Below are 283,379 nucleotides of genomic sequence, written 5' to 3'. Positions count from 1 at the left end.
TTATTTAAGCGCAGTGAGAGCTGGCGAATGGTGTTTATCTGTTTTTTTGTTTTGTTGTTTGTGTTTTCTTTTGGTTTCCACTGCGCTCTCCCTCCAGGAAAAGAATCGAAATTAGAACAGAAATCTATTATCATTTTTCTTAGACTAAAAGCAAAATCGCAGCTGATGCCTTGTTTAAATTTTCAGAGCTAGCCTTTCTATAGTTCCTAACACAAAATAAGGCAGCCCTTGTTCCATAATTTCTCCACTGCCTTAATTACTCCAACATTGTGTTATTGCTAATTCTGTCCGCTCTTCCTATTGACAGTCCCTCCGTATACACCTGCAAGCAATTTGCCAGCCTTCCTTATAACGGAGCCGCTGTGAGGGGGGTGCCGAGCGCCGATTTCACTCTGCTCGGCTTTTTTTTTTTTTAAGCGCACAGCAAATTTTCTTTCAGTGCGCTATCTCTTTTGTTAACAAAAGATTCCACGTGCGAAAAAAAATTGCTCATAATTATCCTGTAGATGGGAAACTGCATTAGAATAAATAAGGGCGGAATGACTATAATTATGTGCGGTTTGATGGGCTCGTAATCAGGAGGAGAATCCAGAGAAATAATGCTGACCCTCTCCGCTCCACAGCTGCATTTCTCAGACCCCTACATGTCTGCTTTAGACCACCCTCTTAAGATTCAGGCTCTGCATTTACCATTTATTTCGTAACAAATATTTTAAAGATTTGTATTGTTATGTCAATCATTGCGTGTTCGTATATTGGCCGTACTGTCAATTAACATAAATTGTAATATATGCTAATCTGAATAGTCTGTAAGGATGTGGACAGACACAGTCTAGCTTTGGTATATGAGCTTGAGGAAACGGTGTAGTCTATAGGCCACTATCTACAACATTCAACTGACCTAACACAGGATTTACAGGAGTAGAAGTACAATTTACCCAATAGAGAAAAAACATAGGAGATCAAGGTCTGTGCCCTGGAAAACAGCAGGCTGTCAATGGACGGAATAATTCTTAATATAGTTATGATGAAATTAAACAACAGCAACAAATAACAACAAATAATATGTACTACTACTACTACTACTAATAATAATAATAATAATAATAATTATAATAATAATAATAATAATAATAATTATTATTATTATTATTATTATTATTATTTTATAATAAATTATGCTAATGAACAACTATTATAAAAATAATAGTGCGTTTTTGCTGACCTTGTTGTACTAAAGAGAATTAATAATACATACATACATCATACAAGTTATTGTTACTGTTGTAATTACTAGTATGACTAGTATGAGCAGTAGCAGTAGTAGTGATAGTATTACATTATTACTATTTGCATTCAAGGACGACAACAACAACAACATCAACAGCAATAATAATAATAGTAATAATAATAATAGTTGCTGTTCCTGTTATTGTTGAATATTTATCGTTATTGTTAGTAACGTTAGTAGAAGAAGAAGTACCTATAATATTAACAATTAATATCAGCAATGTGTTGTCAATAATAATAATAATAATAATAATAATAACTTTTCATTTAAAACGTTTAGCGCAGTTTTAAGGTAAACATACAATTACTGTTATACCAGTAGCTAATTCTTACATTATTACTACAGACAGAGAGAGAGAGAGAGAGAGAGAGAGAGAGAGAGAGAGAGAGAGAAGAAGGACACAATCTTTATATGTGAGCTGAAGGTTTTCTCTGTTTTTGATCAGTTTGGTTTGCTGTAGGCTACGGCGCGCTTTCCTGCTCCAGAGCCCGGCTCAGGCCCCACATGAGGAACGTCAAAATTTGTCAGAGTAATTACTGCAGCACACACACACAGACACACACACACACACTGAAAGGTGGTCTGTAATGCGGTCTATAAAATGCGAGGATTATTGAGCGCTATTGCTCTGTCACAAGCGCACGAAACGATGACATGTGGCTCCGGCAGGCTGGTGCCCCTTAGCCTTAAACCCTAGTCCTAAATGAACGTCGTCACTGGCTATAGTTCTGTTTGATAAATATGTTTTGCCCAGCATTTGTATGTAAATTACTCGAGTAACAGGCTGGATAAACGTTTCAGGCATTAGGAGACGATTAAACGCGATGAGGACGTGTTTTAGTTGCAGCTTCTCCAGCTGGTCGGCTCACTGACTCTGCATGCTCGGGATTTTTGCTGTAAAAGCGCAGTTAAAGCGTCAGGTCCTTTGAACTTGTCCCCTGTGCTCATCCTCAGGTCCCCATCCCCCTGAACAGGCACCTGCCTCACACTCCATTATTCACTTAACACACATACACAGCGCCATTCACGAACTAAACGGGCCACACAAGAGCAGAGAAGAGCTTATAGCGGCTAAACGAAAGGCAAAAGAAACAAGCACCCTTATTGGGAGAGGATTTACAGTGTTAGAGAAACCATCTCAAGATTAATGGGGGATTCACACTGGAATAAAGGCGTCCGCTTTAAGTGCGACGGTGGACCAGAGAGAGAGGGAGAAGAAATCACTCAGAGGAGAAAGAGAGAGACAGTTAAATGAATGTAGTCATTAGATATATGCATGTTACTGCTGAGCTGGTCAAAAGGGCCAAGTCTCTCTGTATAAGGCTCTTAATGAATTAGTATGTATGTGTGTATGTATATATATATATATATATATATATATATATATATATATATATATATATATATATATATATATATATATATATATATATATATATATATATACATACATACTAATTCATTAAGAGCCTTATATATATATATACCCCGCGACGGAGAAGCGGCTTAGAAAATGGATGGATGGATATATATATATATATATATATATATATATATATATATATATATATATATAAGCCCATTTAAACTGTCCATTTAGAGAAGTATGTAAATTGGTAATTAGCTTACATGGCTAATCCTTTTTAATCATCACACATGTTGGCCCTTTCTTCGATATCACGGGAAAATGTTTAAAAGCACCACAATTCTCATGAAAATACTCGCTCTCCAATGAATCAATGACTCTCCAATGACATTTGTAAAACTTCTTTTAAAATGAGAATTTTACTGTCAGGGTTTACACATTGTACACGACTCCATGAAATAAACAAATAAACAAAAACAAACAAACAAAAAAGGCAATAAATTAATCTGACCAATATAAAACTATTCTGCTATGTATAGCGCTAAACACATGGATCTGTGATAAACATACTCAGGTTTAAATCCTTTTTTTTCACATCGTTAACAGCACGATCTAAGAATGGCCATTTCTGTACATGAACCTGCAGCTCTCCAGCTCTTCTGCTGTCGGGCCGGAGCGCTGCTCGCTTTTAGTGCAGCCTCACCTCTTAAAGAACATTCATTTAAATAAGCGTACAAACGGACATAAACAAAACAAAACAAACAAACAAAATGTCGAAATAAGTTACTTTAAATAAACACATAAAAGCGCCACACACGCAACATCTTCATTTATAAAGACTTTCTCTTTGGAATGAGGAAAATCAGCCCTTCACGTGATTTTACCCAACGCTATTCCAAATGACCACAGCCTGGGACAGCACACCCTCTTCATCCCTGCTTTGTAGAAAATGTTTGACAAATAGGACGCCTTTCTTTAAAAAAAACTCCACATTACTCTCTGAAAGGCTCAGAATTGTGTTCTTTACATCTTTTCGAATCGGTTTCTTTCTTTCGATTTTTTTGTCCGGGACAAAAAAACAATCTTGAAGGGTCAAAAAAGTTTTATAGACTCGTTACAGCTTTATATAAGTTTTTCTTTACACACAGTACAACGTCAGGTACAAAAGAGAGAGGGAGCAGCAGCAGCTCGGTGCGACCCACTCGTACGGCAGTTCTGCGGTGGATGTGAGGCCGGGGCTCTGCTGGAGAGCCGCAGTGGCCGGCTGTGTGTCAGTATGTGTGTTCGGAGTTGAGGTGCAGGCCTGGCTCCGGGCTCTCCGGGCTGTCCGGGCTGCTTGGGCTGTCCGAGCTGCCTGTCCCGGGGCTGGAGGAGGAGGAGGAGGTGGACGAGGGCCGGGCTCGCTTCACATCAGCTGCGGCTGCTGCATGGAGTCCTGGTGCGCTGTGGGGTACCACGACGTGTAGCTGGGGATATAGGAGCCCGCCGAGCCCACGGAGGTCTTCACGGGCGCAGTGGCGCTCCAAACCGGCGCCGCGGACGGAGAGCCAGTGGACAGTCCGCGACCGTTAGTCAGCGCGCTGGTGTCCATCGCCCCGCCGCCCTGCTTCATCAGCTTCTTAAACTTGGACCGCTTATTCTGAAACCAGATCTTTACCTGGAGGGAGGGAGAGAGATAAAGGGTCAGCGAACAGAGTGAAGAGTCCATGATGTCCAGGAGGGAAAGAATAAAAATCGATCAGTTGAATGATTCTGATTGGGAAAAAATCCACTTGGTGCTTGGGCAAAGCTTGACGTATGAATCTGAATGAGCACGTGTATGTAAATGAAACCTCTTAAATAAAAGAATAAAAAATTAAATAATTCAAATAAATGAAAAAATAAACAAAAACATGTAACGGTGTTATGTTATTTTTCCAACGCGGGAAGCAGGGGCCTCCTGGCTGAGAGTCAACGCTGATCTAAGCTTAAGCTCTAAATTCCTCAAGAAGCGCGCGAGAAAACGCTCACCTGGGTCTGGGTGAGTCCCAGCGAGGCGGCCAGCTCGGCTCTCTCGGGCAGCGCTAGATATTGCGTCTGCTGGAAGCGGCGGTTGAGCGCCTGCAGCTGGAGGCTTGAGTAGATGGTGCGCGGCTTGCGGATCTTCTTGCCTTTCCCGTTGAAGCGGACTTCGCCTCCCTCCACCACCGTGTTCTTCTCCGCTTCTGGCGCTGAGGGAGAAAGAAGAGAGAAGCGGCCGAGTCAGAGAGCTGGAGTGTCACGGGCGCCCATCACCGCGCCGCTTTTCCAGTCTGCAGTTTAGGTATAATTACCCTTAATTGCATACATTGTTTATAGCATTACGCAATAAATAATTACCAAGCCTTAATACGCGCACATCTGGGCTACTCCAGCCCGGCGCGCACGCGGCGAGCTGACACAAACCAAACGGACCTTTTTCAAAAAAGTTGGAGAATTAGTGCGTAAAAATGCGTTTCTTACCTGAGTCCTCTAACCGCGTCTGCGACAGCGCCGTGCTGTTTTGGTACGTCTGAACAGTGGTGAGGTACTGGCTGGAGGAATGGCTGCCGACTGAGTTGACATATGGGTAACCGAGCGATCTGGGGAAGGACGGAGCGGGGCTGTACGAGCTGTCGTGCTGAGGATGGCCGGCTGAGTGTAAACAGTGCATTGAGTAATGTCCGTGAGACATGGAGGAAGGCGACATTTGTTGACTTGGTGGCCCAAATTCCATGAAAACGTTCTTCCCTGAGACGGGGCTGTTTAGACTCTCTGGTATTGTAGTCATTGTCATGTCTTCGGGGACGAGTCTCTCCTCTCTCCTGCTTTTTTTGTTTTCTTCTACGATCTCAGTGAAGGATGGATCCCAATTTAAGCTCAACTGATTTTTTCACTTTCCATTCATAAGAAAATGTAGTTTGGCTCTGTGAAAAGTCTAGGTGTGATGCAGTGGATCCACACAAACTCGCTCAAAGGTTTGAATCGGGGAATCATGAATATTTATCGGAGGTGGTCGCTGATTGGTCCGCTCGCTCCGAGGACGGCGGGGATTGGCGATCCCGGGGTAGGGTCCGAGGAATATGATCAACTCAAGAAATAAGACAAACCTGAGACCCAATTGTGCAATGCTAAAAAGGAAATTCAGGGGGTGGGTCATTGAGAAAGGGCTCCTTTTTTTCCTACGGAGGAGTCTCAACTGAAGCAAAATATACTTATTTTATCATATAAAATATATTTATATCACTAAAACAGATTAGAAACATACAGGATTTTTTTACGGAATTAGAGAAATAAATAATGTACTGATATTAAAATAACATTAATATTCCTCTGATTTTAATAATAATCTTATTCATTATTCATTGTTTCAGTGACTGACTGTCTTATATTGAAGATTCACCCGGATTAATCACAGCAAACTAGACTGTATCGCAGCTACAAATAAATAACAACGTCTCAGCAAAATGGCCAAATAAATGTAAATTATTATTCAAAAATTGTTCATTTTATGTGTAGTTGTTAATATTAATACCATCACGACTATTTATAATAATATTAATATTAATATTAATAATAACAACAACAATAATAATAATAATACTAAGAAGAAGAAGAAGAATGCCCTTTCCGTTTATTAAACATAACATTTATAAACAAGCAAATTAAAATGTATTATATTGAAATATACAAATATGGTCTACATGTGCATAAAATGCACATAAATAAAATAATAAAAGGGATTTTCTTCATAAATGCAATGTGTAATTTCCGTGCGTTTTTGTAAGCACTGTATAAATGTGATTAAGTATAACAGCAAATGGTGTGTTGTTGTTTTTTGGGTTTTTTTCGCGTCCTTATTGTTTCAGGGACAGATGTATTACTTACAGCTTCATTTGATTAAATGCCAGTCTCAAGTGCTTGGAGCCACAGCTGAAACCAGTTGAATTTGCATAACACTGTTGTTTAATTTTCATACGCATAATTAGCCATATATTTAACACTTCCACTGGCATGCAGATTCAAATCACTCTGAAGCACTAAGCGGCCGTGAGCGCACCTGGGCTGAGTTCTGCTCTTCTGCTCCAGTGACACACACTGAGCTCAGAGTGTGACAGCCTTTCAGCTCTTACTGATCACTCTTCACTCGGCCTGCTGTGGATTAGTCCAAATCTTAAACTCGAGCACTGCACGCGGAATAAACCCATCGAATTGTGAGCAGAGTTAAAACAGAGAAGCCCTGATTGTGGACGGCGTTACTGGCTGTTTTACTCATCACAACAGTGCACATCTTTAATGTGACACCACATATGGGCATAAGTGCCAGTCTATTTATAGGCAGTGCCGGCCTGTGCCGTGAACTCAAAACAACTGAAAATGACCAGATAGGAAAAGTGTAGAAGCAACAGACAATTATGTGTTTCCTGACCACATGTTGACCACTTGTGCATGGGCGACACATTTGATTTATTAATACCACACATGCAATATTTGTGTAATATATGAGATATGGACGAATAAATTTGAGCTAAAAATCTGGAATTTGAGCTAAAAATCTGGAATTTAAAGCAGATTATGAGAAGGATAAATCGCACTGGATGCGATGGAGCAATGATTAAATGCCATAAAACATAAAATTCCACACAACACATTTTTAGACGTGAACCGCTGTACAGTGAAAGCTGCAAATGTTAAGCAGTGTGGATTATAACCGCTTCTCAATATATCCATTATGTTTCGGTCCCACAGTGGCCGATTAACCTAAACAGAACTGCAAACACTTAAACTCGCAGTCTGTTCTATGTATAATGTATCACATCGCTAATGATTTTGATTTCCTACAGTTTAAGCAGGTTGTTTGTATCTATAATCTGCCAGACTTCTACTCTCAGAGGACATCTTCATTTGGGGAACGTGCAGGAGGTCCAAGTTTGATGGAACCCACCAGGGATGATCCATGTGACAGAGTGTCAGCAGAGTCAGGCAGCAGATGCACTGACAGCCCACCGAGCTGCACACTGACTGCTCTGGAAATTCGTTTTTTCGGACGATTTTTCCAGAAACGAATTTGTTTGCCATACATGCAAAGTTGCCCAACTAAAACTAAAGCCTGCATGTGCTCGCTTTGTGGGTGGGAAGAAAACCTCTTAGTCTACCTCCTCCTGGTCTGTTTCCTTTGCTAGAAGGTTTTCAGAGCAGTCTGATGGAGCAGGCGAGAAAGCAAAGCGGCTCCTACCATCTCTCGCAGCATCTCGGTGAAAGCGCATCCCTCCACCTCCACACCTTCATTTTCAGTCTGCACCGTCTCTCTCTTCCTGCGCCCCCGGGAGAAAGACAGCAGAGCTTCCTGTCAGCGCTCCTCCAAACCTCCACGCCGAGCTCGGTTAAATTCCCCAACTCTCAAAGTGAACTTAATTAGGCGAAAAAAAGCTAAACCGGACGAGCGGAGCAGAAGCGCAGCTCAGAGCTGGAGCTCCAAACACGGCGCAGCAGAGCTCTGCACTGACACTCACATTCAGCTATTTCTCCATGATATCCCCCCAAAATCGCCGCGCAAAATGGTCCCATTTAAAGCAATTTGTATTTGAAATTACATTCACAAACTACCTGACAAAGATCTCTTATCAATAGCGAAAATAATAACAGTATTACAACCAACAATTATCATCATTGAGGGCTGAGGGAAGATTTTACATGCAGTACTTCGTGGTTGAGACTGATAACTGTGATTATTGCGGCCGATTACGGTATCCAAGTCTGAAATGGATGTGCACCCTGCATATGCACCATATTTTTATTATGGATGGCAGATGTGGTCACTAAGGACACTCTTACAGACAAAAGAGGAAAACCAGATCAATCTTAGTATTAATATGATTAAAATAAAAAAAACCCACAAATGATAATAATAGTCAAATAATAGTGAAAATAATTTCTAAAACTGAATTCACATGATAAAAAGAAGACCAATATATGCCAGAAAGAAGACACATTGGAGTTAATAAAAAAACACATTTTATATATATATATATATATATATGCATATATAAACAGAGGATCAAATATGGTCCACATTGGGATACAGATTTTGAAAATAATCAAAAGAACATTACAGATTATTTCTAGAGAAACTAAACCACATCCACTATCTCCTGTAAGCATTTGTCTTGATGGTAATTAGTCTGTGCAGGACAAATGGTCATGTCCCACAGCTATAATAGTCCTCTAACAGAAAGTGTTAGAAGATGATGAGTGGAAGGGCTTTGGATAACAGGACACAGGAAAAATGTGTTCCTCACATTATTTAAACACCTGCTCTGCTGGATTGTGTGTGTGTGTGTGTGTGTGTGTGTGTGTGTGTGTGTGTGTGTGTGTGTGTGTGTGTGTGTGTGTGTACAGAATGGTTCTACCTCAGAGACAAATACTATCCAAGCTCAGAGATGGGGAAATACCTCCCTGCCATGCCAAGGTGTGTTCCAGTGACAGACACTTGAGTTATTGCCTCGTCTCCGGCATGAAATCAACCTCAGACATCCGTCCTTTCAGCATAACTTGATTCAACTGTAAAGGGACTTCCGACTTCATGTCCAGAGTAAATTTAAGTCAGAGCCTCTGATTAGTTTCTGTTATTGGTGGCACGGGATTCTCTGGGAGCTTTAATTGCTTCAGTATGAAGCAGCCTCCCTCCTCGCGGTTAGTCTGACCTTTCAGATGTCCATGTGATAAAGTGTCCCTGAGCAATATAGCCCATACAGCAAGCCTGCATCCAGACAAACCTTTGCTCATTCCCCACATGCATTGGCAGGCTTGTGAAAATCCAACATGAGCATAAAATAGAAAATCAATTAAGAGGATGAGTTCAACTCTCACTCAGTCTAACCAGGCTTAAAGCAAAAAGCAGTGTCTGTTAATTACTGGATCACTTATTTTGGTTTCGGTTTATGGAAATATTGTAGAAAAGCAGATGAAGAACATCATGCTCAGAAAGATGTCCTTCTTTCGCAACCTGAACCAGGCACTAGACTAAATACCACAGGCCACTCAAGACTCAGGTCTGGCAAATCATTCAGAGGTATGGACACTGGTGGCTATAAAAGTCCATCATTTTAAAAAATAGAAGAATTCTCCATGGCCTTTACTGGAGGAACCCTATTCAACACTGGAGAGTGAAAAGTTAAGCTCAGAAGTTAAACACTGGGGTCCTACATTATTCATATTTTTATGTATCAGTTCTGAGATTAACTATAATGATTGACTTTTATATCCATTTTTATGCATTTTAATTATTATTCTAACAAGCCTGTAAGTACAGTTGCTTGTGAAAACATGTTAAAGTAAGAATAGATTTCACTGCCAGATGGGATGATCAAATCAAAATCCTATTTAATTAAAAATAGACTTATCTGTTGTCTGCAAAAGTAGCTCATGATGGCGTGAGTTATCTAATAGTGCATCCTGAGACTTAATTTTTTTAAATCTTCCCAGAATCTAGTAATAATTCAGAAAGCAGATGATGTGACTAACAATTCACAGACACTGACTTTGGTACAGTATCACGTCAAAAAATAGAAAAACATTCTCAGTGCACAATTAAAATGACTTTTACCAGAGGAACCCTATCCAGCCCTGGAGACGCTCAGTGAATGTGATCCTAGATCATCCATATATTTTTGCTGTCCGAAAGAAAGAATAAATATTTCTATATTTCCCCTAAATTAAAAAAGAAAATTCTGTGTTAGTTGAGAACAGCAGCTGCTTTTAACATTGTGTGAAATTTTCATGATGAATGGACCAAAAGAAATGGAGCAGCAGAAAACAGAATACACTTTCCTTACATTAATCTACATCAAAAGTAAATCCTACTTTGTCTTCTCCTGTAAAGTTAGAGTTAACATGTTTGCTGATTACTCGATTATTATACAATTTTTATCCATTTATAAGCATTTTGCATTAACTAACAAGCCATTTAACTCATAAGTAGAGTTGTTTGTGAAAACAAATAGAACTAAGAATTTACTGTCAATACAGATAATCCAATAATGAAAATTTCCTTTTAACTTAAAACTAGGCTTTTCCAGCATCTGCAATAGCAGCTTATAATGTGACGAGTTATCTAAATGTACATCCTGACATTTTTTTTCCCAAGTTCTCTGAATCTAAAGATCTGAATTTACCTCCAGGAGCAGAGAGTATGAGCGACTAATAATCCAGAGACATGAACAAAACCAATCAATGCAAAAAAATCTCACAATTAAATTGTGGCTTTTAATAAAGGAAATCTGTTCAGCACTGGGAATTGGGAAGTTAAGCTGTACGACTAGATGATTCATATATCATTTATTCTGAAGCTTTATCTTCACAAGTCAGCCTATTAAGAACCAGCTCATATTTACAATTTGAGAGTGATGCTCTTCCAGTACAACAGGTCTCCATTGCTGATTCCTCTAGCACTTCTGTGTTTCATGTGTTAGGATAACATGTCACACATCTATGGTGAGAACACTGCTCTCCACACTGTAATACTGAAGTCACTCATCATATTATACCTGATGTTAAGCACATGAAAAGAAACAGTCTCCTATGATTTATGACAAGCACTTAAAAATCAGGCATGATCTCATTACTACTTCAGTGAAAGTAAACAAACACGCACACACCTACACAGTTCACAAGTTTCTCAGGATGACACACGCTGGACATACACACTTAGGGAATGATAGAGGAGAAAGAAAAAAGCTCTCAAACGGATTGTTCTTCACATATTTGGATTGAACAAATTGTCCTTAAGTGCAGCAGTTTAAAAAAGCATTAGGTCCGCATTAACATAAACAGCTCAGACGAGTGAATAACAGCCTTGCTCTCCGTTTGGACATGTGGACCAGTGTTTACCCAGAGATTTGCAATTACACCTTATTTACAAAGCGGCTACACACGCTGGCTAATATGAATCTGTCTCTGACACTGTGGCAAGGGGCAGATCCCCAAAAAGGAAGAAAGACAAAAATCTGATCAGATTTAATGATCCAGTGTATTCAGCCAACCATGAGGACAGAGCAGTGCTTTATTGGACAAGGTTTTACTGGATCTCTATTGGATGGTTTAAGCAGGGCGTACCTTCAATTTGCTGCTCCAGTGAGCTCTAATAAACACAGAGAGAGGCAGTGTAGGGGTGCCCGTTCAAACTCGAACAATATCTGAGAAAAGGAGAAAGAAAATGTGCAGCAAAACATGACTGCTTTCAATCAATATAGAATGATTACGTATTGTGTTAAATGTACGTTGCATGGATCTGAAAGCAACCTATTTAACGCCATTCAATTTATTTGCACTGACAAAAATGCAAACTAAAAATGTACAACAATGAGCTAATTCATGATGTAATTCTGTTTTGATGAAGTTCTTTTTCATGCTTAATATGTAAAATCAAAACAAAATGAACAGACTATTTTCAGGATTCATTTTTAGATCTTAAACTAATTTGTTGGTTGATTATTTGAATGCTGCATGGTTTTTATCCATTTATCAGCATTGTGCATTCTTCCTGTAACAGGCCATTTAGTCTATCAATACAGCTGTTTGTGAACATGAATCGATTTAAATGTCAGTAGGCATTATCCAATGAAAACCTTTTTTAATTCAAAACAAGGCCTCTACAGTGTCTGCAAAACCAGTCTGTAATGCCATGAGCAATCTAAATGTGCCTTCATAGATTTCTTTGAATTCTGTTAAAGTTCTCAGGTCTCAGGTGACAAAGTGAGTGGCTATCTGTGCTCTAACGGGACAAGGAGACCACACTAACTCTGACTGGCCAAGAACCTTTTCTTTAGCAAAATATAGCCAAATGCAAAGATTTAAAAGCCTCTGGTTAACTTACATGTTTTGTTGATTTGTGAAGTACAAAATAAGCTGGCACATGCTCTACAGGGAAAGAAACTCAAATTTGGCATTTTCTGCTAATTTTAATGGACAATTTCTGTTTATTTGTTGAGTTTAATAAAAATATTGCTATTATTATTATTATAAACATACATTTAAACATAATTTTGCACAGCACAGATCTTAGTTTTTTTTTTCTTAAATATATTTAATTAAGCAAATAATCAGTAATTTTTCTCTGTAGGGAGAATTTGTACTTATTTCACTTTAAAGAATCTCCAAAATGTCATTCGACCAGGGGTGCCCAAACGTCTGCATGTGATGGCACACACAAAATGCTAATAGAAGATCAGTGATATGAACGTGGTCTTGCCAAAAGCCTTAAAAAGGTTTGATGTGGAAATATCTCTCAAAATCAGTAGCTGTCATATACTTGCAAAGTGATGCAAATAAGCTTCCAAAAAAAAAAAGGTGTAATAAATGACAATGTTTACACAACTGCAGGGTGTGTCTACTCCACATAGAGCAGAGATGGATTAATGCAGATCTCCAGCGGCTCTGGGCCCCGTTTGCCCTGTCACTGCTGGCTTCTCTTCCCCAGCTGCACACACTCAGGCCACAGTGGGAGAGAGTTAAAGGGGAGCTCTACCTCATGGCTCCTCTGGGAGAGCAGACAGGAATAATTGTCTCCAGGCCCGGCCAGTGGTTCACACCTGCAAACAGAAACAGAAACACACACACTTACACATACACTCACACTCACACAAACAAAGCTCTGACATCTCGCAGTGCCAGCCCGGCCTTCTGCTTCCACTGAGGTTCTATCAGTGCGCATAAGAATAAATGTTGACTCTTTAATATTTGTGATGGGCATTTTAAATTCTTTTCAATAACAAAAGTTAATTCAGAACAAAATACCAGAGGAAGAGAAGAAACGGCTGAAGAAGATTCCATCTTTGTAGTTATTTCCTTAGGCTTGTCTGGATTTTCGCATTGAAAAAAGAAGGAATGAAATGTTGTACCTGAGGAAGATGCAGTAGTAAAAACCTGATGACTTGGAGCCTTTTCTAGAAGCCTGGCTGCTCCTCTATTTTATTGTTTTTACCACTTAATTTTTTTTCCATTTCAGGCAGCACATTAATAAAGGTAACACTAAGGTATGATGGTTTAATTTGACTAAAACATTGGAAAAAACAACATGCTACTAAAAACATAGGCTACTAAAATATTGCCATTTTCATCCCATAGTCATGATTTTTGTATGCAAAATAAGTTAGTTTATCCAACAAGTTAGTGTATTCTAAATCTCACATGATTAAACAATCCCCCAACGATATCTTCCCCCTCCATCTCAAAATTTGAGATCTTGTGGAAAATGAGAGGTGAACAGGTTACACACTTATCGAAGCAAACAGTGATGTTTTAGTAACGCTTTATATGGGTGACTGAGTTAAAATGAGGGGTGACAGAGGTGCTCTGAATCTTCTTCTAGCTGCTAATCTACACCTATCACTCACATGCCTGAACCCTGGAGCCACGGCAGGCTGAGAAGAACCTAGCACAGAACAAGCAGAGACTACCCAGCACTACACGCACACTGCATAAACACAGCCCAGACATGTCTGTGACAGCCCAGCAGCCTTCACCATTATCACAGCAGCAGGGGTCAGAGAAACCTGCCCAGCCTCCTACCTGCCCCAAAATTGCCCTCAAAAATGACCAATTACCTGAGTTAGGTGCTAGTGGCAGGAAAAAAATAAATAAAATATAAAAATACTATCCCAATAGATGGCGGTTACTTAATGCATCAACGACGGAGAAATGAAATGGCTGTAAAATTGTCACGTGTCGTATTTTTCCATGTTGTGTCCACAATCTAAGGGGTCCAGACAGGCAGTCATCAAATCTTCAAACTAGCCAGTAAATTAAAATCCATGAAAATCATCCGTAGGCAAAACAAAACCATTTGGTGTGGGATGCAGTATAGCTGAGGCCTGCCCATGATTTTAACCAGCTGGGACTGAGGAGAGAGGAGGCAGAACAAAAAACACACCCTATAATGTGGCTAAACTATTTATTTGGTCTTTCGTCTGATGCATATTACAACAATGTTTGATTGCACGGCTACGAAGAAGCATCTCTTTGTCCAATTAATGGCCTCGCAAATGAGGAAACATGCAAATTTTCCAATTAAATAATTTGCTGTGGTGGAGGAGGATGGTGCGGGACGTTCAGCTGCGGGGGCTGCGAGGGCTCTGCGGCAGGGTCCTTTTTAGGTTTTGTTAAGAGTTAAAGCCTTGAACAAAGACAGAAAGAGGTCAGTCCTCAGCGACACCTGAATGCTCTCCCTCTTTTCTCTTCCCCTTGATCCCTTGAGCCAGCCTGTCATTAGTCTTAATGATGGAAAATTGTCATGTTGATGTCTCTCTCTCCCTTTCTGCCCCCTCTCTCTCTCTCTCTCTCTCTCTCGCTCTCTCTCTCACCTGGTCTTTTTCTCTCTCTCTTTCTCTCTCTCTCTTTTGTATAAGTAGTAGGTGGAAGCTCCATTTATTACAAAGTTCTTTTTGCCTAAAAGCCAGGGGGACAGTGCATTTGTGGCATGAGGGAGAAAAAGGCACTGGATGCTCTTTCCATCACTGGGATAATTATCCCCACTGTGACCTTAATGATCCGACCTGCTCGCCCTGCGCCTCCTGCACGCGCCCAGCCGCTCTGCTTCAGGCCCTGTCTCTCTCTCCAGCTCCTCTCCTCTCTTCTCTTCTCGCGACGCCCTGTGTCAGGGAATATGAAAACCCCTATAATGAAACCATTTTGGCTGATGGAAAAAAGGGCTACTAGAGCTGCACTTGCTACAAAGAAGGCTCAATTATATGAGTAATTGTGATAATTTTCCTTCCATTCACGGCTCTTTCTGAAAGGGAAGGAAAAGGGGGGAAAAACAGAGAGATGCTGAAAGGGAAATTACATGGACAATGCGGAGTGTGAAAAATGTTACACACACACGCATGCAAAAAAATAAATAAATAAAAATGACTGCAAGAAAAGTGTAAGACTATAAATAAATATGTTAATGTGGGTGGGCCGTCCACATATACAGCTTGAGCCTCACAAAGTAGGTGAGGAGCAGATAAACACACAGAGATAGATAGATGAGATAGATGACCAGAGAGCAAATAACAGTATGATAAAAGTAGATGTGCAGCTGTCTGAAAATTAAACCTCTTTCTCCTTCCTATTGACAAAGCTGAGCTCCTGCAAAAGCACCCCAGTGGTTAGAGATCATTTGGAGCCCTGTGACAGGAAAAAGGATAATTACCTCTCCAAGAGAGGCAGGCGGACTGACGCGCCCTTAAGACGCTGCTGTGAATGCAGGGGCTTGATAGAAGGCAGAAGGAATAATTTTGTGCTTTGCTTTTTTCCTTTATTCTGCAGAACATGTTTTGTTGGGCAGAAGACAAGGCTGAGAGTGCCTGTGAGTGCATTAAACCCTAGGTGTTCGCAAATATAAGGTTCCACTGTCTATCAAGCGGTACCTAGAAAAAACTCTTAAATGCATTAAAATGTCTCTTCTATTCTCCAGGCAGACAGCAATGCCAGTGAGATATGCATTAGGGCTTCTGTTTCGCAGCAGGAGTCAGATTAAACATTTCCTCACAACACCAAGAATATGCAGGATTCCTCCCAGCAAAAAGGGACCCAGCCTATAATTTTAATCTATCTCAGAAAAAGAAGAAATTCATTCACATTCATAATCATGGCAATTTTCAGCATCTTATATTTTACATTTTATATTTATTTTTACGCATAGTGTATATGACATCAGGTACTGCGTATATATCCAAATATTTACACTGCAAAGAAATTCATGTTATAGTTAATGAATTTAGCTAATGGTCTGCTGAATTCACCCAGTGTGTTCATGAATCTTTGGCCTGGTGACAAAATAACACAAAGAAATAACTTAATGTAAGCCTTCTTTTGAACTATATATAGTATGACATCATATAATAGGATGCAAGGCATAAAAATCTCAGAGGTTATTTAGTCATACATATGTGCTATCACCAATATAAATAAACACTACTTCTTCTACAACAGAAATACATTAACAACCATTGAATCTATTGTTGTTATACATATATATTATATACAACAATTATCTTTTATAGGATTCCAAAAGTCTTAACTACCCTCGCATCTTAATTCATAGCAAAGGAAAAGGTAGTTTCAAATGCATAAGACAGTAAATTTCTCTTTTCCTCTTTATTCCTCCCTCCTCCTTGTGCTCTTTCTTCCCCTCCATCCTTAAACTGTTCCCACATGTATGAGGTCTGACCCCCCTAGAGCGGGGGTCTGCAGCAATCTGGGTGAATCTCTCCAGGCTGAGACAGCCATATCACAGCCTGGCAGCTCAAATACTCAGATCGGACTCAGATGATGGCTCGCTGTTGGCCACCGTGTCATCAGCCACATCCCTGAGCCACATCTCTTCTGTCCCATTGGGCAGCCACCCTGAGGGCCCCTAACTGGGCGTGATTGGGTACCCTGTCCCAAAGAAAGAGAGAGGCACAAAACCAGGTTTTCAATAGGAGGAGGCTCATACCTGTGCCTCATACCTCTGCAAACAGACCTGCTGTGATTTTCCAAAACAACCCTGTAACAGAAATGGCTATCTGGTTGTAAGGTCATCTAATGGCACCAGACACAGAGCTGGATGTGCCACAAAAGATGTGACACCAGAGTCTGAGAAAGACTCAAGGCAGAGAAATATAAACCTCAGACAAAAATCAGTCACTAACTAACAGCCATCAGTGAATAGTCTGACAGACTGATGATAACTCTCTGCACTGTTGCCAGGTTTGATTGACTGTTTCCAGCCCAATCATAGCCTCGATTCCACCCAATCCAGCAATCCACCAATAGCCAGCCCAAATTGATTCCACTAGAAAACCAAAATGCACTACCTGAAACTCAACCAAAGCAGCATCAAATTCCCAGAGATTATATAACAATCCCAACTCACAGGGCTCACCAAAAAGAGCTGTGGGAGTAACCGATGAGGACCTCTAAACCCCATAAAACATATGACAGTGGCCCATGAGAAACAAAGCCATGGTTTGACATCATCACTTACATCATGCCCCATCTTGGTAAAAGACTCAAATTTTATCAGCCCACACATCTTTTCCACCAGCACATCATAACAAATAAACCCTGTGGGGTGGGAAACATTCTAATCTGTGTAAATGATCAGGAGCAGAAACAAAACATGTGCACAAAGACTATTTGTAATTTCTACAAATATTTAATTGAATATGGAAAGTTATTTCAGCAGTTTCAGCACGGATTTCATATTTGTTTTGATATATCATTAAAAAGTCTGAAAGCAGTTGTGGAGTATTTACCTATTAATGCCCATTTCTCAAATGTTACATTTCCTTTGGTCCATATGTTCTCTGAGCTTGCCTGAGCACATATTTTAAGAATTTTTTCCTATTCAAATAAACCTTATAAATAAAAAGTATGTTTTTAGCATATAATTGATCACGTTGTATTTATTCTGCAACATTTTTCCACATACTTTTCTTTAAGCTTAAGTGATATAATTTATTTTATTATATATGCTATCAGATGCTTTGTGTATAAGGAAGAATTGTTTTGAGTAGTACATTTACACTGAATAATTTACTAGTACATTGATTGGTAATAAAAGTATGGATAATTGACTAAAAACTGAACAATTATTGAATCACTTTAGACCAATCATAAACCTTGTGGCATTTTCCCTTATACTAAACGTAATTGTTGAAAATGAATGGGTTAATATGTGTTGATACTACTGATGCTAGTACAAAATGACCTCTGTCTCATGGGCCATCATCATGTGTTTTATGGGGTTTGGAGGATTATCTTTATTCATTTTCAATACTGCAATGTGTATCATTACGGTTTGATTCCACAAGTGTCTGCGAACAAATGTACCAAACAAAGCTAGATGCTAACCTCATCATCATGCTACTAGCTCAGCAAAAGCCACTCAGCAGCTATGGGTCATTCCTATTTAGCACAGATATGTGAGAAGTTCTTTTTGTGCTCAGTATTGCAGCGTTATTCTCAAGGCCAAATATAACAAAGCCATTTAAACAACTGAATGTTTTGAATACACACTGAATGGCACTTCAATTTGTGTAATAATATAATACATAGGTACAACATGACCTCTTAACAAGTGGTTTATGCTGGATTTAGCATGAGGATAATGGATTTAGCAGTAGTGTACCAGTCATGCACTTCATAAGAGGGCTTACAAATGCAATCACAAATGGTGTCTGAACAAGTCTTGGAAATGCCATTGCATGCACACAGAGAGACGGCACAGAATCAATCCCTTGAACCCTACATGTATCATTTAGTTATTAATCCTAAGACTTATCATTCAGTAACTATTACAAGTTATACACTAACTACTATGAATTTTTCAGTAACTACTAACTTACTTTGTAACCACTATCAATTGTTCATTAACTTCTAGGAGTTATTCATTAGCTACTCTGCGTAATTCATGGATCACTATGAATTAATAATTGACCACTATGAGTTATTTATTAACCGCCCTGAATTAATCTGTAATTATTATGAATTATTCATAAGTTACTATGAATTACTGTGTAACTACTATGAATTACTCAACTACAAGTTATTCATTAACTACTGCGAATTACTCTGTAACTATTAAGAATTATCCATTAACTACTGAGTTATTCATGAACTACTATGAATTATTCATTAACCACTATGCATAATTCACTAATCACTGTTATTCATTAACCACTATGAATTTCTCTGTAAGTATTATGAGTTAATCAGTAACTATTATGAGTGTCTCACTAACTGCTACAAATTCTTCAATTTCTCAACTTCTAAGAATGTTTCAGAAACTGCTATGAAACTAATCAGCAAGTTATGCTGTGGTAGTAAGGAGCAGCGCAGGCCCACACACAGGCTCTTAAACGGAGTAAAGATAAGAATTATCTGGACAGGATGAATGTGCAGCATTTGGTCGAAAGCTTTGCTCTTTGTCCCTAATATTCAGTCACTCTTCTAGATAAAAGCGACAAAGCTGGACCAGAGGGAACAGCATGAATCTTAGAAGGCCATGGCAGTGATCTCCAGTGGCCTCAGCGTTGCTGTAAAGCAGCATCCCGAGCCACAGTCAGGGGTTAAAGGGTTCCTAATGTGTCTACGAGGCAGCGGGCTGTCAGCGGCTTTAATAAATATAGGGAGCAGTGTGAGAGAAAAGTGGAGCTGTCTGTGTAGAGTGACACAGGCGAGGCCAGCAGTGCCGATGGCTCCTCTCTAATGACAGAGCAGGGTAATGACACAGCCCCGCTCCAGAGCAGCGGGAACAGGAAGATCAATCTGCAGCCAGAGACAGAGGGATGGAAGAGGAGGAGGAGGAGATGGAGGAGAGGAGAGAGGGAGGAGGAAAAAAGACATGGGAACGCGATTTTCTATTGCACGCTCGCTCCATGTTAGCCAGCTCTCTCTCTCTCTCTCTCTCTCTCTGATTCTCTCTTCCCTCCCACTCTTTCATGGGCTGTGTTGCAGCTGGCCATGCAGCGTTTGAACAGCTTTACATTAAAAACACAGCCGATCAATAGCCATTACAACTCCATGCTAGCATGACACATTGTGGTCTCTGCTGCCATCTCTCTCTCTCTCTCTCTCTCTCTCTCTCTCTCTGTAGACTGCTCTCTCTGCACAGCATTGATCTCACGGCGCAATATTCCAGCTCGCAGCCTGATCCGAGTGCGCCCAGGGTTCACTGGGAATTGAAAAGCGGCAGAGGGAGGGAAGGAAGGAAAAAGGTGAAATAAAAATGAGGCAAAGGGAGTTACTAACCAGCTCCCAGCACACAAGTAAACAGTGTATCCCTGTAGCTTGCATTCCTCTTTCTCAATCTACTGTTTTTCCTGCTTTACCGGCCCATCAAAGCACATCAAAAGCCCGCCCTGCCCTGCGTCCAGCATTTACATATACATGGAGCCCATGGGCTTATTTATATGGGTCTGTCTGAGGGAGAAATAGTCACATTGAGATCAGAATCGATAACATCTTTCTCCCGAAGAGGACCACTGCAAATGCAGAACCGTAAAAAACAAAAACATTGGTAGCAATTTTAAAAAGAGGGAGTTTCTGAGAAGGCCAGCCAAAGATAAACATGCAGAAAAAAAGCAGACAACATAAAATTAGCAGCAATTTAGGCTAATTTCTCTTTAATTGTCCCTCGGGACAAGGGTTAATCTGTAGATCTCTTCATTTACCAGAAGCAATGGAGTAAAATAAGGAATACTGATGCAAACAACGAAAACCCCTTTTTCTCAAAATACATCACAAAGAGCTATTTATTATTGAACTTGAGGGATTAAGTTTCAAAGCATGCAGCTTCACATATACAGCAACCCCTCCCAGAAAACAACCTAAAGTAAAACATGAACACTTATATCACAGGCTTTGTGACATCAGGTGTTTCATAAAACGCATCTTGTAGAGACAGACACCACCTGTGCAACCACGTGTTCATCTATTAAAGGGCCTCTATCATGGAAAACTGAATCATGATCATCACTTTGAAAAGAGTTTTATACAATATTCATGATAGTACTTTATTCAAATTTGAAAACACACTATTCACCCACTCAGTCCATACAGTCCACATACACAAACCAAGCTGCAAAAACCAGCCCATTCTGAATTCATTGTGCAATGTCATGAAAACAAATGTATTTACATATATCTGCATATTCTGCCTTCATCATCTTAGCTCCACCCATTCACACTGAAGCTATAAGGAATGCTTCAGCCCCAGCTACTTTTTGAATACAGGGCAGCCAGTCAGAACAGAGCTCATTTACATATATCAATCTTAAAGGCTCAGTAACAAGAAACAGTCTCTTTTGTTCTAGGATATAAAAGACGTTGGAAAATGCTTAAATAAAAAAAGAATTCTGACTGTTTCTGGAAAAATATAGGTTATGGGCTAGTTAATAAACTTTCTTTATGCAAATGTGTACATTTCCACACAAACAAAATATATTCAATCGAGACAATTTACTTTCGGCACTAATTGTGTTCATGCAATATGTGTAATTCATGCGGAAATGATGCACACATTTGAAAGTAAATTCAATGCATCACTTGCTTAAATACCCTGAGCCACAGCCTGTCTGATGAGATGAGAAATCTAACTCTGAGAAAAGAACGTTTTAGTTTAATGCACTTTCAACTACACTGACTTTTTGTCATTGTATGAATATGATGCCTCACTTTCCCAGCCCATACAAATCATTGCTCTGACTTGTGTAATTTGTCCCTCAGATTTGTGAGGAAGGGCATCAATGAGCTTTTTCAGACTTCTACAATCTTTACACAAGTCTTCCATCTCATCTGCACTTGGGGATCTTTTTTTGTACCTCGGCTCAACACAGCCTGCAGTGTTTCACTCCTGAACTCTCCTCAGCAGCGCTTTATTTGAGCCCGCAGTGGCCCGATCACAGGCGCACCGCCCGGTGTGCTCTCCACACTGCTTTGACTGCTCTGAATGGGGCGTTAATCAGGTAGAGGGGGGATTCCCATAGCCAGGACAGGGGGCAGCAGAAGCCCTGAATACCTGTCAGGTGTACAGTGACATCCTGACATTGTTCCACGAGGGCAAGATTGACCGTGGAAAGCTGAGGCGGCGCAGAAAGGACTGACGGGTAATGTGCCTGATTGCCTGAACACAGAACAATGCTGCCCGTTTCATCTGTTGTCATGCCAACCCGCGGAGAGACAGAGAGAGAAATAATAAAGAAGATAGCAGAAAGATGGCGTGGAATAAATCCAAGATCAATCGTGAAACTCTAGATCTTTTTTCACTAATCTTCTGAGGGATTTAAGTGTAAAGCGCTGCAAAAAGTGTCACAATCATAAATCAAGCAGAAGGTTGAGTGTGCAGTCTATTAAGCAGAGGTTCCATTAACAGCAGGACTGTTGGTGGTGTTATGTGTCCTAACTCTATATGTGAGAAATGTACCGATGACATTGAGATGCTAATGGCCTTTCGGACAATTATCCTCGCATTTGAGCAAATGGACTCAGCCATGCATGTGTGATCTCTCCTCTACAACGCTGCTTTAGAGAATGTGCGCGTCTGAATGTTATCAGTGTTGAGAGCTCACATGAATACAAAACTAACAGACAATTTTTAAGTAGATTTTTTTAAGGTGGACCATTCTGAAGTATGACTATGGAATATTAATGTTAATTCAGTATTTAAGCAGAACATACAGCACCTTAAATAGCAGCGCTTATTTTCTGTTTTATATTCATGAGCTGAAGGTAATCTGTTATCTATCTTAATGAACGACTGATATTAATTCCTGTGCAATTTAGAGAAATGATCTGTTCAAATGTTTGAGCAGAGAATGACATGCCAGGATCAGACATATCTAAAACACCAGAGAGACAAAGAACAGAAACCAGGCAATTTCTCATGTTTTTTTGGATTCTGTCTAGCGGTCCCACTGTGGCACCAAAATCCGATTCCAGTCTTCTGGATAAAGTGTGTGTGTCTGTCTCTGTCCACATGAACACAATGCTTGTCGTCACATAGTCTGGGCCTGTAATGTGCTGAGAGGGGATAGAAAAGGAGATTGTACATGAAGATGAGACCAGGTCTGCTTTCACAATGCCCTCATTTAGTGAGCTGAGATTTCCAGGCTCAGAGGCCGCAGGCCCCTCTGTCTTATAGCTTCACCCCAGGAAGAAGCTTCTGCCCTAGGGACATGTGCACTACCACATCCAGTGCATATTAATCACATGCTCAAATGTACACTATAACACTTTAGACAAATTTAAGAGATGCCAAGAGACCGTTGACTACACAACTGAAAAAAAAATGCAAATGACAATCATTTTTTGGTAATAATGAAACCTATGAATGATTGTCACTGACCCAAGCCTTCTGCTTGCCCATCTGTAAACTGCACAATTTTCCAGCTACACTGAGTTTGCATGATTCAAATGTGAACTTCATGTGGAAATGATGTACACATTTGAATCAAAGTTTTCTAAACTTAAAACTATGCTCATGTAATATTTTCTGTTCTAGTGGAAATGGCATAGTAATTTCAGTGTATCCTTTTTTTAACTGTACGTTAATTTCAAGCAGTCTCTGGGTTCATGCTTTTCCGCTTCAGTAGAATGGAGGTGGTGAGTAGCTCCTGTTAGCATATGGACAGGGTGCAACAGTGCTCTTGCTGACAGGCCGTGATGTGTAGACAGCTGATATCCACCCACTACTACACTACAGCACACACACAGAATACTGAACAGACTAACACAATTCAGCTTTCTGTAGTCAGCTCTCATAGGTTAAAATTCATTCTTATGATGTTAACTCAATATGATCATTTTCATTTACATTTTTATGAAGTCCCACTGAGACTCCGTTTTCTGAGACTCCTGTCTATTCTTTTTTCCATCACAAGAAAGAAAAACATGCTTAGTAGTACTATGTTTTTAATAGCTGTTTACATCACACAGTTACAGACAAATGGCCTGGTATTAAAACAAACCATAGCAAGAAAAAAAAGGAACTTGTAAAAACTGTTCTGTAAGGATATATAATAGATTAATGGGGAAAAACTAGAGAGGCCTATCCCAGCCTTGATTTTCAGGTGACAGTAACATCTGGAAAGGCAAGGCTAGTGTATGTGTAAGTGATTCACTATAAAACATGCAAGGTTTTTTAAAAATGTGCAGAACGTAGAAATGTAGTATAAACTTACACGATATATGGTGGATGCAGTGTTCGATGTAGATAGACGTATTGAAGAGGCATTCGAGCCTAAAACTAGAATTAATATGTCATTTGTTGTGTTATGCTGTATTTTGTAGTACAGCACTGCACCCCTTAGCTTAATCGATATATTATTTTCATGTTTTCACTCATCACTGCTCTCTCTACAGTACCTGGCATACATTACACAAATACATCATGTAGCCTTTGGGAATCTCTGTGGTAACAACCAATCCTGACTACTAGCATAACCAAGATAGCATTAGCGTAACTAAACAAAATGCTAAATAAATATTTCACACAACATGGATATCGGAGGTAACATTTAACCATTTTAGCCAGAGAAAGGAAGCCAAGCTGAGGTAAAGTATCTAAATAGCAGCTATATGTCTGTAATAAGATTAAGATTCCACCCATCCCACAGCAGTTGTAGTTTTTCAAGACACACAATCAGAAAGTTTTTCATTCTAGCCTTTCAAATCAGACAATTTGACTATAAATGCGACTTCAGCACCACTATAGAATGTATTTAGGTATGTTTACAGCACAGTGGAAATGGTTATATTTTTCATTTTGGTCACACTGTCCTTTTAGCTAGTCGTTCATGAATAGCCTGCTTAACTCAACAAACCAGCTACAGCAGCAGGCTCAGGCCCAACGTTCCCATGGCAGTAATCAGGGTGAGGATGTGGCTAGTGTGTGCGAATGTTCATGCGTGTATAAGACAGGAGTTTGGGGGGTTAGGGGGTGCGCTGTGTGATCTCACAGTCCAATCAGATCCTGAGTGGAGCCCTGAGGGTGCAGACTGCTCCAACAGCACTCACACTCACACACACACACACACACACACACATAGAGAGTCAGACTTTACCATTCACATCCTTATCACAACCGCAATGCACTGCAGACACAACGGATCAGGATGAGAATGCACGCATACATTTCCACACAGGCATGCACAGTTCTCCACAGCAGGGTTCCTCTCATCCAAGCATATTCTCACAGATCCTCCAGAACGCTCTCTAACAGCACTCTCATATTCACACAATCTCTAAGCAGATACACTATTTCTCTCTCGCTTTCATATACACACACATAGGTAACAGCAGGACCCCTCGTTCCACACCGGCTCCACAGTCATGCACTCATGCAGAGAGGAAGTCGCTCTGAATACATTCACACACTGGCCCAGAGGGATGCCACTTCTCTGAGCTCTAGTGGTCTTTACTCTCATCAGGCAGCCTAAAGAATCGATGAGGAGAGGTGCTTTCAGGTCAGGAACACACATTTCCTCTGTCTGGCCGGTAAGGCAGTTCACCACTGCCTCCTTTGTGTCTTCTTTGATTAGCCTCTTACATAGATCACCCGCTAATCACCAGACCAACCTGCACTAAGGTGTGCACATGTTTAGACCTCCCGATGTGTGTGTGCACACGCATGTGTTCATGTCATTCTTCAGGCTGGTAGGGTACAGGTATAAAATTCTCTCTGACCTCATTCAGTGCCCCCTCAATAAATTAACCAATCAGCTCACTCCTATAAAGAGTTCGCATGCAGCCAATTTATCAACATCCCTCCAACCATATGTCTCCTTTCCCACTCTCTTCAGACACACATACACAGAGTTGATGGAAAGAAGGAACCTCTTCCGCTCAGGTAGGCCACAGCCTTAATTACACAGCTGTAGCTACAGTACAGACAGAGGCTTGCACCCCCACATATTCACCCTCTAAGCACCACTAACTGGAGCTGGGGCTCAAATGTTCTACTAAGCACAAACATTAGGTCCAAATTTAACATTTTGTTTTTCTGTATTGTATGTATATAAGATAGATAGATAGACAGATATATAGATAGACAGATAGAAAGTTGGGAGCAAGAAATTGTCCAAAATCTCTTGGTCTGCTGAAATATTAAGAGCTCCTTTCACTGGAACTAAGGTGCCGATCCCCTCCTGAAAAATAACCCCACACCACAATCCCCTCTCCACCAAACTTTACACTTGACACAATGCAGTCAGACAAGTACTGTTTTCCTGGCAACCTCCAAACCCAGACTTGTCCATCAGATTGCCCAACGGAGAAGCGTGATTTGTCACTCCAGAGAACATGTCTCCACTGCTCTAGAGTCCAGTGGCAGTGCTTTACACCACTGCATTCAGTGCTTTGCACTGCGCTTGATGATGTAAGGCTTGGGTGCAGCTGCTTGCCCATGGAAACCCATTCCATGAAGCTCTCTACACACTGTTCTTGAGCTAATCTGAAGGCCACACGAAATTTGGAGGTCTGTAGCGATTGACTCTGCAGAAAGTTGGCAACCTCTGCACACTGTGCATCTCAGCATCCGCTGACCCCACTCTGTCATTTTATGTGGCCTACCACTTCATGGCTGAGTTGCTGCCGTTCCCCATCACTTCCACTTTGTTATAATACCACTGACAGTTGACTGTGCAATCAATATTTTGTAGCGAGGAAATGTCACGACTGGACTTGTTACACAGATAGCATCCTATCACGGTAACATGCTGGAATTCCCTGAGCTCCCGAGAGCAGCCCATTCTTTCACAAATGTTTGTAGAAGCAGTCTGCATGCCTAGGTGCTTTGTTTTATACACCTGTGGCCATGGAAGTGATTGGAACACCTGAATTCAATGATTTGGATGGGTAAGTGAATACTTTTGGCATTATAGTGTACGTCAGTGTGTTCGTTTAACCATTTCTAAACCTCTGTTTGTTGTAGCCCAGTATTATTTGTAGTTATCATGCAGTAGAACCTAGTTGGCTAATCGATACTTCATTACATTAAATCAAGTGTGCTGGTGGTGAAATTTAACAAATCCATGACATGCATTCTGTAGCACAGAGGTTTTATTATGATAGCAAATGCTTGTTTTATGAGCCACTGAAACAAAGTCTGCAAAGATGGGCTAAACTATTGCAGTAGTGGCCTGCTTGGAAGACAAAGAACAGTTTATGTACTGAATGTGCTCAGTAACAATGCCCTTTTAATGCTGTCTTGGCTAAATCTAGCACATTTTCTTCATTTGGCTACATCTAGTATATTTACATCATTGAATAATGTTCAGTGCGCATTAGCTATGTTAAATAAATTTTAAGTTCAAGTTAAACTTTAAATCCTGATGCCCTCACAGCAGCTTGCATAGTTAAGAGAAGGGAGGAAGGGCACGATGGTCCAGATATTGGTGCTCCAAGTAAACATGAGTCAGGGCATTTGTACTAACACAGGATGTTGCTATGACTCATAGGCAAGGCACGTATTCCAAGTTAGGCATTAATGATTCCCATGCTTACATGTCTTGTCTACCATTCTGCAAGTCAGAAATACTTGATCTCGTTTTCAATTTGTAGTTTCAAAAGAGTGTAACATTGGACTACAGAAGAGATTGAAGTCCTTAGCAATGCCAACATTGAGGAGTGGTTCAGTAGTCTATTAGAACAATCTGACAGTTTGATCTGGGAAAAGGACAAAGAAAACTCAAGCATTGTTATTCCTTTGCTACCACGACTCCAGAATAAGCATCATCTTCACAGGCCATTTCATAACAGACTGAACTAGTGAATGAGAGAGAGAGAAAGAGAGAAAGTCCTTGGTATATCAATTGAGAGGGAGTACGTGGCTCACTGGCCCATGGGAACAGTCCAAGAGAACAACATGGGAATAAGATGGAGGAACTTGACGTTGCTTCCACAACTCCAGAATAAGCACTATCTTCACAGGCCATTTCTTAAGGCTACACCATTAATCACATGCAACCTCTCCATTCTGCCTCCAAACTGACCCATGCTTACACTGCCATCCAGCCAGAATTACTCAAAAGTACGTCAAAGTTTGTACAAAGACATCAATTACATTTCTTCTACATGGAAAACTAAGAACAAATTCAGGATTTTAGTCTTTCTTGACTAATGATAGGAAGCTAAGAATTGGCAATATTGCTGGACATTATTTTTAGATTAAGATGGTTTGATAATACATTATCAGAACATTTCTTAATCGCTTTATATGGAAAACCTAAAAAGGTTTACCATTTGTCTCTTTTCAATTCATATGAGGACATTAGATCATATCATTAAAACACAAAAAAGCCACCAACATTCATAAACCATAGTTCTGTGTGTAAAGCCACAATCCTCAAATGTCAAAGAACATCCAGTTCCACACTGAACAGAGAAAAGTGGAAGCTGTGGTCAAGCGAGATGCAGTAAAGCACTTCAGCCGAAGATAAAAGGTTCAGGTCGGCTAAGGATGTTTCGGTAGTGCATGAAGAGTGAGGGTTTTGTTTTGCCCCTTTGTACGCTAAGAGCATGGTTCCCTCTTTCACACAGTAATGGGAGAGGCAGTATTGACCCTTGCTGACTGAGGCCAAAGCCTTACAAGAATACAGTCACTCTGCACAGGCTTCAATAATATCTTCACAGTGCAAGGTTCCAATTTGGTGCCCTGTGTGAGGACACTCGCTCTTGTTCACCTAAAGACAAAAACAAGTCGTTGACTTAAGCTGTCGGCAGAATAAGGAACAGCCCGAGCTGTTCAACTACACAAGACAGGAGAACAAGAAGAGCTTTGAGGAGATTTGATGAGACCTGGTGCAGTCTGAGTGAGCCTGCAGCCTTCAGGGGTTAACCTCTCCTTCAGCCAAGCAAAATACTCCAAGAAGCATGCAATTACAGCCTCAGTCAAAGGGCATGCGCAATTTCCAAACCTATTTACACAGTGGTGAAGGGCCTCCCTTCTCCTTCCCCCCTCCCTCTCTGTCTGCCAGGAATATAGCGAATTGAGATAGCATGATTAAGGTAGTTTCCATTGGATAAAAACACAGCCTCAGCAAAAATCACATGAAGCATCTTGGAGAGTCGGATGGAGGTTGATTTTGGTTGGCAGGTTAATGTCATATGGGGTTTTGGGGCTAGAAAATGAATAAAACACTAATACAGTTCTCTATACTTCAGAGTGAAGCATGAGATTTTCTCTCATTCGAAATTAAGTGTTAATCTGGAATTGATTAGACATCCATCCAACTAAGTCGGCAGAGATGGACTAAACAGTTGTTGTGCTGACAAGCTTGGTAGATAGTGAATACTTTATGTATAACATTCTACCAAAGAGTTTCAATTCCCTACAACTTTACTCCTGAAAAAGAAAACACTTTTTCCACCAGAAAACTAGCCCTGAATACTATTTACACAGTGGTGAAGAGCTTGAACCGAAACAAGCTTTTAAAGAAGAGAGGATTCAAACTGTATTTTCCAAGTACATGCCCTGAGAAACATGCCCTGAATTTTGCACAAAACTGGGCACAAACTTTTTTGTACCATGAGTTGGGACAGGTTTCTCTTGGGAGTGGTGGGGTGGGGGGGCTCACAGCTGTTGACCAGTACCAGGGTCCAGAGGCCCTCTGTGCTTCCTCCTCTCACTGAGACGACAGAGCCTGGCCAGGGGGCACAACGCTCTAATAATAACAACATTCAGCATGCAGAAACCAGGTCAGCCCTGCCCTACGCTGACCTCCCATCACTGTGCTGATGTCTGGACAAGAGCCAGCAGAGGGAGAGGGAGATGTGTGTATATGTGTATATATATATATATCAGAAAGAGAGAGGGTGGGGGAGAGAGAGAGAGAGAGAGAGAGAGGGAGGGAAAGAGAGAGAGAGAGAGAGAGAGAGAGAGAGAGAGAGTGCACAAAAAAGTATGTGAAAGAATGAGAAGTGTGTATGTGACAGAAAAAGAAGGAGACGTGGGTATATGAGAGACTGTGTGTGTGTGTGTGAGAGAGAGAGAGAGAGAGAGAGAGAGAGTGGGAGGGAGAGAGAGAGAGAGAGTGCACAAAAAAGTATGTGAAAGAACGAGAAGTGTGTATGTGACAGAAAAAGAAGGCGATGTGGGTATATGAGAGTGTGTGTGAGAGAGAGAGAGAGAGAGAGAGAGAGAGAGAGAGAGAGAGGTAGAGAGAGAGACATTTCCACTCAAGGCAGGCCGCAGGGTACCGGAACACAGGGGCTCAGATCACTTCCTCCTGTGTGCTGTGTCCTTCCTGTTTTAAGCAGACCTACACCACACTCAACCACTTGTGACAAACCCTGCTAACCAGGTTTTTGGGCAAGGTGCCAATGACTCACAAACAATTCCACTGACCTTTCCAATAAAGAGCTTTAGGGAGCTGTCATGTTGAAATTTCCTGATGCAATAATTGCAGGTTTTCCTCCGTAAAACAAAATTATAATACGTGTGAGCCAGCAACACAATGTGGCAAGTCTCTGAGTAAATATGGTATAGCTGCACTAAGGCAGGGGATCAGTGTGTGAATGGGTGGCCTAATGTTGTAAGCTGACTTGGCTGTTGCTAGGAAACCTTGTTCCCACATAGATTTGTTCTCCTGCATAGCCTATATTTGTACTTATCTGGTCATTTTGCATGTCCTGCTTTTTAACTCCATGTTCAGCTAAAATGCATTTCATTTTTGCTCATTTCAATTTTCTCTGCTACTCATGATTTCAAAAACAAGAAGACAAAAAACCCTAATCATTATTTGAAGTTTACAAGATCAGAAGGTACATTGAGACTGAAGGCAAAGAAGGAAATTTAATGCAGTTCTAATACATTAGTAGTAATTAGGTGTATTATTTTATGATGTGAAATCTAATAGTGACCCACAAAATGTAATGTATATTACTTTACAATAAAGAGATCTCAAAGTCAGAATGCCAGATGCTATTTTGTGCAAACATATTTTCAAGAATAAAGTTTATTTTCTGTTCCAATGGCATGTTTTATATTTTTTTTTATATTATATTATTTATATTTGTATGTGTAAGCCTACTCCAAAGAACATATAGCATGAAGAAGAAAAAAAATCATGAAAGAAGCATTTACCCCCTTACAATCCCAGGCTTATTACATACTAAGGCTTATTTTTCAGTAACTATGGGGACTTCAATGCAAACTGGTTAAGCTATATAGCTTAACGAGAACGGTGTAATGAAAGTTTGGCTATTTAAGGGTCAATGTATTTTGGATCGAGGAATTCATTGACCAAGAATGTCATTTTTGCTCTCCACATATTATGCATAATGGAAAAAAGCACACACATCAGAAGTGCAGATGTAGACACAAAATAGACTACAGCTAAGGATAGATTACTGACCAGGCTAGTGTCCAGGGAACTTGCGCATTAAAATACTTGGGAGTATCCACTGTAAATGCAAACATGAATGGAGAAATTGAATATGTACAAATGACTAAATAAAGGAAATGAATGAAGAAATATGATTTGTTTTCAGATCCCTCATTTTTCAAAAATTATTGACACTTCGGATTTTGCTGTTGTCATTCAAATACTATGTTTTAGCAGTGTGTTGGACTACTCCTGTTTTTGCATTATATCTCTGTGTTAAAATAAAAAGAAAAAACAAACTATGATGATGTAGAAACATAGTATTGTGCATTAGAAAGGCTAATTACGTTATTTTCAAAAGAGAAAAGAGTAAAATATACTTTGCAGAAAGTTCACATAAACATAAGTGTGCCCAAAGTCACTTGTACGCAGGGCCCTTGCAAGAGCACAATTTGTCCCTGACTACACCTAAAGGGTCACTCTTTGATTGCACTGACCACTATGAAGTATCTGAAACTCCACGTGCAGAATTTGCAGTACATACAATAATCAGAGTGGAGAGAGGGGAGACTGTGTGAGATAGAGGGGGAGACTATGAGAGAGAGAGAGAGAGAGAGAGAGAGAGAGAGAGAGAGAGAGAGAGAGTGAGAGAGTGAGAGAGTGAGAGAGAGAGAGAGAGAGAGAGAGAGAGAGAGAGAGAGTGAGAGAGAGAGAGAGAGAGAGAGAGAGAGAGAGAGAGAGACTGTGTGTAGAGCAGAATGTAGCCTTAATTACAGTACACAGCACCAGAAACATGAGCAATGGCTCAGACATGCTGACTACAGTAAGAGAAAGAGAGGAAGAAAAATGGTAAGAGAGGGAGCCACACTGAGAGGGGGGCAGGAAAATGGCAGGTTGAAGACATCCTGCCAGGACAGAGACTGGGCATAATCACATGATCAGAGCTGCCCACTCCCATCAGAGCGAGACAGAGAGAGAATGAGAACCAACTCAACGTATGTCTACAAAGAAATCTCCAAGCAGTGATGAAACTCACACATAAACCACACTGTGGTTTTGAATGAGCTCTTTAAAAAATTGTAAAAAGCACACCATCTTCTTTCATTTTCTCTCTTTGGAATAGCACTCCTGGGTTTTAAAGCAAATACCAAAGTGGTATTTGTTGAATGTAGAGGTTTAGACTATAAACACTGCAGGCCCCTCCGAGGAAGGTCCAAATGGTTGTAGCGGTGCGGTGCACTGGTGGTTGGTCTCTCTGTCTGACACACAACTGGTTTCTCACACACTCAGTACCAGGGGAATACTCTGTGCTAATTAGCTGCCTGCATCTGGGAAATGTCAGTCTGTCTCCTCTCTGCATAAGCAACATTCCTATTTACTTACTAACCTCAACCCATCTACAGTACACTGAATTTACATCTGCTGTTAGACTGTGCTCCTGATCAGATTTTAGGATCGTGATCTGGCATGGATCCCTCCTGTGGGATTTAAAGACATACTACAGTTGTATTTTGGGCAACTGCAAATGCCTTCAACACTTGAAACCAGATTTTGGCTGTTATGTCTGTGCAAACCTTGAGGAGAATGAGAAATCCAAACACTGCTGACAAACAGGACATATCTGGGGCACACTGTCCACACACAGGTATTTTTTTATGTGTGAATGAGAGAAAAAAGCATAAGAGAATATAAAGCAAAAACCCTAAATATTCTGGAGGTTCTCTCCCTGAAGAAATACTAATAGAGAAACACTTGTAATATTTGGGCTTTGTCTGTCTGACTTGTGTGACACCTACAGCAACAACATCATTATAAGACACATCATCTACCATTACACCCACATTACTCATGACTATCCAAATGCCACAACAGGAAACTATGAACTACTCTAAAACAAACTTTGATATGCATTCTTTTTTTATTGACTATCAATATGACAGTTAAATTACTACCTTGTTAGGCTATTGTCATTTAAATAACATAAAGCAATGTTGCCACAGCAGAGCACAGCAAACTGGCCTAAAGAGTCTCACTAAGACTCCCTACACTCATTACCCCCAACAGGGCCATATGGAAGAGATTACTGCAGTGCATCTGATGCTGGGCTTCTCTCCAAAGCAGCAAACTAACATTTTTCTGAGGTCAGGGCACATATCAATAAAGTCCCTCATAGTTAGTGCACTTTTCTCAATCAGTTTTCCTTTTTAAGTTGGAATGTATGTACATATACAGCACAGTACAAACATCAGAGACCACCCTTTCTTTATTTAATTTGCAGTCAAAATGGCCATCAAGTTCAAATTATTCATTTTTCAGAAGATATTTATAAGATTAGATAAACCATAGACCACTTGCAAAAGGAAGGCAAAAGTAAAAAGAAAACAAATGTATAAAAAAACTGAGGTTTCCAAAAAAGGATTTAAAGATATAGAGATAATGGGACTCTTAACAATCACGCAAGAACTGGCAGATCACTAAACATGTCGCTGTCAGAGAAACAGTACTTAAAGCTTTCGTCTTTGAAAGAGATGAGAAAATCAAACTACGCTACTGCTTCAGATATGAAAAAATCCACAGGAGTTTCTGTCCATCTTTACACTGGTTATGACAGCTCAACACAATGGGTCTGAAAGGATGTGCAGCTGTCAAGAAGCTGTTACGGAAAAATCTAAAAAGTAAGAAAATTTGCAAATCAAGCAAGGAAGCTGCTGGTGTACTCAGAACAATGAACTGACCATCTCAGAGTCCAGACCTCAACAACACTGAATATGTTTGGGATTACCTGGACCACGAAAAGCAGAAAATGCAACTAACTTCAAAGACTGAACTTTGGATGCATGGAAAAACATCCCTGCAGATTTCATAGAAAAACTTAAAGCAAGTCTTCTGAAAAGAATGAAAGCTGGGAGCCAGAGAACAGTGGAAGGACTAAATACAGAAAATTGTGACATATTTTGAGGCTTCCATGTCATTTTCTGTCAAATGTTTGTTTTTGTTTTTTTTTCCAAATCTATAATGGCCATCTTAATAGCTGTTTTGAGTGGAAACAAAATGAACACTAGTTCACACTGTTTTTTCCTTCTCCTGTAAAGTTATCATTTTGAAGATACAAGGTTTTGTTCTGACAGATATGTATATTTATACACACACACACATTATATATATATATATATATATATATATATATATATATATATATATATATATATATATATATATATATATATATATATATATATATATATATATACATATATATATATATATATTGTAACTGCAAGTGAATGACTTCTACTTGTATGTAACTACTGCTTACTATGAAGTTCATGATGACAAATTGCAGCATTACCATATGGCCCCATAACAGAGCACTTCAAATTAAGGATTAGCAATAATTTGAAGGCTAGATGACATCAGGTTGACGGGTGGTCCAAATTAACAAAGGGAGGCTTGTACAGATCTTCTACCTGACAACACTGCACACTGGCTTCCTGTCTGCCTCCAAAGATGCTATCTGTCCACCCTTCTCTCATTCTCTCTACCTTCCACAATGTCAAATCATAACTTTGATTTGACCATGTTACTCCTTCTCTTTGCACTCCCTCTCCCCCATGATTCATCACAGTCTGATTCTGCTGGGTTAATTACACTGCGCCAGACCACCGCAAGCCCCCAACCTCAGATGGAGAAGATTAACATCTGCTCCCTTTGCTAAAGATTAGATGTAAATACTATTGTTTATCCTGTTTACTGAAAACAATAGACAAAAAAAAGAAAAACAGGTATCAGTGGGGACTGGTGTTTTACATACCCATATGGTGTGAGGCAAAACAGTCAGAGAACGTAGTGCAAAACGTAGCCCAGCTGATTAGGTTAAAAAAGACAGATTCCTCTTGAGCAGCTTAAAACACAATCTCAAATTACTACCACTCACCACTACATCCTAACTGTGTTTGAAATAAAGAGCAACACACACCTGCTGAAGGAAAAGGCACAGAGAGCTCAGACCTTTCACAAGCAGGTATGTGTTTCACACTAATAACACCTGGCCATTAGTAGTTGTTCCAGTCAATTTACAAATGTGAATGTTAAATAAGCAATAAAAAAGGTGAAACAATTCTGTGTAACAAACGAGCTCATCAGATCAGACTGACGATAAAGTTTACAGTTTTCATAGAAGTACACCAGCAGGCAGGGAAATGGTCTCCTTTGGGGTTTGTAACCTAAGCTTAATCGAGTCACGATTCAGGATGAGCTTGTTTGTATTTTCAGCACTACCTACATACATCACACCTGACAAAAAATAACAAGCACAGCAGTGGAACTGTTCTTTCAGCGTGAATCATCCTAACCAGATGCAAAGTGAACAAGTGATTTTAACACTGCTCTGACCATGTGTAAAAAGAAAAGAAATTACAACTGAAACAAATTACAAATCATGTTCAACTGTTCATTTAATGGAGCTATCCTCTGCTACAAAGGGAAATGCACAAGTTGAACTTAAGTGCAAGAAATGAAACATTACAAGCACCTGCAATCACTAAATGAACTGCAGCTTCGGCTTGGAATGTTTGTTTGGTTTCTACTGTTGCTGAAAAAAAAGAAAATTGGGGCCTGAATTTTAAAGCCAACACAAATTTCATTAAAAGCGCATTTGCATTTAATACTTTGATTTTCTTTTATGAAACTTCAGACACCATCAACACCAAAAAAAAGCTTTATTAAAAGAAGCTTTCAAGAACTAGTGAACTGTGCTTAATATGTAGTATATGAAGTTGGGACAGCAAGTCAAAAACCACACAAAACCAAAAAGCAGTCATTTATAACTCCGTTTTTATTGTATTTAAATGAGAACAGTACAAAATATTTAATGTTTTACCACATGAAATCCATTTTTTTTTTGGTAAGTATATGCTCACTGTGAAATTCAACATGTCTCAAACACTGAGACAGGCAATTAAGACTAGAAATATAAAAGGTCCTTTATAAACAAGAATAGGATAAGGCTCATCATTTTGATGAAAAATGCACCAGCGAATAATCCAACTGTTCAAGAACAGCATTGCTCAATGACCGGCTGCAAGGGTTTTTAGGTATTTCACCCTCTACCATGCATAATAAAATCAAAACATTCTGAGAAATCTCTGTATGTAAGGAGTGCCAAAACCACAACTGAACACAGGCATTCGATCCCCCAGTGCCAGCACTGCACTAATAACTGGCATGCTTCTGTGATAGATATCACAACAAGGGCTTGACAATACTTTGACGAATCATCAATAAAAATTGAGCACTGCATCCACAAATGAAAGTTAAAACTGTACTATAAAGCCATATATCACCAACTTCCAGAAACACCGCCAACTCCTCTGGGCTCGAGCTCATCTGAAATGCACAGTAGAAATGTGGACTTGTCTGAAGAGGCAACCTTTCAGACAGTTTATGGAAATAATGTATGTTGTGTTTTCCAAGCCAAAGACAAAAAGGAATATCCAGGTCACTACCATAATAGAAAGCCTGGGTCTGTCATGGTGTAGAGGTGTATTAGTGCCCATGGCATGTATCTTAAGATATACACACACACACATTTCGGAGCAAAACACTCCAGCTTCTTGGCGATACCTTTTTTTGGGACCTCCATTTCTATTTCAACATAACACCAAGTCATATTCTGCATGCTACATCGACATGGCTGTGTATTCAGAAAACAGTAAGACAGGTCTGAACTACAGGCAGGCCAATCTCCCATTGAAAATGTGTACAAAACATGAAACAAAAGCCCCATATACTGTATGTGCACATTTAATGACTTGTTAAACAGAAGAACGGCATTCTGCTTTAGGAACTAAATCAGTTGTTGTCTGGAGCCCCAAATGATTGTTAAGTATTGTTAAGAGGAAAAGTCATGTTACACAGTGGTAAGAATGCTCCTGTACAAACGTTTTTGGCCTATATTGCAGGCAAAAAAACTCGACTTGTAAAAAATACAACATTGAGGTTTGTACACAAAAGTTCCATTCAGTGCCAGATTTCTTCACTTTGAATTTTGAGGTACTACCTGAGGTATTCAGACTTACATGTTTAACTTAAAGCGTTTCCCAGGTGAGGAGAAGCAGACAAATGCCTTGACTCTGACTTTTTCAGCAATTCTAATATTAAGCACATACTAGATTCAAGAGTGACTGACATAAATAACAGCAGGAGCAAAAGGAGGCAAACATGTCAGAGGTTATCTCGGATTGACTCAGATACACTGGCTATTACCACTTGTAAGGTGTTTATATCTTAACTGTAATTTGAGCAGTGTAAACACCTGGATTAGGCAAAGCGAGATGTGTGTTTACATGCTGTGAAGCATTACCACCAGTCCCCAGAGAGTTCCTCTCACTGTCAACACATTCACTTTCTCTATGCCATCCTGCTCAAGTTTAGCAGGCCACCCTATCGCTCCACCTGATCTTCCCCCTCCCTCTCTCCCTCCCTACCGCTACAATCAGTCTTCTGCTGGCACACACAATTAAAAGATGTCAAACCTGGCTTCTTTTTTAACAATGTTTAGGTTTGGCTTGTCAGCGCATTTAACTGTATCTAAAGGAGGCCTCAATTAAGAAAGAAAAGGACAGGACTGGTTAAGTGACCGTGAGCAGGGCTGATGTCCCTCAGGTATGCAGGGCAGAAGAGTGGACAATGCTGTGGGAATATGATCAGGATTAGGCAGGGAGGAGAGGGGCGGGGCATGGCCCAGCCGCCTCTCTGCTCCTCCTGGGAATTCTGGGACTAAGACGCAGAGATTTCAACGGAGACATATCAGGTTCGTGGCTTTCCGAAGTGCGGTTGGGCCATGTTCCAAATGGTGCCTCTGTCTCAGGGTAGGACGATGGAGGCGCCAGCAGGTAACGAGAGGCGGAGGATTGCCCCGTTTGACAAGTGAAACCAGAGATTTAAAGCCCCAGACTTGAAGCTTCCAGTCATTACTCCAGACAGATGAGAGGAAAAGCTGCAACTTCAGTCTGGCAGTGGCATAGCACAGGTTTAATATACAGCACCTGTCAGTACACTAAAACCACATTCAGAATGCAATACATTACCTCAACAGAATCCTGTAACATACAGGAACTACATAACAGCGTTATTGTAATAACATTTCATATTTCCAATTATTTTTATAACAAAAAGGAAAAAAGCTCTCAACAGTCAGGTATGGGCTGGAGGTTAGGGAACCAGCCTTGTGACCGGAAGGTTGCTGGTTCGATCCCCAGAGCTGACAGCACATGAGTGAGGTGTCCTTGAGCAAGACACCTAACCCCCTATTGCTCCCCAGGCGCTGCGGATTGGGCTGCCAAGTGTGCTCACTGCCCCCTAGTGTGTGTGTGCTCATTAGAGTGTATGTGCTGTTTCACTTCACGGATAGGTTAAATGCGGAGATGAAATTTCCCCGTTGTGGGACTAATAAGGGTCACTTAATCTTAATTAATCTTAAACTGTTATGCATGCAAAAATGACAAAAATGTTTGGTACCTTTGGACCATTTCTTTTGGTCTATTAATTATGAAACCATAGCACAGTCTAAAGCGCAACTGGCCCTTTAAAACCCTCTAGTATATAAAGTGATTAGTGATACATGAAAACAAGAGAAATCACAAAACTGAACAAGGATAACTGTTATTGCTAATTGTAGCATTAATCAATCTTAAAAATTTCAACAAAGGCATTCAAAATGGTCTGATGTAAAAATGTGCCATACCTACCAAGTCAGATATGCTCACAACAGCAGTGATGGGTGTTTGATGATATGTTTCATGCCTTCAGAAGATCGCAGAAGGTTATAACACTAAATGGTTACAAATGGGTTACCTGATGCCTGGAGACACTGATTAACCCTTTGAAATGGCCAGGACCCCCTACCGCCCTTTTGGGCCCAAACTTTTACTATACACTTCTATTACCTAAAAAAAGCTCAGCTGGACTTCATTTTTGCATTGCCCATGCAGTTACTGAATAATAAACGTTAGTATGTCAAAAAAAACGGAATTTTAAGGGGCTAATGATGGTTTTGAGATAAGGATTTTGACCTGAATCATTTTTACACACATTCATGGCAGAGAGGTATATGCAGGGCCTTCTAAGGATAAACAGTACCTAAAGAAAACCAAGATGGTAAATTTTCTACCATAAATCTATTCACATCAAGCTACTGTAGAGAAATAGTTGGAATTCCTTTTTTAGCCATTCCAAAGCAAAGGACAGTCAAACTGAACAACGCAAGCAACAGAGAAGAGGGAATAAAGGAATTAAGTTGACATCAGCACGCACACGCACAAAATGGTACCTATTTGAAATACATATTTATAATAAAACTAAAAGGACCACTTACAGATATGCTCTCAGGAACGCAAGCTAAATCCCTTAGCAAGTTACTGTCAGTCATAAAGAGATAAATAGCACGAAGTGCCTGTAATTTAACCTCCTGTGTTTCCACAGAGCTCAGAGCTTACATGATGGACAGATGGCGATGACCACTGTTCTCACAGAATGAAAAGGAACCAGTCCTGAGGGCGAGGCAGCAGTCTCTGATCACCGCAGATGATTGTTGAGCAGGCCCGGTTATGCCACACCATGCTGCCTCTCTTCACTCACTCTCTCTGGAGCTCCACTGGCAGAGTGATTGTAGTAGGAGAGAACCCTACAATAGAAGTGCAGCAATATTACAGTTTACACAGCCCTCTGAATGATTCCTCCCCAAAACATGGTTATTTTCCATCACTCACTCACTCTTTCTCTCTCTCACGCACACACACACACACCTGCTTTACAACATTTCACCTGTGCTGCCTAAAAACATGGGTGTGTAATACAATAGAGTTAAGCTTCTCAGAGTGTACAAAATTCCCATGTTTGAGTCAAAGATCTAGTACAGTGAATTTGAGTTTTAAAAAGGGGGGTTCTTCAGGGTGTCTTTAGTAAAAACAATAGTTTTATTTAGAATCATGATTTAGAATCATAAATGCAAAGAGTCATCTGAATGCTTAAAAGGCTCCTTTAAAGAACCTTTCAAAAAAGGGTTCTCCTAATAAAACTACACATGCCCTTCCTGCTAAAAGCAGTCCCAGCAGGATCTTGCGGTCTTTTTTGTTCTTGCTGTGGACTAAAATGCTTGACTTTGCATCCTTTTGTTCTTTGGCCCAGGGAACACGATTTCCTTTATTTCCTTATACAATCTGAAAGTCACACCACAATACACATTTTCACTGCGCATGAGCCCATTTCAGAAGAGCTCGAGCCCAGAGAAGTAGGCACTGACATATGGCTTCCACTGCCGGAAATCTGTAGATGTAGTAACAAACAGTATTTATGGACAATGGTTTAATAAAGTATTCCCAAACCCATGTGGTGATATCCATCACAGAAACATGGTGGTTTTTAAAACTGTCAACTGAGGGGTCGAAAGTCTTGGGCATTCAGTTGTGATTTTTAGCCTTTCATTTTGGGAAAATCACTCGCTGTGGAACATCAATCTTAAACTGTTGGATTTTTTGCTAATGCATTTTTGGTAAAGTGCTGAGTCTCAACCCACCCTTGCTCATCAAGGACTCGACCTTTCCTGGATCACCTGTTTAAGACGCTTTATGAACATTTTACAGTGTTCCTAGTCTTAAATCGCATGGCACAACTTTTTAGGAACATGCTGCAGGGCCCAAGTTAAATGTTTACAAAAAAGCAATGAAGTTAAAAAGGTAAAACATTACATGTCTGTACTGTTTTCATATTAAAGTAATTAAACATCCAATGGCCCAATGTGACCGTGGCCTTGACTTTAGTGTAAATATTAGTTGGCAAATATGATAATTACCCCATTATTCTTAGCTTCCTGGAATGTTGCACAGTAACAATAATCATGAAAACACAAACATTCAACTCATTTAATGTGGCAATTGAACAAAATTGCAAGCTCAAGCAAATTTTGCAAGGTTTGCTGAATCTGTGATTCCTGTAGGGACTGTAAAAGTGTATCCTTTACATACCTGATCGTGCTGAAGACAAGAGAGTGTGTATTTATGAGGATAAAAAAAAAAATATGCACTGTGGAATGAAAAACATTGATTGCCACTGCCTGCAGGGAAAAGGAGCTTCATCAGGAAAACTGCAGAATCTCCATTCATATTTCTACCATATCATGCCCTGATGTTCACATAATATGCACTGAAAAGATAATATGAATAAAACCCATCAAGATCATTCAACTCTCACAACTCCATTCTGTGAAAGCAACAGTGACTCAGGCAGCAAGGAACAGGCTGCAGTAGCCAGTGGCATGAGTGGATCCAATTAATATCTTGAGATGGTCAACAGTTCAGGGCATTACTTATTACATCTGAAGGGGAGAGGAAAATGAAAATTAACCCCCAGACCTTAATTTTTTAACTGCAGAGAGGGGAAAAAAGTGGCAGCAGAAATGGTTATTCATCAGCATGATCTGCATAAGTGGCCTGTGAAATGGCAAAGAGGTTTTTAAATTGAAAGGCATAACTGTCATTAGAGAAACACTCAATACCGCACACAATCAGAAGTAACATCAGCCACAGGAGGGTTCACAGAAAAAAAGATTATGGCATAAATTAATTTGACTTAATATGTTGGGTGAATTAAATGACCATACATTTAAGCTCACGTTCATTCTAAAGTCAAGTCTATTCTTCACAGGATGTGTATTTTGGAAGTGCCAAGTCAAACCTGCCCTTTCATCATCATCTCTCAAATCCTTTCTTAATTAGAACACAGAGGGTATAACACGTTTTAAAAAATTTTTTTTTTAATGAAATATTTATTTTTATTGGATGCAAATTCAAAACACTACACTTTTCACATCTGTATTAGTTTTTTTAAATAAACTTTAATTTGTCGTTTTTCTAGTGCCCACAACTGTTTGCACAGATGCAAAAGTAGCTTCAGTTTTTAAATGCAGAACACAGCAGGCATTAGTTCTCCCTTCAGGAAATGTGAGAATTACTCAAATGCTTATTGAACTACTGCCATTGGGGCCTAAATGCAAAGGACATACTTCAGGAAAAGCTAGACACATTGCATCTAAAGCCCGTTTTTAATTGACGTAGGCATACCTGCCCAGCTGAAATGAACCATTCAGCTAACAAGTCTGCTGCTTACAGAGATAGATCTGAGTATAGAACATACTGTGGTTTTAATACACAACTGAATAAGGACAGTGCTGACAATCAAGCAATTATTCACCATATCAAAACCAAATACTCTGGTCCATAATGAAAATGCAGCTGATCCAGGTGTGTTTGTCTGACAGTAAAAAACAAGCAATTGGATGTATTGCCTTTCCTGGGACTCACACACGGCTCTGGTGTGTACCCTCCATATTTACATGCCCGCTATCTCCTAAGTATGAGTAGCAGTTATAATCACAAACCATCTCCGATTCTCTACTTAAACTAATAACACTTTGAATTTCCTAAATGGTTCCAATTCCCATATTACATATTCTGTAATTCATCTAATAAATAAGTGGTAAATGGCTAATACTGGAGGAAAATTGGAAAGAAAAGAAAGAACTGGGCTGAATCAGAACCACAAAGAATGATACATTCCCTTGAACTTTTTAAACAAAATCACTACACAGTTGGACAATATACAAAAACATTTATTTATTTATTTTTATATGAAGTGCTTGAAAACCTACACATCTGAAACATAGCCTGACCATTGGGGAAGATGAAGAAAAATTAGAAAACAGAAAGACTTAAAACAAAATGTAAGGAAAAAAAGGAAAAATAGAAAACTTGCCACAATGTCTCTTCTGTTTTTTTTTTTTTCTTTCAAATCAGCAACAAGTGAACAGGCCAGGTCAAAGTGACCTCTGTTCGCCCTCCCCCCTTTCTCTTTCTCACTCACACACACACACACACACACACACACACACACACACAGGTCAAGTTCTAGGCCATGTTATTAGTTATCGATGTGGCACACAAAAGGGGGGAGGGAGATCACAAAGTATGTTGCTGTTGGCAGATGTATGTATCTATGTGTTTGTGAGCGCTCAGATTTTCACCTAGTTCCTAAAGCAGTTCCAGAGAGATCCAAGACCCCTGGGTCTTCTAATACTCCACAAGAGGTATTGTAAATGTGTGTGGGCATTCATGCCTGAGCCAGCCTTTCGAGGACTCTGCGGTACTCTGCCAGAACCTCCTGGTAGCTCTTCTCCAGTTCTTCATGCTGTAGTCTTGTGTCCATCTGGCTGATGTGAGACGCCAGCTCCTCTGGACGCAAACATTTGCGCATCTTTGTTAGCTCACGCTGGTTCTTCTACACATGAGAAATGAGAAACATAAATGGTACAGCTCAACATGGAACTACATAGTTAATCATAAACATGGTCATCCAAAACTACTTAAATCACATGAAAACTTCCTGCAGATAAACAGTAGGAGAGAAAATGACCAAAAAAAAAAAAAAAAAAAAGACTGCCACACAAAAATTACAAAAACTATCATGCATCTCTTACATGCACATGCACGGAGTAACACGCACAGTACACATAACCATACAGACCATTTCCACCTGCATGAAACAAACGAACACACCCCAACACCCCCATTCTCACCCCGAGGGAAGCCAAGCAAGGGAGTAGGAGAGAGAGAGAGAGCGCGAGAGAGGGAGAGAGAAAGAGGAGGGAAGGAGCACAAGTGAAAGAGCATCTGGTCTCCAGATCCTTCCATTCTACTCCATTAAGGAATTCCAACTTCCTTTTCAATCCCTCGTTTTTTTAGTCTCTTCTGCGCCCCCCCCTTTTTTTTAGTCTGAAGTTTGTATGCTGGTCAACGTCATTGTGAGAGGTTTGGGAGCTGTGGTCTCGCAGTCCCCATTGATTCCATTTTTCTGTTAAATGTTTAACTTACAGGGGCATGGCACAAAGCATACTACTTCACATAAACTAATATTATCATATAGTCCTTATGGAGCACAACTTATATACACATTGTAGTGGCAATATATTTTAGAATAAATACCTAATAAAGGATCTAAGTGGAGCTGGAACACCAGTTTAAAACGTAAGTCATATTCAGCGTTTAATCAATGCATCCAATAGCCTTTTAAATTACAACTAGGCCATGTGTGAATATATCATGAAAATATTAAACATACACTATAAGTTTAAAAAAAAAAAAAAAAAAACACACACACACACACACACACACACACACACACACACACACACACACACACACACACTGCACTGATGATTGAAAAATATATAAATATAGGATTTTTAAAAAATGATTAAATTTTTTTTTTTAATTAAATCTTGAAACTGCAGTGTATCAAGCAAGAGAGAGCAAGAAAGATCAAGAGAGTAAGTGAAAGAGTAAGTGAATCTACAGTATGTGAGAGAAAGAGGGAAAGTGTTTGTGTGAGCAGGCACAACTGATTGTGAACAGTTTGCTACATTCCTTGTAGCAAATAGCTTGACTGAATGAGATGCAAATCCCTAATAATGACAGCAGCTTTGAATAGAGAAAAAAACCTACAGCGCAGACTATAGCCACTGCCTGGGGAGAGCCATCAGAACCCCTCCCACCAACTAACAGGCTTCACTTTAAAGTTGCACATGTGCCTTGAGTATATTATATGATTTCTATAGCACAGTCTTTATTTTTAAAATAAAAATATGCATAATTTTATGTTATTACATGTTCTATGTAAAAGGCAGATGACATTTTGGGTATTAATGCATAACATTTTGGAATAGAATCACAATGGATCTAAATAAATTACATGTTTTTCACACATTTAATCAAAGAAATCACAGATTTTAGATTACCTCATTGTGCACACACTTACCCTGTACGGCCCAAAGAGCCTTTTCTTCACTTCCAGCCGGAACTCTCTGGCCTTCTCTTCGTCGCTCATGTCAGTGTTTCTGAGCCGCAGAATCTCATACACTCGCCTGGCGTGCTTCTGCATAGGAGATAAAAAAGACAAAGTTTGGAAACATCTTGTAGAGGAGTAAAAAGGCAGAGACACAAACACAAGTGCATCTCTCCTTCTCACAGTTAGGAACAAAGAGGCAAGGTTATTGATAAAAGAAAATTAATGTAAGACTGTCTGTTCAATTTAAGAATACGTACTATGATGCAACTGACTGCACAAGACATGAAAATTCTATTAAGCTTGTATTTTAAAGCATCAAAAGGACATTAATAACAGAGAATCACAGCTCTAAGTTTCACATAGTCCTCCATGGGATCAGAGGCAGCCATTTTGCCTGGTCATGCCACAGACTGTGATAATCACTCACAAACAACAGGGCCAGGGGATTCTGGGAAATAAAAGAGTGAGCTAGGATGTAATTGGAGCAGTTAAATAGTGGCCTAAGTGCAGAGAGAGAGGCAGGCAGGCAGAGAGAGAGAGAGAGAGAGAGAGAGAGAGGCAGGCAGGCAGAGAGAGAGAGAGAGAGAGAGAGAGAGAGAGAGAGAGAGAGGCAGGCAGGCAGAGAGAGAGAGAGAGAGAGAGAGCGAGCGAGCGAGCGAGCGAGCGAGCGAGAGAGAGAGAGAGCGAGAGAGAGAGAGAGAGAGCGAGAGAGAGAGAGAGCGAGCGAGAGAGAGAGAGCGAGAGAGAGAGAGAGAGAGCGAGAGAGAGAGAGCGAGAGAGAGAGAGAGAGAGCGAGCGAGAGAGAGAGAGCGAGAGAGAGAGAGAGAGAGACACGAGAGAGAGAGAGAGAGAGCGAGAGAGCGAGAGAGCGAGAGAGAGTCTTTCCTCCTCTTGTAGGAGCCCCACAGAGGTGAACTCCCACCCATTCACAGTTAATGGCAAGCTTCCAGTGGTTTGTGTGTGAGTGTGAGCGAGAGAGAGCGCGAGCGAGCGAGCGAGAGCGAGAGAGAGAGAGAGAGCGCGCGAGCGAGAGAGAGAGCGAGAGAGAGCGAGAGAGAGAGCGAGAGAGAGAGAGCGAGAGAGAGAGCGAGAGAGAGAGTCTTTCCTCCTCTCCTCCTCACAATGAAAGTCACAAATTTGTGAAAGGCTATCAGGAATTTCTGTGGAAAAATACTTTATGTAATTTGCTGAGAGGGTTATTTAACAATCATAACTCTTCATGATATATAAACAAAAAATATAAGTTGACAAATCAGTTGAAAATGCTGAAAAATATTCCCAATTGCTTTTTTTCTGTTGATAAACGGAATCACTGGATACTAAAGCTTTCTCTTAAAAAAAAGCCAAAACATAAATTGGGGAGGAGGCACAGGTCAGCAATGAAAAAGTCTCAATGGCCTAGATCAGCCCAATTTAAGGTGAGCCTGAATTTTGAAAACAGACAAAGGGATTTTTTTCCCCCTTCTCCTCACATTTTGTGGCAATGAGGTTCACATGGTTCTTTTTGTACAAGCCTTACTATTAGCCTGTCTCAAAAGCATCATTCCCTCTCTATGCATGTGCTCTCCCAGCACAAGATAACTGCTTCATTTGTACTTGAACTTTTGAACTTTTACCATTATGAAGCATGTACAGTATGCATATCGCACCTTGTTGATCTTGAGTTTCTCTCGTGCTTCCACAGCCATCTCCTCACTGAAGCCCTGAGCCAGTTTCTCTGTGGAGAAGGAGGGTAAGGCCATACACAGCTTCACCAGCACAAAGTCCCTCAACTTCACATAGTTCTCAGAGGGATCCTCCGCTGAAATATTTCAGATGCAAACATCAGGTCAAATTCCAAACAATTAAAGAAAGAGATACAATTTCACAAGCTATTCGATATGAGATTGAGGTGCTTAGTAACAGGGGCTCCCACTCAGCTAACATCCTTTCCTCTGTAACTGCTATTGTAAAGGGCCCAGTTCCATTGACAGCCATACAATCCCAGGCCACTACTTTCACAGAGGACAGAGTACCCACTGGCTCATCAGCAGTTTTCACAATTTCCACATCCCATTACAGTGGTAGACGTTAATTCAGTTTGATCTGACCACAATAAAAATAAAAGCAAACTAGAACCTGGGCTTTACATTTTTATGGTTTACCTTTACCTCTCCATGGATCACCACCTTATCGTGGTGGAGGGGTTTGCGTGCTTGAATGATCCTAGGAGCTATATTGTCTGGAGCAAAAGCTCCTGGTAGGGTCTCCCATGGCAAACTGGTCCTAGGTGACATGTCAGACAAAGTGTGATCCATAATAACCCCTATGAGAAGACAAGAACAGGATTTGTGTACCCTGCCCGGATCAGGGTTACCGGGGCCCCACCCTGGAGCCAGGCCTGGGGGAAGGGCTCGCCAGCGAGCGTCTGGTGGCCGGGCATTTACTCATGGTGCCCGGCCGGGCCCAGCCCGAAGGAGTTACATGAGTCCCCCCTCCCATCGACCCACCACCAATGGGAGGGGCAGTAGTAGGGGTTCGGTGCTTTGTGGATCGGGCAGTGTCCGAAGGCGTGGGCCTTGGCGTTCTGATCCTCGGTTGCTGAAACTGGCTTTTGGAACTTGGAACGTTACCTCACTGGCGGGGAAGGAGCCTGAGTTGGTGCGCGAGGTTGAGAGATACCGGCTAGATATAGTCGGGCTCACCTCAACACACAGCTTGGGCTCTGGGTCCAATCTCCTTGAGAGGGGCTGGACTTTATTCTTTTCTGGAGTTGCCCATGGTGAGAGGCGACGGGCAGGTGTGGGCTTTCTCATAGCCCCTCGACTCGGTGCCTGTATGTTGGGGTTTTCTCCGGTGGACGAGAGGGTAGCTTCCCTACGCCTTCGGGTTGGGGAACGGGTCCTGACTGCTGTCTGTGCTTATGCACCGAACAGCAGTTCAGAGTACCCAGCCTTCTTAGAGTCCTTGGAAAGGGTGCTTGAAAGTGCTCCTCCTGGAGACTCTATTGTCCTACTGGGGGACTTTAACGCTCACGTGGGCAATGACAGTGAGACCTGGAGGGGTGTGATTGGGAGGAATGGCCTCTCTGATCTGAACCCGAGTGGTGTTCAGTTTTTGGACTTCTGTGCAAACCACAGTTTGTCCATCACGAACACCATGTTTGAACACAAGGATGTCCATAAGTGCACATGGCACCAGGACACCCTAGGCCGCAGTTCATTGATTGACTTTGTAGTCGTGTCATCGGACTTGCGGTCATGTGTTTTGGACACTCGGGTAAAGAGAGGAGCTGAGCTGTCAACTGATCACCACTTGGTGGTGAGTTGGTTCAGGTGGTGGGGGAAGATGCCGGTCAGACCAGGCAAGCCCAAACGTATAGTGAGGGTTTGCTGGGAACGTCTGGCAGAAGAACCTGTCAGATTGACCTTCAACTCACACCTCCGTCAGAACTTTGACCAGATATCGGGGGAGGTGGGGGACATAGACTCAGAATGGGCCATGTTCCGTTCCTCCATTGTTGAAGCGGCTGACTGTAGCTGTGGCCGTAAGGTAGTTGGTGCCTGTCGGGGCGGTAATCCTCGAACCCGGTGGTGGACACCCCAGGTGAGAGATGCCGTCAAGCTGAAGAAGGAGTCCTACCGGGTATGGTTGGCCTGTGGGACACCAGAGGCAGCTGGCAGGTATCGACAGGCAAAGCGATCTGCGGCTTCAGTTGTTGCCAAGGCAAAAACCCGTGTATGGGAGGAGTTTGGTGAGGCCTTGGAAAGTGACTAAGTCGGCTCCGAAAAGATTCTGGCAAACCGTCAGGCGACTCAGAAGGGGAAAGCAGTGTACCACTAGCACTGTATATAGTGGAGATGGTGTGCTGCTGACTTCGACTGAAGACGTCATTGGGCGGTGGAAGGAATACTTTGAGGACCTTCTCAATCCCACCGACACGTTCTCCAGTGAGGAGGCTGAGTCTGGGGACATGGGAATAGGCTTGTCCATTACTGAGGCCGAAGTCGCTAAGGTAGTTAAGAAGCTCCTTGGTGGCAAGGCTCCAGGGGTGGATGAGATCCGCCCTGAGTTCCTCAAGGCTCTGGATGTTGTGGGGCTGTCTTGGCTGACACGCCTTTTCAACGTTGCGTGGACATCGGGGGCGGTGCCACTGGATTGGCAGACTGGGGTGGTGGTGCCTCTTTTTAAAAAAGGGGACCGGAGGGTGTGTTCCAACTACAGGGGAATCACACTCCTCGGCCTCCCTGGCAAGGTCTATGCAGGGGTACTGGAGAAGAGAGTCCGGCTTATAGTTGAACTTCGGATCCAGGAGGAGCAGTGCGGGTTCCGTCCTGGTCGTGGAACACTGGACCAACTTTTCACCCTCTCCAGGATTCTGGAGGGTTCATGGGAGTTTGCCCAACCAGTCCACATGTGCTTTGTGGATCTGGAGAAGGCATTCGACTGTGTTCCCTGGAGTATTCTGTGGGAGGTGCTTCGGGAGTACGGGGTACATGGCTCTTTGCTACGAGCCATTCAGGCCCTGTACAAACAGAGCAGGAGTTTGGTTCGCATGGCCGGCAGTAAGTCAGACTTGTTCCCAGTGAGAGTTGGACTCCGTCAGGGCTGCCCTTTGTCACCGATTCTATTCATAATTTTTATGGATAGAATTTCTAGGCGCAGTCAGGGGATGGAGGGTGTCCGGTTTGGTGACCTCAGGGTCACATCGCTGCTGTTTGCAGATGATGTGGTCCTATTGGGGACATCAGGCCGCGAACTTCAGCTTTCGCTGGATCGGTTTGCAGCCGAGTGTGAAGCGGCTGGGATGAGAATCAGTACCTCCAAATCCGAGACCATGGTTCTCAGGCGGAAAAGGGTGGAGAGCCCTCTCTGGGTCGGGGATAGGCTCTTGCCTCAAGTGGAGGAGTTCAAGTATCTCGGGGTCTTGCTCACGAGTGATGGTACAAGGGAGCGGGAGATTGACAGGCGGATTGGTGCTGGGTCAGCAGTGATGCGGGCTCTTTACCGGTCTGTTGTGGTAAAGAAAGAGCTGAGCCATAAGGCAAGGCTCTTGATTTACCGGTCGATCTACGTTCCCACCCTCACCTATGGTCATGAGCTTTGGGTAATGACCGAAAGAATAAGATCGCGAATACAAGCGGCCGAAATGAGTTTCCTCCGCAGGGTGTCTGGGCTCTCCCTTAGAGATAGGGTGAGAAGTTCGGTCATCCGGGAGGGACTAGGAGTAGAGCCGCTGCTTCTTCACATCGAGAGGAGTCAGCTGAGGTGGTTCGGGCATCTGGTTAGGATGCCTCCTGGACGCCTCCCTCGGGAGGCGTCACAGGCAAGTCCACCTGGGAGGAGACCCCGGGGAAGACCCAGGACACGCTGGCGTGACTATATCGCCCAGCTGGCCTGGGAGCGCCTCGGAATCCCCCTTGGAGAGCTAGTGGAAGTGGCTGGGGAAAGGGAGGTCTGGGCCTCATTGCTTAGGATGCTGCCCCCGCGACCCGAACCCCGGAGAAGCGGAAGCTAATGGATGGATGGATGGATGGATGGTTTACCTTTATCTTGTGATCCTTTATCGTGCAAGTTCTCTGAGATTAGGCTGGTGTGCTCTACCCTGGTCTGTGATTACATACTGAGAACTGTAGTGAGAGTCACTACAGTTTTTCTTTGGTTCTTGAGTGGCACAACTGCCTAACAGTGCATCTGGCCCTACTGCTCTGCATGGGGAAAATCCTCAATCTATAGCAGGGCCAGCCAATTATAGACATCACATACACAAAACTGTACAGTGTCAAAACTGTGCTCTGCAAGATTGTTTAACTGTTTAAAGTTTGTAAAGATGCAGTGGCTGGCTTTACATGTCTAGGATGGAACACATTCACACTGCCAGATTATTTTTCGCGCAGCATCAGCTAATGTTCATACAGTGGGTGAGCATGGGTGCCAAATAACACTAGAGCTGTAACTGAGTAGAAACGAATCCACGCTCTTTTTTTGTTTGTTTTGCTCTGATTTTTCTTGATGGCCTGCTTTCCTAAACTTCTACCACTGTCATCACCCACACAAACAGCTCTGCAGAGATTAGTATTTTCCATCACACACTCTAAATCCAACTTCTGAAGCCCTTACTGATAAGCCCAGGAGCTGTATCAACTGTGTTTAATGAGGAGAAACATCTGTAGATTCTGTAAAGTATGCAGTGCTGTGGCCCATAAAAAAACCTGGTGTGTCATCCCTGACCAGGTAACACCCTAAGAGGTGTTGACATGAAAGTGTGCAGAGTGATGCTGAAAAACAGAGAAGCATAAACTTGTTTTGCAGTCCTTGATAATTGTGCAGTATTCTCAAAAATATCGCTGACAGTCTTTCTGTGCCCGACTGAAACAGTTATCAAACAGTTTACTAAAGAACAAGCTATTTCTATATCCTCAGTGTGCATTCTTCTATTTCAAGTCAAGCACGTTCTCCTGATGATGGGGGCAGTTCACTGATTTAAATATCAAGATCTACCACTTACAATGAACAACGAGCAGCCAACTAACTTATTACTTACATACCTCTGAAATGGGTGCCTTATTTATTCCAAAAAGTTGTAATTCCTACTTACTTCACCCTTAACATTACAGTACTTGTTCCACTGCTGGAGCAGAGAGCAAAAACAACAATTAATTCACTGTCTGCCCTGTAGTGAATGTATGTCCTATACAGACTGACTAGCTGTCAGACAGCGACCCAAATACACACATACATACAGAGACAAAAACAGAACAAGTTAGGAGACGGAGGCAAAAAGCACAAAGAGAAGAAAAAAAGAGAGAGAGAACAAAAACAGGAAAAAGGACATATGAAAGCTGGGCGAATGCTGGCTGCAGGTCTGTCGTGGTAGAGTGGCGCTGTGTATTCACTTTGGATGAAAGCTAATCTCTCTCTCCCCACACAGCTCAATAATTATGCCATTGTGTGAGAGAGCCCGAGCAGCAGCATGTGGCCAGCACATTTCAGCAGCAAACTGGCTGCAATTTACATACATCCCTCCCACCTCGCCACACGTTGGACCGAAGAGCTCCAAGCACAGCCGTGGCAGAGAGGAATTTCATTTCAGCCAACGACTATGCTCAAAAAGGAAGCTCTAATCAAACCTGTCATACACAGAGTATGTTTTAAGAAACTGCCTAAAAAATATATCTAATTTTCATTACAGGGAATGGAGAACGACAGATGCAGATCTCTACCATGTCTGTGTGTTTATAGAAGGCCTTAGGCCAACAGTGGCTCATATGAGTAACTCATATAGGAGAAAAACAGGAAAAGCAATCCCACATGTCAGAAACACTCAGAGGTATGCACTATAGGCCTAATTTGATTAACTCCTGAAAGAAGGTTAATGCAACAAGGAAGCTTACATTTCAACATAACGCATATAATCCAAACATTCTTCAACAACCCATGTAATGGTAATGTACAGTTCCTGCACGTCATTTTCACCCCCACACACCTGTAATATCCTGCACTTTAGGCGAGTTGCAGTAGAACCGGTGGACTGTTTCTAACAGCTGAGCTCCATGACCCTCGCCCTGAAATGGTGGCAAGATCAGCATCTGACTGCTCAGAGAAAGAGTGAGGGAAAGACACAGAAAAGAAAGTTACACACAAGCAAAAATTCTAATAAAACACATAAAAGATGTTTAGTGACCATAGTCAAAATAGCATGAATCATAAGCACAACAGTACATTAAAATCATAGTTCTTCACATTTTTAGATTGTTTTTTTTTCTCTCGTTCTCTCTCCATAGTGCTAGCAAATACACTGCACTCTCACAATATCACATCCAATTCAGCTTCACATGATACAATGGACATTTCATGATCATAATGATGACCTGATACAGATATGACAATATGTTTTGTTTAATACACATAATTCATGTCCGGACTGCTTTATTTTCTCTAGCATAATACTTGATACATCTCCACCAAAAGATTATCTTTGTTCATTCTCTTGGCCGACATAATGAAATGTTACCACGCTGTGCCAATCAATATATTACGCTGATTTCCAAAATGGGCTTTTTGATGGGTGCTGCTGACTTTGCCATCCTTATAATAAGCAAATGGGGGTTGGCTTATAGGATATATAAGCCAGTAATTTGGGGCATTTAGGGACAAGAGAGCCAGAGATGTATAATTTTCTTTTCCTTTTTTCAAAGAATAAAAGAGAGAGAAGGCACGTGCTTCCCCGGTAATTACCTGACACGTGGTCTGGTTTTGTCTGGGTATACGTAGTAATTATACACTGTCATGTAGCCAACCGTAGCGTAGAGTGTCTCCCCGTCCTTATTGTACTTCTCAAAACTGCAGAGAGAGAGAGAGAGAGAGAGAGAGAGAGAGAGAGAGAGAGAGAGAGAGAGAGAGAGAGAGAGAGAGAGAGAGAGAGAGAGAGAGAGAGAGAGAGAGAGAGAGAGAGAGAGAGAGAGAGAGAGAGAGAGAGCACAAAGGCAAACAGGTCAATCATAGGCACGCTCCCATGCACCGGACCCTCTATCACTCTTTCAATGTCCCTGTCTCTCTCCACTCTGGCCGTTTATCACCCCCCACCTTGCACATTGCTTGTTTTCTCTCTCTGGCCTGCTGTCAGTGTGAGCATGCTGGAGCAGGGCAGTTGCAGCCTGTGCACCTGCTGTAGAGAGTGAATGCATTATGCACTTAATTGGTGCACTGCAACTTAGAGAAGAGAGGAGCGGAGAGAGGGAGGCATCTAGCCTCTTCAAATCTCTCCAGTCCATTTGCCCATTGTCAGCTTTAATAGGTGCCAAACTAAAGAAAACACTAGCAGAGTCTCCTTTTCTGTTGCTAGAGATTCCATTCACTGTTTCAAAAGACAACAGCATTCAATTCAGCCTCTTGCACCAACCAAAGAAAAAAAAAGTAAAAAAAAAAAAAAGAAGAAGGAGAAAAGACAGAAAAGAAAAGAGACAAACACCACAAAAGGAAACTCTTGCGAGAGAAACAGTTCACCTCCATGCAGGGGGAAATATAATTAAACAGGCCTGGTAATTGGTCCTACAATGAGGGGTAGTGAGGTCTCCTCACACGTGTGTATGCATGTATACACAGATGCACCAGACTGAATATGAGAGGGTTTTTTTAAAGTACACAGCATGCTCATGTTCTCTATTATTTATTAATTCTGAGTGCATTCTTTCAAGTTCACTTCTGGGTCAAGTCTAAACTCTCACTTCCGAGTTTAGACTTCCAGGCTCAATACTCTGCAATCATATAGCTATGCTTGCTCCATCCTACCACTTACCATGGAGGTTTAATTAGCATTTTGTTTCTACTTTTACCCATATACAGTGATGATAGTCATATCAGATACAGAGAAGCCAATCGCCATATCAGCACTTTAGGCAACTGATTCTGGAACAAACATCCCATTTCTATTCTAAGACTAATCTAATGATGGCTCATGGTTTCTGTGTACCTTTCTTCATGCACTCTGAGTGTATGGAGGCTTAAAAACAGCAAGATGCTCACACAAGAAAGAAGTCCCAGCGATCATCATCTACATCAATAAAGCTGGCTGTCTCAATGAACCACATGAGGAAAGTCTGGAGGCGCTCATGGTACTCTCTGAACCCTGGGCATGAAATATCCACCTGTAAGACAAACAGGAAAAAGATTAAATCTTTTTAAATCTTAAAAAGTGCTATGCGGTTCATTAAACATAATGGTCTTTAAATCTGTCAAATCAAATTAACTTTTATCAATTGTGATGCTTTAATTACAAGTCATAGTTAAAGTATTTATAGTAGATAAACAGAAAAAAAGTCTTAAATTAAAAACAAATGTAGGTATAAAATGACTAGTTTGTACTGAGTGTAGGCCTGTCAAGATCATGTAAATTTAGCTGGTGAATAACTGTCATAAAAATGTGATAACAATATACTGTTCTACATTGTCTTTTTTTGTTCCCTGTATGCAAGTATTAAGGTAAAAGGCCAAAGTGGCTGATAAGCTAGCTTGCTTTCTAACTACAGGTACATAGTCGCCCCAAACTTATTACAGATATAGCTCAAACTCAAATACACAAACATACAGCTGCTGACTAAACGTAGCACGAACCTATGATGTGTTACCTGTGACTGTTTGTTGGACCATAAACATATGATTGTAAAAGGTAACAACTGTGGAAAATAAAATGTGACTTGCTAAATTAATTATGATTAGATTACTGTATACTCCAGCACCCCCCCCGCGACCCTGACAGAGAAGCAGCTTAGAAAATGGATGGATGGATAGATGGATGGATAGAGAGATTACTGTATAATAATTATGACAAGCCTAACTTTGGACAAAAAAAAAGCATGAGATGTAGTGCAACTAGTGAAGATCTAGTGAATCAGGATGTGAATCCATAATGAATGCTGCTTAAGAAACATAAATCAACTGATACCTTGTGTATCTGGTAGGTGAGGTCTGCTCCTTCTTCCACATTGTGAACTTTGTAAGTGTGCAAGAGACTGCCAAATGGCTTGAAGTTCGCCTCTTTTTCCAAGAGAGTGATAAAGTCGTCTGTGTTACAGCAGAAACCAGGAGGAATGATTTCTCTGATCTTCCCTTCCACATCATCAGGCTAAAGAAAAACATAAAGGGCACATAAGTGTCAGTATGAATTAAAAATAATTCTATTCAATAAATTATGGCTAAAAGCCTGAGTGATCTATTCTCTTAGTAGCAAGGAGAAATAAAACTACTTATTACACTGGAACAAATCTTTGTGATGTTATAAAAATCACTTCAAAAATGTCTCAAAAGAAGACAAACTCATTTAGTTAACAGAGGCGTGTATGCACTCTTTGTACTGAATAAATTAAGTTAACAGTACACTATTAGGTGACAGGTTTGTATTCTGTATTTCCCAGTGCCCTGGCCTTGCATGTAACCCCAAAGGAGCCACAACAGAATAATACACTATTGTTCTGTCATTAGGCTATACTTCAGCCTTGATTGACATAGCACATGTGGAATTAAAAAAAGAAAGAATACATATTTTTGTCAAACAAAAAGGAGAACCATTAGGCAATTAGTACTGTCAGCTGAGTAGGCCTTCAGCCCCCCCGCTCTTACTCTCTCTGAAAGACCACTTAATTGAATACATTTACTACTTATCTTAAACCATGAATATTTGATGAAGTCCCTCCACAATAATGCGTCTCTGCTTCTCACCGGGCAATAAAATTTAATGAATTGATCTCAACCTTAACAAAAAAACCTAGGCATCTATAATAGGCTCCTCTCCTCTAAGCCTGGCGAGCGAACTCAATCAAACGAGTTTGCCCCCGCCATTCAAAGCCTCCTGGGCAGACAAAAGACCCCTCCTCTGCCCTCTTTTGGGATTTTTTACTCAGCAGAATGCGCAGTGGCTTCAGCTGCGATGTTTGCATTGTATCCATTTCCATGCGGATTGACATGAGAACACTTTGTATTAAGTTGCTAAGCAGGGCCTTTGGCACCATTTAGACGTGTGATGGGCATTAGTTCTGTAGCAGGCCTCTCGCTGCTCCACATTCAAAACAGGGAAATGAAGAAGGACAAGGACAAAACGCACGACAAAAGGCTAATGCAACACGGCGCTAATTCCTGCTCTTTCAGACATCAGCTAATATCAGCCAGGAAGCAATGCACCTGCGGCTGAGAAACACTTCTCCATTGTTACTGTTCAACTGCATTTCTGAGGCATAAGAGAATCAGGGAATTCACATAAAAGGCAAAGGACAAACAAGTCAGATTGTCCCTGCTCTCTTCTATACAACATTTACAAATTGCACAATCTTCTACATAAAGAGTGCATTGTTAGGTCACTATATTAACTAACAGAGCTTCTTCAGAGCTTTTAGTCCATTTGAGAATACATCATCTTTTCAGGAGAGAGCTCAACAAAGGTAAATGCCAGCGTAGGATCTAATTCTTACATAAAGGGTTTCATTTTAATCAAAGACCGTCATGCTCTGTAAGTAAAAGGGGAATAAAGTACCTCAATATGAGCAACAATTCCCTCCTTCAGAAGCACGATGTTTAAATTTACCACAAAGACAGAACTACTACATTGGGTACACTATATGCTGCTGTCATCTTATAATACCAAATTGTTGACAAAACTAGCCTCTCTTTTGCACTTATGCCGACTATTTCACAATTATATCATGTGGAGTGCGCATGCGCAAACGTGCAGGCTGCCTGTTACAGTAGCTCCCGTTCATGTTCTTTCATTTTTGCTCGTAACTTTTCTTTACCTTTTTAATAGTTTATTTATTTTGACGAGGCAATTTAGGGAAGCTGTGCCCTCTCGAAACATGCGAGTAGAGAGAGTTTTGGTCTTCTGCAATTTCCCCCTGGGATCAATAAAGGAATCTGAATTACATCTGGATACAGTATAAATTTAGCGCAGAGCGAATGCTGACTGGATACATCCTGACAGCCTGCTGAATCAAAACAATAAATCCCATTTTGTCTGATCTCTGTGGAGGAAAACAACTTAATTTCACAACTGGTACAAATAAACATTAAAAAATGTACAGCATTGGCCTGTCAGTCAGTAGCAATGTATTATAAACAGCAATTCATAACATGCTAGTTCAAAAGCCTACTGCTCTTTATGTTCATTCAGCAATGCTATAAAATAAAAAAAAAAAACATACTAATTGCAGTCAGAGTTTGTGGTCTTAAAATGAAAACCAATAGTTTTATTTTCAGTAGAATAGTCTTGCACAGGTTAAACATATTGGATGTCCCTATATATCAACAGTTCCAACTGCCTAGCTCTTTATATTGATCATGTATAACTGACAGAATCTAAGATTATTTTACATGTTTTACCTAATAATCACCACAAAAATGATTGTAGAGCAGGCCCAGGATCAGTTGACACTGGTTTTCAAACTGTGAGTTACAAAGAAGCCGGTGCCTATTTTTTGTTTCTTTTGAGTAGTTCCACAACGACAAAATGCACAAGAAAATAATGATCTGCATTTAAGACCAGAAGTAGGAACAACTGTGTTTATTTCATCGCTGCTGCTTCCAATGTACTCATGTTATCACTGTGGCCTTTTATATTTGCCTCTTGCAGCAAGCAAACTCATGCAGCCATGAAGTGCAGTTACCAAGTGCAAAATGTGGCAGAAGGGACACATGGTAGCCACACTATTTTTTGGGCTTACTGTAAGACATAAGTCACTCAAAGCATGCCCCCAAAAATATCTTTTATAACTACATTATTCATCCTTTAAAAGGCCAGTGCCTTAAGAATAGCTCAACCTGTTTGCCATGAAGCTGTAATTAATGAATAATAAGCCTTAGTACTTATTAAGCCTGCAAATGCTAAAATTCCTAAACCACATGGAAATTATGGGCCACTTTTACCAAGAAACAATTTTTGTTGACTGTTTTCAATGATGAACTCAATTTTGTTAACCAATCATTACAGATCTAGTGTAAAGTACTACTTTTTTATTTAAGCATAGTAAGCTATTGCAACTGTAGAGTGAAAGAACAGTAAAATTGAGGAAAAAGTGAGCTAAAGGCTTAAGGACATCATTCATAATGTTAATTCCTAAAGAGCTTTTAACTCTACATGTCGATCTTGTCATAAAACATTAGGGAACCTCCCCGAGTTACTATACCAACAAAATTACACCTGTTCATACAATATTCAATGAAATGTAATAAACTGAATATTAAAATATACCAAAGAAAAACATGAACCCCAACCAAATACCCAATACTTCTAACTTTGACCAAACCAAGTACATCTATGCACTGTTCAGTGAACAAAAACAGAAGTGCTTTGTAGCCACCTGCAGCAAGCATTTGTCAGCTTTCCACAATGTGTCCATAGAGCCTTCTGGAACAAAATACAGTCAATGGATTGGCATCATGTATTTAGAATATACACTACTTCAAGTGTTAACGGCAGAAAGATTCCAGGTGACCGCTGATATGGTTTCACATGGATCTGTTATTGTTGTAACACTTATGTCGTCATGTAAACACAATGGTCTGGAGCTGATTATTTTGCATGTCAGTCAAAATGATACCTTACTATCAAAGGAGTCTTAATGCCAGGCACAATTCAAATAAGTTTACTACTGCTCTGGGCTGGTAATAGGTTCTCATCTGGATTTATTTCAGGGAAAATTCGAAATCTAATGTGCTAGTATCTTGGAGCAACTTCAGAGCGCACTACGAAATCAAGACTAACAAGAGATCAGGGTTTAAAAATTCTTGTACAGAAACACATCAAATCTGAAAAATAACCATATAATAAAATAATAATAACTATAGAAAAGAGAAAATTTGTTCCTAAAGATAATAGTTGTATGACTAATTCAAGTACTAAGCAGACGGAAACTAGCTAGTTAGTTAATTCTCTTGGAAAGCACATTTTTTCAATTTAAGTTTTATATTGACGTGACCAGATCATACTTCTCATATTTTATTTTAATCTTAATCTAAACCATGCTGGTCATAAATAAGGTAGTGTATGGGAATCATCCCCACAACTGCATGATCCTTGGGTATCACTGCATGCACAAAATACACATTTTTCCAAAACACACTATATTACACATTTTCAGGCCTACCTCCACACAGTCAAACGTCTCAGTGACCTTGGCAGAGTATTTCACTTTGAACAGGGTACTCAGGTTGCCTGCAGTGTAGTACAGCTGAATCTGAAGACCTTTGTAGCCAAAGGCCACTTCACTATAGGACAATTAAACAGAAAAATGTAACACAGTTGTCATTATATTTGACAGGATGCAGCGCTCTCCTTAAGAAGGCATGACAAACTATGTTTACTGAAAGACCTTTAAAGGGGTCACCATAACAAAAATACAGTGCACTGTGTAATCAAGTAAACAAACAGCTGACACTTGACAGACTACAGTGAGCATGCAGAGTTGCAGAAAACTCGCATTTGCTTCAGTGCCAATCATGCTATCATTATCTCTGAAGACTTTATTTATTAGCAAAAAGAATGATAAAACACTTTTTAAAACATTCACAAACAGCAGTACTGAAACATGACAGAAGGTGTCAAATACATACACCTGTACAAAAAACTCTTTGCGTAACATTCAGGTACTATACAAGCTGTAACTCTAAGTTACTCACTCATCACCAAACAGTTGATGGCTGTACTCAGGGTGGAATGTTGTGCTCTCGTCCTCTATGTCCTCTGGGAAACGCACTGTAAGAAATACAATTACAAGCTGATAATCAAGGCCATTTTTCCCCAAACAGCTTCCCAGCCCACATCTTAACAAAGGCTTAAGCTGTCTTACTATTTGCCAACTACTTACCGGAATTTTCCATCCTACCTTAAATGATGCAGCAGTTACATCCTGGCGCCTGTACATGCCTGTAAATGCTGCACTATTTAAGGTGGAAAGGAAATTTCCAATAAGAATCTGGCGCACAGGACTCTAACTTACTACTCTAGGACTCTTATAATGAAGCTTAACCTACCTAATTTTAAGCACGTTGCTTGGTTGGTGTCACATTTATACTCGGCCAGTTTCTTCTCCATCTCATTCACACCTAGAGGAAGAAGAAGTACAGGTGAACATAACGTCAACCAAAACAAACGGCTCGTGCTGACAAGAGCCACTAGAGAAGCACGACATACAGGCAGACAAAACCTACCGCAGTTTTGGAAATCAACATATGAAACACATCTGTGTACCCAAAACAAGCTAATGTTAACTAGTTGGCTAGCTTGCTAGCTAGCTAACCTAGCTAATAGCAGTAGCTTAGTCTGGCTGCTAAAGAGCAGTTAGCAAAAGGCTGTTTCTGACCATGTCTGTGAGACAGAGTGCCCCCAATGTGTATAACAGCAAAAGGTCAGGTAGCTACCGAACTGGATCGTTTCAGCAACAGCAGTTAGATTAAGGATGATTTTGCATAAAGTCACTTGTTGAGAGGACAGCTTTCAGCACCAGCAGCTAACTTTTAACCGCTAGCCAACTAACCTGAACAAGCCACATAAACAGACACTTCGGTTGGCTCTCTCTCTCTCAGGGTTACATGCTATAAAACATCAGTCGGAATAAAACTCCCCGCTGGAGCAAGAACGCGTTTCTCACCGTCTTCATTACACTAGTTACTCAGCTAGCCATGTTTCAAGCTTGCTAACGCAGCTGTGGCTAAGCTGCTAACGGAGCTACCGCAGACAGCACCGGTTAGCAGAATGTCCACAGCGACCGCAACTTACTTTCGGCCTGAAAGCTAACAGTACAAAACACAGCTTTTTATCATGTGCTATACACGTCTACAGAAATCCTCTAATGTGAAAATATAACGTATCGCTTCAACTGCTTACCCGCCATTTCCACACACAGCTTCTCCACACGACCCGCGAAATGCAAAAGCACGTCCTGTTTACTCACGTGCTTCCGCCCTCACGTGCGATTGGAGGGAAAGAGCCGCGGGTTTGACAGAATTTTCCCGCGCCTTCAAAATACATCGCGAGGATGAACGCTGTGGTTATCACGCTGCACCTAAACTTTTGGGACTTAATCTACATACAAAATGTTATGGAATGATTTTTCATTTTCTTAGGGGCAACGTTTTTAAATTGTTATTATATTTTATATGTATTCTTTTATCTTTGGCAAAATTTCATATAAATTATTGTACATGTTCAAAACCCCATTGTTTTTGTTTTTTAAAAAAGACTTTTAAAGAAACCTCGAGCAATTAATGCTCTTGTACACTGTACTACCTTTAATTAGTCTAACATGCATTTTGTACCTCTCTTGCCCTGTAACCTGTAATTGAATGCTGTTCAGTAAACCATATAATCATTGGGATGGTCCACAGCTGAAAAGCTCCCCACTGCTCCTTCTGCTCCTTCAACTAGGAGGAGAGCTTGCTGATATCATTTCAGCAGTTACACAACAAGTTACAAGTATTTCCTTGTAGAGTTGTTTCAGGTACTGTGGGACGGCGTACTGCGTTATACTGTATGTGTTTGTGTGTTTGGTTACATGGAACATACATTTCATAGACCTTGATTGATACCGTTGTAATTTCACATTTCCTTTTGCTTATTTACAAATAATACATTAGTAAACATCAGCAGAAATTTAAATAAATACACTTGTGGCTTCCTGACTTCAGCACTAATTTGGGATTTATAATGAACAGATTATAACATTTGACATAAGATTAAAGGAATAAATAAGCCGAATGCCTCAGTGGAAAACTCACACAATGTGACTGAATGATCTTTGTAAGATATGCATCTGAGTAAGCACCTGCCACCTCGCTCTCAGAAAGCATTTGATTAGACATTATGAAGATTGTGAAGTGCATATAAATATCTTGCTAAACAACAAATCAACTCTTTAAAGCTTCCCATTCAAGTGAGAGTACCAGAGAAATAACTGAAGTCCATGTGAATCTTCACTGAAAGCAGTCACCAAATTCAAATGAACAGCTTTAACTGAACACTGTAGTGAAGAAACACCTGCTGTTTAATGTTTCTTGGTCCAAAAACAAAAATGAAAGGCATGTAGTGTGTTGCCTGACCTCAGCGGCCCTATAAAATTTAGATTTAATAAGTTGACAGTTTGAAAATGGATTGTGCTCAATAGCTGACTAATTCTCAATGAAACAAGGGGCTTCAGGGGCCTCATGAGAACGTAGCCTTTTTTTCCTTCTTTCTTCTTCTTTTATTTTTAATGATGATTGTATCAATCATGACATTGGCAGAAAAGATACATACTAAAAATATAATGACTTTTCTTCCGAACATGTAAAAAAGTAGAAATAAAGCATGTCACGTCAAATGTATAAATGATATATTTCCACATTATACTTATTTGTTTTATTTTACCCATTACTTAAAATATATGGATTATTTATGCAGACATTAGGATATAATAGTTTATTGTCATTGTTCAATAAAATTGAATAACTTTTTCCATATTGGATGCTTAAACATCAACATTATATACAAATTAAAGAAATAATTAGCTTTTTTTTTTTTACAATATAATATGATGGAGCAGTTTGGGGGCCCCAGGTCAAATGTTACTTATAATGGCCCAGCTGGAGGGGTACAAAGCCCCCCAGCATTGGGCTGTGGAGCAGCAAAACTTGGGATAGCACTTTATGATCTAGCAGAAATCATGCAAAGTCAGTACCTGATATTGCTTATAGTCGTCTATGTTGTCTTATAGTTGAATGCCATCAAATCCTCACAGCAGTGTTCCAACATTTAGTGTAAAGCCTTCCCAGAACAGTAGGCTCTGCTAGAGAAAAAAAAACAGCAATGACCAGCACCGCTGGTCACCAACATGCAGAACTGTGTTCTGCATGCTGGTATGTTTGTCAACCATTGTGACTGTGCTGGGCGACCAGCTTAAACCAGCACCAGTATAAACCACCTTAGACCAGCAGGGAATTCAGTGTGGAACTCAAGACTCTGCTACAGGGAAATTCCATTTCAAAAAAATTCTCCAGTGGTCGAAATGGAAAAGGTAATTCAGGGTGGTGTTAGGTCAGAACTCAAGCCTCTCATGAACCCTATCTTTAAGACACCAGGCAGCGTATTAATTATGATTTCATGTAATCTCTTTCCATGCGGGAGCTTTTAGGGGCATTTAAGGCTTTGGACATCTGGTTCCTCTGACCACCACTGTGAACAACTCTGACTCGGTTGGTTCCTCTACACCCGAGCATTTCGCTGGATGAACAGGCCCTTACAAACTTTTGGACACAGCGCAGCAGCTAATACTGCACAGGTCCTCTGTCCCTCTTATTAGCCAGATCGCCTCAATTTCTCTCGTTAGCACTGCAGTGACAGAGCCCCTAAGCACTCGGCTGAGTTGTTTCCGTGCCTGAACCGCTGTAAAGCACGCACACGACCGCCTACAAGGAAAAGAGGAGGTGTAGTAATGGCAGGAACAGCAGTACCCGCAGTCGTAGTAGTAGTTGTCGTCAGTCTCCGACTCCCGGCGAGCTGAGCGCTTGTGCTTGTCGACGTGACGTCACTCCAAGCATGGCGGTCAAGGTGACTCTGTCAATATTATGCTTTTCAGAAATAACCAGAAACGTGTATTTCTTATTTTAGGACTTTAGAAGCGCTTAAACTACTAATGCTGGTCGGACTCGTGTGCTGTCAGCAGCATCTCTGCGTTCAAGCCTGTTTCCGACAACCCTAGACAACGAGAGAGAGAGAGAGAGAGAGAGTGAGAGAGAGAGAGAGAGAGTATCTGTGTTTTGGAGATTAAAGCTGTAGATCTGTTAGCGTTTCAGCCTTTTTATTATGTTCATGTTAACGTGTAGACTCTTCAGAGGCTGAACTTTAGCGTCAGAGTATGTTGAAGTCTTTAAGCTGACGTTCAGTACTTGTCCTGCAGCACTGAAGTTAATGATGCTAACAGTGCTGATGCACAACTGCTAAGTTAATATTTTCAGAGCTCTAACACCAGTTAACCTATTGCAGACCACAGTAGGTAGGAAATGCTGAAAACTGCTTGTGTTTGCAGGTGCAGTCCACTAAACGAGCCGACCCCAATGACCTGAAGGAAATATTCTTGAAGGTAGGAGTCCTCCTAATGAAATACTGTCATTATTATTTAAGGGACATCATTCTGTTTCTGAGGGAATGCTGTATGTTTACTTCTTTTACTATAACCCCTTTTAAGCATAAGTATTTCTCTATCAACCAAGACTGAGTTGTCTAAAGTCTTCATGATAGCTGCACATAGCTCATTCACCTAAGTAGTAAATAAGCAGTAGTGACATTACTGACAAACAAACTGCTGTACTGGTGGGCAATATGACAGCGTTTCATCATATCATGAAGAATTTTATCCTACTACACCACAGCATGGTTCTCTGAACATATCATTGATATCATTAGTGCTTAATAAACACTAACCACCTACATGTTTCTTTACAAAGAGAGCAGAACTGGTCCTGTTTAAACCTTTAAAATCTCAGGCTTGTTACATCATAAGGGTTATTATTCAATAACTGCATGGACATATAGTGTATGGAGTTATTCGTAGGTCATAGAAGTGTCACATTAGGTCAGTCCTGACAATATATAAATGTGATTTATTGCACCACACTATGTGAAATGTTAAGTGAAAATTATTGTATTCATAATTTTTGATATTAGTTTTTTTAAATGTGGTACTGTTGGTACATGCCGTCTGTTCAAACTTATCCAACCTGAGAAAAAGTAAAAACAATGAAAAATATAGTTTTATGGTGAAATTGTATTTTTTGCCATATCGCCAGCCCCTGCAGTGCTGCGAGATGTCTGTGTTAGCAAAGTTAAGTCCATGTTAATCCTTGATTTTCCTTGGTCTTCCAGTTTTGGTTTTTAAAAATGATTGGCTAGTTTTACTGTGTGTAGTCACAGAATACGTCTCAAATAGGTACAACATTAACTAATTGATCTCTCAGCTTTGCGTGCTGATCTGTTGCTCTGTGTGCATAAAGAGGTCTTGGAGGGGGTTGTGTGTCAGAGCTGGCTGAGGTCCAGGGCACGAGAGGAAAGGTCACACGCATGCTTGGACTAATTCTGTCGCTCCCCTTCTCCCTGGTATCTGCCCTTTCTCCGCTCCTCCTGACCTCTGACATTTACTTTGGTCTCCTGTTGTCTGAACAAGGCAATTGATCAAGGAATATGCAAATTGCAATGCAGGCCACTTTTGCTGTATTTTGGATCATGAGCACTCTATGGCTGGCCTGGCTATAAGTCCCTTATTTGTCTTCAGTGTCTGTGAAGGCCCAATGGTAACTGATGTTACATTGCATTGTCAGATAGTTATTGAAAGCACTTTGACAACTCTCAAAAAGAGTGGTTCACAATTTAACCTAGCAACATTTTAAAAGCCGTTCGCTCTCTCTCTTACCACACATCGCTGCACAGTTAACCTTGCTCGACAGCGATCAAATCTGTAATTGACAGAACTATGATTTTAATACCACCCTCGTCACATGAAATAATTAAGTAGCTCTCAGAAATGAAGTCTGCTATAATGTGTAAAGGAGCCACTGAAAGCAAGAGTACTATTTCACTCAGTGCTAACTACGTGCTTGATTTGATGATGAAGTACTTTAGGCTTACCATGGCTGAACTTGTGCTCAATTATATGGTGAAGCTGTTAATAAATTGATTGGAATTAATGCTTTCCCCCACAAGCATTAGCTGTAGAGTGTGGAATGAGGTGTGTGTGTGTGTTTGTGTGTTCAAGGGAGAGTGATAGACTGTGTGTGTGTGTTTTAGACAGATATCAAAGAGACACTGTCATGATCAGTGCAAGCTGAAGTTTGTGATCCTCTCCTCGCACCCTTTTAGTTGATGGTTTTGGGATTTTTTTGATTAACTGTACTGGTACCATAGCCTTAACTGAATTCTGTCAGCATTAAGACAGTACAGTAATAAAGTACAGGACCGTGCAAAAAGGCAGCCAATAAAATTGTTTAAAACTATTCATCTCAGCTGTAAGGTTGTTTTTTTCCAGTAAAAGCAGAATCAGAATCTTTATTCGCCATGTACCAGATGTGCAAGGAATTTCTTGTGCTGCAGGTGTCAATGTAATATTAACTTCAATAAAATAAATGTGGAAAAATATATACTATACATATATATAAAATGGAGAGTACTCAGACAATATGGGGTGGTATAAAAGATGTGCAATAAGAGTTCAGTACAGTTACAATCAAGTTCTGAACTACATGTGTACTGTAGCTAAAAAAGTGAGCAGTAATGTTTATATATGTTTATATAATAAGTATATAGAATACATATAAACACACACCACGTAACCTTAAATGTAAGTATAAATACAGAAAACAAAATATTTTAAAAAATGTTTTATATAGTTTTTTTCTTTTAGGTTATTGATACTTAGCATAATGTAGTTAGAAAGATACACATTTGATTTATGCACTCCAGCCTTTCATGGATTTGTTAAAGTGGCCATATCCTACATTTGTCTTGCATTTTATGTTTTGAGGTCCATGTTTGTTGGATTTACAAAAAAAAAAGTCCTAATTCATTGTTACGTGATCATTTATCAAGTGTTTGGCCTATAAACTTAAAAAGGCTGGTTTTATTACTGTGCCTTTAAGTCTGATAATATTGAAATTATGTTTTGTTCTGATTGGCTGCTCCATATTGTGTCTTATTCATAGAGTCCTAATTGGACTGGACTGGTCTGGGCTGAAACACTCTTCATAAATTAAGTGTCCAGTAGGTGGATCTAAGCTGGTGGATCTATAGGCCTAATAGGTGCATATGTGTGAATATATTTGTTTCCATGACATCACCCAGTATGTTTTGCTGCTTAAACATTGTTTACATATAGCATCACACTCTTGTATTTCAAGAGAGTTAGGAAAATTCAGTTTTATTTTATATGGACCCTTTAAATTCCATCAGCAGCACACGTGATTTATTTTAGTGTAGGGCTGATTAGCTAAACTGGGTGTTGGGTTTAGTTCACACTGTATTCTTTATTAGTTTATTTAGTCACTGTCAGAACAAAATTTTTGTATTCCCAAAATGATGTCTTTACAGTAGAAAGAAAAACATTTTTAATGTGTAAAAGTTAATGTAAGAATACTTTTCTCACCCATAATTTTTGAATATTTCTATTGATCCGTTCATCATGAAACTTTAACACAGAGTAAACGGAAACTGAGGTTTATACATAAAAAACTCCCTGAAAAGTAACACAATTGGACAAAAGGTTTTATTATTCTAATATTCCAGTGTTTTTTGGAGTAAATAATTGTTTACTGCTCAGATCAATGGGTTGAATGTAATTTTCTTAGACACCTTTAAACTTTAGACACAGAACTGTATTTGTAGTTGGTTTATGTGCCGATTTATTCAAATAAATTTAGGTGCAAATATGTAAACTTGACAAAAAAACTATAAATGAAAAACTTATACTTGCTCTTAAATGTAAGCACGATGCAATCACAGAATTTCAAGGAGAGACACATTTTCAAAAGGCATTGCTGTAATGACACTGTTAATAAAGTATTTGACATTCAGCTTCACAAATTGACTACTTTGAACTGCAGTTCAGCTCTCCGACCCCCCCCCCCCCCGCCCTCCCTTTACACACACACACACACACACACACACACACACACACACACACACACACTCTTTTGCCCAGAGATTGGGTGCTGCTGTAATTCACTTGAATTCACTTATGCAATATCATGTTATGGATAAGTGTAACATATTAATTATAATTATTATTATATTATTTATAATTTAATAATCATTTGTCCAATATTTTGTTCTCCTTGTTAAAGTACCATTTTAGAGGTACTGTATAATGTTACAGCAGAAGTCACAGGCTTTGCCCCTTTTCTAATCCTTTTAGATGCTATTAACAATTCATTGGTATGCTTCTTCATCAGTATCTTTAGGTTTTAATCACTGGTGCATACACAATTGTTAGCAGATACTAAGAAGCAAGGTCTCCTTTTTCCTTTTTCTTTGCAGCACAGATAGGCAAAATTTTATTAAACTTGAGCAGAAAGATGAATTGAAGATGAAACATTTGTAGCTGAATGCAAGCTTTCGGTTGAATAGGAGAAAACGGAACTGAAAGTTTTTGATTGTGCACTTTGAACTTGTCAGCCATCAATAAAATCTATGATAAGTGTGAAATTATTGATGTACTTCAAACAAAGTATATACTGGATTTAGAGAGAGAAACATAAATCAATTACATTGACGCTCTCACAGAGAGAGAGAGAAACACAGCTGAAAAGCAGCAACAGCTTACAGCAATTACAGTTGCAATGAGGAATAAAGTGGTCATATAATAGCTGTGAGAACAGTGATACAAAGGACAGATTGCTGGTGATTTTACACCATATTTCACTGAAGCTTTTATAGAAAAAGTAAACAAATGTTTGTCTGTAGATCATTTAATTTCCCACTGCTGTCAGTGGCACCAGGTTATTTCAGGAGAGGAAAGATGCTCATATCTTTGCAGTTTTTTTTACTTTTGGTGTGCGTGAAAGCTAAACTAAACTTTCAGTGAGTGAAAACTAATCAAGAAACAGTTCAGTGTGAATGTTTTTTAATGCTTTTATTCTTTATTGTTTTTATTAATTATTCTGGCTGGATATCAAAATACTTTTATGATGCACACAAAATCACTTCAATACCATCAAAAAATTCTGTGTCATTCAGTACCAAATTTCAGTGCCTAAGTATAAGCATGGTTGTTTCAAAATCTAGACTGGTCAATGCCTGTCTAAATTACCTGCCATGAGCATGTTGTTAATGTCAGTACTTCTTAAATTCTGCTATTGTGATTAGAGTGCAATCTGTCACAGTCACTCAGTTCTAGCACCTAACAGTTATTTCTCACCATTTGAACATTAAAATATATATATTTTATATATATATATTTAATGATGTTAAATGTAATGTTTATTTTATAGCAGTATATGATTTTTAACTAATATACATTATATTTTTATCATTATTAAAATTATTTTTATTGTTTAGGAATCATTATGGAACCCAGCATGTCTGCATTGATATCAGAAGAATTGAATGATATTCAGCCATATACTCATAACTTTGGGTCAGCTAGGTCACTAACTTGAAAAATGAACTGTTGTTAAGGAAAAGTATTTGAAAAAGTTTAACCAACTATAAACCTATTTGGAAATTCACACTAGTAGCTTAGTGGCCTGTGATCTGGCAACTCCTAAATGCCAGAAAGGCAAGCAGTGGTCAGTCTGAATTTTAGCTGAGTGTTTTAATGTGTTTTGTTCTGCAGCATGCAAGTGTGGTGGACAAGGATGGAGAGCATTACATGTCTCCTCGAGATTTTGTGCAAACTTTTCTGGGACTCCACACTCAACCCAACCACAATCCCCAAACTGTACAACTCCTTGCTGGAGTCGCAGACACCACTAAGGATGGGTAAAAGTTCTTGTCTTAGCAAACATGATCATATAAAAATAGAATTCTAATAAATGACAAACTTACTTGGATGGAGATGGTTATAATTTTAACTAATTTTATTAACTTAGCCCATAATCAAGTCTTATTCCAAAAATTTCAAATACTCATGTGCAGTAACTTTATTTAAACATTTTCAACTGTTGAGCAGTTATTGAATATTAGATTTAATAATTGTATGCATATGGAGTAATTTAGTAGCTATATGAAATTAAGAAATGTTTTCGTAGGAAATGTTGTATGTTAATAATGAACCATTCGGTTTTGGCTTTCTATTTTTTCCTAAACTTTCAGCTCACAAGAAGTTCCATCTTACTTGCCAGGGTTCACTGCTTTATGACTGTTTAAAAGCTTATTGGTATCAGTAATTGCCTCTGCTATTCTGTGGTTGTAAATTCTCTGTAAAAGAAACTATAATATTCTCACTGAGGCAGTGCATTACATCATAGTCATCACTGTCAGGTCTGTCTGACTGTTGTTATCAGCCAGCCATAAACACTCTCTTTAATGGGAGTTGGAGCTTGGTCATTATCCTTACATGTTAATGGCCACATTAGCAAAATGTTAAACTATTAAAAAATACCTGAAGTCTCCATCTCTGCTAATACATTTACTGGGCAAGTGCCACTACATCAAAGTCATCCAGATAAGTAATGTCTGTTTTATTAAATTGTAGTGTATTGTAGTGCATAATGTAGAAACTGTAACTAAAATCACACATACTGATTCTCATGTATGAAGAGTTAGGCTCTGTCTGTCTTTTTCAGATAGTGCTCTTTCTGTCTTGTCCAAACAGACTGATCTCTTTCCAGGAGTTTCTGGCCTTTGAATCGGTGCTTTGTTTGCCAGATGCCCTCTTCGTAGTTGCCTTTCAGTTATTTGACAAGACCGGGACTGGGGACATATCTTTTGGTATGTATGAACAGAGACAATTACTAGAACAGAAACATATTAGCCAAAGTGGGCTTTGGCTCTGAAATTGATAGATTAAAAGATGTATAGAGAGACACTTGCATTTTATTAACAGCCTGTGATAAAAGCCTAGTAGAGATCATGAGTGCTGTTACCTTACACAGACCAACCAAAACATTAGGACCAGATGGAAAAAAATAACATTGATTATTGCATGGCACATGTCAAGGTCTGATATATATTAGACTTTAAGCATAGTTTTTTTTTTGTAGAAGAGAAAAGACATGTGTGAAGACCTGAGCAAATTTCACAAAGGTAAATTATCACAAAGAATTATTATGGCCAGACAGCTGTGCCTGAGCAACTCTCAGCACAGCACAGCACAGATTTAAGGTTGCTTCATGTCAGCAGTGGTGAGTACCTAATGACCTTGGTCCGAGGAGAGACAAACCACGAACCAATGACAGGGTGTTGGGTGCCCAATGTTCATTAATGAGTGAGGGCAAGTTTGGAGCAAAAGAAGAACGTTGCCTGGTCCAATGAGACCCATTATCTTTTATATCACCTGGATAGCTGGTTACGTGTGTGCATGAGGAACAGTATTTCTCTGAAGTAGAGAGCAATAGAGATTAAAAACAGCAGAATCTCTTGGGGCTTTTTACTCTAGCATTGAGTTAAGTTGCATTACTGATTCATGAGGTAAAAAAACATGCTACAGTATGCACTGAGAATCAACCTGTAAAGACTGAAGTAATAATAAGTCAGAGGTTTTGGGTTGGACTTTGCAGGAGTTTATCAGACCACGTTATACGTCTTTATATGTTTAGGTTTTGGTTATACATCTTTACACAGGCTCCCATTGATACTGATGAAGATATAATGACAACAGATAATTCACTTACATCTTCAGAGGACGTCTTTCACCAAGTTTTGATTGAGTTCTCTATAAATACATTTTCAACATGCTCTCAAGGGGTCAGAAGCACAATGGATGTTATAAAATGTTCTTCTGCACATTGTATACAATTACACATTTCTGCCAGAGAGGTCTCCAAATCCCCAAAACTTGCATGGTGCTTTTCTTATACATTGCAGATCAAAATGCTATAGCTAGACACCAGAAGCTATTTCAAGATATTTTAGCATGAAAAATGTTAAATGACAGATAATACACTAATTCTTTATTTATAGTCATTTCTTCATAATTTGTTTGGCCACCATGTGATCACAGCATTTCAAATATGACAAGTCTTTTCCTTCTGGATGTTATTTCTCAATGTTTTACAGCTTTGGGCATCATTTTGGAATCATTAACAGATATCCACTGAATACTTCTATTTTTTTTTTTTTTTTTTCACAGATTCCTGTTAATTAGTTGAAATTTGTGAAGTTATAAGGAATAGCATCAGTAAGATCATTTCATGCATTTATCTACAGCATTATTTTTCAATTAACTGAAAACAGTGATCCCAAACCTTTAAATCAAGATTGAAAACATTTGAATGCTAGTGTGCATTGTATGTGTAATTGCAGGACAATATATATCTGGCTTTTGGTTTTGTCTGAGAAAGAGAGAGTCACTGACCCATAAATATGCTGTTCAGTATTTTCTCAAACAACTATATGACTTAATGCATCTGTGTAATAGGCTGTCAGTGAAGCTTCCTGTGAAGATAATAGCATATGCTTTTTGTGCATTATTCATTATAAATTCTTATTATCATTATAAGTTAAGTTTAATAATGATTAATTAACATAATAGCATTTCATTACTTCCATAATAGTGATATTTGTTAACAGTAGCTGGTTATGTTTCCATGTTTCCATAGAAAATGTTCGGGATATCTTCAGTCAGACAACAGTGCACCATCACATCCCCTTCAACTGGAACTGTGAATTTATCCACCTGCACTTTGGCCAGGACCTCAAGAAGCGCCTCAGCTACTTAGAGTTCACCCAGTTCCTGCAGGTGTGGACCACAGAACAACTGGACTCGAAGCTGCCACTAATTTGAAGTATACTGAAGTATACTTAACTGAAGCATCTCCATAAATGTATAGACAAAAGAAACTTGTCCAGAAACATATCAGTTACTTTAGGAATGCACACAGACAGAAAAGATAGAAAACAGTGTCTCTGTACTCTAATGCAGACAGTTTTTGGCTCCTCATTGTCCAGCAGGGTTTAAGGCATTCATACAGCAGTTTGTGCTGACTCTCTAAAGGTTAGGGGGAGGGAATGTGACAAAATAAGTCATTATCGTTGTAAATTATGTCACATTATATGTACTGCTCTCTGAGCATATTGTGGATATTGTCAATAGCAGTCAGAAGCGCTGACCAACTGCATGTTTCATTACAAAGAGAGCATACTTACTGCTTTTTAGTTGAATTTATGCAGTTAGTAGATAAAACAGTGAATAAGAATCATGGTGTTTAGAATTTTTTATAACATTTTTAAAAAATGTGGCACTACTCTTATATTTTGCCATACCACCCACCCCTTCTAAAGCCTCTTCTCCTCACCCAGAAGAACATGAGAATTCCAGAAGTTAAGCTGAGAATGAGTCTACTTTGTCTGAAAATTCTGATTTAATTCCCAGGCGTTTCCACTGTCCATCAGATTTGCTGTGTGTGGAGAGGGAGAGAGATGGCTGCAGTTGCAGTGTGATAGCATGTTGAGTTATGGAGATCACAGGCGCTGCTGTGGTAGTATCTGATCAGTTTTGACAGCGGTGCTGACTCCTGGTCCCGACCCCCTTCTCCCCCCTTTCCCAGCCCCAGCTCATGTGTCTGATTGCAGGGCTGTCCGGCTGAATCATGGCTCCATGCTCAGGAAACACCTGCCTCCTCTCCAGGGCACACAGAACAGGATCAGACTACACCTGATGTGGTTTTCATTAAACACACACACACAGATGATGTGGACACATAGAAACACACACACAGAGCTCGTCACAGTTGTCTTCAAACTGCAGATTCTGTGGTTCCTAAGATGACTGAGAAAAATACTGACTCATGATGACTTCATGTTGCAGATTCAGGATTCTACTCAATCTGTTGATGTGCAAAAGATTTGTTCAAATCTTTTGAAGTTTTTATTGATTTGCAAAAGTCAGAAGCAACATCTCTTATTCACAGTCAAACTTATAGGTCATTCCGTGCCATTCCATTTATGTAGTCACGTGATGGATTCTCATGGAAAAAAAATCAAGCAGAAACTTCACATTAATTCATGCAACCATGCAAAATTTCAACAAACAACATTTAATATTTAAGCTCAGTTCAGTCAGTCTGTAAGCAATACAACTCAGTTAAAGATGTAATGTACTGTGTAATCATCTTTGGAAAGTTCTATGACTGCATAAATTGAATAGAAATTTTTACTTGAATTTTTATGTCATAGAAATCCATGGCGTGATCTGAGACAGGCCGCCAGAGTTGGCATGCAATGACCCTTATTATCGATGGATAGATATGCTTTATTTCTTGTTTAAGCCCCTCCACTGTTAATAACGGTGTCATGTTACAAATCAAAATGTGTGGTCTGTTAGCAAAATTCTGAAGGTGCCTTGTGCATTTTTTGTCTTTGCCTCCCTGTAGGAGCTGCAGTTGGAGCATGCCCGGCAGGCCTTTTCTCAGAAAGACAAGGGGAAGAGTGGGTTGATCTCAGCTATAGACTTCAGTGACATCATGGTCACCATCCGCCATCATGTGCTCACGGCATTTGTGGAGGAGAACCTCGTCTCAGTGAGTCATCAGATGCAGCCTTCAGACCCTTAATGCTAAAACACACCAAACAAAAGTTCTCCAACAAACATCAGCATTTTAATGTTTACAGTTGTTTTAGATTGCCCAGAATAAGAACTAAAATGAAGTAGTGTGAAGTTGGAGAAATTTCTAGAACCATATGCGTGGGAGAGAACATTGACATGATTCAGAGAGTGCACTGCATAAAAAGATTATCTTGTAATCAATTAAATCAATTTGAGAATGTTTGTGAGAATATTATAAGATTATTTATCTTGTTTCTAAACACGTTTTGTTTTATTAGTTTTTTCTTATATATTTAACTTTTATCATGGGAAATTGTCTTATTCTATTGGTAGAAACAAACAAAATTATCTGCCAAAAGAAAATGACTTAAAACAAGTTTTAAAAAATAGAAAAAAAAAATTGAACAAGCTTGTAATATTCTTGCAACATGCTCATAATTAGAAATATAAGATATGTTGATTAGGTTACTTGCTAAGATTTTTTTTTTGCTATGTGAATGGGAATTGGTAAAGGCTCACAATAAAGAATTATTTAAATTAACTAAAAATTAGATTCTTAGTTTAAACAAGAGTTACATTTAATTTAATTTAATTGTCTGGAAAATCAACATATAATACTTTGTTGTCTAGTCAGGTTAAGCTTAGGTTCTGACCAAATAGTATATTCAGTGAATGTTTCCTGTGGAACGTTTCATGTGTCCTGGAAACATTCAGTAACTGTGATAGATTTTTAAATGATTCTTTTCGTGTTATTCATAACCAGTTTTCAAACGGGGAGAGATTCAGTATTGACACAGAAATGTGAGCTTTTTTTGTTAAAATGGAGCAAAAATGAATAACTGTTACTAATCTGAGTATCTGTTTCCTGGTGTGTAGGTCGTGGGAGGAGGCACCTCACACATGGTCAGCTTCTCTTACTTCACTGCCTTCAACTCTCTTCTCAACAATATGGAGCTCATTCGAAAGATTTACAGCACAATGGCCGGCACACGCAAGGACAAGCTCGTCACCAAAGGTACCTGCCACAGTCAGCTCACTTCTCTAGAAGGTTCAGATTACAGATTACAGCCATAAGTAGATGTTTCCTGTTTTCGTTTGTTGGTCAGAATTTGGATGTTGGTCGTAAGGCCAGCCACAAGACAGGAACATGATGTTATCTTAAAAGGATTATATAAAGTGACCCAAAAGAACTAATTTGCTCTGCCTGCATATCATCATGTAACATTATGTACTTAGTTAAAACACTACGTTCTTGTTTCTTGTTACTGTTTAGTGGAAAGTATTCAACATCTTTACTTTTTTAGGGAAAAAGCTGCATGGTAGTTGGAAAACTACATTTGATTGTACAATAGTTTGTCACACAGTTATGTAGGCACATCTGACTATTTGATGTTTTTCTCCTCCACCTTGTGTATATCACTGTCTGCCAATCTACCCAGAGGAATTTGTTAATGCTGCCAATAAGTTTGGTCAGATCACTCCAATGGAAGTAGACATCCTGTACCAGCTCTCTGGCCTCCACAATCATTCAGGGTAAACACACACTAAGCTTCGTTCCCTAGACAAATTCAAACAAACCACTGTTAACCTGCCATAAAACCACAGTGTAGTTATCTTAATGCACATGTATTTGTCCCCTGAAAAACATTGATTTTCACTATAATTTTGTTACTTTGAGCTGTAATCACTACAGAAGAAGTGGTTTAGTTGAATTTGGTTTCTTATGTCTACTGTACCACTTTATCCACCGTGCATGTTTCCTGCTGCAGACATGTGCCACCACTGTGGAGCTTCGCATGAACGCTGGCATTTTAGTGTGACCCCATGGTCTAACCTATCTAACACATTCCTCCAAAACAGACCCTGTTGATTGAATCTGCAAATGCCATTAAAACATTATAGCCCTGTTTATAGCTTGTAAATTTAGCATTATTGCCTGTTTTCTGTAACGGTGGCTCCACTGGTTGATTTATAGGGGAAGGCAGAGCGAGAGGGAGCCGTAACGATGCCTGCGGCGCGTGCTGGAGAGCACTCTGTGTGTCTCTCTGGCTTTCTGATGGAGTCTCGCTCTGTGTGTGTATGTGTTTTATATGTGAGTGTTACAGGCGCGTGTCCAGCTTTGTTTACCTGCCTGTGTGTGCAAGCACGCAGTAACTTGGTGTTACGGTGCTGTAAAAAAGCTTATGGAAAATGTGACTTCATGCTGCTGGGAGGGATGCAGCACGTTTGGTGTTCTTACCTAATGAAGTGAACCTTTCTTGGCATCTTTTAACCCTGCTGATCTCAATCTCTTTGACTTTCTTTCTCTCTCTCTCTCTCTCTCTCTCTCTCTCTCGCTCTCTCTCTCTTTTTCTCTTTCTCTCTCTTTCTCTCTCTCTCTCTCTCTCTCTCTCTCTCTCTCTCTCTTATTCTGACTTTTTGTCTGTCTGTCTTTACTGCTGTCTGTCTCACTCTTTTCTGCTGTTTCTCTTTTCCTTTCTCTCTATCACCATGTCTCTTGTCTCTACTGTTGTTTCTCTCTCCTTCATTTTCTCTGTCTCCATCTCTCTTTCTCTCTCTACTCCTGTCTCTTTCTCTCTACTGCTTCCTTTCTTCCTACTGCTGTCTACCTCTTTCTTCTGCTGTTCCTCTCTTTTTCTATTGCTTCCTCTCTTCCTCTCATTCTTTCTTTACTTTTTATTGGTTCTTCTATCTTTTACTTTTCTCCACTCCATTTCTCTGTATTGCTCTTTCTTTTGTCCTCTCTAATGCTGATTTTACTCCCTTTCTCTCTCTGTCCTTACTGTTTTCTGTTTCTCTGTACTGTTCTTTCTGTCTTTCATCTTTCTACTGCTCTCTCTCTCTGGCTTTGCTTCCCTATATCTTTATCTTACTGCTACTTCTCTACCTCTCACACTCTTTCCATCTTTCTATCTCGACTGTTCTCTTTACTGCTGTCTCTCTTTCTATCTTTTTCTTCTTCTCTGTACTGCTCTTTCTTTCTTTCTTTCTTTTTTCTCTCTTCTTTTTGTTTTCTATCTCTCTGCTATTGTATCTCTCTACTGATATCTCTACTTCTCTCTCTCTCTCTCTCTCTCTCTCTCTCTCTCTCTCTCTCTCTCTCTCTCTCTTTCCCTCTGTGCTTTGTTGTGTTGTATGTAGGAGACTGAATCTGGCTGATATAGAGAGAATAGCTCCTCTGGAAGAAGGGGCTCTGCCGTATCACCTAGCCGAAGTGCAGAGACAGGTAGGTCTCTTTCACGCTTCTACAGTTTTCCCTCTTTGTCCTTTTACTCTGGATGCAGATCAGGAGCATGCTTTAATCTCCATGCCTTTTTCGTTCTGTAATAACGTAACCACCTTCTTATTAGAGTGAAAATTACGCACGCTCTCTCCATAACTGAATTAGCAGGGAGACTTTCTCTCCTTTGTGGTCCTGCATTACGTAAAACTAATTGGAGAGCATATTATCCCCAATTTCCTGCGGTAAAAGCTTGTCACCCTCACTCTGCATGGACGCATATATCACACACATACGCAGACACTCTCTCTCACATCTGAGAGTCTTTAATAGGTGCTTTTATCAGTGCGGGGCTTTCTGAAGCCTCATTGTGTGAAGATCCTGAGGCACTTCCATCAGTGAGGAGTTGTGTTCTACATGATGTGGGAAAGAGGCAGAGTTTGGAAAAAGCAAACCAGACAGACAAAACATAATCAGAGAAACGTGGAGAGGCAGGTCATCAAAAGAAATGGTCAGCATTATAAAGTTGGAGTTTACCTGAGGTTATGTCTAGAGGCCTAATCCACACACACAGGGCTGTGGTCAGTGTCTGTGCCTTCACTGCTGGAGGTCTGGAACACCACACTGGGAAATGCGCACACACACACACACACACACACACATACACACACACACATAGACATTCACACACACGCTCACACACAGTTGTGGTGTTCTCAGGCCTCCTTGAGTGGAAGTTGGGCCAATTTCACTGGTTCCTTTGATCAGAATGCAGCCTCATTAGCATTCTGCCCTACAGTAAAAACAGCTGTGAGAAAGAGGTGGGGGGTGGGGGAGACAGACCTAGACCACTCAAGAGTACCCAAACACTTTTATTTTAAGTCATGCAGATGCTTATCAGAACACAAAATCTCATAGGACTAATCATCATGCTCCATGAAAAATAGTGAACAGGGGTTTAACATATACCCTCGGGGAGGAGAGAGAGGGGGCAGAGACTGGGGAAAGAGAAAGAAGAGAGAAAGAAACAGAGAAGAGATTGAGAGAGACAGAGAAAAGGAAAATAGGGATAGATACAGAGAGAGAACAGACAGACAACCAGTGGGAGGAAAAGGAAAATGGATGGAGAGAGAACAAGTGAGAAAGAAGGGCAATGGGGTGAGAGAGAAAGTGAAAAGCTGAGGGAAGAGCGAGAGAAAGATTTGGGGGATAAACAACAGGAAAATGTGGAGCGAGGGAGACAGAGAGAGAAGTAAAGATAGGGAAAGATAAATGGGGAAAGAGAAAAGGAAAATGGGGAGAGAAATGGAGGGAAGGATGAGAGAATCAAGAGGCAAAGAGAGATTAAACATTGAAAGAGAGAAACAGTTGGGGAGAGAAGAAAAATTGGGAGAGATGAAGAGGAAGAGAAACGAAAGAGAAAAGTCAAAGAGAATGAAAAAGGGGTGCGAGACAAGAGAGAGAGAGAGAGAGAGAGAGAGAAGGAGAGAGAGAGAGGAAGAGAGAGAGAGAGAGAGAGAGAGAGAATAATACATTGTGAAGAGAGAGGGAGAGAAAACAAAAAGAAAGGAGAGAGACCCAGAGAGAGGGAAAGGAGAAAGAAAAATGGGGGCGGGGTAGGAAAACAAGGAGAGAAACAGAGAGAAGGATGAGAGAAGCGGAGAGGAGAGAGACAGAGTGATGCAATAGAGGAGCAGAAAAGAAGATGGGGAGAGAGAAAGAGAAAAGAAAGGTAGAAAAAAGGAAAAGAGAAGGAAAATGGTTGTGAGAGGCAAGAGAGAAGACAATGTGCAGCGAGAGGAAGAGAAAATAATGACAGAGAAAGGAGAGAGAAAGAGAAAGAAACATGGGAAAGAGAGAAAAATAGAAACAGAGAGAGAATGTGAGAAAAAGAGAGATAGTTTATTAAAAGCAACATTCTGAGTGATTGGTAAGAATCTGAAGAATTACTGTAAGCATTTTTTATTGCTTCAGCATTTTTGCCCTAACCGTATTCAGACAGAAACCCATCTTCACTTGAATAAAGAGTGAAAGAGAGGAATAAGATACGAGGCGCCTACAGCGCATTCCACATCTTTCCTTCACTGTCAAATGCTTTATAGCACTCTTCTGTCTACACCATATCTGGTCGACGATAGTTTTATAAAGCTCAATTCATGCATCCCTCCCTCCAGTCTTTTTCAGTGTTTTATTCTTTCTCTCTGTAGCACACAGACAACTTTCGACCAGTCTGGCTCCAGGCTGCTGAGTCTGCGTACCGCTTCACTTTGGGCTCCATCGCAGGAGGTGAGTGACGTCCATGCTTGGCCTGCTGAGGAGTAACTCGAGCTGGGCACACTGACATAGGGAGGCCCCTGGACTGGTTATTGTTCTGTAGAGTGAGAGAATGAGAGCGAGAGAGTCAGAGGCTGATCTGTGGCTCCAGGCTGTCTTTGCAGGGCAGAGTTCCGGAATGACACAAATCTTCCGGAATTGCAGAGGAATCTCTGAATAATTGCGAAGGAGGAACTGATACAAGGAGTCCACTGACATAATGGCACACACACACTCATGCACATATGCACGTGTGTACACACATACACACACACACATGCACACAATGGGCTACACACGCCGACTTGTGTCTCTGACTGTTCATACTGAGGGTTTTGAAAGGGTCTTACTGTCTGTCTGCACACTCTCTCTTTCTCTCTCTGCTTGTGCTTGCACTGCTAATGCTTCAGGCCAAGTCCTTATGAAGTTACCATAATGATAGAGGCAACTGTCAAACAGTAACATTAGCTAGAATAAGTGATCATAACTCTTAATGACTGAAATGTCATTTCAGAACTATGTAGTATTTGGCACCAATATGCCATGTAATACACTGTTTTTAATAGCAGATATGTAGACTGGTAGTTGTACCTAGTAAATGGCTAAATTAGCTGTAAGACATAATATGTTATAGACATAATCAGAAGTAATCCGTGCTTGCATGTTATGCTACAGGATGTAACTGGAGGTGCACCAGTCAAGTAAAGGGCATTGATACGGTCCTATTTAAGCAAATTGGATATGGGCTAAGCATGATCAATACAAATTTGGTAGTCACGGTCAATAGAAAATGTATCTGGTAGCCTACTTTGTCATACTCTTCATTTGTTTCATATGTTGTATATATTTGTTTTCTTACTTTTTGTACTTAAAATGGAATTCATAGTTATCATCTCTTAATACCTTATTCATAGAAAAATGACCAAAACAGTTCCAAACCATGAGGTATATAGGTTTTGAATTGAAGAACAAAATAGCACTGGCATCATACCTGTACTAGCCCAGCTGTACCCTTACTTCACATAATATTAATATACATGTAATATATTAGGGCGGCACGGTGGCATGGTGGGTAGCGCTGTCGCCTCACAGCAACGAGGGCCTGGGTTCGATTCCCTCGCAGGGTGACTGGGGTCCTCTCTGTGTGGAGTTTGCATGTTCTCCCCGTGTCTGCGTGGGTTTCCCCTGGGTTCTCCGGTTTCCTCCCACAGTCCAAAGACATGCAGTCAGGCCAATTGGACATGCTACATTGCCCCTGGGTGTGAGTGTGTGAGCGACTGTCTGTGTGTGTCTGTCTGCCCTGCGATGGACTGGCGACCTGTCCAGGGTGTATCCTGTCTTCTGCCTGATGACCGCTGGGATAGGCTCCAGCACCCCCCCATGACCCTGAGGGAGAAGCGGCTTAGAAAATGGATGGATGGATGTAATATATTAACATTGTGCTGGGGTATAAATTCTGATCTGGATCTACATTGGAATGTCTAGCTCCAAGACAACAAAACTTTAAATCAGCAAAGTTTCACCAGATAAGTTGCTAATAATTTGAACATCTTTTGATAAACTGCAGGGAAATATCAAAGTTCCATAAAAAATAAAATTCCATATCAGCACTTCCTTAGTTTCCAAGCTAACTTCTACTCCAGTCCAAGAAAGCACCTCTTTGTGTATCTCTTTTTCAGGGTGTTCTTCTCTCTGTCTCTTCCTCTCACACTCTCTATGCGTGTTTGAGAGGTGCAGTTGTTAAACATGCTTTGAAGTTGAGACAAGACATGACAAGCTTTTGAGGCTGAGAGCAGCATTTACAGCAACCTGCTGCTGAGCTGACACTACACACGCACACTCACACACACACCTACACATTTTTATACTCCAAAGTCTCACGCATATGTATATTGTACACACACATATACACATAAATGCATGCTCAATCACATGAACAAATTGTCATATACAGTGCAAAATACTGTGCAAAAGTTTTAGACACTTAAGAAAATGAGAAATGAGATGCTATTTAATTGGTCAGTAAGCGTTACTTGAGGAAAAAAGGGCTAATACTAGAATAAATCCAAATAACAGTAATACAGTAAGTATTGACCTTATATGCGTCATTGTGTTCATTTACCATTTACCTCTGCTCAAGGATGCCCAGTATTATTTGTATTTGCCATTTAATTCCTGGTTTGGTTACTCAGTTGTTCTTTAAATGAAATCAGAAAATCAGGTGTGCTGTTTATGGATATCATCACTGTCATAAAGAAAAAAAATGTTTTGATATATGATTAATTGACCAATAGAAATGCTGCGAAATGACTTGGAAAGAAATCTCACTATATTCATAAAAATAAAAAAAACCCCAAAAACATTAGATGTTTTTTGCCTAAAGTTACCTTCCCATTTTAGAGATTTTTTACAGGACCAATTTAAACGAATCTGTGCGATAGCTGAGGGCATCTGGAACAAAATCTAGCTCAAAAGATATTAACTGCTTTTTTGAAAACCAGATATTCTTGTTACTTTTTACTATATTAATGCTTATTTGCATTTATTCCAATATTATGTAGTGTTTACTGGGAAAAAACACTCTGGATACTGTGATGTATGATTTTAAAGAGTTTAGTTAGTGCTTAGATGCCTAAGCTTTTGTGCATAGTATTGTATGTACAATATAAAACTACATATTTGCACTATTGCTTAAATACACGCACACATCTTTCTCACACATTCTCTTTCTCATACTCACAGACTCTTATAAACACACACATACAGAGTGTCTGTGGGAATTGGAGTTCTCACAGGCAGACAGCACACAGTCTGAGCCTAATAACTGTTTTCAGCACATACAGTGTATTCAGGTATCTACAGCATGCAGAAAGAAAACACCAAAACAATGGCAGTTAAATCCGATGCTGAAAGGCTGTTACATGCAGAACGTATTTTTCATTTCATTTGTTTATGTAAGGCATAGGGGGGGTGAAAGCTAAGCATTTTATACATTGTGCGTCTGTGTGTTTATACTGTTGTACCTTGTTGTAGGGACAGTATATACGGAATGTCCAAAAGTATCCATACACCCCTTCGAATTAGTGAATTTAGAATTCAGATACTTTAAGATGCACCCATTGCTCATACAGCCATTCAATTGCACATCCAGAGCTTACATAACCACTGTAGGAAAGCATGGATAGTAGAATGGGACACTCCAGAGCAGCAGCTCATGAGTCTAAGGTCACCATACCCAATGCCAGGCATCGACTAGAGGGTTGTAAATCTCCCCAACATTGGGCTTTAAAGTGGATGTAGTGGTATCCTAAAGGCAATCAAATCATCATAGCTCAAGCACCATGTTCAAGCATCTACTGTGAAGCCTTCCCGAAAGAGCATAGGCTGTTACGGCAACAAAGTGGGGACAAGCTTAGCCTTATTTTCAGAAATAGCAATTAATGAGCGGGTGCTCACAAACGTGGATGGTGTATTTTAATGAGAAAACATGGAAATTTTGGAGATGTTAAAAACTCCAAAAGAGCTGTATGATAAGGCTGAGTACAGGTTATACTAATGTGATTGTGTTTGTGTGCATATCATAACTGTTATAGTCTTGTAACTGTTCATGTTTTTTATACCTTTGTCAGCTGTTTCATGTTAAGTGAACATTTCATGGTGAATAAACTAATAGAAATAGGCCACAATGACTTGGAATAAAACCTCATTGCATTAAAGTACATTAAAATTAAGAGCATTTTCCTTCTTCTGTAAAGTCAAGGTTTTATTGTAGCAGCATGTAGGTGAAAGCTCATTTGTGTTTTGTTAGAAGGGAATAAAAACAATGAATCTTAGGACACACTTATTTATGTGTCTGTGAATGAGGCTAAAAATTCATACTGTTTAATTCATGCTGTCTCTTGTAGCCACGGGTGCCACAGCCGTTTATCCAATAGACCTGGTGAAGACACGCATGCAGAACCAGAGATCCACTGGCTCCTTAGTGGGAGAGCTCATGTACAAGAACAGCTTCGACTGCGCTAAGAAAGTGCTACGATATGAGGGTTTCTTTGGCTTCTACAGAGGTAAAATCACTACATCATGACAATGAAATAGACCTTCTGAAGAGACACACAGTTATACATTTCTAATTTATATTAACCTAATTTAGACTGTTAGCTAATCAGCCTGAGGACCTGGAGGCAGTATACTTGGATTAGTTGTAGGAAAAGCTACAGATACCTTTTGAAAATGTATTTTTTGATGTCACCTCCATTTAAGGTGGATTATGGTTCACTGTGTATTGCGTCACTGATATGTGTGGCCCCACAGGAGGTAATGCCAAAACACACAGCTCATAGTTGATACAACATTGAATAGTTGGTAAATAAAGAGACCCAGCAAATGACCCAAGTAATGTGTTGAACAAATTCACTGTTGATTGCTCTCATGCTCTCATCCATTACATGTCAATTCAGCTAGTCCAATCGTGGCTTTCAATTGGTTGTGTTGTCACACATTGACTTTTATAGAGGGTTAATTGCAAGTGAAATCCTCATATTTGAGGATTCAGTTCAGTTTAAAAAAAAAAAGTAATAAATCAAAAATTTCACTCTGTGTAAATATATGTTATATGGGACAATTATGTGTCTACTTACAATGTGTACAAATTGTATGTGTGCAAAAGTCAGAGATCTCCCTTAATTTATTTATATTTCAGTTGTTTTTTTTTTTCATTTTTCACAGGAAATATTTCTGAGGGGGTTAGATATTATGTAATTTACTTGCATGAGGAAGGAAAGAAAGTAAGTGGAACACAGGAGTTTACAACGCTGGAGTTCATCAAATGAAATTAATTATCAGATTAAAAGATATAGAGAAAATGGGACTCCTAACAACAATGTCACCATCAGACAAACAGTACTTAAAGCTTTCATCCTTCAGACAGAGGAGAAAATATAAAAAAAAGGATAGGAAAAAATAAAAAAAGCTTCAGATGTAAAAAAAAGATCCACAGGTATTTCTGTCCATCCTTCCACTGTGAGAAAACAACTTAACATCATGAGTCTGAAAGGATGTGTAGCTATCAAGAAATTGTTACTGAGAAAAGGAATCAGACAAAATGAAAAAAAACTGCAAATCGAACAGAAAAGTTGCTGGTGTTCTCAGAACAATGGACTGACCATCTCAAGACCTCAACCTCAACATGTTTTTGGGATTACTTGGATTGTGAGAAACATAAAATGCAACCAACTTCTAAAACTGAACGTTGTAGGATATTTGGAAAAACTAAGAGCAAATCTCTCAAAAAGAATGGAAGCTGTAATAAAGACAAAGAGTGGACACATTAATGCAGAAAATATTGATATTATATTTTGTTGTTCAGGCTTCTGTGTTATTTGCTGTGTAATAACTTAATTGCCTTAATTTGACTGTTAATTGAATAAATGTAGGCTGGTCTTAGTTTTTGACAGCACTATGTCTGTCTGTCTGCCTGTCTGTCCATCTATCTACCTACATTCCTACATACCTACTTATATACTCGCCTATTTAATCAGAAAGCTGAATCAGAAAATTAAATTTGATCTGGTTTAATCTGTTGCATTCTAAAAAAAAAGAGAGAGAAAATGTGTGCCAGTCTGTTGTAGAATTATGTTCTGTACCTGTCCTGTACTGACTACTTTTTAATAGCATTTACCCCTGAAGCATATGTGTCAGGTGAAGCATAGAGATTTAGCAGAACTAGTGCAGCAGCTTCCCACAGTCCACTAATCCAAAGTAGATGTTACATGTCCACACCTTGAGCAAAACAATCTTACAGGCAGTGGGGGAGTCCAAGACTGCCATCTGCTGCTGCTTCTATCACTGCAACCACGTCTCTTTATTTATGTGTCTGTATTCCTCTACTCTCCTAATCTCCCTTCTGCTATCCCTCCCTATCCATTCCCACTGTCATTCTGCTTGCATTTCCCCCTCTCTCTCTCTTTTTCATTTCTCTCTCTCTCTTTCTTTCTCTCTCAGTGCCTCTGTACTGCTGAGTGGTGTAGAGATGCACAGACAGTCTGGTTTGTGCTCTGGCAGCCTGCCATAGCCACTCACTCAGCAATGTCCTCACAACTTATCATACTGGCTGATGGAGAGTCACACACACTCAAACAGAGAAAAACTGCAGATGTTCACGCACACAGATATTCACATACACAAACTCAACAGGCCCTCAGCGGTTTATCAGAGCAGCTGACTGAAACACACTGAAACAGCTCTCTCAGCTCTGTATATCTCCTTCACACACAGACAGTTCTACCTCTGTTCCCCATGCCTCTGTCTTCACAGTACCATAAGCCATCAGACCCTTCGAAGGCTCCAGGGTTTAGCTGCAATTTTATCTCGTTCATTTGAATGGTCATTTTGTGGACCGCTCTAATCAGATCTGTAAATATTACTGCGGTCTCTCTTGTCATTAGGAAAAATGGTTCAAATTCGATGCTACTGTGCTGTCATTTCATCTGAACTGCATGCACACTGGGCAGTACTGACAAAATTTAGCATCATGATGTTTTATTTGATATGTGGTCCTCTTATCCAGGTAACTCGAAGGTAAATAAGCATGTTAAGTGCTTAAAAATTGTTTGGGGGTGGGGGGGGGTGAGGTATTTTTTTCCTTTAATTTTGTGATGGTCCAAAGATGTACACCATAACATGGCCATGTTTCTAGAGCAGTATTATCTATGCTAGGTGCAAAAAATGCAGTATCAATATAGAAAATCTCATCACTTAACATGTTGAAAAGTGTTTCATTTATGTTCACATGTGCATGAAATAAATCTATAAATGAATAACTTTTTTAACCAATGGTGAATGAGCTCTTGCCTTCATTGGGGATTGTCACCACAGTGACTTGGTTAACTATCACCAGGCACAGGCCTACAGATGATAGTTAGGTTTGCATTAATAAAGTTAATACACTCCTGCTTCTTAATACTAAAATAATATTTTACAAACTTTCACAGTTTTTTTCTTCTCTAGAAATCATACAAAAGTTTGTAATACTGCTACTACTACTACTACTACTACTACTGCTACTACTACTAATAATAATAATAATAATAATAATAATAAAAATATTGCATTCATTGAAAGTGATCTATAATGTTTTTCACCAGCACCTGAAATTAAAAATTGATTCCAATATCGGTATACTGTTACAGCTATAAATCACCCAGTACTATGTAAATGCTAAACAGAGTGTTTGTTTTGTGTGTGTACTCTCTCCTGCAGGTCTGCTGCCACAGCTGATCGGAGTGGCTCCTGAGAAGGCCATCAAACTCACTGTAAGTCATTAAAGCATCTACATATAATCATGCCAACTCACTGTCTGTCCCTGCACTCTCTCACATCCAAGCCTCAGGCTTATATTAAAGAGTACAAATAAAAATCACCTCCTGACTGATGTGTTCTCACTGCAGGATTTTTAAATATATTAAATATAACAGCAGAGCAATAGCAAAAAAGATTAACATAGGATGTTGTGCTGGTTGTAAAACATCTGAATGTTTTGCAGATGAATGACTTTGTGAGGGATAAATTCACTGGTAAAGATGACACCATTCCTCTGGCTGCGGAAGTGCTGGCAGGAGGCTGTGTGAGTATGGTTGTGTGACTATGCACAGTTTATATTGCATATGTACAGGAGGGGTATGTGTAGTTTGCTGTGCTGAGTGTTTTTACTGGGGGCTGTTTCAGCGTTGGGCGTGTGCAGAGTGTGGAGGATGTAAATACTGGCTTTATGAGTGTGTGTGGTGCCGGTGCTTGATTGTGTGTGTGTGTGTGTGTGTGTGTGGTGCCAGTACTCTGCTGAATGGGCTCTTGTCCCTCATGTTAAGCTGGTCTGAGTGAGGCAGCTGCTCTCCTCTCTGTGCTCAGCCCCTAATTGATTCTGATGTGGTGGACGTCAAACGCACTTTTTCTTCAAACTCAAACATTATGCCTGATTTTCCGCTTCCTTTTAATGAATATTTACTTTGGTAAATGAATAAATCGTGAACTTCAAACCAGGCCAAAAAAAGAGAGAGGAGAAAAAAGGAAAAAAAAAGAAAGAAAACCCGACAGCTAATTGAAAACTTCAGTGGCTTGTGATTTCCTTCTCCTTCAAGCAAACTTTCTGACAGATGTGAAACTACAATTACGAGCTTAGAAATGATAATGTCCTAAATGATTTTTCTCTGTAATTTGTGTTTCTGAGAGTGAAGGACTGCTGTGACCATCATTGAGCCGTCACCGGGCTTCACAAGGACCATCAGGCTGGTTTCTAGCCAGTGTTCCTCTGCTCCTTGAACCCACTAATTGACCACAATTTGAAAAATGATGCTCGAGCGTGATGCTTTTTTTAGCCAGTGCTCTGATTTAGCACTCTTTGGCGTTGTGTGGTCAGCATGCTGTAGAGGATGTGTGCAGTAATGCCTGCTGCGTATAATGAATCCTGGTGACAGAGAGCAGACCAGCCAGATTGAGGAGAGAGGCGAGGTCCAAGGCTGGACAGAAGAGGCTTGGGTCTGGGAGGTCGCGACCCCTGTCAGGGCGTAATTGGGGGAAGATGCCCTCGAGGACTCTGGATAAAACTGGCTGGAGCTCGATCTTATTGAGTTTGACAGCAACGTGCATACCTGTGGCCTCCTCAGCCTCAGGCATGCAGAAACAGCCAGCATGCAGACGAGCAAAGCTATATGCATCCTGCCAAGTACAATACAAGCCTCTGCTCTCGGGCACTCCAGTGCTTTCGCAAAAAAAAAAATCATGCAAATCTGAAGTTGAACTCTTAGATGCAAAATTAAAAGTTAAAACACTGCTGCCTGAATGTAAATCCTTACAGGAATTGTTTTGCAGAAAAAGGTCAAATTCACCCAGCTTTCCATTTATCCCACATGTAGCTGATCTGTAAAGTTTGCTTCTTATGTTTGGACTAGAGCACTACAAGGCTGAGATAGCTAACAAGTAATAGAGGCCAATACCCCACTAATTAGCATTGTGCAAACCACAGGCCTAAATCATCATTCACTTACCTCAAACCATACTGAATTGTTAAATAATCTCAAATAGGCTTGCCAAGTACACTGTTGTCAGAAGACAACCTCGTACCTCAATAATTTTGGGCCGTTTCTTTTGGTCGATTCCTAATGAAATTTACATACAATATAAAGGGCACCAGGCATTCTGTCCAAAACTGAAACATGGAGATACAAGGTTTTCTTCCATCAGCAGCGTTATATGGATTCTGACACTTTATAAAAATACACAATGTATAGATACAATCCAGTTTTTAAAAATTGCTTTCAAGATGTCAACTCCTTTCAACAGTGCTACATACACTGTTTTGTTAACACAAACAAATCGCTATGTACAAATGAAAACTATTATACACTTTTATATGTTATTGTCCAATTACAGTCCACATAGTAGCTGTGCGTGGACATTCATCTTACCCATTTAAGGAGGATGTACACTATATTGCCAAAAGTATTCACTCACCCATCCAAATCATTAAATTCACGTGTTCCAATCACTTCGATGACCACAGGTAAATAAAACCAAGCACTTAGGCATGCAGACTGCTTCTACAAACATTTGTGAAAGAATGGGTTGCTCTCAGGAGCTCAGTGAATTCCAACGTGGTACTGTGATAGGATCTGTGTGACAAGTCCAGTCGTGAAATTTCCTCGCTACTAAATATTCCACAGCCAGCTGTCAGTGGTATTATAACAAAGTGAAAGTGATTGGGAACGACAGCAACTCAGACACGAAGTGGTAGGCCATGTAAAATGACAGAAAGGAGTCAGCGGATGCTGAGGTCGACAACATTCTGCAGAGTCAATCGCTACAGACCTCCAAACTTCATGTGGCCTTCATGTGGCTTTTCATAAATAATATTCATAAATCATTATTGCTACTTTGAGCCAGTCATTTCATGAACTTGGCATGGCTGTGCATATCACTATCACTATGCAACAGTGTTTAATGTAGAAATCTTCACTTTATAAGTATCCTAACTACAACCTCTATGAAAATGCTAAAAGGCTAACTGAATAGGGGCCTAGCACTATTAGGTGTGTTTTGTTTCCCAGTTTTTGTCAGTTCCTCTTTTAGTTGTTGTAACTCTAGTAAATATTTTGAGACAGCCACCTGCTATGTTTTTTTTCCCCAAAAGACATGGGACATCTTAAATATGTAATCACCTGAGTTGTAAATGCCCACAGAAGTTTGATATTTTTATGAAACTGGACATGTTTTGATCAACATTTTACAAAGCGCCTGTTTTTTTTTTGTTGTTGTTTTTTTTACTTATTTTTGACTATTCAGTAAATCAATTCACAGCTTAGATGTCAATTAGAAAGTTTTAGAATAAAGTGTCTGAGTTGAAAATATAAGAATTTTGATGATTGTTCATTACATGGCTTATTACTGTGACACAGCATATGAGTACTATCAGGCAGACTTATTTTTCTTGATATTCTCACCTGTAGGATACATGCAGATTGCTAAAACTGCATGTGACCGACTGTCACAGCAGCCAGGCCTTTGAGTTTTTTATTCAGGGCCAATATGGCTAATATTCCAGCTAATAAAACACTGTTATAGTACATTGGGTGTTTACTATCAGCTGCGTATAACAATTACTCTTACAATAGAGTCCTTCCAGAAATGATGATCTATATACTGGCTTATTTAGAAAACACAGAATAAAGAATTGGGTACCATAATATAAACTTGAAATCTGTATCAGTCCAGAAGTGTTGGACGGGCGCCAAAAGACGTGTGCATGTCCAGCGCGTCGGTGCAAAGACGCAGGCGCACAAACACAGCGAGGAAAGCACAATTTCAGGGGAGCACACTACAGAGCTGGCACAGCGGTGGAGGCACTGAAGAGGCATTTGCTTGGATAATACTGACTCATCTAATCAAATACTTGATTTGAAACATAAAATATTGAAATATTTTAGAAGCCCTAAAAGTAAATAATAAGAGTGGAAATTAAGAGACTTGCAGAGTTTATGAGCACAGAAATTGAGTTTTACGTGCAGAATAAAACAAAATTTTAAGGAGTCTATTTTTACTGTTTTTCTACAGTGGGTTACTCACAGATGCCTCATTGGACCGCGATGGCGCTGCTATTTTTAGAAACGGTAGATTCCCCAGTTTCTAGCAATATGCTGGATATAACTGGTGCATTAAAGCATTCCTGAGTTCAAGCTGAGAAGACAAGGTGTGATTTGTGATGCAAAATAAATCACGAGGGTGAATAGGGTTAAAGTAGTGTAATAACCTGTTTGCTGAGCTTTTCAGCATGGACCTATTTTTAAGAAACTTCATATACACTTATACCTGCAACTGGTAACAACAGGGATTTAATTTGCAGCTGCAAACATACATGCCATCATGTGATCCTGCTGGTATGGGTTTCCTCCTTCTCAGTGATGAATTCAAAACCAATTTGAATGCTAATAGCCTGCACATAGAATGTTCAGACAGCTGAAGTTGACTTTATAATGACCAGCGAGTACCTTGTTTAATATTCCAAATGCAAACTAATCATTCACTCGCTTCCTATATATACATTTACCCATACATATACATTTTGATCAATTTTTTTTTTCAATCGAGTTATCAGTTCTAATAAGTAATCATGACAGCTGTAACATGATATGCTTTGTATAAGTGTTTTAGGAAGAACTACAGTAAACAATTAATCTCTAGAAATAGAAATAATTGCACAGTCTACCGGATATCTTAGCCCTTGATCATGATGGACCATCTCTGGGCTTTTTTTAGGAAGCTGTTCGGATGTTTACAGAGTAGACTTCGACCCTGAGTGTCACCTCCACCCTCCTGTGGCCCTGATTAGGCTCCAGAGGGGTGATAGATGCTCCAGAGTCAGAGGGCATAAAGCCTTGGGCTGTCCCCACACTGAGTGGACTGTCCCCGGGGAAGAAAGGGGGAGGCAGGGGAGAGTGTTTTAGGAGAGGGGACTAGGATGTGGAGGGCCAGGGGGTGTGTTCCAGCAAGCCAGAAAGGGTGCAGCCTTGGGGGCAGGGCAGAGAGGGGAGAGAGGGCCGGTGTTGGGGTCAGGTCTACTAGGCTCCGTCTCACACCAGCTCTGATCCTACGTGACCCCCACGTTTCCGCTCTGAATAGACACTAGTGTTGTCACAGTGACATGGAGACTACACTCTGACACGGTGACATCACCCTCTTAAAGAAAGCCTTGTTGTAGGGTTTATATAGCTAATTTAGAAATGCTTACTAGGGAGGAGAATGCTGATGTGACAAAAATTGAAGGGCAAATTGTCAACCTCAAGTGACCTCTCATATCTGATCACCCTAAAATACCTTGGAGTCCTCTGGAAAAAAAATATCCTTGGTTGAAACTCATTTCTTCTCTTAGTTGTATCATATTACCGTATTGAGCAACAGTAATAATTGTAATGATTTAATGATTATCCGCCTCAAATTTGATGTACGCACTGTTAGGATAGCATAGTACTGCAATTATAATGTTGAATTTCTGATACAAAAATCTATATCTTACGTTTGTATTTCATCCCTAGGCTGGAGCCTCTCAGGTGATCTTCACAAATCCTCTGGAGATAGTGAAGATCCGTCTGCAGGTGGCTGGTGAGATCACCACCGGGCCACGAGTCAGCGCTCTCACAGTCATGCGAGACCTTGGATTCTTTGGACTCTACAAGGTGAGCTGAGTGGTGGAATTCCTGCATGGTTTGTCTGATATTTTTATATCTTTGAATTAAAGCCGACAGCCTACACTTTAAAGGGGCCATATATCCTACAGTTTTCTTCCATTTTTTCCCCAGAGGTCCATATATATGGCTTTGTGTGGTTTTATGTATGAAAAAAACAGACAGGATGTTTTTTCTCCTTAATAAAAGATATAGGTCATGGAGAAATCTTTATTTCAGTGTGAACAGGCAGAGCGAAACTGTGGTAAATATGATGCACATCACAAAAAAGATGCTGTTTTTTGCATTTTGCATTTTTGTAGAATGTAATTTTTAGTTTTCCACCCCCAAATAGGAAAGATACAAATGAAATGTTCCCTCAACCGAGAATGCGTACTCCGACTGTCCGGACCACGCCGTTTGCTGACCATAGCTGCTGACCACTGACCATAACGTTAGCTGTTCTGAAGAGATAAATACATTATGAACTTCATTATGAAGTTATCACTAATATTAGCGGACTGGCTTGTTGCAAACAATATTTGCTTTCATGAAGGCATCCATTCCTTCTACTGCAGGCTTTATTAGAAACATGACCTGAATGGTGAAAGGAAAAGGACACTTTAGTCCATTTTGCACCACACTGACCAATAATGAATGGGATAGAGAATAGCTGATAAATTGTGCAAGAGAACAGATACAGGCTACAGTCTGTGATTATACAACTATACAGTGGACTTGTAAGCTAGGTGGACCTCATAAAGTGGTCAATGAGTGTACGCTGCTCTCAGTGTAAAAGCTGAATTTCCACATTAGCAGTAATCGTCCATTAGTTGGATGGCAGCACCAGAGTGGCTGCAGTGTTTTTGATGTGACTGATCTGGACATGCACTTCAGCAATAGAGATGTTGTGTGTTTGCATAATCAGTGAGAACCGCTGTAGAGGCTTCACTATTCATGTCGATCAAGTAATTCAAAGCATACAAAAGAGTTGGACACAGGCTCACTTATGCACACTTCCCTGCTGTTAAACATATACACACTTACAAGTTTGGCTTGTAGTCAGTAATAAACAAGAAAAGGTGGTGGAAAGATTATACTGATGGTGCTCTCCAAGTTCCTGTGGCTTTTGTGTCTGATCACCAGGAGTGTTCTCTCTCTACATATTCTAATGAAGAGCAGACAGTGTGCGGCTTGTTAAACACTTACTTCCTCTACTCTGCATGGAAAGATGCAAACAGAAGTTGCCTGTGTCTCTGTCTCTGAGTCAGACAGCCTTGAGCTTGTATGTGTGTATGCGTCATCCATTAAAGAGATTTCCTGGATTTCCTATCAAATTTTGCTTGGATACGGCTCAAAACACGCAGTGGCTCTCTTCACACAAACGTAATCCTTTGCTGGTGGTGTTTTATTCCAATTACTGAACTACTACTAGGCCTACATTGTTTGTGTTTTTCTACGGTGTTGTGTTGTGCTTCATATACAGTATTGTACAAAAGTCTTCTGAGAAATGTAAATGATATGTAAAGCTGTTCATCTGTGCAGTAAGCATGTATTTGTCCAAAATGCATTAGGACAATAGGATAACATTAGGACCAATGCAAATAAATAAATAAACAGTATGTGTGATGTGTGTTAGCTTAAAGATTTCTAAATCTCTCCTTGAAGAAGCACCGTATTTACATTTGCCATTCAATACCCACTTTAGCCCTCATAGAAAATTTAGTTTTTCATATTTTTCAAATGAGACAGTTTGATGTAGTATGTAAACACTGCTAAAATTTTTACAATGTACTGCTCACTCATGTAAATGCTCATGTAAAAAGTGTAAAAAATGTGTATACTTGCTAAAGGTTTATATTATTTATATTTATTTGCATGTATTCTATTTTTATATATTGTTTTATGTGTATGTGTGTTTGTGAGACAATGAGTGAGACAGTTTACATATCATGCCACTCTATGGTTTCTTTTGGCTGGTAGAGTCTGTCTCTCTTTCCTGTTTTTGTATGTGTTTTTCAGTGTGAAGTTTGTACATTGCAGTAACTCTTGACGGATATAGACGAGAGGTATCATGAGGGTGCAAACTGAGTTTGTTACAGCAGCCCTAACATCTAGCCCATGAGCACCATGGAACTGCATGTGTTTCCATCAATTCAAGTCATCAGTAAACAGCAAGCCCCTCATGAGTTTAAAATGGGTGCACAGGGAGCACAGTGAAGGGTTTGAAAAGACATTAAACACCACTTTCATATTTTTTTTAATGATCTATGTTGTTAGAAGTGGGCTTTATAAATAAAAGATTAAGACCACCTTTTTAGAAAAAAAATGCTGCTGTACAAAAACCAAACGCTAATGAAATAGAAAAGGAAGGTTGTTTTTCCATGTTAATGTAACAATATTTTATTCCATTTAATTTTGGATCATTTTTATTTGTCCATTGTTATAGTTTGCACTTTCTTTTAAGTGTGCCCACTGTATAGAATCTATTTTTAAAAACCCAAAAAGCTGCAAAAGATGCTTAAAGTGAATCATTTTCAAAGCCCAGACTTCTTGATTTCCAACTTCAGTCAGTCAAGTTGATCAGGTGTGCTTGTTACATAAAAAATGTTTTCCAGACTTTCCACATATCTTTGCGAATTAATGGAAGCATGTCTCTGAAGCTGTCCAGTAGTTCATATCCACAGCGCTAATGTAGTATTAAGGTGTTGGCCTTTACCTACAACCCTGCCCAATTCCTGAGTAAGCCTTTCTGCTTTTGGCTGTAGGGAGCGAAGGCCTGCTTCCTGAGAGACATTCCTTTCTCTGCCATCTACTTCCCTGTGTACGCTCATGCCAAGACAGAGGTTACTGATGAGGAGGGCAGACTGGGGGCAATGCAGCTGCTCTTCGCTGGAGCTATCGCAGGTGCACAACTGCCGTCATCTTCATCATAATCATCAACGGCCCAAAAACCAGTAAAGCTTTAAAAAGTTCTCTGTAACATGAGGACAGTTATATTTTTGATAAGGCAAGACTGGCATACATTGCTTCTGTAGTCAAGAAATGCTAAATTGTATATAAAAAAAGGAAATATTTTAAATAATTATCTAATTGGCCTGATTAAGATACTATAGCAACTGCTGAACAACACCCTTGCAACCACTATTTAAACAATGAAACAATAAACAATGAACTCCTGTAACCTAATTGAACCCAAACCGACCGTATAAATGCTAACCGTCTCCTCAACTATTTAAAACCAATTAAGTTAAATACTATCTAAAACTGCTTTAACTTTTCAACATTTTTAGCTGCCTTTGTCAAGCCAACTGTTTGTTCACAGCCTTTACCTTTCTAGTTAGATACATCTTAAAACAAACCAGTATATTTAATATTTCTTGTTATGAGATGTAAGAAGTCATACAATTCTTATTTTTATATCTTTCATATCTTTTCTATAGTAAATTTATTAAACTTAAATATTACTCTATTATACAATAACCTGGGCATTTTTCAGCAGCATTAGTGTATCTACATCATAATCTTGTACACAAGCTTTAGCTAAGCACAGGTTCTATAATGTGCTTCTCTTCTTCCAAATAATTTCAATACCTCAAACATATCAGCTCTAAAAAAAGACACTCTATTTTACAGTGAAGATTCCAGGTTAGAATGTACGTCAAGTGTCAAGTTCTAGTGTATAGGCCTTCTGAACATGGGGTCTGCATGAACTTGTGGATGTTTTTATGTAAATAAATAATGCCCGAAGGATTAGGATGTACAATACACAAATACCAGAGCAGAATTCACTCTAGTTATTGCTTAATAAAGTAGTAATGAGCAGCCAGTTAATTACCGTCTATTGGCTGGAAAAAGCTTAATAAGAGCTTTACAAGGGCATTGCAATGTCCCCTATGCTAAAGTGTTACTGTAATTATATCTAGCAAAATGATCTTATTTTATTGCAAGACAGTTTTTCTTGTTTTGAAATGACCCTTATGATCTCTTCATGAGAAATAGGTATATTGCCTAGGCTTAAGGTAATTTAAATAAAAGTGTTGAAATGTTCTGCAAACTGTCGACGATGTGCTGTTTTGGGTCTGAGGTCTGCATGGTTTTTGATTACATTGTAGTGCTGGCAATTCAGATCAGACTGCATAGCTTTGCATTGTGACACCTCCTCACTGTACTGTGGATAATTGAATGTGTCTTGTTTAGGTGTCCCTGCTGCCTCTCTGGTGACCCCCGCTGATGTCATCAAAACGCGTCTGCAGGTGGCAGCCCGTGCAGGCCAGACAACATACAGTGGTGTGATCGACTGCTTCAGAAAAATTCTGAGAGAAGAGGGCTTCAAAGCATTCTGGAAGGGAGCAGGAGGTACACACACACACACACAACACTGAAATGAGGGGTTCCATGACTGTGGAATGAGGAACACCAAGGCTTTTGTAATTGTTTTGTTGAAGATGACACTGTCCTTGTTTTATTGGGAGAGGGAAAGAGTATCAGTCATGCAGGCTCTGTATTCCTCTCTCAGCGCGTGTGTTTAGGTCCTCCCCCCAGTTTGGTGTTACACTGGTCACCTACGAGCTCCTGCAGAGGTGGTTCTACGTCGACTTTGGTGGACAGTACGTGCTGCACTTGTTTTTCCATTTCCATTTCAAAACCATTAAATACACATTCACTATGTCATTGAACTACATTTCTCTTTCTGAGCAGCCGTCCTGCAGGATCAGAGCCAATCCCCAAGTCTCGGATCTCTGAGCTACCGCCACTGAGTGCAGACCATGTTGGCGGTTACCAGCTGGCCGGCGCTACGTTTGCAGGAGTAGAAAACAAGTTTGGTTTGCACCTGCCAAAGTTCAGATCTTCAGGTGCTGTAACCATCAGAGCTGCTCCAAAAGAGCAGACACACCAAGCATCATAGAGCTCTATTCATCTCCAACCAGCTGTATGATTGACCATCAGCTGTCTTTGTGAGGAAAAACCTGTTTCTCTCTCTACTGCCCCTCACTTCAAAGTTAAACTGTGCCATTTAGAAGCAGGGACACCACTCCTGTGCATTCAAACAAGGTGTTCTCCTTTCGTTCCCCCCTCCTGCATGTATTTATAATGTATTTATTACTTTTTTGCATGGTTTGCACAAATGTTACTGTACATATTGTACGTGTGCAAAAATATTTTATGTTTGTGATAAATGGTGTTCCCCAAGAGCTCAGTGCATAATCTGAGATCTTATATGATCAAAATATAGTATTGATGCATTAGTGAAACTGTTTCATGTATTGAAATTATAAGCTTCTACACTGCTCAAAAAAAATAAAGGGAACACTCAAATTACACATCCTAGATCTGAATGAATGAAATATTCTCATTGAATACTTTGTTCTGTACAAAGTTGAATGTGCTGACAACAAAATCACACAAAAATCTTCAATGGAAATCAAATTTATTAACCACTGGAGGCCTGGATTTGGAGTCACACACAAAAAGTGGAAAAACACACTACATCAAAGATGGATCAGCATGTAATGTCCTTAAAACAAGTCAAAATGAGGCTCAGTATTGTGTGTGGCCTCCACGTGCCTGTATGACCTCCCTACAACGCCTGGGCATGCTCCTGATGAGGTGGCGGATGGTCTCCTGAGGGATCTCCTCCCAGACCTGGACTAAAGCATCCGCCAACTCCTGGACAGTCTGTGGCACAACGTGGCATTGGTGGATGGAGCGAGACATGATGTCCCAGATGTGCTCAATCGGATTCAGGTCTGGGGAATGGGCGGGCCAGTCCATAGCTTCAATGCCTTCATCTTGCAGGAACTGCTGACACACTCCAGCCACATGAGGTCTAGCATTGTCCTGCATTAGGAGGAACCCAGGGCCAACCACACCAGCATATGGTCTCACAAGGGATCTGAGGATCTCATCTCAGTACCTAATGGCAGTCAGGCTACCTCTGGCGAGCACATGGAGGGCTGTGCGGCCCTCCAAAGAAATGCCACCCCACACCATTACTGACCCACTGACAAACCGGTCATGCTGAAGGATGTTGCAGGCAGCAGATCGCTCTCCACGGCATCTCCAGACTCCGTCACATCTGTCACATGTGCTCAGTGTGAACCTGCTTTCATCTGTGAGGAGCACAGGGCGCCATTGGCGAATTTGCCAATCCTGGTGTTCTCTGGCAAATGCCAAGCGTCCTGCACAGTGTTGGGCTGTGAGCACAACCCCCATCTGTGGACGTCGGGCCCTCATACCATCCTCATGGAATCAGGTTTCTAACCGTTTGTGCAGACACATGCACATTTGTGGCCTGCTGGAGGTCATTTTGCAGGGCTCTGGCAAACCTTCTTGCCACAGCTCGCATTGATGTGCCATCCTGGATGAGCTGTACTACCTGAGCCACTTGTGTGGGTTGTCGAGTCCGTCTCATGCTACCACGAGTGTGAAAGCACCACCAACATTCAAAAGTGACCAAAACATCAGCCAGAAAGCAGAAAGGTACTGAGAAGTGGTCTGTGGTCCCCACCTGCAGAACCACTCCTTTATTGAGTGTGTCTTGCTAATTGCCAATGATTTCCACCTGTTGTCTATTCCATTTGCACAACAGCTGTGAAATTGATTGTCAGTCAGTGTTGCAGTCAGTGGACAGTTTGATTTCACAGAAGTTTGATTTACTTGGAGTTATATTGTGTTGTTTAAGTGTTCCCTTTATTTTTTTGAGCAGTGTATTTTGCCAACTTAAAGAAACTGAACATCAAATCCATAAAAAAATGTAATGTTTGCTTATACACATATGCCTTAGTCAGTTGCACCTAAAATGTGCTAAATGAACACAGAAAATGTTGCCAAAGTAAGCCATGTGTGCAAATTGAGTTTTGTATAAGCCCCTCCTTTAGGAACATTGCACTATATCCACACAAATACTGATTGAAATGTTCCAACAGGGTGTATAAATAATTGATTTAATTTAAACATACTTCAGTGTTGAATTTTATCGAAATAAATAAGAATACTTTCATTTTAATTTGTGTATTTTCAAGCTCTTTTATATGTTTACAAAAGAAAATATATTTTTTCCTTAATATGTTTTCATTGCTTGGCAAAAAAAAAAAAAAAAAAAAAAAAAAAAAAAAAATCACTCTCCATAGTCATTTTTGTCCCAAAGCTGAGCACTTGCTGAATCAAAACAAGAAGCAGTTTAGTTTTAGAAAGAGGAATTTATAGAGATATATAAAGACATTCAAAGAGGTGGAAGAAATGCTATTGGTTCATACAGGTTATAAACAGACTTGTAAAGCTAGAAGAAGAGCCTGTTCTTGAAAAGCCAAGGCTTAAAAATTTCAGAAGGCTGCCAACAATCGTACAGCATCTTATTGTACATAATAAATATGTGATTCAGGTTCTGTACTGATTGAGAAGACATACAGCGTGTTATCAATAACCAGCATATAAGAGCCAGAGATGGAGTAGCACTAGCAGCTGACAGTGAGTCTTAATCTTAGCTGCCCAGAGACTAAGCAAATCCAGTGTGTCCATAAATTCACTCAAACTTTTAGCAAAAGTTAAAAAAGCTCTCTTGTAAGAGAACGAACAAGTACTTCCTTTTGTGAAAGATAGAAAAATGACAAACACACAGGTATCTGTTTCTTTTTGTATGGATAATTATATATCAGGTGTCACTGTCCCAAAAGCCAACTTTAAAGTGAAATCTATGCTTTAATATGCCACTGCCTATTTAACTCCTAACTCCTGTCTTGATTACACTTTCAATTACAAATGACAAGAGTGAATTCATAAACACACTTAGACTCCAGTCAACAAGAGTTCTAGAATTTATAGTCAACTGTAATAAAAAAAAGAAAAAAAAAAAGTTTGGATATCATTAGGTGGTTTACGGACTTCGTGTAAATAACATCAGAAATCATTTGAATGTACCTGGAGGCCAACTAAGAAACATTCTTTCATGTTTTCTATGGGTTTTCTACGTGCAAGCTGTAAGGCTTCTGGTACTGGGGAAGAGAGAGGAACACTGCTGATATCCAAGCTGAATATACTAGTCCAGTCTCATGTCTTACTATTTGACCATGGTTTCTTTACGCACACCCAAAAAAAGGCAGAAGAATCCAAGTCCAGTTTGCAAATCATAGTACTACATTTTCAAAGTGGTCTTCATAAACATTAACATTGCCATTATCATGCCGAAATAGGGTGCATTTTTTTGCACTGAAAACCTGTAGCTGTTTTCAGGAATGGTGCTCATTAGGACGGGATTCGTTGGGCTGCCAACTCCTCAGCGTCGTCTCGGTTTTCGTTGATCTCTGCCAGCGTCCTCACAAAGCGTGTCCACTCATCGTTCCGTGGCACAGCAATCTGCTGTAGAGGAACAGATGCAGTGAAGCACAGATATATAGCATTCTGCAGAACCCTTTTATCTAGTCCTCAAACTGATGTGTAAAACCTGCAGTGCAATTCAGAGACTGTCACAGGACTGACCCCACAAAGGAGGATGCCAGCAACTAGAGCTGCTCTCCAGCTCATTGCCTCTCTTTTACACTCTCAACGGCGCTCCACCTCTCTCAACATCTCTCCACCTGTCTGATTCCTTCTCTTGCAGCTGCTTTCTGACTCCTCTTTTTAGCAACTCTCTAATCTCTCGTTTCTTTCTTTCCATTTGCCCACTCAGCTACCTATTGCATGAGGGTCCCAGGCACTCTGCAGCTCTTGGCAGTGCTGGCCTTTGGGAGCCCTCACTGACAGAGGGTTAATTGTGGTCTGTGCATTAGCTTTCGTGTCTCTTAGCATGGGTCTTTTTATTTTGCTGTGTCTGGCACACAGAGTGGACAGCTACTAAACCAGAACATTACGAGACAGATACACTGCATAGGAGTTTAGGATCCTAGTGAAGAATCAGAGATACTGCAAATGATGCTCTATTGAAAGGTACTGAAAGTCACAAATTTGTCCAAATCCTATTCTAAGAAACACTTTTTTATTTTAATTTTAACATTAACATGCAAATAAGGCCTTTCATATGTTATTTACATTTTTCCAAATTTGTCATGTTATTTACTCTAAGTAAAGCCAGAGAGCATTAGCTAAAAGGCAGAGAGCATTATCTCTCTCAAAGTACTCACTTCTCCTACATCGTAGATGAGAATTTGTCCATCAGAGTCTCCCACTGCAATCTCCCGGCCTGACTGTGCCCACCTCAGCCTGTTCAGAGCAGGGGTCCCTTCCACTGTAATAGTGGCAGTGGGGACCTACACAAACGAATGAAAACACCTCAATTAAGCATTTTGGTTCCTATTTAAATGTGTGTGTGTGTGTGGGTGTGGGTGTGTGTTTGACATCTGCACAAGCATGAAATTAAAAAGTCAGAACCTGACTGTACAGATGACTTTGAGACCCGGTGAAACCAGGCCCAAGTGGTACTGCTAAACTTGATATCTGAACCCAACCATCATTGCACACACCAATGGAAGGAATTTTCTCAGACACAGTTTTACAGTGTTTCATTTTGTTACTAAGGGCTTGCACACTTATCTGAAAGCCAAGCTGTCGCTGTAGCCAACGCTGATTAACAGGAAGTACTCTGATCTTTGTTTCTGACTTGTAGCTGCTGTGGAATGGCAGTATTCATGGTAAATGGGTTGATGAGATGTGCCATTTTTCCTGCCATCATGGTTCAAAATACCATTGCAAGCCCTACACTGTATTTGACCACTGTGCTTTTAATCTGATGCAACAACCAGGTCATACTAAACATTCTCACAATGATAGGACCACATGAGGTGTTGCATAAGAGAGGACAGGTTTACAGCATGTGCTGTTTCCACCACAAATTCATTAATTTGGAAAAACTAAAAGAAAAATTGATTTTTGCATACTGAGGTTAAGGTTAGGTTTAGGTGTAGTACTACTTGAAACCTAGAAACCTATGGAAGTCCTCACGAGGAATGTAAAAAAAAAAAAACATGTTTGTGTGCGTTTTATACACCTCTGTGTCATTGTTGAGGTTCCACAGGTCCAGATGTCCGACTCCATCCACACAGGCAAACAGAGCAGGGTGAACAGGAGACCACATCACATCATACACATAGTCAGAGTTATCCTCAAACGAGTACAGATGCTTATTATTCTGCAAGACAGAGGTAAAACACAGAAATGGGAGAGAAAGTGTAAGAGAGTCACTGGTTTTCTCAAAAAAAAGTGTTCAGGCAGCCCTATTACTTTTTAGATTCATTTTATGAAGGGGAATAAAACAAAACAAAAAAAAGACAATTACTCACTACTCACTTACTACTTAATTTGAAATCATGCACCTTAATATGGAATTCTTATATCAAATAAAGTGTTTACTTCTGTTAAAATATTTTTCTTCAGGCTGTTGTAACTGGTACTGTACCTTGGTGCTCCAGAGTTTGACAGTCCAGTCAAAGGAAGAGGTTAGGAAGAGATGGGAGAAGTCTACAGGGCCAGCTGCTGTGTGGCAGTGGATACCAGTGATTGGTCCATGGTGACCCTCAAACATCTCACTGATACCTGCTTTACTGCTCGCACACAAACAACAGTCAAGGACTCAGTCAGGAGAAAAATTATGGTCATGTTTGCCAAGTTATCAGTACCACAGCACCACACCATTAGATTACATATAGTATATCATTGCTATTGGAACAAAACCTTGTACCTTCTTCTTTATTCTTAAATTACACATACAAGCTAATTCTGCACTAAAATACAGCAGAGAGCAACAAATAAGTGACAAAGACAAACCACTTAGATAAGTGTGTGTTTGTGTATGTGAGCCTATGTGTGTCCCGCACCACACTGCTGCTCATTACTCTGAGAGGTAAATAGCCAGTGTGAGAGCTGCTTCTGCCTTATTAGCTGAGTTGAGATGAGGATATCATAATCATAGCATCATAAATGAAGTGGAAACACTGCAGCTCTTTCAATCACTGCTGAGGACAAGCACACAGCTTAACAGCTCACTGACTAACCGCACAGCTCTGACTGGCTCTGAATATGACGCCATCTACATAGAGCAGAAATATTACCCACTCACCATTCAAGTAAATTCTACAAATGCTTTTGTCAACAGATATATTGCTGTTTTACCTGCAATGCTCAAATGACTTGTGCCTTCTTTTTATGAATAATGATGGCATATTGTATGCATGATATGAGCAATATGAGAGAATGATATTGTGATGCAGTGTTACAGTACGCTTTTCTATGTGTTTCATGCATATTGACAGTGCTTGGAGAACCCTAAACACTGCATTTTAGAAAAGATAGATTTTAACCAATTACAGAGAGCCTATTCTACAACCAGGAGACAGTTACTGCACAGTAAATAGCTGGATCTGAGCTCATTAGGGATGTAACAATATGTTATTGTATTGCAGCATATCAAATTACATTGTACTGTTTATAATGTTAAAACACATCAGCTTGTAGTTAGTGAGTTTGTGAATCGTTAAAGCCCTTCAGCACATTTTCATTTATTTTTACAAATTTACTGATCTCTCCTCCTGTGTTTTTTCTTAACCCCCCCCCCACAATGGGGCACTACTGTCCACATTCAAACCTCACAAAAATGAACCACAATACATACTGTGTGGTATTTGTGCCATATCAGTCATGTTAATTTATGCAAACAATTATTTACTCTTAAAATGGAGACGCCAAGGAAACTTGCCAAAAATATAAAACCAAGTTGTTTCCATTAGCTAACGTGTGTGTGTGTGTGTGTGTGTGCGCACTTTACCTGCCATGCCGACAAGCTGTGTAGACTGATCCGTCTTCACTGCCTACCACAAAGTTATTGACGTCACCCAGGGGGAAGGACATGGAGGTGACTGCCACTGCCTTAGACTGCTTAAACACCAACTCCATACTGTCCTGGAGAGAGAGAAAGAGAGGTGTGCTACATCAGAACACAAAATACACACAGCACCTCTCCTGACAGTTCCTTAATGGATGATGTAAATTTAGCTAACACTTCATAAATGCTTAACATCTGACATTGTGGTTTGGCAAAACATTCGGAATTACATAAAGTAAAGGTAATGTTTTTCGCACTAAAAATATATGCCATTTAGCTCAAAAATGTGCTGGGACTGGACGTGATAAGTCAATTGCTTTCCAAGTGCAGAAGCACATCCAAACCACTTCCTCTCGTCCTCTCCCTTGACTTTATCCCTTAGTCACTCATTGCACAATAAGACCCTTTGCCTTAGCCATTTCCCCCAACACCTTTTTAACCTAAAGCTAGAAGAATGATTTATATTGCCACATTTATACATAGGGGATAGTGTGTGGCTACTGGGAGAACTGTATGCTGTCCAATTCATTTTACGTATGAGTGATATGGTGAAAGAGGAGATTATTTTGGGTACCTGAGGCTGGGATAACATGTCCAGACTCCATGAGCACATTTTACCATCAGTGGAGATGCTGATCAGGTTGTGAGCATTCTGAGTGCCGACAACATTCACACAGTAAACAGGATGCTAGAGAAATGGACATGAAAACAATTAAGAACAACATAAAAATAATAACCAGAGGATGTACCTGAAGATCAACCAAATTATTACAATCATAAACGAATCACTATGACCTCTGATATTATCTGCATTCCCTTATAAAATGTAACCTAACTGGTGTAGGCTCCATAGATTTCTAGACATCATATGATATATGAAGAAAATTAATACCTAAAGCATAATTCCCTATGGGCTATATATATGCTGAATAAACTGCACATACTGTACATATGCATTTATTCTATGCTTCACAAACACAAAGCAATTCTTTGTCCTCCATTTTCTTTCTTCCAAAATACACCAGGTAATTCACAGATAAAGAAATAAGCTTTAATTTTATGGTCTAGTGATTTGAATGCATCAGTGATTATAAGCAATCAAATGGAACATATGGCTCAGAACGCCATCAGTCTGATATATGCATAAGGCTTTTTTATTATCCTTGCACTGTGTGGCAGCTACTGTTGTAATCAAGAGGCATTCCTAATGCATAGCAGTCTCCTGGCATACGGTTCTCTTGATGACATACATAACCATACCGTGTGAGCAGAGGCTGAGAGCGGGGTCCTCTGGACAGGGGTCCGTTTGTTACTCCTATTGTCCCACAGCACAATCTGTCCTGAGTATGTACCACCTACCACCAGGTTAGGATGGAATTTAACAAATGCTGCTGACATCACTGCAGACTAGACCGAGAGAGAGGGAAAGAGTGGAAGTGAAAGTGTGTGTGTGTGTGTGTGTGTGTGTGTGTGTGTGTGTGTGTGTGTGTGTGTGTGTGTGAGTGAGTGAGTGAGTGAGTGAGTGAGTGAGTGAGGCACAAAGAAGAATCATACTTTTAAACAGCAGAATAAAATAAATAAATGAATAGTTAAAAAGCTTGTGCTTTACCATCAATACCAATATAACGCTGTACTCTACTGCAGACCTGCTACTACTCAGACCTTCATGGAAAGCATTTTAGTAAGTATTCTTTTTCTTCTACCCATGAATGGTGTCTTGATCACAGGCATGCACATCATAGATTAAAACTGGAGACTCTTCTATTCTATTGCAAACTCAAAGCATTATTCCATCTGATGCACAAACATATTCATAAATGAATGAAAGACAGGGTGGCTGAATAAGTGCATGCATGAATGACTATTCGAAAATTTGTGTACTTTTTATCCTTTAGATACAGACACACTGGAAGAAGTAAGGTTCTTTTCCAGGTTTTGCAGGATGGAGGAAAATATACTTTTTTACTCCCTCAGTCACACACACAATGGAGAAAAAACTTCACACTTATGTATGTATGGAGTTTTTCCTAGGTCTGTACAGAGTGTGTGAGCCGTGTATCCGCCCTGGAAGCCAGTACATGTGGTTCTACTCAGCCTGTCCACAGCAGACCACCTCAGGGCACACAAACACACATACACAGAGCTGGAACTAAAACCCATACAGCCAGTGAAAAGCTACATGTTCACAATTTTTAGGTATACTTCTGTAGTTCTCAAATAGTTTGGAACAGTTTCAGCACTTCAGCGGATTCAGTGAACACAAGTTTAGTCAAAAAAGTATATTCATATATATTCTACTCCTTATACAGTGTTGCTCAGTTTCTCAAAAGCAGTTTTTTTTACAGTTGTCTGCATAGTGACCTTAATTAAAGGTAAAATCCACCATTTTTTAAAATGTCATGCATGGTTGAAATGTAAACTCCTTTGGAGTTTAGAAAAAAAAAAGTCCTTTGGAGTTATTTGATGTGACATGCTCTATTCTAGAGAAACTAACCAGACTGGATTTGTTTATAAGGGGTAGTGATAGGAACCAAAGGGCACAATGTCTACAAAGCCAATACAGTCATTTTATTTAGTGGACCAGTGGACCTACAAGTGTCTTCTGAGATTTTAATTGTTGATAATGGTAAAATAGTGGTAAATCTGAAAGAAACAAATTTTCTTGGGAGCCTTTGTAACACTCTGTACCTCCACCATGAATGCATTTTAAAATATATATACACACATGATTAAGGCCAAAGACTCATCTCAAAACTACTGTAAAACAATGTGTAGGAACCAGACAGTGTATTTGTAGCTATTTCATGTAATAACTTTCTATGAGGGAGCTTTTAGAGGCTTCATTTTCCTGGTTCCTATCACCACCACTGTGAAAAATGATGACTCAAAAAGCTTCTCTAGAACAGTGTTTCATAGAAAACCACTCTTTGCATGTTTAATTGGATTTTCTACAGCACAGCATATAAAATGTTGAAAAAAAAAAAAACTACTCATAGCTTTCAACAGTATTTTTCAATGTGGTACTACTGTTTTTATCTGTTTCAACTTAGCAAACCCCAGATAAAAAGCAGAGCAAGAGAGGGAGTAAAGAATGGGGCAGAGGAATTAAAGAGTGAAAGAATGAAAGTGGAGAGAAAACTGGAACCAGACCATGTTTGTCAGAGAAATAGCCACATATGTCTGTGTGACTGAGAAATGAGATTTGATTTTTTGTTATTTTATATATACATAAACACACAATTTATTTACAATATATATACCTGGCAGTGAAAGACATACTCTGGCGTAGTTTTCTTATACTTCATGTTCCAGACCAGAGCCACTCCGTCAGGCTCATGAGGAGCCTCCTCGTTATTGTTGTAGGAGGCAACCAGTAGCTCTGGATACTAAAGACACAGAAAAACTTTAAATCGCACATACATACACACACACAGACACACACACACACAATCCCTTGGGCACTTCTCTCCTTCCCTCCTACTGCGGTCTGTGTAAGCGCGTGTGTGGATGCCAGGCAGAACACGTCACCGCCCTGCTTCAATAAGATTTATTACAGGGAAACTTTTTCTCAGCAGCAGTGATGGTGAATAGAGGCTAGCGTGCGGCACTGTAATACTCAGACAGCAGACTACTAAATGAGCTGAGAGAGGAAAGCATGGCAGAGCTGCAGAGTTGCTGGGAAGCACTGCCCCTGGCTACTGCTCAGACATGTTTCACTTTTTTTCCCTACACACTGAAAGATTCTTAAATGCAAAGCAGTACTTTGTGCAATACTTGGTACTGTTCACTAATACTATGTGCAGGGTGTCTGTAGGTATCCTCAAGTTAAACTGAGTAGTTTTTCATAGGGATGCATGATCATGAATTTTTATGGGTAATTCAGATTTCTTAATAGTCAAACTGGCCAATGGCTGAATTTCATTAACCTTACTTTTATTCATTTTCACTTAAAACTGTGTGGGCTATGTGAACACACGAAACACACTAACACATCTCTAGTATTTATTGTTAGCCAAGTCTCAATATAAACAATATCATTTGCCTTTTAATAGGCCACACTGGCATTTTGCATTCAAAATGGAGTATTGTGTAGTATTGTGTTTTTTTCTCTCCAATATCACTGGATTATTACTGGGTCTTGGGTATTCTCGCTCAAAAGCGGTAATGTTATTTTGATGCACAGCCTGTGGTATATGAGTGAAGGAAAACACACACACACACACACACACACACACACACACACACACACACACACACACACACACACACACACACACACACACACACACACACACACACACACACACACACACACACACACACACACACACACACATATCCTAAGACCCTTGACACTTAAGGTCATACAACTTTTTAAAGACCTGCAGACACCCTGTACCCAAGATATTTCTAAAACCAAGCAAGAACTTTCCATTTTACAAAAGAAAACTGTAGAACTACAACTAAATCTTTTCCCAAAAAGGCTGCTCACCTCTGCCTCTCCTAGTGCAAAAGAAATGATGACAGTTTGTCAGGAAAACACAAGGACAGAGAAACATAGACCCAAAGCTCTGAACATTCTGCGGAGTGACAAATGGCTTTTGGTGCACAACCAGTGCCAGAAATCATTTAGACTCTATATATCACAATGCAGAGCAGCACATGGAGAAACTTTATCATTCCACCTCAGCCATGATTTGCCAAAGCACAGATTTCAGCCTCTGGAGAAACTACGGCCGCTAAAACAATAATACATGTCTGTTTAGATTGTATACATCTGCTAGGGGGGAAAGAAATTGAGAAAGCAGCAGAACACATTGAGCCGATTACACATAACTAGATGCAATGCCTCCGAGCTTCAGAGCAAGCTTCTGTTTTGACAGCATAAAAAGTAATTTTCATTATATAATCAGCGGATAAATGTGACATTCATCTTTAAGTTCAAATATGTGGGATAGAAAGCAATAAATCAAACTTTAAATGTGGTATGAGGCACTGTTGCACCCTAAAACCTCAGAGTAAAAGAGTTGTAACTGGACCTGGGAGCAGATATACGTTTTTTTCCCTTCTTAACTTTTTTGCCAGATGAAATTGGTTTGAATTGTATTGAAGTAACAACAACTTATGCTCAATGCAATGCATTTCCCAAAGTCTAAGGCTATTTTACTGTTTCTGTAGACATTTGAGATATGCATAGAAATTATACTGAACATTTAAAAGGTCATCTGTCACAGTTTTGTCAAAGTCTCTAATTTAATTACACGCTGTGATGTAATTGGTGATGACTGTTTAAGCAGGGACACGTTTATTGTGACTGCCATTTCCTCCAGTGCTCACACCTTTATATCAAAGGTGCAGAAACAGAATGGGATACAGATGTGGTTAAGTGAAAAATGCCAAATGGCTCAAATCAACAAACATGCACACCCTGTACCCCATTTTTCTTTGAGACTACAAGTAATTAAAAAAGGCACCACAGGACCCATGTGACCCTTCTCATAAACCGAGACACAAAATAAAACATTGCATAAAAATAACATTTTCTGCAGGCGTTCTTTACCCAAACACAATTTTCCAGTCAGGGGCTGAGAAATATATAAAAAAGCCTGTAAAGCTCTGTCTGTATAAAGAATGTGTTTTTCTGGTGGTCAGTTACCTGTGGAGACCAGTCCAGGCAGGTGACCACTCTGTGCTTGGACCAGCGCTCATCCATAAACTGTCTGTTCAGAGACAGCTTTGCTCCAGCCTGCATCTCACTGCATGAAAAATAACATGTATGTACACCTGTATTAGTTGCTGTTCAGTCAAAATAGTTGTAGAAAACACATCAATCGTAAAAAAGGGACAGTTTCAACTCATCCTTCAGAGCTGGATTTTACATGAGACTGAAATGAGTCAGTTTATTTTAAAGACACCAATAGATTGTCTAATTTTATAAATAGGTGAAGCTGTAGTAGTAGTTTTTAGTGACCTTGTGCCCAGTGAAGAATATCAGGAAAGCTATGTAAAAAGATGTATTAATAAAAATGAGTGATATAAATTTATTACCCCTCCTTCTCCTCTAGGTCACGGCCACTGTAGTCAAAGAAAACATCCACATGTTCAGACAGAGCTCTCTCAATGATACGTGTACTGTGGTCAAAGAAATCCATGAATTCTTCTGAGTGCAGGATCTGCAGCTTCTCTTCCTCAGTCAGCTCATGGGGGGGTGCTAAACATAAATATAAAAGTTAAAACAAGAACATGTAAACAAAAACAAACAATGATAAATGTCCATCAAGGCCTACCTTCTTCCTCTTGCTTCTGCACTGGAGTCTCCTTCTCCACCTCCGTTGCAGGCTCTGCAGGAGCTAGCTCTTCTTCTTCTTCCTCTTCCTCTGTTGAACACAACAGAGTTCTTCTTACAAAAAGAGTCAATAAACATCAGACATAAACCAGAAGCCTGAAGAGAAGTGTACAGAAACTACCATTAGACAATGCAGCATTATGTTTTATTTGGTTAACCTGAAATATAAGACCTGCTGTGTCAAAAACGATTTCAAATAAATTGCTTTCCTGAAGTAAATCATTGAGCACACATGCTCACCACAGAATATCAACCACGGAATATCAATAATCAAAGTTTTAGAGAAAAGCTGTTGTGGTCAGGACTGAGATAGTTACCCGTCAGCACAGGTATAAAATGATAATCACAATGTTTTGGATCTTAACAATTCTGTTATCCATGTATAATTATCTTCTTTACAGAAAGGCACAGCAAAAGTAAATAACCTATAGCTGTAGGCAAAGGACAACACATTAGGGATGTACAATGATATTGGAATCCTATCCATATCGGAAGGTAATTGCTTAAAAAATGTTTTCACCATCAGACATATGTTTAGATTTACCGATGTTCCAAAACACTATGTATTGACATATTTATTGTGCTCTGAAAGAGCAGAATGTTTAGGCAACGCTGGGTTACTGTGCTAAATTGTTTGTTATTTATTAATTTGTCAGCATTTGTAACCCTCTACAAATAAAGGTAATACTTGTCCATAACGCTAATCCAGGCTCAACTTCTTTATTTTAGAAATGTTTATGTATTAACATCAGTATCAACAAATGTATACATGAAAAATATCAAACATAGGGAACACCTAAAAATTCAGATATTTGTGCAGTCCTACAACACATTTACATGCTTATAAATTTGAAGAATGAGAAAGCTGTATAGGTTCTATTGATAATTTCATATTTATTTAAACCGAAGCTGATTGTTTTTGGTATCATTAAGAAATTGAGATTACAAGTATATCAGCACAAATATGATGAGTGCACTGGTGGCGTTTAACATTTTAAGTATACTTAAGACTGTGATAATATTGATAAATCATTATCATTTTAGTTACTGTCCTCAAGACTTTTTTCGATCTCTAGATGTAGCTTATAACATGTATGTGAAAACTGACTGCACCAAAAAAACCTCTTCTGAAGGCATTAATCCAGTGTAGAAATTGTGGCATAAAGAAGTAATATTTCTATTAGCTAGAGAAGAAATGGCTGTAACTCTTTTTGGAAAGTGATGCTATGTTTGGGTTTGTTACCATGACACTAGTTCAGCAATGAAAGACCAAAGCTTTTCAAATGAAAATGTTTACTTCACAGTTTGTCACTCTGCCACCATGGCGTCACCTCTCCGAATGCTGCTCCTCTCGCATTAGGAATTAAGACACGTTAGGACACAGCCGGGGTCCTCACCCCCCATGGCCCACCAGTTAATGAGACATACTATTCAACAGGAGTACACTTGTTAGCACTGTCATATCCCCTCTCCCTTTCTAAGACATCTACATACACACTGACACGGCGTACGCGCACACACAGACAGGGTAGGAGGGCGGGCAGCAGGTGCCATAAACCTCTCCCATTGGCCGGGCCAGCTGACGGGTGGGGAGCTTGAGGCAGATGGCTCTGTTGGGATTGTGTGTGAGAGAGAGAGGTGGCACAGAGATGGCACTGAGGTTTTCTGCCTGACTGCTTCTTCTCAACACACTTGCCGGAACCACAAGCCTGTGCAATTACCCACACACCAGGGGGTCCGACGACTGCTATTCAAACTGCAAGGATGTACAACAAAATACAGCTTGTGGCCCTGACCAGCTGGCAAGCCACACACTGCTCAAACAAAACATCAAGCTTTCCTCCAACGTGCACACACACGGATACATCCTAATCATCTGAAACAAATCCACTGCTTATTGTGAGCTCAAGAAAAAAAAAATATTAACATACCTAGTATACACAGAAGCACAAAATGCATATAGAGAAACTAGCCACATTTTACAGATGATTATAAAGACTCAACCGTAGACCTATAAAACTGTTCTTCCTGGAGAAAATCAAAATGATAAATGTCATCTGTCAAATGTTCCATTACGAATGTCTTCATCGCACTCTCTGAGACAGGGCTCGAGGGGGTGGTGGTGGGTGAGAAGGAAAGAGGAAAAGAGGAGGGGAGAAAGACGAGGGATTGTTCTGATGAGTTTACAGAGTTGCGTTGATGACACAGGCCATCTCAGTGCGTTGGGCCCTTAGTCAGGGAAGGATAGAGGAGAGAAGGTTAAAATCTTTCTTTTCAAGGGCCTCAATCAGGCTCAGAGGAAAACAGTAATCAGTGTCTTTCAGTCTGGGGCCTGAGCGCATGCCGCAGCCCTTTCTCCGCCAGCCAGGCCCGAGCAATCAACCTGCCAGGCATTAGCAGCGGAAAGACAATCTGAAAATAAAGGGTATAATGCACCTGCCAGCCAAAATGGCCATTTGGAGAAAAGCTAGTGATCCTGGTGACCCCACAGGGGTAAGAGGGGGAGCAGTAGAAAGAGAAAGAGAAAGAGAAAGAGAAAGAGAAAGAGAGAGAGAGAGAGAGAGAGAGAGAGAGAGAGAGAGAGAGAGAGAGAGATAACAGAATTCACCCTGATGGCAGATCCCCTTCCCCATCGACACCTCATCTCAAAGCAGGCCAATTATCGCTTTTGTATCATTTAAGGAATAAAAGCTTTTGGGGGGAGTGGAGGGGGGAGCAGGGGGACACAGGGAGTAATCACCAGCTTTTGTGGAAGGACAATATATTAATGCAAACGCACCATGGGTCCAGAGGTTGTTCGAGTACAAGACTAATGCCCTTTGATCTCCAGTGCAGGTGCATGGGGTCCATGTGCGACAGACAGAGAGAGGACCCTAAAAAACCTGACTTCCACGTTACGACTTATCAAAGGGGACTAAGCAAACAAACCTCAGCTCTCAGCACTGAGCTTTCTGAATTGGATTTTCAGCATTCCGATTATAGTGGGACACTTAATTGTGCAGGGCTCGTGTGGATGGGTTTTACTATTGAATCAGGGCACAAAGAAGTGGGCCACAGCACTTCTAGACCACTCTGAGCAGGGAAAAACAGAGGGTTTGAACAAACAGATGCCACTGAAATATTCTCAAATAAATATATATTTCCAGTTTTAATGTAGTGAAACAAAAATATTAAATGTTTAACATTTCTATGAATAAAACACAAAAACAAAATTCTTGTCCATTTGTTTCAAAGAAACTATAATGCACAAAACACATAAGTACAAAGTTTTCCGTTTCTAATTTATTAACGGAACGTTACAACTTACAGAAAATGATACATCTGATACCTATCAAGTAAAACTCACATCAAAAGCGAAAACACAAACGAAACAGCAAAAGTACAAACAAAAATAGTAATATCACACTTCTCTTCACACATCCTGAATGGTTTAATATGGGTTGTCTTCTGGAATACTTTGAGAGTGAACTCATAAAATCTTTGTGTCCATTTTACATGGTGACAAAATGATTGGCACTTTTTAGTCACGATTCCTTATATACTTAGATATTATTCACTGTGGGGTGCATCCAACACATTATTAATTTTTCATGATTGATTAAACACGTCTTTAAGGAGGATAATGCTCATGTAAATGATAAATTCAAGCTCAGACAATAGGTTTAATTTCGAAAGGCAGGCAGTTTTGTGGCTGTGGCAGTTGAGTGCTGGGTTAAGGGTGCCTGAGTTTAGAGAGAGGCTCTCCATACGAGAGGCCTCTCACATGCCCCAGTGATTAAAATAGAGTAGTGCTCCTCCTCTCCAGAGAGGATGATTAAAACAATCACCTTTAATTAAAGTTCATATTCACAGAGAAACCGTTCACAATCTCAGATGGTTCTGAACGCCTTGTAAAGCAGACATGTCTCTTGGCCTGTCTCGGAGACTGGGGCTCAGTTCAGCAACTGGTCACATGATGCTTTGCACCCTCTACTGTGAGGGAGCCAATTTGTAACAACGGCATTCACTGGAAGATTGGTTGCTTTATAGCTCCTGTGCATTTGAACGTGTCAGAGTTGAGCATGAAAAATGTATGTTTCCTAAATGAACAGTTAGATGTCCCATTCTTTTCCTTATGAAAAATGTATTCCATACAAAGTGACAGAGAGGTCTCAGAAATTTTGATTCAGTATTCGGGTCCTCACAAAATGCTTGGCATCCCTTAAATCTCATTAGACCGTTCAGCCTTTAAGATTTTCTCAAGATAGCAAGTACAGAGCAGACAAAAGATTGAAGAAAGGACATTGAATCTGAATGGTACAAATCAAGGACTCTAATCAGCATGTGTGTCAACCCAAGCCGTGAGCAGCCATGTCTGTGTGTGTAGCATAGGCGCGCTCAGTGCCCTCTACTTCTGTACCGTACCACCCGCTGACCTTCAGAGAGCGGACCCCTCACTGCCTCCACAGCCCACGACAAATCACTCAATCAGAGAGAGAGGGAGAAAAAGAGAGAAAGAGAGAGAGAGAGAGAGAGAGAGAGAGAAAAAGAGACAGAGAGAGAAATGTCTCTGAGTGGCAGGGACGAGAGGCGTGAAAGCCTCCCAATGTCACCCAATGCGTTTTGTTATGTGCCTGCATGGTGAAGGAGAGAAGACAGGGGAAAGCGAAAGAGTTGATGAAATGATTACATAGTGGTGGCGGGGCCGGTGGAAGGAGAGGTGGAGGGGGATGTCAGTGTGGTGTTGTCTGTAGATATCAGCCCTGTTAAACACACTTTTATGATGCCATGGAAAGAGTCCTTACACTTTAACAAGAGAGAGGATGAAAGAGAGAAAGAGGGGAAAACGAGAGAGAGGGCAGGAGAAGATGACACACATACACAGAGAGGGGTGGGGGGTAAAGAGAGTGTACAGCTATAATACAAAGAGAAGTAAAGTTATAAATGTAACTTTCAGAACTGCAGCAGGACTTACAATTTCATTCTTCTGACTCTAAAATGCTGGTTCTTTTCATTTTCTCTATCCACAGTTTCAGAGGAAACCAATCACTACATACCTATGTAAATTCAAAACTGCTCTCTGCTTATTCTATATTCTGAACGAGTAATTTCAGGGAAATTATAAATACCCACAGAAGCATCACAAAATAACCGGTTAGACTCTAGTAGTGTTAGCACAGTATTCTTTTTTTTTTGGTGTAGCCACCAATGAGATTAACTCCACTACATTCTATTAAATTACTGTAACAGCCCCATACAACTTTGCTGAACTCAAAATGGCTGGAATAGAGACTAGCTTCGCCATGACAAAAGCCTGGTAATGCATGCAAAGCTACTCAGAGAGATATCTGAGGAACTTTGAACATGCACACCCCCAGAGCAATTACTGCCCCCACACCCCCACGTTCCGACATGTGCTTGACATGAGGACCTGGAGATCACCGAAAGCCAAACAGTGAATGGAGCTTTTTGAAGACACGCACAGAGTTCCACATAAAAGCTACGAGCTGCAATTACATACATGTTGACATGCTTCGCATGCATTAGCAAGGCATGGCACACTTCTTAATATCATCCTTCAATCTTCTTACAATTTCCTGGTCCCCTGGCTCTCACTCCCTCACTCTTTGTATACTGCTCCTTTACATTGCAGATTTTGCACCCCCCCCCTTCATCCTAAATGCTAACTGGCCAAAGGGACCCTACCATTCAGTAGGACAGGGGTAGGGCAGGGGTAAGAATGAGGGAGTTTAATCTTTCCTTGGCTTCTTATGTTTCCCGAGGCCCCACAATTTTCCCCTAGCTTTCATCTCCATACTTGCTTAAGTCAGACCAGCTCCAAAGCAACATCACACACACACACACACACACACACACAAATTCATCTGATCAGAGAGGTTTATGACCCTGCAGTCTGATCAAACACAGTCGTGCCCCCCCAAAAAAAGCAACCAATAAAAACTGCTAGTATGAACTTTGAAAGACAAAAAGTCTATAAAAAAACATATCATTAAGGGTTTACATACTTTCAAAGCATTAAAAAAGTCTCTTTCAATTTTTTTTCTTCTTAATAAACCAGTTTGATGCAGTGTGTAAACAATATTAGTTTCAAAATATATTATTTATTCCCAGGCCATATATGGAAAGTTGCCAAAATTCACTGTTTTTGTATCGTGAAAAAAATGGCATTTACATATTTTAGCCTATTCACCCTACAGCAGTTTAGCCTCACCCTTTCATGTTGAAGTTGTAAGGAGTGTTTCATCTGGAACTCCTTTTTAAATGATACACAATACAATGTAGCCAATCGGAACATATATGAATGCACAGTTACAAAAATAGCTTGTTTAACTCTAAGGGATAAAAGGAGGATGGACCAGGTCAGAAAATCAATCATCCACGGTCATCTATAAAAAAACACTAAATGTGGTGAACGAAAAATGTGTTGAAAAATCAAAGTACAACAACAGCAAGGGCAGATGTGCTGAAAGCATTTGCATGGCCTGCACTCACCCTCTTTCTGCTCGCTCATGGTGGGTGTTTGAGTCTCCTTGGTGTAGGACACCACCTCTTTGGGAGGGAAGTCCACATGGGTCACCTTCGCCATGCCCAGTTTCACCGGGCCTCGCCTGGCAGGGAAGAAACAAGCGCACACACATAGACAGAAACACACACACACATACACACACACACAAATCTCAGAAAACAGCCAAGACTGTAAAAGTGTGAAGGAACTATGAGCCAAAGCCCAATACCACAAAAATTCTGCCTGACTTGTTCAACCACCCCCTGTGTTTTATCAGCAAGAAGACTGAAAAAGCACAAAGCTTGAAGTGCTTTAATCGTTTGATTAAATCACGAGAGCAAAAATATAGCCTAGCATTCAATTCAGTAAAGCAAGATATCAATAATTATCAGCAATTACAGGACTGAGAGCCTTCTTTTAATGGCACTGTATATTCTTTTCAGACACCACACAAATCCTGAACGTGTGATACCGATCCAATATCTTTTTTCTTACAAAACTACTAACTTTCAAAATAAGCTATTTTTAACTGAAGCATTTCACTTAAGATGAGTACAATCCCCAAACTGTGCAAACACTACAAAAACAAATGCACAGCCAACAACATGACCTGTGCAAAATCACAGCTTTTCTCAGGAAAACAAACATTTACATTTACAGCATTTGGCAGACACTCTTATCCAGAGTGACTTACAATTTGATCATTTTACACAGGTAGGCAAAGGTAGTGTTAGGCGTTTTGCCCAAGGACTCTTATTGGTATAGTGTAGAGAGCTAACCCAGGCAGGGACTGAACCCCAGTCTGCAGCATAGAAGGCAGAGCTGTTACCCACTACACTATACCAACCACACCAAACAGAAATATCACTGTGTGTAAAATTACTTGAAACAAATTGAAATTCTGGAATAACACTTTTTAAGCTACACAGGGATCTTATGTTACTTTTGGGTTACGTATAGTTGCTATTAGGAGCTGACCCTTTTCAATTTTGCTTTACATTATTTTAAGCTGTGTATTATTATGTCTATGTCGTCTTTTATAGAATCAGTTTAGATTTATTCTTTTTTTCCCCTCTGATATCCAATCCAGCATCTTCTATGGGTATAGACCTGATATCATCACTGAGTTCTGGATGAGTCCTACTTCTAATTTTAAACATAGAATTCTCTGACAGAATAGCTAATCTGGTTTACGAAAAAGGAAGGAAGTAGAGAAATCAGAAGAGCCTCAGAATGCAGTACCCCAGCTCGGAGTGAAGCAGTAGTGTAGAAGGATCAGAGTCCCAGTGGAGAGTCCTGTTAGTGTCACAGCAACAAGCCAACGTTAGATTGAAAGAAAGAGAGAATATGAAAAGAAGTTATTAGAGATTATGCGCTTGGTTAGAAGAACCTTTAGCAATGACCATTAACAAGCACTGTCTACAGCAGTTAAGAAGACTTGTTTTCTGCCTTCTATCAATATAAAAGATGGTTATAGCACTGCATAACATTAGCTACATAAAAAAAAAAAAAAAAAAAAATCAGTGTCAAAGTATTATTCAGTTGTTAGTACTAATAGTTGAACATACATGTGTCGTACCAGTGAATGCAGAACAGAGCTGTGTGTGAATCACAACTGACAGGAGAAAGATCATTCTGCCTCTCCACCAGAGCTGACGCCGGAGACGACGTGTCTACCGGTTAGTCGCGTCATCAGCCCCGCCATGACTAACATGTGAGTAGGAGCTCTCTCTGAGTATGTGTGTGGCACAGTGCACCCCAGGAGGGTGTACCTGAGCCCCTGTGGATGTGTGAGTGTGTATATGTGGTTTGAAAAATGACCTCCATGTGTGTAGGAAGCGGTGGTGCAGCAGAGGGAAATGAGTGGACACGAAGGGCCTCAGGCGGGAAACAGCCCCCCAAGGCTTCACTCCATATAGATGTGTGTGTGTGTGTGTGTGTGTGTGTGTGTGTGTATAAAAGGGGTTAGAGTTTCCACAGGAGTCCAAAACTCCAATCAAGGGTTAAACAGTCCCCCAGGCATCTCACAACCAATCAGATTTGGAGTTCAACTATTTCTACTTTAACTAAAAATGGCATTTACTTCTATTTCTAATCCTGTACAACACATCGTTACTGCTGTTACTCATTTAATTCAGAGGACCTGACTGACACAATATACTATTTTGTTTAATCGTTTGAGTAGGAATATTGAAATAAATCTGTGAACCATGATTATGCTAAAGTTAGAATCAAAACAGCATTATTTTAACTAGTGGTATAACAATGCACTGAGACACTGTGATGTCACAACTTAAAAACGTGACGGCATTGTGAAGATTAGGCGTTCTATTAGTTTAAAGCATCGAAATCCATAACTGCTTTGTGTGAGCACCAAAGCTCACAAGCAACCAGCATTGATCAATAACCCAGACCAGCGTGTTCATTAGTAAGCAGTATGACAACATGGATACAGTGAGCAGTTTTTATTATTTTTTGAAATTTGTTCAAAATATCATGAGAATATCAAATTGTGAATCCAACATAGAGAGTCGAATCAAATCATGGGCAGAGTGCATTGACACACCTCTATTTTTAATCCAAATATAGCCTAACGCAGATTACGATAATAGATAACATAGCCAGATATGGACTAAAGCAGATTATGATGATTGATGTCATACAGTCTTACTCTGAATGGGAAAAAGAGACAAAACAGATTTATCTGACGACAAGAAATATTTACTCTTCACACCAGGGGTTTTCCTACGTGGCATGAGTTATTTCTGAGGGCACAGGCAAAAAGCAGCTAATAGCATGGAACTGCAAGGAGAAACTTACTGCCTGTTCAAACCTGTGCACAAAACCACACACACAAAGCCTTTAAACAACATAAACATTTTGCCTTTGGTGCACAGACAGACTGTCTGTCGCGCATGCAATCCCACAATCACGAACCTCTTCAGCGCTAACAATTACAGATCAGAGCACAGAGAGAAAGAGAATGAAAGAAATAGAGAGAGAGTGCAAGAGCGAGAGAGAGATATGATGTTGGTGATACCTGGGTCCTGTGGCGCCATCGCCTGAGTCCTGGCTACCTGCCTCACTCGGAGTGCCCACAGATTTGGCAGTGGGAGACATTGGTGCAGGAACTGAGGAAGAATTCAGAAAACCATTTACACAATCATGTAACGTCTCTCATAGCAGCTCATAAAGGCAATTCTTTTAAAAATTAAGAAAAAAGATAAAACACATTTAATTCTCTTGCTCAACTAAGAGAAATACTTTGCCATGCAAATATTTTCTTTTCAGACTTTTCTTTTCAGTATTCCATTGCTTTTACTTAATTGTCACCAACTGTGCAAAATCCCACTTGACAACAAACAAAAAATGTATTTTAAGACAACAAAAATTTTATGTTATAACAAAAATTCTATTGAAAGATTTATTCAATGCCACAATGTTACCTTCAGTGTTTATTTTGCTTTATTGTATTTGTTTAACCTTTAAGCCACTAAGAACAAACTCTTTATTTACAGTGCCAGCCTGTCAATCGCCTGAGGACGCATATGCAGAAAGGAAAACCAGGCACTTCAAAATTTATACATGTTTGTGCATTTTTTACATTTTTATCAGCTCTCTGTTTATACCAAAAATGTTTTTTTTTTTCCTCAGGAAACTGAAATATAAACTGAATTTAAATAATCAGCATCTGATATTCATGCCTGCTAAATGTCTAAATGTGTATGAATGCATAAGGAACGGTGTGGCCATAAATAGGGTTATCAGTTTCAATGTTTGTGAGTTAATGCAATTACCTTTCTAGGTAACAATTATTAGTGATATGCATCCCCCACTGCGTAAAACTAGAAATCTATCCACTGCAAGTCTTTCACTGAACTGGAACAAACAAATCCATTTTATTAAATGCTACTATAGTGACCATCAATACACCACCTGCTTTGAATGTTGATGTGCAGACAACATGTACAAACAACCTTTACCGAACAGAAATGTCTAGCCTGGAGCACTTCTGCCCCCTTCTGTTTGCTCTGTGAACTGCACCATTCATTTATTACATGGACTTGTTCCCAGAAACAAAAAAAAAAGGCCTGGATTGTTTTTCTCTTGCTTTTTTGTGAGAATGAACAGTCATGTTCTAACTACCAATTACTGATAAATGTATCAGAATATTTTGCTATCTGCCCATATCAAATCTGTGAATAGTAATGTTAATAGTGCTTAAAGCTTTTTTATACGCCTAGTTATCTTGCAGTGGCAGCAAACATATGCAACAATATTGGGAGACTATCAGCCTAAATGCAAATATACCCATTTATCCACAGATCACAAGAACAATTACAGATTATGCAGTGTAGAATCTAGTGTTCGGGTGACTTACCCAAAAAGAGGGTCAGGAGAGTTTTGCCGCTATTGTATAAAGGGCAGTGGGGTGCTGTGAAGCGTAGTCTTACCCACAGGGACATCAGGTGTGATTCCCATGCTCTGCAGCAGTGCTTCAGCCTCTCTCCTCTTCTTTTCCAGATCAGAGTCATCCTGCAGTGTTACTGGTTCCTTCAGCTGCTCTGCCTATCAGACGACACATTCACAGCTCCTTGTAATTCAGTGTTATAATCTTACTGATTATATAAAAAATATTAAAGTGTGCAATAATGCATTCAAGTCTATGTAAAATGTACATAAATAATGCTGCTGCTCCTTTTCAACATATATTTGAGTTTTGCAAATCTGTCATGAATAAAAGGGGTTATTTAGACAAACCACATGTTTCTTATTAATGCATTAAATTCTGGAGGATTACCACAGTTTCTATAACCAGTTTCACCCTGCTGAGAAAAAGAATACAATCCATCCTGTGTGTCATATCAGCAACACATGGGAACAGTGAAAAGCACATTTGCTCAATAACTCACAAAATTTTTAGACCACCTTTAAAGTAATCTGGGCAATATCAGAGTTATCAGTAATAATTAGATTAAAAGATTCTCTGCGTTTTGAGTTTTTTTTACCAAGCTACTAAATGAGTTTCATGTTTCTGAGGTAGGAGGAAAAAAAATCTGTAAGCAACGTAGCACCAGTGGTTCCCCAAGGCACTCAGAGCTCCTCCTCCCTAATACACATAAACTCTGTGTCAATGTCAGACTTATAATCAGAATCCTTTATTGATCACAGAGGGAAATTGCAGAATAAACACACATACACAAACTATACTCATATATATGGCAAAAACATAAAAGAAATGTTCAGGATACACAATATGTCAAGATATTAATTTTTTTCTAACATCTGATGAGGAAAAAGACACAATAAATAATGATTTGTACTTACTATTTCACATACTACACTGCACTACATCCAATTAAAGAAGACTATGCCCTTTTTATAACAAAACATGCAGTAGGTCAGTGACCTTTAACTACTGAGAATTTCCACAATATGCTCAGAACATTATACTGTGACATATCGCAACATAATTCATCATAATAACAACAACTCAACATACTGCCCAGCCCAAGTGTACTGTGTTTCCTTTACCTCTTTCTTCTTGCGTTCCTCTTCTTTTCTCTTCTTTTCTTCCCTGATTTGTGCAAGGCGTTGCTTCTTTCGCTCCAATTCGGCCTTCAGCTCACTCTTGTCCGACATGATGCTGCAGAATGGGACAAACACATGAACTGACCGTACTAAATGCTCATCGATCATTTCCGAGAACTTTGACAAAACACTAAAACCTATTTCCTGCACAAGAGTTCAGGCATTTACAGCAAGTGAACACTATCCAGGACCACAGCATACAGAAGTCGAATACATAGATAATGTACAACTAAGTTTTTGAGGATTTTCATATCTATCTGTATTTTTGCCTGTAATACAAGTCGTGATCATCATTACTGCAGCTTGTCAAATGGCTCACGGAACAACATGAAACACCAAACAACATTCAAAGATCAGGAATAAACCAAAGAGTAGCACATGACCTGGCAGCACTCAGTCTACTTATTTCTCTATTCATCATCCAGACAAGGACTTGCTAAAGGGTCCAATCACATTCACAAAGACACACTGTACAGACAACAGGGAGATTGAAGACCAACACTCATCTAGTCTAGATACTTCTGTCTCAAACACACAGACCACTCTTACAAATACGCATGGAAAAAAAAATCAAGTGGATGATTTCAAGAGTTTCCTTTGTCTCTCTTCGAAGGGCTTTTATCTCCTTTCCTGCAAACAGCACCTGACTTTTAACAACAGGCTAAAGGAATCACTTAAAGTCTGCTCTTAATTACTATAAGAGTTCTGTTTTATCCACTTCATACAACATGGACAAAAGGAATACTTTTACTATAACAGTCTGATTAAACTAAAACGCCTTTTTTCATGGAAATGTATGGAAGAGGCAAAACTGTGCTTTATTCCTGTGTTCCTGAATGCGACACAACAACAAGACTATTCATTTAATCCAATCACACACTGTAACTCGTGATTTGATGAAAGATTCAGAAAAAAATGAAAGCACTGTTCAGGCAGCTGACATCTAAGGCATTAACAACAACTTTACTACAATGACATATAACAATATTATATTTTAATACAAAAAATTATATTATTACATAAAATGACTAAATAATAATAATAATAATAATAATACAATTATTATTTATAAATATATACTTGATTTTATTAGTTGCTTATACGTGTTAAAACAATATTTATAACCACTACTACTACTACTACTAATACTAATAATGATTAGTTGTTTTGTTGTTGTTATTTTTCAGCTGTAGTATTGGTACATACAACTAGTTTGGAGATCCCAATAACTGCTTTAAGTTTCACCAGATAAGGTCATCTACCATTTCTTAAATTCATGGCTAAACGACTCGTCTGCGGTGGAGCATACATGAGCAGAAGTGAGTCTGGGAACAACACATGAAAGAGAGACTTTAGCAACTGATCCCTAAGGTAACATTACTTCTTTTTACTGAGAGTACGGAACAGGCTAACCATCTAGCTAACGTTAGCCGCTTAACTTACTGCTCTCAGCAGCAGCTCCGCCAGTTAAGGAGTTAAGGGACAGCCGCTAGTACTTATAAACAATTAAAAACAAACGTTTAGTTGTACTATTCGCATGTATAAACCATTTCACCAATTTATCATTGTCTTCCACTCTGTTCAGTTACTCTCAACTTAGCTAGCGAGGGAGCTACTGGGCGGCACCCAAGACAAGTGTCCACTCAAACCGTAGAGCAACAACACAGCGGTCAGCTTAGCACTGTGCTAATATTCCTTTATATAACGCTATTTATGCGACTAAGCTAGGTAGTCAGATTATGTATGTGGGTAAATAAGGCACTGTACACACAGCAACAACGTGTAGCTAAATTACTTAAGTGACAACGTGGTCCAGTAACCACACACCTATTAATAAACCTATCTTGCTGCATTGTTAGCCGTCAACTAACGCTAATGCAAGCTATTGTCATTCATCGAGGTTTGGCAGACACAAAACTAACTTTAAAAGTTTCATTATCCGAAGAGAGGTGTGAACAAAGGAATGATCATGCAAGAATACACTGGTTTTAAAACTTCAGGCACAGCTAAACAGACAAAGACTGACCCGTTATATAGTTTCTTTGGTGCGTCTCCCCAAACCGTTGTTGTTGGCACCCACCATAGAACCGTTTCCTGGTTCCGTCGAGCTGTGACGAATAACGGCTGCTGGTGAGGCTCAAACTGCGCTGCTGCAGCGGCAGGACAGACAAGGCAGAGTTCATCTGGCTCTGTCAGTAGTTCATCTGGCTCTTTCAGTAGTTCATCTGGCTCTTGTAGTGGTTCATCTGGCTCTGTCAGTAGTGCATCTGGCCCTTGTAGTGGTTCATCTGGCTCTTTTAGTGGTTCATCTGGCCCTTTTTCGTAGTTCATCTGGCTCTTTTAGTAGTTCATCTGGCTCTTGTAGTAGTGCATCTGGCTCTAGTAGTGGTTCATCTGGCTCTTGTAGTGGTTCATCTGGCTCTTTTAGTGGTTCATTTGGCTCTTTCAGTAGTTCATCTGGCTCTTTCAGTAGTTAATCTGGCTCTTGTAGTAGTTCATCTGGCTCTTTCAGTAGTTCATCTGGCTCTTTTAGTAGTTCATCTGGCTCTTGTAGTAGTTCATCTGGCTCTTTCAGTAGTTCATCTGGCTCTTTCAGTAGTTCATCTGGCTCTTGTAGTAGTTCATCTGGCTCTTTTAGTAGTTCATCTGGCTCTTGTAGTAGTGCATCTGGCTCTAGTAGTGGTTCATCTGGCTCTTGTAGTGGTTCATCTGGCTCTTTTAGTGGTTCATTTGGCTCTTTCAGTAGTTCATCTGGCTCTTTCAGTAGTTAATCTGGCTCTTGTAGTAGTTCATCTGGCTCTTTCAGTAGTTCATCTGGCTCTTTTAGTAGTTCATCTGGCTCTTGTAGTAGTTCATCTGGCTCTTTCAGTAGTTCATCTGGCTCTTTCAGTAGTTCATCTGGCTCTTGTAGTAGTTCATCTGGCTCTTTCAGAAGTTCATCTGGCTCTTTTAGTAGTTAATCTGGCTCTTGTAGTAGTTCATCTGGCTCTTTCAGAAGTTCATCTGGCTCTTTTAGTAGTTCATCTGGCTCTTTCAGTAGTTAATCTGGCTCTTGTAGTAGTTCATCTGGCTCTTTCAGTAGTTAATCTGGCTCTTGTAGTAGTTCATCTGGCTCTTTCAGTAGTTAATCTGGCTCTTGTAGTAGTTCATCTGGCTCTTTCAGAAGTTCATCTGGCTCTTTTAGTAGTTCATCTGGCTCTTTTAGCAGTTACTCTTGCTCATATGGGTGCAACGTATGGGCTGTTTGTTTATAAGTCATATTTTGAAATATACCTTAAATGTTTATAAAGATAGTCATTCAATTTGCACTCATTTTGTGCATCATCGCGCCCTCTTGTGGTAAAATATAGAAACAGAAGAGCGTCGTTTTCAGAACAACAAATGCGTTAAAAGTTGAAACTCTTTTGTATGTGTCTCTCGTCGGAGACTGAAGTGAGCTAAGTTAGTGTTAGTATTATGTGTGTGGGACGTTGTGGTTTCAAATTGTCCTCAAAGCCATTTCAAAAAGTTTAAATCTTTGCATGAATATATATTATAACTTAACTTAAAAAAATCTTTCAGTGAAGAAAAGAAATTTTCAAAACTGTACTACTCCTGTAAATATCCTGCAGACCATATCAGATACCTTGCCCATGCTCTCTGATAGTAATAAAATAAGTAGCGTGACTAGTATAATAATAAGCTGACTATTTCATATTTATAAATGCATCATTTGTAAAATTCATAAAGTATGACTTTATGGTTTGGGAGGGGTTAAATGACCTAAAATAATTATGTTTTCTAAAGTTGATAATATGTTTAGAAATGTTAAGTAATATGAATTACAACAATGAAGGTTTTACAGAGTAACCAAATTAACCAACTTATGTTAATATCTACCACCATTTTCTTTGGTCAGTTGTTCTCTGAGCTTAACTGGAGATTATGACCGTTATTATTATTATTATTATTAAAAAGTTTCATCATGTAATTTATCACTTTAAATGTAGTCTTTTGATCACATGTGCCCTGATATTTAAATATGAATATTTAAATAGAAAATCCAAATTTGATTGTGAATTATACAAAGACGTTACATACAAATATAGAAATAATATAAATAAGTCAAATGAGCACCGCTTCATCTGAGGTAAAGCTATAGCATTTCTTCAGTTAACACCAGTCAGAAAAGTTCTGTGCCATTTCTTCTCACTACACAAGTTTTAGCTGCTGGGCATGAATGGGTTTATTGTTGCGTAGTACTAATAGGCGTAGTATGGCTCGAGATGTTGGCACAAAGCAAAAGACGAACACGCCATGCAGCGCTAAGATTGATTTGTCCAGAAACCGCCTAAAGATCATCTTTGCTCAAATGTGTTCAGGCATCTGGTCAGACTCACTATATGATGACGCGAGAGGCGTAGGGCCTTGAGCTTCTCAATGGCCAATGAGAACGTCCTTCATCCGGGTCATATTTAACATACAGCTCTGTTGATATCTGGAGAGCGTCCCTAACCCTAACCCTGGTGGTCTTACTTTACCCTCAGTGCTGAAGTTATTCGTTTAATGGCTGAGCATAGACTGCTCACGCTGATGCGATGTTGTAGGAGGTTCTCCTAAGCTTTCGGCTTGCTGTTTGTGGAGACTGAAATGTTGTCAAAAGTGTCATAATACTGACTGGCTTTCCCGACTAGATATCCACGCACACCGGTAGCCAGGTTTGTTTACAGTTAGACAGTGGTGTCAAGACTCTGGCATGTCGCCAGTGAGACGGTCTAGTTAAGGCAAACAGATAACGCTAAGACAGCTGAAAGTAAAGCTTAGCTCTGCGAACACAGTTCAGGTAAAAACCTGCCGTTAGGAATCAAAACAGGGTAGCTTTTCTGTCTCGCTAGCAAATGGGCTAACGTTAGCTGTTCAGATTAGAAGTTAGATCTCACTGTTGACCGATTGGAAGCAGCATTTTTAATATGTACAATTTTACGTTACATAGCTGATAAAATTTCAAAAGGATAGCTTGGTAGCAGAAGCCAAACTGCCACTATGAGGATTTTAAGGACTTTAATGAAAAACGCTTCTATCGGGAAGCTGGTTGACCAGTATTCTCGATTCTCTCCGTCGCCTCTTTCGATGAAACAATTTCTGGATTTCGGTAAGTTTCTGTTTCTGTGTAGATGTGTTTTGTGGAAGCATTTTCATAACACGATAAACTGCGTCTTTGTATCTTCTTTCCCCAGGTTCAGAAAATGCGTGTGAGAAAACGTCGTTTATGTTCCTGAGGCAGGAACTGCCAGTCAGACTGGCAAACATTATGAAAGAGATTAACTTGCTACCTGATAACCTTCTGAGGACGCCTTCAGTGCGCCTAGTGCAAAGCTGGTGAGTGAGTCTATAGGCTGGAGCAAAGGTGAAGTTACAATTTCTTATTCATATTTTCATTCCACTTTAGTGTTTGAGCAGTTCCATTCTGGTCCCTGTACAGCCAGCTTCATCCTCGTTGGACTGGAGTACATAGTGGGACTTTGTTTAGTTACTGCATGTGCCCTTATAGATTTTCTTTGACATTTCTTTCCAGGTACATTCAAAGCCTCCAAGATATCCTCGAGTTCAAGGAAAGAGATGCCAACGATGAAAAAGTGATATTTGAGTATGTATATAAACATCTGTAAGTGTACTACTTAATAGTTAGGGATGAATCGGTACCACTTTTTCTGTTTCTGTATTGACACCTGATCCTCAAGTGTCTGGCCATACCAAGTACCGATACAGATCCTATTACTGTCTAAATTAACTACACAATAGGAGCTTATAAATTCTAACATGTAGACCATTCCACTCATTTAATGTTTCTATATTATTTTGGTAAAAGCAGTGTTCGTTCTATTTATTTATTTATATAGCATAACTTATATTTTGTATGATGCACATCTTTGTCTACTTACTGCTCTTTATCTACTTACTGTGGATTCTGCTGTAACAATGCAAATTTCCCCCAGTGGGATAATAAAAGTCTTATCTTGCCTTATCTTATCTTAAATATGATTGAAATTCTTGTTGGTCATACCACGTAGCATCAGTACAGCACAACTACGAATACCTGTTGTTTTTTGTGCTGTTGTGCACCTCTCACCTTACCTTTTGTCAACATGTTGCTGCTCTCAGTTTCACAGATGCCGTGATAAAGATCCGCAACAGACATAATGATGTGGTGCCCACAATGGCTCAGGGAGTGGTTGAGTACAAGGATACCTATGGCACTGACCCAATAACTAGCCAAAATATGCAGTACTTCCTGGATCGCTTCTATATGAGCAGAATCTCCATCAGAATGCTCCTCAACCAGCACAGTGAGATCGTATTATTATGCTATCCTCTATTTTGTTTGTTTGTTAACCTAGTAGCAGCAGCATCAGCAGTAGTAATGAATTGTAGTCTGCCTCACCTATCACTTGTGTATTTGGCCTAATTGTTAACCTATTTGTCAATTTAAAGTTTTTTTTTTTTTTGCTATACACATTGTTTAGTGAACTAACCCTAACCCTGTATTACATGTAACATACTTGTTTTTGCCCATTTAAGCCCTGTTGTTTGGAGGACGAGTGCGGGTGAATCCAGCTCATCCTAAGCAGATAGGCAGTATTGATCCTCACTGTCGTGTTACTGATGTGGTTAAAGGTAAGAGACTTGCAGGATATAACAGTGACCAGAGTCAGATTCATGACTGATGTTAATATCCATACCTTGCTTGGCTGTTCTGGTAAACAAGTCATGTTGATGGAAAGGGCTCTGAAAAAGTGCTATATCTGTTTTTGTTGCAGATGCATATGAAAATGCTAGAACATTATGTGACCGATACTACATGAATTCACCAGAATTATTACTGGAAGAATTCAATGGTAATGGAACTATCAGTTTCAGGTTCTTTATATTCTTGATGATAAAATGAATATTAAGAAATTATTAAATAAAATGAATGTTTTTCTTGGAATTCTCTTTGCAGTCAAAGAACCTACTAAACCCATAACTGTGGTTTATGTGCCGTCCCATTTGTATCACATGGTATTTGAATTATTCAAGGTACTGTGTACAGTTTCCTGCCTTTTAAATGTCCATTAAAAAGTTGTATTGAACTGAGCACAAGTTGTGGGGTAGGCAAAATGAATATAAATCATGAACCAAACAACTCTGGCTCTGTGATTATGACTAAGGGTATGCAGAGTTATTATGTTGCTGGATGCTGTTTGGGGAGTTCAGATCTTATAATATGTCCTGTGACTCCTTTAGAATGCCATGCGAGCCACAATGGAGCTGTGCGGAGATGCTATGGAGTATCCTCCGATTTGTGTTCAGATCACCCTGGGCAATGAAGACCTTACTGTAAAGGTACAGGCACACACTCTGAACTTTAAGCTACATTTTCATTCTTCATATGTGGTGTTTTCATCATCGTCATTGACAGCTCAATCCAGATAGGGTTGCGGTAGCAGTTGGATGACCCTGTCCCCTGCAACTTCCTCCAGCTCATTCCCAGGGACCCCAAGCCGCTTCCAGGCCAACTTGGAGATGTAATCCCTCCAGCGGGTCCTAGGGCGACCCCGGGGCCTTATCCCAGTAGGCCGTGCCTGGTACACCCCCACTGGGAGGCGTCCAGGGGGCATCCGAATCAGATGCCCGATCCACCTCAGAAGGCTTCTTTCAATACAGAGGAGTAGCGGCTCTACTCCGAGCTCCTCCCAGATGGCAGAGCTCCTCACCCTATCAAATAGTGTGTAGCCCGCCACCCTGCGAAGAAAGCTCATTTCCGCCGCTTGTATTCACAATCTCATTCTTTCTGTCATTACCCACAGCTCATGACCATAGGTGAGGGTCGGGATGTAGACCGACCGGTAAACAGAGAGCTTTGCCTTATGGCTCAGCTCCCTCTTCACCACTACAGTCCAGTATAGTGACTGCATTACTGCTGCGGCCTGTCCCAGCCTGCAGCCGATCTCACAATTCCTCTTCCCATCACTCGTGAACAAGACCCATTACTTAAACTTAAACTCCTCCACCTGGGGCAAGTTCTTTCCCCTTACCTGGGGTGGGCATGCCATCCTTTTCCAGGCTAAGACCATGGACTCAGATTTGGAGGTGCTGATCCGCATACCAACCACTTCACACTCGGCTGCAAACCGCTCCAGTGAGCGCTGGAGGCAACCATGTGATTTAGCCAAAAGAATAACATCGTCTGCAAACAGCAGAGACGCCAGCCTCCGGCCTCCACACATAATGCCCTCCTGACCTTGGCTACACCTTGGCTACGCCTTGACACCCTGTCCGTGAATATCACAAACAGGAGCGGAGACAGGGCACAACCCTGTCAGAGCCTACGCTAACACTGAAAGAGTCTGACAATGCCGATTATACGAACACAGCTCTCACTCTGGGAGTACAGAGATTCATTGGCCTGGAGTAGTAGCCCTGGTACCCCATACTCCCGGAGGACCTCCCACAAGATATCTCAGGGAACCCGGTCGTAAGCCTTCTCCAAATCCACAAAACACATGTAGACTGGGTTGGCAAATTATATTATATAAATTATATTACTCAGCAGTTCAAGTGTAATTTCAAAGCCCTTCATATACATAATTTTCAGCTTCCAACCCCACTTATCAGTGCATCTTCCATTAGACATTTGTTTGTTCTGTTAAAGTATACATATATGTAGGAGTTTGTCTTTTTCAAACATAGATTTCAGATTTTCAAAGTCCATTTCAAGCGCATCAATCCTGTGCTCTCATAGGTCAGTGATCATGGGGGTGGAGTTCCACTGAGGAAGATTGACAGGCTGTTCACATACACTTACTCTACTGCTCCTCGGCCTCAAATGGACTCAGCTCGCGCTGCACCTCTGGTCAGTTTAATCTTAAGCTGCACGGTTTACTGATGGGCAGAAATGTATAGAAATGTACCCGTTAAACACCCAGACAGACACATGCACACTTTTGTATTGCAATGTCAATTCATCATATTTATAACATATTGCTGTCCATGATGTGTGTGTTGTGGCTAGGCCTGCGCTCAGTGATGGTTAAGAGTTTTCAGACTGTTCCTAATTGTGGATGCATGATCATATTAATAGCGCAAGTTAAAACTTAGAACATTTGTCAAGTTTTCTATGCAGTTATCCGAGTAAGAGTAGTAGGCCCAGTTGTGGCTATAAACAATGAAATGCTTGGTCTATGTGTATGACTTTTAATGTTACCATAAATCCCACTAATTTAATAAATTTGTCTTCAGGCTGGTTATGGCTATGGTCTTCCCATCTCCAGACTTTATGCTAGGTACTTTCAGGGGGATCTGAAGCTCTATTCACTCGAGGGCTATGGCACAGATGCAGTTATATACATCAGAGTAAGTGGTTTTGTGTACATTTAGGAAGATTAAATGTTTTATTGTTTCTGTCATTGAAATGATGAAGTTGGAAGTGTGCTGAAATTGTTATTAAGAGACTTAGTGGCACAAAAAAATTTGTCTGAAAAAATTCAATTGAAAGAGAGGTAGTCTGTTTTGTTAATTGGAATTATAAATCACTCTTTTTGAAGGCACTTTCTACAGAGTCCATCGAAAGGCTCCCAGTTTATAACAAGTCGGCATGGAAACATTACAAGACCATCCATGAGGCAGATGACTGGTGTGTGCCAAGCAAAGAGCCCAAAGACATGACCACCTTCCGCAGTATTTAGAGCTCTGTACTTCAGGCATCATCCATGGTCTGGAAATTACCACCCCTGGGTCTCAGCATCAAGACAGAGCAGAGACAAGGGCTTCATCAAATGGGAACATTTTTATTGCAGTACAGTGGATAATTATGTATTATGATGCTTTGTAGATATTATGACCAGTCTTTGCACTACTAGGGGGGGGGGGGGGGGGGGGGGGGGGGTTTGTTTGAACTTGTGTTGTATTAGCCTGAGTGATTTTTTGATGTGATTTGATTTGATTGATGTCTTTAGGTGTTTAAATGCCTTTTAACTATATATTGGTGTTACAGGTCAAGCAGCATTATGTACTGCTCCATGATGCTTTCTAAACAAATGATTATAAAATAAATTTAATAATTTATTTTAGTTTTGCAAAAACATTTTCAGAATTGTTTATACCAATTTCTGGAAGGTATTACCCTTGAAACCAAAGGTCATCAGGCTAATGCTGAAAGGATCAACTGACTCTTATGTAACAGAGTCTGTGTCTGTGGTGTCTTAATTGTTACTGTTCAGCTAATTGTGTGAAATTAGTTTAACACACATTACAACTTTCTGCAAAAGTGGTTAATCTCCTTAGCATTTCTCATGTGTATTAAAGACTGACTTTCAGTTTTAATGCTTATGCATTAATCTGAAATACAACCAAATTTTCATCACATCATCTTCAATGAAAGGCTAAGCATTTATAGTGTGGGTTTATTTTTCTCCTCAGCTTTGGGAGCTGAGTGTGTAATGAAAATGGTCATGTACATTGTTGAAAGGGATGTTTTTAACTCTCCAATGCTTCGTATAGCCAGGGTCATGCTATCCTGCTGCTTTGTATATAAAACCTTTTAACTTGACAGCATGCATGAGAGTGTAAGCTATGCTTCTATTCACCATGATTATTTATATTAAATGTAAAACTTAAATTATGGAACAGATCAAGTGTATAGTTGTTTGATACCCATTCTGATGTCCCAGCAAAGTAAAGGGTGTGGAGAGTAACCCAAATGGTCAATAATCATGTCTTTCACTTTACAGGTAACTGACAAAGCGTAACTACAAGCATAGATAAAAATATTAGTTGCAGCTCATGCACATACCTAGTTAATTACAAAAAGTAATGGTGTTGCAGGTATACCGTTATTGAATAGAGTCCATCTATTATTATGCATAATTTGTCAGCGTTTTTAAACACATCGTCACTGCTCAGCTGAGAACAGACTGTCACCTCAATACAAACCATGTTGGCATCCCTGCTGACACCATAAGCTAACAAATTTAACACCAGCAGATGGCTATGGTCAGTAATTACATACCTACAAAGTGTACTTAGTCTCTTCCAAAAACGTTAGCATAGCAAAGCCAGTTCTTTTGTTCTTGCTGTACACTGAAAACACTTCAAGATCAAAGTATGAAAATGTAAATATAAGGAAATAAAATCCATCACATCTAGATGTGTTAAACAACTTAAAACTTGGCATCTTTTTTGGAGCTCATCCTTTTTTCAAGAGGGCAAAAACACCAGAACATGTAAATGGCAGGTGTTTCTTGTTGCCCTGGTGAGCCTGCGAGATTAACCGTCCAAACCATTAACAGCTCAGAATGTCCACTCTTGGTTTGAGTCATTGGTTTTGCCTGTGAAGACTGCATTTGTTGTTAGTATAAACCAGCATGAAGGCTGGAGAGCTGTATATGGGAGAAAGATTGTCCATTTTCAAGCTGAGAAAAGAGGGAAAATCTGTCAGAGCATTTTCACAAGCAATGGGCATAGCCAGTACAACAGTTCTGGAATGTCTTGAAAAAGAAAGCACGCCAATTGTTTCCATCAATCAGACATCAAACAGGTTGGCCAAGGAAAACAACCACAGTTGATAAACATTGAGAGCTGTGAAGAAAAACCTCCGAACAGTCAGTGACATCAACAACTGCCACAGGGCAGCGGTGAAGGTATCAGAATCCAGTATTTGTAGAACACTGCAGTTATTTCAAGCAAGGGATATGAAACCAAACATTGTCTTATTTACTTTATTTTAGCTTATAACTATTTGTTCTTATACATTCGCTCTAAAAATGGGTGGTCTGCCACCAAAGGCACCTTGTTGTAAGTAGTTCAACACATCCAGATGTAAATATCAGGAAATAAAATCTGAAATTCTGATCCATCATCTCATTCATCTTTTGTCTTTAGTGCAATGCAAAAGCATCTGCCTTGCTGTTCCAATATTTACATGGGAGACTGTGTGGTATATGTATCTGATAAAATGGCCAATGAGCGTAGGTACAAGGTAGGTGTAACTGGCAACTCAGAGCATCATAGTACTCACATGCTGGCACGTCAGAAAGCCACGTGAAAATGAATTTATTGGTGCAGCTTATACACTTGTACCAGAGAAATGATTGGGTATCAGGACCTCACATGATAAGACAAAAGCCCTGTAGCTGAACAATCACAATCGTCCCTTTGCAGACAAATTTACAGGGTTTTAGTCACGACTTTGCTAACATTCAGGATGACTAAAAACAAACAAAATGAGAACAGGCAATGCAGACAAAACTGAAAACAGGTAATGTTAGTTCTACACCAAACCTGATTGCACTCTCCCTTGTTCAAACAAAAGAAAACAACTGAACCTTGCAGTATAACTAGAAACTGTCCATAGTTTGGTACAAAATCACTGACACTGTATAAGATTCGCAGTATGTGGTCAACCAGCAAAATGAAGTCAGCATAACCAACACAGTCAAAAGAACAAGCTACAGCAACACCTTTTCAATTTTTTTCCTTTTATAATCCACAAAATGACTAACATGACCTATTCTACTCAGTAGAAAAGTGTACAAAAGTTAAAATCAAATGTTTTTTTCCTTAAAGATATGCAGTTAATAGACATGTATAAAACATTTTATTTGTACATTTAAAAAAAAACAAAAAAAAAACAGATGAACCTCTGTCTCTTAAAAGACAATATAGTGCTCTCACTCTATGACTGTACAAAGTTCCAGCAAAAAGGTCTATACAGGGCCACAGGCAACACTCGTCCTTTTAAAAAATAAAGATATAAAATGTTTTCAAAGCATTACACATTCCACCGCATTAGTGGTATTTGTGTGACAATGTTACAGCCAACTGTCAAATCATATTCCCCTCAACACAAGAAATGCTTTTCTTTGTTGTGCTCATAAAATACACTAAAAATCAATTTGGTCTGTTAAAGTTAGTCCAATAAAATCACACTCAGCTAGAGGTTCCACAGCTGGCTGTCTAATAAAACACTTCTCTAACCAATGCATCTGGCCCAAAGAAGGGTTTCAGTCTTGTCGTCATGCAACAATAGTACACTAGTAATAGTAAAAGGGAATTTCTTCCAGCATTTGTTCTTAATAGGTTGTGCAAGGCAGTGGACATTTGGGGAAAGTGTACATGGAGTAGACTGAAGAGACACAGCATACATTGGTGTTTCCTTTGGTGTTAAGGCCTAAGGTGAAGGATATGAAAGGACTTGGCAGGTCTTACATTTCAAGATTCTTAAAATGTGCTTCACTCACTACACCTATCGGGATTAAGAAGAGCAGCTAATTCATATAGCTCTGTGAGGTTTTGCACATTATTTACATTAGTGAGCACTGAATATTAATCAGAGTGCCTTATTGATTAACATTGGCTAACAATTCCTACCAAGAGCGTGCTGCATGTAGCTGTAGAATGAAAAGGAGCCATCAGCTGCCTGCTTGCCACAAACTAGTGTGTCAAGGCTTTAGAGGAGAGAGAGGGAGAGGAAAGAGAAGCAAGAGACCTAAAGAGAGCACACAATGGGCTCAGCAGACAGAATCAGTATTGCCTGACAATCTCCCGCTTCGTCTTGCTTCTTTCTCACGTTTCTCACGCTGTTTCTCCAGTTTCTCCTGTGCTTTTTTCATGTCCTTCAGCTTCTTCTTAATCATGGCACGATCACTTTGGCTAGAGACCCCAAGCACCTATGACAGAAATAGATTTTTCAAGAAAAGAAAAAAGAAAAAGATAGATACATTATGATTTGTTAGGTAATCCTTTTCTTTGAGAGCCAATATAGCATCCTTGTTTCTCTAACTAGATCTGGTCAAATGGACTAATAATGCCATTTGATGAACATGAATGCTGAGGCAAAGCTTGAAGAGGAGACTTTTACAAAGAGTCTGTGGCACAAAAGACAAAGTAAACGTAGTACTTCACTACAACCTTTTTAGCAACTATACATGTTTTTGAACAAGGCGATATTTTATATTTTGAAAAGAAGTGTAACTAAAGTTCAGTGAATGGGCAAACATTAACTTTTGATCCTGAACGTCAAAAATTATGTACTACACAAGATGTTACAGTGTACCTACATTAATTTGTGCACTTTATGAACTTCAAACTATTTTTTTTTATTAATGTAGAAGTGAAGGACTGCGTTTCCCCAACTACTGAAATAAGCTTAACGTTTACAGTCCAGGTATTTTTACAGTAAGGAATGACTATACTTGAGATGTTGATTTGCTTCCTAAGTTCTGACTCCATATAATGTACACAAATACTGGATTTTTTTTTATGGATTTATTTTGCTTGACTCATTCACCCACTTTGAGTCTGTCACTGTCCAGGTTCAACAGCTGTTGTCCATCAACGCCCTTTGTAGTGAACTCCAGAGTGTACTGGTCCATGTTCATGCCCATCAGCCAGTGACAGACCTGCTGAGTTGTCCATTCAGAGACTGGGCGGTTCTGCCACTGGTAATCTTTTCCTCCAGAGCAAGGCTCATCATCCAGCATCTACAGGAGAAAAACACATGTACCACACATACACACACTTAACTTGATGTAGTAATTAGAGCTTGTGATCATTCTATGAGTTTAAATATAACCTTTTCTCTATACTTATATATCAAGATGCACAACAGTAGACATGTGCCGGTATTCAGTAATTCTGTATACAGCGATATTAAATGTGCACAGTAATGTTCATCATGGACACTCTGAAATACACTTATAGCAATTTATTCAAACAAGTTGCAGTTTCACCAAAGATTTTAAAAAGGTTCAGAGCAGCTCTGCTTTAACTCCTGTTACACTGTCACACTCTGATGTGATATGCTGTGCTCCCTTCTCTGATTAGAGCCTGTTAACAATCATAGCTGCCACAGCACAGCAAAAAGAAGGGGCAGACAGAGAATTTCTCCATGAATAAGGTGAAAACTCACATTCTGCCCAGTTTGAAGAGGGGATAAAATGCTCAGTGTCTCATTAATACATGTTTGTGTGTGCAGTCAGAAACTTCAAGAGTATTAAATACAGGGCATGAAAGCCAACTTAACCTTACATTAGAATTTGCTTTTGTTTAATGAAACAGCTAACAGGCCAATACAATAATATAGAGAGTTCAGTTTTCAGCTAAAATGTTTAGTAAATGATTCGATGTAAAACTGGAACAAGCAAAGTAAAATAGCTTTCCATATAAAGCACTGTTGCATAACGAATGGCACAGCAGGTACATGATTATTCAATATAGAATAGTTTATGCCATTTTCATGTTTCTACAGTACAGGTTCTAGTAGCATGTTCTAAGCTGCATCATGATAACATTTTTGTTTACCGGCACATGCCTACACAGCAACAACACAAACTTTTAAACACATGTTTCTAAAGTAGAGGCTTCCTGACAAGCCAAAGGATTAGAATCTTGTGTCATGCATGGCAGCTGCAGTGTGAACAGATTTTGTATTTCCTTTCTGCAAACAGCACAGTTCATTCACAAATCATTGCAGCAGATCACTTGATTGATCAACAGCAGCCCCTCTCATAGCATACAAGGTTTCATCAACATGGAGAAAAACAAAGAAAATCATAAAAAAAACAAAACAAAAGAAACAGAAACAGCTGAAGTGCAACAGCCGCTATGTGGTTGTCATCATATACCAAGGCAGATTATAAGTAACACAAAACAGCAGTCACTCTGGCCCTAAAAAGCATACTACAGATAATGCATGCAGCCATACACTCCATTCTTAAGAAAAGAAAAAAAAAAAAAAAAAAAAGTAGGAACTACGCAGTGCACATTATGAGGGGTGACTTCCCCTCTGCAGACAATTCTTGACCTTCACTACAATCTTTTTTAGGCCCAAAACAAGAGAAGCATAAGGAGGTCAGTGTGGGGTTGCTGTGCGCCACTCACCTCATTGGAAGAGAAGGTTAGAGTGTGTGCGCGGCCTGACAGGTTGGGCTCTGCCACTAGCCCTGCTAATTCTGAACTGGGACTGCCTGGATTCGAATCATCTAGCACTGACCAGCTCTGGAATAGGTGGGGAAAACAACATATTCACCTGTAACAAGCTACGCTAATTATTTCAGATGCAGAGACAGCAGACACTTATTCACATAGAGAGTTATCTGACACTGTGTGACACAGAAGTTTAAAAACCCAGACTGTCAAAACGTGCTGACCCTGCTGATCTGCCATAAAAAGTTCCACTGCATCACTTATCAAGTTTACCAAGTATAGAAATTGCTAAAGAGTGCTCTACATGTGTGTTTACTACAGCTTGTCTAAAGGCTAACAGTCACACAAAATTCAAATTTCCATTTAGCTAATGCAAAGACAGCAATGGGATTTTTCACAAGTGGGAATATCTAAAATTAAGACACATTTAGGGTTCACCTACTTTCAGTAAAGATAGGTTTCAATAACCTGAGACAACATAGCTGTTACATGCACAACAGGGCCAGCACTGTCCACAGAGGGTGACATTCAGCAAGATCAAATCAGCATGCAGAACTAACAGTGGTCTCAGTTACATGGCAACAAATCGACAACGACTACCACAACTACAACTATCAGCACAAGGGTGGGGGCAGACGGACAAACAAACAAACAAAAACTACTCCGCTACAGCAAACATCACAACACAACATTTCTATGCCTATAAATTTTCTAAACCTACTCATGTTCACTACAGCAATGTAAAGAGCACACATGCAGGTAACCAGATTTCACAGGATATACAAATAAGGTCAGGCATAAACTATATTCTTTTGTACAAGAAGTTGCCCCTAGCAGCATGCACTAATTACATTTAAATATAAATAAATAAATTAAATTAAATAATAAATATATTAGTATGATTTTAAGCTACATTTCTACCAATATTTTGTTAGCTTGATCTAGAAGTAAATTAATCTCCTTTAAGAGTCAGGGGGGAAATATACTGTACCAAATCTAAAGATCGACTGAACAAAGAGGACCAGGAGAGGTTTGTCTGTTTGGAAAAAGGGATGTTAGTCAGCGAAGGCATCAGTGGCATTATGATTATGTCCTCAGCATGGTATAAATGTTCATCACTTCAGATTGCAGATCCAGTTTCAGAGGCTTTAGTTCATGCCTTATGTTTTTCAAAAAAATGTCAGTCCTGCCATCCAAGGCAGCTTCCACAGCCTGTTGAATTAGTCCAGGCTATCTGAACAGATTAAAGCATTTAAAGTGATTCTCTGTGAGCTAAGCCTGGGAATCCTCCTCTGTCTCTCTCGCTCATCTATCTATTTCTTCTCCTCTCAACTGCCCTTTTTCTGTCTCAGTCTCCTCTCCCTCACTGCCCCTTTACTGATCTCTCTCAATGTCTCTGCCCTTCTTCTCCTCTTTCTTATTCCTTCTCAACTCTCATGCCGTTTCCTCCTCGTCTGTCTCACTGATTAATGATGAGTACCATATGGTTAGTGAGGCAGGAATGCAGCACATCTGAGCTCCCAGATCATTCTCAGTTTCAATCTCTGCCTCGGAGGCTTCCTGCCATGTATTTAGGTAGTCAGACCGGTTTTATAAACTAGCAAAAGCTTCTCTTTTTTTGGCAGTAAAACAGGAGTAGTACAACAGGTTTAAAGGAAACACCTGGACAGCAATAAGTGGGATCTATGAGATGATTCTATGCTCTGGCTTAAATTAAGCCAAAAGAAAACAAACAGAACGGGAGATCATCAGAATATATGTAACTAAGCTAACAGTCTTTACTCTTAAAGTCTTCCTCTGGTAATAACAACTTGTGCCCAAAACAAGCACAAGGGAGCATATTAAGAGCTAATTTTGTGCTATATTTTAATAAGTGTGTTTTTAGCCTTGTTCTTTGGCAGAGTCAATACTATAAACCTCAATTCCAAAAAACCTTGGGCAGGATGTGAAATGCAAATAAACCCAGAAAGGAGTGAAGAGTCGACTAGAAGTGTTTAAAAAAAGTACAAGACAAGACATTTGATGTTTTATGACATCAACTTTCTTATTTTTCCCATATACACTCATGTTTAAACTTATGTCTACAACACTTTCCAAAAGAGTTTGAACAGGGTTTTTTTAAGACTTAGAACATTTTACGAAGTAAATAAACAGGTGATACAACTCATTTCTTAGACATAAAAGGAATGTCCAGGAAGGGCTAAATCCTTAATGAGCAAGGAGCAGTAGTGTCCATAACACAGTTAACCTGCATCTGTAATGACATTTTTAGGAACATATGCAGATTCCAAGATAATGTCTTTTTCAGGGACATCCATGCTTATTTCAGTAGGTCGATGCCAAGCCACATTCTGCCCCTGTTAAAAGGCATGGCTGTGGAACAGTGCAGGTGCTATAGTGGCCTGCCTGCCTAAGAAGCAAATACATGTACAGTCTAAGAATATAACGACAAAGGCTCCAAATGGCTGCACAGTTGAAGACTTGTAGAACAGAGGAATTGCCAAAAATCATGATTTCAAAACTAGATCAACTGGTGTCTTAAGTCATCAAACATTTAAGTGTTAATAAAAGCAAAAGTGATGTAACAGCAGTAAACATGATCTTGTTCTGTACAACTTTTTTGGAAGGTGTTGTCAATTTGACAATTTTTAATTTAAAATATAATTTCCTAATCACTGCTTTGTTTTTAATTAACATTTCACATACTGTGCCATTTTTTGGAGCTATGGCTTTAAAGGTTAAATCCAATCCAATTCAGTAGGCGTTTACTATGCACCAGATTTTTGTGCTGACTGCTAAAGTCATTTTAGAATACTGTTACAGTGCTAAGCAATTTTATTTTTACCCCATATCCTTTCCAAAGACTTCAGTTTTATCTCCATAATGACCCCGCCGCAGTAGATTAGCTTCTACAAATCCTTTCATAAGCTACTGAAATGAGCAAAAACATAACAGCCAACACATTTGGTAGAATAACGTAATCTACTAATTTACAGTCCTTCAGAATTAAACAGCTGTAACAACAGTAAGAATGTAAGAGTGATGTAGTTGGAGCTTGTTTCAACATGTACTTGCAAATTGCTAGTGCATTAAACAAGCAATTACACACTAAACTATGGACAAGCAGGGATCACTAGAATTGGGACTGTTCTGTCCCAGACAGAGAAAACTAACTGAAAGGTAACCAGATAATAGCAGACGCACCTTGTTCTTACGGTCCTGCTGTTCACTAGGCTCTGCTGCAACATAGGGCAGACTACTGGAGGAACAGGAGGGATCTCGCTCTCTCTCTTTCTCCTTCTCCTTGTCACCGAACCAAGAGAAAGGCATACATGTGGGGATGGATGCCATGGACTCTGAAGGAGAAATGTTTATTCCTGTCTCTTCAAGCAATTCCGCTGATCCTCTGGACAGAAGAAGGGCAAACTGTGAATAACAACTCCACATGAGAACTGTAGTGTAATGAGTGTTTAGGCTTTTGGATGCAATTTTCAGAGTAAGGACTGAAGGAATTCTGTACCAAGTTTGGATAAATAATTACTGCTCAAAATGTTAGGCATCTGCTTGAACATTTGTATTTGCAAAGAAGCAACAGGAAACAATAAATCTGATACAGTGTCTACCTGCTGTCAAGTGATGCTCTCATGGCTTCTTTGTCATGTTTCTTTCCTTTCCCGCCAGACTTCCTAAGGCCACTGTAAGAAAACAGACTCTAAAGTCAAGAAGAGCTTGTAGCATTCTGCCGATTACATTGGAGTGTGTTAGAAATTTATCCCACCTACCCAAAATCTGGGAATCGTCTTTTGGATTTTCCTGCTCCATCACTTGACTCCTCTAAAATTAAATAAATAAATAAATAAAAAATAAGTAATAATAAATTAGATACAAGCTTACACACACTGTTAGAACTGTTTACTGTCTTTGCCACACCACAGAATCACACTAGAGACAAACACTTGTCTCATGACAAGAAGTGTTTTATTTTAATCAAAACCTTTACTATACACAGCATGTTACCTTTATTGTCTTTATATTTTCCTTTAGACTCTCTCTTCTTGACATTTCTGAGAAATCCAGAGGGGGAGGAGTCTTTGGGTGGTGAGAAGGTGGAGCTCTCTGTACTGTCTGCACTAGCTCTATGAGAAGAGGTTCGCTCCATTATATTTTTGGAGCTGCTAGGCTCTTCCCTCTGCCCATTAGCTGGGTGAGATACGGCGACTGGTAGAGACAAGCTTTCTTGGATAGACTTCCTACGGCGACACGGAACCTCAGGACTTTGAGACTCTTCAACCTAGAGAGAGAAATAGAAATAGAGAAAGAAATGGAGAGAGAGAAAGAGAGAAAGAGAGCGAAAAAAAGATAAGAAAAAAAAAAGACAGAGATTCTAAGAACACTTTTAGGAACATAAGATTCTTTTCTTCAGCAGTTTGGATTGTATTTATTCCAGACCTGAGGAGGATCCGATGGGGAGCTGAAGGCCTCTCTCAGTTTGTTACGTGAAGGGGGCCTCTTGGCCTTTTGGGCTAGCTGGCCTTTGGCTCGATGTGCGCTGGTGTCTAAACGCTCAGTCTCAGGGACATCACTCCAGTCAGCTTCTGACAATGAGATAATATTTTGAATCATAGTTCTCTTCACATGTCTTTTTTTTAAATAATATTTGAACATTAAAATTCAAATGACTTACAATAATGTCTTTTAAGGCTGTTTACTATGGCAAGACAGCTGGTAACCTACATGGTGTTGTCTAAAGTTTGTTTTTGGCTCTAAAACTATTGTATGTATGGCTCGTATCACATAATTTAGTGGAGAAGTAAACAAAAATCTCAAATGAAGAGCTTTAAACAAAGACAAACAATGGCATCAACAACATCAGCAGTATGTTTATGATAACTACACTACCATTAAAAAGGTGACCTGACAGGCTCAATGCATGGCTTTGGATTAGTGGGATCTCCATGATCCTAGGTTAAGCATATTTGCAGACGGTAGCTGCAGGGTTCCTGTAAGACTCCTCAGATTACACAACATACTTGAACAGATCCATACCAGCTCTACATCAAAACAGATAATACAAAAAGGCCACTGTATACCAAATGTTTTAATACTACACTTGCTTTTCTGTTGCTCTGTGAGAAAGTATTTTAAACTGGCATATACATTTCAAATCCAGGAACTTAGCCTGCAACCTGCACATAACGGCTTAAAATTTTTGGACTACATCCTGATCCACTACTAACGAATCATAAACGGTAATACTGATCCAGTTTCACAAAAAAACAGGAACTGGAATGGCAAACAGCAGCTAAATTACCTGGTAGAAGGGAGTCTGTAGATTTATTGTCGGAAGCTCCAGGTCCCTCATTACTGCTCTCTGCTGTAAAGTCCTGAGACTTGGTCTGGGTCTCTAATGCTGCTACCTACAAACAGGAGACAGATATATTTCTTCCAATAGTGATTAGTAAGATCTCAATAGCAGCCAACTAACATACTGGCCAAGCTCTAACAGACGTAGAATGTCACGAGAAGAAGTGGGGTGAGGCAGGGCTTTCCCTGGGACTCCCTGGGGAATTTGTTTGTTCTTACTCTCTGCTGTAGATCTTCAAGCTGAGTGTTGTACCAGCTCTCCCTTTCCTCCAACGTCTTCTTTAGATCTTCCTCCCTTTTTGAAAAGTCAATCTCTCTGTAGCATTGAGCAATTAAATGTCAGAGTAGTCCACACAATATTTCCATCCATATACACTGCAACAATATAAAACATACAATGTACATTAACACAGCCTGTACTCACTTCTGCTGGTAGTCCTTCAGGAGTTTCTTGGCTTTGCTGTATTTCTTATCTAGAGCCTCATATTGGTTCTGAGTGTCAGTTAGCTGCTCATTGATAGCTTTGCAGAGTGCCTGAGCATCCAGCCAGTTCTTCTCCATGTATGTGATTCTTTCAGCATTCTCCTCTATACTCCTCTCTAGCTGCACCTCCCGTGTCTCCCATGCTGTCCTCTCTTTACCAGAGTCCCTCAACTAAGAAGAAATCATTCAAATATTGTTGTAAACTGTTTGCAGAAGCATGTAATGTACTGTACAAAACTGCAATTACATGTTCCAGAATTCTCATTAGAGCTTAAAATATTTCTCCAAACTCCCATGTCAGGTTCAGACAAGTGTGTCAGGCTCAGATTAGGTAAAAATTTCATGTTTAGATTTTTATCGCTTGCTCAAAATTTTTCATTAAACAATTTTTAGTCAGGTATGCTCAAGTCATTTACTCATGTTGTAACAGAAATTAGCACCATGGCTGACAAAACCCACAATTGTCAGAAAATGTATAGATCAGTCAACCTGTAGCGCAATAGTGTAACACAAAAAAAACTAAACAAAAAAAAGCACACAGTCATCATCCCATCCACTGCTAAATTATCAAGGTTGGTTATTAAACACATTCTGCTGCTCTCTCTCCTCCTGTCAATGTCCTCCTCATCTGATGTCATGTTTATTTTAACTTTGAGGTACACCCCCCCCCCCCCTTTCGTCCTGCCATGAAGTATGCCATGCAAGCTCAAGTTAACTCAATTCACAATTTCCACATCCACCCCAGCCAGTTTATCCTTACCATTTCTTTTTCAGAAGGCTAGAAGCTGCTGCCTCTTGCTATTAGACTGCACATACTAGATACTGAACATGCACAATTAAACTCACAGGTGTTTCCTGTTTGTTGCATAGTTTAGAGTGACAAATAGTATCAGTGTACTTTGATGTCAAAATGAGTATCTGCCATGAAAAACGTGTAAACGTTGGCAGGTCTGGATGTGCAAGAAAAAACTAAGCTATATTTATGCAGCTATATTTAACTAGGTTTGTTTTTTTTTCCAGATCACTGTCATGGTCACTACATGGAAATTTAACTGGTGCCACTATTTGATATTTATATGTGCCACTATAAGACCAGATTTTATTCCGCACATTGAAGTCAGTTTCACAGGCTTTATCTGAATTCAGAACAAAATTTTTTAACTCTAAGCAAAGTGAAATATGTATCAAGATTTCTGAACTAAGCCCCATGTCAAGAGGAATTTAAATCAAGTCCTGGAGGGCCAGCATACAGCATAGGCTGATCAAATACACCTGATTTAATTAATCTGTTAATAGATAGGTTTAGTGTTTGAGTATGGGAATTATCAACACTGGCCCTAAACTAAAATCCAAGTTTAACACCTCTGCCCTAAGCATTCCACAATGTGCAGAACTCTGAACAGAGAGAATGCTTGCATTTTTTGTTGAAATCACAGACGAAACAGAAGTCAAACATATATTACCTTCTCTTTGAGCCGGTCTAATTCAGAGACAGCTAAGCTGTGTTTTATCTGGAGCTGGGAAATAAAGAAAATTTAGTGATCAGGAATAAAACAAATATGTCTATATACCTAAACCTCATGCATTATTTAATATGAATATACAGACAAGGCTGTCTTAATGTAGCTTACTGTGGAGATATTACTGTAATCTTACTCTGAACAAGATCAGTGTTATTAAATATATTAAGTAATCAATGAATGGCTGCTACAGCTCTCTAATACCTCTTTAAATTTAAAGCTGAGCTGTGCGGCATCCATATTTGATGGCAGGAACATTCCCTCGTTCTCGGGTAAATCATACACCTCCTTCACCCTCCCACCGAAACTTGAGCTCACAATCCCCTCTTCCTCTCCTTCTTCCTCTTCGTAGTGCTCGTCCTGAAACAAGCACAGTCATGACTTCACTGAGTAAATCACAGTGTGTAATCTCAGACAATGACAACGGAAAGCACATGACAGGAAATGCATCATTCCCAATGGTAAACATTGAGTATTTCAAAGATCTCCATGCTCAATCAGCAACTTATCTACTATTCACTGTTACAAGTTTACATACTTTTTGCATCCATCAGGATACATACTTTCTCAAAGTACTAAAAATATCAAAACATTTTTCCTTGTCTTCACTAGACTTACATAATACCTGTAAGGCTTCACTAATGGTAAGAGGCCTAAAAATGAGGAACTAACTTTTATCTGAGTACTGAGCTATAGTGTAATCACCTGGACTCAAGGAAAAAGAACAGAATGCATTACTGCCCTTGTGCTTTGCATAATTCACATGACCACAGTGGGAACAGCTATCTATGTCAGTATATCTGTATTAACAGAAGCTCTGTTCACCTAAACCAGTCATTCCTCATTCAAATGTATCACAGTATGCAAAAAATCCTCTCTTCTTTGGAATGTATCTATTTAACAATAATCAGAATAAGACCTTCTTGAGTACAGTACAGTAAATCAACCCTACACAATAAACTAAACATTTTTAAATCCTAAAACAGGCAGCAGCCACTGCCGTGTCTGTGAGAATACTTTGCGTCCTCTGTCAAAAGCAGCTGAGGAACTTCCTAACCCAGTCTATGTCTTGGTACTGCTCTAAGCTCCATACAAGCCAGCTCGAGGCTTATTCAGATGGTGTTTGTATGGAGCTGTGCCCTGCTGACTCACCTCTTCTGTGGACTGTTCATACGGATCCTCTAGCCTCTGCTGCTGCCTCTCCTGCTCCAAAGTCTCACTGATTAGCCGCGCCACCTCACTCTGCGACCCTGGCTTCTCCCGCCCTATCAGGAAGCTGCACAGAGTACAACTGATAGGTTAGTAGGGAGGTAGTGGGTGTGGTTGACCTTGGTTTATCAGTATGAAACCCTGTAGGTTACTTACTCCTAAAAGGTGTCTAGTGACCCTCATAGTAATGGTACAGTGTCTGAATGAATGTATATGTGCTAGTATAAGTCTATGATGCCATGTCATAATCTGGAAGGTGACTAAACTGAAATCTGATATAATGGACCAAGTAAGGCTTTTCTGTATTTATAATGACCCTGTACTGTGCATTTGCGTCCTTCATTTGCCTGTGGTCAAACATTTACATGCCAAGCAGAGCACTATGGACTACTGAGCCAACGTGAGACTGGATGAAGAGCACAGTGATTCCACTAATGTAAACTATAATCACATGAGGTAACCAGCATTAAAAGCAACTCTACTAGACTTATTTGTCCTTCATCTAGGAACTGTCACTGTGTCACACATGACATTCCACATGTCTACAGTTAGAATGTATGGAGCTCATACCTTCTAGTGGAGGCACAAAAAGATCAAGACTCACTGGACAGTTCCCTTTGTGTTCTTGAGGACTGTAGCAGCAAAGAGCTGGGTCACTCCCACCAGACTGATGCCATCTACTTCTACTATCTGGTCATTGACTTGTATCCTGGAGAAAAGATAAACATAACATAATAATCATTAAACACTTCTACTCAAGTAAAACATCTTTTGTGGCAATGTGCACATGAACAAATACTGTACTACAAAGATCTAGAGTACCACACACTACAATATTTATAAAAGCATTCTTAGAATTAGTTTGTGTTATTATGTATGAAGATTAGAAACTTTGGTAAATATTGTATTATTATATTACTTAATTACAATATTACCTTACTATTTGCACTAGCACACATTAGTTTTGTGATTTTTACCCAACCTAAAGCACACATTACTTTTTGATGCAGTATGTAGTAATCACTTGAATCTTTCAGGTCCTAGCCCTTGACATGAAGTCATAGAGGTGGCTCATTCTTCTCTACAGCTCAAAAAAATCATTTTGAGATCCTGATAACTGGCTGTTAAAGCTGAATTTCCAGTCAAACAGAATCCTCTGTTATTTTCCAGTTGGGGCTCTGGGACTTACAAATATCTCAGTATATCCATCCATCCATCCATTTTCTAAGCCGCTTCTCCGTCATAATATGGCATTAAATGTGTAAGAGACCTGGAGCTACCAATCTAGGATTGATCTGATGAGATGATCTAGATGTATTCATTAACTTATGAACTACTCCTAAAATAAAGACTAAACTCTAGAGCACCAGAGTGTCCTGTTCATCTTACCTGCCATCTCTCTCTGCTGCTCCCCCCTCTGTAATGGTCTTCACAAAGATGCCGAGTTTCTCCAGGCCCTGGTCAGCCCCCACTCCCATCCCTATTATACTGATGCCCAGCCCATTGTCACCTGCAGCAGATGTGAAAGAACACCTCAGTCCCAGCATTTCGCCAAAACTAAAGTTATTCTGAGGCTGAAGACAGAGTCACAGAGTGTTGTTCTAGCTCAAGGTGATGTCTGCAAGGTACAGCCCTGGAGTATTTTAATATACAAGAAAGCTGTCAAAGTGACCTACCTTTCTCCATCTCCACTGGAAAGACATCCATCTTTTCCACACGCTTTTCCAGCTCATACTCTGCAGATGCTGCCACAGGGTCCACCTCGTCATTGCGCCGGTCATAGTCCTCATTTGAGTATGTGCTGAACACCTGGACAAGACACAGTAAAGTGAGACCCACTGTCTATTTAGAGGAAACTCCTACCACCAAATCCATTTTTTAAACCAACATTCGATGACCTATCATTTCCTGCTTATTTTTTATGACAAACTATAATTATTCTTTCATTTAAGTCAGGCCACACTTGAAGGGGTGAATGTATAAAGGACAACGAAGCTTACAGAGATTCTGTAAGTCTTACTATATTTCACCTTGGTCTGTGTGTCTCCAAGATCTTTTTAGTACATTTCAGAGGACATTTTGTGGTGAAATGTTGTCAGTAACTATGCTGTTATTTTTGGATTGGTTCACATCATGATTAGTCATGGTCTCAAATCTCACAGTACTTAGAAGATAGTGAAATAAGGAGAAAAACAGTTTGACAAATTGATCCAGTAATAAAACTCAGAAAGTTTACAAGCCCAAATCTTTAAAAACACTGACTTTCTCTTCAGACTACAAAGCCAAGGAAAAAGTCTTTGCCAGTACTACTCCACTGCCTATTGTCTGGTTTGCACGGTCACTCTGCCTCTTACTAATAAGATCTGTTCTCCAAGTGCTCTCCAGCTATTGAGTAATGTGCACTTCAATAGATTAAACCCATCCTAACTATGAATTACAAAAGAGCACAAGAGCAAGAAAGTGCGAGTGAAAGAAAAAAAAAAAAAAAAAGTGTAAAAGAAGAAATACAAACTTTACTTCCAAAAATGCTGGAACTGTATGTGAAAGATTTGTAAATCCAAATGTACCTATTAGGGGTGCGGGAAAAAATAAATTCTTGATGCATCGTGATGCGGACGTAAACGATTCTGAATCGATTCACAAATGTCAAAAATCAATTTTCGAAATATTTAATTTATAAAGTAATGTTGATGGAATGCATAAGGAAGTTTGGAAGTGCAGCGCCTGGACACTCTGAGGCACACATAAAAAAAAAAAAAAAAAAAAAACACCATTGGATGAGCGAGAAATCCGACTGGCTCCCTCTGCATTAAAAGCCAGGTTAGATCATGAGTCGACAGCCCATCTTAAGAGGAGCCATTTTGTCCTTTCAACAAAATAAATAAATAAATAAATAAATAAAATAAAATCTAACCACCTTGGGAGCCACAACATTTAATGTCCAGTATGCTTCAGTATGTGCGAATGTCCTTGTCTAAATTAGGTTAAAATTATGAATGAAAACGCGGGACTTAGTTTGCTCTGCTTTAAGCTTTAGCTATAGCCGCTTTCCTCCCATCTCCGCCAGAAAACTTTTCCACAAAAGTAGATCAGTTTCTTTTAAAATGTCTCAATAGTTGATTGTTTGAGGCTGAAGTTGCTTCTTATTCTCCAAATTCTTGTTCGAATTTTCAAAAAAAATTCAAAAGAGAAGCTTCATCTTCACAACATTTGTGTTTGACAGTCTCTCATTGCAGATTTAACCTGCCAGTAAACCAACGTCTAATGTGCTCCAAGCGAGCGCAGTGAATGAAGGCCTTCCGGTTCACTAGCCACATCACTTCCATTTAATTTATTAATAAAATATATTGGAAGTAAAAGTACCAAGTCCTGCTTTAAAAGTACCAAGTCCTGACACAGTGAGAAAATACAAATCCTGTATAGGGGGGGTGTGCATAATTGTTTTATAATCGCATCGCAGTCCTCTGAATCATAATCGAAACATGAGGTTCTTAGAGATTCCCACCCCTAGTATGTATATTTAAATGTCTGTTTACTTATAACACGCTCCAAAAATAGTTGAGAGAAAGACAATTTAAGACGACGAACACTGAAATGTTCAAACATCTTAACAAGGTAATGCAGTGCTGTTTGGGAATAAAAGGAGCAGAAAGAAGAGGCCTCATCCTTTATGAGCAAGGATAGATCGAGGCTTGCCACTTCCCTTTTTTCCCCCCCACTACATTTACATTTGCGGCATTTAGCCGACACTCTTTTCCAGACTTACAAAAATGCTTTGTTGTCTAATCAGATAATGCATCCTAGCTAGTACAAATATGTTAGAGTACACACTATCCCTGAGCTCAGACACTGCTAGATAATTGATGCATAGATAAAAAAGTAAACAGAATTACACAGAGAAAAAGTGCAGTACAATACATTTCAATAAGTACTTAAATTAGTGCTCACTTAAGTGCTGTTAAAAAAAGATGCATCCTTCAGTCTGTGTTTGAAGACCACGAGAGAGTCTGCTGCTCAGACAGCCAGTGAAAGTTCGTTCCATCATCCACATGCCAGGAAAGAAGAGTTTTGATGCTTGTCTTCCAAGCATCTTTATGGATGGCAGGTCAAGCCAAGCTGTACTTGAAAACTGAAGGGCTCAAGGTACAATTTGACTTTTGACCAGTGTCATAAGGTAGGGAGGGTCTGGTCATTTTTGTGTTAGTAGGCAAACATCAGGGCTTTAAATCTGATGCAGACAGCTACAGGATGTCAGTAATTGGAACACTGCAGTGGAGTGAAATGACTGCTTAAAGAAGACTAAAGACCAGCCAAAAGAGAAACGCAGTTGTCAAACCTTGAGATGACAACAGACTGAACTAGCACCTGGGTGGCCTCTCCACAGAGAAAGGATAGAATCCTCTGGATGTTGCATAGGGGAAAACCTGCATGAGCAAGTCTGGTTCGCTATATGAGCTGAGAACAATAACTGGTCATCCAGAATCACAACGAGACTTCTTGCATATTCAGAAAGAACGACCAAGGAGTTCTCAAATTAGATGGCAAAATCATGGTGAAGACCAGTAGTTCCAGAGATAAATAGCAGCTCTTGTTAGGACTGACACTAGTTAAAAATGCATCAACAAATAATCCAAGAGTTTAAGAACAGTGTTCCCTCAATGAGCTAAAAGACTGCAAGGTATTTCACCCTGTAGGGTGCGGTAATATCAAAAGATTCAATGACTACGGATAAATCTCTGCACTTAAAGGGTAAGACCAAAAACCGCAAGCCTTCCATCTTTGATCCTTCAAATGGCACAGCATATTTCTAAGACAAAGATCCCAACATGGGTTTGGGAGTATTTAGATAAAACCCTTGTCAATGTCTAGAAACACTAGAAGTGCACCTGAAATAGACTGATGTAATATGTATTGTGCTCTATGAGTCGACTTTTTAGATTGCTTATTGAAACAATGAACATTGTATACTCTGGGTCAAAAAACAAAGACCTATAGACTGTTACCAGCATAAAGTTAAAAGACTAGGGTACATCCTGGTATAGAGGTGTATAAAAATGATAATCACCTGAGTAACTTGCACATCTCTAAAGATGCTGAAAGATACGTACAAATTTTGGATGATGTCTTTTTCAGAGACGACCGATCTTATTTCAACATGCCAACACACCAAGCCACATTACATGTTCTGTATGTGTTATAAAAGCATTATCATAGAGTGTGGGTGCTAAACTGGCCTGTCTGCTGTCCAAATTTGCTTCCTATTACAAAAACAAGAAGACTACATATTTGTAAGAGAAAAAAATAAATAAATAAATTTTTAGAATTAATACAAGTCAAACAGAATATACTGATCATTGCTTTCTGTTTTTACTGGCATTTCACATATCATCCCAACCCTTCCAGAACAGAGGTTTGTATATTTAAAAAAAGAGCTTGAGATTAGTTGATTCATTTAGAATTTTTCAAAGGAATGATGTCATTCAGTAAACATTTCCACTCAGTCAGAGGGAGAGTTTCTTGAGCATGTTGAGGCTTGAGCTTGAGCATATGCACACACATCATTCTGTGGGTGTTTAACTGCTGATCTGAAACCAGTTAAATGCATGTGTGGTAATAATGTTCATGATTACTACAGAGGTTAGGGAAACTGGTTCTAGACCTGCATACAGGAACACCTTTTCCCTCTAATCCTACTGCAGTGCAGAACCAAAGCTACATGCAGACAATAGTGCAGCAGGAACCTCACACACAGCTTTGTCTGTCTCCATACAAGACTCGCTTGGCTGCTGATCCAAGACCAGTGTATTATCCAAAATCAGGCCATGCAGAACGGTTTGCTTGCTAAAAGATGAGTCTACAGTACTGAAGGCTATGATTTTAGCAATGGAATTGGTCCTAGATCAGCACCCATTTACAAGACTAACCTCCAACCACTGTAATTCATGTAAAGAGCAGAACTAATCCACTGGGTAAGAGAGAGAGACAGTAGGCCTTTACATTTCTGTGGTGGAGAGAGGAAGCCATTCAAATATGAGGTCCTTTTAGTGCTGCTTCAGTCAGCCTATCCTCTTCCTCAGACTGAAAAAAAGCAGTTCAGTTTCCTGACCTTAAGAGGAAAAAAAATCTCTATTTACTATAAACTTCAATGTCCCTCCTCACCTACACCCCCCCCCCCCCCCCCCCCCCCCACAGCTACAACACAGAAAATCATAAGATATGCCACGCATCTTCAACACAGGATATTTAACTCTGAGGCTTTCCTTTTTGTTTAATAGATAAATTCCCAGTACACAAACTTAACTTACAGTCTGCAATGGCATTAAAAAAAAAAAAGTGAGAAAAAACACACACTGAAAAGTCATTGAGTGAAACAGAGAGCGTCAGAGAAATGAAGGAGCAATGGAAAAAGACTTAGATTATGGGAATCTTGTTAATTAACTGTAGAAAATATAACAGCAGAGCATATGAGCATTTGATGACTCCCAGGCCTTGGCTGAACTCTTAGTACCACAGTGGTTATGCTTGGCCTGTCTCCTCTCCTCTCCACTCCCCCTTGTTTCTTCCCTTTCTTTATTCCCATCCGACTTTCCTGTTGCCATTGACTACTTCAGTAAATTGGAACAATGTTCTTTTTCTTTTCTGTAACCTAATCGTTGAGACCCAGACTTCACAGACAGAAATGTGTCTCTTTGTAGGGGGGGGGGCTGAGCGAGCGAGAGAGCGAGAGAGAGAGAGCGAGCGCGAGAGCAGTTATCTCCAGCTCCAGTTACCTTCCAGCGGAACTCTCACACACCTTTCTCCGACTCCCCCAGGCCCCCTCTCACTAGTGCAGGTACAGTGAATGACCTCACTCACTGAATATACAAACATCTTCTCAGACACAGACTTTAACTTTGCCCCTATTGTAATCATATAAGAACCCTTCACTAATTGACCCATAAAGCAACAGCAGAATGAAAAGTCCACAACAAATAGTATTCAAATGCTGTAAAAAGGACAAGACAAAATTATAACCCTTTAGACTTTTTAAGGATTCTCAATGTGTGTCACAATATTTAGTCCAAGGTTTGCAAATATGTTGGAAATTAATGTATGAGCAAAACAGCTGTGCAGTTTGTTACTTTGCAGTTTATGCAGCTACTATTCAGTTGCTTAGAGGCTCTCTATAATTTATTTCATGGACCATTCTCAAAATACTGACAATACTAATTATGTACCAAAATTAAAATTCTTGGACAAACCGAAGTCAGAATTCTGGGCATACCAAGCCAAAAAGCAGAAAAAGGTGGTAACAGTTTACATAAAAATGTTAAGAAGTTATTACAATGTACAGGCTATCCTACAAAATCCAACATCCACAATAACAGAGTGGCTGCTCATCTAAGGCAGTGACTTTCTTTCTTTTTTAATTAAACCTTTGATTGTACTTTGTACTTTCATGGTTCATGGCTACAGGTCATGTTGGTGTGCTAACGAGGTCTTTCCAATTTCCTTCTGTTTTGCTGTATTCTGCATATATATATATATATATATATATATATATATATTTTTTTTTTTTTCTAATGGTTTGTCAGTCCTGTAGTGAAGAAGTTCTTGGGTACTGTACAGTTTTTTGTCAATAAAAACTGTGATGTGTCAAAACTTGCTGAAGTATTGTGATATATTTTTGACCCATCAGCCACCTCTATATGAAATAATTCTGCACTTTTGATTTGACTGATTATCAAGTGTTTGAATGCATCCGCACTGACCGACAAAAAAAAAAAAAAGCGAAGGAAATAATATATTAATACTTTAAATCTTTCCTTTTATTGGCCAAAAATGTTCAGTGGCTTTTTTGAAGTTGAAACAGACAAAAAGAACATTCATTTAAAAAAATAAAAATAATTATAAAATAATTGCAGCATTTGTAACAATCCAAATAAAATTATATTTTCTCCATAATGCTAATACAGGTGGATTTAGTCCCAATTTCTGTGTTTACGTATCAGCAGTAGCAGATATGTACATGAAAAATACTGGAGAACAGCATTGGCCCTATTATTATTCCTGCTATCTATGATATAGATAGCATTTTAATACTTGCCAAAATTGTTATGTTATTCATAGATAACAGTAGAAGCTTACATAACAGAACAGACACTAAAATGTATTTATGTAACTATGTGAGAACAACAAGAGCAAGAAATTAATTTATGAATTTATTTGTATTCATAGCACAGTAAGCACCACTGAGACTGAGATTTGTTCATCATTTGTAAATGCAACGCAATTCTGGATATTACAGCAGCACTATGTAGGACTTCTTTTTTTCCTCTTGAATGAGTCAGAAGAAAAAAGAACACAAAATATGGTATGCGTGCACAGCTGTGGGTTACCTTGTAAAAACTGAAATAGTAAAAGGCAGAGGTGTCCAGTCAATTATTGCAGTTTTTCGGACGACATCACATTCTCTACTTACTAACGTCACACGTACATTGTCAAAAGGAAGGTCCGGCTGCATGTTTAGGTCTTAAATGTAAAAGTCAATATTATACGGTGACGTATGTTTTTTCAGGGCTGATACCAGATATTATTAGTACGTTTTAATATTAATAACATATTTGGGGCCTATATGCATTTACCTTAAATTTGATGTTTGTATAATTAAAATTTCCAAGAATGAAGCTCTTACAACTTTATAAGAAATAAAGTGCTTTAGACAGTAGAGACTGCAAAAATAGTATAACTGAATGATGTTTAGTAGTCAAAGTTAATGAAGCACACAAAATAGGCTCAAAAAATTTAATCCAAAAAGTTATACTAATATATTTTCACAATCATTATATGAATGAAATAGTATGAAATTACTGACAGTGCTGTAAGGGCACACATTAGGGCAGAGATTGTCTTTTCAGAATATGGGTGCAAGCAAGAAAGCCTAGACACAGACTAAAAACAATATAAAGCCTAAACTAAGTAAATACATACAAAACTAAGTGTATTACAGTAAAAATATTATGATATGAGTAATCATGCAGCAAACATTGACACCACTTTTAAAAAAGCAACGACATAAAATAATTAACATTATTTTATTTTGTTGTTCAACCAATTTTTTTTGTTACTTTATGCAAGAACAAGCAGTAGTTGGATTTGTTGAATGTATCAGATATATTCTGATTGGCTCTTGAGAATGTGTTTCAAGATTCCACGGAAACAGCCTATTTAGCCCAAGCAGAGCGGCTAAAGTAGTGATTTGCAGCGGTCTACTTTTATCCAGCAAAAACAGAATTTTTTAATTTTTCTGAAGACTGGAAAGTGTATCTTCTCCCATAGTCAAAAACCTCACTCTCACCAAATAAAGGTGATGTTTCAGACTGCATTCAAGCTACATGCACAAATCCTGTTTGTCTGAATAAAGTGTGCAATATGTGCAAATATATGCACTTTTTGCCAATTTCGCTGTTCAACCTTGACCTCTTACTGTACCATTGCTCCTCCCATGTCTCTCACAAACATTAAAAATGTTTTTGATTGGGTTTAATCAATACGGGGCAGGATTTTGAGAGACTACAGAAGTGCTGGTTAGCTGCACTCATCATCCACATTTCAAACAGTCCGGTAACACTATGGAGGAGGGCCAAATTACAGAAGTGCGTTTTCAGATCATGGTTTGCATCAGATACGGGCATTAATAACACAGAAAGTGCTTTAATCTACATCTGATTATCACTAACTGATAATCATTCGACCCCTACGTTATACTGATGAAGATATGATGACGATAGTAGATAATTCACTTTCATCTTCCACTCTTTCAACACACCCGCAAACACCAGATTCAGATCAGGTTTAGTTAAGCTGCAATGGATCTAGACGTCCATTGTGGAATTTTATGGAATTATTTAACCTGTCGGAACTACAGAAGCTCAAACCCTTCACGTCTTAACTACTATACAGTGACTCCTCTCTAACAATGTGAGTTGTATGAGATTGTAAATGAATAAAATTAAGTTTTATGGAGAACAGTAATCGGTAACATAGGTTGAGCTTTGCCTTTAGTCTCTGATTTGTTGTTCAGTTCTCAATTATGAGTGTAGTATGCAGAGACACGTGACGTGGTTAAAAGCCCACAATTCCATCTGGTTCTGATCCACAGCCACTGTACTACACCATAACACCCTCCTCCATCTAGCCCCCTCCCTGTGAGTCAACATTACTGTTCAGCCTCTACTACAAAGCCCTGTTCCTCCCACACACACACACACATATCCAACCAAAACAAATTTAACACATACACACACACACACACATAGCTGTAACTCTGTAGCAGTTGAGAGTGAAGCTGGGAATGGGGCTCCAGAAAACCGAGCCAGATCACAGCACAGGACTGAGGGAGCTGGCAGCATGAGTGCCGCCACAAAAACAACAAACCAAAATGCCAACATGAGAGAGGAGAGCACTGGATTGTACGGCATCACTCACAGTTTAGAGTGGTACATTCTTACTATTATTCACCTAAAATGTACACAGAGCAAGGTGAGCTCATTCACAAGCAGGACTTCTATGGAATACTTGGAATACTTGAGTATTCATTCACCATGTATTTGAATTCTCTGTATAAAGTTTTCTGTGTAGTATTTGGAAGCTTTGTCTTTTTGGGAGCAATTTATTGGATAATAAGAAAATCAGGGTTGTATACCAAGCAGGCATGACAAGTTTGATGAAAGCAGTGGTAGGTTGTATGGCCAAAATATGATGTGTCACATATGCTCACTCACATCATTTGTTTTTTCTGAGGAATGATAGTTGGAACAGACAAAAAGGGCCACATTTTGAATATATAATATAAATGAGTACAAATGATTATTTAACATTTCACCTAATCTGCAACATTAATTCCAATCGAACAAGACTAATTATTCTGCCATGAAATATGCAGCTATCCAGGGTTCTTAAAGTACTGATGACGATCAAAACATGCTCAGAAAAATGTGACATACTGTGATGTTACTCATCATGATAACGATAAATAACATCATACTGCCCAGCCCTAAATGTAAGTCTTATGAGTACCGCAATGTGTCCAATCCACACAACTCTGCTCTGTTGTGTAACCGCATCAAGCAGAAATATCAAATCTTTATAATTTTTCTACAAATTAAACAGTGTCTAAGCAGGTTTACAACAGCATAAAACAGTAGATCTTTCATATTATTTTATTCAAAAATCCCATTCACAAGTTTTTACCACTGTATCAGAAAACGGCCTCCTCCACATGCTGCTAATATAGCATGGGAGCTACTCAAACTGCCACACCAACATGTTCAACTCATTTAGGTGAATTATACTTTAAATACACTCCAACATGCTATGGAATGTGGGTGTGTATGATTTGACTGGGTCTCTGTTGAACTTACACTTCACTCATGTACAAATTAGAAAAACACAACAGGTTGAAAGGGCTTTTAAAAGGTGTAAGGTGCATGTCTAGTGCGGCCAGCATAAACAGAAACACTGAAATGGAAGCATATCTGTTCTGTCAGACAGACGACTAACAATAGCAATAGTATTTGTTCTTAAGGGTGCTTTGGAGAGTTTGAGTATTCATTCAGAAATATAAACTTGCTTAATAACTCAAACCCTGTTAAATGCTGTTCAAGCCAATCCTGAAGATTTCACATTCCTCATATGGTTGGTTTAACTGTGAGATTCACAGTGCACCACACAAACAATTTACACCTGGAACTGTACTAGATGTCATGTAGAATGGATCAGCAGATATTTGCAGGTTTTCAGGTCTGGTTGGTTTGCTGTGCCGTCCACCCTCATCCTGCACATATTGTAAGTCTGACACACATTTCCTTCTCATATTACAATCCCGCAGCAATGCAACACGGACACTAGACTGACAGTCCTCACAGTCCATAGCGGCCTTCATACTAGCAGGTTAGATCTCTACTTCCTATGGAGACTACAGCCTTCAATGTCCATTACATGCTTTAATGAAAACATTTCTCATCTAATTTTGCTGCAAGTACTCTTTTTGTAAGGAACTGCTCTTAATTAGTGGAGATACTGCTGAAAAAATGGATGATGATAAACTAAAGGAAGGATGAAAAGAGGGGAAAAAGAATTAGTATTCATGCAGGCACATCCTGCTCTAGGTCCAGGTGTTTGGCTCTGACCCAGAGGCTGGTGTAGGCCGAGAGCAAGAGAGAATGAGCACAAGAGTAAAAGGGTGGAGGGCTCAAATACATTCCACATAACAGAGCAGAGATAGGGAAATGGAAAAGACAACATCAGACACACTGGAACAGACAGTCAAAGCTAATGCCCTGCTTCTGTGTATTTCTCTTACACTCCCTGGAAAGCTAGGGCAGAGGGGGCATTAGAGAAAAACTAGTGTTTAAAGAAAAAGAAAACAAAAAAAAACAAAGACCTAATGTTTAAATATGCAAAGGGTGTCTAAATATACTGCTACACATAGTTACACACAAATTTTTATTTAAGAGGATAAAAATTCTTCTAACCAATAAATAATGTCAGGAATTTAGAATCTAATATTTACATTTTAGTCCAGAGCAGTACAATCATGTCAACACAATACTGCAAAATTGTCACACCACAAACAGATTTCACTATCAGTTTGAAGTTTGAAATCACAAAGTCCAAAAGTGCCAGTAATTATTGCTAAAATATCAATATAGGCCAAACTGTGGGTCTTAAATGGTGGCTGATATTATTGACCAGCATATCAGTTGGGCTCTATTTATTTAACACCTTGTTCAGCTGTACTGCAGATCTCAAATCTTAAACTCATGCAATTAGCTGGTAATTAGCTGATGTGTGCTGGACTAAAGAGAACACTTAAATGCGCAGAGCAGGACCAGGCTTGAGAAACCCTGTCCTGGATTACTTTCAGCAGTAGCAAAAACCAGTGATTAAGATCAGCAGCGCTGGCACACTGAGCTCTGAGGTCAGTGCTCAGCCCAACTCCTGTTGCACTGAGCACACATATAGCAGCATTTTAAACAGTTAAATCTTCTTAAACTCGTGTGTCCACTCTGACAAGGCCTTCTGTTGTGTGTGATCCCAGGCTTGTATGTGGCTTTAGGGAGAGGCTAGCAAACTTCCTGGAGTTGATGGAGTGGGTGGAGTTAAGAGGAGCAGCAGGTGCAGTTCTGCCATTTTGAGTAACATTATAATGAGGGAGTCTGGTATGCGTGCACACACACACACACACACACACAAACAAACAATAGCCTGGTCCACAGGTTCACCAAATAAAGAGCACAGAGTTTCTCTAAACAGGAAGAACACACCTTATACAGCCTGTAACATTGCTAAATATAAATTCAACAGGACTCTACTACAGCGAGAGCAGAGTAAGGCTGAAACTCCAACAACTGCAAGTAGATTTCTGAGATATTAATACTACTGCTTTTAAAAATACTTCATCCAACACATGTTTAAATCATAAGGAATGCTCACAGCTATTTGTGGAGTCTACATTTGAGATACTGTCCGGCAGTAATACCAAACACAGGACTCGAACTCTTGAATCCCCCCCCCCCCCCCCACCTTTCTCGCTCTACCAAACATCAGATGATCCAGCAAAGAAACATGTTAAGAGTTTGCTTGTTTTGTGAGTTAATTCACACCACAGCAGCTAGTACCAACTCTCAGCCACTGCCAAAATTGTTTGAATAGTTAGCAATCAACACAAATGAAACATGCTTGGAATTAACCATTAACTGAAAAATAACCAATTATCGATTAAACCTACTATTTAAAAACACATTTAATTTCATTTGTTTAATTTTATTTACGGTAAACAACAGATCCCTGAATAAGCAGGTTTATCATTCAAGTTGAGGAAATTTCTAAACTGTATGCATGAGTGCACAATAAGCAGATGGTTCTGATAGATGAAGCATGCAGCTAACAATAGTGGTGTTTGACAGGATGAGAGCACAACTACGAAATACCATCATGAAAGCATTCACAAGGAAAAGGCAGACAAATATTCCATCAACTCTGTACTCTGCAAGACAGAAGTAATGAAAATATTTGTTATTGTAATAAATGTTATGTCATCACATGCTTGTCTGACTATATTGTAAATATCAGTAAAAATCATTTCCCAAATGTGCGCTTGATTAAAAAGAGAGCATAATTAGTCCTGTTTAATAACATTTAGTTCAGCACAGTACATGAAATGCTGAATATCTGTAATTGGATTCACAGTTTTTGATAGTATTTTTGTAAAATATGGCACTATTTTGTCTTTTCTAACATTTTTCTCTGACATCTAATATGACACACTGTATCGTAAAAACGTGAAGTATCACAATATTACATTTTGCCATACCGCTGATAGAAGTCTGCACTCCTGTGGGATTCCCGCTGGACCCACCACAGTACTGCCCCGCAAGACTAATTTTCAGTGTTGTGTGCAGGAGAGGACAGACAACCAACCCACTGCAGGCCAGACTAAGCTTGCATATAGAGAAATCATTTTCTATCAATCATGTTGTTGAAATCAATGCCCAGTGAGCCAGTAATGATATTTTCATTTTTCCTCATTAACTCTTTCTCTGACAGAACGTCTAGAGGTCAGAATCAGTACTAAATATAAGGCAGTTTGCTCTTAGACTGATAAGCATGGATTTGTGTGTCAATATGTAAAATAAAATAGTCATAAATGGAGTTGTATATACACACCCACACAATATATATATATATATATATATATATATAAATAATTATTATATAAATATAATATATATATAATTATATAAATATAATTTATATATATATATATATATATATATATATATATATATATATATATATACACACACACACACACACACACACACACACACATACACACACACACACACACACACGTCCTCTGAAAATAACAACACACAGCCATTAATGTCTAAAATAGTTGGCAAAACAAGTGAGTACACCTCACAGTGAACATTGTTGCAGAGGTTGAAGAAGTGGGAGGTCAGCTCGTCAGTGCTCAAACCATACCCCGCACAATGCATCAACTCTGTCTACATGGCCATAGTAGTCCTAGAAGGAAACCTCTTCTGAAGCTGATGCATAAAAAGGCCAGCAAACAGTTTGCTGAAGACAAGCAGTCCAAGAATTTGGATTACTGGAACCATATCCTGTGGGAACCATGTCTCCATTCAGTGAGGGTTGGAATTTTGAATTATGCTAACCTGTTGCAGTTTTACAGAAAAAAAGGAAAAAAAAAAAAGGATATACCCCACCACCACGATACTGGCATGCGCACACACACACACACACACACACACACACACACACACACACACACACACACACACACACACACACACACAGTCAGGTTGCTAGGAGCTAGAAACAGAATGACAGCTACCAGATCGCACAGTAAACTGCCCCAGCCAGGGCTAAGTACCGAAATACTGAACTACTCAACCTCAAGCACATGGTGTCCATCAAAAAACAGCCACAAATGACCTACAACAATGTTCCATTATTAGATGTCCATAAATGAACTGCATTGCCTGGGGAAAAATATACTAAAGTATACTTTATACCATAAAGTATACTTTATACCATAGACCACAAAAAACAGTAGCATCTCTTTCCATATCCAAGATTAACAAAAGCTGAAAGAACGTGAATTTGTCAAACTGACCTCTGATTACGATCTTTTATCCCTGAACCATAAAATATTCTATGACAACTGGTCCCACCAATGAGTAATGTTTTGTTTCAAGGCCACTGTAACTCATTTTTAAACTAAGGGTATTGTTGAACAAGACAAATGGTTTTATGAATCAATCCATGCTACCCAACACTAACTGAAGTCTCTTGTTTCTTCTGTTGCCTTTTAAGTTGTTTAGAGATGCATGGGTGTTTACGCTCAATGTACTTTCCATGGAATGCTTCAGTTTCTTTTTGAAAACACTTAAAATGACTTGCATCCAACCTCTGCATTACATTTCCAAGCCTTGTGCATATGTTAATAAACTGATATTACACTTAAAATTTATTCATTTCTTTCATAGTTCTTTTCTGCCATTTTATGTAAGGTACTCTCACAATCTCAATGACTCTGGCATGAGAAAAGAAAAAAAAAAAAAAAAAAAAAAAAAAAAAAAAAATCACTAGTACTATTCATAACCAAGACTCATCTCCAATTATGAGCTAAAGGGGAGGAAAAATCATGGGTTGCTGCCCACTATAAAATTAACTGCCAATGCTGCTGAACCTTAAATACCATTTTAGCTATTGTTTGGGTCTTCTGGACTTCAGCCTCTAACCGTCAATAAGTATGTAAAACTAAACATTAGCAAAAATAGCCTTTAAGTCTATATAATAACATATCAGATCTTGTATTACCAAATTACCTATTATATTGTGCAATTAATAAATTAATATTTTGGCACCACCAAAGATGTTCTGTGTAAACATGTAGCAATGGGACTCTGATTTAGTAATCTCTGAGACAAAGGTGCAGTCATGCTGCCTGACACAAAAAGACCAACTCTCTCATGCTGGGACAAGATCTTATGTTTACAATGAGTCTGCCTTATCTTCCTGTCTCACAAGGAGGGAGGGGGAGAGAGGGAGAGAGACATACAGACAGACAGAATGTAACAGATGAATTTCATCACCATGAGCAAGGGAATCAGACAGAGCTCTCCAGCTCTCTTTAAACCTCGTCCTGTTAGCACACACTCTGATTTCTCAAGGATTCATCAATGGCTGGCAAAAAGTAAAACAGTGGTCAGTTGGATCGGACCTCAGAACAGCCTCTGACCCCATTCAGGCTCCCTGTAAGGACAAGCCTGGGTCAACCTCCACTCTAACACTCCATAAACACACACAAACAGTGGCCAAATTACTGTTGTTTTCAGCTTCCACTGCTTTAAATAGATTTTGTAAACACCTGCCAGCAATAATGTTGGGGTTTGCACACAAGAAGGAAAACTCGTGTACCTGAATATATGTACATATTGACACTCAAAATAATAATAAAAATCTCCATTTTATTCCATACTAATTTTTCAACCGCCTTTGAATACAACTGCTGCCTTTTACATTGCATGACAACTTCACAAGGAGTGTACCAATAAAAATGATGCAAACATAAATAATACATAAATGCGAAATAAAAAGTTACATTAAATGTTGTTAAATGTTTTTTTACCTCTCCTGTAAAGTTACATTTTTGAGACTTTCCAGTAAAGTCATTTTTGAGATTTTTTTTTTTTTGGGAACAGCAACAACATGCAAAATGTATGCATGTACACAAGTATGTCAGGAAACAGTGCAGACAGTAGTTTCAGAAAAACAAGCTGTTTAACTGATTAGGAATTTGAACTGGTTTGAATGTGTTCATACCTGAACAAATGTTCATGCTACAAACCTACAGTCTCAGTAATAACAGTGCAGAGAGAAAGGTGTCTCTCCAATTTCTGTTCTAGCGAAGACGAGATGGAAAGATAGTGAATGAGACACATCCCTTAAATCTCCACATATACACACACCTTTACCACACCTATTTGCACAGTGGAATGCCATACACAAGTACAGGTACCTGCTTGCAGTTTGGCACCACATGCCTACTGCTGCTCTTGCTTTCTCCAGTTCTAACAGTTGAGAACAAACAGAAACACGAGTTGATCATTAACAGCCAAAGTGTGAAAGAAATGCCATAGCAATGGCACGAATGACAACAAAATTATTCACCAATAACAGAGGAACAAGACAGGAACTATCCAACAGAAATAAACAGCCAGATCATGTTGGAATAAGTGCAATGGAGTGGATCAGGACCATATGCTTCACTCTGATTATGCTGACACACACTGTGTGCTCAGTGTTCAAACTGCTCATGGCAAACATGGGTAAAGTAAGAACAGAGGGTTTGTAAACGGGCCGAGTCATCAGATATGTTCAAGCTTTCCAAACATATTCCTTATAGCACTCCATTCTCTGAACAACAGGCTCCATGGTGACTGTGACCATGTGGCCTTGAGACTTCCAGACTGAGACACGTTTCCAAGACAGAATTTTAAAAAAAAAATTTAAAAAATTAAAAAAATCAAACATTCCAAAAGCATTTTGCTTTCCAAATCCAGACAGTGATGTTTCTTATTGCTGCAAAGCCATAACAACAGGGTGTTTTATTAAACAGCTTTAAATGAAAGCACATGCATTTGTCTAATTAGAATAGCATGCCACAACCTTACATCCTTACCCGTATTGGTGCTGTAGAGAAGTGGATCTTCATCCTCGGTGAACGTTCTTCATCTTCTGAAAGACCAGCAATTTCTTCATACTCCTCATAGCACTGATCATCTTCATCTTCTTCATCCTCCTTTTTCCTCTGCTCATCCTTGCTCTGAAAGGGTTCTGTCTCCTTATCATCCACAAAGGCTGCATTCTCAAAACTATAAAACACTGGAGATGTTGTTCGAGATTCATCCTGATCTTGTTCACTTTCTTCCTCCTCCTCTTCCTCCTCCTCATCACAAAGTCTGATACTCTCGTTTTCTATTGGCTCCTCTCTCTGTTCCTCTGTATGTTGTTCTGGTGCCTGAGATACGTTTTCCTCCTGTTGCTTGAGCTCTGCAACCTTCTTTAGATCTTCCTGGGGTGATGGAATTGCAGGTGTTCCAGTCAGGCCTTCCTTGAGTGATTCAGCACTGAGCTTCTTTTTCAGCTTCACCTCCTCAAACACATTACCATCCACACACTTATCCTCATCCTCACTTTCTGATGACTCATTCTGGACCACCACAAGCTCAGCTCGAACCACTCCTGCTCCAGCAGGATCCAAGCTCGGTGGGGACTGGGGAGGTAGCTTGTCCCTGGATGGAGTCCGCACCAGACCGGAGTCACTCTTTGCCATCTCTGGGCTCTTGACCTTGTTGTAAAAACTGCTGACAAAAGGTGAAGGTTTTTGATCTTTAGGAGAAGGACTGGCAGGTTTAGTTTCCTCACTGCCTGTGAATGATTTGGTAAAACCGTCACTTGATGTGGAGGAACGCTTAAATGGGCTTGTGGCAGTCGGTGAAAGGGGCTCGTCATTGCTTTTAGTTGTGGGAGAGGTGGATTTGTAGGATGCCGGGAAGGCCGGCGAACTAGACTTGAATGCAAAGTCACTGGTAGGCGAGGTTAGTTTGAGAGGTGAGTGAAGTGGTTTGTAATCAGTATTTGGTGAGGTTGTTTTTTGTAAGTGGTCACTAAAATTTGAAGCTGGTTTGTGAGTACTATCACATTCAGGTGATGTGGGCATTGAACCTTCTGCAGGGCTACACACCTTTTCTAGAGTTTTAGGTGACACTTTCTCTTCATTGTCACTATCTGCCATGAAGTTCTCCAGGCGTCTGGATATGGGACCTGCATTTAGTAATCTATTGACCTGTTTTGATTCCTCACCCTCCTTCTCCTCCGACATGCTCTTATCCAGCGATGTAGGGCTACGGTCTGTTTTAATAATGTTGTTGCTATTTTCGGTAGCCCCTCCAGGTCTCCTGCCTGCTCTCCTCTCTTCACACACACTCCCCTGGGACACCCGGCCCGAGGCCCTGCCCGGAGCTGGCCTCTCTACAGCAGGCTGTTCCTTTATCCCTCTCTCAAAGAGTTTTCTGGTCACTGAGAACTTCTCTGCCAATGCTGCTTTGTCTATTTCGCCATCCTCCCCCTTTGGGGTCTTGTCTGAGCTCGGCACTTCCAGGCCAGTGGGGCTGCTCAAGCTACTTTTGTTGGGGAATTTTGGCAGCGAGGGGACCTGGGACGTGTCTGGTTTTAGAGTGGGCTTCACCTCCTGACTCTCCTGCTGCTGCTGCTGGCTATCCATCTGCAGGAAAATGTTCTTTATCTTGTTCACCCTGTTGCCAAACGATCGCCCCCTCGTGTCCTCCCGTGGGTCACTGGAGCCATTAGCATACGACTTTGAGGAGCTGTCGGATTTAGACCCATCAAAAGAGCACTTAATGGCGTGGAAGTCCGACTTGTAGGCATTTCTGTGCGGAGAGGCGCTCCTCAAAGTCCTCTCGCCTTTGCTCTCAGCCTTGATCATTTTCACACACTCAGTCTCAGAGTCGAGAACTTAAAAGCGGCCGAGCGGAGAGGCTCCAAATCCGGGTTTCCAGATCCGCAATCTATGAGTAGCCGATGTCCTTTATCCTACACGTACGATGCCATAAGTACTGCGGAGCTGCTCAGACGCAAATCTTTCAAATCGAGCAGAGGGTAGATATCTGCAAAAAAGAGAAAAACTGGTTGTAGACCGGGAAGCAGTTTCACTGACCGTGTGGGTTTACTCCACACCGCGAGCCCGGACCAGTTAGGCTACTCAGTCAGACTACAGTGTGGCTATGCTAGGTTACCTATCTTACCACCACCAAGCAGGACTAGCGGAGGAGTTAGAAAGTCCTACTCAGTCAAGTTCAGACTTTAGCTCCACTAGGTTTACCTCACGCTGTTGGCTCAGGTTTTTATTTAAGTATAAAGTCTGCTTTTAGACAAGATTATCAGATCATTCGAGATCAAAAACCGCCCAAATCAGATAAAAAAAACTTCATCCAATACCCGCCCCGTCCACTCCTGACAAGGCAAACATGCAACAAAGACTTTTTCTGAATACAAACCCTGTGCGAGTTGACTAACCGGCGTGAAGAGTCGAGAGAAGTTTCGCTGAAAGCGAGTGTGGAAGTTGAGTAAGTCGGAGCCTCCAGCGGCCACGCGGGCCTGAACTCTTACCTTCACCGAAACGCCATCGTTACAGTGCCAGCTCTTCACTCGGAGTAAACTTGTCATTTCTTCTCCGCCATCATCCTCCACCCAGCTCTCGCTCTCCCTATCTCTCTCTCTCGCTCTCTCTCCCCCCCAGATGAAAACTCACACAGACCTGTCGCGCCGCCGCCGCTCGTTCCCGTATGGCGCGCGTGCACGAGCGCATTCCTTTGCTACCAAATCCCAACCCCCTTCCAGAGGGCGCGCGCGGGAGCGCGCAGACAGAGGGGAGGCCGGGAATTGCGTGGGAAAAAAGAAACATTCCGACCGACCCTCTCAGCAACGCTGTCTGTAGAAAGAGAAAAGAATGAAAAAACGACTGTGCTTCGGTGTTTCACAGCAGCGGTGAAGTGACTCCATACCTCTCCCTCTCTCTCTCTCTCTCTCTCTCTCTCTCTCTCTCTCTCTCTCTCTCTCTCTCCGGGCCTCGACCCCGTCTTTTTCCGAAACAAAGAAAGCGGAGTGCGGAAACAGGACTACAGGACTGGATACCTGCGCCCCAAGCAGCCGTTTGATGGGGACATTATTTCTAAATTTCTGCATAATTCAGAGATTTAAGCAGAATCGTATCTGTCAGGGTTGGTTGGTGTAAAATGGTGCATTGTAAAGAAATTATAAACTCAGATTTCCGTATAGTGGTGGTGAAGAACCAGGCTCAACATAGACTCAAACATAGCCATTTAGATTACTATCCAAAACAACCTGTGAACCCACGTCTTCTACATTTTAGCATACTGTTTTGCCCTACAATGGCCTACATGTACCCTTCTGCCATGAATGCTAATATATCTCCTAAAGGCCAACCATGACATATAACACCTTTACTTTCATGTACTTTTTAAAGCTTTTAAACAAACAGACATCCGGTTCCTAGCACTACCATTAAGAACAGTTCAGACTCGGTACGTCTATCTACTATGGTGTATCCATATCACTACACCATGATAGACTTTGTTTACATCTTAACAAGTTAATTATGCAAAATAAAGAAGAAAACAATAATCCGCATTCCCCTCTAAGCACATTTCAGTTTGAGTTTTGGTTGGCACAACTTTGAATCCTAATGCTATAACACATATATATAAGTTTAGGTAATCATTTAGTTTACTGTGAGTTGCTCTCATCCTCCTTTTTGCGACAGAATGATATTAGCCACCTAAAGCTCTCCCTCAGGGCTATGAGAGTAAAGTATTCAAATGTGAGAAATTCTTTTTTGTGCCACATGAACTTTTCAAATCTGTTATTACTTGCAAACATCTACTCCATTATTTAGTTAGGTATAAACTATAGTAAATATTGCACCATTGCAAAATCTACATATTTAGAATGGAAGCCTAATAGTTCGTTAATCATGCGTAGTTAATGAACTGTCAGCTTTTATCGTGTCCTGCTGGCAGTCTGGCAGCGCATAATAAGAGTTTACCAGGTGCCGTTTGAGACAAAGCCTTTCATAAGGAGCTGGATATTTTTGCTGTATTGATGCACCCTTTTGCACTACACAAAGGTGAATGGTCATATATTGTGCCAAGCTCAGCAGCTCATTTGGGGCGTGTCACAGTGTCTCCTGAACACAAAGTAAGTTGGTCACAGGATGATGTGGCAGTTAGAGCTGGGTGCAGTCACTTCCAGCCCTGCATTCACACATGTTTGACTTTTATTCCTAACAGATCTCTGTTCTGGCAAACAGCTACTGAGAGCCTCATTCAGTCAGTCAAATTACCATGAAATGCTTATGCAACAGCATTTTTATAGAGTAAGGTCTATTGCACTAAAACAACTGCTTTCAGAGCTGTAAAATGCAGCCATATGTTAATATAGAGATGAAGCACTTAATCTCCTTGTTCACTATGGGAATAAAAATTATAGCTACAAAAACTATTTAGATATAGTGCCTTAAAATATACAGTGGATAAGGGGTAAGTCTTCACTGACTTCCTCTGCAGTGTCTTTGGCTTGGCTTGGGTGATTGAGCCCTTAAGGACAGTTGCCTCAGCACCAATGCAGGTTATATGAGATTAGATGCAAAATGATGGATACTGTGTGTAGATGACCAACCCTACTTGTGAGGTTCATGTTGTGTTTCATGAGGGCTTAAAAAATATTTGAATGGCCACAGTGTTGCTGCATTTGTCCCTCAGTCCTCATTTAAACACATTCAAACAGTTTCAGATCTGGAGATGAAGAGGAACAACCTCACCATTCAGTATATGCAGACATGCAGAGATGCTACTTATCACATAAAGTTTGATGAATCAAGTATCAACTCTTCATAGAAACCTGAACATGGTGGTGTTGCATTCATTAGTATTATGATTTTACAGTAGATGAGACATTATAATAAACTCAATGTTAAGTTTTATAGTGACAGCTGCCAGTCAATGGTTTGATAAACTTTGCATAAATTTCAACTTATGTCAGTTTGACCAGAAATTGTCAAATTTAAAAGCCAAGTATCACTTATGCAGTGGACAGCAATGAATATCTGTAGATGGAGCAAACCATAATACCCTAATAGAGATATCTTTTTAGACTGTGACTTGGCAGATAATGCTGAAGCAGATGGTGAACTATTTTACCCATGCATGTTCTGTACACTTTTCTGTTTCTCTCTGCTCCAGGGATGAGCCAATGTACATACTTAATTATATGATACATGAAAAATTAACCGCATTTAACAACATGGAGAAAGGTTGAGATAAGCTGGAAGAATGCATATTTACAGGGCAACACTGTCTTTAAATGATAAGTCTGTGAATGCGAAGAGATCATTTCAAAAAGCTCAGAAAGTTTCCTGTAGGACATTCCTGTCCATTTATGTCTTTCTACTTTTTTAAAGACACAGTGAGCAATACACAGTGGCATCAGAGGGTTTTTTCCCCCAAATGAGTTGGGGTTTTGTGGCATTTCCGTCAGCAATCTGCTCTCTCATTTCAGCTTGACTGATAGCAGGGTTATCTGATGAGCTCAGCTTTACACAGTTATTCACTTCTCCTCACGTACACAACTGATGTAATCATCTCCTACCTCTAGGTGCAACAAACTTAGTCATTCCCGTCACATTTTGCCTAGAGATGGAAAAAGATTACATCATTTGTGTATGTGACTTTGTTTATGAATGCAACTGTATTTATGAATGGCACTAGTCCTACAAACTGTGATGCTTATGGATGAACATTTAGAAGCAAAATTAATCTCAGATTAACATAAAAGAAAGACAAACGTGTATGAACACTGCAGCTGACAATTCTCTTAACTTAGGTGGAGAGAGTAAGTGTGAAGCACTTTTACCCGGGAGTTTCTACAAATGCATGCGTGGCTGGCTCCAGTACCATTGCTCACACACATGAGGCCCGCATGTGTGCACTGACTCCTGCATGCCTCCTGCATCTCCTAGTAACTGCGAGCCTAAAAAGCAGACAGGCAATTATTAAGGGCAGCCCTTCCTTTTCCCTCATGTCCCTGGAGTAGAACTGTTTTGTTAAGTAAACTGTAGTTTAACAGTCAACTGCCCTGTTACCGTATTGTGAAGCAATGACTCAAAAGACTAAAAAAAAGAAAAAGGCTTTAAATTGCTGCTTTTTCATCCTGTATAGTATATATTTGTATATATATGTATTTGTATATATATATATATATATATATATATATATATATATATACATACACATTCATACATACATACATATATATATATATATATATATATATATATATATATATATATATATGTGTGTGTGTGTGTGTGTGTGTGTGTGTGTGTGTGTGTAATATATAATAAAATTTTTGACCATTCTTCCAGAAGCGCATTTGTGAGGTCAGACAATGATGTTGGATGAGAAGGCCTGGCTCGCAGTCTCTGCTCTAATTCATCCCAAAGGTGTTCTGTCGGGTTGAGGACTCTGTGCAGGCCAATCAAGTTCTTCCACACCAAACTCACACACCCATGTCTTTATGGACCTTGCTTTGTGCACTGGTGTGCAGTCATGTCGGAACAAGAAGGGGCCATCCCCAAACTGTTCCCACAAAGCTGGGAGCATGAAATTATGTGCTGAAGCATTAAGAGTTCCTTTCACTGGAACTAAGAGGCCAAGCTCAACCCCAGAAAAACAACCCAACACCATAATCCCCCCTCTACCAAACTTTACACTTGGTGCAATACAGTCAGACAAGTACTGTTCTCCTGGAAACACCAAACCAAGACTCGTCCATCGGATTGGCAGACAGAGAAGCATGATTTGTCATTCCAGAGAACATGTCTCCACTGCTCTAGAGTCCAATGGCGGCGCTTTACACCACTGCATTCGACGCTTTGCATTGTGCTTGGCAATGTAAGGCTTGGATGCAGCTGCTTGGACATGGAAGCCCATTCCATGAAGCTCTCTGCACTGTTCTTGAGCTAATCTAAAGGCTACGTGCAGAAAGTTGGCGACCTCTCCGCACTATGTGCCTCAGCATCTGCTGACCCCACTCTGTCATTTTACGTGGCCTACCACTTTGTGGCTGAGTTGCTGTCGTTCCCAATCAATTCCACTTTGTTATAATATCACTGACAGTTACTGTAGAATATTTAACAGCGAGAAAATTTCACAACGGGACTGGTTGGACAGGTGGCATCCTGTCACGGTACCACGCTGGAAATCACTGAGCATTCTGCAGTCTGCATGCCTAGATGCTTAGTTTTATACACCTGTGGCCATGGAAGTGACTGGAACACCTGAATTCAGTAATTTGGATCCGTGAGTGAATACTTTTGGCAATATAGCGTATTTGCTGGCATATGACATTTTAGTGCACTGTACTGCTGAGCCATTCACTTCCTCAGCACATTTTCCAAGAGGAAATAATAAGGTTAGTTTCCCTTATTTCTCAGGGAGGACCAAAGGATTGTAAAGTTATTTTCCTAAACGCCTACATACAGCACTGCCATAATTTTCATACTGGCCCTCAGTTTGGAAATCTCTCTTTTGTATGTGGTAATGTTAGTATACAAAATTGAGAAAGTTGATTACCAGGCTTTCAGTGCAATGCTGAACAAAACATCATTCACAAAGAAATTCCACCCTACATTTACCACTCTAGAAATAACATGATGGAAGACTTCACGTCCATTAGATATACACAATTTAAAAAGATGATTCTTCAAGGGTTCTTTAGCAAAGAAAATAGTTCTAAATAGAAGCATGAACATTTCAAAGATCCATTTGCTTGATTAAAGGGTTCTTTGCATAGTAAAAGTACCAAATAAGGGACAGTCATCACATTCTATGAAGTTCTCAATCCCCTGTACTATTTGGTATGGTATTTTTTTTTTAATCTGCTTTAACTCATTGTCTTGTTGTTGTACTGAGGCCCTTGAGGAACATTGGTTTGTCCTGTATACTTGCATGCCTGTACATGATTGGTATGATAAGCTTTTCTTGATCTTGTTCTGAAGAACTCTTAATGTTAGAGCAGGAATATGCAAGATTAGCAGCTACTTTCTTCTGCTTACAAAAACAGGTAGTAAGGTACAGTAGCTTGACCAGTGAACTAATTTCAACTCAGTAAAATGAACTCAGCGTTGATATTATTTTTATTATTCTATTGACTCTGCCCTCTCAAAAGGCCTATACTTCCCATGAGGCCGGGCGACAGGGCGATGTAATCGATTATCATCAATGATGAAGTAACTAGCTGGCAATGTATAAAATGAGATAATCAACGCTTTGGTAAAAGAACTGAAAGAGAATACAGGCAGAAAGAGAGAGAGGTAAGTTGAATTCTGAAAATGCCTTGTTTTCAGTGTGGAAACCAGAAGGGCATCAATATCAATAATCACGATTTTTATCTAGACAATAACGTGGTAATTATTTTGAGATATTGCCCAGTTCTTCTTTCTATGAATTTTCCTTACTTGGCTATTATCATAATTCAGTGTCATGTAGATCTGGCTAACCTAGCATATCCCTTAAATACAACCAGTTTGCACTGAAGTCCCTGTAGTTGCTGAATAATAAAAATACTAATAATAACAATAATAATAATAATAATAATAATTTTTGTGCATAGCAATTTCCATGGTTGATTTAGACTCAAGTTCTAATGAGTTAATGTTTTTCATGAAATGGTAAAATGTCACACTTTCAACATCTGATATGTGTTCAATGTTCTATTGTGTTTTTTTTTTTACACAGCATCCCAACCTTTTTTTCATTATTTTATTCTGACCAGTGGTGGCTGCATATGACTCCGTCTGTATGTATGGTTCTATCGAAATGTCTTAGGTACCCAAACACATTATTTAAAACCTTTTATAAAAATCAGAAAAAAAATGGAGATACATGCATGTAAAATCACTACATATATTTGTACTTAATACAATCTACATAAAAAGTTATGAATGTAAAATCACAAAAATGCAGGAGCTATTTCTGTTTCATGTGTTTGGTTTAGATTAGATCACATTTAAGATTTGTTGCTGGTGTTTTTCCATTTCTAATGGTGACTTGTTCAGGTCACACCCTCTTTAGGTACTTATAGTGCCATGGCTCTCACCACTGGTGGGCCTGGTGAAACATTTTTTTTCATTTCTCTATGAAATTTTAACAGCAAACAGAGTGGCTTTATTTTTATTTTACAATCCCAATTCCAATAAAATGGGACATTGTGTAAAACAAATAAAAACAGAATACAATGATTTGCAAATCCTTTTCAACCTATATTCAATACACTACAATACACTACAAAGACAAGGTATTTAATGTTCAAATCGATAAACTTTATTGTTTTTTGCAAATATTCACTCATTTTGAATTTGATGCCTGCAACACGTTCCAAAGAAGTTGGGACAGGGGCATGTTTACCACTGTGTTACATCACCTTTCCTTTTAACAACACTCAATAAGCATTTGGGAACTGAGGACATTAATTGTTGAAGCTTTGTAGGTGGAATTCTTTCCCATTCTTGCTTGATGTACAACTTCAGTTGCTCAACAGTCCAGGGTCTCCGTTGTCGTATTTTGTGCTTCATAATGCGCCACACATTTTCAAAGGGAGACAGGTCTGGACTGCAGGCAGGCCAGTCTAGTACCCGCACTCTTTTACTACGAAGCCACGCTGTTGTAACACGTGCAGAATGTGGCTTGGCATTGTCTTGCTGAAATAAGCAGGGACGTCCCTGAAAAAGATGCTGCTTGGATGGCAGGATATGTTGCTCCAAAACCTGTATGTACCTTTCAGCATTAATGATGCCTTCACAGATGTGCAAGTTACCCCCCCACACTATCAGAGATGCTGGCTTTTGAACTTTGCGCTGATAACAATCCAGACAGTCCTTTTCCTCTTTGGCCTGGAGGACACGACGTCCATGATTTCCAAAAACAATTTGAAATGTGGACTCGTCAGACCATAAGACACTTTTCCACTTTGTGTCAGTCCATCTCAGATGAGCTCGGGCCCAGAGAAGCGGGCAGCGTGAGCCTGAGCCCATGTGGTAATATCTGTTACAGAACGATGTCGGTTTTTAATGCAGTGCGCCTGAGGGATCGAAGGTCACAGACATTCAATGTTGGTTTTCTGCCTTGCTGCTCACTTGCAGAGATTTCTCCAGATTCTCTGAATCTTTTGATGATATTACGGACTGCAGATGATGAAATCCCTAAATTCCTTGCAATTGCATGTTGAGAAACGTTGTTCTTAAACTGTTGGACGATTTGCTCACGCAGTTGTTCAATTAACCTGTTCACCTGTGGAATGTTCCAAACAGGTGTTTTTTGAGCATTCCTCAACTTTCCCAGTCTTTTGTTGCCCCTGTTCAAACTTCTTTGGAACGTGTTGCAGGCATCAAATTCAAAATGAGTGAATATTTGCAAAAAAACAATAAAGTTTATCTGTTTGAACATTAAATATCTTGTCTTTGTAGTGTATTCAATTGAATATAGGTTGAAAAGGATTTGCAAATCATTGTATTCTGTTTTTATTTATGTTTTGCACAACGTCCCAACTTCATTGGAATTGGGGTTGTAATATTAGCAACTCACATCCACTTCAGGGCAACACATTTATGCCCAAAACATAGGAATGAAATATAAGCTGCCATTTTTCATGTGAAGTAAGTAGAATTAGCTTCTATGTTGAGTGAGATGTAGAATATTATTGTAATTCACAAATTCGGTTATTCTGCCATGAATCATTGTACCAAATCAGTCAGATGTTAAGCTTGATAATAATCTTGTTCAGGATCACAACAAATGAACATTACTTTGTCCCTGGTTCTCAGTAAAATCCAAATAATAATTTGTAATTAGTTTCAGTGTTATAAATGACTGTTTCTTGTCCTGGTGGTTTGCATTTGCATAACTACTTCCAACTGAGTAGTAAGCTACATACTAAGACTCCCACATACCAGTCATAATAAGGTGATAGATAGACAGCCAGATGCTGGATGTCTATCTGGTGGTATTATAAAAGACAAGATTTTTCATGTTAATATGTTGTTGCTTTCCATGAAATGCCTGAACTACTATACTTGAAAACTTCAGGTAGTGATGAGGTCCTGTCATCATTCTGGATGTGCAGCCAGAATCCACATACTCATATTAGGATGCTGCCACCTTCTGGACAAACTGATAAACTCAACTGTTATGTCAGACAGTGTGTGGAAACATTAGACCTGCAAGAAGGGGTAGAAAAGTGATTCATAATCGTTATTTCAATTTTGAGTAAGTAGAGAAGTGCTGTAAATAAATATGTTTCAACACCATAAAACACAGGCACCATAACACACACTGACACTAACTGAATTTTACAAATCTTTCTTGGTGTTGCCTAGGAAACTGTGGGAGGAATGCAGAGACCTCAGCTTATATCATTAGAGTCACGATGCTGTTTTCTATCACTGTTGTTTTTGAGTCATTTTGTTAATGGCTACAATCTTTAAACTGAATCTACTTCAGGACTGGCTGTACTGGAGCAACAAATGATCAATTCAGAACTTTGTCTTCAAAATAAAAAGAGAAAAAAATCCTTTACAGCATCTCTCCAGGACAAAGCTGTTTCTTAGCTCATTACTTTTGTTTATGCACCAATATGTCCTCATTACATGCTTGTGTTCAAGATGTGCTGAAAGTACTGTAGCCATTACACAGTTTAATGACATCTGTGTAGGCTGCTTTAGCCTTTTGCACATAACTGAGGTTGTTTTAGAAGAGAGTTCACAGTCAGCAAGAGACTCTCTCTCTCTCTCTCTCTCTCTCTCTCTCTCATTTTCTCTGCAGGACTGAATTCCTCTGGGTTGCTGAGTGGACACTTTAATAATGAGACTTGGACTGGGACTGCTCAGCATGCCTGTGTCTGGAGCTCACATAGCAGAGAACAGAGCAAAACAGTTTCCCTCTAAACTGTGACAGTACTACAAGGGTGGGAGTTTTTTTTTGCTCTTCTGTCGTTCTTTACCATATCCAAATTTTTGACAGTTACATATAACTCTGTTATCTTCTCTTAGTGCATGATGTCTGCCCATTACCATTTAGAAAAGAAGTCTTCAGTTGAAACTTTAAACAATCAGATCCCACTTTATACCAGCTCTACTTATGTAAAAGTGATTATAATATCTATTTACACTCATATCATATAATAATATTTACGAATATTATAAGAATACTTTTTTCTCAAATGTTAATTCACAGTTATTTAGATCTGAATAACTTCAAAAATTAGTAATTGAGGCTTGTGCAAAAATGTGGATACCCTTCCAGTTTTAAAGTTTCAGAACTTCGTTATTTCATTAGGGCAGGCGGGTCACCAACTGTCATTAAGCATTTTACCCATCAATTAGAGTGTAACAAATTATCAACCACCATGGCTGACTATGGGTCTGTGAAGTAAAAATAGTTACAAAAAAGTTTGTATTTTTTGGCTCCAATCAAAAAAGGTATGTTTGGAGAAAAAAGAACAGTATTAGATGAAAAAAAAATGAAAGCACCTCACTAACTCTCAAGCACGGTAGTGGATATACTGTATTATGCTTTGGGATTGTGTGGCAGTCATTAGCACAAAAAACACAGTATGGTTACATGAAAGAATGGATTCCACTAAATATGAGCCAGTCCTGGAAGCAAGTGTTGCACAGTCAAGGAACTGAAGCTGAGAAGAAACTGGCATCTATAACAGGACAATGATCCAAAACTTACCTCAAAATCCACCATGAACAATTTCAAGATATGAAAACTGAAGCTTGCGGAATGGCCCTCGCAGTCCTCTGACTTGAACATCATTCAAATCTGAATGAATCTTAAATTCTTGTGCATGGTAGAATCTCACCACACTAACTAGATTTCTGCATGGAAGAGTGGGAGAAAATTCAGAAAAGTAGAAAGCATAAAGTATCCTAGCTGGCTACAAAAAGCTTTTGCAAGCTATGATATCTGCCAAAAGGGGTGTTTCTAAGCACTGACTTGGTAGAGCACCCAAATTGTTCTACATGCCACAATTACTATTTTTTTAGTTACTGAAATCTAAGTACTTGTATATTAACATACACAAAAAAATGTTTTTTAATAGTTTGTTGCAGTGGTTGTGTTTACTTCTCAATGCAAAATTCAACAAAATATGTAATTTGGTTAGGGGTGTCCAAACTTTAACATTCAACTGTATACGCCTATGAGTATTATAATTGAATATATTACAGTTTTACAGATATTCAGTGCAAATGCAACAGTATTTTGCTTGGGCATTATATGTAAGTTAGTACCCTCCCCTGTGGTGCTGTAACTGGCCAGTGAATGTGTCCAGTGCGCGGTACAGTAATGAATCTAATGTGTACCACACTGCCTACATGACAGACTGCAGTAGGCAGCTACTGTTTTACCCTCCCACGCACTGTGCAGTGAGGCTGCCACTAAAGTCCCAACAGTGTTGCAGTGCAGCCACAGCCAGCAGCAGCTACTTCACCCAGAGAGGCTTATTTTCCCTCTTTAATGTGGTTGTAGTTGTGAGTAGTGTGGTGAATACAGCAATAAAAGTTTTTCATATACTTCATCGTTAATTCTGCAGTGATGCGTGTTTATTGCTCGTAGTGTGTGACGTTAGCCTTCACCGTTCTGTGAGAGACCTGGGGATGCCTCAAAGCAAAGTCACCCTTTAACAAGTCCGGACGATGCGAACTACCTTCCCGAGTCCATGATCTCGTCAAAGATGGTGGCAGCTCACACTTCTGCCCATTCTTCTGCGTCTGCTGAATGGATAGTCTGCCTCGATAAGCGGTAAGCTGAGTAATATTCGTTGTGTTTTCATTTTCCTGTTTCTGTCTACTTCACTCGCGCTGAGTTTGGTCGGGGATGTGGGTCACGTTGCGTTTTCAGCGCTAGCCTGAGAAGGATCGGTCACTGTACAGTCTACTGTACAGGTACATTACTAAAGATTCGCAGGGCGCGTATTTGTAGTCATGCAAACGCACGAGGCTAAAGTTGACAGCCTGACTGGAAAATTCCGTTCATTTAAGGTGTAACGGAAAATGACTATAAGACGCAAAACCTGGCGAAACACAGGGCATATTTAGCTTCGTTGTGAACACGATCAGGTTTGCATGTCTTTCATTACACCTCTAAGCACTGCAGGTTTCATAGCCTAGTTGTGGGATAACTGGCACCCACACTTTATCTTCTCGTTTTGTAAAAAGGTAAAAAGGTTTGTGTTGGTGTGAAGGAGAGCAGCAGCACCGCAGTGGTATTGGCTTTGTTACTGCAGACTCATTGTGAAGTACATCAGCCAGGTTTGTGTACTCAGGCTGCTAGACTGCCTCCAGTTCAGTACAGACAGAGTATCACCTCACAAATAACCAATCTGTCATTTCATTAATCTGAGCTGTCTCACCTGTAAACTTCATCTTCAACCTTTGCACACAAGGACAGTCTGCATCATATGATCCTGATACACCACCTGTAGGTGAAACCTGGGTAATACCTTTTTATTATGTGATTATCAACTCACGTATCTTTCCTAATGTGTTTATGGCACACGCAGATCTCATTGTGCAGGCATAATGAGCTCCAACCCATCCTTATCTAGAATTAATGGCTCCATCATCCCGGAGCGAATCAATATACTCACAGTTTTACCGCCGTCCTCACTTGGAGATGTATGTGGATGATTTGCCAGATGCCTTCGACATTTGCCCCGCCAAGTAATTTGGCACAGTGCCGAGGACACGTCCAATAAACAAAATCTTCTGGATCTTCTGCAAACTTTGAATGGTCAGTTTGTGTCTGCTTGGTTGTTTTCTGATTCTGAATGTAAAATAGCTTCATTATATTACTGTCAGCCACTTTATTAGGAACAATGTATAATATCTAATACCCATTCCTCTCAGAAAAGAGTGAATTCTTTGTGGCACAGATTCAACAAGGTGCTGGAAATGTTCCTTTGACATTTTGGTCCATGTTGACATGGTTACATCACATAATTGCTGCCAGTTTGTCAACTGCAAATTCATTCTGTGCACCTATTAGATTCAGCTCTGGTGAGTGGGGAGGCCACTAAAGTACACTGAGCTCATTGTTTCTTCTTGTAAGCAGTTTGAGAAGACCCTTTGTAACAGTGTGCATTATCATACTGACAGTAGCTGTTAGAAGAGGGATAAATTGTGGTCATAAAGGGATTCACATGGATGCAATACTCAGACAGGCGGTGGCATTTGAACAATTTTCGATTGGTATCAGGGGGCCCAGTGCGTGCCAAGGAAACATTTCCCACACCATTATACCACCAGCAGCAGCAGCAGCTTGACCTGCTGACGCAAGACAGTTTGGGACCATAGATTAATTTTGTTTAAGGCAAATTTTGAGCTACCATCTGCAGAAATGGAGTTTCATTGGACCAGTATATATTTATTTCCAATCCTCATGTTTGATGAACTTGTGCCCACTATAGCCTCAGATTCCTCAGGATTTGGAACTCAATGTGGTCTTCTGTTGTTGAAGCCCATCCTCTTTAAAGTTTGATATGTGCATTCAGAAATGCTGTATGCACAACAAGAGTGATTATTTGAATTACTGAAGCCTTTCTGTCAGCTCAAACTAGTTTGGCCATTCTCATTTGGCCTGTGTTTCCAACCATAAACTGCTGCTGGCTGGTTGTTTTTTGTTTCTTGCACCATTCTTTGTAAACTCTACAGACTACTGTGCGTGAAAATCCCATATCAGCTGTTTTAGAAATATTGAAACCACTTTGTCTGGCACCGACAACCATTCACACCGCGGTCAGTCATTTAGGCCACATTTTCCTGTATTCTGATGTTTGAAGTAAATATTAACTGGATCTTTTGACCCATCTCTGCATGATTTTATACATTGTTGGGGTGCTATATGATTCGATGGATTGGATACTCAAGCTACTCTACAGATGCACAGTTGTTCTTAAAAAGTGGCTGGTGGATGTATATTATAGCTTATTTTTTTAGCTATGCACCTTCTTCATTAAAGATGTAAAAGGCAAGATACAAGAAAAGTAGGGCTACAGAAATATTAGGCTATTCAAACAAGATATAATATGTAGGGCAATTTCAGTTTGTTATAATGCTGAATGCTCTAAAAGTGCAATACATGATACAGTGGAGTTTTGCTTGATCGATGCAGACTGGTTTCTCACAACAAAAATACATGTGTACACACATACACATTTTTGATATGTTATGTTACAATGCAGTACCAAAAAATATGATCCATACAATATGTGACTTTTAAGGTCACACAGACAACACTTTAAGTAGCGGTTTACATACATATAGGCATAAGATGCAAAGCTCAGTCATCAATATTCAGACAAGCCAACTAGCTTGTGCTGGAGGTTTGTTTGTCTCTCTTTCCTTGGCAGTGTGGTTTATGTATGCCAATGCTGCACTGCAGAAACAAGACTAATGAGAAGAAACTGGACTTTTAGATTAATCCCTCCAGCACTGAAGTCTGCAACTCAGCATTCTGCTGCAATAAATAACATATTAACCTTCCATTTGAATTATGTTCAATGGCTGATTTAGTAGAGTTTAAAATAATAATGGATGGTTGACTGTGGTTGCAAAGTGCTTGCTTAAAAATTGGCTTTCATTGGCAGTAGACCCAAAATTTGCAGCTCTAGGATATACAGTCACATACTAACAATCTGTCACTGTTCTTATAGAGCTCGTTTCATGGAACAGACTTGCTTATTGGAAATGGTGGCATGTGAAGTTATACAGTCCATATGTGATTAAAACATATTTTTTGTTATGCTCTGTTCTCCAGCAACCTAAAATGAAACAATACTTTCAATGAAGTAAACAACACCATGTGCATGGTGTGGGCTATATGTGGATATTTATTATTATTGTGAAAATGATGGTACATTACATCTCAGTAGGCTTTTCTGAGTATTGTGGATATTGTCAGTACTTAGAAGAACTTGTAAGATCAGTTTTTGCAGTAAGAACTGACCAACTGCATGTTTCATTACAAGAAGAACATAATTAGGCCTGTATGATTAGATTAAGTGCAGTGTGGTATGTAAAACAAAAATCACAGTATTTGTAGTTTTTGATAGTATTTTTTGTGCATGGACAATGATATCACAGTGATATCATATCAATATGATTTCATATTGGTATCAGGACATGATTGCTTAAAAAAGTGTATTTAGTTTGGTCTGATATTTGAAACCAAAGAAATGACAATTTATATTACTCCATAAAAGCTGAATGTTTAGCTGTTGCTGGGCTACTGTGCTAAAATATCAGCATTTTATCCATTTTACTCGATGTGTAATAACTTATGTTTCCACATTTTATAAACGTCTGTTGGCTTTGATCTCAGCATCCACTGACATGTACATGAAAAATATTGGTTACCATCATTGTGGATGCCCACAAATCCCATACTGGTGCATCCTCAAAATATATTTTAAATATGGTTCTACTGTTACATTCTGCTCCAACTTGTCAAATCTTAGAAAAACTAAATATCATAAAAATATCTTAGAGTATTATGATGTAATATTTTGCCTTATCGCCCACACATAGCTATGAGGCGAAAATGCAGAATACAAATTTTACAAATGTATTGAGTGCACCATACAAGTAGGAATATTTTTTTGCCTTAATACAACGCCAATTCCAATGAAGTTGGGATGTTGTGTAAAACATAAATAAAAACAGAATACAATGATTTGCAAATCTTTTTCAACCTATATTCAATTGAATACACTACAAAGAAAAGATATTTAATGTTCAAACGGATAAACTTTATTGTTTTTTGCAAATATTCACTCATTTTGAATTTGATGCCTGCAACACGTTCCAAAGAAGTTGGGACAGGGGCAACAAAAGACTGGAAAAGTTGAGGAATGCTCAAAAAACACCTGTTTGGAACATTCCACAGGTGAAAAGGTTAATTGGAAACAGGTGAGTGTCACAATTGGGTATAAAGGGAGCATCCCTGAAAGGCTCAGTCGTTCACAAGCAAGGAAGTGTTCACCACTTTGTGAACAACTGCGTGAGCAAATAGTCCAACAGTTTAAGAACTGAAAGTTCTTAAACATTTGCCAAAGTGCCCGTACTTTATGTAAGTACATTACATAGCTGTGATAGATTGCTAGGTTAGGGTTGACCAAGAAACAGAGATCAGGTACAAGGAGATTAAAGCAGCAATATTTTGCCTTGCAGATATGTTTAGCTATTAAGGAAGGACATGAAAGGCGCTGAAATGCAAAATGTGTAATGCCAGGTGTTGAGTAGAAGCCCGCCAGCACTGGGCTGTGTAGCAGTGGAACTGCGTTTTCTGGAGAACCACTGAATACCTTTTTGTATGAAGTGTAGTAGAGGTGGGCAATATGGTATTATCTTATTAGGATACATTATTTATTGCAATGAACAATATGCTTTTGTGAGGATATTGTGGATATCATCAATACTTGAAAAAACATAGACCAATTGCACGTTTCATGAAAAGATAATTAGTCCTGTTTAATTGGATTGAGTGTAGCACAGTATATGAAAAATTGTAGAGTTTTTGATGCCAGTTTTAATTGTGGCTCTACTAGTGCATTGTGTCTGTGTGTCAACAATGTGTGATGTGTATTGTGTGTTGTGAAAATGTCTTTAGGGGTGATATATTTTTTCCATATTGCCCACCCCAAATTGGAGCGCTTGTGATCCAGAACTAATCATCCAACATCAGTCCTCACAGACCTCACTATTGCGCTTGAGGTTGAGCGCAATCAAATCCTCACAGCAGTGTTCCAACATCTAGTGGAAAGCCTGGATATCCATCTTATCTGGTGATGCTGTGCTAGAAGCCGTTTTCAGAGCCTGCTTGTTTTGAATGCTTTATAGTTTTGTCTCCAGTAAACGAAGGCTGTTGAGTTTGTGTAATTAAGACACCTCTGTACAGTTTGTCCTGATGTCGCTGTCATCAGTAACATCATCATTAAAGACAACCCATTCCACATTGCAAACAACCCCCTGTTTAATGATATCTTGCTTTGAATTGCGAGCTGTTTCTTTCCCCTTTTCATTGCTCTGGTAAAGGTTAATTGTTATCTCATCTGACTGTGAGACTTTGTCCCACAACTCAACAGGTTTTTTTTATATACTTTTAACAAATCACATCATTTGTTTATCTCCAGTACTTACGGTTGGTGCTAGGGTGGGAACAGTTAATGTTATGTTCACACAGCATGTCCCATAGGAAGCTGCTCCTGGGTCTGGGTTAAAATCTTGTGTTTGTGGTGACAACGTGGCATGGTGTACCAGATGTGTTTGCATAGTAAATGGGCCTTCAGTTCCTCTTTAACAAACACATTCACAGACAGACGCAGATGAAAGGGTGACCATTTGCAGTTTGCTCAGGCGTGACCCACCTGTAAGTCCCACTTTAAATACACAGGGTTTGCATTTAACAAGACTACTGATGTTTGTCCAACCTTTTTTTTAGACTGTAATACGCTGCTGTAACACATGGTAAAGGTCTTGATCATCCCAAAGATACTATCTGATTGGACATCTAGGTTTAAACTGTTGTACTATTCTAGTGTCTCCATTAAAGTAGTTCCTTTTATAAACTCCATGATGATCTGTATAACAGATAAGGAAGCATATGTGGTAGAACAATTTCTTTACCGTGGTGGTGGTGGTACGAAATGGGTTGCAAATACAGCTGTTTTGTTTATTATCTGAATGCACCACTGAACCTATATGCGTCTTCTGAGTAAAATAGCAAGGAATTTCAAACAAATACACATTTTTTGGGATCTGTTTTGCTTTGCAACACCCTGAGCCTGAGACACAATGTTATAATCTACTAAAAACTATGTTTTGTACTTTTCTACCAGGAATGGTTTACAAAACATAGTTTTTAGTAGATTATAAAATTGTGTCTCAGGCTTTAGGCAACATGTTTATAACTGTTTCATAAAATGACTTTGAGCTTTTAGAGGCATTAAACTTTTCAGATGTCTGGTTCCTATCAGCCCTACTGTGAACAGTTCTGCCTCAAGCATTTCGTGTTAAATCACTCTGAATTAATTTCTTTTAATCTTAAAATGTAATTATTCTTTATTTAATCTCATCTGGGTGAGAAAAAGTACACATTGGAATAACTACTGAAAAATGTAACTTCTTGCTGACACACCTTTTTTGTACTTTTTAGTTTTAAGCTACGAGCCCATTTTCTTTGTTTGTGCTGTGACAATGACTAGCTGGTGTGTAAACCTTTAAGAGTCCATAACCTACATAATATCTATTTGTTTTTATAAACCAAAATGACATCATTAATTTTTACATATCAATTGGTAGTCTCTTTATCCTTAAGATTCAAACAGGCTACTTGTTACTGTGCCTTTAAGACTGATATACATATAATCTCCATTCTGTTTGGCTGCCTTATATTGTAAACATTTCTTGTCATTTCCATCCATCCATCCATCCATCCATCCATTTTCTAAGCCACTTCTCCGTCAGGGTCACGGGGGGTGCTGGAGCCTATCCCAGCAGTCTTCGGGCGGAAGGCAGGATACACCCTGGATGGGTCGCCAGTCCATCGCAGGGCAGACAGACAGACACAGACAGTCACTCACACACTCACACCTAGGGGCAATTTAGCATGTCCAATCGACATTGTTGTCATTTCAACATCATTAAACTGCTGCTGACTGAACAGGCATATAAATGGCATGATTTTAACACATAGCAAAAAACATTAAGAACAGGAGGTGTTTGCAGTTTAATTTCTATGTATGGACTGTAAAGTCAATTGTACGTATTGAACCTTGAAGTTGTGTGGAACAAGCAAGGTGAGCCTTAATAGTAGTTCACATAAGCTTTATTGGGGCAGTACAATAATCATAAAGAGAGATGCATAGATTTTCTTTTTTTGTGAACCAAATGCATGTAAGCTAAAAGAATACATGAAACACACCGGCTCATTTCCAGTACTTGTTAAAGTTACAAAATAAATAACGTTATTTACTCTTGAAAAAACATGAATCAAGTTAAATGCTTCATTGAGTAAGAGGCTCCTGTTCTGTAGGATTCTTTGGATGTGGCTAAGAAATGCACCCTTCCTTTCTTCGTAACTGAAGGTCTCAACTGGTATATTCGTCAGTCACTCATAGTCCTTCACGCATGATGCAGCACCATTTGAAGAATGGCAGGAACGGCTGCAAACGTGTCATGTTTCTTAATTAGTAATTGAATGAGCATTGAAAAAGAGCCTTTGTATACCAGTGTTAGCAAGGTCTCTCCTATGCTAGCTCCGGCCTTCACTTTCAGACATGTCTGGAATGTTTACAAACTACATCGAGCCAGAATTTGATTTTCCATGATATGGGCCCCTTAACGGTAAGGTATTTTTCCAGATTTCAGGAACGTGCATTAACTGAGCTATGCAATTTGTATGCACTCAGATTAACAATGAGTCTCAGTCTTCAACGATAATTTAGTTAGGTCCGTTGTTCTCTGCTGTTTTCTACTCTAACACACTCAGTTCATCTAGGACTTGCTGATTAGTTCATTTGTTGTATAACGTATGTTGAGAACAAAAGATATTCTGAAATGGGCAGGTCATGGGTTCTCCAAGTCCAGGATTGAGAACCACTGAGGTAAAATGAAAGGCTTGACTTGAGACATTTGACTATTTAGATGTTTATATGTATGTTTTTTGTGAATTGTGTTGCTTTTTCTTTCCCATTTATGAACACTATGGATAGTTTTAATTTAATGGGATTGCTGTCAAGATTGTGTCAATAACATATGAGATGCTTTGGCAGTAAATCAGTGAATGATAGAATAATGATGTGTGTTTGTGTAGACCCACAGAGCGCTCTGGAGAAGATGTAGACATTATCATGGCCCGACTGAAGAGTGTGAAAGCGTTTGAGAAGTTCCATCCCACCCTGCTCCAGCAAATCTGTTTGTGTGGCTTCTACGAGTGTCTGGAGAAAGGCATTACATGTAGGTCACACACTCGTAGACATAGTGCATGCGTACATGTGTCCAAAATCCACACAAACCCATAAACACTGGCCAAATATTACTGCCAGAAACCAAAATGGTCTTTTTCTACATTTAGAGAATGTGCTATAAAACTGTGCCAAATATGAAACTGCTTTATGTTATTTTCTTTGTCCTTGTTATGTTTGTGCATTATGTAATGAAGTGTACAGACAGGGTGATATCGGCACCAGCTGGTACACTGTCCTTTCTGGCTCACTGGATGTTAAAGTCTCTGAAACTGCAAACCATCAGGTAATATTACACATCTTCTGCCCTCGAGTGTGGTCTGGATATAAACCCTCCTTTCTAGAGCTGACATACACCTGTTTTCTCTGCATTTCAGGATGGTTAGAGGAGAGGATAATTTTGTTCATCCACAAATTTTTTCTTAATAATAAAATGTCATAACGTGGCTGTAAATGCAGGTTTCACAGTGTTATGTATTCACAATACAATCATTGAAATTTTTCATGTTCAAATGTGTTTAACCATGAAAATTCTTATTTTTTGACCACATTGGCTCCTACTCTACTGACGTATAGTACCGTTTGATCCATCAAGCTTATTTTAGAAGCCTCAAAATATATATCATGCTCTCTAAATGACTTCTACTTGAGAGTCTTAACTGTGGGACTGAAACAATGCTTGCTTGCTCTCTTTCTCTTTTTCTCTCTCACTCCATTAACTTAAAGCAGTGCTATGGAGTTTTTTTTTGTTAGAATTGAAAAAGTAGCTGGAATTAGTCAGAAGAAAAAACAGGCTAAAATATGATGTGCATGCATTCCTGCGAATAATAATTCTCCCAGAGGAATTGAATTTGATTTCGCAGGTGTTTTTCAGACCCTGTCATACATCCTTATCTTTTAAAGTCACATGCATAGAGTCAAAAGGAATGTCTGAGACAATGTTTAGCTCTCAAATGCAAAATCAGCATTATACTGATGAACAGTATGAAGACCAAGTAGATTATTCACGTTACATCCTCAGAAGACACATCCTTCACTAAGTTTTTAGTGAATTCTCAATACAAATGCAGTTTTAATGTGAAACAGTACATAGATTTTATAGATTTTAGGGTAGTATTCCACACCAGAGCTAGACAGCACATATACTCCCATTCATTTCTAACAGTGCGTTTCTGATTATTGTAACAATGTCTTCCTTTCCTTGCCTTTACAAGTATTTACCATCTTCCTTTTAAGGATGCAGTCACTATTTGCACACTGGGCATTGGCACAGCATTTGGGGAGTCAATTTTGGACAACACGCCTCGTCACGCCACCATTGTAACACGAGAGTTCAGTGAGTTACTGCGCATTGAGAAGAGGGAGTTTAGGACCCTGTGGGAGGTAAGAGAACCCTCACGGAATTACACTGCTTAGTGTTATTGCCATATATTTATTAAGCTGAAATACACCTTGCATGAGCTCAAATATTTCTTGCATGGGCTCAGATATATTCCACTGTATGTGGTGATTGCATGTGCAGATATTGGTTCCAGCATTTTTATTAAATTCATTATTCATGCAATTTATGCTCTTGTAATGGATTTTGTTTAAAAATAATTTAGTCAGTGGTATATTTTGTGCTGGGGTAGTCATAGTTACTAGTAGGTTTTTAATGCCTTGTGTCCAGCAGGGGGAGGTGTGCTGTAAAATAATCTTCTGTTCTTGCATCACCAAGCTTTGTGCACACTGCAGTAATTCATTAATCTGAATTACAGAATAACACTTATACAGATTAGCACATTTTCTTCACAAGTTTAGCAAAATACACAGACTGATGTCACTCAGGTATATAGCTGTGGCATTTTCTAGTGCTGAGAGATATGTAAAGTATTACAATGTATTTTTATTATTCATGAATAAATAGATGCAATACAATTAAAATGTGTAGCCAAAAGTTTTTGTCCAAGTATTACAACTCACTTTAATCAGAAGCTTTTCTCACGTGCAAACATGCAAACTACTTGAAAAGTGTATAACTACATGAAAAAAGTAATGCATTATACTTACTTGCTTATCATTGGGAACAAGGTGTCACAGTGTGAGTGTTTATTTACCATTCAAAATGACCAGTGAACCTACAACTGTACCAGGTTTTTATGTGTAATGTGATAAAATAATGGTAGATTTGGTAAAATGCTGGTAATAGTAAAATATGCCCTCTGCCATGGATGTATTTAAAAAAGTACGTGCTCTTACTGCTATTTTAACTACAATATTGTATTGTAGAACAATGTCTTAGGCATCAGACAAATGTTTCCTAGCCATTTTGTCTAATGATTGTCTGTGATTGAGCTTTTAGAGTCATTGAAAGCTTTTAATGCCTGCTTCCACCACCACTGTGAAAAATTAAAATCAGATCAATCCTCTCACATTGACCCAGAAGCATTTATGCATGTATCAGTGTATTCCCCAGGACTTGTCTTAGTGAGAGAGATAGAGAGAGAGAAAGACAGTGAGAGAGAAAGAGAGAGAGAGAGAGAGAGAGAGAGAGAGAGAGAGAGAGTCTGTCCCTCTGCTTCCTTTGGGACAGGGGGGCTGTCTCTGAGGAGATTCTGTCACAGTCTTAATAGTGTGGGTCAGGCCGTGGTTAGTTCTGGACCTGTGTAAAGGTGTGTGTGTGCTGTGGATAACAGAGAACCTGCAATACGGAGAGTAAGGGAAGCACTCTGGCTCTTCTGACACGTCTGTGTGAGGTGAACTTTAAGTTTTTTTGCCTTTTCTGCCTGTTATAAAATGCATATAACTATTCTGTTGAGTAATTAATCCTTTAACACTCCAGGCATATTACATACTAAGGCTTATTATTTATTAACTACAGGGACTTCAGTGCAAACTAATGGAGTATATTATTGAAGTGTGTACTAAAACTTTGAGCCTGACAGCAGGCCCATGGCTTTGTAAGAGGTTAAATGCTTGCCGAGTTGAGCATTTAGCAATGATTGGTAGTGACAGACTACAGGTAAGCTCAATTGCATAAATGGATTACAGAAATGTAAAAGTACTTGTAATCATGAGTATGATACCTTTTAAGATGGATAAACTGAAATTACCGAGAGTTTTTTATCGATTACTATATTTAAGGATTTTTGGGTTGGGCAACACCAATAAATCAGGTTTATTCTTCTTGTAAAAAGGATTGTTCTGGTTCTAAAACCTGATAGGCTGAGCCCCATAGGAAGTTGCTGTTGTAAACTAAAATTTATGAAATGACAGTCCAAAAGAGATCCAGATGCAACCAGTTAAGTAATCCAAAAGAGGTTACTCATAACATTTTTTCAGACAGTCATGTAATTTGTAATCAGTACCGGATCCCATTTCTTAAGTAATCTACTCAGCACTGGGTCTTAGTGGTCTATCACTGAGAGGTTTGACACCAGAGCGAGTGGAGGAGTGAAGGTCAACACTCTTTCAACTGAATGTAGGAGAAATTAGTTTAAAAGCATCCTCCATCATCATTCGGATGGGAAGCTAATAATTGCTGCTGCTCTTGACTGTTCACTTAACCCTAGAGGTCATCGTTATCTTTTTCGTTTAGTGGTTCTGTCTAGAAGCTTGTCTGAGAGGATCAGGCAACAGTCCACTAAACATGAAAATATCACCATATTAACATAAGCCACATTTTCAGGCACTTTTGCTGTAACTCATCTCTTTAATATGTCTGAACTGTCGATCATTGGTATCCTCTATCATCAGTAGAGTGACGTCATTCAGCTGTGTGATTGTATGTGTGCTAATGGAGCTTCACTCTGTCTATTACATTAGTCACTTATCACCTGCTCACAGACTGCGTGGAGACTCCAACTAATAGCACTCAGCACCATTTAACCAACAAAAGCAATCTGACCAATACTCATAATCTATCTCTCTGTCTCTCTTTCTCTCTCTGTATTTTGTCTGTCTCTTGCTGTCTGTCTGTGTCTCTCCTTCTCTTTCTTCTTCTGTCTTTCCCCGCTTTTCTTTCTCACTATCTTTCTCTCTCACTCTCCTTGTACACTCTTTCTCTTTGTCTGTCTGTTTCTCTTTTTCTCCTTTTCTCACTCTCATTCTTTCGCTCCCTTTTCTCTCATTCTGTCTATCTGTCTGTCTCTCTCGCTCTCTCTCGCTCTTTCTCTCTCTCTCTCTCTTTGTATCACTGTCTGCCTCTCTCCTACTCTCTCTTTCTCCTTCTCTCACTCTCTTTTTACCCTCTCTCTTTGTCTGTCTCCATCTTTTTCTTGTTTCTCTTTCACCCCTCTTCTCTCTCTTCTTCCCCCTTTGGCTGTCTCCCTCTCCTGCTCTCTCTGTCTCTCTTGTACCTTCTCTTGTTTCCCTCTTCCCCACTCTCTCTCTCTCTCTCTCTCTCTCTCTCTCTGTCTTTTGTCTCTCTTTCTCTCTCTGTTTCTGTCTGTCTCTCTTGCTCTCTTTCTGTCTTTCCCACTTCTCGCTCTCTCTTTCTGTAGTTCTGAAGAAGTCATTATTTGTTTTTTTAAAGGATGTTTTAAGGCTTGTTGAACAGCATGTGTTGAGATGAATACAACAGCATCGTGTACAGAGGTCACAGAGGAATCACAGTGTCCAGCAATGACCTTACCTCCATCCTGGGACAGATATGGATTTTACTATTAGGGCTTGAAGAGTTAGTGTGTTTGACTATTACTTTCTGTGTGTCTGTGTTTATGTATGTGTGTGTGTGTGTGTGTGTGTGTGTCTGGGAGAGCTGACTAATAGGAAGTGAAAGAGACAGTCTGTTTATATGTGTTTGCAGGGATGTTAAGCTTGGACAGTGTGACCATGTTGCTGTAAAACCCACACAAAGCCACACCGACTTTCTGCCGATGCACACACCGAGAACAGCCCTCCAGTAATGTCTCCTTTTAAGACAGGATGGGCAAAATCAGTTTAGATATGCACTGACTGCTCTACTCTTTCCCCAGAGTGATCAGACTGGTTTTGTGTGAGCTTCTCCATCCCACACACCCTCTCCAGCTTCATCATCCAATGAAATAGAGAAGTTATCTGAAGGAATATCTTGCATCATATTTAAGCTGTCTATAGTGCACACCACATATACACATCATTTGCACATACACACTCATACATCCATTTGACATGCACTAGTTAGCATTGGTAACCATAAAAACATCCCTTAAAGGGAATTCTTGCATAAAACTAGTTATGTTGTCTTGTTATATAGTTTTCTGTAGCATAACATTGTATCTCTCAAAACAGATGTCAGCAGCAAGTTCGCAGACAGATATAAAGGAGACAAACTGAGATAAATTACCTAGATAATAGGCTCATTTTAGTTCTTACCTCATCAATAATTATTTGTCACTTAAATAATGCAAACTCTAAATTGTAGTGATGACTTAAAGACAGCAAAGTTAGACATTTGTATTTGACTTTGTTGTGTGTTAATCCAATAAAATTAACCTAAAATCTAAAAATACAAAAACAATCATTAAGCAGTCTGCCAAAAACAAATTACCCCTTGTAGTCTTTTGAAATTACTCGCACCCTCAAGATATTTAATCAAAATCAGGAAATTCCACTCGGGGCTACTACGTCATTGCTTTCAACATGTTTTCCAACAGACATATCCAGTTTAGTTTTGATTTTGGATGAAGTGTCAATTTATGTCCTTGCAAGGCTAAAGCAACACGTCAGGCAGCTCAGGTCCAACTTAAAGACTTTACAGTATTTTCTTCGTAAGTTAACTTCCTGAGATTTGACCACAGCATTTCAAATGTGAGGCATTTCTTATGTAAAACATTCTCAATGTTTCATACTTTTCTCAGACATTAAGAAGTCATCTACAATTCTGTCCATTAGTGTGGACACATTTAACATTTATGTATTTTTTGACAGCTTCCTGCCAATTAATTGAAACCTGTGCAGTCACTTTGTACATTTCTTCAAGAAATTGATTGGATTAGTTCAAACTTTTGAACGCTAGTTTTTTACTGTTAATAAATGGTGTAGAATAGCTGATACCCGGTTCCCACTTTTCTCTGACAATTTCATTTACATTTCCCACTGTATTACAATCCTATTAGATAGGATTGCTTGTGCTTGTTTGACCAACAAAAATGAGTGAAAATCGCATCTTTGCATGAAAAGATATATTAGCAAGGTTGTATTTGCAGCTTTGAGTCTCCTTTCAAAGTAGGATATTGGACCTCTAAGGTCTAATTTTTTTCTCTCCCCTTCAGATGTAACAATAAAGAGTAGTGAGAGATTCAAATGAGCTCTGTGCAATTAACGCTCTAATTACACTTGAAAGACTGTGTGGGTGAGATCACCCAGTCCTAATGTAAATGGATAACCCAGCATACCCTTAAATAAAATCTGAAAGAGAGACATTATTCACCAAATTCTTTGTTATTCATCTCATGTTCGCAAGAATGTCTATCCATGAAAACAGAGTGGAATTGCTGTTACTTGTTACTTACATCATGTGGATAGCTCTGTATTTTAACGTTTGCTCTTCTTCAGCTGGTATATAAAATCTAAGATTTGTGTGCACATGCATATGTCTGTGCATGTAAGTGGGCTGAAATATATTGTGTCCTTGTTGGCAGCTTGCGCTTTATAAAACATGCCTTCAGATGTTTACACCTGCAAAACTACACAAACATGCACATTCATATACATGAAAACACACAGTGATTCATAAATGTGCTCTTTCATGCCTGTGCACACATTCAGCACAGTTATATAATGAGTGTAATTCTGCTCTCAGGCAAAACCTTCAGGCAATATCTACCCATAGTGATTAATGCACATTTGTAATTGTGCATACTTTACACACCATTTAGAGCAGGGTTTCTCAACTACTGGGCCACGAACCACAAGTGGGCCACAATGCACCCTATGGTGGTCCTAAGACCAATACTGAAGAGGACCAGTGGTTTGTAATGGGCCGGTGATGGCACTTTGTCATAAAAATCTGTGAAAACATAATTGATTTAACAATAAAAAAGACATTTTCAGATTTTTGCCCCTTGCCTCTAGAAACAAAACACCCCCCCCACCTCACCCAACATCACAGTTATTTACTTGCAAGCAACTGGTGTAAAAAAGCATAATGTGTAGACAATTTGGCATCATTCTGTTCATATTTGACGTTCACTGATACATGCACATTTGGGTGAGTAGGCATTCAAACATTGCTCTGTTGAAAATGTCTCAAAAATGAGGTTTGTTTTCTTGTGGGCCTTCACTCTTTCCAGTGATGAAACAGTGGGCCTTGAGGTAGAATAGGTTGAGAACCCCTGATCTAGAGGACGCACAGTCTTGCCCGTTTAGATACAAACACATAAAAAATGCTCGCCATGTAGCAAAGAAAGAGGATCTGACAAAAACCAGCAGCACCTGTTTGCGTGTCAGATATCTCATTTCTATTTCAAAGCCGGCGGCATCTGATTGGTGATTACGCTGTTGGTTTTGAAGGAGAGCTTTCCCTTTTGAAGCTGCATGGCTCTGTGGAACATAAAGCCTTTATAGAGGAGAGAGAGGCTTTAATGCAAGCAAATGGGCAAGCAGAGGCTGTGTGTGCAGCAGCGTCCATTTCTCTCTCTTTCTCTCTCTCAGCTCTAATGCAGCCAGCAGGAATAGCATATCCACTGCAGTGACTCCACACAGACATCTCAGTTCAAGCATACTTCATTTAGCTTCTGACCTTTGCTTTTAATAGTGCTTGGCAGTATTGATAAAATTCAATATCACAATATTTTCCATTTCTATATCACTGTATTATGGTATCAGATGGTTTGTAGGTTTGTATTAATAAAGATAACGAGACCATGCTTTCTAAATGCTGCTATGCTGAAAAGTATATGAGGAACATGACATAGCTTGTTTTGATTTGTTCTGTTTCATAATATGTTAATTGCACTAAAGGGAGCCTTATGTTGTTTTGTAAACCTTAACCTTTTAGAAACCAGATTTACTTAAGGAAGCATATTGTTTATTTGGGGTGAACTAAAGTAAAATAAAAGTGGGGCATGTCTTGGTAGACATACTGGGAGCTGTAATGAGTCCAAAAGGCCAATAAAAAATAAATGCTGAATGACAAACACCCTCGTGGTAATTATTCATGGAAACTTTGACTGGCTCCTGTCACTCAAAGAGTGACTGCATGACTTTCTCGTCCTACTTTTGCTGAACTTGTCAAAGTTTTTATATATTTTGGGTCTGAAGCACCCTTCTGAGACAGATATACATTGCAGTTAAAAACACAGAAACTGCTAGGCAACAAGGACACCATGGACACATTCTTATGGAATGTGCTGTTTATGCTCATAGTATCAGTACCACCAAGGATGAAAGCCAGTTTCATGATAAAATACAGTATAAAGTACAGTATCAGTGTACTGATACTGATGATGCTTCATCCAGTACTACTTGGTAGTGATGTGCTGATAGTTATTGTAGATAACTACTTTAAAAATAGTAATGTTTATTGAAGTCATGGTCCCTTTTAATACATGTATTAGGCAGGTATTAGGCAGATAAACACGGTGCCTTATCAGCTCTACCTTTAAGAATGAGTAGCTGTGAAAACGAAAACAGCACTGGTGTCAGGTATATTAATTATGAATGTGGGCTGTAGATCACACAGATCTGTTTGTTTCACTGGAATAGTGACTTAATACTATGAATTATTGAGATGCCTCTTATCTTCTGCATGGAGGTTGGCTACTAAACATCATACATGTTCATGTTATGTTTTCTGTGAAAGTGATGGGTCATCCTGAAAACTAAAGTTACAATCATGACAAAATTGCTTTCAGATCACAAGCATCAACAGTGTAGCACAGAAACCCTAAATCTATTAATAAAATGTCCCAGTTGTTGTCTAAAGTATGGGGGGCAGGGGGGCTGAACCAGCAGCTGACCCCTCCCTGAGAGTCTGGAGTGGTTGCTAGGCGATTAGAGTACTCCAATCATCATCATCATGCTCTGATGAGTACTCACTCTCTCCAGCACTGAGCAAGACCACGCTACACACATGCACACAAACACACAGACACACATGCATGCATGCTGCAGTCTGCTCGTACTCAAAACCTCGCAGCATCATCGCGCTCTCATACACATGCGAACATCCTGACATTCGCCTCGACACACATCCAGTCTCAGGAGCTCACACACGCACATTAGCAGAGGAAAAGGCACAGATTCAGTTTAGGAGAGACAGTACAGACAGAGAGGTTGTGCAGAGAGAGAGAGAGAGAGAGAGAGAGAGAGAGAGAGAGAGAGAGAGAGAGAGAGACACACTGACTGGTTTAAAATTGCTGTGCTCATGGGGTATCCTCTCCTGTAGGTAAGTTTTATACTCTCTCTCTCTCTGTATCAATCTATCTATCTCTCTCTCTCTCTCTCTCTTTTGCACTCGGTCTTTTTCATTAGCTCTCTTTCTCTCTAAATCTCTCTCTCTCTCTCTCTCTCTCTCTCTCTCTCTCTTTCTCTCATGCTATGTTTTTGGATTTCACCCTGCATCTTCATACAGGTCAAGGTTTTCTGAGGTGAGTGTGCTTAGTCACTGTAGCTTTGTGAACTGGTTCACTGAGTCTGTTTTGTTCTTCATAACTGCGTGTAGTGAAATGCTTAGCTTTACTGCAAGTTGATACACTGGATCAGCATGGATCAGGTTGGTTGTCTGCCTGTGTGAGTTTATGTTACAATGAAGGGAGAAAAGAAACAGAAATAAAGAGAAAAAGAATTAATGCTGGAGATCAGGGACAGTAATCTATATGTATTTGTTTTCTGTATAGTAATTATTATCTGGCAAGTGTAGTTCAATATATTATGTATAGTATGGGAGTTTCCTTATGGCAGTGTGTTTTTTATTTGCTGTGGAGAGGAAAAGAGCTGGAAAGCTGTAAAAGCAGGATTACCTACATTAGCCAGATAACCTATATGTTGGGGAGAGAACATGGGAAAGAGTGAAAGAGTGAGTGAGAGTGTGTGTATTACGTAATCTGGGTGAATAATTCAGCCAACTTAAGTGCAGTGGAGCACAGTGATGAGATGTGTTTGTATACAGCAGCTAGATGTCCTCCAGCATGAGAAATTGTTTGTTTTTATAAAAGAAAAAAGGAAATTTGTAGTTTCCATGTTCTATGTTTCTATATCCTTTTTTGATACTGAGGTCAAGATGTGATTTTTTATTTTATCTGATAAAAAATATATCTTATATACAACTTCAGACAACATGTGCGCAGCATACTTCCCCTCATCACACACACACACACACACACACACACACACACACACACACACACACACACACACACACACACACACACACACACACACACACACACACATACACACATACTCTGACAGGATGCACCTAGATGCCTGGTTTTGATCATTCACAGTGACAAATCAATGACACTCGGAAGAGACTGAGTAGTGTATCATTGCTATAGTTTTAAATTTCAATTAAGCGTGGGTAACAGGGTGATGGAATCGGACATTGGCAGTGACTGACCTTACCCTGGTGACAGTGCTTCAATAGCAAAACTGCCATTTTGGGAACGAGAACTGACTAAGAACAACTTTAATTTGAAACAGCTTGCTAAATTATATTAAATAATATGCATACATAATATTTTATTCCCTTTTACTATTAAAACAATTAATTACTACAGGGCATTAATAAGCTTCTACAGTATATCAAATTTTCCAGTGTTTCTGCTGGGACAGTTTAAGTGTCCTGATGGTTCAGATGAGTTTTAAAATGATCACAATAAGCATCTATAGCTAAATTCCAGAATCTCACCTGCAATAAAGACAATAAGCATTTTGTTTAAAGCAATAGTACAGTGCACTGGAACTCACCATGCTAAAAGTTAAAGTTAAAAGTTACAGCTTTTAAAATGAAAGGTAAAATAGTTTTCAAAAAGTAGTTTGTTAGTATTATTTTATTTAATGTGTTTTTCATTACATCTGTAAATGTTACAAATAATTTAAGCTAACATAGAATTAAAAATGAGTTAGGTCAGCAGACCATCAGCAGCAGTGTATGTGTGTTTGTGGGGTGTCGGGGGCTTATGTTATCATAGCTATTTTTGTAAAAAGAAAATATGTTGTTGATCATTTTAGATACACTATATTGCCAAAAGTATTCATTCACCCATCCAAATAATTGAATTCAGGTGTTCCAATCACTTCCATGGCCAAAGGTGTATAAAACCAAGCACCTAGGCATGCAGACTGCTTCTACAAACATTTGTGAAAGAATGAGCTCTCAGGAGCTCAGTGAATTCCAGCATAATACCATGATAGGATGTCATCTGTTCAGTTGTCCAGTTGTGAAATTTTATTCACTACTAAATATTCCACAGCCAGCTGTCAGTGGTATTATAACAAAGTGGAAGCATTGGGGAACGACAGCAAGTCAGTCATGAAGTGGTAGGCCATGTAAAATGACAGAGTTGGGTCAGCGGATGCTGAGGTCGACAACTTTCTGCAGAGTCAATCACTTACAGACCTCCAAACTTTATGTGGCCTTCAGGTGAGCTCAAGAACAGTGTAGAGAGCTTCATGGAATGGGTTTTCATGGCTGAGCTGCTGCATCCAACCCTTACATCACCAAGCGCAATGCAAAACGTTGAATGCAGTGGTGTAAAGCGCCGCCACTGGACTCTAGAGCGGTGGAGATGTGTTCTCTGGAGTGATGAATCACGCTTCTCCGTCTGGCAATCCAATGGACGAGTCTTGGTTTGGCGGTTGCCAGGAGAACAGTATTTGCATGACTGCATTGTGCCAAGTGTAAAGTTTGGTGGAGGGGGGATTATGGTGTGGGGTTGCTTTTCAGGAGTTGGGCTCGGCCCCTTAGTTCCAGTGAAGGGAACTCTTAATACTTCAGCAGACCAAGACATTTTGGACAATTTCATGCTCCCAACTTTGTGGGAAGTTGACAGAGAAGAAATTGTTCAAATGTGAGTTAAAATGCTTTTGTTTATTAATTGAACTTATCATTGAAATGAGCCATGCCTGGCACGTGCATACCCTGTGCATCGTACAGATATGCACCCTTTTAAACTCTTTTAAATGTTCTCCATATATCCACATGTTGTCATCACCAAAGTATGGATTTAAAAGAGGACTGCAGGGCTGCCCAGGGCTCTTTCTCCTATTCTTCATTGCCTACCCATGTGTGCTCTCATTCCCCCTTATGTCAGGGTGACAGGTGTGTGGCATGAGTGTGTTTTTGTCCTGTTGGGTGCAGATGTTAAAGACGATTTCTTAGCCTTTGAAAAGTGATGGCAGCATTCGGGACCTGAAATGTTTCTTTGCAGTTCTGGAGCACTGAGAGGGCTCGGGTTGTCATGGAGACGTGCAACTCCTGTTCTTAATTTTATTTTTCCTCGTCTGGTGTCTACTTTTTAAGCAGACTCAGTCCATCTGTGTAGCCTTTTGGAGAAGAATCCCCTTCCTTTCTTTCCTAATTTTGGAAATTATTGAAATAAATACCAAAATGCTAAATTATTCTATTTGTATGTATATGACAGTCCATATCTGTGTTACTCAATATAGATTTCAGTAATTCTGCTGCTCCTTATTCCTTTTGAGCCCCTACATTTGGTGTTCTACTCCCCAGAGAAGCATGTCACTCTAACAACAACCAGTGCAAAGATAACCTGTTTAGCTGACATTGAATGATGACTTCCCAAACCACCAGTGATGAGGGTATTACAAACGTCATTGTCTGGATTAAAACAAACGGAGAACAAATAGCAGGTTTTTTGAAGGAGTAACCCCTTCTGGTTTACTGATGTGCCTTTCATACAGAGAAGATGAATGATTGTATTACAAAAATCAATCAGATGTCTTATAACATTATATCCACAGTATAATAACTGTCATGTGGCTAACAGCTGTTATCAAAAGAGACAAAAATGTATTGCGCAGCATTCAATGATTAGACACTGACAGTTGCTGAGTATTGATTTCTTTGCATTGCGTATACAAATAACTTAGCAGCTCTGACATAAGCATGGTAATGAATGCAAAGCAGAAGACAGTAGCCTGCATTTTACAGTTGAGATGCTGCGTAAATGACAAATGCTTTAAATGCTTGTTGTAATGTATCTGAAATGTGGCTCTTATAACTCCTTATATTCCAGACTGTTTTGAAAGGAGACCTTACAATGCACATTGATTCAAATCATTCAGCTATTGTTCCAGTAGCGCTGTAGCTTGACTTTGAAGGAGAGCCTTGATTACGACAACACTGCTTGAATCAAATCACACAGTAGTTATGCTCTAAATGCTTTGCTTATAGTTTTTTTTGTAATCTTTAACATTTCTCTAGGATTAAAGACTCTTCAGAAACTGCAGGGAGACTGTACATTACACAAGCAATGGTCCTCACACACTGTACGCATTTATGCTCATAATGAACGGTTGATTACTTCACTGATCAAATCAGGCTTGTGCTACTCTACAGAGGCATGCAGTGCCACATCCCATCTCACTCAGTGCATGTCGTGATTTGTGTGTGTGGAAGTCATTAGATGGTTTTATATATACATACAGTGCTGTACAAAAGGTCACCCTTCATTTATTTAATCTACAGTTCGGAACACATGTTAAGATATTCATTTTATAGTTTCATGGAAAAAAGATATAATATATTTTCATTATTATAAAAATAAAATTATATTATAAACTTCATGCAGAAGCCTGAACAACAATATATAATATCACACTCAGTATTTAGTGTGTAAACTCCTTGTCTTTATTACTTTCTTTTGTCTTTATTACTTTCTTTTCTCTTTATGCAAGATGATGGATAATCTTGTATCTAATCTTTTCCGAAATGTCTCCTATAGTCATCTTAGGCTACGTTTACACAGCAGGTAAAAGAGGCCCAAATCTGATTTTCTCACCAAATTCGATTTTTTTGTTTGCCTGTTCACACCATCTTTTAAATGTGATCTGTATGTGACATCAGTCTGAACAGATCAGCTCCCAAACCGACCCACATGCGCAAAAGAACAACGCTTCACGAGGCTCGTCCAGAGGTAAACAATCATGATGACTAGCGAACAGTGTGTTTGAGTTCGCTGTAAAACGGGCGTGTTATTCCACTTCTTTGGTTCGTGTCCTCGGGTTGTTTAAACTGTTTCTGGCGCTGCAGCCTCGGGCTCCTCCGCCCCCCTCGGCCGCTTTGTTCGAAACCTCTTCAAACTTGGAGCGGCTTCGATGAGTTTCTTCTATTGTTTGGTGCCGAAACATCAGCCTAAGTGTTTGAGGCTCAGCAACACGAAATGATGACGAATGTCGACTCGGACTGACGTAAAAGTTGCGTTCATTCCGATCTGGCTGTTCAGACTGAGTCGCATTGCTGCAGATCGGATACGGATCGGATTGTAGTACTGCATATGAAAGCGTCTCAAATCGTAATTGAAATCGTCAGATTCAGTGCGTTTTTTTGCTGTTCACACTGCCACACAGATTACCTGTGTCACATATGAGGAAATAGATCGGATTTTGGCCACTTTCACCTGCTGTGTAAACGTATCCTAAGATGCACAAGAGAAAGGCAGCTATAGTGAGTTTGGTAGCTGCTTGTGTGAATATCAGTGTCTGTTTGAAGGGGAACATAATGTCAGTGAGAGCTTTGGGAGCAGCTTTTGTTGGAAGGACACAGCTGTAACCTTTAAGACTGGAAGGATAGAAGAGGTAAAGTGGCAGACAAATACTGACAGATTTAATTTTTATATTTTGTTGTAGCTTTTGTAAAATTTGCTGGTAAATGTATGTTTCCTGCTTTCCTGATGCAGATGAATGAATATCTTGTACTTAATATACACAGTATCTCACAGAAGTGAGTACACCCTTCACATTTTTGCAAATATTTTATTATATCTTTTCATGGGACAACACTATGGTAATGAAACTTGGATATAGCTTAAAGTAGTCAGTGTACAGCTTATATAGCAGTATAGATTTACTGTCCTCTGAAAATAACTCAACACACAGCCATTAATGTCTATATAGCTGGAAACACAAGTGAGTACACCTCACAGTGAACATGTCCAAACTGGCCAGTCATACTTGGCCAGTCCATCACCTTTACTTTCAGCAAGGCAGTTGTCATCTTGGAGGTGTGTTTGGGGCTGTTATTGTGTTGGAAAACTGCCATGCGGCGCAGGGAGGGGATCATGCTCTGCTTCAGAGTGTCACAGCACATGTTGGAATTCAGTGTGACAGTAAGTTGACTTCTTTAAGTTATATCCTAGTTTTATTACTATAGTATTACCCCATGAAAAGATATAAGAAAATATTTGCAGAAATGTGAGGGGTGTACTCACTTTTGTGAGGTACTCTATGTAGCAGATGTATATGTAGAAATCAGTTGGCTCTCGCATTTGTTCTTGGCTCTGGGTGCAGCCCTGTTATAAAGTCAATCTGATTTAAACTCATTACTGTTCTAACAGTAGGATGTTCATTTGAACTGACAGCACTACTTTGCCAGAGTGATACAAAGACTCTCTGGGTGAAACCTGTGTGTGTGTGTGTGGGTGTGTGTGTGTGTGTGTGTGTGGGTGTTAATGGTATGCTTAACCCCCACTGAGCACCGTTGGCTGCCATATCGCCTTCAGTCATAGGGCTCCTTGATAGCCTCAAGGGATTCTGGGTGATTTGTCAAGGTACGGCCCTTGCTTGAACATGAGTGAAATCATTAGTGTCTGTGAGGCTCCATGAACTAGCTGTATCAGCCATGTTCATGCCAGAAAGATCATGTATTTAGCAAGTAGACCAAAAAAAAACCAAAAAAACTTTAAAACAAGTTGGAAGGACTGTCTACATTGTTGCCCTGCTTAGGACTGGGACCTGTCCCGGGTGTATTGTGTTCATTTTTATGTATTTCCTGAACGTAACACTGGGTTTTCTTTACTATTATACCAAAAATGTAAACATTTGAAACCATGTTGACAGGGGCTTTAAACTCAGGAAATAAATAGAAATAGGGCACTAAAAGTTGCAAAATAATTACATATTTAAGTTTGTGGTAACACTTTATTTGGATGGTCCATTGTAGATTCTTTGTAAATGTTAAGGATATCTTTAAGTAACATTCAACTAAATAGCCATTAAATTCATCTGAACTTCAAGTTCAGTATGAAAGAGTTTATTAAATCTATCCTTAACCCTAAACCTCACCGTTCATTCCCTCCAGTGGAATATATAACTATTCATAGCCAGGAGGTCAGAGGAGCAGAGGAGAAATTTAACATCTTAAAATCCCACATACATTACATACCAAGACTTATTATTCAGTAACTACAGAGACTTCAGTGCAAACTGGCTGAACTGTTATTAGGTTGTAGAAGTGTATAATAAAACTTTGAGCCTGCCAGCGGAACTTGGCCATTTAAGGGATTAACCCTTAGAAACTGCATATATTGCCTGCAATGACAAAGTTGTGGTGTAACTTTATTTATAAAAATGAAATGAAATCCCTTACATTTTTATTGTATTTTCATTATTTCTTGAAATTGAAATAAACAGAAACAGAAATCGGAAGTTTAAATTTGTGAATCAGACATCAATGTATGTCATTACTTAACTGTGTAATTAAAAAATAATAACACTTAAATATTGTATCAAGATAGCATTAAAACCTCTAGCGTTAAAAGTAGAGGTAAATGGTTATGGTTATAATAGTACTTTCAATTCAGCTCAAAACAATCATGATAGCTATTTCCCACAATTACAATTTACACAAATTACATCATTTACAATACGTAACCTTTGAATAATCATTACTGTAGTATTTCCATCATGATATCTGATTTCACAAGCACATTTTATGACTTGATCTTGTAACACAACTCAACTTGTAATACACATACACACAAGTCCACTCTCTCTGTGTCGATGTGAGCACCGCTCCCTGAGGAGGAAAAACATAAAGCCTGCTGTAACGTCCCAGGTGTCTGCATTGACTAATGGACCCAGTGGTGCATGTCATTACTCACCATGCTTATTAATGCTTGCAGCTAAAGCTCTGCACGGCTTGTTGTAAGGAGCAGATATTCACACATATCTGTTTGATTTGTTTCACTGAGTGCTTTTGATCATGATCGCTACAGAAAGTGTTCAGTATATATTCTGGAATGCAAATAAATCCTGGCTGAAACAGATGCTGCTGAATACATGGTCTAGGATTAGGTATCACAGTAGCAGCCTCTTGCATTGAAACAAATGATGCTTTGAATTTACATTAATTACAGTCATCAACACAATCACTGTCTTTCAGTTTATTTCCTTTGGCAAGAAATGTCTCAATGTGACATGTACATTCATTTGCAGCCAACTGACACTTTCAGTGTGATGCAGCTTGAAAACCTGAATATTTTTAAACAAGCTAGCAAATGTGCATCTTGCAATGCCTGTTCTGAAAAAGTCTGTTCATTTATTGTGAAACATGAGCATTGTAATTCTGGCTTTGCAGAAACTCTCCAGAGGACTCAAGTTCATGTGAAAGCACTCAAAGAACTTTCGGGCTCCTGCTCTCTCTTATTCTGCTCACTGTATTTCACTTTAACTGTCAAACATCATTGAGTCTTGTCTTTTCTGCTTGCAACTCCATGAGAACTTTTCGTGCAGTGATGTACTCGTGTGTTTTCTACCCTGTTTCTAACTCTCATGTAGTAAGCTCTTGAGCGTAAAGAGTATTACATCATCACTTTGCAGCTACTGACTCCAGCTGTAAGCCACTGATAGCTGCAATGTTATTGTTTTTTTGTTGTGCCATCTGCCAGTGCCTTCCGTCTGTAAATTTGAATAGGCATGATACAAAGCCACACATGCCATGGAGAGTTATGTATTCCGCATTAGGACCTGACTGATATGAACATTTTGTGAGAAGTAAATAGATAATATAGGTGGAATTTGTATTTAGGTGTTTTGTATTTTTTAGACTTTCATTTTATACTCAAGCAGGGTGTAGGTAAACCATGCTATTCTGACAGATATGATACGATAGAGATGGCCAGTATGAGAATATTTTTTTGTTATTGTAGAGCTGAGCAATATGACCATCTTTATTGTTATCATGATAATTACATCACAATATGTCACAACATGCTTTTCCGAGCATACTGTGGATATTGTTAGTACTTAAAACACTTCCTACCTGCATGTTTCATTAAAAAGAGACAATAATTAGTCCTGTTTAATGTGTGAAATGAATATTTTTCAGTTATGCTTTGATGCTTTATTGGACATCAGAAAAAAAAATAACATGACACATTGTATATTGTAAAAAACTTCCTGAAGTATCGATATAGTACATTTTGCCATATCATCTATATATTATTGTTAGGGACGCATTAATACCAAAGCTGATATCGGGTATTGGGACGCTACTGTGCTCATTTACTGGTACTCAGAAAAACTCATTGTTCAATACCCGCTAATACTGTGTGACAGAAACCGAGTGTACACTGCTGCGCTAATGAGCAAACACAATGAAGGAGGCACTGCTTTCACTGAGAAGAGTTACTTAAATATAATATTCATTTTGTGTGCTGATGGAGGAAATACCCACAAAATTTCACCTTCTGTTAATTGTCTCTTATTTTTTATATTTTTAACTGGTTCTCTTCATAAACTGATACCGACAAAACTGCGAGTCATCAATGTCGATCGACATTGTTGGCCAGCTATTGTATAAGCTGGTTTCTGCTCCATATACAGATTTAGATGACTGATTTGCGATATCCCTTAGCACAGATGCTGTATTGCTTGTTTCATGGTGTTGTGAGTGCCATTGAGTGTCAATCTTTGATATAGAGTTTGCCATCCTAATCCCTTCTGATTCTCAGACAGTCCAGATTAGAGGAATTACAATCAGTCAGTACTGTGCTACATCATTCTAAATCATCATCTCAATCTGCTCATCCTTTACTCTTGTAAGCCTCAGACCAGCATTAACGGCTGAATGCACCAAGACCAGTACTAAGAACCAGACACTGTGCACCCACACACTGCCTGTGGAAATGTAGCCTCAAGAATAGGCTGCTCTGTGGGGATCCCAGTCCAGCTAGTCTGAGGTGTTTACTTCACAATGTGTTGTGCACTTCACAAATGTCAGCTGTTTTTATTCAACCATGGTCAGAGTTGGATTATATTGCTGACAGTAGTTCAATTCCTTGGTCTGTGAAAGTGCACTTGCTGTTATTTGGACTGATAAGTTAGCTCTTTCCTTTAAAGTATGTTTAACATGTATCAGGAATGCATAGTAATATCAGAATCTTATCAATATTAGCAGGGAATTAAAAATGCATTGGACAGTTGTTTAGATTTCACTGATATTTTAAAAGGAAAATTTTGATAAATAACATATACAGTATATTGTCCTCTAAAAGAGCTGACCTAGAGCTACTGTGTTAAAATGTCTGCATTTTAATCATTTTACTGCATTTCTGACCATATAAAAATAGACATTGTATGTCTCAGTACTGAATAACTATTAATCCTATAACTATATCTAGTATATAAACTCTATACATTTTATAAATATTCCTGCACCAGCATTGGTATTAGCATTAGCAGATGTATATGTATATGAAAAACATTGGATACCGGCATCAGCCCACAATTTCTTTATCAGCCCCTGACTTTAATGATCAAAAGATTCAGTGACTGCCTTCACCTTTTGGGGAAGGCGTATGTTGGTATACCTTCCCAAGACTGGTAGCTATTGTGTGATAAAGAAGACATTTAAAGGAGTGCAAACTACGTTTTTAACAAAAAAGGCAAGGATTTAGAGAAGAAATGTTTTCAAATTATTATCAATGTTTCTATCAGTTTGGTGTTTTTGTTTGTGATATTAAAGTCTTGTATGTGTAGAGGTGGGGAATGTGTCTCTCTTTCACCTCTGCATCTCAGCTGGACACAACTCTTACATAACATGTTAATCACTGTGCTGAAACCCGTGATGACATTTTGAACCAGATGAAAAATGTGCCATGTGTTTCTGAAAGCTGAATTATGTAGTTACAACCAAACCATTTTTCCTCCTTCGGTGTGAGAATGCTGTTCAGCTGTTAATGTCTGACATGTTATTTTTTGATGTTTTTTCCTCAGAAGTATCGTCAGTGCATGGCTGGTCTCCTGGCCCCTCCCTATGGTGTTATGGAGAGTGCGCCCAGCGCTGACAGTAAGTACACTCTGTCTTATTCAAACTGTACTTTCTACAGCCTTAATATAAAGTGCAGTTATATTAATTATCCTTGAAAACTCACAGTTATCAATGATGATAATAAAACATTGTAATTTTGTGATAATGTGTTATTTATAGTTCAACAAGCAGAGAAATTCTGTCAGTAGTATGGATTCTAACTTTCAATTGACTGCACATTCGTGTGTACAGACCTGTGAACACCCTTCAATTATTAACATTTCCAGTCAAAAAGGTTATAAATATTATGCACTTGCATTAGGAAAGGGAAATTTTACAGAAAATAAGCGACCCAAAGAAGGTTTCTGTCCATCCTTCCACTGTGAGAAGACAGCAAAACACTATGGGTCTGAAAAGATGTGTAGCTGTCAAGAAGCCGTTACTGTAAAAGAAGTAAACAAAGAAAGAAGACAATTCAAAAATCAAACAAACTTACAGAACTAACTAATTAAATGTGTTAAGGTAAACTCAGTTCTGAGAATTACGAAGCAGAAAATGGAACCAGCATCTACAACTGAAAATATCCCTGCAGATTTCTTTGATAAACTCAAATCAAGTCTACTAAAAATAATGGAAGCTGTAATAAAGGCAAAGAGTGAACAGATTAAGTACTGAAAAACTACTGAAAATAAATAATGCTGAAAATGAATAATTTAATAGTCTTTTGACTGTAAATTTAATAAATGAAGGGTGGTCTTTGACTTGCACAGTACTGTACATAGCTTATTGAATTGAATCAAATATTCTCCAGACACTCTTGTGTTGCATAAAGAAACACTAGTTTCTAGCAAGCCTAGTTTTGCTGGACCACTATATGTGGTTCCTGCTGTTCACTCCATGTACCACTTGAACATGTGTGTTTCACCTATGCATGTTACATGGGATCAGACAGTCAATCAATGACTCTGTCTCCTAGGTGGGCCTGCTGGGTGGTCCAATGAAACAAACCTTTATTGCACACTCAAACTTATGTAACTCACTGTATGATTGTAAGTGTAATTATGTAATTACATTTGAAGGCATTAATGAAATCCTTCGTAAGCTCATTATATCTAAATTTTTAAGTAGCATTAGCCAATAAAATCACAACTGCAAGATAAAGGTATCAACAAAATTTCTGTGTGTTCAGTACATGGGAACACAGTCTTGTGTTGAGATGGTCAGAATAAAAGAGGAAGGCCATTATTGGTCCACAGTTTTTTTTTTTTCTACAGCTAAAAGACTTTTAGCAGTGTTTTTCACTGAGAAGGACTTGACTGAGAGAGAGGATGCGCTTTGGATAAGATTAGACTATTACTAGGCCGGATGCATTAAATGGGTTGTTTGTCCTGAAGGAGTGGAGCTTAGTGCTGTAACCTTAAATGATGACCAAGCTTCTCTTCCTGACCTCCCTCAGGACCTGCCTGTAAAAACTAAACACACCCTCACACACATCCTCATACGGCCTCACCATTATCTCCCAGCAGCCTCCTGTCCATCAAACTGCATTTAACTCAGTCTTTTACTCTTTTGCAACAGTGTGGTTTAATATTTACACCACTGTGGTAGACGAGTTCTTCAGAGGTGTGTGTGTGTGTGTGTGTGTGTGTGTGTGTACATTCTAAATTCCATTGTCTTTGTCAGAGAAAAAAATGTTAACTGGATTATAAAAGTCACTGGTATTCAACTGTTTCCCGATAGGAATGCCTGACAAAGAGAACTTGAGTAGCAACTCTCTGGGATCAGTGTCCAAACACTTGAGCAAGGTATGAACAAACTCTCAAGATGTCTTTTTTCCCTGATTTGAACATTACTTTCTTAAACATTCTATTCATTCTCTTAGCAGCTACTAAAAATACATCAAATTTTGCTTCAAACTATAGATCAGTGTTTCTGCTGCTACAGCCACTTTTGGCTTTCCAAACGTTTAGAAAATTAACCTCAACAAAAAATTGTTTTAACTTTCAGAGTCTATAAAATAAATAAAATTTAAGCAAAATTGCATCTATTTTTTATTTTTTACCACAACATTCTGAGCTGTTGCAGTTTAGACATATTGCAGTACATTTTCGCTGTTGAGTGTAAATAGCGTAAGCATGACCTGTTACATTAGCTTTGGCAGACAACTTCTAATGTATTTAACATGAATATGAAAGTGTTTTAAGAGTCAGTAATACAAAATGCATTAGTAATAAGGACATGCAGAAAATACTGAATAGAAAAAGGTTAGGTTTACTTTTGATAACACTTTATTAAAATAGGCCCTCATAAGTTGCAGCTTCATCAATACCTAATAGTTCATTAATACTGTTAATAATTATATAATTGCCACTTTGTTGATAATTGCTACCATTTGAATTATTAACCATTTACACCGTGATATATAAATAATGAAAGCGCTGTAGAGGATTTTCATAAATGTCTTTAAGTGTAATAAGTTTTCCGATGTTGATGATTTGCAACAGAAAGTAGTAAGATATTTAAATAACTATTGATCAGCAAAATACGTCAATAATTACTTATTCGTTTAAACCAGATGTATTAATAATGATTAATAAAATCAATGTGGAAGTTATGTATATGTTTAAATCAAGTATATTTAATGCATTATTTATATCAGTGTGTCAGATTCCTGTAGCTGACGGTGTTGAGGAAAGCTACACTTGCAGTGTGGCCTAAATGCTTTTTTTCCTTTTCCTATAAGTGACGCATATCCAGCCTCCTGTCTGCGTGAATGCTGATGTAACAACATCCTTTCCATTCTGCAGTCTTGTCAAAATAATGCAAGAATGTGAAGTTTATTCAAACTTTTGTCTAAATATAAACACAGCAGTTATGGCAAGCGTGCATGTACATCACATTTCCTGCCCCTCCTTGGCTGCTGGTCATTTCCTTTCCCTTCTCAGATAGCCTCTGTCACCTCTGTGGATTAGCTGCATTTATGTGCATTTTGACCCTTTTGTTACAGATGCTTTTGGGCAGCCAGAAATCACAGACTATAAATATCCCGCACACTTTTGGGCTGCGGATGTTGCTTATTGTTTATAAATTATTCTTAGTGTATGCGTGACGTTGATTAGGAAGTTGAGAGTTATCTGAATCATTATAATGTTGTTTCACAATATTAATAAACACAATTACACCATTATATGACTAATTATGTAGTTATTTATTTAAAGAATTATTATTTCACTTACGCTGTGTACTAAGAGTTCAATGACAAAAAAGTAAAGGTTTTTTTTCTGTTTAATAAGCTACAGGTGAGAAAAAGTAGTATTAAATTCTACCTCACTTTTGTTATTGCTGGCAGTAACTTTGACTTTTAAAAGTCAATATAATTTGCAGTCATCAGTAACACACATAGGAGCTTCATTTAACAGTGTTTTATATATTGTCTTCCATCAAGAATGAGCAACTGTCAGCACCACAATTACTGCCCATCCCCCATGTTCTCTCACTCAGCCTGCACAAATCCCTCTAAAGACTATGTTTTGTCATATGGTCTTCATTCATCCTAGCAAGTGTACCATTTTGTATGACTGGGCCACCCTGTGCTACACAGTACAGCTGCTTGAGACTGAGCTCATAGAGTCTTGAACAGTGCCCAAATGTTGTAATGATTATGTATAGAGAAAAGTGAGTATATGTGTACATAGATTCAAGGTTGTGGAGCTGTGTCTATAGTTGTGTGTTGCAGTTTAGTTTGCAGTGGTAGAATCTGCACTGAATGTACAACAGGGTTATATAGTGCAATGCATAATTGAAAGAGTTTGTGTGGGAGTTTCTGGCAGTGGGTGTGCTGGGCATGGCTGTAGGGCAGAATGATTTTTCCTGGGCTTCCAGAAAGACAGAAGGAGAGCAGCTCCTACAGCCATGCCTGCTGTTCACCACACACTGATGTTTCTGCATTCACCATTACTACGGAAGACGAAATTGTTCACTTTACGCACATTGTTGACTTTACTCAAAAGTAAATTCCATAACTAGACTCCATAATACTGTATGAAAACATTGTTTGACTTCTCAGGATCCCAGAGGGGATTTTTTGGTGCAAATGTTGTTCCCTGATGGCTCAGAAGAATTAATAGTGATTAGCCTAAAAGCCTCTAGGAGAAATATAATTAGACAGCAAAAGAAGACATGTGGTACAGCAGAGATAAAGTGCAAATGAGAGTTTATTTTCAGATAAAACATGAGCACAATGTGTGACTTTATTGTAAGGCTGAATGATTTGGGCAGAATTGCAATTTTTCTGACCAATATTGTGGCTGTGATGTATATTGTAGTTATTTTCTATAAAAATCTACATTGTTATTTTGGCATATCCATGAGACATATGAGACATATCCATGTTTTTCTGGCTTGAGGCTTGAGCACTGAATATAGTGGGTCAGACTGCCAGTTAGTTGTGGTTGTGATGTCACAGCACATGGCTGGTTGCTTCTGATTGGTCTAGCTCCACTCCAGATGGTTCACATTCTCTGTGATGTTAGGTTAAAAGCCAGTTAAAATTTAAAACAACATTGTCGATAATATAGGCTGTATTAAAAATCGCAGCTCTTGCGATTTGAAATTTGCGCTTTTTCAAATTATGATGTAGGGTAGAGTGATTAGTCATTTTTATATTTAAATTTATCTAAATATCGAGATTTCTACTAAAACTAAAGAGGAGACATGCTTGGGGTATTTTGCTTAGTAGAAGAATCTGAGCAGCAGGAGTCTCAAGCAGATGTCTCCTTTGTTTTTTCTTTTGGGCCCATATTCACGAAACCTCTCATATTAGAAATCCCGATCTGTCCATGAATCTGATCCTCAGTCAGCATTGTGAATATGGGCCCTGATCTCCTTGGGCCTCATGCACCAACCATTCTTAAGGAGAAATCTCTCTTAAAACTCATTCAGTTTTCAAAAGGATTCTGACATTCGTCAATGCTTTCTTATTTGGGATTTGTTCTTTAGGTAAGATCAGATTCTACACACACTCAAGAGCACAAAGGTGCAAACAGTTCTGTGGTTTATAAACCCATCATAATGCGTTTTTTACATGACCATTTTCCAACCTGTCTTTTTCCCTTAAAATTAAACTCTAAATAGTATAGCATTTCATTCAAAAAGGAGTTGGAGCCCAAATACTACTTTTAATTTCAATTTAAATGTGCAGGCAAAAGTGTAGGCCCAGTAGTTAGACAGAGCCGTATACAAAAGTTTAAACAACCCCAATCAAATTACATGTTTTGTTGGTTTTCTTAGTGCGAATAAGCTAACACATCCTCTATAGGGAACATGGCATTTTCTGCAAGTTGTAGTGGACAGTGTCTTTTTATTTGCCAAGTTTGTCATATTGAGGAAAAATATGTAAATTACAAAGTGTTTTTTTGTATCAAAGTGGCCAAATGTTATGTTTTATCTATATCCCAATAAGTAAACCTCAGCAAATAAACAGTAATTGTGCATTAAAATGTTCAGCAGTGTGTTCTCTGAAGATAGTGTGTACTTACCTTAAACTGAAAATCAGCAACGGTCATTTTTCCAGAGGTGCCCAAACGTTTGCATATGATCATACATGTAAATTTGGTGACTGTTGTGACATTACAAAAGCAACGACTTAAAAAAAAATTCATATGTCCTGGGGCATGATGGTACATTTTAAAGGTTTATTTCCTAAATTGTTCTCAGTGCTTTAAATAGCTTGTTTTCTCAGAGTTGATAAATGTGTGTATTTTAAAAGAATGGAAATACAGAAATTGTTTTGCTGACTGTTGCTTTCAGTTTCTGAAAATAGTTAATCATAATGAAATGCTGAATGTTTTATTTCACCAGCTTTGCATAATGAGTTTCTACACAATACACTGTTTGATTGCATGCAGGAATGGATTTGAAGAACACTTCACAGGTGCTAGTGGCTTAAAATGGCCTAGTGTCATCTTAAATGCTGATTAACAGTAAGTGAGCTAAAACTGGATTAAAATTCTGAATCAATTTAATTAAGGAAACGAGCCTTTATGTTTTACAGTTCATGTGGATGGAAGAAGTGGTCATTGCTCAGCCATTCTTGGTGTGATGACATTCTGTGAACAGAGGCCTGTTATGGCGTGTATAGTTTTCATGTTTAAAGGACAGAGATGGTTTTCTCTAAGGAGTATAGTGTGATGTAGCGATCTGGAAGAGCCCTTTATGAATTCGCATTACTCAGCAACAGCTAGTGATGTTTTGATGATTGTGATGACTGTCACTTTCTCAGGTTTCTAAGTCAGCTCTTCAGGCTGCAAGAGGATGAAAACCTCATTGATTATTGATGTGTTCTTCAGATGGCATTGTCTAAAGGAGTAGCTATACTGTTAAAGCAGCAGAAATAGAGCTCTGTCAGAATAAAGTGACTGGCTTATTTTTTTCTGAAATTGAACGTGTTAATGGGTAAATGCACTAAGTTTTTCTGTCTCACATTCTCTCTTTCTTTTTCATTTTTCTGTTGTTTCATCATGTTTTTTCAGTGTGTGCCTCTGCCTCTCTCTGCATTTTGTTTTTCAGAAATCATTTGTTGAAAACATTGCCAAACTCCATCCCAAACCCATAATACAGGTATTAAATCCATCCCATCTGCAGATTGACAGCAGTGTGAGTGAGTCACAGCCCTGTGCCATACAGCACCCTGTTCTGATTTAAATATTTGTTATTTGTAGGTACCATCAGAGAAGATTTTGTGGGCGGGCAAGATGCTGAGGAATGCCATCCTCTCCCAGGCACCTCACATGATCCGTGACAGAAAGTACCACCTGAAGACTTACAGGTGGGCATCTGAGGAACAGTGAGATTTTAGTCTATGCTGAAAAGTGATGCACTGATTTTGCCTGGTTAAAATGTGTACATCATGGACATATAAAATATGCATAGCATCATTGAATAAAATAATTTTCATGAAGTTTTTCCAGATTTTGTGAAATGAATGTGTTGATGTTGATGATATGTGGAAAGGATGCACACGTTTGTACCAAGTGAATTAAACACATTTTTTCAGTGTAAAGCACTATTCAGGATTAGTTTAACATGAGGAGGTGGGGTAATTTTTATTGTCATTTCTCTTTGATTTTAGCCCTGTCTGAATCCACTATGTGAGTAATTTTTATAGACTGTGTATGAAACACAGTGGTAAACATGCCTCTGTCCCAACGTTTTTGAAACATTGCCAGTATCATATTCGAAAAGGGGCATATATTTTTCAAAAAACAATAACATTTTTCACTTTCAGCTTTTAATATTTTTCAGCTATTTTCAGCTGAATATAGGGTTTAACCGATTTGCCCATCTTTGCATTCTGTTTTTATTTAGATTTTTCACAGTGTCCCAAATTTTTGTATATGAATGATCATTCAGTGATGCTTTGTGTGTGTGTGTGTGTGTGCGCGTGCAGGAGGTGCTGTGTAGGTACAGAGCTCGTTGACTGGCAGATGCAGCAGGGTTCCTGTGTGCACTCACGGGTTCAGGCAGTGGGGATGTGGCAGGTGCTGCTGGAGGAGGGAGTGCTCAACCATGGTCAGTTCAACTGTCATAAAATACACATCATGACCATTTTTACACTGCCTGTGCTTATCTGATTTTATATACCATATGATTTTATATACCGTAACAGTCAGAATTCAGTTAGCCGTTAGTTTCGAACCTCCTCTTAGCCCTAAGAAGTAAATATGATTTTTTGTTTTGATTTTGTTTTTGAAACTGCTTTTAAGACTGACATTTAAAAAAATAATAGCTCTGTTCTGATTGGCCTTCCCTTGTTCAAAAAGCAGTCCTGACTGAGTGCTTTATATTTAAGGGAATGCAATCTGTAAGTTAACAGCAAATGTATAATACATTTATTTGCAAGTATGGCTTTCAGACTGTTTTGGCTATTTGCTATCCAGATATTAAGGTAAAAACTTTTTTGCATGCAGTAATAATGTCCATCATTGAAAATTTTCGATAACAAAATGCTTGACTAAGTCTTCATCTCTGTATGCAGCTGTATTTTGTTGGTCAGTGCAACACCACTATTGCTGGTACTACTAACTATCTAACAATTAACCTTGTTGGTGCCACTGATCTGAGAAGGGTTCACCACTCAAACAGTATCTGGTGGTGGTCCTTGTACACTGATCATAGAGAGTGGCTGATAAATTGTGATGCAAATGGGACACAGTCAGTGCATGCAAATCTACAAAGTGCATATATATGACTTTATGGTAGATGTTTCTGATAAAGTAGTTTCTGATATAGTAGATGTACCTGATAAACTGACAACTCAGTTTACACTCCCAGCCTGTACTGTGTAACAAGTGTGATATTTTTGTCCACTACTCTATCACATATGGTTATAGTGGAATCACTCTGAGTATGAATGAGCTGTGTGACTGGAACTGAGCTGATGTTCTACTGGAATGAAGCAGATGTAATTTACAGGCTTTATTGCTCTCCTTTGGCACACATTCAAGTCTGACTCTAGTCCAGATGTAGCATAGCTTACTTATTACATGTGCTCAGTCCTGACAGGAGATCTTTTTTCAGTCAGCCCAAATCACTGCAGCAAGCACAATCAGGGCAGCACATATTATGGTGCGGTCATGTAAGTGTGACTGTGTGCATACGTGCACATCTTGATGATCTTAAATGATAAGTGCTGGTCTGTGTTGTGTTGCAGTTGACCATGAGCTGGACTTCCAGGATAAGTACCTGTTTTATCGCTTCTTGGATGATGAGCAGGATGATGCATTGCTCGCCAGTGAGGAGGAGAAGAAGGAGACTGATGAAGAACTGCAGGACACGCTGCTCCTCCTGTCTCAGATGGGCCCTGATGCTCACATGCGCATGATCCTTCGAAAACAGTATGCTCTCGCCCCAGAAACACGAGTGACCTCTAAGGCTGTATCATCATTATATTAGCCCCAAGGGCACAGCTATGAATAGGGCTGCTTCAAAATATAACTGATTTATATTCACTGTTATTCTGGCAGGCTTCCTGCATAGATCTACTTTAAAGAGAGCTGAGTCTATTCAACGAACATAAAACACTGAAGGAAAGGGCATTTTAAAGATTCTATATCTTGGAAAACTAAATTGTGTTCACTTTTTTAAATAAAAGAATATGATGTAGTATGTAACATGTTAAAGATTCAAATAATTTACCGTTCACTCCCCACTTCATGCGATCAATTTAAATTCACTGTTTTTGTGATGTCACAAAAAACAGCATAATTACATATATCCACTCATTCAATCTACAGCAGTTTAGGCACACCGATTCATTCCATGGCAATTTAGCTCAACCCTCTCCACCTGCAGACGTTCAGCCTTGCCCATTCAATCTACAGCAGTTCAGCACCACCCGTTCAGCCTTTAGTTGTTTAGCCTCACCCATTCATCTTACATCAGTTTAGCTCCAATCCATTCAGCCTACAGCAGTTTAGCCTGTTAACCCTGCCCATTCAGTCTTCAGCATCTTAGCTTCTCCTGTCCAGCCTACAGCAGCTTAACCCAAATCAGCTAGGCCAACAACAGTTCAGCCCAGTCTATTCAGTCTCCATCAGTTTAGCTCTGCCCATTCAGGCTGCAGCAGTTTAGCCCAGTCTATTCAGTCTCCATCAGTTTAGCTCTGCCCACTCAGCCTGCAGCAGTTTAGCCCAGTCTATTCAGTCTCCATCAGTTTAGCTCTGCCCATTCAGCCTGCAACAGTTTAGCCCAGTCTATTCAGTCTCCATCAGTTTAGCTCTGCCCATTCAGCCTGCAGCAGTTTAGCCCAGTCTATTCAGTCTCCATCAGTTTAGCTCTGCCCACTCAGCCTGCAGCAGTTTAGCCCAGTCTATTCAGTCTCCATCAGTTTAGCTCTGCCCATTCAGCCTGCAACAGTTTAGCCCAGTCTATTCAGTCTCCATCAGTTTAGCTCTGCCCATTCAGGCTGCAGCAGTTTAGCCCAGTCTATTCAGTCTCCATCAGTTTAGCTCTGCCCATTCAGCCTGCAGCAGTTTAGCCCAGTCTATTCAGTCTCCATCAGTTTAGCTCTGCCCACTCAGCCTGCAGCAGTTTAGCCCAGTCTATTCAGTCTCCATCAGTTTAGCTCTGCCCATTCAGCCTGCAACAGTTTAGCCCAGTCTATTCAGTCTCCATCAGTTTAGCTCTGCCCATTCAGCCTGCAGCAGTTTAGCCCAGTCTATTCAGTCTCCATCAGTTTAGCTCTGCCCACTCAGCCTGCAGCAGTTTAGCCCAGTCTATTCAGTCTCCATCAGTTTAGCTCTGCCCATTCAGCCTGCAACAGTTTAGCCCAGTCTATTCAGTCTCCATCAGTTTAGCTCTGCCCATTCAGCCTGCAGCAGTTTAGCCCAGTCTATTCAGTCTCCATCAGTTTAGCTCTGCCCATTCAGCCTGCAGCAGTTTAGCCCAGTCTATTCAGTCTCCATCAGTTTAGCTCTGCCCATTCAGCCTGCAACAGTTTAGCCCAGTCTATTCAGTCTCCATCAGTTTAGCTCTGCCCATTCAGCCTGCAGCAGTTTAGCCCAGTCTATTCAGTCTCCATCAGTTTAGCTCTGCCCACTCAGCCTGCAGCAGTTTAGCCCAGTCTATTCAGTCTCCAGCAGTTTAGCTCTGCCCACTCAGCCTGCAGCAGTTTAGCCCAGTCTATTCAGTCTCCATCAGTTTAGCTCTGCCCATTCAGCCTGCAACAGTTTAGCCCAGTCTATTCAGTCTCCATCAGTTTAGCTCTGCCCATTCAGCCTGCAACAGTTTAGCCCAGTCTATTCAGTCTCCATCAGTTTAGCTCTGCCCATTCAGCCTGCAGCAGTTTAGCCCAGTCTATTCAGTCCCCAGCAGTTTAGCTCTGCCCATTCAGCCTGTAGCAGTTTAACTCTGTCCATTCACACTTAGGTTATAAGGACTGTTTTAATCCAGACTCCCTTTTGAATGAGGCACAATACAAGACTGTCAGTCAGAACAGAGATTATTTACATATTGGTCTTAAAAGCACTAATAAAACATTCTGTTTAATCCTAAGGGATAAAGAAAGGCTGGAGAGTGGCGATATAAAACCATGACTGTTTTTGGTACATAAAAGCACACAAACATTGTGGGTGGACCTCAGGAGGAAAATTTAAATACAAAAAATGTAGGATATGCATCCTTTAAGTTTGTCAAGGAAGAAAGCAGTGTACTGCAGCCTAATGTCTTAAAACTTATGATTTCAGAATCTTTCTTTCTTTCTCCTTTTTTGCTCTCTTTCTCTAGGCCTGGGCAGAGGACTGTAGATGACTTAGAGATTATTTATGAGGAGCTGCTGCATATAAAAGCCTTATCACACCTCTCCACGACAGTAAGTAGAAGCATTGCTATCTTAAATTACTTTAATATATTTGCAGTCTCCTCATGAGTGGACCCTCAGTGGGAAGTCTGTACAGTGTAACCTTCATCAGGAACGTCTGTTCAGACTACATTAAAGCTTAAAAGACAATAGACTATAAGAACAGTATCTACTGAAGTTACTTGTGCCTGAAATTAAAATGCAGATAAAAAGCGTAGGTCATGGTTCACAAAAATACTCTAACCAAAGAAAGGGCATTGGTATGTTGCGATAATATAGGTAATGATGGGATATGGTTATAATGATGGCATAATGGTATAATGATGGTATAAGGTATATGGATATATAGATAATGATGATGATGTAGGGAGACTTGTATTATTTATTGCTATTTATTGCAATTTCTTTTTTTCAGGTAAAAAGGGAATTAGCAGGTGTCCTCATTTTTGAGTCCCATGCAAAAGCAGGAACAGTATGTAAGTGGAGAATCTAAATCTCATGTGGCTTACTTCACAAACCTTAGGTATAAAGGCACTTTCCCTGCATACAAAATTAGATTAAAAACTATTAATGTGTGTGTATATATATATATATATATATATATATATATATATGTGTGTGTGTGTGTGTGTGTGTGTGTGTGTGTGTGTGTGTGTGTGTGTGTGTGTATCACTGTTGTCAGAACAAAATGTCTCCAAAATGGTAACTTTACTGGAGAAGGACAAAACCTGCTTTACTTACCAGAAATATTTCTAAGCAATTTTGGGCCGTTTCCTCTGGACCATTCATCATGAAAGTTTGACTCAATATAAAGGATATATATAATATATATTCCCAGACTGTCTAATTAAAATTAAACTTTTAAAGTTTTAGAGAAACATAACAAATCAGAATTGTTCATATTGGAGGTGATAGAAACCAAATGTTGGAAGAGCCTTTGAAAGGTACATCACTCTAAGTTTGTTGTTACATACACATGAGATGTTGTTTTATGAAAGATCTAAGATAAGGACAATAAAATAATATCTCTTTACACCAATTTACACTAAAAGTAAAGCAAATTTTTGCCTTTTCTTGTAATGTTGCCACTTTGTAGATACTTGATTTTCTTTGAACAGAAACAGTTTATTAATGTCACTTAGAGTGATTATATTTGTGTTGTAGATATTGTAACCCCTGTGTCCTGTTACCATCATTATCACGCTACTCTGAATGACTTTGTTTACATACTACTGATCCATTTTAGTGTGAGTTCTGGGTGGTTCTCTTTGTTTTAATCTTTGTTCTGTTTTTTCACTGCCGGTCGTTTCTCTCATTGTTAGTGTTTAATCAGGGTGAGGAAGGCACCTCATGGTACATCATCCTTAAGGGCTCAGTTAATGTGGTCATTTACGGAAAGGTGAGATCAGTTACTGTTCAAAGACCTGTTCAAATGACAAATTAAGCTTCTAATCTGTTTAAAACCTAGCCGGCTAACCATATTAGAGCCGTTTATTATGATTAGCTGTGTGTATGTGTGTAGTAACTGAAAAAGAAGTTTTAGAGAGCGTGTTTGAGTGTGTTAGTGTGTTTGCTGTGAGTGGGCATGCTGTGGCCAGTGTTGGAGTATAAAGATGGTGTGTGTGTTTCAGGGTGTGGTCTGCACACTGCATGAGGGTGATGATTTTGGAAAGCTGGCTCTGGTGAATGATGCACCACGTGCAGCCTCCATAGTCCTGCGAGAGGACAACTGCCATTTCCTGAGGGTGGATAAAGAGGACTTTAACAGAATCCTCAGGGTGAGGACTGAATTGCATTACAATACATTTTTATAAATACATCGATTACATATTTCACAGTACTTTTGTGATTATGTGCTCTGAGCCAGATGCACAATAATTCTACTTTTGGATGCTTTTTCTCCTTTGTTCGCTCTCTGATTCTTTCTTTCTTTCTTTCTTTCTTTCTTTCTTTCTTTCTTTCTTTCTTTCTTTCTTTCTTTCTTTCTTTCTTTCTTTCTTTCTTTCTTTCTTTCTTTCTTTCTTTCTTTCTTTCTTTCTTTCTTTCTTTCTTTCTTTCTTTCTTTCTCACTTCTCCTCTTTCTTTCTGTCTGTCTCAGTGTCTCTCGTTGCTTAGACAATAAGTGTCCTAGCTCAGAAAAACCAGAGCTGTGTCTGACCAGACACCCTGTGTGTGTGTGGGTGTGTGTTTGTGTGTGTGGATGTGTGCCTGCATGCAGAAGGTGAGAGGCATGTTTTGTCCAAACAATACATAATTTAACAGACATTTGCATTTGACCAATTTGCTCTAATTTGACAGACTGGACTGCAGGAGTCTTTTTTTTTTTCATTTCATATGAGCAGTCATGTGCAAAAGTCCTCATGTTGTTTTTCTATAAATATATATATATATATATATATATATATATATATATATATATATATATATAAATAATTTAACACATTAACTTAAACACAAAACTTAAACATGGCATTTAGGGCATAATTTCCGTTTATTTTTCCCACATTTTGTTTGATTTTTTCCCCCAACATGTTAAATTCAGCAACCAGTAATTCAAATTAAAATATGCATTGTATGTTCTCTGTAGAGGATATGTATTTATTTCCAATTAGAAAATTAACAAAACATGTAATTTGACAAGGTTGCTTCTCAAAAGGGGTCTAGACTTAATCTGCTTCTGAATGATACAGTATTTTGATTGGTCATAGTCTCCCTCTGCTGGTTACTTTGCAATACTACAACAATTAATTCTGTGTCACTCTAAACATATAGCAATGGTTCACAACAAAAAAGAAAAAAAAAAAAACACACAATTTTCCTCCTACCACAAACATAGTCAGCACAGACATGCTTAGTGTCTGAAGCTTGCTTTGTTAGTGTTGGAGTGTAAGTATGGCTAATTGTAGAATTGTGGTGACTGTCTTTCACTTGTTAGCTACATTAGCCTCGTAGCTCCAGTGCACTTATTTAATTTACTCTCAGTACAGTCATGTCCCTGTTTATCATCACTGTCCAATAAAAAAGCTGTGTATCTCCAAAATAGAAACTTTACAGAAGGATGTAAATAAATAATGTAATGAGGTTTTAATTAAAGCGACTATGGGGGCGTTTAAAGCTATTTATTTATTTATTTATTTAAAGCAATATGTTGGCTTATTCATTATGAAATGATCACTCAATGTAAAAGACAGCTCCTGTGCACCAGTAATGTAGAAAAATAAAAATGAAGAAACAATGATATGTGGAGTATGAATAGAGTAAATGTCAGCTTTTGCCTATTAGGGCTGATTATATGATGCAGTACTGATATTGTGATAGTTTTCTTTTGTGTTGTATCAACTGTGTTCTGTACTTGCTCTGTACAGAGAAGTGTAAAATGTAGGAGTGTGTGTTTACATTGATCTCAGCTTCAGCATCAGTTAATCTGCTGACTACACTTTACCCTCAGTGCTACTTTCACAACAGTACTAATCCACCATGCTGACCCCACCATTCAGTAATCCAGCCTCTGTGTATGTGTGTGTGTGTGCTCTGCACTGTAAGTGGCTGTGTGTGTGATTACAAGTAAATCAGCGATGAGTTGTTTTTGTACAGAAACATATATATTAACATAAACAACAAGCAACATCTATGTGTTTGTAGGATGTAGAAGCAAATACGGTGCGACTGAAGGAACATGAAGAGGATGTTTTAGTTCTCGAAAAAAGCAACATCAGAAGCTCCAGTCATGTGGGCTCCTCACCGCTGAAGTATGTCTATCTCTCTCTCTCTCTCTCTCTGTCTCTCTCTCTCTCTTTCTCTATGTCTGCTTGTTGCTCTCTGCCTCTTTACCTCTCTATCTTTGCACCTCTTTCTCTCTCTCCCTCATTGTTTTTATACTAAAAAATATGACAAATTGAATTTTACTTGGTAAATAATTTGAATTTTCTCATAAACAAAATAATCTTTTTATAAAAAATTTACATCAATACAGTTGTTGTCAGTTAGTAACTGAAAGACAAAACTATTAATGTAATGTATCTACGTGTTGAATTCAGTGCATCACTATTGTGTATATTGTCCATAATTTGAGAGGCTGCACTTTTTCATCTGCTTTCATTGTGTTCTTCTGAAAGACCTTAAATCAATGACGTTGAACTCTGCAGGTACACTGTGATGTCTGGAACTCCAGAGAAGATTTTGGAACACTTCCTCGAGACTATGAAGTTAGATTCCCAGTTCACAGAGTCAGGTACTCCAACACTGCTAACAGATGAGAACTCTTTGATGGATTGATAAATGTATTGATTTGACTTTATTTGTTGCATTATTATTTTGGCTCATTTTTGTATTTTATGCTTTTGACTTCCTCTTGTTTCTTTTCTCTGCTGCCTTTTTTAAACATGCACTGTACAGCACTTTGATGTGCAGTTCAATGTATGAAATATTATATTTCATATGTTTAAAATGATACTCAGAGTGTTTGTAAATTATATATATGTTTATTATTGTTATTATTATTATTATTAATAATAATATTATAATACATGTTGTGCTTTGTAAGTAACATTAACAGTATTAATTTTACACAGAATCAGGCTTTACCTAAGCTAATTTTCTAAAGCAGTTTTTGAGTGAATTTTTAATCACATTTCCTTTTTAACCATTTGAATAAAATCAACAGTTAAAAGCTTTTAGCTAGATTTAACAAGGGAACATTTTTACTGTGTCCTCTTCTCCCAGAGATCATAATCAGGGCATGAGTGAGGGCTGAGTGGGCTAGGCCACTACTGCCCATCTGTTTGGACATACGCTTATGTGAACTGAACTTGACTGATCTAATGCTGTAGACTGAACAGTTTGCTCATGATTCAGAGATCTGTGTATTGCATTTATCTATTTTTTCTGTTTTCTTTCTTGCTGTCTCCTCTTTCTGTTTCCATTTATCTTATGTTTTGTCTCTTTATGCCTCTCTTTCTCTACCTGCAGATCCAGCGTTGGATGACTTTGTGCTTATGCACTGTGTGTTTATCCCCAATACTCAACTGTGTCCACTCCTTATTGCCCAATATCCTTTCTTTCACTCTCTTTCTCTTCCTCTTTTTGTTTAGACTTGAGTGGTTATGTGTGTCAGTACTGTTTAAAAACCCATTGTGAAGCCACAGGTTCCTCCAATATGTCAGATCCACATGACATGTTGTTGTGTAATGTAGTCAGACTAAAATGTCAGACCAAAAATCACAGAAAACCTTCGTAGATTTAGTTCTATTAGTAGTAGAAACTTCTGATAAACGTAATACAATGTCTGGTATGTAGAAACTTCTCAGCAGCTGTAACAGGCCTGGTGCTGTATAATGCATTGTGTCCTTAACCCCAGTGAACCTACCATGCGCAGGCATCTCAGGGCAGTGATCAGGAGAGGCTGGACTATGCTTTGAATAACAAGCGCAGGGTCATGCGCCTGGTGCTGCAGTGGGCTGCCATCAACACTGACCACCTACAGGAGGAGGAGAGTTCACTGGCCTTTCTCCAGGTTTCATTCAGCACACCACACATGAACACAAAGGCCAAGGACGGCTCCATTTCAGTTCTGAAAAGTGCAGTAAAATCATTACTGATATTATCATAACTTCTGATGATATCAGAATTATATGTATATTGGCAGATATTTGCTTTAAAAATATCAGCATCAGACTGATGTTTAGATTTCACTGATATTTTGGACTGATATTTGATGCTGTATGGTCTAGAGTTATGAAAATGCTAAAATCAATACTTTAAATAAACCATGCATGCAGTGAGTGATATTCCCAGCTTAAGCAAATGCGTACGTTATATATATATATATATATATATATATATATATATATATATATATATATATATATATTTATATATTTTTAAAATATTTTTATTTTCTTTAGTGAATGTTGTTATTATCATTGTTAGTAGTAGTTATCACATTTTATCCCATTAAACTGCATCGTAATTCAGCTTAGATCTAAGCTTTTTCTGTGTGAATCTCTCTCTGGGCTCACTCTGTTGCTTGTGATGCAGGAATTTTACATGGCAGTATCTGAAGATGCCAGTCTTATTCCTGCACTTAAAGAGCAGCTTCCTGAGCTGGAGAAGGTCCTCAAACACCAGTGAGGTCTTTTTCTTCAATTTTATTCATATAGATTTTTAATTAAGCATGGTATCGCAAAGCTAATGCACTACTTTAGTGCAGTTTTCTAAGGCTGAACACATTTGCCTTTATTTTCAGCTCTGAAGATGGGAAACCTTCTCAGAAAAAGGTGAGAGAAAATAGGTGAAGTAATGGAGCAATCTTTTATTGCATATGCTGCTCTTCCTGCAGCTGTTTTTTCTTATTCTCTCTATCTTCTTTAGCATAAAGTGCTGCTCCGCCAGTTCAGCATGGGAGATGAGAAACTGCAGAAACGACAGCCAATCAAGAGCACAGATGAGAGTGAGGATTTCTGACTGATATGTTTCTTTTTTTACATGTATGGCAGGGGCAATAGTTTTGAAAGGATAGCTTAATGTTACATTAGACTACACCATGAAATCACTTTTTACTTCATTTGTTTGTTTAACAGGCACAATACGCATGAATAAACATCATTATTTTGTAATGTAAATATACCAGATTTGCAGATCTGCAGTTCATGGGCAGGTTGACATTAATATTAAACAGTGTTTCTCACAGAGGCAAAAAACAAAAATCAAGGCAAGAAACACATTAAACTGAACCCAATAAACAAAAACACACAACACAAAATAAGCAGACAATCATTATGCAAAGACACAAAATGCATAGTATAAGCAATTTTTTAATTGTTTTGAAAATAGACGGTTGTCAGACGTCTTAAGTCACTAGGAAGACCGTTCCAATCATGTGCAGAAAGAAAATCTAGCCTAGCCAAAAACTGATGGTTCTTCAGTAAAGACCATAGTTCTATATAAAGATGATAGAACCATGGACACTCAGAACCATTTACATTTAAAGCTTAAAGGCTTCTTTGCATGATGAAATGATTCTTGATGGAGAATGCATTATAAATCGTTCTGTATAGCACCAAAAAGGGTTATTCTCTGGTTACAAGCTTGACATACCATGATCTATTGTATTGCCCCTTGTATCAAAGCAGTAAGGAGGCCACTGACTCCTTATCAACCTACTGCACAGTCAGAACATTAGGGCATTCTTTTCTTGCTTATTGCACTGAAAAGCATCACTGTTTTGTACCTAGTCTTATTTAAGGTGTACTGCAGTGACCACACCTACACCACCATACGAGTGCCTGTGTCTGCCTCTGTCAGAGAGGTCCTGTCTGCTGTAGCTGATAAACTGGGCTCACGAGATGACCTCCTACTGGTGCACCTTAGCTCAGCAGGAGGTGAGAGCACACACACACACACACACACACACACACACACACACACACACACACACACACACACACATACACACGCACATACACACACACACACACACACACACACGCATACACAGTGTGCATTTTGCTCTTAATCTCATTAACGATTAACATTGTGCTGATGCATAAACGAGGCATTATATTTAAACTTGCATATATCAACTTCAAATTCTGCGTTGAACCAGAGAAGCAGAGCTTATTGACAATGTGTCTTATGTATGTACAGTGTATCATATTTCCCTGTGAAATCACAAGACAAGTCAACACTACATCTGCAGAGTCGACTACCCATCAGATTAGTATATTCAGATGGAAGTTCATCTGCCATTTATAACACTTTTTTGTCATTGGTAGCCAATCAGAGGTTTAAATACACCATTCATCAGATTCAATCAAAGCTTGGATTTAGCTTTAGATACTCTCCCACACTCTTTTTTAAAATATGACTACTGATGTAGTATTAACTTGTTTCAGCGTATTATCAAGTTCAGCACAACTTCTCAAGGACTCAAAACATTTCAGGCTTTTAAAAAAACAAGCTTTTCTTCAAGATTAGTGCTGAAGACTATAAATGCTTTTATATGGCAGCACCGAGGAGAAGTGGAGACACTTAAGAAATGTCAACAGTATGATGTGGCTCTGTACAGCTACGTAACAGTACATGCATCACCAGAAAGAGCTTAAACTGAAAACACCTAAGCTGAGAGAAATGGTTTGCAGACTTGCACATATAGATAGTAGAGACGTCATGTAACTTTTGTAAGTTCAAACATTGTTTGTTTTAATTATCCTTTTGGTTAGGTTCTGCAATGTATTTGTTATTCTTGCAGTAAACATGTTTCTGGTTTTGTATTTTTTTACTATTTTTGTCAATATTTGAATATTTCTGTTCAAAAACTTTTATTACTGAAAACCTGAGTTTTTTTTCTGAATAAGATGATATGAAAGACTTAGATAGTAGATAGAGAGTGTGCAGTGTCACTAGTTTAGTAGCAGTTTAAAATAACAAGATACGTTCAGGTGCCCACTTCTGGGCATAGTTCTTGAGGGGTTAACTGAGTGTTAATTCATCCCCCTTGAGAAGAAAAATGTCTCATTTAAAAGGTGTGAGCATGTTGATATCACAGTCTAATTCATTTTATGAGCTGGATGTGTTAATGACCTCAGAGCATGTGACCTCTGGCTGCCTGCCGCAAGAATACTTTATTCCCAGCAGTGTATTATTGTTGCTGTGCCATATAAAATTCTGCGCACCACTGTGGCTGCTGGAGTTCCATTCCCTCTGGCAGTGCATCAGTCTGCCTCAGCATGGCCTGATGTTGACCTTCATAACAGCACCGCATATGGACAAGCACAGTGCTTACTATGGTGCGGTCACAGACACGTGTTTGGATATAATGTAGCAACAGCTTCTTTTTACCATAGAGTTACCATAAGGCCCCCCATAGTATTCAGAGTTGGATGCCAATATTTGGCCCATGTGTGGCGTTAGCACTTGGTTGCTGTGCAGATATATTGCAACATATCTGTCACATTTACAAGTTTGTGATGATAAAGAGTAGAGTGAAGGCTCAGGGTTATTACAGAACAAGTACACACACTATTATGACAACCAAATGGGGTAATGCACACTCCTTGACCCTCCTTCAGGGCAAAGCTGAGGACAGAGTTTGTTTGTGGATATAATACTAATAATAATAATGCTACTACTACTAATAATAATAATGCACTAATATTAGGAGTCAAAACATTACCATATAATTTGTGGCATCTGGCATAGACAAAGATGGAACTAGTCACTGACTACATTTAAATGATGATGAAATATGATGCTTTTTTTCATGTCTGACTTTGTTTTTCTTAAGTAATGTCTCTAGGTTTAAGCTGGCATGTTACCAGTGCCAATTTGTTATGGGGTACACTTGCCTTGACTAGAACTACGCCAGACTTCAACCATCATTTGTAAAAAAAATTGCATGTACAAAGCAATGTTTTGCAAACTGACTTTGTGTCTTGAAAGAAAAAAGTTTGTAGTACCTGGCAGAAAGCTTCCTCAAGGCACACAGAATAATATCTGTTTTCTTTTTCAGATAAAACAGTGCTGAAGCCCAGTGAAGTGTCCATCTTCTCCTCTCTCAGTATAAATGGCCGTCTGTTCACCTGCTCAAGGGAACAGCTTGACTCTTTGGTACAGCATGATCAGGAGTACTCACACACACACCAACACAATGTTTTGCACTCAAATAGTCCAGCTCAGCTTGATGAATTCTATGCTCAAACACACCAACTAAACCTGGTAATCAAGTGCTGAGTTGAGTCAAATGTCATGAGGGAAATCACTATATTATACCAGATGTCATTCTTCTAGGACCAGAAGTCATATGTACATCCTGGTGTACATATATCTGAACAAGCATTACCTCAAGTACATGCTAACACATGCTGTGTAAAACCTACAACAAAGCAAAACATTTTGCCTTCATTAATGCTCTAGTACAGTATATCTGTAATAGTGCTGGCACATCATTGCCTTCTCAAAACCAAACACAAAAACAAAATGGAGAATTCATACAGAATGGAAAAATATTCTTAATTTTAACACACTTTAATGTAAATTTTTTTTTTGTCTTAATCACAGATCATTTCTATAGGTCTACTGGTCATGAATCAGGATGCAATGTAATGGGACTAATGTTGTTATCTGATATTTTTATGTATCTGCCAATACAGATTCCAAAACCAACCAGCACTAAGTACAAAAAATGTATTATCAAATGGGTCATTCATAATCTAAACGTCTATACAGTGTCTAATTCTTCAATTTTTAAAGCAACTATTCGATGATATGGTCATGATTTTAGTATCATTATGCATACCTAGTCATGATTTATTCACACACTGCAAAAATCTGTTTTCATTATGAAAACAAATAAAAAAGTTTTGATCTGAAGATTATATGGGAGTATAATTGATATTTTATATATGGTGTTTGGTTGTAGTTCACTGTGTTTGTAGATTCTGATTGGTTGTAATTGACTGTCTTTGTAGATTTTAATTGACTGTAGTGGACTGTGTTTGTAGATTCTGACATTCTTGTTCGCTGTATTTGTAGACTCCACTGCCAGAGCAGGAAGGGCCGTCTGCTGGGTCCATGTCCAGCTTTGAGTTAATGAGCTCCAAAGACCTGGCTTACCAGATGACCCTGTATGACTGGGAGCTCTTCAACTGTGTGCATGAGGTAGATGCAAAAACAAACACATCATAAAGCACTTACACACACAAAGCATTTGCTTTATTTGATGTCTGTTCTGTACATTTGAAGGTACAACTTAGTTGACCTTCCCTGTCTTCTGCTTCAGCATGAGTTGATCTACCACACGTTTGGACGGCATCACTTTAAGAAGACTACAGCCAATCTGGATCTTTTCCTTCGACGCTTTAACGAGATCCAGTTCTGGGTGGTGACAGAGGTGTGCCTCTGCTCGGCCCTCAGCAAACGTGTCCAGCTGCTGAAGAAATTCATCAAGATTGCTGCACAGTGAGATTCAGTCTCTTTCTCAAACATACTGTTAGCTCTTCAAGAACACACAAACCCCTCCTCATTCTATAGAGTTAGAAAGACACTGGAGTCCACTCAATCTAATAATTAGCAGTCACATATTTCTAGCGCACTGACCATGTGATTAAATTACTATATAATACTACACACACACACACACACACACACTCATCATCTAAACCACTTACCCTTCTGGGTCTTGGGGGGTGTTGGGGCTAATCCCAGCTGTCATTGGGCGGAAGGCAGGATACACCTTGGACAGGTCGCCAGTCCATTGCAGTGTATAATACTACATAATACTATTCTGTACCATAATATTAATATCTATGTAACTGTTAATGGTTTTGTCTCAGATAAATGAGTTCAGGATGTTTATTAGAGCATAGAGTTGAATGCAAAAATTTAAGCACCATGGCCAAATTACATATTTTGTTGATTTTAACCTCTCAAGTGGTCAGGGCCATGTAAGTTTTATTACACACATTTATAACTTAAGAATAGCTCAGTCAGTTGGTATTGAAGTCCCTGTAGTTACTGAATAATAAGCCTTAGTATGTCATAAGCCTGGGACTTTAAGCCAAAAGAACAAATCACATTTAGAGAAAACTATTTTTGAAAATAACACTTTTCTGCAAACGTTAATGCAGTTTTTTTAATAGTTTTAACTGAAGCAAATATAAACTAACTATGCATTAACATTTTCAGATTTTTTGTGTGCTGCAGACATTTTTACTTCTTTTCAAGTCAAAAATCAATTATATGACGTGGCCAGGGGTGCCCAAACCATTGCATACAACTGTATGTGCTGTGTAATAATGTATCTGTATGTTTTAAAATAACATGTGTGATTTTCTCTCTCTCAGTTGTAAAGAGTTTAGGAATCTGAACTCATTCTTTGCCATTATTATGGGATTAGGTAATCCAGCGGTCAGTCGACTCAGTCAGACATGGGAGGTGAGATTTCACCTTACACACACGTGTGTAATGGGGTCAGATCTGACCTCACTCAGAAATTTTAACCTTTTAATGCTAAACAGCATTTTTTTTTTTTGCTTTTTAATATATTGATCTCTTTGAATAATGTGAATTCTCAGTGCTGTTGTCTCTTATTTTGCAAAGAAAAGGATCTAATGAAGCTAAAAAATAATAAATTTTTATTACGTGCCATAAATTTACATGCCATCTTTTTGCCATCTAAAAAAACATCACACATCTTAGTTGCCTTTTGTTGTTACTCTGAACTGGGTCAGTAAAAGCCCTTAGTTATCTGAATTTTGTTCTGACTCTCTGCATACTTGCTCAAATAGTGTGTACTTGCTCATCGCAGTGCATTCAACAGTAACATCAGCAGTGTGCTGCTTTTATATAGTGATAGAAAAAAGAAAGCACTCAGAAAGCTCCACATGTTGATCCATTTCAGTATGCTGAACAAACACATGCATGTCCCAAATACTATGGAAGCAGATTTTAGTTAGTTAAAGAAGACATTGCCTCTGAATGTGCTGCTGATGATATGTTGGTGAATAAGCTGAATGTTGTAGCCACACACTAATGATTACATTTGTCACTGAGTAGTTACACTCTTGTTTCTGCATATGAGACAAGTTTATCACACAGACTCACACAGATCCACATACATACTCAGGGTGAAGGGCAGATACTATAGGCTTAAAATGTTATTCTTTGTTTCTTGCAGAAACTGCCCAGCAAGTTCAAGAAGTTTTATGGGGAATTTGAAAATTTAATGGTAAGTTGATGCCTCACCAAACTTTAAAAAAAAATTAATATCAACAGACAGTAAGAGTAATCATTATTTGTGTATTACAACAGCATCACATATTTCATCAACCTTTTTTTTCTGCCATTCTCTCATTCTGTCTTTTTTGTCTCTTAGGATCCTTCTAGAAACCACAGAGCATACCGCCTCACTGTGGCTAAGCTGGACCCTCCCATCATCCCTTTCATGCCTTTACTCATTAAAGGTGTGTAGCAAAAGTGTATTGCTATTTAGTTTTGCATTCAACTTTGATTACATAATTATTTATGTATAATTACATCAATTACATAATTATTTACACAATTACATTTATATTCTGTAATCTGCAAGTTTCAGTTTTGATATCAGAAATTGGAAAAGACATATTAACAATACCAAAAACAAAATGGACTTTTCATGCAATTTAAATTGTAAAATATCTCCCCTTCTTCTTACAAGCACAAGCATGCCATATTGACTGAAAGCTTAGGTGACAGGATTAGAAGAGTGTTGAGTAGATTAGAAATTAGGGATATAAAGCTAAGATGAATACATGTGTAGTTGGTTAATTTACACATATCTAAGGTGTGATGTCTGTTTTCTGTTAGATATGACTTTTACTCATGAAGGCAACAAGACATTCGTCGACAGTTTGGTCAACTTTGAGAAGATGGTAAATCTTCTGTTAATTTTGGGTCAGTTTCTTAGAACAGTTTAATGATTGCTAGTGTGCCTTTGCAGATTCATGAATGTTTGAATGCTTTTCAGCGAATGATAGCCAACACAGTCCGAATAATGAGATACTGCAGAAGCCAGCCATTCAGTAAGTTTGCAATGTATAGTACATTCCTATTTCCCACAAAGTTTTTTCTGTAGTGCCTTAAATATAGCACTTGACAAACTGAATAAGGTAACCGCTGTGTTTCCTGTTTACAGATGATGCCTTTTGTAATTTACACTGGTGGTTTAGTAGGTTCATGTTGTGGCTGGAAAATGCTTGTTTTGAAATATAAAAAAGTTTTTAATTTGAAATCAACAAACTCTTTCCACCAGTAAGTTTCTTAAAGAGTATCATGACTTCCTGTTTTAATAAGAGGACATAATTGCATGCTTTTATTTCCTTTACTGTGCTGCTCAATATCACACAAGGTCATTCTCACTTCCTTAACAAGTTGATGTAAGAAAGTGTTGTGCCACTACATTGTGACAGCAGTATGAACTGAATCCCTTTTCTCTCTTGCTCTTTCTCACTTCTTCTCTCATTTAAAGACCATGAAGCTCCGCAGGCCACTAAGAACCACCAGGATGTTCGAAATTATGTTCGTCAGTTCAGTGTGATTGACAACCAGCGCACCCTGTCACAGATTTCTCACAAACTGGAACCACGGCGGACCTGAACGCTGCTCCACTGAAGAACTACAGTATCCATGCTGCTTCACTACTGCCAATGAATAAGCTAGCTGCACATACGACAAGCATTCAGCGCCCTTCTTCCCATCTTCCATGGGGACACTGGAATTGTTAATGCTGTTGCCAAAATACAGCTGAATTGTATTTTGAACGATTGAAGGAATCACAACAGAAGACAATCTTTTCAAGGTTTTTTGTACCTCTTTGTGCTGCACTTGGTATATTTTTCTGACATGCTGAGATGTTGTCTCATAATTCCAGGTTTTGTTTTTGGATCCACCCAAATGAATGATTAATCTGGTGATGGAAGCCTCATAGATCTGTTGGGATGTCTGTTGAGAGAATTTTTTAACATTCAGAGGTTTTAAGGAGAAATCAGACATTTGCTCTTTTGTTTCGAGAGGTTGTGAAGGAGCTTCTCTGCAGATGTTCTTGTTCTTTTGTCGAGAACATTTTACAAGGCTTATCATGTTATTATTTTTATTTTGTACATGCTATTCTGTTTTTTGAATAATTGGGGTTTGTGGATGTTTTGCATCTGATGTAATAGTAAGTGTTAATTTATTTGCACCTAAGCATGAAATGGATTAAACACTTCAAGGATCCCAAGCACATTTTAGAAGTCTGTGAGTGAGCTTGGTGTAGTTCTGTACTGATGTATTATAGTACAGTCTGTAAGAAATTGTACAGTGATGCAGTTTTTGTTGTTTTGGCTCTCTACACCGGCATACTTGATACAGTGGCTATGTCATTGAAGTCATAGAAACACAGCTTTAATTAGAGGATAGGTACAAACATATCGGAGGGAGGAGTTACAGCTGTTTTAAATACTATCCTTTAATTTTCAGCGAGCAAAAGGAGTAGATAATTCAGTTCTTTAGCCAGCCATGTGTCGTTGCATTGCTAGTTAATGCCAAAGAGAGCTAACATGGGCTTAATAGTCTAGTATTCTTGGCTGGACAAGTCACCTGAACCCTTTCCACCATGCACTTTACTTAAAGCAAAACCTGGAAGCAAAATGGTTCCGAAATGAGCTAATACTGAAAAATGGCAGCATTAAAGGCCTCACAGCATCACCAGGGAAAATCCTCTGGTTGCCATTAATTATGTTAATTTGCCCGATTATTTATAAAAAGCTGTGATTTCTAAATGTTTTGTAATCCAGTGTGAACAAAAATACTTTCAAATTAAGCGTTCAATCTGTATGTCTTCAAGGTTTCTGTCATTTCAAATCTGGTATGCTGGAGTGCAGAGCCAAAACAGCAGCAAAAAAAATCTCTGTCCAGTTCCTGCCAGACTAAACATGTGTGTTCTGTAAATAATTCAGCCCTATTAAAAGGAGGCCAATTTGATGACATGCACGAGTCTCTGAGACTTTTATTTACATTTTTGTGCTGTGTGGTTAAACGTCTTCGTTTTGCTGACTCATCTGATAGCATATCTAAACATCCTGTTGTCAGGACGTTCATTAGTGACATTAGTGTCCTGAGCAACTGAAGGTCATGTCGTTTCCGGCCGCGGGGTGGCACTGCTGTCACATACATAACTGGGCGTGTGGGAGGACTCTCCGCTATTACTGGATGTTTGGAGGTGGAGGTATGGGAGAAGTTACAGGACAACACGTGAATTCTCAGCGGAAAGCCGACTGCGGAGAACCCGGAGGTCCTCCAAGACTTTACCTACAGCAACTAGAGTTCAGCTTCAGTCTTGAGAGCGCTGTCAGATAAAGCGCGGGGAAAACAACAACCGGTATGTAGCTGTTTGGTGGCGGTGTTGTAGTTAGACATATTTTTGTGTTTCATTATTACTGCCTTATGAATTTGTTATGGATGTGACGCTGGTCTCAGTATGCCCCTCGGTGAGCTGTCTGAACATGTTGGTAAAGCGGCCATGTGCTGTGGACTGGCATTAGCTCTGAGTGAGAGAGCGGCGGCCTTGACTGTGGGATGTAGGCTGTGACCAGGAATCTTTAGGGCTTATTTTCACTGGTTACTACTTCACGCTCGGGTCAGTGGAATAGGCCTGGACGCCGGTATCCAGCCTGTAAGCCTGGTAGCTACAACTGCTCAGTGTACTCGTACTCGAGGGGGAAACTTCCGGAGACGTATAACAAGCATAACACGGACCGGCTTTTCCCATTTCTACATGTAGAATTCGCTCAATACACTGTTCCAGTAGGCCATCACTCCATACCTGCACTAGCGCTTTTTAAGCTCACTGGATCCTGAATAATGTTGGGAAACGATGGGCCGCTTGTTGCCCCTGTCTTCAAGTCTAAATGAGTCCTATTTCAGACACGGTTTAGGCTGGCCTGTGTGGCAGGTGTTTGGAGACTGTGTGAGTGTCACTGTGTTCTGTTCCGTGATCGAGTATTGTTGCAGTAATGTGCAGGGAGCCCTTTGCGCGCGTTATAAATGCTTTGTAAAGAGGAGAATGAGAACAATCTAACTGGTTCCGGAGCTTTTACTTTCCGATTCGAGTCATGTGACTGTGCCTGGAATCTCTCAGTTCCTGTTGATGATGCAAATAAGGCAAAAAGGAAAACACACAAGCACACTGTAAACATGAGGTAATTCTGGAGAAACGAGCTCATAAGCATAAGAGGTCAGCGAGTTACTTTAAACCGATGCCGATCTGCCGACCTCACGATATCGCCCCCGCTTTAACTTGTGTAGCGGTATTATTTAGTACAGTCGCTGCTATCGGAGCAAAATCTCTTATCTCCTAAATGGCAACAAGACAGGAGAAAGAAAAAAAAACATACTTCATGTTTAATGTAAACCAATAGAACCAAAGTTTCTCCGTGTAATTTTGAACCATTTTGGTCCCGTCATCATGAAATTAACACACTGTAAAGGGCAGCAGGCATTAATCAAACATGCAGTTGGGAAGTGTTCTTGAGTATTGACGATTTCCACGATATGCTCAGAAAAAGCTTATTGTGGGATATTTAGACATGATTATCACAATAACGATACATATCGACCCAACCCTACAGGACATGTTCTCGTGCGTGTATGAAGGTCCGTCTCTGATCTGGCACGGCATTCCAAGCCTTATTATCGGTTATTATCTTGTGTATTCACTGTGATACGGGTGAGCAGCAGTTGAGGAAGGCCTGATCTCCCCCTCTCTGTGTGTGTGTGTGTGTGTGTGTGTGGAGTGGCCGCAGAGCGCGCTAAATATAGCGCTGAGAGCGCGCAGCGGCGCCCCTCTGAGCGAGAATGGAGCGGAGCGCAGGTAGCGCCTCTAAAAGCCTTAATTACACTGCAGCACACGGGAAAAGTCATGAACACTCGGAGAACAACCATTTACTGTAATGCACGGATTAGTGCCCGCTCTTTCTCTCCTCTCTCTCTCTGTCCTCTACCCCTCTGTCTCACTGCGTCTTTTAACAAGATGCATTTAGGTTTTGTAAGCCACGCAAACAAAGGGATGTGGGTTTTTTATTGTTTGGAGGGTAATTTGATGGCACAAGCCTTGGTAGAGATTTCCACGTCCACCACTATCCTCATTATATGCTATATTGTGATATATCATTATCACATTGAGACTGCTAATCTTGCCCAGCAAGAAGAATGCTGTATGTTATCATTAAATGAGATTAGATCTGGATTAAGAACCGCACTTCTGTAGTCTAAGGCCACTGAAAAGGCCTCATACCTTTCATGTTCTTGCTATACCAGCTTTATACTTATGAGTTGAAGGAAACTGCAACGCAGTGAGTCAGTTCTGGATATGATGTAGCCTGCAGATTTAATTTCACCCACAGCAGACTTTATTCAATGTCATCTAGTATGATGGGCAAGAAGCTAAATACACATGAAAATTGTGAAACCTGATTTGTTTTTTTGCAATTAAATCTGAACTGGAGTGGGTGTAAATGTTCTAGAATATTCTGTGCTGGTTTTGATGGTCAGTGACGGTCCATGTATTTAGAGATGAGTGTGTAAGAAGGGGCTGAATGCCAGGGATGCCTCAGGCTTAACACAGGACCTGCATGCTGCACATGAGTGCATCTGATTCACACACTCAGGTTAGTAGGAGGTATGAAGAATGTGCTGCGCTATATAGATGAAGAATGTCATGTGCAATCATATATACCCACCCAGATGAAGATAGGCTGTCACGATCATTACCTTTCAGCTGATAACTAATTACCATATAAATAATAGCAATTAACAGACTGTAGATCTTTTTTCATTACATATTTGTTAGCTTTCACCTTGTTCATTAATGGTCAGGAACCCACAGGACCATCACAGAGCAGGTATTAATTGGGTCGTGTATAATTCTCAGCACTGCAGTGACACTGACGTGGTGGTGTGTTAGTGTGTGTTGTGCTGGTATGAGTGGATCAGACACAGCAGTGCTGCTGGAATTTTTGAACAACAAAGCATAAGATGAGCTACTTGTCTGTGAACTACTTGTAGAACTACAAAGTACTCCAATATGGTAAGTGGAGACGATTAAATTGACGGTAAGACACCAGGAGATGTAATTAATAAACTGGCCAGTCACTGTTCATAATATTATCTGAATGTGTGATAACATCAGAAATGTTTTCTTATTTTCTTAACACTCTTGCAATGGCTTGGAACTACAACCCCAATTCCAATGAAGTTGGGACGTTGTGTAAAACATAAATAAAAACAGAATACGGTGATTTGCAAATCCTTTTCAACGTATATTCAATTGAATACACTACAAAGACAAGATATTTAATGTTCAAATGCATAAACTTTATTGTTTTTTGCAAATATTCACTCATTTTGAATTTGATGCCTGTAGCACGTTCCAAAGAAGTTGGGACAGAGGCAGCAAAAGACTGGGAAAGTTGAGGAATGCTCAAAAAACACCTGTTTGGAACATTCCACAGGTGAAAAGGTTAATTGGAAACATTGAAAGGCTCAGTCATTCACAAGCAAGGATGGGGTGAGGTTCAACACTTTGCGAACAACTGCGTGACCAAATAGTCCAACAGTTTAAGAACAACGTTTCTCAACGTGCATTTCATCATCTGCAGTCCATAATATCATCAAAAGATTCAGAGAATCTGGAGAAATATCTGCAAGTGAGTGGCAAGGCAGAAAACCAACATTGAATGCCCGTGACCTTCGATCCCTCGGGCAGCACTGCATTAAAAAACGACATCATTCTGTAACGGATATTCCCACATGGGCTCAGGAACACTTCAGAAAACCAGTGTCAGTGAACACAGTTCGTCTCTCCATCTACAAGTGCAAGTTAAAACTCGTAGCAAAGCGAAATCTATATATCAACAACACCCAGAAACGCCGCCAGCTTCTCTGGACCCGAGCTCATCTGAGATGGACTGACACAAAGTGGAAAAGTGTCCTGTGGTCTGACGAGTCCACATTTCAAATTGTTTTTGGAAGTCATGGACGTCGTGTCCTCTGGGCCAAAGAGGAAAAGGACTGTCTGGATTGTTATCAGCACAAAGTTCAAAAGCCAGCATCTCTGATGGTGTGGGGGTGTGTGTTAGTGCCCATGGCATGGGTAACTTGCACATCTCTGAAGGCATCATTAATGCTGGAAGGTACATACAGGTTTTGGAGCAACATATCCTGCCATCCAAGCAACGTCTTTTTCAGGGACGTCCCTGCTTATTTCAGCAAGACAATGCCAAGCCACATTCTGCATATGTTACAACAGTGTGGCTTTGTAGTAAAAGAGTGCAGGTACTAGACTGGCCTGCCTGCAGTCCAGACCTGTCTCCCATTGAAAATGTGTGGCGCATTATGAAGCGCAAAATACGACAACAGAGACCCCGGACTGTTGAGCAACTGAAGTTGTACATCAAGCAAGAATGGGAAAGAATTCCACCTACAAAGCTTCAACAATTAGTATCCTCAGTTCCCAAATGCTTATTGAGTGTTGTTAAAAGGAAAGGTGATGTAACACAGTGGTAAACATGCCCCTGTCCCAACTTCTTTGGAACGTGTTGCAGGCATCAAATTAAAAATGAGTGAATATTTGCAAAAAACAATGAAGTTTATTTGTTTGAACATATACTTTGTAGTGTATTAAATTGAATACAGGTTGAAAAGGATTTGCAAATCAGCATATTCTGTTTTTATTTATGTTTTACACAACGTCCCACTTCATTGGAATTGGGGTTGTAGAGGAGCATAACATTTTCAGTAAAAAATAGTTGTATATATCAAAGCTGAGTAAAGTTGAATGTAGATTTAATGTTAAGTGTAAATGGAAATAAACACTGACAAGCCAAGTATGTCTGAAATGTGTTTTAGGTCTAATTTAAAATTTGCCAGGTGTCACTTCCCGACCCCTGAAGTAATTGCAATTATGTAGTAATTATGACAGGTCAAGCTGTCATGCAGTTTTGTGCGCATTCTGTTCATATTTACAATCGCACACTCACCTACACACAGTGTCACTTTTAAAGACATTTACATAGTCTTGCATTCACGTAGGCATGCAAACACACCCCTCCCCCTTGCGCATGCACATCCCATGCTTTGGAGACAGCCAATGACACCAGAGACAAAGCTGTTACCCTGGGGGCATGCTGAGCTCAGGACTGCCTGTAACTCTAGCTGTAGCTGTTTGTGTGTGTGTGTGTGTATGTGTGTGTGTGTGTGTGTGTGTGTGTGTGTGTGAGGGTGAGTATGTATGTCTGTGTCATTCTAGGAGTGTGTCCATGCTGTTGGACTTAAATAGTAGACACAAAGTAGTGATGAGCTCAGAGCTCATATCTGGACGTTATTGCGTACAGGAACTCTCTCAGCTTCATCTCTGATTCCCTCTTTTTCTCTCCCCTCTATTTTCTCTGGCTGTAGAGCGGAGCGGAGTGTTTTAAAAAGTGTCATTATGCCATGGCGTCTCTGGGCGCCTCCTTCGTTCAAATCAAATTCGATGACATCCACTTCTACGAGAACTGCGGCGGCGGCAGCTTCGGCAGCGTGTACCGCGCCCGCTGGATTTCGCAGGACAAAGAGGTGGCGGTGAAAAAGCTGCTGAAGATTGAGAAAGAGGTGGGAGACATAATTGCCTGAGCTTTTCATATACGCGTTTTAATTGTCAGTGTGATAATCATTTTAATTGCCTCTCTGCATGTAGCGCCTGGTGCTGACTTTTGTACCCACCAGTCTCGATTATGCTTCCCCCCTGCTCTGAAGAGGGTGTGTGTGGCGCTTAGTGTTTCATTCGTGATCAGAGAAATTCATGCACTGTGTCTTTAAGAGAAAATTAGCATATAATTAAATCATGTTAGTCTCAGGTGAGCACTGTATTTGGCTCTAAATTACTTTGAAGTGATGGATTTGTCATTTTGCCCTGTAGTTTTTTATATTCTGTAATTTTAGTTCAGAAGTTAGGCTATAGCTTGTTTTTCATGGTATTGTGTTTGAGTTTATGCATTTCAAAAAGTCTCAGAAAGTATGGATTATGCAAGGGAACTTTGATATTAAGGCATATTAAGGTTTAAGTGAACTTGGTAGTTACTTTTTCAGCTACCTTTTAAACAACATTCAGTAATATTTAAGCTAATACTCTCTCACTAATGTTTTCATTGCAAAAAATGAAAATTCATGTCTTGCCATACTAAACTGGCCTAGTAAAAGTAGCTTTTTAGATCATGTTTTATAACATTTTATAGCACAAGCTTTTGCTAGAAAATTGGAAAAAAAATCCAGGTAACACTCTATTTGGAGTGATCCTTTGTGGACGATTAATAAACACTTAACAAATTATCATTAACACCTCAACAACATATCAGTAGAAGTAGCAGTAGTGAAGCATCTGAATACATTGAAGTAAATATCTTGAATGTGTTCTGGTGATACATTACTTACCGATATATTAAGCAGATGTGTTGTTAATGTGTTGCTTCCATTGTGCAAAACCTAATCATACCCAACCTTACCCAAAACCCAGCTATAACCCTAACCATAACATATGACCCTCATATGTTTTTGATATATTGCTGAGAGTCTGTTGAGTGTTTGTTTCATCTAAAAATATATTTTTATGCAAATTGCTTGAAATAAAATTTTTTTTGTCATAATCTCTTTTGTGCTTTTGCCATGATTTGCTGCTCCTGTTCCACAGGCAGAGATCTTGAGTGTCCTCAGTCATCGCAACATCATCCAGTTTTATGGCGCAGTTCTTGAGGCTCCAAACTATGGAATTGTCACAGGTTTGTTTTAAACAACACTTCCGCCTTTTAGTCATTTTGTCATCAGTGAAATGATTGGTTTACTCTCACTATCTTTGTTTCTTTGTTGAAGCTTTATTTGCTTCAGGTTAATAACAAACCTGTAGGAGTATATGAACATTTCTGTTTACTGGTCATCCAGGGAATGGTCACACTAAGTCAACATCTGTTAATAAAAGCGTATTTTATCACTTCATCTCTGGGTCATGATGGCGCTGTTGAGTGTATATATAAAATTATTAAGGCACCAGGGTGGTCATCCGGTCTGGCTTTTTTTAAACTTTATTAGATTTTATGATGATTCATCATTAGCATTTTTTCAATGAATTGCATGTTGCAATAGAGCACACAGAAAACAAATGCAAATGAGCTTTGAAATAAAGTTGGTGAACAGATTAAGATTTCTTGACTTCACTGGATTTAAATTGATGCTTCCATTATAAAATGCTTGGATGCCACATTGTTGAAATCTCAAATTAATAAACAAGATGAGACAGGTTTATCAGTTTTAGACAGGTTTCTGTCCAGTTCTGCCCTTCTAGCACAGTAACCCTCTTATTCTTTGGATTCTTTATACAGTTGCATGCAAAGGTTTGAGCACTCCTGGTCAAATAACATGTTGTTTTGATATTGAAAATAGGTTAACACATCCTCTACAGGGAACAGGCTCAATTATGGCATGTTTCTGCATGTTAGTGCATAATTTATTTGTTTGCATTAAACATATTGGTTAAAAAATGCAATATAAAACATGGTGTGACATTTGCACAGTCCACATCAGTAAATATATAGTAATTGTGCAATTAAAATATGCAGAGGTGTGTTCCCTCTAGAGAATGTGTTAACACATTTTCACATAGAAAATCAGCAAAACATGCCATTTGACTGGGACGCCAATTTTTTTGCATATAACTACACCCGTGGAATTGATCATGGGATGTACACATCTCTTTGATTCATCTAAATTGACAGTTTGACCTTTTTCACCTTTTTCCATGAAATTCAGGCATATTTTCCACAAGCTGTGCAGAGCTCTATATAAGTAAATAATTAAATTTTGCTGTTGTTTTTTTTTTCCTTTTTCTTCATTTAAAAGACACAGGCCAGATTTGGTATGTGGTCAGCTCTACAGTAGAGAGGCTTGGAGAGATGAACTGGCTGTTGTCAGGGAGCTGTCGTCTCTATTTATCAAAGGCAGATCTAATTAGCACCAGGTAAAGAGAGACGTTTACAGCCAACTCGGCTCTTGTGTTTCCACTTTCATCAGCAAGGCTATAAATCTTCCCTGTCCCATCGTATTTCACTACTGAATGAGCTGAGTACCTGCATTTAATAGACTATACATCTCAACCTCTCTATTATCTATATGACCCATGACCTCTATGTGATATGACTCTCAGTAACTTTGCTAATTTCAGTCAGCTAAAATGGGAAATTCTGGTGTGGTTAGAAAACCAAAACTGCTCCCATACATTTATGAATGTGGTCTGTCAGTTACTTCTGCATTACTTCAAATATATGATGCTGTGTTTATTTAATAACTGAGCAATAAATGCAGTACTCATTAAAAGCCAGGGCAAGCATATAGAGGAGTTCCTAGAAAAAGTCTTTTAGGAAGTTTGATGAAAGAGAATGTTGTAATGTTGCATGATGTTGGGTGTGTCATGCAAGTGAATACAAAGTCCAGAGCAGTGAGAAGTGGAATGTTAGAATGTTTATTTTACAAATATTTCTGCCATGAGATTTCAATTAGCTAGCATTGTGATTTGTTGTATTTTTGATGCTTTCCTACATGAAACACATATACTGTTTCAGAGTTTTGTCAGTGCTGGATTTCTCCTAACTCTTGGAGGTTCAGTCTCTGCTCATGTATAATCAGATGATGTATATGTGTGTGCATGTCTCTTTGGAGATTCCCTGCTTATGTGTGTCCTAGTGTGTGGGCTAGAGTGTTTTCTGTGTGAAGGACTATATGAGAGTGTTGTCCTTGACAGGACAGCACATAAGCACAACCCTCAGAGAAGAAAGAGAGAGAGTTTTACTCTTACAGATAAGGGAGCTTTACTGATTTATCTTGTGTTTTATCTGTCACCGTATATATGATGCATACTTACATGTCTGGTTGGAATCCCTTGGTAAACACAGTGGCCACGTCCCCCATGTTTCCATGGGAAGAGACTGGACAGTAGGGGTCACTCTGTCTCCTTCATGGAGCGATATACACTGCTCAAAAAAAATAAAGGGAACACTTTAACAACACAATATAACTCCAAGTAAATCAAACTTCTGTGAAATCAAACTGTCCACTTAGGAAGCAACACTGATTGACAATCAATTTCACATGCTGTTGTGCAAATGGAATAGACAGCAGGTGGAAATCATTGGCAATTAGCAAGACACACTCAATAAAGGAGTGGTTCTGCAGGTGGGGACCACAGACCACTTCTCAGTACCTTTCTGCTTTCTGGCTGATGTTTTGGTCACTTTTGAATGTTGGTGGTGCTTTTACACTTGTGGTACCATGAGACGGACTCTACAGCCCACACAAGTGGCTCAGGTAGTGCAGCTCATCCAGGATGGCACATCAATGCGAGCTGTGCCAAGAAGGTTTGCTGAGTCTGTCAGCGTAGTGTCCAGAGGCTGGAGGCACTACCAGGAGACAGGCCAGTACACCAGGAGACGTGGAGGAGGCCGTAGGAGGGCAACAACCCAGCAGCAGGACCGCTACCTCCGCCTTTGTGCAAGGAAGAACAGGAGGAGCACTGCCAGAGCCCTGCAAAATGACCTCCAGCAGGCCAGAAATGTGCATGTGTCTGCACAAACGGTTAGAAACCGAGTCCATGAGGATGGTATGAGGGCCCAACGTCCACAGATGGGGGTTGTGCTTACAGCCCAACACCGTGCAGGACGCTTGGCATTTGCCAGAGAACACCAGGATTGGCAAATTCGCCACTGGCGCCCTGTGCTCCTCACAGATGAAAGCAGGTTCACACTGAGCACATGTGACAGACATGACGGAGTCTGGAGACGCCGTGGAGAGCAATCTGCTGCCTGCAACATCCTTCAGCATGACCGGTTTGGCAGTGGGTCAGTAATGGTGTGGGGTGGCATTTCTTTGGAGGGACGCACAGCCCTCCATGTGCTTGCCAGAGGTAGCCTGACTGCCATTAGGTACCGAGATGAGATCCTCAGACCCCTTGTGAGAACATATGCTGGTGCGGTTGGCCCTGCGTTCCTCCTAATGCAAGACAATGCTAGACCTCATGTGGCTGGAGTGTGTCAGCAGTTCCTGCAAGATGAAGGCATTGAAGCTATGGACTGGCCCGCCCGTTCCCCAGACCTGAATCCTATTGAGCACATCTGGGACATCATGTCTCGCTCCATCCACCAACGTCATGTTGCACCACGGACTGTCCAGGAGTTGGCAGATGCTTTAGTCGAGGTCTGGGAGGAGATCCCTCAGGAAACCATCCGCCACCTCATCAGGAGCATGCCCAGGTGTTGTAGGGAGGTCATACAGGCACGTGGAGGCCACACACAATACTGAGCCTCATTTTGACTTGTTTTAAGGACATTACATCAAAGTTGGATCAGCCTGTAGTGTGTTTTTCCTCTTTAATTTTGTGTGACTCCAAATCCAGGCCTCCATTGGTTAATAAATTTGATTTCCATTGATGATTTTTGTGCGATTTTGTTGTCAGCACATTCAACTTTGTACAGAACAAAGTATTCAATGAGAATATTTCATTCATTCAGATCTAGGATGTGTAATTTGAGTGTCCCCTTTATTTTTTTGAGCAGTGTATTATCTCAGCTGTATAGTTGAATCAAGTTGAGTGATTAGTGTTCCCTTCCACACACAATGAGGCATTTAGCAGTGCAGCAAGACTAAACATCAGTAATTATAAAAGATAAATAAAATACACTTTATAAACTATATAACTTATATAACTATAATATATATAACTATATAACTAATTTTTTAACTTTACAAACTTTAATAAACATAGACATAAAATGTCTATACATTGTGTTAATATTTCATGTAATATTTCATTTCATGTAATAGTCTCTTACCGCCCAGATAAATTTAAATATAATTTTTTAAGCATAATTTTTTAATGTGTCTAAAACGTTTACTCAGCACTGTTTATATACAGTACTGTGCAAGTCTGAGGCACGTAAGCACTTTATTTAAAACCATTTATAAATGTGTTTTTCCTTGTTAAAACACCATATAGTAGAATACTTGCAAAATAAATATAGTAAAAAGCAACAAGTGTTAATTAACCCAACTGCTAATGGATAATAACTGCAAATAATTATTTGTATTTATTCTAATATTACTGTTTTTCTGAACAAACAAAAAATGTAAAATCTAATTTTCTTAGGTCACTAAAACTTATGCACAGCAAAGTGAAGAAGAAAGAAAGATGGAATTCAAAAAGCAATGATCACTGCTATAAAGCCTCATATCCTGGATGGCAGATGCACCAACTAAACCTGTTAACTAATGAGTTGAACTGATGACTCTTGTTAAATAACCTAATATTTCTACTAAAATATACTACTGTACTAAAATATAACATAATTATATATGTTAAAATAACAAAACAATGAAATATATATGGATTTTTAAAAGTAGTAATGTTTGATGTTCAGCTAGTGGTAGAATTATATGACTTGTGCATTTGTTTCATGGTAGTTACAGACTAATTTATATTAGTTACTAAGTAATAAGCTTAAAGATTGACAGTGTAGTTTAGTTGTAGTTTAAGGGATCAGTCGTACCATTTCAAGTGTTTCTCTTCTCATAATTGCTGTATTTGTATGTGTGTGTTTCAGAGTATGCCAGTGGGGGATCGTTGTATGAGTATCTATCAAGCGATGAGAGTGAAGAAATCAGCATGAAACAGATCATGACCTGGGCAACAGAGATAGCTAAAGGTGTGCACACACACATGTAGACACCCACCCAGTTAGTTGTTACAGGCTGCAAATTCTGCATGCCATTGCTAAATATTAGCAATTAAATAACATACTTTACTGGCTGTTTATTTTGAGCTAATTACAAAAAAACTGAATGACATTCATTAATATGCTATGTAAGGTGATAAATTGTGTGTTCAAACATTGTATCATATATCACTAGATGTCCATTGACAGTGTAGATATAACTAAATTTTTTGAAAGTTGCTATAACATGATTTTTCTCGTGTCTATCTGCAGGAATGCACTACTTACATGCAGAGGCTCCAGTGAAAGTTATTCACAGGGATCTCAAGTCCAGAAATGGTATTTTTGAAAACAGATGGGTTGTTTGTATGTTTAAAGGCTGTGGTCGCAGTAAAAGAAGCCTAGTTAGAGCAGGAAGAGTGACAATTTCCATTGACTCACTGACCTGTTTTCTATGTCTTTCCTGTCAGTGGTCATGACAGCAGACAAAGTACTCAAGGTATGTCATAAAAAATGTTGCTCAGTTGTTATTCAGAGCTTTCATCTGTTACATTCTTGTTACATTCTTAATATTAAAGGTGCCAGAAAGAACAACCTTTGGCTCTCTAAAGAACCTCTTAATGGACAGTCCTCTAAGAGAATATTTCAGTGTTTTTCAACTTCAAACATTACCATGGACAATAATTTAGAAGCTTTCCCCCTGCAAGTAGTAATAAAATAGATGATCTGTTTGAAATGCACTTACAATAGAAGGCAAATGGGAGTTTGTTCTGATTCATTGGATTTTCTGTTCTTTTACTAAGTATGGGTATTGAAACATTCTGTAGGGAACTAAAATGTTTTTTGTCCAAATTAAAATAATAATTTGGACACCTTTGTGTTTTTAGAGCTCTAAGATTGTGTCCATAAATTTAAAATGACATGGCATATAATAATAATAATATTTATTATTATTATTATTATTATTATTATTATTATTATTATTATTATAAAGTGTATTTAATTTGATTTTGTACAGTATTGTTTGAGAAGTGTTTTTTTGTCTAAAGTTTCTGTTAATGTAAATGTTGAAGTATGTATTAATACAGATTTCTGAACATCTCTCTTGTGTATTTTATTTTAGATCTGTGATTTTGGGGCATCCAAGTTCCACTCTCACACCACACACATGTCTCTGGTGGGCACATTCCCTTGGATGGCCCCAGAGGTCATTCAGAGCCTCCCTGTGTCTGAAACCTGTGATACATACTCTTATGGAGTGGTGAGTCTATGCATGTGTCTTTGTGGCCAAATAGGCACAAAAGGATGTGGGACAGAGATCTATTCTGTGACTGTGTTATTCAAAGGCAGGGAGAGAGGAAGCAAATGGAAAATGTATAGTTTGTTTATCTAAGTGATCAAGGCAAAAGGCAAAACAAGTGTAGCTCATATATGATATGTAAATTATATGTGAAGCTTTATTTGTTCATTAAAAAATTATAAAAGATACACACAAATAAACAAAGTATATATTATGATTTTATGTGTGTGTGTGTGTGTGTGTGTGTGTGTGTGTGTTAGGTTCTGTGGGAAATGCTGACGCGTGAGATTCCTTTCAAAGGACTAGAGGGGTTGCAGGTGGCATGGCTGGTGGTGGAGAAAAATGAGGTAACTAATTGTGTTATTAATAGTTAACTGTTCTACAGTAGCCATACTCACTACTGGGTCTTTATATGCACATAACAGTAGCTGTGTTCCAACTCAGTCCTACACTGTAACATTGGATCTCCATTTTTTAAACAGAACTTAAAAATGCCAGTTGTGTAAAAATTCTGTGACAAATGGACTGACAGAAAATCACTTCGAATCACTTTGAATGTACATACATTTTTTTTTTCATTGAATTTTTTTTTCCTTCTCCTGTAAAGTTACTTTTTCAAGATACAAGGTTCTGTTGCTATACATTTGTATCTGGTGCATATTCTTATCTGTGTTTGGATCTTTCTGTAGTTTGTGTCACACAGTGAATGAAATTTTAATATGGTGATTGTGTTGCAGAGGTTAACTATTCCCAGTAGCTGTCCTGCCAGTTTTGCATGCCTGATGAGAAAATGCTGGGAAACAGAGCCATCGGTAAGAATCAAGTCAAGTCATTTGTCATAACTAAGACTATGTTTATTTCCCTATACATAGTGTTGGTCAGTGTATATTTTGAGTATGAGCTTACATTTTGCAAATACATTATGGGTTTGATATTGCATAGCAGCCACACAATGAAGTTTCAGTTATGTGTGTTGCAAAACATTACAATACATCCCCTTCAGCAAATTCATAGCCATTGTTATATTAGTACAAGATACCATGAAAAGTGGAAGTTATTAGCACAACAAATATGTATCCCTGAGTGAAAGAGTAGTCAGTTGTTTTTGTGAATACATGATCTGATGTCAGGAGCATTCCCTGTCTTTTTAGACTTTTGAATTATTCCTAACATCGGAATCTTGTGTTCATGGAGAACAAGAAGGTATTTCCATCCTGCTATAATCTTTCTTGTCCAGTTCAGTTTGTCAGGTCACATGTCCCCTCAAACACTCCACACCCAGTTCAGTGAGGATAATAAATAGATGTTCTCTGGCTCAGCCCTCATCCTGCCAATCATTAGGGAGCAGTAAGGGGAAAGTCTTTTATTTACCAGTTCACATAGAGGTGTATTACAACACTGTTTATATCCCTTCTAGAAAAAGACTTTGCAGACATTGTTCTTTCTTAGTATGACTTCTTTCATCATGTCTTTAATATGGAAAGTGCCTGTGTTTTAAAAAGAATTTGTTTTCTTTGCAAATGTATGATGTATTTTGATATTTAAAGTGATTATTTGATTACTTTTGTTCTTCTGAAGCAGTTGTTAAAGTATTCTGCTCTATACAGGAGTAGCCTGTGGTTACATTAATAAAAACAAACAATTTATAACAATAATAAGACGTTCATTACACAGCTACATTCTCTTTCAAAGCTTTTAGAACATCATTACAGGACTGTCAGTAATATATCTCACATCCCACATTAACTCCTTCATGAAATCATAAAAAGGTCTTTTACCAGCCTGAGGTAATCAAAACTGCATGGTCTTCAATATTTGCCCTGTACTCATATTCAAGTTTTGTCAAACGGATTCCTGGATTGTCAAACAGTTATAATGGTTAACATCTTCTACAGAGAACACATTTAAATAATATATATATTTTTTTTTCTACAATTTCCATTTATTGCTGACATTAAGACATTGGAAAAACAAAGCTTAAAACATAAAACATGCACAGGCCACATTAATGTTTTTTTTTTTTTTTTTAAATAGTAACTGCATTAAACATGCAAAAGTCTTTAGAGGATGTGTTTTTACCAAAGATCAATTAAACATAATTTGAGCAGGGCACCCAGACTTTTGCATGTGACTACATTGAACATCCTGTATATGTCTGCAATAATCAGTAAGCTTCTCTTTTCTCTGTATGAGCCATTTACTTCTGTTTAATCACTCATGTAAACTTCATCTCTGATTATAAAATCCACCTGACTAGTGTTACAGAGTAACAGAAGGGTTACACATGCAGTAAAATAAATAAAATGCAGATTTTGATTTTGATTTTAGCACAGCAAACATTCTGCTCTTCTGTAGTGCAATAAATAGTTGTCCTATTTCTGTTTGAAATATCAGTCAAATCAGAACATTTCTGCAGTGCAAATTATTATCTGCTGTTATGGATATGATTCCAATATCATTGTGTGTCCTTACAGAATATACATACTAATGAAATCTATATGGTTTCTGTTGTAGAAAAGGCCTGTGTTTAAAGAGATCCTGTCCACACTAGAGGCCATGTGTAATGACAGCCAACTCTCTGACCGGTGCAATTCCTTCTTACAAAACAAGGCAGAATGGAGGTAATGTTATTGACATGCACACAAGCATATACACACACACGATCATATAGTTAACTGAGAAAACATAGAATTGGTATTACAGATGCGTATCGGAAACGAAAAGACAGTGATGCCATTAACAAAGTTATTGCAAGCAATGCATACCAATAAAATAACACAGAAATCAGTACAAACAAATAATGTATAAATTAATTTTAACTAATAAATTACTTTGAGTGAACAATATATTGAACAACAATTAAAAATTCAAGAACAAGCTGACAGTCTCATTTTGTTGCTGTTGTAGCTTAATATGAAACATAAGTGTGAAATATATCATAGTAGCTGCATATCAAGATAAGTTTTTTTTTCTGTGGTAATGAAATCCAAGTTGGCATGAGGCATTCCCGTAGTGAAGGCTGGGTTTCATCTTTTGGCCTGGTGACAGGCAAGTCTAGAAGAGTCTGTGCATCTGATACTATATTAAGAATCTGGAACAGATTCAGGAGATGAGAACAGGAGATTCCGGTCCCTCAGGTTTTTCTTTCTGCTAAACTATGAGAGAGGGAGAGAGAGAAAGTAAAATGACTGCAAAAAATAAAAAGAAAGCAAGCCGAGGGCACAAGTGAATGTGAAATTCTATGTGCGTTTGTCAGGAAAGCGACAAGCAAGGAAATCAATTACACGGGAAGTTTGGGGTGGGAGTGGAGGACTTGCTGGGAGACCCGGGGAGGGGGCCAGTTGAGTGGGAGGTCTGGAGTTGCGTCACATGTCTGTTTATAAATAATTGCAGTGGGAAGAAGATTTACAGCCACAAAAAGGTTTCCTTTGCCCCCTCTGGTGGCCATTATAGTAAATGTGCAAAACAAGTGTTAGTATCATCACTGTTCTCCTGTTGAGTTAGAGTATGAATTTTTAAGTCTTTTTTTCATCCGGTGCAAATGTCAACATCAGTTATAAAATACATATATACATATGTAAATATGTGCATGTATTTGTATATAATGTGCATATGCAGAATGTTACAATACAATATGTAACTGATACATGAAAGAAAAGTTCTTCTGTGATAAGTGATATGATTCTGTGTATTCAGACGTGAGATCGAGGCCACTCTGGAGCGCTTAAAGAAGCTGGAGAGGGACCTGAGTTGTAAAGAGCAGGAGCTAAAGGAGAGAGAGCGCCGCCTGAAGATGTGGGAGAGGAAGCTAATAGAGCAGTCCAACACCCCGGTGAGTTCTCCGTCTCTCAACTATCACTACTTGCCTGTAGTCAGACAACATAATCTGTACTCACAATGCGTGAAGCCCACTCACTTGGTTGCCTGTGTGTGAAATGGGGAAAATGAGTCCTTTTAGTCAGCCCCTTAAGCTGTAGTCTTATCACTCACTTACTAATCTTAAGCCCTTTTTTCAGTAACTTCAGTAACTATTAAGCATGCTTCAGTAGCTACTATAAACTATTCAGTAGCTACTATAAACTACTTTATACAACAGTTCATTTTGATCGGTTGAGAACCGTCCTACTATTACTTATATGATCTAACTATCGTTCCACTGAGCACTGACTGCTAAGTAATGAATTGCAATGTGCTGCAGCTAACCATTTTTAAGTTTCTACTTTGGCACATATAAGAACAGAAATTAATACATTAGATAACTTTTATAAGATAACCTTTGGCCTACTGCCAATTTAATCAGAGAAAAAGATGGTGACAGCAGCCCTACATTAAATTTTGAACGATGTGATGTTGAGTGTTCTGTAGCTTAAATGAATTAAACTACTATGAAACTAATATGTTATGTAGTTACAAAAGTAGAGAAATAACGTGTCAGCCCACAGACACACAGTTTTAGGGGTTAATCTCCGTTCAGAATGGTATGTAGTTCAGGACTAGACACTATATGTCCAAAGGTTTGTAGACACCTGCTCATTCAATATTTTTTCTTTTCTGAAATCTAGTGGATTTATATCTTTGCTGAAGCTAACAGCCTCTAATTTTCTGAGGAAGCTTTCTGCAGTGAAAACTGGAAAGCTGTATTTGCAGTGCAGCTCACTTGTTGTTTGGTTGGTGTTGTTGCTTTGTACAGTATGCTGACAAACAGTAACCAGGTTGTGTCCATATTGCTGGGTATAGAATGCTCACCATGCTCAAATAAACACTAGTGGACTTATATATTTGCAAACCTGCTGGCCTTTCTCTGCCTGTTCCACAGAGATTTTCACCCTAAACCTTTTCTGTAGAACCTTCCCTTTCTTTCAAAGACAAATCACCAATTTCCTCTGTTCTAGTTGGTGTTGGTGATCTAAAGCTAATTCCTCCTGTTTCTCTCTTTCTTTGTTTTTTGTTATTCTTCTATTTGTGCGTTTTTTGGCCACCTATCATTGTCTCATTGTTCCTTTCTCCCACTCTCTCCTCCCTCTACCTTTTCCCGCTCTCCTCTCAGCTCTTTTTCCCTCTGGCTGCTAAGATAAGCTCGGAGTCTTTTTTCAAGTCTAAGCTGGAGGAGTTGAAAAGCTCGGAGCTGTTGTGTGAAATCAGGCACTCATGTAACGGAGAGCTGGGGGGCATGGCTCTGGAGGCCGTGATGAAGGGTTTGGAGGACATGTTCACTCTGGACCTTCCTTACCCTGTGCTCCACTCGGGCATGCAGGTCAGCATGCAGGCCACACAGAACTCCTCCATTCGGAATGGACACAAAATCAGCATGATGGCCTTTAACTGGTCTGATGAAAGTGACAGTGATTAGCCACTGGACCCCCTTCTCTTAGCATGTGCTTAGATATCAGTTGATTTATCTGCCTCAAGAAACTGTGCCCTTATAACAGGTTTCTTCACAGATGCAAAAATAATGAAGATATAATACTGAATGAATCATGTTGTAATATTAAATGCTTTTCTGAGCTTTTAATAATGACATAATTATATGTAGTATGGATATAGTTACCTGGATAGAGGCAATAATTACTTATTTTTTATTAGCTTTTTTAATATTAACAATGTTTTCTTAAAATGCATTTTTAAGTGAAAGACCTTTTGAGGTGGCAATCTCCTGTTGAGGTCAGAGGTGAATTTTTGCCCTTTGCTATGTATGGACTGCATTAGCCCACCCTGTCCGGTGCCTTCGGAGTCCTTATGGATGTCATTTATGGGAAATGAAGTGGATGTATAGTGGCATGCTGAGGGGCGACCAAGCAGCATGTCAGCCTGGTGCGGATGTGCCGCTTTTATGATGAAGTGACATTTCACTGACATTAAGATTGGCCAATTTGAGCAGTGTGGAAAAGCAGTGAGGCTGTGAGAGATGCACATAGTCGAAAAAGGCAAGACAGAGAGACAAAGAGAATGAGAGAGAGAGCAAGATTCCCTTCTGCAGAACTTGATGACACCTTGCTATGAAGACACATTCAGGAAACTCTCGAGTTCTTGGTCTTCCAGCCTGCTGATCAGTTTGCTGCTCTTACTCCTAGTTTAAAACACTGCATACTTTCTATATATTGCTTGTGTACTGACTGATAGGGTAAAACTGTTTGTAATAAGTTGTAATAAGTTACTGCATTAAGGAAGTGGCTGATGTGTGTTTTCTCATATGTGAAACATATATTTTTAGCAGTTTAAAGCAATTAAGAATAGTATAGCCAGTATAGTATAGTCACTATAGTCTGTAGTGACTAAATGTAGCTTGTTGTTTTTAAAAGATGAGTCCCATAGTTAGCAAGCTAATAGTAACTGGTTTAAAAGGGTATCTCAGGTACAAACTATTTACATTTACATTACATTTACGGCATTTGGCTGACGCTCTTATCCAGAGCGACTTACAATTTGATCATTTTACACAATTGGCCTGACTGCATGTCTTTGGACTGTGGGAGGAAACCGGAGAACCCGGAGGAAACCCACGCAGCATTTACACATCTGAGGAGTAAATAGTTTGTTCCTATTAGTTAAAAATCACTATAATCACATTAATGATAAACAATTATTTATTAAATGTACATTTACTTGTAGTGTCTTTAGAATATAAATGACTCCAAGTTAAAAGCATGGACTCTAAGCATGGACCCTAAGTTAAAGTGTATTTTGTCTGACAATATTTACTTTTTTGAAATCAAAATAATTTACACTTTATTCAGTAGTACAGTATTGCATTGTTTGAGGATTGTCTCAAATCCTGTGTTTTAATTAATATAACAATATACTAATCTTATTTATGTTTTTTTTTTTTTTATCCTGTCTGCTTCTGCCTTTTTCTGTCTTTTTCAATAAAGTTTGTCACAAATCAACCAGAAACTTCATTAAAAGATTTTTCATTTCTGCTTTTCTATATTTTTGTGCCTCCCTCATTTGGTCTTTCTCTAGTTTTAAATATTGCCCAGTGTAATTCAGTTTTATTGCACTCCAGGAAAAGCTTGATCTCTGGACATCAGGATTGCTGTAAATAAGCATTAGGCTTTAGTAACTCAGACTCACATGACTTGAGGATATGGCAGGGCAGGGTTGGTCTTTTCCGGTGAGGTGTGCATTATGTTATTCATTGATCTGTGACTCATCTTAACTTGAAATAAATCACATGCTACTCACCATTTCTGAGCCTCCTACAGTTAGACAATTAACAGTACTAGCCAAGAGTTTGGACACACCTACTCAGGATTTCAGGATTTTCATTATTTTGTCTACTTTCCAGATTTTATAATAATGAAGACAATTAAAATTGTAAATTGTATATGTTAACTATAAATGTATATGTTAACACGTGGAATTATGCAGTGACTGAAAAAGTGTTGAACAAAACAAAAAAATATATTTTATATTCTTCATAATAGCCCCCCTTTGCCTTGATGCAGCTTTAAACACTGTTGGCATTCTCTGAAACAGCTCCAAAAGGTGCTTTTCTAGCAAGAATGAAGATACACATATGAACACTTGTTGGCTGCTGAAACACTTTGTGGGAGTGCAGAAAAAATAATATAATAAATACATTTATTTGTAATAAACACATATATGGGCAGCAACTGTTATATGTTTTAGAAACTTAAGCATTTCTGCATAAGTCTTTGTATTAAAATTTCTTTAAAGCTGCACTATGTAAGATTGTAAGAAGTAAAAAAGAAAAAAGCCTAGCATAATAATTTAACAGTAGAGGTGTTGGCTCAAATTTTCTGGGATTTTTTTTCGGACAACGTCGTACGTCTTTAAGTGTTAATGTCACATGTAGTAATGCCTCAAAAAGAAGGTCCAGCTTGATGTTTCAGTCTTGAAGGTGAAGGAAGCTCAACCGATGTTACTATATGTTCTTGCACATGTTGTGTGTGGCTTTAATAAAAACACATTGTGTAGGGTGTGTCCAAACTTTTGACTAATAATATACAAACATGCCCCTGTCTAAAAATCAAGCACACATCTACATCTCTGTTTTATGAACAGCCATGTCCCATTCTGGTGTCCCAAAAGTAACTGTAGCCTCCAGATGTTCTCAGGTACATGCTGCTGTGGCTCTGACTGAGCATAAGGTCAGAAAATGGCAGTATTGTCTGAGGACAGGGTGCGTGCTGTACCCTGCTGAACTCCGCTGCACTGATCGAGGAATTTCAATTGCTGAGTCATTCGTGCTGACTTCTCTCTTGTCATGCTGCCTTCATCCTCTCTCTTCTCCGTGAACAGGCTACTTCCCATTCTCATGAACCCATGCAAGCCATTTGTGAAATACAAGATGGCTGCTCGAAATACACTGTTATGTCACTCTAATTAGGCAAATGTATGTAATGGAACTTTGGCAGGCGATGGGTGTTTTTTTTATATTATTATTTTGTTTACTTCCTCTGATATGAGCCCTACACAGATGGGGAGTTGAGGGCCCATGTGGCCAGACAGAGGGGAAGCACAATACTTGCTCTCCCTCTCCCTCCCTGCCTCCCTCTATGTCTCTTTCTGTTTCTTACTCAATCACTCTTAAAATGAGTGACACTCTGTGTTGTAAGAGGTGTGACTCCATGCACAGATTACTGATTCATTTTGATTTCCTCCCCATCATTTCCCACGGCTATATTCTTGTACCATAATGTTATATGCTAATAACGCAAGTTGTGTTTTGACTGACATTTGCCCGTTAACATATGCCTGTAAATGTTCCCCTGCAGTTTGTTAGGACATTTCGTCAAAAAAGTGCTGCATATCTTTATGTAGCACAGCAAAGGTGTATAACTTCATAATGTTAAGGATGCATCATGTTTTATACAGAATAGTTTATTACCCTTTTATTTGCAGTATGTTTATTAGCTTACATATTACAAAATTCTAAATGCTTTATATTTACTTCAAAGAACACCTGGTGATGAGTGTTGGTGATTTTCATATTTTACTCTCTCTCTTTCTCTCTGTAGCTGCTCCCAAACCTGGCCATCCACGCTTGGACAGAGGAACATGTGGTCAGTATCACTATATGTTCCAGATCCCCACAATACAATAGTGCTGATCCAGTTTTGAGAATTGCAAGTTTAATTGGTCAGATTTTTACTGAAATGTCCTCAATTTCATATTTTACAGCACTTCTGGATTTCACAGATCTTTGGGACAGGTAAGAGGTTCTGATAAGATGAAGTGTTGACTATTCCTTTATTTCTTTGTGTGTCAGGAATGTGTACAATGTGCATTATATTTCTGTTATATGTATAGCTATAAGTGTATCTGCTATATGTCTGTTTCTGCAGGACATGAGTGTGAGATGCAGCTTTATGCGGATATCTTCAAGCAGAACCACATCACTGGACGCAGGCTACTGCTCCTCTCTGAGGCAGATATGAGAGATATGGGCATAACCTCCAAAGGACACATCATACACCTGAAGGTAAAGCTGCTGCTGTCAGACATGAGAGGAGCACAAGTGTCTGAGAAAGTTGCCCAGCACGATAACGACATGCTTCCACTTCTAGTCAGTGTTGGCCCTTAAAGGGTTGAGTTTTTTTTAAAGAAAATAGTTTGATGTAATATGCAAACACTGTTAAAGTTTCAGAATGTATCATTCACCCCGCTGTCCACACAGTCCACATATGAAAATTAAACAGTCCCTGAAACTGAATTACAATTAAAAATCAAAATAACAATTAAATAAAAATAAAAACTGCAATTGCAAATTGTAATAAAAATGGTGCACATATGTGTTGTATTTGTCTTTGTAACTCAAAAGCCTTTGCTGTACAGATATAATAATAATATAATAATAACATTTTATGGTTTCAAGGTGAAGGTAGGGTTACATCAGGGATCAGCTTTGAGCCCCTTCTTGTTTGCAATTTTTATGGACAGGTTGACAGATGAGGTCAGGCAGGAGGCTCCATGGACCATGATGTTTGCAGATGACATTGTAATCTGTGGTGAGAGTAGAGAGCAGGTGGAAGAGAATCTGGATAGGTGGAGGTTTGCACTGGAGAGGAGAGGAATGAAGGTCAGTAGAGATAAGACAGAATACATGTGTGTGAATGAGAGGCAGGCAGGTGGAAAGGTGAAGATGCAAGGAGTAGAGGTCGTAAAGGTGGATGACTTCAAATATCTTGGGTCAACCATCCAGAGCAATGGACAGTACAAAAAAGAGGTGAGGAAGAGGGTGCAGGCAGGATGGAGTGGGTGGAGACGGGTGTCATGGCTGATGTGTGACAGAAGGATAGCAGCAAAAGTGAAAGGGAAGGTTTACAAGACAGTAGTGCGTCCTGCTATGATGTATGGTTTGGAGACTGTGGCTCTGTCTAAAAGACAGGAGGTTGAGCTGGAGGTGGCGGAGATGAAGATGCTGAGATTTTCGTTGGGAGTGACAAGGTTGGACAAGATTAGAAATGAGCAGATCAGAGGGACAGTGAAGGTGGAGCAGTTTGGAGATAAAGCCAGAGAGGCCAGGTTGAGATGGTTTGGACATGTGTTGAGGAGGAATAGTGGATATATTGGGCAAAGAATGTTGGAGATGGAGCTGCCGGGTAGAAGGAGAAGAGGTAGACCTCAGAGAAGGTTTATGGATGTAGTGAAGGTGGACATGGAGATGGTTGGTGTGAAAGTAGAGGAGGCAGTGGATAGGGCAAGATGGAGGCAGATGATCCGCTGTGGCGCCTTTCAAGACACCTAAGGACACTGTACAATGAAAATCATAGAAAAATAATTAAAAATAATTTAAAATAGATAAAAAAATATATAAATGCAATACACTAGTTTAAAAAAATCACAGTACTGGTTTGCCCAACAGCCATCTGGAAAAGGTGGGTTTTAAGACTATCTTTGAACACAGCCAGAGTCAAACAAGCACGCAGGGGAGACTATTCTACAGCTTGGGGCCAGCAATACTGAATGCCCTGTCACCAAAAGTGAGCAGCTTAGAGGGAGGAACTTTGAACAAATGTGAATCGAAGGGTGCGAGCTGGAGAGTATAACTGAAGTAGACTACCAAGGTAGGAGGGGGCAAGGCCATTCAAAGATTTAAAAACCAGCACAAGCAATTTGTATTGAACATGATGCTGTACTGGGAGCCAATGAAGTTGTTTCAGAGTTGGACTGATGTGCTCCCAAGATCTAGTGTGGGTTAAAACCCCTGCAGCTGAATTCTGCACATACTGCAGCCTATTCAGAACCCGAGCAGGGAGTCCATGTAGCACAGGATTGCAGTAGTCAATTCTAGATGTTACAAAAGCATGGATAACAGTCTCAGCAGCAGAAAAGGAGAGAAAAGGGCGGTTCCTAGCAATGCTTTTCAGATGGAAAAAGGCTGCCTTACAGGTGTTCTTGATATGGGGTTCAAAACACAGTGTAGTCAAAGATCACTCCCAAGTTTCTGATCTAGGTTGAAGAAGAGACAATATAACCAGGAACAGAGACAGCAGTATTGCTTATCCTTTTAACTGTAGCTGTAGAGGCAATTAATATGGCCTTTAACTTATTACTATTAAGACTCAGGAAGTTCTCAGTCATCCATGTTCTAACATCAGCTAAATAATTAATCAACACCAAGGGTGATAAACTGCTACATGGTTTAGTATATATATAGATCTGCACATCGTCTGCAAAACAATGAAACTGCAATCCATGTTGCCTGATGATGTCACCAAGGGAGAGCATGTACAGCATAAAGAGCAAAGGGACAAGAACTGACCCCTGAGGGAAACCACATGACGGGGACCACGAGTCAGATCTGTTACCTCCAATAGAGACAAACTGCTGCCTGTCTGCTAGATATGGCTGAAACCAGGCAAGTGCAGTACCAGATATGCCAATCAAATTTTGAAGCCAATGTAGTAGTAGGCTATGGCATACCATATCAAAAGTGACAGTAAAGTCCAATAGAACAAGCAAGTTCAACAGCTGCTAGTAAGAGATCATTCACCACCCTAACAAGTGCAGTTTCAGTGCTGTGATTCTTTCTAAAACTCAAACAAGTCATTGAATTCAATATGATCTATTAACTGGACTGCTACCGCCCGTTCAAGTATTTTGGTGAGAAATGGAAGATTAGAGATTGGCTTATAATTTGCTAAATTCTCAGGGTCTAAACCAGTCTTCTTCAGAATCGGCATAATGGCAGCCAATTTCAAACAAGCTGGTACAAAACCTGAACTGAGCGATGCATTGATGACCTGAGTAGTGAGAGGACAAATAGAAGCATGACAAGCTTTCGCCCAGTCTGTTGACATGGGGTCCAGTTGGCAAGTGGTAGCTCTAGAGGACTTAATAAGCTTTACGACAAAACTTTTATCCACACTATTAAAAGTAGAAAAACAACTGCTGTTAAATCGAAACGACTGAGGCTAGAAATTCAATTAAGCTAAAATTGGCTGAAATTGAGAGTATATTAAATCAAATTTTCAATAGAAAAAAGCTATAAATCGAGAGCAGAATTCTGGTGATGGGGTCAAAGGAAAACATTTCACAGGACACAGTAACTTATTAACAGTAGAAAAGAGAGCTCTAGAACTACCATGTGCGCCTTGGATGATTTTTGAATAATAGAGTGTGTTAGCTTTCTTCAATTCCTCCTTATAGCTAAAAACATGATCTTTGTAAGCGAGGGCATGGACCGTCAATATAGATATTTGTTATTCCTTGATCAAATAATACTTTACTAAGTATTTCACTGTGTTTTTAGGTGTCATCTTTATTCCTGATGATGATAGTGGTAATACCTGTTCTTTATTTTTAGGCCGAAATTGAAAAATTAACCAACGATTACCTGGGACTGTTTCATTTCCCTCCGCTAACGAAGGTATGCCTGGAGTTCTGCTCTGTATCTTTTTTATTTCTTGTTATATGGTAATTGAATTCATCTCATTTTGTGACATAAAACCATGTTCATCTGTTGCTGATTCAGACTTTTCTTTATTTGTTCAGTTCACTATTGCGGTCACATTTGTGTCCTAATGATGGAGCGTTCCCACCTCCTGCCTCTGCCTTTACTGTGAACATATTGTCTCTTGACGTATGTTAAATGCAGGGTGACATGATTAGAGTGTTGCTGATGTTGTAATGTTCCTTGTGTCCTCTGTCAGGATGAGTGGGCCCGTGAGGAAGAAGAGGAGGGTTGGAGGAAGATTGTTAGTTTGGAGTTGGTGTTTGGTTATCACTGGAAAGCAGGAACAGGACCAAAGGTGATACATATTCATTAAGAACATCTCCCACTTATATTATCTTACCAAATCTCATTCTGCATTTACCTTGAGAACAATACTGTAGGCTTTGCAGTAGGCTGTTATTTTCAACCTGTGCAGTTTTTTGTTTGGATTTTTTTTTTTTTTCATTTGCAGTTTTTCATTACGTAATAGGCATTACTCAGTTTTGGTGAGCTCAGAGCTGAAAAAACACTACTGCAGCACTGTTGGAGCTCCAGCCTTAGGAACAGATATCTGGCTCCTCTACTGTTTCTGATGTGCCAGAAAGTTCTCAGTGATGCTTTAAAGTTTTCAAACTGCTGCCAGTTTTCTCAGGAAAATATTTTTCTTGTTACAATTCATATTTTTTTTTCGCTTCATACCACACATAACTTGGTGATTTTTTTTTTTTTTATTATTTGCAATCAATATTTTATAATCTTATCTATGCTAATGTTCAGAAGGACGCCGTTTGTTCCCTGGGTGATGGCTTGTCATCAGTGTATAGAGCTGAGACTCTTTAGGGTGTCGTGATAGCAATACTCTTCACATTGAAGTTGCCATTTCCTTAAATAAAGATGCCTGTTATTCTCCCATCAGCTATTGACCACCATCTCACAAAGCACATTTCTGTTCACAAGATTGTTTTTTTTCTTCTTCTTCTCCCCTTTAAAAATAAACAGAAAAAATAGATAAATAAATCTTTCATCTAAAGCGATACGTAGCATCCACCCCCTTTTTGCTAGCAAAGGCTTTGTTCGGATCTCAAAGAGGGGAGAAAGGCCGCTTCTCCACTTGCTGCTTGAATTTAATCAAAAATGGCCCATTTAGCCAGAAGTCATTTTCTTTTTAAAAGGCAAATGTTATTTAATCTTTCAGCTGTTCATTGTCCCATCATAAATAGTCCCCTTTCAGTGCGTGCGGCGGGGCTGAAGCGAGGCCGCTAATTGCCTCCCATTTCTCCTGACATGTGGTGGTTTAGTGGGGAGGAAACTCAGCAGGGAGAAGGAAACAGGAGGCTGAGAAAATGAGAGCTAATTATTTTCCCCTGCCTGGTGTCAGGCTCCGTGTCAGCCTTGTTTTTACAAACTGGAAGGTTTTTTTGCACTAAATAAAACAAACCCGCTCTGCTCACTTTTCCCCTCTCTCTCTCTCTCTCTCTCTCTCTCTCTCTCTCTCTCTCTCTCTCTCTCTCTCTCTCTCTCTCTCTCTCTCTCGACTTCTCTCCTTCTCTTGCCTCCCCTCCACCTCCCTCACTTGCTCTCTCTCATTCTTCCCCTCTCCATTTTTTCTCTAATTCTCTCTCTCTCTCTCTCTCTCTCTCTCTCTCTCCCTCTCTCCCTCTCTCTCCCTCTCTCCCTCTCTCGCTCTGCCTCTCTTCATTCCCTATCTCCCTCTCTCACTCGCTCTCACTCTCTCCTCTCCCTCTTTGCTGGCGGTGTCATGGTAGCAGCTGCACTTCTCAAAGACTAAATGAGGGGCCTGCGATTGTGCACTGGCCATCTGACAGGCAGCGAGTGTGCTGTTAATGAGGATATCAGCGCTGAGTCGAGGGAAAGGTGCTGAATTATGTATGAGGCGTCATTAGACGCTCGCTGTGCTGGCCGCCATCACAGCACATTGTTTCTGCCGGTGTGATTAGGCCGGGTCCAACAGCGGGGCCAACGCTGGGCCAACACGCTAGCAGCCCGTTCCAGCGAGGAGGAGCCTGGCAGCTTTACAGGGCCACAGGGCTTCTGACATCGACGCTTTGAGGACCTCTGACACTGACGCTTTGAGATCCATCCAGCACGCTCACACATACTCACTCATACATACAAAACGTGCCCTCGGCACACGCGCTCCTCCATCCATACTCTGCATGCACCTCCTTTAAACACATACACAGTCCTGAGCCCAGTACAGATGAGTGTATATGTGGCTGTCTTGTGATGTGTTGTCTGATTTTCTGTACACAGCAGATTGGCTCGCAGCAAAGGCAACAGAAGCAGTGCATTTTAAGTAACGACCTGTGCCTGGTGCTGTGGGCTGGAGGAGCAAAGGAATCATTACTGCTCTGTCAGCATGTGCACTGTGCACACAGCCAGACAGCTTTAACATGCCCTATGATGAGGGCCACATTTCCATTGCTAATGTGAATGAGAGTGGATGTTTATGGGCTCACTTGCACACCTTTGTCTGCTTGTAGTGTGCATTTTTTTCCCTAATTTTCCTTTTTTTTCATGTGTTGGTGCAGGGGTTTGTGTATTTGAATTTGTTAGGATTGTTCTTACAAAAGTTAGAATTAGCAACATACTTGGAGTATGTGTGCATGCAGATATGGGGCACAGATTGATCAGACTATGATTTTTACGCTGTGACTCTTAAGACAGAAAAACAAGTAAACACGTCTTCCATTTTAATACTAAATCTAGCATGCCTTCTCTGGAAATTGCTGTAATAAACTGAATTTAGCATGCCTCAGAACTGGAAAGTGTGTAGCACCTACATTACTAAAGTGGTCACTCATAGTACAAGAAGGGTGGGGACATCAACGAGTGGATTTTTCAATAAGGATGCACTTGCCCTCAGGTAGGCTAGTTGGAGGGGGCTAATTAGCTAAGCAAACTTTCACTTTTTAAGTCTTGAGTATAACATACATACACTTTGCAAGCTTTAGATTTACAATGCAACCCCTAAGGCTCACAAGCAGCACAACTAAGCATTGGCATCACCATCGGGAGATTGCAGGTTCGATCCCTGGTGTTGCCACAGCCATCTGTGGCCAGGAGTCAAAGAGAGCATGATTGGCCTTGCTCTGTCTGGATGGGTAGGAAGGTCCTATATAAGTTCAACTAAGACATGGGGGGAATCTCCTGAGGGGAAATGGTGAGGGCAAGTCAGCAAGGGCAAACAGTATGGAAATGGAAGAATAGAATAGTATAGATTAGGTGGGATTCTACCAAGTATTTGGTTAAGGTTTAAAGACGTAATGGAAAGCCAAATATTAGCCAACTGTTTTAGCAATCCTGAAACCCTATAGTTAGGATTTTATTGTATTCTCAATGTAACAAATTTCAGTTTGCCCCCCAGAAAATCCACTTTAAGTAGAAATACTAATGTTGCATTCATTTACATGTTGCATTCACATTCAGAAAAAAAAATTCCCTAGTTTCATCTACCTGTTCATTTCTAAATCTAGGCTGTGATGTTTGTTTAACAGTAGTATAAGAACCATCAGATGTGACCATTGATGTCCTCTGATGTCCACTTCAATGTATTTAAATGCTAGACCATTGAGTATTGATCCTGGATGTCTTATTATCTCTTTGATGTGCTCTCTGTAGGACTGCAAATGGAAAATGTACATGGAGCTGGACGGTGATGAAGTTGCCATAACCTATATCAAGGACGTCACCTTTAATGCAAATAGACCAGATGTGGAAGTGTTAAAGATGACTAAGGTGCGTTCTAATAGCACCACAGTTACACAGCACAGCACAGTATGATGAATTACAGACTTCCATGTAATAAACACTGTATGCACTCTCAATTCTTTTCAGCCACCATTTGTGATGGACAAGTGGATTGTTGGCATATCTGACAAACAGACTGTTGACTGCATTATAAATTATGAGGTAATGAAAATTCATAAAATCAACACAAGGCATTTTGGAAAACACATCTCTTGACTTTTTTTCAATTTGCTATACACTGTTGCATACTTTTCAAATAAATATCATGTATTGTAGTACTACAATGGATGTGGAAGGACTTCCTCTTTACTTTGGCCCAGTCTAGAATCACATCCTCCTACATACTTAATGTAAATGAGTTGCATGTTTTACCCCTTAGAAGTCGCAGATATCACTGGCAATAGCAAAAACATATTGTAGTTTCATATTATTATTTTTCACTCATACCTCGTTGAAACAAGCAGAGAAGCTCTGTTGAAAATACTGAATTTAAATGTTCAATAAATGCCATGTGTTTGTAAGTAGGTGTGACAATTTATTATAAACTGAATCTGAAAAAAAAAAGATGTAAACAGTCTTGATTAGCAGAAACATAATTTTTATGTCTGCTTTTTTTTTACATTAATATAAAAAGAAAAAGTTGCACTTGTACACTCAAACCTATTGATTCAGAATGTAAATTGATTTTAATTACAGAGCAAATTCCATTTACAAAGTTTTTTGTAATTACATCTAAATAATTATGTAGTGTAAATCAAACGCATAGTTAGATGGCAAAAAGACGGGGAGCTTGTCCAGCCAGCTGGACTCATTGCAGTGCAGTTTCCTATCCCTCCATGTCCAAACTTCACTTGGGCACAAGAGAAAGGCTGCAGAGCTCAGTACCTGCTCGTCTCTCACCTTGTGCTTGTTTTCTCTTCAGAGTGATGTCAAGTCTCCAAAGAGCACTAGACATGTGCACTTAGTGCAGTGGAGCCCAGCCAGTGGGGGAGATGATATCAAGGCTGTAGAGCTGCTCATAGAAACTACACCATTAAATGGGGAAGGAAACTACAGGAGTCGCTCCAACTCTGGTAATGGGCTTTACTCTTGGGAACCATTGAAAATTCTGAGTGGAAAAAGTGTTTTCAGATATGTTTTTTTACTTTCCTGAATTACTTGATTCAAATGTGTATGTGATTTCCACATGAATGAAATATGGTACAGAAACACATTTGTCTTCTACATTAGTATTGGCAGTAATTGTGTTTATGTATTTTATTCATGTAGAAATTATGTGTTTGGTTGAATTCAAGTAAATCTGCACTGCTGGAACAACACACCATTGAATTTTCAGTTCCAGTCTCCCTTTTTGCCACATCTTCTTTGTTCACAAAATTTGAAAAGGCTGGCTTCCCTTTACTTTGTGTGACCATTTTATGATGAATGCATCTATAGAAATAGAACAAAAAATTAAATGGAATTAAATCTTCCTAGGTTAACATGTTAAAAGTCCAGAATAATTTTTCTTTCTCACATGAAGTTAACATTTTGGAGATACAAATTTTTTGTTCTGGTAACATCAAAATTCAGTATGGCCTCGTTGGCCTATTTGCATTATAGCAATGTAGTATAGTTAATCTGCTTGACTGTATTTGCTTTATTGACTATAATAATGTTAAGGCAAACCAGATACATGTTGACCTGTCCATACGTTGTATTTTATTTGTTTTATTCATCTTGCTCTTACAGGTATTGACCCTCAGTGGATTTCCAGTCTGAGGTTAAAGCAGATGAAGGAGAACCTAACCCAGGAGCGCAACAATGGCACGCCTAACAGCCTCTCAGCCGAATCCATGACCCTCCCGCAGTTTCTATCTGCCTTTGGGAACCAGACTTCCTATGCTTCAGCTGTGCGAAAATCGCCCAATCGCAATCCATTCTCACCGTGGGCCAGCTCCAGAAGCTCTTCACCTACACTGTCTACCAAACTCTCCTCTCTCCACCTGGGGTCAAAGGGCAGTAGCCCGTCCAGTACGACCTCTGAGAGTGCATCGGAAAGAGAGCGCCCTGTTAGTGCAGGAGCTATGTACAAGTACCCCAGAAACAACTACCATGATTGTATGACTGTGCCGGGAGCAGGGGACAGGAAGCTTTCTAAAGTCTCCACTCATATATCTCAGGGTGCCACTAGAGGATTTCAACACAGTGGACGACCTTGGAACAACAGCACTGTGGTACCACAGAACCACCCAAGGATTATACCAGGGATGGCAACGGTGACAGCAGAAAAGCAGAAGAATGAAGCAGAGGAGACCAAAGGCAACGAGGGAGGGTGGATTAAAGTAGAACGCAAAAAGCCTCCCAAACAAGAGTACAAGCAGCAGGACCAGAGACAGCTCAGAGGCCGTCCACGAAGAGGAGGGCGAGGGGGAGGACGTGGGCGGAGTTAGAGGGTTTTATTTTGTATGAGTGGACATTCAAAATGTCCATGATTAACTGTTTTTATCATAACTAGAGCATTAATCCAAGAGACTCAGACACCATGGGACACATCATTTGCAGAGGGTAGACAAATTAAGAAAAATGTGAAAATGGGTCAAACTTAAACTAACAAGAATTATTTTGAAAGAAATATAGACATGCTAAATTATTTTAATATAAAAGATTTTTGCAAAACAGATGTTTATTTATGTTTTATTCATTCTGATAGATTTATGAGACTTGAGTCTGGGGACCCTTAAATGCAAAGGTTCAGCTACAAAATGTGATTTTTAGTATCCAACGCTCATCCCTAATTTCAAATGAGTTCAGACAATGATGACAACAATGCTATGTGGATGTGGATGTATGTTTAGTATTCATTGTGCATCTGCATGTTAGCAAGCAATTAAAAATTGCATTTTTCTGTGAGTGGAAGAAACTAATCAGTAAAGGAAATATGGGCATAAAACTCATGAAGACGTTAGGACAGGACACCTGATTTGTTGTCTTTTTAACACGTTTTCTATACCTGGAAGACCAAAGGCTTCAATCCTCATGCTGACAATTATTCCACAGGAAGGATCTTCTTTTTCTGAATAATACTCCAGTAATTTTCATTATAAGTTCTTGAAGAGGTCTGTGATGAAGACAAAGACCATTTCTAATTCAATTATCTGGGACTTTACATTATTTGACTACCCATTGTGTATTGGTGTGTGGTGGGGTGTCTGATGCACACTAAGCTACCTTACATGAACTGTGACAAGTTTTATTGTCAAAGGGTTTAAGGGGTTCTATTTTGACATACATATATATATATATATATATATATATATATATATAGTTAAACTATAAAAATATTTGTTGCAATAAAATAAAGTAAACTAAACATTTTAAAAATTGTAGTATGTTTCTGTTTCTGCCACTACAAAGTTAAGGATGTGGGTCACCAAAGCGAATAACGCGCGCTTCACACCCTCTCATGCAAATAGTTTAAAGCCATTTGGCGCCACGGCTAAAGATCCTGAAAGGAACTTATATTTAAATATGCCGTTCTTACCTTATTAATGTGAGCTCAGTTGCAGCTTATGATTAGATAATACTGTACAGGTGGATTTGGAGTGACATGTTATATGACAGATGTAATTATATCTAGCGTTAAGTTGACTTATTTAGAATTTTTTTAGGCATCTTGCAGGACTTCGCCGTGGCGCGCAGTGTTGCCACGCCTCTTGAAAATTTCCCGCGAACTTCCAGGCTAAGCGCCCTGCAGTAACGCTTTTCTGCTTCATACACTCACTGCTGCAGGACAGGACGGGACGGGATAAGAGAAGACGAAACAATGCGCACCAAGGTAGGCAAACACACGCTATTGTTTCTTCTTGCAGTTAATATTGTTTGTTTCTTTGCACGAATGTACAGTTTACTTTTAAGTGTCCTGTGAAGTAGGTAGCTTACGTTAGGTTGATTTCTTTTATAGCTAGTGTGCTCTGTCTTAGCTTAAGCTGGTTAACTAGCTAGCTAGTTAAATAGTTCATGTGCACCGTTTTTAATCTTTCTTAAAATTCCAGTTTTTGCGCAGCAAAATGTTGCTAAGCTCGTTAACTTCGTGAAATGCATGTATGTAACACAGGGTATTTCAGTAACTCAGTCATCGAGGCATGTTTCCTTCAGAAATAGTACCTATTGTTTAGGTTTGCTTTTAGTATTGTTTGTTTTTGTTTACGCCCTCCCCTTATTTTGTTCGGTAAAGTAGAAAAACTGAAATAAAACTATGAGAGACACGCCTAATATGAACAAACTATTCGAATCATTTTTAAACCAGTTTTTTCTTCTAGAAGAAGTAAAGTTGTGTTTGTGCTGACTGCTTTGGTGTGGTTTTCCTCCCCCTGCAGAGACAGCAGCCCCCTCCCCCCACCAGAATGAACCTGAGGAGTTATCGAAACTCTTCTCTGGTTCCTATAGAGACCTCTTCCTCCTCTTCATCCTCTTCCTCAGACGACAGCTGCGACAGCTTCGGCTCTGATGGCTTTGCGACTACGGTACAGTAATCTAAAATTAAGAAATCCCACCCTTTAACAAACATGCTTCTCCATCTTTAGTGGTTACCATAGTTCACCAGTAACTAATATCAGCATTCTCACCTTTACAACTTCAAGTTCATGATGTTCACTGTTGTTTCTGGCTCTGAAGTGTACGTTTCTCCTCACACAGAAGAGGCCTGTGAGACAAACAAGAAGCTCAGCTAAGACAGGGAAAGTTTTCAGAGGCCCCACAGTGTCTGAGGAGGAAGCTTGCAGTGGCTTTGAGGAGAATGACTTCAGTAATCAGATGAATACCCTGGTGAGTTGCAGCAGAGTTCATTTTACTGTTCATCAAGTACCATATTTAGTTGGTATATGCATCACAACTTTTATCTTTATTGATTAATTCACTTACATTGTCATTTCAGAAAATGGATTCTGACTCAGATTCTTTAGAGCCTTTGAAAAGACCTCGTCGCTCCTTCACCCTTAGAGTGGCTATGAAGTTCCCAGCAAAAAAAAAAGGCAATCAGAAGAAGTCGACGAGTCCTCAGGCTGCTCCTCAACCCAAAGACCCAGAGTCCGACTCAGATGAGGAGGAGAACTTTGTTGCGAAGAGAGCACTCAATATTAAAGAGAACAAGGCTATGGTAGGCTGTTTACTATACAGCACATTAAATTACTTATGATAATTAAGATGCTGATAATAGTAGGAAAGGTTTGCTTTTGAAACGATCACCTGGACATCACGCATTACTGTAGAATAATTGCCGGGTCAATTACTTGGTAACTGAAGCTAGTTTGTAAGCAAATATATGAAATTTAACTTTTTCCTCTTTGTAGCTGGCAAAGCTAATGGCAGAGTTGAACAAAGTTCCTGGTCTCTTCCCTAGGAGGATGTCTCTACCATTGACCAATACGGTGAGTCACAAAGCACTTACTAAGTAAAAATGATTGATAAAGAGAAGAACTTTGAGAGAGTTAACTGATACTTATCCAGGTTCTATCCCTTCTCCCTGTATGTGTAGCCTCGGCGTGTTCCTCGCCGTTCTCTGGAAACACCTGGACTTCGGAGAAAGAATCCTGAACGTACATCACGGCCTCACACTCGCTCCCGTTCACTGGTGGATGGTCCCCCCACTCCTCCTGAAGAAGAGTCTGAGGACAAGTTTGGCCTGGTTCGCAGGAACAGATACAGCGAAGACGATGATTATGAACCAGTAAGATGCTGGGCATGATGGGAGGGTTGAATCGCATTTACCCCTGAAGTGTTTTATATATTTTCTTTGGCTTCTCTGTCAACTTGTTCATATACATGGGCACACAAAGTGGTAAGATATTTTGTATTTGACTTCAAATGTTTTTGTCTAGGAGCCGCGCCGTCGACGCACCTACACCGGTGTTCTTGCCATCCCCCATGTGGTAAGACCTGTGGAAGAGATTACCCAGGCAGAACTGGACAATATCTGCTTTAATGTCAGAGAGAAGGTCTACAACCGCAGCACTGTAAGTTATCCTAGTTGTTTACATCTGAATTTGTGCCCCTGCTCTCTGCCTATGTGTCCTCGGTCTGCCCCATGAGGACTGAGAGTGTTGTTTGTCAGAATGGCCACTGTTTGCAATTTGCAAAGAAAAGAAAGCAAGAAACTGGTTTGAAAGTCTGTCTATACTGTAGGGTTCCACCTGTCACCAATGTCGTCAGAAGACAACAGATACCAAGACTAATTGCCGCAACCCAGAGTGTGTAGGGGTCAGGGGGCAGTTCTGTGGACCTTGTCTGCGGAACCGTTATGGAGAGGAAGTCCGGGATGCTCTGCTGGACCCGGTGAGTACAGGAAACACTTTCAATCTGCGCTTAATGTTCAGTGAGCAGTGCTTTCATACAACACTTGAGACTGTGCAGACTGACATTTTTTACGGATAGTGTGAAATCCAGTATATGATATTCAACCATAGACTGATTTCGAGTTTGTGCATAGGTGAGAAAGATGAATCTTAGAGACCCAACAACACAGGAGGCCAAACAGGCCACAAAATAAAAAAAACAAATACCGAGTTTGCTAACCAGGTCTAGTGCTTAAGTACTGTAAAACAAAGTCGGACGTTGCAGTCAGCATACTTTTTAGTAGCAGTCACGTCGGGATTCAGACTGGAGTGTGGCATATCTTAACATTCACTGACTAATTGTATGCAGTTGGAGTAGCTTGTACACTTTATAGTAAAACAATCATCCAATCAGTCAGTTAAGTATCTTTTACTGTATTGGTAGTTTTGCCCAATGACAGCTGGGATAGGCTCCAGCATCCCTCCCAGAGACCCAGAAGGAGAAGCAGCTTAGGTGTGTGTGTGTTTATTTATTAGTGACAGAGTGCTGGATATGTATGTGATGGAGATGTGACTCTCTTGCAGGAGTGGCGTTGCCCGCCATGCAGAGGCATTTGTAACTGCAGCTTCTGCAGGGCCAGAGAAGGTCGTTGTGCTACAGGTGTGCTGGTCTATCTGGCAAAGTACCATGGCTATGACAATGTTCATGCTTACCTGAACAGGTAATGTTTTCATTCAAATTATTAGCTTGTCATACAAGTTGCACAGAACAAGGAATGACGTGTTCTACAACTCAAGTGTTAAAATGGAGGCTTGACACTTATACTGTCTTTCCGTCTTTAGCCTGAAGAAGGAGTTGGAGGAGAGCGAGTGAGAAAACGGCAGCCCCTGTTCAGCCCCGCTGATTTTAAATGACCACTGCCTGTTTTTGGTTCTGTATGTTTTCAGAATTTGAATAGGACATTTCAAAACTTCATGTAAGTTCATGTGCCTTTTGAGTAGCCAATTGAAAATGGTCTACACAACTTTTAAAATTTACATTGTTTTAAATGTATAAAGTTACCAAGTTATTGATTTGCTTAGTGGCAGAGAAACTGAAAAAACTGTACTGTAATTTTGCTTACATGATTTTTACAGCTTGAGCATGTTTTTAATGCCTTTCAGATTCTTTTTTTTTTTTTTTATTCCACCTTTCATACACTGTAAAATACTGTTTGAATGAATTTTTTTTTTTCTACAAGGCTTTTCTTTGTGCTGAATTAAAGTAGGGAGGCAGAAAATTGAGCAGGAGTCATGTGGTGAATTCACTTTTAAGAAACTGTTCATGAACTTTGTTCAACACTTGTACTTTCATCCAATAAATGCATTATAGTTTCTAATCTGCCTGTGTGCTGTCCCAGTTGATCAAGTTTCCTTTGTGTAATGTAAGGACTCATCTAGAATGCATTTTTTTTTCTTTTCCACATTTTATACTGCTAACTATTTTCTGATATAAATAATAAGCAGTTGCATTAGGGCCTTCCAGTCACACAAGCTGTGTGTGTGTGTGTGTGTGTGTGTGTGGTGGTGTTTTTTTTTTTTTTTTTTTAAACCTTGATATTTGTCATTCTTATAAAAGTGTCCATAGAACATATGTGCATACAAAATAATATAATTGAGCCCCATGTAGTATTTTGCTTGGAGCCTGAATGTGTTTAATGGCTTTAGGGGGTTAAAAATATAGATGTGTGTTTAATGTAGATGTTTCCCCATATTTGTTCCCCACACACCTAAACAGGGCCAATAAGAACAGAGAATACCTGGTTCAGGTGTGTTGAGCGCTGAGAGTAGGTGGTCTGAATGGGTCATGTGAACTATTTTAAATAAGCCACTGTGAAAAGCCCTGTTGGTGCTGGTTGAATGTGTGTCCTTCAGTGTGTCTGTGTAGTGGGGAGGGCAAATGTTCTCCTGCCCCATCTCCCCTTCTGTCCCGCTTTTACTAGAGCAGTCTGATATACTGCATCGCCTGCTCAGAGCCTTCATTAGAGAACTGCCACTAATGGTGTGGAAATAATTAGCAGACTCTAATGGGAAATCTTATACCTGTAAATCATTTTTCCTATTAAAGCATATTAGTGTGCGCTCTCTCTCTCTCTCTCTCTCTCTCTCTCTCTCTCTCTCTCTCTCTCTCTCTCTCTCTCTCTCTCTCTCTCTCTCTCTCTCTCTCTCTCTCTCTCTCTCTCTCTCTCTCGCCCCCCCCCCCCACCTCTCTCGCTGCATGTGTGAACAGTGTACAGTCTTGCTTGTCATAAGTGATAATGGTGGTGTGAGTGTTTTTAACCGATTTTCTGTGTCGGTTTCAGGTTTAGTTCAGCTTTAATTGAACTGAATTGTTTTCTCAGTACATATTTATACATTGTGTTTTACACGTTTGCCTCGAATCAGCTGAAATGACTTTGGTCTGCAGAAGGTATTAAAACAGTGAGATGGCTCAATCACACAAGGACTTAGCAGCCAAACAAGTGTCCTCCTGTAATAAATGAAGTCTCTCTAAGCACAGCCTCGGTCTCGGCACAGGCTTTGTGAAAACCCAGATAGTCTAGTGAGCTTATTCAGACTGATCTTCTCAGCCTTCTCAAAACTTCGCAGTGTGTCACTCTTACAGAATCTCTCACTTTTTATTTCCCCGTGTGAATCTTCCTCGGTTCTGCAGGAAACGAACGCTTCCAAAAGTATTATTTGCATAATAAAGGTGCACTTGAAAATACTGGTATTAAATACCAATGATCATCCACTTTAGGGTGATGAATATTTAGGGAAATAATTGTTTACGACGCTCGAGCATTGAGCTGATCTGGTAATCAGGCTATGAAATACAATATTTATTCATTAGAGCGGACTTAATGAGGCCTCGCGGCGCTAATTAGGAAAAGCAGCGTAGCGCTAAATGAGGCTCGCGTTAGCCTACCTGTACGGAGGAGGGGTGTGGGGGGTATGGGCTTGGGGGGGTTGGAGAGGTGGGGTAAAAGCTGCCCCCGCCCGGGGTCGCTGCTGCCCACTACTGAGCGCTGCTTAGTTCCTTTATGGCGCTATAACACATTAGAGCAGGACGCAGTGACTGCAGCGCTCATGGCAGCTGTTATAGCTGGGATTGATCATTATTATCAGGAGCCCTATATTAATAGAGTCTTTAATCAGGACTCGGGTTCGGATGGGCTTATTTTGCCTGTTGAGTTCAGGACAATGAGAACGATTTGCTTACAGACCATCTCCAGCGGAGGAATATTGATTAAATGAGAAAGCAGAAAGCAGGTGGAATAAAAAGAATAGAATTGGATTTTACCAGGCAAGAAGAACAAGAAACACACATTCTATATATATATATATATATCTCCAAAATGGTAACTTTACTGGAGAAAGAAAAAACATCCCCTATTTATAATGTAAGTTAATGGAACCAGACGTGTGTCCAAGTAATTCTGGGTTGTTTCTTTTGATTAATTCATCATGAAATTTACAAACAACGTAAACGACATCAGGTACTTTGAAATTATGTCACAAATTATGACAAAAATGGAAATACAAGGTTTTGTTCCAGCAGCAGCGATATATATCTTTTTAGATATGGGCAAAACCAATCAACCAATCAGATTTATCCCAAGTGATTCTGGAGTATTTCTATTGGCCCATCATGAAATGGTCACACTTTATAAGGTGTGTTCAAGTGGGAAAAAAGTATATATATATATATACACTCTTTTTCTTTCTTTATTTTATTTCTTTGTTTGTTCACTTTTGTTATTTGTTAATTTATTTTTTTTCTTTTATATTATTTCATTTCCCTGCCATGCTGTGTTGTGAATGGTTGAGGATGGCAGGATTCTGATGTCAGGACTCCCACTGCTCTGGCCTGGGGCTGTGCTCTGATGCCAACAGCAGTTTGGTCCTTGTGTCAGGAGCATTATCAGGAAAAAAATAGCGGCTGCCTGCAGTTGTTCCATCTCACAGGAAATTGCCAACTCACCCTAACAAAGGGAAGTATAAGTGCACTCACAGTGCGGCCCTCAAGCAAGCAGATAAGATGACATTATAAATAGTGAATTTCTTTCAGCGGAGACGTGGAGGAGGGAAAGGGACCAGGCAGCTGAACTTCACCATTCTGTCATTTTCCTCTTTTTTCATTTCAGCCTGTCACAATAAGCCTGTTTTTTTGTTCTAAAGATGTTATGAGGAGTTTGAGGACCAGATGTGTACATTGACATACTAGACCAAGTCCTTGTGCATTGGTTTGTCATTTCTCTGCAAAGAGTCAGTGAGATTATTTGGTCTGAGGGGTTTTTCTGTTTAATCATGATGTTTAAAAAAGAGCAGAAAGATAGAGCGGAGATTCTTCATCAGCTTTAGCTACTCTGAGCTTCTGGAGTGTGAAAGAGCATTAGGATCTGATATTCAGTCACTCGGAGGCTTAGACGTTTCATTAATGTTGAGCTTAGAGCATCTCATCTTTTATGTCTTCTTTATTCATTGCTGTCTGATAAGATGTGCAGTATTGTTATCCTCCTGTAGAGGGAGCTCTAATACAGGCTTCTTAAGTTCCAGTGGGGATGAATGTACCTGAGAGAGAGAGAGTGAGGCTAGATTGGGTAGCCATTAAAGGTCTTATTGTCTAAATTGGCAGACAGTCACTGACCAGGAGTGTTGAGGCCACCAAGGAGATAAAGAGATTGAAGTGTAGAGATTAAACTATTAAGGGCACATAATACAAAATCCATTAGCTGCTTTAAGGCAGAATTCAACATTAGATTTGAAACAAACCTTAAATAAAATAAGATAAAGAGAGTTTTTTCTGAAAACAAATAGAGATGAGGGGTCTCTAGACTGGGGTCCAGCCTTCATTTTGTGATTATTTGTTTTTATGGGCATGTGTGGATGCAAAACATGTGATTTTCACATTTGACTGTGTACTGTTGCACATACTGGATTATCATTTTATGACATCATTCATGTGCAGAGGTTATACAAAAATAGGACAAAACACATTTAAACCATAATAATTCCTGATTCAAAATCTGGTGAACAACACAAATGTAAAATTGTGCATCAGAATATAAAACATCCAAATATAAATATATTTACATTGCAGGTTGTTGCTGTCCAAAAAAAGTATCTCCATTTTTTTTCCAGTTTTTTTCATCATCATTGAAGCACAACAACTGTCCTTTAAGATGATGATTGGATCAAGAAAAATGCTTCAAAATTGTTTGGAATAAAATCTCTTTACATTAACTTACATTAAAGGTAAAGAATGTTTTTGTTCTCTCCTGTACAGTTGTCAGTTTAGAGATACATGTTTTTCATTGAACACCAGTGACAATATATTATTTAGATCTATTTTACACACCCAGTTATAGCGTCAAGTTCTAGTAATCTATACCAGTTCCGTACATTGGCCCGGTGAAATTCTGTTTTATTCATGTTTAAATAAAAAAAAAAAAAAAAACCTTGTTCAGTGTAACTTTTACTTGAACACTGACCTGTGTTCTTTTGTTAGTATGTGCAATAAAATCAAACTTCTGGGCTGCCTTAATGTTTTTAGTTAACGGAACTTCTAGTAAAACATTAATAGAATGCCAGACACAAGTTATTGTTCTGTTAATTTACTATTAGAAATTCAATTAACTAAAAAAAGTAATGCTTTTAAGCTAAAGCAATATTTTTAGACTTATGTCTGTAGAATGAAACACATTTTCTTGTAAGATTTTCTGGTATTGGGTTTATACCACATAAGTATAATACTGCCATCTCCTTGCTTCGCTGTAAGGATAGAGTTGAGTGACAGATATGCAGTGAACTTTTCAAATCACATATAAATCAAAAAGTGGCGTTTGGGCAGTGTTCTCTTATTTCAAAATTTAGCATGTTTATTCTGACCACTCTAAACGGGCTATGAACCTGCAGTTTTAAACAGTAGGTAGCTAGTCAGAGAGCCCTCTATTCAACATCTGGCTGGGAAATATGTCAATTGTTTTAATCCTGAAGAAAAAATAGCTAGAGTTTATACTGAGCCACTGTCAGTGCACACAGGCAGAGGCTGCTCTGTTAATTGATGCCTCATTAAGGTAACATTGTACACCTAGGTTAATTAAGGTGTGCCAGAGTGAAAGAGTCCCAATACTTATGCAATGCTTATTTATTATTTTCTTCTTTTTACTGTATTGAATTCCACCTTTTTTACACTTGGAAAGTTTTGATTCCTCCCACCACCCCCCACCCCCCACCCCCGCAACCCTGATGGAGAAGTGGCTTAGAAAATGGATGGATGGATGGATGGAAATGGAAAATCAGTGTGTCTAAATACTTTTGTATATGTGTATCTGTTTATATGTTCACATATCCATGCATGGACTCACTGTACTCTTGGCCTCAGGAGGCATGCATGATGTATCTTGTACATTCTGACTGCAGTGTGATTGGGGCAGGGGGCAGCCTAATTATAGCTTATCCGGGTGCTGGGCTATAACATGTAGATTTAATCTGACCATAACAGCAAACTGGTGGAATGAACTGGTTTTATTGAGATCATACATTATGAGGAGAGAGAGAGTGAAAATCTCTCAGCTGTGATGTGCCGGCACTCATAAGCTTCATTAGTTCTTCCTTCATTAATTCGCTCCCTCAATAACCTACAATACACAATTCACTCTACAGAGAGAATCACAATTCACACGTCAACATTTTATTTAAGCTGTTTTTGAGAGATTTACTGATATGTAAACAGGTAATCAAATCTCATTCTGTCAGACCAATAATAACAGGAACGACTGCAGAGTCGTAAGTTCATCAGCATAAATTGACAAAGCACCCAAAGCCACTCTTATGAACCTGAAAATCCATTTAGATCATGTCTGAGATATTTTAAATTATTATTAAAGATGAAGCCTCATAAGCACATCAGCCATTATAATAGAGGCTTTTCTTTTGTTGTTTACAAACAATGCAAATGCAATGTAAAGCTTGTAAATGTGGTATTTCATTGCTGAAATTTGAGAGACAAACACAAAGTTTATTATGCTTTCAGAACAGCTCAGCTGGCTCTGGGGATAGCAGCAGAAATTATTCAATACATTAAAATTCTATAATAGTCCTACACAAACTCTAAAATCTCTTAAGCATATTTAGCACAAACAAGAAGCAAGGTCACTTGGTAGTATGCCTGCCTGCTAACCTCAGTGTATCAAAAGAGCATTTTTGTCATCTCATTTTCTTTAGACCTTTTTTCCTCTTATCTTGTGAACCGCAAACTGCAGGGAATTCATTTTCAGCTGCGCTGATATTGATATCATAATACCCTGCTGCAAGGGTATTCAGCTTGATCAAGGGTTTCAGTGTCTACAGATTGTTGTTCCAACCCTGCACAGCACAACCTGATTTCCCTAATGAGCTCTCCTCCTTATGACAAAAAGGCAACCTAATTAGAGAAATCAGGTACTGTGGAACATGCTTGGAACAAATACCTGTAGACCTGTGGGCACTCTGGCCACTAATGGATGAAGCTGAGTACCCGGGTCGTATATTATGATGAGCCTAGCACAGAAGTGACGCTTTATATGATTTATTTAATCATTATTTATGAAAGGAGACTCAGCTAAGTCTTATTTCCAGTGGGACCCATTAGGTTCTGGGGTAAGTTCATCAGTAAACTACACCCTTTTCTTTTTTTTCCAAAGTTTCTCAGTAATCATCATACAGTACAGCGAATAAAAGTCCTAGGAATATAACACTGACACATTGTGTATATGTGTGAATTCTCACAAAGCCTTTTTCTGTATCATTATAGTAGAAGGTGCAGTTCATTTCTGACCATATCAGGTACCTGTTATAATTAGTGATATGAGTGATAACCACCAAACAACCTTACTGACAACACACAGTATCTTCCTTGTAACTTGAAAAGTGAAAGGTGGTACTTGGTAGAGCTTCTGAAATAGATGTCAGTCTTTACAGTGCCTCCTCCTCTTCCATGGACCATTCGTTTAATGCCATACTCTAACACCACAGTGTCAGTCAGTCATGAAAGTGCTTGTGCATGCCTCCATTCCCTCCTCCACTGGCCATCTTCATTACCCTCTACTCTGATTTAACACTCAATTCTATTAGTTTGTATGAATCTTCAGTTTCTTCACCTTCGTCACTTTCATGTACTACATATAAAGCTGCCTGATACAGAATATTGTTCAAAGAAATCATCTTGGCTTATGCTCAATTAGATCTATCAAGTTTTATTTTTATCCAGGTTGTGTCTATGTGTGGAAGTGGCTTTTTCTATGCATCACCTTTTTCAAGGTGTAAACTAGCTAACCCTACTCTCTTAGAAAAGACAGTTCTTCAAAGGTTCTTTGCTAAAGAAAATGGTTCTATACAGAGCCATGAACTCTCAAAGAACGCTTTGCTTGATTAAAGGGTTCTTTGCATCATGATTGAGTGTTTTCGATTGATGATGAATGTGCTGAAATGGTTCTACATACAGCTTTTTCATAAGTGGTTCTGTATAGCACCAAATATTCTATTGTTCTATAATATGGTTCTATTGTTGCAAGCTAGGCATCATCATAATAGAAGAACCATTTGGTGTTAAACAGATCTCTTTTCAAAAAGGTTCTATATAGAACCATCTACAGCACATTCTTCATGAATCCCCTGTAGCATGAATTATTATTTACACATGATAAAAATGTTTTCATGTGTTTTTGTTTAAAATTTTTCACATAATGTTTTTTGGGGGTTATTTGGTAAATTGTTGCCATATGGCAGCAATGCACAATCGTACTATGGCCCAGTAAAATAAAATTCTCTAAAAACATCCTTTTGTTAAAAACAAGAGCAAACAAATCCAACTTATACTTAATGAAATGTACAACCCAATATTTATGAATATTGGAAATTAATATAATTTAATTGGTAATTGGAATACATTGAAATAACTGCAACTCATAAGAATTCCTAGTCATGTGATATCTGAATGTACAGCTGTTGTCGCAAACATATATTTCTTTTTATACACTGCAAAAAACATACTAAATAATAAACTAGAGTGCAGTACTGCATTGTATCACTGGGTATATATTACATCTAATTCATAACGTTATTCTTACCTCTAAGGTCATTTAGGTAATTTGGTCTGAAGTTGAAGATAATATGATTATAAAATGATCACATGACATTTTATATTATTATATTGTATATATTGTTTTTATTTCATGAAGACAATGTCAAATTCACTATACACACACACATCTTCTAAGCTGCCTATCCTTCCGGATGATTATTTATAACATGCACTTTAATATGATTATGATAGGCTAATCAAAGGAACATCAAAAAAAGTTTTAGATTGGTTAAGAGACACAGTTTCTTTTTTTCTAATTACGGGTCTTATTGTTCTTCAGTGCAAATGAAACATTTCTAACGTTTAAATGACTTAGTATTCTGATTTGGTTGTTACTGAATGTTTTTATTTGTGGTTTGGTTTAAATTAAAAACACACATTATTTCTAATTGTTGCTTGATTCTGTGAAACTATACCATGGTAAAGTTATGCCTACTCTCTCAAGAACAGATGCCAACCAATGTAAGGGCTGCTTGGCACAATTGCACAACACAAATTTAGTCATGAATGCAATTCTAATCAATATTTTCTCACGTTGAAAGTGTCTGTTGTTTTGAGCTAAGATGTTCAGTTCGTTCATTTGCAGTCAGTCAGTTTATTCTAATGTATGGCACACCTGGGATATATGGCTGAAAGTGAAAACTGTGCCAACCAACCTCCTTCTCCCCTGCTGCTATAGAATTAGCTTAACATGCAAACTGCCATTCACCATGTTCAACTGCATCACCGCTTAAAACAACAGTCTACATGGAATTATGAACACAGTGAACTGACTCAGTTCCACCTTGTATTACCCCAAATCCCAAAAGCAATGTATTGTTTAAAAATCCTAAAATATCCCAAAGCTAAGATCATTTAAATAATACATTAAAACTTGTCCCAGGAAAAAAAAATGTAATTGCAAAATATGAAATTAAACCCTGGAGCTTGGTTCCTTAACCAAACATGCTGTGGTTGGTTAGGTTCTGTCGCAGAGGAGAGCTCTGGTGCACAGATTAATTTCCTCTCTCTGCGGAGTCGCAGGCAAGAAAACAATTAGGCGTCTAAAAAGCATTTGACTGTGTGCCACTTGATACGGCTTTCCACATCATAGGGGCAATTGTCTACAAAGAGGTCAGAGACAGTTATGACTTCCAGCATGTCTGAAAGATGCTTCTGTCAGCCACTATTCTGGAACATTTCAATTAGGAGTGACACCATGGTAATAAACATAATGGCAGAAGAGTCCCATTGTTGTCTTTCCTGCTGTACATTCATACAGAGGTGGTAAATGCCTGGTGGACAGAGGTTGTGTATGTGTACACACTCTTGCCCCCTTCCCTTTTTAACCTCTGTCCTGACCCCAATCTCATAATTTAGTCACCCTTACTTAAAGCAAGGTGAAATCTCTAAAGTTGTCATGATCAAACAGTCATATCCCTGTTGTATGTATGTGGTGACAGGGGCAGTGCATACAGATCTGCTTTAATTGTGCCAGGCCTCACTGCCCCTGTCTGTCAATCTCACCGCTTTGAATTGGGGGGAATTTGCTCTGCTCACACCGTTAAATGATGTATCCAATTAAAAGCGTTAGAATTCATGATCTTCAGTCAAGGTTAAATGAAAGCACTCAGTCCTGTCACTGAGGGTGATTAAACGCTGCCTACATCAGGAAAAGTCTGTGGAAAAATTAAAATTTGGGTCCAAAGCATGAATCTTTATTCATTATCCCGCAGCCTGACTATCCAAATGCTCAGCACATTCGCTCTTAATCACTGCATTCATTTCAAAACTGCCCGCTGTTGCCATACTAAAAAGGATTAAAATCTTCAAATGACAGTGTTTTAGACATACTCACAGAAGGGACTGAAAAGTGACACTGCGATTGATTTTCAAAGGCTTCCTTTTAAATGGAGAGAGACAGGTTTGTTTTTGTGTGGGCTGATGGCACCTTTAGTTTATTTAAGATGACGGACGAACTGAGCAGGCCATTAGTGCTATGAAAGGGGACTTTGTAACATGCTAAGATGAGGTGCTGCTGAGCTACAAAGCGATGTTTTGGTAAACATGAAAGTAAATAAAAAGAGTCTTGCAGGGCCACTATGATGTTAAGTATGTAAACACATTAAGAACATTAAAACTTTTAAATATAACTAATATTTCAGTTCAGTGTTGAAGTCAGGGGCAGAATATGTGAAAGTGCTACTCTGTAACAGTTGTTGTCAGTACGTCGTATCTCCAAAATGGTAACTTTACAAGAGAAACAAAAAACTTTAGTAAGTTTGAATGGAGATTAATGTAATGGATCTTATTCCAAGCCATTTTTGACCATTTCTGTTGGTCTCCACATCTTGAAATTTTGACATAACGCAAAGAGCAACTGCTGTTTTTAAATTGCAATAAAAGTACAAAATAACAAAAATCAAAACTCTTCTAAAAAATCAGTCCACTTTCAAAGCATACATACAGCTACTACAATATGACTACAGCTAATTCTTTTGAGATATAAAAAATTCTTTGTGCAATAACAAAGTCATTACTAGTTGCTCTCAGGTCTTCTGGCTGTTGCCACCCTGTGCAGTGCATCTTTGTGTGACTCAGCACATGAATATCTCAATAATTATCTGCCATTTTATAGAAGAGTGTTAGAATTGTGAGGAATTGAACTCTGCAGAAAGTGCAGTCCCAGGGCAGGGAAGGGGAACGACTGCATTATTACAGAACAACTTATCCATGCACTATATGGTAACTGCAGTGTTTTCCCTAGCATTAAATAGGCCA

At 39.3% G+C, this 283,379-nt stretch overlaps 9 protein-coding genes across 32 annotated transcripts; 5 read left to right on the top strand and 4 right to left on the bottom strand.

The window, feature by feature from the left end:
* Nucleotides 1-3,057: 3,057 nt before the first annotated feature.
* On the bottom strand, nucleotides 3,058-5,898 carry dlx1a (distal-less homeobox 1a). Its single transcript, XM_017692196.2, has 3 exons — nucleotides 5,139-5,898; nucleotides 4,668-4,867; nucleotides 3,058-4,314 (listed from the first exon to the last, which is right to left on the bottom strand). The coding sequence occupies exons 1-3, from the start codon at nucleotides 5,449-5,451 to the stop codon at nucleotides 4,063-4,065; spliced, it is 765 nt and encodes a 254-aa protein (XP_017547685.1). The 5' UTR covers nucleotides 5,452-5,898; the 3' UTR covers nucleotides 3,058-4,062.
* Nucleotides 5,899-40,261: 34,363 nt separating this feature from the next.
* On the bottom strand, nucleotides 40,262-64,467 carry hat1 (histone acetyltransferase 1). 4 transcript variants are annotated; one of them, XR_005130410.1, is made up of 12 exons: nucleotides 61,749-61,869; nucleotides 60,896-60,967; nucleotides 60,542-60,617; nucleotides 60,010-60,130; nucleotides 55,824-56,003; nucleotides 54,905-55,026; nucleotides 53,618-53,722; nucleotides 52,866-52,972; nucleotides 47,050-47,201; nucleotides 45,371-45,487; nucleotides 43,421-43,834; nucleotides 40,262-40,308 (listed from the first exon to the last, which is right to left on the bottom strand). XR_005130410.1 is itself a non-coding variant. In XM_037539562.1 (11 exons), the coding sequence occupies exons 2-11, from the start codon at nucleotides 60,954-60,956 to the stop codon at nucleotides 43,667-43,669; spliced, it is 1,209 nt and encodes a 402-aa protein (XP_037395459.1). In that variant the 5' UTR covers nucleotides 60,957-60,967; nucleotides 64,349-64,467; the 3' UTR covers nucleotides 43,152-43,666. The 4 variants fall into 4 exon arrangements, 3 of the variants coding, with proteins under 3 accessions (XP_037395459.1, XP_017547876.1, XP_017547875.1); XM_037539562.1 differs by lacking the exons at nucleotides 40,262-40,308; nucleotides 61,749-61,869 and adding an exon at nucleotides 64,349-64,467 and having other exon boundaries at nucleotides 43,152-43,834; XM_017692387.2 differs by lacking the exons at nucleotides 40,262-40,308; nucleotides 61,749-61,869 and adding an exon at nucleotides 63,577-63,661 and having other exon boundaries at nucleotides 43,152-43,834.
* Nucleotides 64,308-98,649, top strand: LOC108424370 (calcium-binding mitochondrial carrier protein Aralar1). Of its 2 annotated transcripts, none has more exons than XM_017692384.2 (18): nucleotides 64,308-64,445; nucleotides 64,924-64,977; nucleotides 70,216-70,361; nucleotides 71,197-71,312; nucleotides 73,142-73,281; nucleotides 74,915-75,061; nucleotides 75,964-76,102; nucleotides 76,527-76,620; nucleotides 78,229-78,313; nucleotides 80,515-80,593; nucleotides 84,526-84,684; nucleotides 87,878-87,930; nucleotides 88,161-88,241; nucleotides 93,199-93,339; nucleotides 96,096-96,234; nucleotides 97,528-97,686; nucleotides 97,847-97,937; nucleotides 98,029-98,649. In XM_017692384.2, the coding sequence occupies exons 1-18, from the start codon at nucleotides 64,434-64,436 to the stop codon at nucleotides 98,234-98,236; spliced, it is 2,043 nt and encodes a 680-aa protein (XP_017547873.1). In that variant the 5' UTR covers nucleotides 64,308-64,433; the 3' UTR covers nucleotides 98,237-98,649. The 2 variants fall into 2 exon arrangements, with proteins under 2 accessions (XP_017547873.1, XP_017547874.1); XM_017692385.2 differs by lacking the exon at nucleotides 64,308-64,445 and adding an exon at nucleotides 64,738-64,838.
* A 1,860-nt stretch (nucleotides 98,650-100,509) lies between these two features.
* dync1i2a (dynein, cytoplasmic 1, intermediate chain 2a) lies at nucleotides 100,510-125,738 on the bottom strand. Of its 4 annotated transcripts, none has more exons than XM_017692379.2 (17): nucleotides 125,609-125,738; nucleotides 123,526-123,637; nucleotides 122,445-122,559; nucleotides 121,031-121,121; nucleotides 119,233-119,286; nucleotides 117,978-118,093; nucleotides 111,427-111,516; nucleotides 111,188-111,350; nucleotides 110,796-110,895; nucleotides 108,400-108,525; nucleotides 106,400-106,546; nucleotides 105,714-105,827; nucleotides 105,083-105,216; nucleotides 103,718-103,862; nucleotides 103,310-103,450; nucleotides 102,447-102,572; nucleotides 100,510-101,685 (listed from the first exon to the last, which is right to left on the bottom strand). In XM_017692379.2, the coding sequence occupies exons 2-17, from the start codon at nucleotides 123,631-123,633 to the stop codon at nucleotides 101,572-101,574; spliced, it is 1,884 nt and encodes a 627-aa protein (XP_017547868.1). In that variant the 5' UTR covers nucleotides 123,634-123,637; nucleotides 125,609-125,738; the 3' UTR covers nucleotides 100,510-101,571. The 4 variants fall into 4 exon arrangements, with proteins under 4 accessions (XP_017547868.1, XP_017547869.1, XP_017547870.1 ...); XM_017692380.2 differs by having other exon boundaries at nucleotides 100,510-101,682; XM_017692381.2 differs by lacking the exon at nucleotides 119,233-119,286.
* Nucleotides 125,739-128,035: 2,297 nt separating this feature from the next.
* On the top strand, nucleotides 128,036-133,457 carry pdk1 (pyruvate dehydrogenase kinase, isozyme 1). Of its 2 annotated transcripts, none has more exons than XM_017692194.2 (11): nucleotides 128,036-128,713; nucleotides 128,799-128,940; nucleotides 129,137-129,226; nucleotides 129,724-129,908; nucleotides 130,141-130,236; nucleotides 130,380-130,457; nucleotides 130,562-130,638; nucleotides 130,846-130,944; nucleotides 132,344-132,454; nucleotides 132,841-132,954; nucleotides 133,146-133,457. In XM_017692194.2, exons 1-11 carry the CDS (start codon nucleotides 128,605-128,607, stop codon nucleotides 133,284-133,286), a joined length of 1,242 nt encoding a protein of 413 aa, XP_017547683.1. In that variant the 5' UTR covers nucleotides 128,036-128,604; the 3' UTR covers nucleotides 133,287-133,457. The 2 variants fall into 2 exon arrangements, with proteins under 2 accessions (XP_017547683.1, XP_017547684.1); XM_017692195.2 differs by having other exon boundaries at nucleotides 129,137-129,208; nucleotides 133,146-133,286.
* A 563-nt stretch (nucleotides 133,458-134,020) lies between these two features.
* On the bottom strand, nucleotides 134,021-169,102 carry ppp1r9ala (protein phosphatase 1 regulatory subunit 9A-like A). 7 transcript variants are annotated; one of them, XM_037539271.1, is made up of 20 exons: nucleotides 169,015-169,102; nucleotides 166,357-168,364; nucleotides 149,777-149,909; nucleotides 149,490-149,610; nucleotides 148,705-148,809; nucleotides 148,044-148,167; nucleotides 147,096-147,251; nucleotides 146,835-146,888; nucleotides 145,313-145,542; nucleotides 145,108-145,204; nucleotides 144,836-144,941; nucleotides 143,974-144,119; nucleotides 143,542-143,815; nucleotides 143,307-143,358; nucleotides 143,148-143,219; nucleotides 142,729-142,930; nucleotides 140,516-140,560; nucleotides 139,480-139,596; nucleotides 137,892-138,080; nucleotides 137,109-137,267 (listed from the first exon to the last, which is right to left on the bottom strand). In XM_037539271.1, exons 2-20 carry the CDS (start codon nucleotides 168,181-168,183, stop codon nucleotides 137,109-137,111), a joined length of 4,209 nt encoding a protein of 1,402 aa, XP_037395168.1. In that variant the 5' UTR covers nucleotides 168,184-168,364; nucleotides 169,015-169,102. The 7 variants fall into 7 exon arrangements, with proteins under 7 accessions (XP_037395169.1, XP_037395170.1, XP_037395171.1 ...); XM_017692374.2 differs by lacking the exon at nucleotides 169,015-169,102 and adding an exon at nucleotides 168,867-169,008; XM_017692375.2 differs by lacking the exon at nucleotides 169,015-169,102 and adding an exon at nucleotides 168,755-168,850.
* Nucleotides 169,103-179,767: 10,665 nt separating this feature from the next.
* rapgef4a (Rap guanine nucleotide exchange factor 4a) lies at nucleotides 179,768-235,394 on the top strand. Of its 9 annotated transcripts, XM_017692369.2 has the most exons (32): nucleotides 179,768-179,868; nucleotides 179,954-180,139; nucleotides 188,210-188,352; nucleotides 188,558-188,646; nucleotides 189,597-189,743; nucleotides 208,503-208,575; nucleotides 210,277-210,341; nucleotides 215,104-215,154; nucleotides 215,256-215,362; nucleotides 215,984-216,105; nucleotides 217,247-217,430; nucleotides 219,820-219,904; nucleotides 220,308-220,368; nucleotides 221,215-221,291; nucleotides 221,524-221,670; nucleotides 223,535-223,641; nucleotides 224,038-224,123; nucleotides 224,861-224,939; nucleotides 225,254-225,404; nucleotides 225,929-226,017; nucleotides 226,137-226,167; nucleotides 226,262-226,340; nucleotides 227,125-227,271; nucleotides 229,401-229,498; nucleotides 230,423-230,548; nucleotides 230,670-230,848; nucleotides 231,733-231,823; nucleotides 232,566-232,616; nucleotides 232,764-232,851; nucleotides 233,234-233,298; nucleotides 233,394-233,448; nucleotides 233,895-235,394. In XM_017692369.2, the coding sequence occupies exons 2-32, from the start codon at nucleotides 180,057-180,059 to the stop codon at nucleotides 234,020-234,022; spliced, it is 3,084 nt and encodes a 1,027-aa protein (XP_017547858.2). In that variant the 5' UTR covers nucleotides 179,768-179,868; nucleotides 179,954-180,056; the 3' UTR covers nucleotides 234,023-235,394. The 9 variants fall into 9 exon arrangements, with proteins under 9 accessions (XP_017547858.2, XP_037395509.1, XP_037395511.1 ...); XM_017692367.2 differs by having other exon boundaries at nucleotides 179,805-180,139; XM_037539613.1 differs by lacking the exons at nucleotides 179,768-179,868; nucleotides 179,954-180,139 and adding an exon at nucleotides 181,031-181,129.
* A 188-nt stretch (nucleotides 235,395-235,582) lies between these two features.
* On the top strand, nucleotides 235,583-268,055 carry zak (sterile alpha motif and leucine zipper containing kinase AZK). Of its 2 annotated transcripts, XM_017692366.2 has the most exons (20): nucleotides 235,583-235,784; nucleotides 240,860-241,054; nucleotides 242,130-242,217; nucleotides 247,081-247,182; nucleotides 247,465-247,530; nucleotides 247,662-247,690; nucleotides 248,315-248,452; nucleotides 248,752-248,838; nucleotides 249,229-249,303; nucleotides 251,006-251,112; nucleotides 252,188-252,323; nucleotides 257,473-257,517; nucleotides 257,636-257,666; nucleotides 257,800-257,936; nucleotides 261,264-261,326; nucleotides 261,610-261,708; nucleotides 265,035-265,151; nucleotides 265,251-265,325; nucleotides 266,086-266,236; nucleotides 266,895-268,055. In XM_017692366.2, the coding sequence occupies exons 2-20, from the start codon at nucleotides 240,896-240,898 to the stop codon at nucleotides 267,593-267,595; spliced, it is 2,406 nt and encodes an 801-aa protein (XP_017547855.2). In that variant the 5' UTR covers nucleotides 235,583-235,784; nucleotides 240,860-240,895; the 3' UTR covers nucleotides 267,596-268,055. The 2 variants fall into 2 exon arrangements, with proteins under 2 accessions (XP_017547855.2, XP_037395401.1); XM_037539504.1 differs by lacking the exons at nucleotides 257,473-257,517; nucleotides 257,636-257,666; nucleotides 257,800-257,936; ... (4 more) ...; nucleotides 266,086-266,236; nucleotides 266,895-268,055 and adding an exon at nucleotides 253,539-255,224.
* A 525-nt stretch (nucleotides 268,056-268,580) lies between these two features.
* cdca7a (cell division cycle associated 7a) lies at nucleotides 268,581-272,853 on the top strand. The gene is made up of 10 exons (XM_017692193.2): nucleotides 268,581-268,980; nucleotides 269,522-269,668; nucleotides 269,841-269,969; nucleotides 270,079-270,300; nucleotides 270,494-270,571; nucleotides 270,679-270,870; nucleotides 271,022-271,156; nucleotides 271,326-271,475; nucleotides 272,060-272,196; nucleotides 272,318-272,853. Exons 1-10 carry the CDS (start codon nucleotides 268,969-268,971, stop codon nucleotides 272,346-272,348), a joined length of 1,233 nt encoding a protein of 410 aa, XP_017547682.1. The 5' UTR covers nucleotides 268,581-268,968; the 3' UTR covers nucleotides 272,349-272,853.
* Nucleotides 272,854-283,379: the final 10,526 nt, after the last annotated feature.

Source organism: Pygocentrus nattereri, chromosome 6 (genome assembly GCF_015220715.1).
Source record: "Pygocentrus nattereri isolate fPygNat1 chromosome 6, fPygNat1.pri, whole genome shotgun sequence".
Taxonomy (NCBI): Eukaryota; Metazoa; Chordata; class Actinopteri; order Characiformes; family Serrasalmidae; genus Pygocentrus; species Pygocentrus nattereri.
Note: the sequence above shows the minus strand (reverse complement) of the source record. Positions and strands in the feature narration are given on the sequence as shown.

Coding starts and splice junctions, on each gene's coding strand:
- dlx1a (XM_017692196.2), bottom strand. CDS start 5,451: ATGACAATGACTACAATACCAGAGAGTCTAAACAGCCCCGTCTCAGGG. Junction 4,868..5,138: donor GACGCGGTTAGAGGACTCAG/GTAAGAAACGCA, acceptor TTTCTCCCTCAG/CGCCAGAAGCGGAGAAGAAC. Junction 4,315..4,667: donor TGGGACTCACCCAGACCCAG/GTGAGCGTTTTC, acceptor CCCTCCCTCCAG/GTAAAGATCTGGTTTCAGAA.
- hat1 (XM_017692386.2), bottom strand. Junction 55,027..55,823: donor TCACCTACCAGATACACAAG/GTATCAGTTGAT, acceptor TTTGTCTTACAG/GTGGATATTTCATGCCCAGG. Junction 52,973..53,617: donor AAAACCAGACCACGTGTCAG/GTAATTACCGGG, acceptor TTCTCTGAGCAG/TCAGATGCTGATCTTGCCAC.
- LOC108424370 (XM_017692384.2), top strand. Junction 80,594..84,525: donor TTTGGGCTCCATCGCAGGAG/GTGAGTGACGTC, acceptor TGTCTCTTGTAG/CCACGGGTGCCACAGCCGTT. Junction 87,931..88,160: donor AGAAGGCCATCAAACTCACT/GTAAGTCATTAA, acceptor AATGTTTTGCAG/ATGAATGACTTTGTGAGGGA.
- dync1i2a (XM_017692379.2), bottom strand. CDS start 123,633: ATGTCGGACAAGAGTGAGCTGAAGGCCGAATTGGAGCGAAAGAAGCAA. Junction 119,287..121,030: donor GATGGCGCCACAGGACCCAG/GTATCACCAACA, acceptor TGACACTAACAG/GACTCTCCACTGGGACTCTG. Junction 110,896..111,187: donor GACCTAGAGGAGAAGGAGGG/GTAATAAATTTA, acceptor TTTTTCATGCAG/TGAGATGCAGGCTGGAGCAA.
- pdk1 (XM_017692194.2), top strand. CDS start 128,605: ATGAGGATTTTAAGGACTTTAATGAAAAACGCTTCTATCGGGAAGCTG. Junction 129,227..129,723: donor GAGTATGTATATAAACATCT/GTAAGTGTACTA, acceptor TGCTGCTCTCAG/TTTCACAGATGCCGTGATAA. Junction 132,455..132,840: donor CAGCTCGCGCTGCACCTCTG/GTCAGTTTAATC, acceptor ATTTGTCTTCAG/GCTGGTTATGGCTATGGTCT.
- ppp1r9ala (XM_037539271.1), bottom strand. CDS start 168,183: ATGATCAAGGCTGAGAGCAAAGGCGAGAGGACTTTGAGGAGCGCCTCT. Junction 145,205..145,312: donor CTGAAGGACTACCAGCAGAA/GTGAGTACAGGC, acceptor TCAATGCTACAG/AGAGATTGACTTTTCAAAAA. Junction 142,931..143,147: donor AGAGCATCACTTGACAGCAG/GTAGACACTGTA, acceptor TCTTCTGTCCAG/AGGATCAGCGGAATTGCTTG.
- rapgef4a (XM_017692369.2), top strand. CDS start 180,057: ATGATCTCGTCAAAGATGGTGGCAGCTCACACTTCTGCCCATTCTTCT. Junction 188,647..189,596: donor CTGAAACTGCAAACCATCAG/GTAATATTACAC, acceptor CTTCCTTTTAAG/GATGCAGTCACTATTTGCAC. Junction 219,905..220,307: donor TATCACACCTCTCCACGACA/GTAAGTAGAAGC, acceptor TCTTTTTTTCAG/GTAAAAAGGGAATTAGCAGG.
- zak (XM_017692366.2), top strand. CDS start 240,896: ATGGCGTCTCTGGGCGCCTCCTTCGTTCAAATCAAATTCGATGACATC. Junction 247,531..247,661: donor GGATCTCAAGTCCAGAAATG/GTATTTTTGAAA, acceptor CTTTCCTGTCAG/TGGTCATGACAGCAGACAAA. Junction 261,709..265,034: donor AAGCAGGAACAGGACCAAAG/GTGATACATATT, acceptor TGCTCTCTGTAG/GACTGCAAATGGAAAATGTA.
- cdca7a (XM_017692193.2), top strand. Junction 270,871..271,021: donor AAGACGATGATTATGAACCA/GTAAGATGCTGG, acceptor GTTTTTGTCTAG/GAGCCGCGCCGTCGACGCAC. Junction 271,476..272,059: donor GGGATGCTCTGCTGGACCCG/GTGAGTACAGGA, acceptor ACTCTCTTGCAG/GAGTGGCGTTGCCCGCCATG.